Source organism: Heptranchias perlo, chromosome 16 (assembly GCF_035084215.1).
Source record: "Heptranchias perlo isolate sHepPer1 chromosome 16, sHepPer1.hap1, whole genome shotgun sequence".
Classification (NCBI taxonomy): domain Eukaryota; kingdom Metazoa; phylum Chordata; class Chondrichthyes; order Hexanchiformes; family Hexanchidae; genus Heptranchias; species Heptranchias perlo.
The window spans coordinates 21,202,538-21,490,895 of NC_090340.1; the positions used below are offsets into that span (position 1 = coordinate 21,202,538).

At 42.3% G+C, this 288,358-nt stretch overlaps 4 protein-coding genes and 3 long non-coding RNA genes across 13 annotated transcripts in view; 5 read left to right on the forward strand and 2 right to left on the reverse strand.

Annotated features, from left to right (window-relative positions):
• Positions 1-4,792: 4,792 nt before the first annotated feature.
• Positions 4,793-6,936, reverse strand: LOC137333568 (uncharacterized). The gene is made up of 3 exons (XR_010965930.1): positions 6,646-6,936; positions 6,294-6,371; positions 4,793-5,069 (listed from the first exon to the last, which is right to left on the reverse strand). It is a non-coding gene; the product is annotated as an uncharacterized lncRNA (long non-coding RNA).
• A 1,985-nt stretch (positions 6,937-8,921) lies between these two features.
• LOC137333569 (uncharacterized) lies at positions 8,922-10,629 on the forward strand. The gene is made up of 3 exons (XR_010965931.1): positions 8,922-9,322; positions 9,529-9,606; positions 10,462-10,629. It is a non-coding gene; the product is annotated as an uncharacterized lncRNA (long non-coding RNA).
• Positions 10,630-16,969: 6,340 nt separating this feature from the next.
• LOC137333285 (uncharacterized) lies at positions 16,970-19,489 on the forward strand. The gene is made up of 3 exons (XR_010965840.1): positions 16,970-17,223; positions 17,430-17,507; positions 19,243-19,489. It is a non-coding gene; the product is annotated as an uncharacterized lncRNA (long non-coding RNA).
• A 7,394-nt stretch (positions 19,490-26,883) lies between these two features.
• Positions 26,884-28,268, reverse strand: mt2 (metallothionein 2). The gene is made up of 3 exons (XM_067997444.1): positions 28,060-28,268; positions 27,888-27,953; positions 26,884-27,161 (listed from the first exon to the last, which is right to left on the reverse strand). Exons 1-3 carry the CDS (start codon positions 28,088-28,090, stop codon positions 27,070-27,072), a joined length of 189 nt encoding a protein of 62 aa, XP_067853545.1. The 5' UTR covers positions 28,091-28,268; the 3' UTR covers positions 26,884-27,069.
• A 15,528-nt stretch (positions 28,269-43,796) lies between these two features.
• On the forward strand, positions 43,797-174,173 carry nup93 (nucleoporin 93). 3 transcript variants are annotated; one of them, XM_067997764.1, is made up of 22 exons: positions 43,797-43,886; positions 74,689-74,886; positions 76,149-76,266; positions 137,973-138,035; positions 144,345-144,485; positions 145,612-145,686; positions 147,073-147,165; positions 148,341-148,477; positions 148,757-148,889; positions 150,073-150,230; positions 150,903-151,068; positions 152,133-152,226; positions 152,955-153,146; positions 157,912-158,038; positions 161,283-161,355; positions 161,452-161,496; positions 163,219-163,335; positions 165,796-165,914; positions 170,440-170,557; positions 171,714-171,797; positions 172,718-172,846; positions 173,944-174,173. In XM_067997764.1, exons 2-22 carry the CDS (start codon positions 74,708-74,710, stop codon positions 174,052-174,054), a joined length of 2,472 nt encoding a protein of 823 aa, XP_067853865.1. In that variant the 5' UTR covers positions 43,797-43,886; positions 74,689-74,707; the 3' UTR covers positions 174,055-174,173. The 3 variants fall into 3 exon arrangements, with proteins under 3 accessions (XP_067853865.1, XP_067853867.1, XP_067853866.1); XM_067997766.1 differs by having other exon boundaries at positions 144,345-144,473; XM_067997765.1 differs by lacking the exon at positions 43,797-43,886 and adding an exon at positions 66,583-66,618.
• A 6,835-nt stretch (positions 174,174-181,008) lies between these two features.
• Positions 181,009-231,531, forward strand: slc12a3 (solute carrier family 12 member 3). Of its 3 annotated transcripts, none has more exons than XM_067997769.1 (26): positions 181,009-181,376; positions 184,662-184,799; positions 185,580-185,655; positions 187,661-187,756; positions 189,509-189,648; positions 192,336-192,446; positions 193,959-194,070; positions 195,074-195,204; positions 198,924-199,008; positions 199,851-200,005; positions 200,842-200,949; positions 202,301-202,424; positions 203,114-203,215; positions 204,027-204,182; positions 205,053-205,152; positions 206,133-206,244; positions 207,480-207,614; positions 215,307-215,413; positions 215,793-215,875; positions 220,894-220,950; positions 221,725-221,826; positions 223,380-223,491; positions 224,788-224,874; positions 225,000-225,135; positions 226,404-226,471; positions 231,117-231,531. In XM_067997769.1, exons 1-26 carry the CDS (start codon positions 181,059-181,061, stop codon positions 231,256-231,258), a joined length of 3,093 nt encoding a protein of 1,030 aa, XP_067853870.1. In that variant the 5' UTR covers positions 181,009-181,058; the 3' UTR covers positions 231,259-231,531. The 3 variants fall into 3 exon arrangements, with proteins under 3 accessions (XP_067853870.1, XP_067853869.1, XP_067853868.1); XM_067997768.1 differs by having other exon boundaries at positions 203,117-203,215; positions 220,894-220,956; XM_067997767.1 differs by having other exon boundaries at positions 181,010-181,376; positions 220,894-220,956.
• Positions 231,532-270,412: 38,881 nt separating this feature from the next.
• herpud1 (homocysteine-inducible, endoplasmic reticulum stress-inducible, ubiquitin-like domain member 1) overlaps positions 270,413-288,358 on the forward strand; it is an 18,818-nt gene continuing 872 nt past the window's right edge. The window contains exons 1-7 of one of the 3 annotated variants that reach the window (XM_067997770.1): positions 270,413-270,886; positions 276,334-276,411; positions 278,608-278,685; positions 281,358-281,473; positions 281,565-281,687; positions 283,724-284,065; positions 285,910-286,048. In XM_067997770.1, the coding sequence (XP_067853871.1) occupies positions 270,746-270,886; positions 276,334-276,411; positions 278,608-278,685; positions 281,358-281,473; positions 281,565-281,687; positions 283,724-284,065; positions 285,910-286,048 (1,017 nt within the window). In that variant the 5' untranslated portion in view covers positions 270,413-270,745. Of the gene's footprint in view, positions 270,887-276,333; positions 276,412-278,607; positions 278,686-281,354; positions 281,474-281,564; positions 281,688-283,723; positions 284,066-285,909; positions 286,049-288,358 lie in introns of all 3 variants that reach the window. The other 2 variants (XM_067997772.1, XM_067997773.1) reach the window with 2 other exon arrangements.

The window sequence follows — 288,358 nt, forward strand, 5'->3', positions numbered from 1 at the left end:
GGGCAGATGTGGTCTGAATTACTGATGTCTCTAGAACAGGGGTGTCCAAACATTTTCACTGTGGACATGGTACTTGTGGGCCAAATATTAACTATTACAGCACCAAACACCAACATTAAACTAATGCCAAGAGCTGCCAGTTAATTTTCTACAATGAAGTCATTGCTTTTAAAAAGTAAATCTTTGACCCTAAATTTATTATAAGTATTCTGATTCACTTTCAAATAGAGAGCTTTCTACTTATTTCCTCAATTATATTTTACAAGGTACATTTTAGAATTAGCTCTTCCTACATGGAGCTTTGCATGGCAGGAGCACCTATTGAGAATTCGGGTGTTGTTGAGACATGGATTAGGGGAAGAAACAGTGTGAAGACTGATAGGGTAGAACAGCCACCCAACTAAAGACAAGTCAAGACATGTCTTTGCTAGCTGTTGACTTCCTATTGTACAGATGCAAATTGGGTATTACTCAAAGCCCGGGAAAAATATACTTTCAATTGGTGAATGACAAATGGAGACAGCTAGTCTAGGAAACAAAGATCAGTCAAATACAGGGAAGTCGCACGTCACTCTTAACAGGACACAGTGATCTGTGCAAGATCAAGCTTTGCTGGGAGAAAACTCACACCTAATTGAGGTGAATAAAGACACAAAATCTTTGTAAGGAAATGGCTGCTCCAAAGCGAGTTGGTTTCAAGTGGTGTTTAAATGGCAGACAGAAACTAATCAATCTGTTAAAATAGATTAAATAAGTTTTGGTAGGCGTGTCCCAACTATGAGGAATAGGTAGCTTTGGCTGTTAGTTGTGCACAATACTTAAGTTGCTGTCTCTACTGTACCGTGTCCAGAGACAGGCTGGAATTAAAGAACACATATATACATTTGATTGTACCCTGTTTGTTGAACTGCTCTTAATACAGGATAGACTTTCTTTTAATTGGAAGAAGCCTACCGTATTCTGCTTACTACAAGTATTCATTAACAGGTGTGCACCGTCCTTCCATGATTTTTCATTCAATACAATAAAAATACAAAGGAAGCTGGAAGAGATATTTATGTCCTGATGTAATTCATGGGGGGAGAGCAGAAGTTCAGAATCATCCATTGAACGACGTGGGAAGGCTGGTGGTATCAAAGTTTCTAACTGATGGGAGAGGGTTGTGACTGCTGTAGACACTTTATGCACAAACTACTCAACACCCACTTAACGGAGTGACCTCTAATTTGTCCAAATTTTTGTGCAATGAAATCTGCAAAGAAATTGTCTGCAAAACTGGATGGCACAGGGTAACATGTCCATATATAACATAGAATGGTGCTGGTGGTTTTGTTTGTGTGTGTTTGTGGGGTTGTTAAGAAAATCACTACTACCTATAACTCAATGTCCTGTATGGCACTGAGGGGAAACATATCTGCTGGCACATTTCCAAATGATGGAGAGAGTTGTTAGTGGTCAGGATGTAGGGCACTAATATTCAGGATTCAGAATTGGAATTAGAATGAATACTAAATCCCACCCCCACTATGTGAGGAATATATTAGCTGAATTTGCATTATCTGGCTATGTACACTAAAGGGTGTTAGACCAATCTTCAGCCCTTTTCCTAACACATATACATAGAAAGTAGAGTGGAATCTATGATTTACTTTTAAGGCTGATAAGATTCCTCTATTGACATGACTTTGAGCCATCTTATGGTACTCAGTCCAATCACCATGGCATCACAATACAATACTTAGTGATATTAGTTAACTTTTTTTTGACAGAAACTTTAAGGACATGGACAGATACAGGGATGCTTTAACTAACACTTTTATTTAACAAGATCAGTGAAAGAGACTAGATAATTATGGGCAGAATTGTGAACTAAGTGAATCATGAATATCTAAACGCTAGCTGGGTTCCCTTATTTATAACTTAGCAAAGTATGTTCAATGTCTGAGGATATAAATTGGCTTAGAATGGTTATGTGTACAGATTCTATTCAACACATCACTGATAAATACCAAGCTTTGAATATTTAGGCCATCCCTCTGTGATATGCACATAGGCTTATAACTTTGGCTTTCTAGTAGCTTAGTGCTTGCTTCAGTGGATGTTATTACTTCCTCTGAGATGCTCAGCTTCACCTCTGGGGATGTCCACAGCACATTGCCGTCTGTGGTCATTGTCTCCCTTTGTCAGTCACCTTCTTGTCCAATATTAACTAAAACTGTACGTATGTCTTTCTCTATATCGCTATAGTGCCACAAACTCCATTCCTTAGCCACTGATTCCATCCCTCGCCCTAGCCATTGTCCGAGGCTGAACCAGACCATTCACAACCTTGGTGTCCTATTTGACGCTGATGAGCTTCTGACCACATATCCACTTCACCATCAAGACTGCCTACTTTTACCTCGATGTGGAGATGCCGGTGCTGGACTGGGGTTGACAATTGTAAACAATTTTACAACACCAAGTTATAGTCCAGCAATTTTATTTGAAATTCACAAGCTTTCGGAGGCTTCCTCCTTCCTCAGGTGAACTTTTACCTCCATAACATCGCCCATCTCCTCTCCTGCCTCAGCTCATCTGCTGCTGAAACCCTCATCCTTGCCTTTGTTACCTCTAGACTTGACTATTACAATGCGCTCTTGGCCGGCCTCCCATTTTCCTCCCTCCATAAACTTGAGCTCATCCAAAACTCTGTTGCCGGTATCCTAACTCGCACCAAGTCCCGTTCACCCATTATCCCTGTCCCCGCTGACCTACATTGGCTCCCAGTCTGGGAATGCCTCGAATTTAAAATTCTCATCTTTCTTTTCAAATCCCTCCATGTCCTCGCCCCTCCCTTTCTCTGTAACCTCCTCCAGCCCTACATCCCTCTGAGATCTCTGTGCTCCTCCAATTCTTGCCTCTTGAGCATCCCTGATTTTAAAAGCTCCACCATTGGCGGCTGTGCCTTCAGCTGCCTAGGCCCTAAATTTTGAAATTCCCTCCCTAAACTGCTCCGCCTCTCTCTTCTCCTTTAAGACACCCCTTAAAGCCTACCTCTTTGACCAAGCTTTTGGTCACCTGTCCTAATATCTCCTTATATGGCTCGGCTTCAAATTTTGTTTGAAAATCGTTCCTGTGAAATGCCTTGGGTCATTTTACTACGTTAAAGGCGTTATATAAATGCGGGTGGTTGTTGTAGTTGTTGTTGTTGTAAGGATTAGTTATATTAGTTAAAGTATCTCTGTGTCTGTCTTTCTCTTTGACGTCTCTGTCAAAATGAAGTTAACTAATTTCACTCAGTATGGTACTGTGATGATGATTGGACTAAGATGGCTTAAAGGGATGCTAATTGAGGAATCTTAACAACCTTAGAAATAAATGGTAGATTTTAGTTTACTTTCTATGTATATGTGTTAGGAAAAAGGGTGAAGATTGGTCCGATACCATTTAGTGTACATAGCTAGATACTGCAAATTCAGCTAATAGTGGGAGTGAGATTTAGTATTCATTCTAATTCCAACTCTGAATCCTGAATATTAGTGACATACATCCTGACCACTAACAACTCTCTCCCATCATTTGAAAATGTCCCTGCAGATATATTTGACCTCAGCGCCCTGCAGGACATTGAGTTACAGCTCGTCGTATTTTTCTTAGCCGCCCTAAAGACATACACACACAAAGCCACCAGCACCATTCTATGTTATAGCTGGACATCTTAACCTGTGTCATCCAGTTTCGCAACCAATTTCAATTGGCACACGTAAACATTTTTCATTGCACAAATATTCTGACAAGTCAGAGAGTGTTGAGTATTTGGTGCATACAGAGCCTACTGCTGTCACAACCCTCTCACATCAGTTAGAAATTTAGATACCACCAGGCTTCCCACGTTGTTCCACAGAAGATTCTGAGCTGCAGCAGATTTCTGATCTTCTGCCCTCCCCCCATGAATGTATCAGGACATAAATATCTCTTCCAGCTTCCTTTGCATTTTTATTTTACTGGATGGAAATTGTGAGAGGACAGTGCACAGCCGAACTCTCAATAAGTGTTCCGGTCAACTAAGCTCCATGTAGGAAGAGCGAATTTGTAAAATGTATTCTATAAAATATTAATGAGGAAAGGAGTAGAAAATTCTCTATTTGAAAGTGAATATGAATACTCATTATAATGAATTTAGGGTCAAAGATTTATTCTTTAAAAGTAATGACTGCTGATTGTAGAAAATTAAGTGGCATATCACAACTGACGGCTTTAGTTTAGTTTTAGTGTTTTGTGTTGTAATTGTTAATATGCAAACCACAGGATACCATATCCACAGTGAAGTGGTCCACGGAGAAAGTGGTTTGGATTCCCCTGTTCCAGAGACATCATTCATTCAGACCACATCAGCGCATGTCACTAATATCTTACTGAGTTATATCATTTTTATGCTTTAATACACCTCAGAAATCAGAATTTGAATTTTTTGCCACTGCTCTGTGGGGCTCCCTCTTTGAGGTAACAGGCAGCTCCCCTGAGTCACAAAATGGAAACAAGGCCCCTATTCTCCCACCTTCCATCATTTGCTGGTTTGAGGTTGAATCTGTAAGAACCGTCCTCATCCACGAGTCCTAATACTGAAGCAAGGATATCATTGAATCATTCACTCCATCATTCCCCACACCGCTCCATCACCAGATGGTAATGTGGTTTCACGGCATCCTTTTATGCAATGTAACCAGTTTAGGCTCCAACTCGTTCCCTACACATGATGTCATTAGGAATATCACATACTTCACAAAGAGAATGGCACTTATCACAGGACTTGAAATAGCTTTGTTTTATTTACTGATACCAAACATGAAACTTTCAAAAACAATTAATTCATTTTTCATTAGTTTATATAAATATGCAACTCATCAGGACATACATATCGAGGACATGCGGCTTGTTTAATACAGTACGTGTGGAGAATACTTTATATATTGTGCCTGAAGGGCCAGTTGTTCAGGAGCAGCAGCTACATTTATCGGAGGTTTTCCCTTTGCACACACAGCCATTGGCGCAGTTAGTGCATCCGGCAGGACAGCAAGAGCAGCAACCTGAGAGAGGAGAGGGAAAAGGCAGAAATCAGTAACAATGAATCATTCACTGAAACACCCCCAGACCCTCCCATTACAAGACTGAAAACTAAACTGTGTCATATCTCCAAATAACCCATCTGAAAATGCCCCACCTCAGAAGCCGTGCCTGTCAATCTCTCAGCTTCTGTATTTGTGGTAAGATTTGGGACCTTGTGATATCATCAGTCTGTCCCACCCACTGTTCAGTGATCAGCTCTTCAGAGTAAAACTTCCCACCAGCTTGTTTCACATGTGCACCTTTAAGCAGCTGGAACTCCATTCCTGTGAGCTCTATTAAACACTGCTGTTCCCCGATTTGGGATGCACCCTTCTTATCTGCGTGAAACACTGAGACGTTTTCCTACGTTAAAAAGTGCTGTATAAATGCAAGCTGCGGTTGCTGCTGTAAATCTGGGGGGAAATAGCACCGACAGGAATGTAGCAGCAGCGAGTTAAGCGCTGGTAGGTGAAAATGTTCTGTCCTTATCTGATAATAGTTTAGTCTGAAGCGAAACAATGTCTTGAAGGACTAATTTAGCTCAATAGCGGGCGATACGGGTCATCAGCGTTACTGTACTGCCCATTGGAGCAGCTTGAAGATCGGAGCAATAACCCATCCGGACTCACTGAGGTTGCATCTGATCAGTGGCCAATCCCTATCAAATGAATGCTTTTCATATTAGGGTTATTTGCTTAGCGGGTGCCGTTTATTTGATTGTTGTGGATTAACTTAAACATCAGGAATTTGGGTATGGATCCTTGAAAGAGGGTAAATCTGGTCCAGCTTTAGGGCCAGGGTTGGGATTGGTTTTTTTTTTGGTTGGTGGTATTTTATGGTTAGCGTATCAGATTAGGGTCAGAGGGGTAGAGCTATGGTTAGGATTAGGGTTAGGTAGGAGTTAGGTTTAGGGGGTAGTGTTAGGGTTAGAGCTTGCCTGGGGTTTATGATTCGGGTTAGGGTTAGAGTTAAGGTTAAGGTTAGAGTTAGGGTTACGCTTAGAGATAGGATTAGGGTTAACGTTAGAGTTAGCCTTGGTGTTAGGTTTAGAGTTAACTTAAATCCAGACACTGCAGCCAAACTGTTTGGAGTGAAATGCCGACGACCTTGTACCTTCACATTCTGTTCCATTCTGAGTTCTGCCCAGAACCATCAGTCACATCAATACAATGTGAGGGGTTTTAAACAGTCCCACAGTTACTCACTTTTCCGGCAGCGTCCAGCTTTGCTGGTGGGACATCGGCAGTCGGAGCACCTGCAGGTGTTTTCACAGGAGCAGGATCCTGAAAACAGGGAAAACAAACAAATATAAAGACACAGAGTTGGGGGAAAACAAACAAATATAAAGACACAGAGTTGGGGGAAAACAAACAAATATAAAGACACTGAGTTGGGATTTAAACCCTGAGAAATCCCCACCGTGTGGAGGAGCCCCGGCTCTTTGTCACCCTCTGATCTCCAGTTAATTTAATAAACAGCCTCCCCTCCAATCCTGCTCCACCTCAGTGACACTGAGCGGGGACACTGAGCTGAAAGGACTGACTAGTCTCCACTCACCATCCAGGCAGACACAGGCCTTAGAGTCAGACATTTCACTAACTTCCTCTTCAGTTTGGAGCCGTCACCGAATCAGCGTTTCTCGATCTTGTGCCGTTTGCTGCATCGGAGCCGAATTTTATGGGTTGTGATCGGCGGGGAATCGGGTGCAAAACCGGGGAAGGGGCGGGTCGGTCCGGGCAGAATGCACACGGAGCACCGAAGTGAATCAGCGGTTCCAGGTGGGAATTGCACCCGTCTCCTTCACTCAGAACACGTCCCCAAAATATTCCTCAATAACAGCAATTTCACAACATTTACTGTGCAATCATCATGAGTCTGAGCGTCTGCAGCACGTTTCACACCCACGGTCTGGGGGACTACAGGACTGCATCTTCTGCTTTAGGTTTTACTTGTCGTGTTCTCTCTAGATATTTTTTAGTTTCTGTGTTTCATATTGCTCTCCCAGGTCAGCCCCAGTTCCCTGTGTCCCAGAGAGTGTTTCCACTAACCTTGATAGCTACAAGAATTTGCACTGAAACGTAGTGGTGAACGGTTGTTTTTCGGACTGGAGGAAGGTATACAGTGGTGTTTCCCAGGGGTCGGACTGGACCCACTGCCTTTCTTGATATATAAATGACTTGGACTTGGATGTACAGGGCACAATTTCAAAATTTGCAGATGACACAAAACTTGGAAGTGTAGTAAACAGTGACAGGCTGGTGGAATGGGCGAACACATGGCAGATGAAATTTAACACAAAGAATTGCGATATGATACATTTTGGCAGGAAGAATGAGGAGAGGCAATATAAACTAAATGGTACAATTCTAAAACGGGTGCAGGAACAGAGAGACCTGCGGGTATATGTGCACAAATCTTTGAAGGTGGCAGGACAGGTTGAGAAAGCGGTTATAAAAGCTTTCCATGATTCTATGATTGATGGAGTGTTTTCATGTGCAACACGTTTCACACCCACTGCATTTGGAGAAGTGAGAATTGACCAGTCCCCGGTAAGTGTGAGGAGCCGGTTCACAGATCGAAGAGTGCAGGTGACCTTTGGATCGTGTGCACCTTTTTGGCTTTTTAAAGCAGAATCCCGGTTTTATAAATAGAGGCATAGAGTACAAAAGCAAGGGAGTTATGTTCAATATTTATAAAAAGCTGGTTGGGCCACAACTGGAGTATTATGTCCAATTCTGGGCACCGTACTTTAGGAAGGCTGTGAAGGCCTTAGAGAGGGTGCAGAAAAGATTTACTAGAATGGTTCCAGGGATGAGGGACTTCAGATACATGAATAGACTGGAGAAGCTGGGGTTGTTCTCCTTAGAACAGAAAAGGTTGGGAGGAGATTTGGTAGAAGTTTCAAAATCATGAAGGGTTTAGATAAAGTAAATAAAGTGAAACTGTTCCTATTGGCAGAAGGGTCGAGAACCAGAGGACACAGATTTAATGTGATTGACAAATGCGACATGAGAAAAAACTTTTTTACGCAGCGAGTAATTATGATCTGGAATGAGCTGCCTGAAAAGGTGCTGGAAGCAGATTCAATTGTGGATTTCAAAAAGAAATTGGCTAAATACTTGAAGGGAAAATTTGCAGGGTTAAGGGGAAAGAATGGGGGAATGGGACTAACTGGATTGCTCTTACAAAGAGCCGGCACGGTCTCGATGGGCCGAATGACCTCCTTCTATGCTGCAACCATTCTATGATTCTATGATTGATAGAGTGTTTTCATGTGCAACACGTTTCACACCCGCTGTGTTTGGAGAAGTGAGAATTGACCAGTCCCCCGGTCAGTGTGAGGAGCCGGTTAACAGAGCGAGGAGTACAGATGACCTTTGGACCGTGTGCACCTTCCTGTCTGTTTAAAGAGTGAACTACACTGGAGTTTGTTTTTAGTAACTATGTAAATATTTAGAATCAGAAAGGACCCTGATGGCGATCTATAATAACAAATCTCAGATCTTAGCTCCCCTTGAGTCACTGCCTCAATGAAACAAAAGCAAAATACTGTGGATGCTGGAAATCTGCAATAAAAACAGAAAATGCTGGAGTCACTCAGCAGGTCAGGCAGCATCTGTGGAGAGAGAAACAGAGTTAACGTTTCAGGTCGATGACTTTTCGTCTCTGGGTGTCCCTTTTATTAACCTCGGGACGTTTTTCAACGTTGAAAACGCCATGAATACAAACTCTTGTAGATGTCAAGGCAAGTGGAACAATTCTCTGGGACACAGGGAGCTGGGGCTGACCTGGGAGAGCAATCTGAAACACAGGAACTAAAAAATATCTAGAGTGAAAAGAGAAATAAAACCTAAAACAGAAGATGCAGTCCTGGACCCCCCAGACCGTGGGTGTGAAACGTGCTGCAGACGCTCAGACTCACGGTGATCGCACAGGAAATGTTGTGAAATTGCTGTTATTGAGGAATATTTTGGGGTCGTGTTCTGAGTGAAGGAGACGGGTGCAATTCCCACCTGGAACCGCTGATTCACTTCGGTGCTCCGTGTGCATTCTGCCCGGACCGACCCGCCCCTTCCCCGGTTTTGCACCCGATTCCCCGCCGATCACAACCCATAAAATTCGGCTCCGATGCAGCAAACGGCACAAGATCGAGAAACGCTGATTCGGTGACGGCTCCAAACTGAAGAGGAAGTTAGTGAAATGTCTGACTCTAAGGCCTGTGTCTGCCTGGATGGTGAGTGGAGACTAGTCAGTCCTTTCAGCTCAGTGTCCCCGCTCAGTGTCACTGAGGTGGAGCAGGATTGGAGGGGAGGCTGTTTATTAAATTAACTGGAGATCAGAGGGTGACAAAGAGCCGGGGCTCCTCCACACGGTGGGGATTTCTCAGGGTTTAAATCCCAACTCTGTGTCTTTATATTTGTTTGTTTTCCCTGTTTTCAGGATCCTGCTCCTGTGAAAACACCTGCAGGTGCTCCGACTGCCGATGTCCCACCAGCAAAGCTGGACGCTGCCGGAAAAGTGAGTAACTGTGGGACTGTTTAAAACCCCTCACATTGTATTTATGTGACTGATGGTTCTGGGCAGAATTCAGACTGGAACAGAATAGAAAAGTACAAGGTCCCCGGGCTTTCATTAAAATCGGTTTGGCTGCAGTGTCGGGACTTAATTTAACCCTTACTCTGATCCTAATTCTAACCCTCGGGACTCTTACCCTAATCGGAAACACTAAACCCAAATTACCCCAGTCCTAAAAAAAAAACCAACTCCAATCCTAAACCTGAACCGGGTTTATCCTATTTCAACGATTCAGGCTGTGCTTCCAGTCCCAACTCCTGATGCTTAAATCAAGACACAACTTTCAAATAAACGGCACCCGCTGAGCAAACAACCCTAATATAGAGAGCCATTATTTGATAAGGAATGGTCACTGACCCAATGGACCCCAGTGAGTCCGGGTGGGTTATTTTTCCGATTTTCAGGCTGCTACACTGGGCAGTACAGTAACTCTGATGCCCCGTATTGTCCATTATTGAACTAAATTAACCCTAAACGTTTAATAGAGCTGACAGGAATGGAATACCAGCCCCTTAAACTTCCACATGTGAAACTAGTTGGTGGGACGTTCTACCCTGAAGAGTTGATCACTGAACAGTGGGTGGGACAGACTGATGTTATTGCAAGATCCCAAATACAGCAGCTGACCGACAGACAGGTAGGGCTACTGAGGTGGGGTGTTTTCAGATGGGTTACTTGGAGATATAACACAGATTAGTTTATTACCGAGGAGCTCAGTGTTGTAATGGGAGGGTCTGTGGGGGTTTCAGTGAATGATTCATTGTTACTGATTTCTGCCTTTTCCCTCTCCTCTCTCAGGTTGCTGCTCTTGCTGTCCTGCCGGATGCACTAACTGCGCCAATGGCTGTGTGTGCAAAGGGAAAACCTCCGACAAATGTAGCTGCTGCTCCTGAACAACTGGCCCTTCAGTCACAACATTAAATTATTGTTCCTATGTACTGTATTAAACAAGTTGCTTGTCCTCAATATGTATCTCCTGATGACTTGTGTGTTGATATAAACAAATGAAAAGTGAATTAATTGTTTTTGAAAGTATCATGTTAAAAAAAAAGCTATTTCAAAGCCTGTGATAAATGCCATTTTCTACATTAAATAAGTGATATTCCTAAAGACAATGCAACGTGTCGGGAAAGAGTTAGAGCCTAAAGAGGCTACATTGCATAAGCTGATACTTTAAGGCCACATTGCCATTTGGTGATGGAACAGTGTGGGGAATGATGGAGTGAATGATTTGATGGTATCCTTGCTTCAGTATTAGGACTCATGTGGCTGAGGATGGTTCTTGCAACTTCAACAGCAAAGCAGCCAATGATGGGAGGTGGGAGAATAGGTTCCATGTTTCCATTTTGTGACTCAGTGGAGCTGTTCTCACGTCAAAGAGGGAGCCCCACAGAGCAGGAGCAATAAATTCATATTCTAAGTTGTATTAAAGCACTAAAATGATATAACTCAGTCAGATATTAGTGACGTGCACACTCGTGGTCTGAATTGCTGATACCTCTAGAACAGGGATGTCCAAACATTTTCTCTGTGGATCACATCACTCTGGATATGGTATCCTGTGGGTCGCATATTAACAATTACAAACACTAAAATTAAACTAAAGCCGTCAGCTGTGAACAGCCAGTTAATTCTTTTCAATCAGCAGTTATTACTTTTAAGGAATAAATCTTTCACCCTAAATTTATTATGAGTATTCTTATTTACTTTCAAATAGAGAGCTTTCTACACATTTCCTCATTAATGTTTTATAGGGTACATTTAGTACATTTTACAAATTAGCTCTTTCTACAATTGAGCTTTGCCTGACGGGAGCATTTATTGAGATTTTGAGTGTGCACTGTCCTCCCACGATTTTCCATTCAGTAAAATAAAAATACAAAGGTAGTTGGAAGAGATATTTATGCCCTAATATAATTCATATGGGGGGGGGGGGTCGAGGGGGTGCAGAAGATGAGAAATCTGCCTAAACTACAGCTCAGTATCTTCTATGGAACAATGTGGGAAGGCTGGTGGTAGCTACGTTTCTAACTGATGGAAGTGAGTTGTGACTGCTGTAGACCCTGTCTGGACCAAATACTCAACACCCTCTTAGCAGAGTGATTGTTGATGTGAGAATATTTGTGCAATGAAAAATATTCACCTGTGTCATAGTCCACATGCAAGGCACTTATCCAACCTCGGTGAAGGCTGCCAAATCTGCCTAGAAATTGGCTGCAAAACTGATTGGCACAGGTTAACATGTCCAGATATAACATAGAATGGTGCAGGTGGTTTTCTGTGTATGTGTGTGTGTCTGTGGAGTTGTTAAGAAAACACTACTAGCTATAACTCAATTTCCTGTAGGGCACTGAGGGGGAACATATCTGCTGGCACATTTCCACATGATCAGATTACTTCCTTTGGGATGCTCAGCTTCATCTCTGGGGACGTCCATGGCACATTGCCGTCTGTAGTCATTGTCTTCTTTTGTCAGTCATCTTCTTGTCACTAATCGTCAGGATTCAGAGTTGGAATTAGAATGAATACTAAATCCCATCCCCATTATGCCTGGAATATATTTGAATTTGCGATACCTAGCTTTGTACACTAAAGGGTGTTGGACCAATCTTCGCCTCTTTTCCTAACAGATATACATAGAAAGTAGACTGGAATCTACCATTTACTTCTAAGGATGATAAAATTCCTCAATTAACGCCCCCTTGAGCCATCGTACAGTAAGTACCCAGTCCAATTACTATGGCACCACAGTACAATACTAAATGATATTAGTTAACTTCTTTTTGACAGAGACTTCAAATACATAGACAGGCACAGAGATGTTTTAACTAAAAGTACTTGATTTTACAAGACCGATGAAAAGTTATGTTCAATATCTAAGGTTATAGCATGGCTTAGCAATGTTGCACCTACAGTTTGTATTCAACGCATCACTGATAAATACCGAGCTTTGAATATTGGGGCTATCCTTCAGTGATATAGATACAGACTTGCAACTTTGGCTTTCTAGTCGCTCAGCTCCTGGTGCAATGGACGTAATTACTTTCTCTGGAATGCTCAGCTTCACCTCTGAGGATGTCCACAGCATGTTACCATCTGTGGTCATCGTCTTCCTTTGTCAGTCATCTTCTTGTCCAATATTCACTAAAACTGTATGTATGTGTTTCTCTGTATCGCTATACTGTTATTTTACCCCCATACTCAAAGACATGAGCATTTAAATAACAAGTGCCATACACTTTACAAGTTTACTTCTGTCAGGATAAGTACTCCCTTAACCTTCCATCTTTCACTCTCAGCACCTTCTCTGTTTTACAGACCATTCTCCAAAATATTCGTCCACACAAACCATTTGGTTTATTCTATTTCTACCAGGTCTCAAAACCGTTGAGTTTGAGTGGGCCAAGCATAACCTTGCATATGTTTATTTCAGAAAGCAAATCCAACTTCAGCACACATGACTAATAGTGAACAACTAAGGTCTCATTCAAACGTGCAGACATGTAAAGCAGCTCTAATACTCACAATTCAAGTATCTTTGTGCAGACCAGGCCTTTCAATCAGGTGCTCTAAAATCTAACTCTTCCAGCACCTAAACTACAATTTGAAAGCCATCTTCTGATAATATTGCCTTCTTAAAATTATCCCTGCTTATTTAATGATTGTTTGATCCCACATTATGACCCATCAATTATCTCTTTAGATTTTCACTCTTAACAGATTTAGCACCATGTGGATCCAGGGTTAATTAGCACCATTTAGTATCTGTCTCTGTGTGTGACTCTGTTGCATCTTTTCTGTGAGAGCTTGCTCCTTCTCCCAGAATCCCAGTATTAATCATTGTTCCTGCCAAAGGAAGAACACATTTGCATTGATCTAGAAACCTTTATATATCTCAGAAATCTCTCAAAATGCTTTGCTTTACTTACCATGTCTAACTCTAAAGTCCAATATCTTTTGTAGTTAGGCAAACACAGGATCCATTTTATACACGGCAAGACCTACAAATAGCAAGGAGTTGAATGACCAATTAATCTATTTTGGTTGGTTCAGGAACATTGGCCAGGGCACCAAAACCTGCTCTTTTTCCAATAGTTTCAAAGAATATTTTAATATTAACCTGAGGATGTGGAATTTGCAGACAGAGAGGACAGACTCTCATCCAATGAATGGCACCTTTGACAGTAGGACACTGCCACACTAGTGCATGGAACTGTCAGCAAGAATTGTGTCCTCAAGTCTGCAGAAGGACTTGAACTCACAACTTTATGATTCTAAGGCAAGAATACTTCTAACTAAGCTGGTACTGTTCTCATTGTTAACTCCAATTTGCGCCTGTGAGAGAATCAGTTTTAGATTTCATGATTGGGAAATTGCCCTTAATCCACTTCTTTGCCGATCTTTTGTTTCTAATTTATTCAATGACAGATTATCCAGATAATCAACCTACTCAGTACAGACCAGTCATCTTATCTGGGACCTTCCTGATTCGTGTGATTTAGAACTGCACCACACAGTGTACCCACTGAACTAACAGGGTAACACATCCCTTTTTAAGCTGATGATAGTCAAATGGAATTGATTATCAGGAACAAATCTAGGGAGTGTCTGCTTAAGAGTACTCTGGTAGATAACAGTCAACATGGCTTCAGAAGTGAAGGATTATGCTTGATGAACCTCTTCAACTGACCCAAGTGGTCAATGGCAAACCTGGATGTGGATAAAGAATTGGCTGGGGGAAAAAAGTAGCAGGTTCTTGTGAAGGAGTGATATCTGGATGGGGTAGGTACTGAGCGATGTGCCACATCAATCATAGCTGAGCCCCTACTGTTCCAAATCTATATTAATGACTTGGATTCAGAAACGCAATGCAAGTTGGTCAAATTCGCAAATAATGCAAACCAAATGAGTGGGGAAGAACAGTTGAATCAGAGGCAGCAGTTAACAACAGACACAAGGAGTTAGATAAAGTCAGAAATAGAAAACCACTGCCAGATCAAATTCAATGCTAACACGTGGAAGGTACTACACACCGGAAAGAGTAACAAGTGTCACAATTATGCTGTGGATTCTGTAGAAAAAAGTGATAAAGTGACAAGAGATCTTCGACATTAACATGCCAAACCACAGCAAGAGGCAAAGTGAACTGAATGATTAATTATGTTGCTGGGTCAGTTGAGAAAAAGTCAGAAGATGTGCTAAAACTATACAGTGCCCTCATCAGCTCGGTACTGTGGTGAATGTTGGCCACCAGGACATGAGGGAAACATTCAAACCATAGAGACCTCCTGATGGGCTGCCCCTTTGCACAGAGGGTGTGGAGAGAAATGCATTGGTATCTGTCCCGGTTCATCCCAAACAGTTCAGTAACACAGGACGCTGTGCTCTACGGGCTGTTCCCTGGGACGCACACCGAGACAGATATCACCTGCAGCTGGAAGACCATCAACTCAGTGAAGGAGGCCCTTTGGCCCCCCCTGAAACCTGCTGGTCATCCAGCTGAAGGAACTGTCCATGACTGACTGTTGCCGACTGGCACACTCCAAGGTCCAGGAGTACGTGCTGCGGGATGCACTGAGGCGAGGGGCGACCTACGCAAAGGCTCTATGGGGAAAGGCCACCATGTAAGGCCCCCCCATCTTGTATTGTACACCATGAGTCATAAGAAATACTGTGTTTGAATTGTAATAATGAGATCGCTTTGAGTACGATCTGTAGTGTTTTGGTTTGAATTGTACTGGTTTGGAATTGTGATATTTACATTGAACTGTGTGTATCTTTAAATTCTATCAAATGAAGTATATTTTGAAATTTAAAAAAACTCTTGCAGTCTTTGGGAAGGGTGTAGATGCTGTCAAATACAGCGTCTTTGGAACACTTGAATAGGGAGAATGTTTCCTACAAGCCGCTCTCACATTCACTGAGGGACAGATCAGTCTCATTGAGAAGAGCAGAGTCTAACCAAGAGATCACATCTCATATTTCTGCTCTGTTCAAACCCAGTCTGAAGATTTCCCTATTTAGTAAGGAGGCTGGGTGTTAGACTGAGACTTGAGCACATAATCTAGACTGACACTTCACTACAGTACTGTGTGATTGCTGCACTGTTTGGGATGAGTTGTAAAACCAAGGCCCCGTCTGCCCTCTCAGGTGGGTGTAAAAGATCCCATGATACTATTCAAAGAAGAGCAGGGTAGTTTTCCCTGGTGTCCTGGCCAATATTTATGCCTCAACCTTCATTGCTATAACAGATTATCTGGACATTCTCACATTACTGTTTGTGTGACCTTGCTGTGCACAAATTGGCTGCCGTGTTTCCCTATATTACAACAGTGACTACACTTCAAACGTACTTCATTGGCTGTAAAGCACTTTGTGATTGTGAAAAGCACTATATAAACACAAGTTCTTCATTATCTTTCTTTCCTTCTTACACAGGAATGTCCAATACAAACAGCCCCTGATCCACAGTCGCCCTGTGCAGGGAGAGACACCTTTCGCAGATATTGATGGGACTGAAAACAGTCTCACCTTTAGCGTCAGGGGCAATTGGTGGGATTCAGGTCACAGTTTATATACTACTCAGATCTGGCCGCTTAAAAGTGTCCCTGTATTGTACTTTACCCTACAGCACGGGCTGTTATTGACTGATCTCTGCTGCACATTAGTGGATATGAAGTGGTCTGGGTGTAAATCTGAACCGAGACACATGGCACCTGTGCCGCCAGTAATTTTTGTGGCCTGGACGAGTTCATGTTCCATTTCTATATGTAATATGAGAGGTTGCAGCCCTGTTCCATTATTTGAAGGGGCTGCTCCTAAATTTCTGGTTCCACTTCAGTCCCAAGCTCCTGATCTTTAGCCACCTGTTGCGGGGGGGGGGAGGAGGAGGGGGGAGGAGGAGGGGGGAGCAGTGGGCAAGTCAGAGGATCTCCTCATGAGTCTGCTCCTGGGCCTGGCCAAGGTGGCCATCCACAGGTCCAGGTTGGACATGGCCAGACACACTGGCTGTCTGCCTCTCTTCCGTGGCTTTGTCCGCGCCTGGATGTCCCTGGAGAAGGAGCACGCAGTGTCTGCCGGTACACTTGAGGCCTTCTGCAACCGGTGGGCACTGCAGGGACTGGGGTGTGCATTGGATATGGGTGGAAACTTTATAATTTAAATTGTTACGTTTCTTTTGTCCTTTTTATGATTTGGGTTTGTTTGCACCTCTAAAAAGGGGATGTGTACTTTTGTTAGATATTTTGTTTGATGACACTGGGGCACACAGTGTCTCCTTAAGGGTTAATTAAAAGAGGCACACGGCACCTGTAGACTGGTCCGAGTTCACTCGGTTGTATTTGCTCCGATTGTTTTAACCTGTTGGCGCTGATTGATCCTATTTGACCGACCCGCCCCTTCCCCGGTTTTGCACCCGATTCCCCGCCGATCACAACTCATAAAATTCGGCTCCGATGCAGCAAACGGCACAAGATCGAGAAACGCTGATTCGGTGACGGCTCCAAACTGAAGAGGAAGTTAGTGAAATGTCTGACTCTAAGGCCTGTGTCTGCCTGGATGGTGAGTGGAGACTAGTCAGTCCTTTCAGCTCAGTGTCCCCGCTCAGTGTCACTGAGGTGGAGCAGGATTGGAGGGGAGGCTGTTTATTAAATTAACTGGAGATCAGAGGGTGACAAAGAGCCGGGGCTCCTCCTCACGGTGGGGATTTCTCAGGGTTTAAATCCCAACTCAGTGTCTTTATATTTGTTTGTTTTCCCTGTTTTCAGGATCCTGCTCCTGTGAAAACACCTGCAGGTGCTCCGACTGCCGATGTCCCACCAGCAAAGCTGGACGCTGCCGGAAAAGTGAGTAACTGTGTAAAACATTCGCTCACCTGCTCCCTCTTATCTTATTGTTACTATGGGACCTCGTGCTGTGTAATGGAGCAGTTTTATATTTTAATATTGACACGTGATCTAGTTACTGCCTCTGCTCAGCCAGGTGCTCATTGGTGAAATATCTACGTGTGGTCTCACATCCGACATGGTGTTCAACTGGTGTTTCTGGCTGCTGTTTATACTGTCCATCTGAGTTAGTCAAGTAGAATGTTTAGTGTAACTGCATGAAATGAAGTAAAACTACAAACGTTTCATTCCGATTGGTTTAATATAACGTCCTGTCTATCAATGTTCAGAAGTAGACGACTGATCGGTTAGATGGTCATGTGAGCTAGGTAGTAAAACAAACTTTCATTTGGCTCTGCCTGGTCTTCACTTATTTAGTGAATCAAACAGAACTGACCTAGTGTGAACATTAAAGAGATTTGGGGGGGGGGGGGGGGAATACTGAAGTGACAATGCTAGTAAGAATGTGATTGATTAGCTTTATTAGGGAGGAGTGCTGTGATGTAATGGGAGGGTCATTCAATAAACTGATTCATTGGATTTGATACTAAAGCAGAGGCTGGATCTGGAGGGCGCGATAGCAGATGCTTGGGACTTTTCAGTTTCAACAGGGATGCCTCATTACCATTGAACACTGGGAACCCGAAACAGTGTAGGTGTGATGTGCACCTGTAGGATGTAATTTCTCCTAGACTATTTAAAGGGCCAATGCATGGATGGCATTTGAAGGAGTTGGGGCAATCTTGTGAAAAGTATCAAGAGATGGACTCATGTAAGGCAAAGACTGTCTTTTGTTTGAGTTATCCTTTGATGTGCAGTTAGGGCTAGGAAGTAGGTCCTATTTTGCCAGCAATGGCAAGAAAAACCTGCTGTGATGGTGTGGCTGAAAGTGAGCAGTAGTGCTAGGTGCCTAGACTCTGTGGGAATTTATTTAATGACCTAACCAGATCAGGAAAGTTGTAGATTTAACTACTTCCTGTAGTGCACCCCTTTCTTCTCTCTCCCTGCACCCCCCCCCCCCCCCCCCCCCCCCAAAAATGCTGTCTTGTCAAGTGTACTGCATCACATCAGAGTGGTGGAAAGGACAGCTGAGGGCACAGTCCTCACCAAGTTCTGATCAGCTGGAACATAAATGCTGAACCCTGGGGGCCATCAATTAAAAAGGAGGATAATAGAGGGGCCAGCAGCAAATGTGAGGTACTGGCAGTCCTGCCAAGCACATTGTCCATGGTAGCTGAGGATGGAGGAGTTCAGCTCCAGCATTTGGGGATTGATGTTGCAGGCCATTGAGGATATCTTCCATGGATAGTGTGACCTCCTCTGGAACTTGAATCAGGACTTGCTAATCAGTCTATGCAGGCCCTGATGGTGCAAACAATGGATGCCAATATTTCTGCTACCTTCAACAGGGTGACCGATACCATAGCTGTAGCCTTGCAAGATGTCACTAATCTGCTCTCTTGCGGAGAGGTCGGAGTGATATGCCACCCTCCCAGGAGAGGGATGATGGTGGAAGGGACCATGAAAGTGGAAACTCCTCAGTATTTCCACTTTTCACCCATTGCCTGCAACCCTCCCAGCACCTGAAATGCTACCTCGTTTCCTGATGGCTGAGTCTGCCCCAGTGCAGTTGTGGGAGTGTTAAAATCCCTTCCCCACCACCGTTACTGATTTCTGCCTTTTTTCCCCTCCTCAGGTTGCTGCTCTTGCTGTCCTGCTGGATGCACTAACTGTGCCAATGGCTGTGTGTGCAAAGAGAAAACTGCTGAGAAATGTAGCTGCTGCTCCTGAACAGGCATAATATATTATTAAACAAGCTGCATCATGAACTGTTCATGTGCATTTGACTGGGTCTAGGTCAATTGGGTAATTGTCAGCTGTTTTTCTGTCTGAAAATTCAAAATTTGTGTAACCTACAATAAAAGTTTATCCTTTTGACTGAGGCTGTCTGGCTGGAGTTGGTTTATTGCTATTAGTGGCAGGCTGTATATTTATATGTAACCCATGTGCTTGTGATTCTATAATGGTGAGGCAAGAGGAATTGAATAACATAAGTATATGTCATACAACTTTGCAAACCAAACATTTAGGTTAAGAAATAATCATCATGTAGTCCCTTGGTATTACGTTCACACATGCAACATAAACATACTTCTTTCTCTTAGCCCTCTAGGGATCCTTCTTTCCTGTCCCCACCCTTTCTGTTACCTAGTCATGCCTCCATTCATTTATCCCCTTGAGTATTTTGCCCTATTCCTGCTGCCCTTCCAGGCTTGATTCCATCCTGGATAAGCCCACAGTGCCCCTCAGCATTTTCCAGGGCCCATCGAGGCACTTGTCACTTCCCCCTTACAAGCAGAAACCCCATCTTACACTCTTGATGACCTTCCCACCCAGCATACCTGCTGGGGCTAATTGAGCTCTCCTCCTACTCACCCCTCCCACTAATGAAATCATTGTTGCTGATTTCTGACTTTTCCCTCTTGAGTTGCTGGTCTTGCTGTCCTGCTGGATGCACTAAATGTGCCAAGGGCTGTGTGCAAAGAAAACCTCGTGTAGCTGCTGCTCCTGAACAATTGGCTCTTTCGGCATAATATAGGTCTTCAAATAACAATAGAATACATCAGAAAAGACACACCAGGTCAGTCATTCTTTTGCAAACAGAAAAGGCAACTTAACCTTTTCAAGATGGAACTGAACACTTAAGTTAATCAAACATTTTAATAAAGTTCAAAAGCGGGGAGGGGGGGGGGGGTGGTGGTGGTTCAGAAGGAGGAGACAGGTTCCAATTACAGGCAGTTTAATAGGTTACATAAACTTAACAAACAATTTTTCTATTCATATCAATGATCTAAGTGATGCAGTGGAAAGAGTAGAACAAAAGAATGTACAGACTATGTGAAGACATGGCAAAGACCCACCCAAACAAAAAGTTGGGGAAATGGAAGAAACTGAGGGGGAAAGTCCTCTAGTTGCAGGAGGGATGAGCTGAAAGTGGAAAAGCACAACGTGTGTTTCTCTTCTCTGCCCTCAAAAAAATAAGCCAACTCCACCAGCACAATGATGATGACTGATCTACACCTGAAGTCAACTTCCCCCAGTCACAACAGCAGCCCTGATGTAAAGGATCTGGCTAAGCTCAAGTTATGAACGTTAATATTCACATTTGAGGCCATGAAGGGACTTGAACACAAGGACGAGCATTTAAAATCGGCGTTGCTAGACCCAACGTAGGTCTTTGTGACTTGGTGTCAAATTTTGTCTGAACACTCCCGTGAAGTGCCTTGGCACATTTTACTACGCTACATAAAGGTGCTACATAAATGCTGTTGTTGTACAGGCAGCAACAACATAGACTATAGCAAACTGAAACTGAGACTTACTCCTGGCACCTGCTTAATGTCTGCCTTTTGAGGCAAGGGTTGTTTTTGCTGTAGTTGCACAGTCTGTTTATAGAAGGGAACATGCACTAAGTTGAATCCATTGCTGAGCTTGGCTCTTGAAGTGGCACCAGATTTAATGATAGAAGCCAAATTTTATCAATCATGAAGCAGTGATCATTCCTGCTAGTCCCTACACAGTGAGCAGCTCATTGCAGCCAAGCTATTGGGAGTTATGGGGAGGAGACAGTATGGGATGGAATGAAAATATTGCTGGAAATATGAAACTAAAAACAAAAATTGCTTTAAATAATTCCTGATTGTTTCTATCCCTATTTCCTTTTTGACTGTGTTCTTGATCCCTTGTCCAAATTCTACCCTTTGCTCTGAATAAAGGTCCATGCCGAAAGCATTTAACGTTTTTTTCTCTGTGTGGATGCTGTGTATTGCCAGCATTTTCAGTTTTTATTTCAGTACAAAGTGGAGGAATCATGCTTCTTTGAGAGTGAGTCAGCTTGACGTGTCCCTGCACACATCCCTAGAGACCAGCTAATGCCCATTATATCAAGGACTGGTCCTGCGATAAAGCCCAAGTACTGTGGCAGCTCCTTTTTATATTGTAGGAGTGGATCTCAGACACAAACTACATATGCCAAACCTACTGCATGTACAAATTGAAAGTCATGACTTGCAATTATTCTCTAATCATTAGACCTTCCTCAAAGACTGGAGCAGGTCCCTTTAGGCCAGCATGTGAGAAATTGATTATTTTCCTTTTAGATAGGCTGGGTGTTTGACCCATTCCTAGCCAGAAAAAATGGCAGCCTCCTTCTGAGTCCAATGTTTATATTTACCTCCTGATCTGGGTCCTAGCATCCCCAGAGACAGCAGCATCATCTCATTTACTTTACAGCCCAAGTTAGGCTGCTGTCAACAACACAGCTTGAGCATAAAGACTGAGTCTAACAAAGGCTTTGTTTCCAGGACACCCTCTCAGCCAGGGAATGATGCATGTTATAAGGAAATAAAACTAAAGGGAACATAACAAAATAGTCTCTTGTATCTAAAAGAATCCTTTTTCACGTGACTGGAGTTCACAATCCGCATCCACCACTCCTGGCAATGGGAACAATAAACTTTTGCTTTGAAACCATGCTATGTGAATACTAATGTACACGTAGCAAATTCCTTTGCTGTTTTTTATAGAGGCATTTAACATTAAGTATTTGAACACCAATGTTCTCAGTGTAATTCTAAGCCTTTTGTTTATAGATGGAAAGACCTTGTTGGTCACAATAAACAGGGTACTGCATCTGCTGCATTTCAATATCTACAGCATGTGGGGAATAGTTCAAAATAAAATGTTTTATATTTATTACATTTGAATGGAAGTCGTTGCAAACACTAGTAAAGCCCCACGGACATCAGTGACCATTCTGAATGCTTGCTGCCACTGTCAATAATTAGCAGGTTTAAGACATAAATTGTTATAACCATAGGTGACTTAATGACATTAAGTGTATAGATATTGTTCTATATAATTAGATTTATCTGGTAGAATACATTTCACATTCTCAGTCATTTAAAAATAATTTGTAATAAAAATAAGTTAAACAAACCACTGAATGAGCAAGTTCCTCAGTACTGATGATTGGAAGATATCAGCCTTGGCTCAGTGGCAGCACACTCCTGAATCAGACAGTTATGGATTCAAGTCCCACTCCAGGGACTTGAGCACATAATCTATACAGTATTGAGGGAGTGCTGCACTGTTGGAGGTACCATCTTTTGGATGAGTGTAAACCAAGGCCTCAATCTGCCCTCTCAGGTGGATGTAAAAGATCCCATGGCATTATTTGAAGAAGAGCAAGGAGTTCTCCCAGTGTCCTAGCCAACATTTATCTCTCAACCATCATCACCAAGACAGATCATCTGGTCATTGTCATTGCTGCTTGTAGGACCCTGCTGTGCGCAGATTGGCTATTGTTTTCCAACATTAGAACAGTGACTATACTTCAAAAGTACTGAGGTCATGAAGTGCTATATAAATGCAAGTTCCTTCTTTTCATTTCAGTATTTAGAGATTGCAGACAGCCGCAATATCTTACAGCTCACTACTGCTCCCCATGCAGAAAACAATGTCTGAGTGTGATAGAGCACAAAAGGGTGAAAAAGATGGACACTGAGCAGTACATTTAAAAAAAGACAAGAGTAGAAGTTGGGGTGAAAGCACAATTAAAGAGACGTACTTTATAGTTGTTAATGTAAGTTTGATTTAGGTGGTAGCATTCTTGTCTCGGAGTCAGAGGGTTGTGGGTTTGAGCTTGCTTCAGCATCTGAGGTCATACTCTGTTGATATTTTAGTATAGTATTGAAGGAGTGCTGCATTGTCATAGATCCCATTTGAAATATTAAACCAAGGCCCCATTTGGCTGCTCATGTGAGTATATAAGATTCTATGACACCATTTTAATAAGACCAGGAAGTTCTCCCACTGTGCTGACCAATATTCCGCCCTCAACCAACTCTACACAAAAACATAGATTTGATGAAAGACTTACATTTATATAGCGCCTTTCATCACCTTTAAAGCTAATGAAGTACTTGTGAAATGTAGTCACCATTGTAATGTAGGAACACAGCCGCCAATTTGCACACAGCAAGGTCCGACAAACAGCAATGTGATAATGACCAAATAATCTGTTTGTGATATTAATAGAGGGATAAATATTGGCCAGGACACCTGGGAGAACCCCCCTGCTCTTCTTTGATTAGTGCCACGGGATCTTTTATATCCACCTGAGGGCAGACGGGGCTTTGTTATAACATCTCATCTGACTGGAATGTCAGCCTAGAATTTTTTACTCGTCTCTAGAGTGGGACTTGAACCCACAACTTACTGACTCAGAGGTAAGAGTGCTACTACTGAACCATTGCTAACACTTATTTGAGACCTTGCTATGCACAAACCAGCTGCCACATTTGCCTAAAATGACAAAAGTATATTTTCTTGATGGTGAAACACTTTGAAATGCCGTGAAAATGTGTTAAGATGTTCTTGAGATGCATGTTCTCTTACTTTTGAAAGTAGGAAAAGAGGTGCTGATGTGGAGGGATTTAGGGAGGGAGCTCCAGAGAACAGGGCCATACAGCTGATGGAATGGGGAATGAGAATTAATGTCAGAGGAGTGGAATTTTACACAAGGGAATGTATAATCGAGGTTGAACAGCATTCGACCTTGTCATAGAACTTTCAGCACAAAATATCTGTACACAGCATAGGCAGCCTCTGAGCAACAGTGTCACATTGGAATAAGTGAGCACTCACAAACACCTGCAACTCTATCTAGTCTAGAAATGGCAGCCTGCGGTACTAGTAGACAAATGTTTAACGCATTTGTGAGACACTCCTTTGCTGGCTGTTTTAGAGGAGGTTAAGCATTCAACTGCTATTATCAAAAGCAGTAATTCGTAAGTTTCTATCCTTTTATGACATTAAGGAATATGTGCAACCATGTCTATCTATGAATTTTGTTTTCACTTTAAGTCAAACAAAGGACATAAAGAAGGAACTTGCGTTAATATGACACTCTTTGGGCAGTCCCTAAAATCCAATGAATTAATTTGAAGTGTAGTTGCTACGTAGGTATTCATAGCAGCCAATTTGTACACAGCAAGGTCCCACATACAGCAAATAATATAAATGAAGAGTCAGTGTCATTTTGATTACAGGGGGAAGTCGGCCAGAACCTGCGATTTTTTTAAGAAAATGCCATGGGACGAACAGGCATACGTTTAGATATTGTCACCCTAGATTATATCTTTAAAGTATTTTAATGGCAGCCTACATGGTCAAATCCTGAAGTGGGGCTTGAATCCAACAACCTTCTGACTCAAAGGCAAAAGTGCTACCAATTGAGCCAAGATGACACTAACAGAAGTAAATAACTTTTAACATAAATGCAATAATATTCATAAAACATTAAACTATTAAAACATGTAATATTACTTTGCAATCTACATCTTAAGATCACCTATCTACTGATCTGAATTGTCCGTTCAACTGCACCGTTCCATCTTCCACTCATTCAAATCACTCATGTTAACCCTATCCCCAACTTCTAACAAATCCTGATTTATAGTCCAAATCACCTGCCAGGGTTTTAAAAATCTCCCAATCAGTACTTTTCTAGTGTTCTTCTGTTTCTGCACTTATTAATCACATCACGTAATCAGACTCATGACTGATATTCTGCTCCCCATTGTGTGGTTACAAAAGGGTACTCAGAGCGGCCTACACAAGGGGCTTCCTGCCAGTAATTCCGAGCTCTCAGCACATTAAGGGCTGTACTTTTGAAAATTGTGAGGACAAAAAAAAATCACAATTGGGTACAAGTTGTCCTGATTACCTGCGTGACGATGAAATAGTTGCCAAACAGTCTCATGTTATGAGTAAAGTGATAGATGCCGTGGGAGATTTTGTAACACAAATAAGAAATTCTATAAAACCCCAAAACAAAACTCAAGCTGGTTATAAAATCGTCCAAACTCCAAGACTGCATCAGTGTCTTGCAACACTTTCTCCAAGGAAGCTATTTATTTTATAATATAGACAGCCTCCCATTTTGTCACTTCTTTTTCCACCTCCTGCTATTTAGCTGCCAGATTTTTCCATCTGAGTTTTAGAGTGGGAAACATTGTACTACTGTACTAGAAGAGTCATTAAGGAAGTTCAATTCAGTTACTTCATGAGAATGTCACTGTATGGAATGTTATGGTCAAATGAGAGAGGGAGTTGTTCTATTTTGTTATGAGAGGATGTTGTATACAAAATACCTGTTCCCAAACTGGATAGGAATCAGCTGTCCTAAAGCATAACTGAAACCAATTAAATGTAGGGCTATGTACTTCCCTTACTAACCTTCAGGATTTATCAAGCACAGCAGAGATTCCATTGTTACTGATCAATATTTAGATGCCAAGCGTAACTATAGTAAACTCGCTGATCTCCGTGGTCTTTGCCATGGCTCAGTGGTAGCACTCTTGCCTGAGTCAGGTTGTGGGTTCCAGTCCCACTCCAGAGACTTGAGCACAAAATCTAGGCTGACACTCCAGTGCAATGCTGAGAGTGCTGCACTGTCAGAGGTGCTGTCTTTCAGTTGAGACATTAAACCAAGGCCCTGTCTGCCCCCTCAGGTGAACATAAAAGATCCCATGGCACTATTTCGAAGAAGAGCAGTGGAGTTCTCCTGGTGTCCTGGCCAATATTTACCCCTCAATCACTGAAACACATTTTGTGGTCATTAGTTCATTGCTGTTTGTGGGATCTTGCTGTGCGCAATTTGGCTGCCACGTTTCCTACATCACAACAGTGACAACACTTCAAAAATACTCCATTGGCTATAAAGTGCTTTGTGATGTCCTGAGGTCATGAAAGGCACTGTATAAATGAAAGTCTTTTGGGCTGGGAGCACAGTTGTAATACTTAGCTGTTAAGCTGGACTGTCCCTTTTAAATATCAAGTATGGGAGGAAGGGAAGTAGAAGGTGATTTAGTATTTGGTGAGTAAATTTGAAAATATCCAGACGCTTGTAAATTTCTAGCTCCAGACCAGGGATAAAAGTGTGGTTTTAACTCTTAAGTGTGACAGATGCTTTCTAAACTTGTAAAAGATACTCGTGTCTTACCTAGATGAATCTATATTTTCTATAGAATCCACTGTTAAAATATTTTACTGAAATAATGATGTTGAATACTTTAGTTTTGGCGCATTTGCGGAATTTGGCTCCTAATCGGTGACAAATTGTTCATTCATAATGAAAACACGTTTCTTTCTTAAATTTCGAGTTCCATGTGGTTAGTGTGTGGTCAGGCTCGGCGATTTCATTGGAAGCCCTTGAACAATTTTGTAACTGTTCTGCTCTCATCACTTACAAAGCAAGACAGGCGAGCGCTGATTTTCATAAACAGAATTTATTAATCATATGTCCAAAAACAAAGGGAAAAAATGCATTAAAAATATTAAAATATAGTAGTAACCCTCTCTCTTCCACCCCCCCGACTAATTATACAAATGACTAAAGTAACGAACAGTCTACATTTAAAACAAAAACATTTTGAAGTGTAGTCTGCGCTGAGGATCGTCACGCACAACAGCTGCACTTGTCAATGGATCCTTTGCCAACGCAGCCCTGAGCGCATTTGCTGCAGTCGGCGGGACAACAAACGCAGCAGCCTAGAGAGAGAAATAAAGAGGCAGCGATGAAACCTAAATAATTCATGATGTGGAGATGCCGGTGATGGACTGGGGTGGACAAATGCAAGGAATCTTACAACACCAGGTTATAGTCCAACAGTTTTATTTGAAAATCACAAGCTTTCGGAGGCTTTCTCCTTTGTCAGGTGAGTGTGGGATTCCATGGAAGGTACCGCATATATAGTCAGAGAACAATGCCTGGTGATTACAGATAATCTTTCCAACTGCGGGACTATAACTTTCAAACTGTTGGACTATAACCTGGTGTTGTAAGATTCCTTACATAAATAATTCACAACACACAGTTCCCAAGTTACAGACAGAAGGAGGCGGGAGCGAAACAAGAATCCCAGACCGCTCATTACATTTGGAGTTCGCCTCCCGACGCGGTACAAACAGGTGGGCGCTGCGGGGATCTGCCCACCCAGAGCTGGGTAGAAATTATCCATTAATAATTAAATAATCCAACCTATTTCAACTCCCCCCCCCCAGCTATAAATTAAAAAGACAACATGACTGGGGAAAAAAACTTTTGAAACTACACACTTAAACAAAAGAGGGACATAAAGTATTTAATTAGACAAAATCTGCGGACACATTCTGCCCCCCTCCAAAAAAAGAGAAAAGATAAACATGAGCATCCCTGAAAAGGACAAACCACCCCCTTCAGCCATAACCCAGAGCTCCGGAGTCAGTAATACTTACTCCTCTTACACGACGTACACTTGCAGTCTTTGCATTTACAGTTGTTTTCGCAGTTACAGGAACCGCCTGTTCATTTGTTTTGTAAAAAAAAAAGCAAGAATTACAAACATGCTGGTTGGAAATGAAAAGTTACAAACAGCTCCTAACATCAACAGCAGGTCACATCACATACCCTGGTTACACGTGCAAGGAGCGTCAGACATGCTCTGAGCCTGCTCTAGTCTTTTTCTGGGGATGTAGTTCTGTTGTATACGGTCATTGCCGGGGGCTCTGTATTTATAAGGTGGCGGCCAGGCTCTGACAACGAGTGCAACTCCAAACCCAGCGCAAAATGCGGTGCACACGGTGCCAGCTTCAGCGCGGTGTGCAAACCAGGGCTTCCCGCCAGCTCCGAGGGGAGCGGGGCAGCGCGACCCTGACCTCCACTATCTCCCCATAGCGATCAGTCTCTAGGGGGGGGGGGTGGGCCGTGTCCTTGGTGACTAATGTCCCGTCTTCGACGTACTCCTGCGTTCAATGCGCTCCCTCTGCACCCGCTACTTTCACCGGAACTTGTGCAGTCAGGAAAACATCAGGCGATGATGTAGTTTAATAAAAATATAACCACACACGCACTGTCTAGAAACCCTCAACACTGCTACCTGACACAGAATAACTCCCCCCAGTACCAGCATCAGAAGGGACAAAGGACATTAATTTATTAGTGAGCAGAAACTCACCCACGGTGGGGGGGGAGAGGAGGGTGTATCACCAACTTTGGGGGGGGGGCAGGGATTTTACCCCTACTCTGAATCCTGTAACCGCCCCAATATCTCTTCCCCCCCCCAACTCTTACGTGCCCCCTCCTCTGTCAGTAGGTATTCCCATCAAGACTTTTTTTTATTAATTGCAACTAAATTAATTAGTGTAAACTAATTTAGACACTGTGTGTAAGGTGATTTGTTTGGCCACTGAAGTGGGTCTCTACTGACTATAACCTAAATAAAGTGGGGGTTGTTAAATCAGGTCTCTTCACTGAGATCTCTCGAGTAAACAAACTGTAGGAGGCGAAGGATCACCGGCACAATGTCCCAGCCGAGAGAGGGATTGCACACGACACAAACTGCAGACAGAGACATCAACATTGCAGTCCGAGCCCAGCGCCAGCTTTTTCCACACGGGTCTGCTAACAAGGAGATGTCATCGCAATGTTACACATAAGGGGAATACAGATTAGAATCAGGGAACAAACACACAACTGCAATGTTTCAGACCTCCTCGTGGTTCGGTGCTGGTAATTTTCCCTCATGTGAATCGTGCGTTTGCGATCACCGTATAAATTATAATGAAACATTACCGTTCTTTTAGTTTTTGTTTTGAACAACACGAGCTGTTATGCACGTACTTTGAAAAGCGTCACGATTTCACAACTAGCCAATGTGAATTAACAAAATGTACCGATTCTGAATGAAATAACCACATTGTGTAGTTTGTACATGGGTTCAAGTCAAATACGGAGGAGGAAAAGGCATTTGTCCCATTTTACCTCACCCATTTAGGGAAAAAAAACTTTCATCACACATCCTGTTATCCACAGGCTCCACCCTAAGAAAGCAGCAAAAGTTAACCAGCAGTTTTTAAAAAGCTGACCTCCAAAACAGAGGCCTTTGAGATACAGTAATACCGAAAGCCATAGTTTAATCTGTAGGCAGCTTATTGTACACTATCCTTCCAAATCCTGCTGCCTTGCCCCGCCCGATTTACCGGTGCACATTCTTGAGAAGTCCGAGATTGTTCTCCCCGGAACATTAAAAGTATCGCAATTTGGCTAATTTTAAAATACGCTCATTTCACAATTGATAGATTTTAAATCCAAAGGTAGATAAAATAAGTGGCATTTGAGTTTATCCATAATCAGCATACCAACCAGACTCATCACTTCTCCAAAAGATACTGAAAAGTAACTCCTCCCCTTCAAAAGAAAACTAGCCCCCACTAACCTGCCCAGTTAACAGAAGCAAATCAGAGTTCACAGAAGGAGTCTTCCCCTCCAACCTCACACCCCCTTTCAGAGGCATTCTCCCCCTCTAACTCCCTCACCCCCAGTTCAGAGGCACCCAAACCTCTTTCCCCCCAGTTCAGAGGTGTTCCTCCACTCTAACTCCCCCGCACTCCAGTTCAGAGGTACTTCCCAAAACCCACCATTCAGAGACACTTCCCCTTCATTCCCTCCCCAATTCAGAGGCACACTCCCAACCCCCCTCCCCCAGTTCGGTGGCATGCTCCACACCTGACATCCTGTGGATGTCAGGTGAGGGCACTACCTGTCTGAGGGTGAAAGTAAATAGGGTCTCTAGGGTTAAAGTGTCTCCAAGATAATGGGGTCGATATTAACCACCCCATGACGGGTGGGAGAGAGGTGGGGGGGGGGGTTAAAAATGAAAAATTGTGAAACGCGACCCCATCCTGTCTTGTACGCGCCTGTTGCCATTTTTGCCCACAGTGCAGTTGGGAGCCTGATTGAAATTTAACAGTTTCCCAGGGCTCGGGATACCCAGCAGCGAAATGGAGATGGGAGCAGTCGGCTGCAGAAAGTAAGAGCTTTTTAGAGCGCTCTATGTTAGCCAGGAGGAGCAGGTGTGCTCCCACCCAGCCTCTCAAGCAAACCTTCTGCCGATCGTGACCTCTCCTCGCTGCCGCGATCAGCCGATTTCCCCTCCCCCCACAACTCTTGATCTTTCCCTCCCTCCCAATAGCCGAGCTCCGACTCCCCCCCCCATCAACCCCCAGTGTTTCCCGATTACCGGGGACCGTCCCCAAGGTTTGAGATGAAATAGTTTTCCACTGTGATTGTGGCTGAGAAAACCATTATCTTAAAACTTCCACCAAAGCCTGGAAAAAGATTTATTTTTGAAAATGTACCAGAGACATCGCTTACAGCAAACTGTGGGATATGCTGGTTTTAAATGTAGACGAGGCAAGTAGCAACACAAAGTTTCAGTCACACTCTTCTCAGGAGATCCACCAGCAGAAAGAGCTGGTCTGCTGATGGAGGGTGGTCAGTGCATTATGGTCAGGTGATTGGTTCAAGGACAGTAGACTCTGCTTTTGGAACCTAATAATTCAAAAGGATTCTCCAGCACATCACATGTATACACGTTCACACAGACCCAAGATTTTTAATGAGATTGATATAGTGTTTGCCTATGAAGCGTTAGTCACTGCCCTTTAAGAGTAATTCATAGAATCATAGAAGTTACAACATGGAAACAGGCCCTTCGGCCCAACATGTCCATGTCGCCCAGTTTATACCACTAAGCTAGTCCCAATTTCCTGCACTTGGCCCATATCCCTCTATACCCATCTTACCCATGTAACTGTCCAAATGCTTTTTAAAAGACAAAATTGTACTCGCCTCTACTACTGCCTCTGGCAGCTCGTTCCAGACACTCACCACCCTTTGAGTGAAAAAATTGCCCCTCTGGACCCTTTTGTATCTCTCCCCTCTCACCTTAAATCTATGCCCCCTCGTTATAGACTCCCCTACCTTTGGGAAAAGATTTTGACTATCGACCTTATCTATGCCCCTCATTATTTTATAGACTTCTATAAGATCACCCCTTAACCTCCTACTCTCCAGGGGAAAAAGTCCCAGTCTGTCTAACCTCTCCCTGTAAGTCAAACCATCAAGTCCTGGTAGCATGCTAGTAAATCTTTTCTGCACTCTTTCTAGTTTAATAATATCCTTTCTATAATAGGGTGACCAGAACTGTACACAGTATTCCAAGTGTGGCCTCACCAATGCCCTGTACAACTTCAACAAGACATCCCAACTCCTGGATTCAATGTTCTGACCAATGAAACCAAGCATGCCGAATGCCTTCTTCACCACCCTATCCACCTGTGACTCCACTTTCAAGGAGCTATGAACCTGTACTCCTAGATCTCTTTGTTCTATAACTCTCCCCAACGCCCTACCATTAACGGAGTAGGTCCTGGCCCGATTCGATCTACCAAAATGCATCACCTCACATTTATCTAAATTAAACTCCATCTGCCATTCATCGGCCCACTGGCCCAATTTATCAAGATCCCGTTGCAATCCTAGATAACCTTCTTCACTGTCCACAATGCCACCAATCTTGGTGTCATCTGCAAACTTACTAACCATGCCTCCTAAATTCTCATCCAGATCATTAATATAAATAACAAATAACAGCGGACCCAGCACCGATCCCTGAGGCACACCGCTGGACACAGGCATCCAGTTTGAAAAACAACCCTCTACAACCACCCTCTGTCTTCTGTCGTCAAGCCAATTTTGTATCCAATTGGCTACCTCACCTTGGATCCCATGAGATTTAACCTTATGTAACAACCTACCATGCGGTACCTTGTCAAAGGCTTTGCTGAAGTCCATGTAGACCACGTCTACTGCACAGCCCTCATCTATCTTCTTGGTTACCCCTTCAAAAAACTCAATTAAATTCGTGAGACATGATTTTCCTCTCACAAAACCATGCTGACTGTTCCTAATTAGTCCCTGCCTCTCCAAATGCCTGTAGATCCTGTCCCTCAGAATACCCTCTAACAACTTACCCACTACAGATGTCAGGCTCACCGGTCTGTAGTTCCCAGGCTTTTCCCTGCCGCCCTTCTTAAACAAAGGCACAACATTTGCTACCCTCCAATCTTCAGGCACCTCCCCTGTAGCGGTGGATGATTCAAATATCTCTGCTAGGGGACCCGCAATTTCCTCCCTAACCTCCCATAACGTCCTGGGATACATTTCATCAGGTCCCGGAGATTTATCTACCTTGATGCGCGTTAAGACTTCCAGCACCTCCCTCTCTGTAATATGTACACTCCTCAAGACATCACTATTTATTTCCCCAAGTTCCCTAACATCCATGCCTTTCTCAACTGTAAATACCGAATTATGTGAAGCTCCTTGATAGCTTTTGATGTAATAAGGCACTATACAAATGCTAGTATTATTATTGTAAGGAATCTTACAACACCAGGTTATAGTCCAACAGTTTTATTTGAAAATCACAAATAAAACTGTTGGACTATAACCTGGTGTTGTAAGATTCCTTACATTTGTCCACCCCAGTCCATCACCGGCATCTCCACATCACAGTATTATTATTGATATGTATGAAACATTAACATTTTAAGATCTCCCCAATGGCTTAATTGACAAATGCACTGTCTAATCTGGAACTGAGCCATACAGATCTAGAAGGTCCCTGTTTTAAATCCTGATCTGTACAGAGCAAGAAGATCTCAGTCAAAGCAATGGTAAGGGTGCAACTGGGCTAAGAAAAAGAAAAAACGTCCCTGGGTTCCCACTCCAGTTCACTATCCAATGACTCCTGCTGTATGGGTGTTTGGGTGAGGACAAGATCACCCAAACACCCATACAGTTGATACTCCATTCCTCCACAATTGAATAGCATTGCAAAGCTCACAGTCTAGGCTCACACATAAGAATAGCCACTTGGGCAAGGTGCCAGAGGGCAGTCAGTTCCTGTGAACAGTATTCCAGCACGAGTCACTGCCTTCAGGGGAGAAGAGGAAAAATTAGGAATGGAGAATCAATGACTTTGGATCTGCTCATTTAAAAGATCTTACCCTGTCAAGGCAACGAGCAGCAAAATGTCAGGCTTTTACCAAGTACCTGGGAATTATTGGGAATATATATCCGGTCTTACATGACCACTTAGGGAGCACCCGCTCTGCTACTCACTTCCCTATTCCAAAAGATTTGAGTCAACCCCAATTGGTTACGATGGCACGTACTTTATTACAAAGAACAATTTAATACACTCAGTATTTAAGCAGCAGTTTACAGAATGGAAACTGGAGATATATATTACCTGCTTCCACTCTGGGTAGAGCTTGCGCTTTGGCCTCTCACCTCTCGTGGTCCTCATGGCCCCCCACACTCTTGGATCCCGCAGATCCTGCCTTCTGCAGGCTTCTTTCCTTCTCCCGACATGGGTGTTGGGCTCCCACCAATACACCCGCCTTAACAAACCTAGTCTGCTGTTCTTGAGGGATCCTCTCCATTGAACCTTTGTTTGAGCTGTGTTTTATACACCATTCAGCAGGAATTCCTGTGGTGTGCTGACTAAACATCCTCAGAATATTTGATGATGCCAGATGCAGTCCATCAGCTTGACAAAACAGATCCTGACTGGCTGGCACCAGACCTGACATCATTGACTTGCTGAGACAATGACAAGACATTTACCCTCATCAAGAGGAGGTGACTAGTAATGCTAACGACATGGGACAATGGCAAGGTACTTAACCTCATCAATATAGATGGGCTCTTATCTCCTTGGGAGAAGGTGGCTCGTCTGCTCCACAACATTCACCTGAGGAAGGAGGAAGCCTCCGAAAGCTTGTGAAATTTAAAATAAATTTGTTGGACTATAACTTGGTGTTGTAAAATTGTTTACAAATCTCAAACAAAGAGTGAGCTATGGGTCTACAATACACCCCCCCAAGCTAATCACCTTAATATACTGAGTGTCTGTGGCTATTCCCTGTAAAAGTCCCTGATATAGACTTGTAATTTGTACAATGTGTGGTTACATACTAAATGCATTTCATGATACATACATTGCATAAAAACAATTCTTTGATATCTGTTACACTTGTAGCACACACCTATATAATCTAACAGAATACAGGTCTTCCACATTATTCTTCTATTTTAAAAAAATTGTTCTTGGGCGTGGGCGTCACTGGCAAGGTCTCATTTATCGCCCATCCCTAGTTGCCCTGAGAAGGTTGTTGTGGGCCTTTTCCTCGAACTGCTGCACTCTTTACAATGGGAGTTCCTCTATCTTCACTTAGTCTATAAGGACCTTGGTGAAGAGTTGTGTGTTAGAAGAGTGTGCCTCACCAACAAGGCAATAGGCAGCTCTGCCACCTACTGCACGAGGCCCTTCTTCCTCTTGTTGACAGTGTTTGATGTGCACACTCTTAAATCTAACCTTGGGCTTTTCCTAAGTGCTAACTGAGTACCTTGGAACTGAGGCCCCAGCTTATTTCTGAGACAGAGCTGCTGCAGGCTGCACCTCTTATGCTGCTGCATGGGCAGTCTGCCCCAGCCTCCTTTCGGCCACATATGTAGGCATCAGAGGGGGTTGGCAGGAGAGCACAAGTGTGCTGTCATCCTGAGAGACACTATTATCTGTGCCTATTCTTGCCATATCACTAGTACTGAGCACTGGTGTGGGAGAGCAGACTTAATGGTATTAATGAGATCAGTGAGGCCCTTCCTCATGGTTGTCTGTAACTTCTCAAAGTTGGAAGAAGCAACCTTCTCAATTTTGGCACCCTAGGTCTCTTTGGCAACAGTTTGAACAGCTATGTAAAGTATAGAATCCCCTTAGGGCCACCGTTACAGATGTACCTGGAGCTGCCACATCCTGAATGGTGGCCTGCACTGTTGTGAAACCATCCTTTAACGTACCATGCATGCTGCTGGTGGACTTATAAGAGCAAGGTTATGATGGAGCTGTATAAAACACTGGTTAGGCCACAGCTGGAGTACTGTGTGCAGTTCTGGTCGCCACACTACAGGAAGGATGTGATCGCTTTGGAGAGGGTGCAGAGGAGATTCACCAGGATGTTACCAGGGCTGGAGCGCTTCAGCTATGAAGAGAGATTGGGAAGATTGGGTTTGTTTTCCTTGGAGCAGAGGAGGCTGAGGGGGGACATGATTGAGGTGTACAAAATTATGAGGGGCACAGATAGGATGGATACTAAGGAGCTTTTTCCCTTCGTTGAGGGTTCTATAACAAGGGGGCATAGATTCAAGGTAAAAGGCGGGAGGTTTAGAAGGGATTTGAGAAAGAACTTTTTCACCCAGAGGGTGGTTGGAGTCTGGAACTCACTGCCTGAAAGGGTTGTGGAGGCAGGAACCCTCACAACATTCAAGAAGCATTTGGATGAGCACTTGAAATGCCATAGCATACAAGGCTACGGACCAAATGCTGGAATATGGGATTAGAGTAGACAGGGCTTGATGGCCGGCGCGGACACGATGGGCTGAAGGGCCTCTATCCGTGCTGTATAACTCTATGACTCTATGACCATGCTAAGCTATATGTGGGGTGAAAACATGCAAGAATGTGAGTGAAGCAACACTTGTAGCTGATGCTGGGGTGCAAGGAGCACTGTGCTACCTCACGGGCATTGCTGGCAGTCAATTCAAGCACACCTGTCCTAATATCTCCTTATGTGGGTCCGTGTCAAATTTTGTTTAATAACGCTCCTGTGAAGTGCCTTGGGATGTTTTACTATATTAAAGGCGCTTTATAAATGCAAGTTGTTGTTGTTGTTGCTATTGAACAGAATGTGACGGGGAGGTCATTGTAAGCAGCAGACTGTCTCCGTACAGTGCATTCTTGGAATGTGTGGCTGGCTTTTCTTATTCCGATAACGCATGGAACTTCAATGGAAAAGAAAATCAGCAGAGTGTAGAGCGGGCAGCCGATGCACCATCGCTTGTTTTGCGCTGCCGCCCATGATGAATTCCACCCCAGCGGTCTCAGGAAGAAGCACCAAACCGAGCCTCGGTGTTTTCCCACAAGAAAGTAGATCAAACTGGCACGACACCTGGAATAGTGAGATAGTTGGGTGCAGATTGGCTGCATGCTCTCTTGAATGGGGAATGGTGTGTGGTTATCATATTGCAAAGTTTCACTGTAACGTGATCTTTATTCCACTCAGCCGGTTACTTTACCTCATCTAAAGTGGAATGTACAATCTAGGCTGCAACTCCAGTGCAGTAATCAAGGCAGTGCTACAAATTTGGAAATGCCTTCCTTCAAATAAAACATTAAAAATCTGTCTGTTCTGATGGCTCAGGAGGATGTTAAAGAAGAGCAAGAAATTTTTCTAGACAACATTCCTCCCTCAACCAACACCATCAAAACAGAGAGTGACAGTGACTTTCTAACAGAGAGTGACACTGACTTTCTAACAGAGAGTGGCACTGATGCGTTTTGTGGCCATTTTACAGAACGACACAGAATGTGATTAACAAAGTATGGCGGTGCCACCTGCTGGTAGAAGTTCTGTATTACATGACCAAAAAAATAAAATAAATCCTGAACTTAAAGCAAAAGCTTTATTTTAGTATCCAACATCCAGATATTAATTATTCAAAAAAAAAACCTGTCTGGTATTTCAGAAATCTCCCAATAAGTGGTGAAAATGTTACCTAATTTATTAATTCTAGTCTGTGAACACTGAATTATCTTTGCCCCAACCAGTCCCACACTTGTAGTATTGGTCTGTCCTCCCATCACCTCTATGGGGTTAGTCACTTTTAATTAATGTAGTCAAAGTTTGCCCGTACGCCTTAAAAATGATGGAAACATTCTACGTTCACTAGTTTACAGATCATTTTCACTCTTACTGAGCAGTGTGGATAAATTATGCCTCAACTAGGATGAAATTCAACCCGCAGAATTAGTGGGAGAGAAAGAGAATGGAAGTCTGCTAGTAGCAGCCATTGTAGCCTATAGTAGTGAGCTGAGCTTCAGCAGGGGGGTGGCAGAGAGAGCAGATTGGAGCTTTAAGCGCAATGGGTGAAGTGCAAAATTGTCTGTAGCATATTAGGCTCGATAAGCCAGTTGTCGTGGTGCATATAGGCACCAACGATATAGGTAAAAAACAGGATGAGGTCCTACAAGCTGAATTTAGGGAGTTAGGAGTTAAACTAAAGAGTAGGACCTCAAAGGTAGTAATCTCAGGATTGCTACCAGTGCCACGGGCTAGTCAGAGTAGGAATGACAGGATAGCTAAGATGAATACGTGGCTTGAGAGATGGTGCAAGAGGGAGGGATTCAAATTCCTGGGCCATTGGAACCGGTTCTGGGGGAGGTGGGACCAGTACAAATTGGACGGTCTGCATCTGGGCAGGACTGGAACCAATGTCCTAGGGGGAGTGTTTGCTAGTGCTGTTGGGGAGGGTTTAAACTAATGTGGCAGGGGGATGGGAACCGATGCAGGAAGTCAGTGGGAAATAAAGTGGTGACAGAAACAAAAGGCAGTAAGGGAGAGTGTACAGAACATGACCGGACAGATGGTCTGAGAAAGCAGGGCAAAGACCAAGGGAAGACTAGATTAAACTGCATTTATTTCAATGCAAGAAGTCTGATGGGCAAGGCAGATGAACTCAGGGCATGGATGGGTACATGGGACTGGGATGTTATAGCTATTACTGAAACATGGCTAAGGGAGGGGCAGGACTGGCAGCTCAATGTTCCAGGGTACAGATGCTATAGGAAAGATAGAGCAGGAGGTAAGAGAGGAGGGGGAGTTGCGTTCTTGATTAGGGAGAACATCACGGCAGTAGTGAGAGGGGATATATCCGAGGGTTCGCCCACTGAGTCCATATGGGTAGAACTGAAAAATAAGAAGGGAGAGATCACTTTGATAGGATTGTACTACAGACCCCCAAATAGTCAACGGGAAATTGAGGAGCAAATATGTAAGGAGATTACAGACAGCTGCAAGAAAAATAGGGTGGTAATAGTAGGGGACTTTAACTTTCCCAACATTGACTGGGACAGCCATAGCATTAGGGGCTTGGATGGAGAGAAATTTGTTGAGTGTATTCAGGAGGAATTTCTCATTCAGTATGTGGATGGCCCGACTAGAGAGGGGGCAAAACTTGACCTCCTCTTGGGAAATAAGGAAGGGCAGGTGACAGAAGTGTTAGTGAGGGATCACTTTGGGACCAGTGATCATAATTCCATTAGTTTTAAGATAGCTATGGAGAAGGATAGGTCTGGCCCAAAAGTTAAAATTCTAAATTGGGGAAAGGCCAATTTTGATGGTATTAGACAGGAACTTTCAGAAGTTGATTGGGAGAGTCTGTTGGCAGGCAAAGGGACGTCTGGTAAGTGGGAGGCTTTCAAAAGTGTGTTAACCAGGGTTCAGTGTAAGCACATTCCTTATAAAGTGAAGGGCAAGGCTGGTAGAAGTAGGGAACCTTGGATGACTCGGGAGATTGAGGCACTAGTCAAAAATAAGAAGGAGGCATATGACATGCATAGGCAGCTGGGATCAAGTGGATCCCTTGAAGAGTATAGAGATTGCCGGAGTAGAGTTAAGAGAGAAATCAGGAGGGCAAAAAGGGGATATGAGATTGCTTTGGTAGATCAGGCAAAGGTGAATCCAAAGAGCTTCCACAAATACATAAAGGGCAAAAGGGTAACTAGGGAGAGAGTAGGGCCTCTTAAGGATCAACAAGGTCATCTATGTGCGGAACCACAAGAGATGGGTGAGATCCTGAATGAATATTTCACATCGGTATTTACGGTTGAGAAAGGCATGGATGTTAGGGAACTTGGGGAAATAAATAGTGATGTCTTGAGGAGTGTACATATTACAGAGAGGGAGGTGCTGGAAGTCTTAACGCGCATCAAGGTAGATAAATCTCCGGGACCTGATGAAATGTATCCCAGGACGTTATGGGAGGTTAGGGAGGAAATTGCGGGTCCCCTAGCAGAGATATTTGAATCATCCACCGCTACAGGTGAGGTGCCTGAAGATTGGAGGGTAGCAAATGTTGTGCCTTTGTTTAAGAAGGGCGGCAGGGAAAAGCCTGGGAACTACAGACCAGTGAGCCTGACATCTGTAGTGGGTAAGTTGTTAGAGGGTATTCTGAGGGACAGAATCTACAGGCATTTGGAGAGGCAGGGACTAATTAGGAACAGTCAGCATGGTTTTGTGAGAGGAAAATCATGTCTCACGAATTTGATTGAGTTTTTTGAAGGGGTAACCAAGAAGATAGATGAGGGCTGTGCAGTAGACGTGGTCTACATGGACTTCAGCAAAGCCTTTGACAAGGTACCGCATGGTACGTTGTTACATAAGGTTAAATCTCATGGGATCCAAGGTGAGGTAGCCAATTGGATACAAAATTGGCTTGACGACAGAAGACAGAGGGTGGTTGTAGAGGGTTGTTTTTCAAACTGGATGCCTGTGTCCAGCGGTGTGCCTCAGGGATCGGTGCTGGGTCCGCTGTTATTTGTTATTTATATTAATGATTTGGATGAGAATTTAGGAGGCATGGTTAGTAAGTTTGCAGATGACACCAAGATTGGTGGCATTGTGGACAGTGAAGAAGGTTATCTAGGATTGCAACGGGATCTTGATAAATTGGGCCAGTGGGCCGATGAATGGCAGATGGAGTTTAATTTAGATAAATGTGAGGTGATGCATTTTGGTAGATCGAATCGGGCCAGGACCTACTCCGTTAATGGTAGGGCGTTGGGGAGAGTTATAGAACAAAGAGATCTAGGAGTACAGGTTCATAGCTCCTTGAAAGTGGAGTCACAGGTGGATAGGGTGGTGAAGAAGGCATTCGGCATGCTTGGTTTCATTGGTCAGAACATTGAATCCAGGAGTTGGGATGTCTTGTTGAAGTTGTACAGGGCATTGGTGAGGCCACACTTGGAATACTGTGTACAGTTCTGGTCACCCTATTATAGAAAGGATATTATTAAACTAGAAAGAGTGCAGAAAAGATTTACTAGGATGCTACCGGGACTTGATGATTTGACTTACAGGGAGAGGTTAGACAGACTGGGACTTTTTCCCCTGGAGAGTAGGAGGTTAAGGGGTGATCTTATAGAAGTCTATAAAATAATGAGGGGCATAGATAAGGTCGATAGTCAAAATCTTTTCCCAAAGGTAGGGGAGTCTATAACGAGGGGGCACAGATTTAAGGTGAGAGGGGAGAGATACAAAAGGATCCAGAGGGGCAATTTTTTCACTCAAAGGGTGGTGAGTGTCTGGAACGAGCTGCCAGAGGCAGTAGTAGAGGCGGGTACAATTTTGTCTTTTAAAAAGCATTTGGACAGTTACATGGGGAAGATGGGTATCGAGGGATATGGGCCAAGTGCAGGCAATTGGGACTAGCTTAGTGGTATAAACTGGGCGACATGGACATGTTGGGCCGAAGGGCCTGTTTCCATGTTGTAACTTCTATGATTCTATGATTCTATAAGCCTAATGTGGCTAGTGACATCTGTAGGGAATTCCTTATTTTGTGTGATTCTTGGACACTGGACGAATAGTCAAGCAAAGAAAGTCACCCTCGCTCACTGTAGTTTCGTTAACCAAAAGTAATTATTTAATGATGTTATCATTCATATGAGCATTCATGAAGCAAAATCAAACCATAAAAATGACTTAATAATTTGCAACTTTATCATGTAATGACTTAACAATTAATGCACACATCAGGCAAATCATTAATACGTATACAACCTTTAAACCAAGGATTTTGCTCATCGGGCCTGAAGGTTGATCAGCCCTTCAGAACTCGAGGTCCTCTTCTTCTTACGTGATGTTCAACTGCAGTGTGCGTTCCTTGTGACTGCCGGGTGGTGAAGAAAAGAGACCATTCTTCTCTCAAAGTCTTCTTTTTATAATGTTTTTTTTACCAATAGGACATAGGATAGGGTAAGGTTATTCTTTTTGTCCAATCACTCCCTGTTGCTATGTCTCAATCATTAACATACTTCAATATTTGACAGTTTAGGCTTTGATCATGTGACTGGAAACCCTTTGATGTAGAAAAGACCATGTGCTTGAACGATGGGTTGTAAAAGGCCCTTTTACTGAATCTATTTATGGCCGTTCATGTAGAGATAGCCCCTTTACATTTCTACGCACAGACATTCTTAATGGTCCTTATGTCTCCAAATTTGATTGTTTCATTGGCTTCAAATCCATTCCTTATACCATTTGACCAAATGCTGGGTGCAATACTATATGATGTTTTACAAATCCCAGTTCTTTTGAACAGATTACCAGATAGGAATGAGAGGCCCATGTTTTTTTTCACACCTATCATTGCTTTCCTGATCCGAAGCCTTTGATGTATGTCTTTGTAGCCTTTTCTTACATTACCTCCAGCTGTGTTGAAAAGCTTGTGCTTCCAAAAGCCTATGTGTTTTGAAAGCCTGACCATGCTTTAAGTTCAATATTATCCATCCAGCTTATGTATTTAATAATCTAGATATCTATCCGCAGTACAATGTCTTCGATCCCGAAACTCATACTTCTCCAATGCCATCTGCGTCAGTGAGGGAAAAACAGGATTTGCAAGAACAGCTTACCACATTACCGTGTTTGCAGGTTTTCAAATGTCTTTGATTAAAAGGGGTACAGATAACCTTTTCTTTCAAATATCTTTTGTTATGGGGTTTTGAACCCCACACATCTCTGCAAAGTTATGACAAATAAATGATCTAAATCTATTTCCCAGTAAGCAACTGTTGACTATCACTCAATAAATAGGCAGAGATTTCAGCAGAATTGTTAATCATTTAGTGTGAATATCATTACATATTGAGGACATACACTGTACTGGCTGTCAGCCTCCACCATACTAAAAATAAGTAAAAAATTGAACAAAAAAATCATACACTGTGTTTATATATTCATTATTTATTAAATGTCTTGTGGCCTGCATGTGCTTCCTGTTTGTAAATTTACTTCCTCTGTCATAGTTTTATCACACCTGAACGTAAGTAACATCATGTTATTACTTTTAACTGTAGGGTATAATTAGCAGCACACTTTGCTTTCAGTCCTACCAACATTAGGTGGCACTGCTGGTCTTCCAGGCTGTTTTGCAGGTGGCATTACAGGTAAGTTTTATTAATTTTATTTTTTAATGTTATATGGGCCACTGTATTCCCTGCAAGTAAGTTTAATTTTACATTTATTTAGCTTTAACTTTTGAAAGTTAATTATCTTTTATAGGCTGCCCTCAAAGTACTGCTTTGCACTCTAGACATGGATTTCTCAATTGTACTACCTTTATTTTGACGGTATAGAGGAGGATTAAGACATGAAAAAGGCCAGATTGAAGGCTCTTTGAATCAGACATTATCAGAAGTATCTCTGCCCTAAATGTAGACACTCATTCCCCAGGGTCTACAGGCCAAGAAAGGCTTATTTAGGCATCTTCACAGTGCAAGGAGACGAAGTAGAACAGGAGATCCAGCAGCTGGAGCACTAAATAAATGCTGGCTCATCAAATAAAGTCACCTCACGCCTGTTCTCCTCCACCCCCCCCCCCCCATGAGGGATGATGAGAGGGAAGGTGCCTTCTCCGTTCACATGTCCTTGAAGACTTGCCCAAACCCAAAGTGAGTTGTAAGAGTAATTTTGAGTAAAGAAGGTGCTTGAGTATCTGAAGAGGTAGTCGTTTGCAGAAGTGAATTTCTCTGACACCCAGGTAAAGAGGCGAGTGAAGTGTATGAATGATGGAGGTTGCGTATTGGCACCAGAAAGCTGGACTTACCTTGGACACCCTGCACTTGCGTGGCAGTTCTTGAAGTGCTGGAGGTTGCACTGACTGCCTCTGCCACTCCCTCTGGGTACCTTGCATTCTCTTATGGGGCCTCTTGCCTTCCGTTCCCATCAGACGGTCTCCCCTGGCCCTCACTTCTTTCGATAGCACCTTCAGGAGTGCATTGGAAAATCTGGAACCCCTTCCAGTTGCTGACATCCCCCCCAGTGCTCCTTCTGCCAGCTTGCTGAAAAGTGTGTTGCTCTTTAATTTATTGCAGCCGTTTAAAGCGTAACAGGAAAGACTCCAGACAGGCATTTTAATCGGGTTATTTTATTCCCGTACTAAAACAGACTCGTACAGGTACATCCTCGGGCTGACTGCCTTGCAGAATAGCGAGGATGTAATTTAATGAATGGGGTCCCGTTTGAATCGCCCGCGCTGCTCGCAGGTAAACTTCTCCTCCAATGGGATTGGTGGAGAGCCCACGTGGCGCGGCTGTTCCGGGGTCGCACCGTCGGCCAATGGTGGGGGGGGAGCGCGGTGGCTGCTGGGGAGTCCCGCTACCCAATGGGAGTCCAGCGAGGGCGGCGCGCGGTGGTGGCTGGGTACTCTCGCGCGGCGGCTCGGGCGGATAACGGCAGAGGCGCGTGGAGCGGCCGGGTTAACGGCAGGTAACAACAGCCGCTGGGGCCGGGCCGGGCCGGGCGGGTCCGCGGGCTGCGCACTGTGTGTGTGAGCTCAGCGCTCGCTGCACGGAAACCGCGACCGATTAACTGTATAAAGCCCCCCCTCCCTCCCTCCCTCCTCGGCACCATGTGAACGGGACCCTGGTCACCAGCTCCCTACCCGTGACTCCCATTCCAGCTCCGGGTGTTGCAGGAGAAGCCGGTCCATGACTCGCTGAACGGTTGTTTTGGTATCTAATCCCTGTTAGATATTGTCAGCCGTGGCTCAGTTGGTAGCACTCTCGCCTCTTGAGTCAGAAGGTCGTGGGTTCAAGCCCCCCCCCAGATTTCAGCACATAACCCATGTTAACACTCCCACTGAGGGAGTGCTGAAGTGTCGGAGGTGCCGTCTTTCGGATGAGACGTTAAACCGATGCCCCATCTGCCTCCTTGGGTGGACGTAGAATAGTCCATCGCACTGTTTGAGCAAGAGTAGGGGAGTTCGTCCTGTCAGATATTTATCTCTCAACCAACATCACTCAAAAACAGATTATCTGGTTAGTAACTATTTGCAGGGAGTTTGTTGTGTGCAATTTGGTTGCCATGTTTCCCTACATTATAGCAGTGACTACACTTCAAAAGTACTTCATTGGCTGTAAGGTGCTTTGGGACGTCCTGAGGATATGAGAGACTTTCTGTTATGCACTGTGCATTCATGGATGGTGAGGCTGGTTCATGAACTGGCAGCTAGCTGAGTGTCATTCCCATTGAAAACTTATTCTTGAAGGCCTATGCAACAGGAAATAACTGGTGTAAGTCAATGTTTCACAGTGAAATCCGTTACAATCAAACCTTATCGGACTACCCTGATAGACCATTGGTTAAACTTGCTTTGGTGCACAGTCAAATAAGTCTGAAAGGTCCCAGGCTCGGTTCCCTGGTCTGTGCTGAGTTAGTTAACGGTAAGATAGCAGGTGGGGAGCAACAAATGTTCATACTGAGCTAGAGAGGGAGAAACAAAATTAGCTGGAGCTCCCACTCCTAAGGTGAAAAATGTTGAGAGTCCCAGTAGTACTTAGTTCTGTGATAGGCTTTTACCATCAGCAAGTCCTCTAATACGATTGCATAGAGTGTATCCATGGAAATGGGAAAATATCAGTTTAAGACAAAAAGCTGGAAAATGTAGAATTAAAATATAAATGTAAGCCAATACCTTTTTCAAGTTATATAAAGTAGTTTTGATGGAACTTGGTGAAAGTGTGCATATGTGGTTTTCAGGTGAGGACACGACTGGGCTAGGATGTGAAGTGCGTCCCAAACCCCCTGATTTGAACCATCTGCTGAGAATGCAGGTTAAAACAATTGCTTTGGGGGCTATAAATTAGGAGAGTTTTTCTCCTGTTAAACTGTAAAGTTTTTAGTATGGTTTGATGGAGAGGAAAGAGATTGAGATGGGATGGAGGCACCTACGTTAGAGTAGGGAGGGTCAAGAATAAATGTAGTGAATGAAACAGTAAGAATGCCAAGGAATGGCAGTGGGACAGGGTTGAAATGTCAAAATACAAATGTGCAATAAAAAGGAATGTAATTGTTATGGAGCGGTATGATATCACATCGCTTTGAGAAACTTGGCTACACCCACAGCAGGATTGGGCGCTAAACATTTGTTTGTAAAATTTTCAGAAGACTAACAGTAAGTAAAAAGGAAGGCAAGATGGTATTACCAATGGAGAACATGATTACAGTGCACGAAAGGGTATTATTGAAGGTGATCAGATTGAGTCTCTGGATTGAATTGAGAAATAGAAAAGCATTGGAGCAATATTGAGTGTCTGTTATAGACTACTAAACAGTGAAAAAGAAAGATGCTTTAGACATTTTTAAAGGTAATTATGAGGGACCTTAACTTTCCAGAGGTGTCCAAAATGGGGAGGGTTCAAGAATGCATTCAGAAATGTTTTTTTAATTCAGTACATTCCAAGTCCAGTGAGGAGCTAGTTCAAGGTAAGAAGTAATCTGAAGGGAAATAATTGAGGCCAGTGATCAAACTGAATTTACTAAGTAAAAAAAGAAAGATGTCAGAGTGGAAAAGAGCACGATGGTTGTGGATTCAAGCCCCACTCAAGGACTTGAGCACATAGAGGTACAGTTTCCGCATTATTGCGCTGGTTTTATCAGCGCAAAAGATCGTGGAAAGTCAATTTATGCTGGGCATAAATTACATTGTGTATTTCAAGTATCCGCGATCTTTTGTGCTGGTTCAAAAATCATTTAGTTGAAGGTGGCTCCGCCCCCAAAACTGGCCACGCCCTGACCGAAATAACGAGGATGGCGCGTTTCCGCCTATCGTGCCCACCTACGGTCGCTCGAGGAGGGTCTTCAAATTAAGCTCATTTTCTTAGGCACATAGGTACTAGCAGGCACATTTTAAATGTTTTTACATATATAAAAAAAAATTTACTAAGAAACTGACTAGTGTATACCAATGAAAGTAGTAATTGGTTCAGTATAGTTTTAAATTATTTTCAGTGATTTAAAATCAGCTTACTCACAGGTGGAGGACTGGACACTTATTAAAAATGCTTATTTTTTGTGTGGAACCCATTTTCAGCCGTATTAATAAAACGGCACCAGGTTACCATTTTTAAATACATCAATTAATTTTTTTTATTGCAATAAAAAAACGATTACGCTCTATTAAACTGTCGAACTGCGCTGGTTCGTGGAAGATTTTATGTTCGTAATTATGCAAGTGCATTTTAGCGGAAACCCAAACTAACCTAAACGGCGCAATTTTCCAGGGCAATTTGCGCCCAATTGCAGATTACGCCTAAAACAGAAGCTCTAGGCCACAATCTTGGCTGACATTCCAGCGTAGTACTAAGGGAGTGCTGTACTGTCAGAGGTGCTGTCTTTTGGATGTGTTGTTAAACGGAGGTCTCCTCTCCTTCCTCGGGTAGATATAACTGATCCCATGCCAATGTTCAAAGAAACGCAGATGAGTTCTCCTGGTGTCCCGGCCAGCATTTATCCCTCAATCAACATCACTGAAACAGTTTAATTGGTCTTTTCTACATTAAATGTGTTAGATAAATGCAATTGTAAGATTGTTGATGTAAAATTAGGGACATGGCAAACTGAGGAAGTTTGCAGGAAAATGTATAATAATCAGGTTTATAAAATGGGCGCTCAAAATGGTGTGGCAGATTCGATTCAATTCAATGCAGAGAAATGTGAAATAGTACATTTTCAGAGGAAAAAGAACAGTAGAACCATAGAAAAGGTACAGCACAGAAGGGGGCCATTTGGCCCGTCGTGTCCGCGCTGGCGCCAAGAGCAACCAGGTGCCCATTCTAATCCCACCTTCCAGCACCCGGTCCGTAGCCCTGCAGTTTGCAGCACTTTAGGTGCAGGTCCAGGTATTTTTTAAAAGAGTTGAGGATCCCTGCCTCTACCACCAATTCGGGCAGCGAATTCCATACACTCACCACCCTCTGGGTAAAAAAGTTTTTCCTCCTGTCCCCTCTAATCCTTCCGCCAATCAGCTTAAATCTATGTCCTCGAGTTCTTGGACTCTCCGCTAGGGGAAACAGATACTTCCCGTCTACTCTATCTGGGCCCCTCATAATTTTGTACACCTCGATCAAGTCACTCCTCTGCTCCAAGGAAAACAACACCAGCCTATCCAATCTCTCCTTGTAGCTGCAATTTTCAAGCCCTGGCAACATTCTTGTAAATCTTCTTGGCACTCTCTCCAGAGCAATTACGTCCTCCCTGTAATGTGGTGACCAGAACTGCACACAATACTCCAGCTGTGGCCTTACCAGCGTTTTATGCAGTTCCATCATTACATCCCTGCTTTTGTATTCTATACCTCGGCTAATAACGGAGAGCATTCCGTATGCCTTCTTCACAACCTTATCTGCCTGTACTGTCACCTTCAGGGACCTGTGCACATGCAGTCCAAGGTCTTTCACTTCCTCTACCCCTCAATATATTCCTGTTTACTGCATATTCCCTTTTACTGTTTGCCCTCCCTAAGTGCATTACCTCACACTTCTCCGGGTTGAACTCCATTTGCCACTTTTCCGCCCACTCCGCCAACCTGTTGAAATCTTCTTGGAGTCTACAGCTATCAACTACACGGCCAATTTTTGTCATCTGCAAATTTGCCAATCATGCCCCTACGTTCAAGTCCAAATCATTACTATATACCACAAATAGCAAGGGACCCAACACTGAGCCCTGTGGCACACCACTGGAAACGGATTTCCATTCGCAAAGACATCCAACGACTTTTACCCTTTGTTTCCTGTTACTGAGTCAATTTTGGATCCAATTCGCCACATTTCCCTGTATCCCATGGGCTTTTACCTTTCTGACCAGTCCGCCATGTGGGACCTTGTCAAATGCCTTACTAAAATCGATGTAAACAACATCCACTGCACTACCCTCATCAATCCTCCTTGTCACTTCCTCAAAGAATTTAATCAGATTTGTAAGGCATGACCATCCCTGAACAAATCCATGCTGACTATCCCTGATTAAACCATGCCTTTCCAAATGATAGAATCAATACTGAGAGATAGGGTAAACTAATAGTTTTCCCACCACCGAGGTAAGACTGACCGGCCTATAATTGTTCGGCCTTTCCCTCGTACCCTTTTTAAACAATGGTACTACGTTTGCAGTCTTCCAGTCCTCCGGTCCCTCCCCTGTATCTAGTGAGGATTGGAAAATGATCCTCAGAGCATCCGCTATTTCCTCCCTGGCTTCCTTCAATAGCCTAGGAAACAATCTGTCCGGCCCTGGTGACTTATCAACTTTCAAGGATTCCAGTCCCTCCAGTACTTCCTCTCTCGTTATGTTTACCGTATCCAATATTTCACACCTCTCCTCTTTAACTACTACGTCCGGATCATCCCTTTCCTTTGTGAATACGGAGACAAAATATTCATTTAAAACTCTACCCACATCCTCTGCTTCTACACACAAGTTATCCTTATCATCGCTGATAGGTCCCACCTTTTCCTTAGCTATTCTCTTGTTCTTAATGTACTGATAAAACATCTTTGGGTTTTCTTTAATCTTACTAGCTTATATTTTTTTATGCCCTCTCTTTGCTTTTCTTATTTCCTTTTTTACCTCATCCCTGTACTTTCTATACTCCTCTAGGCTTTCTGCAGTATTTAGTTTTCTGTGACATTCATAAGCTTTCTTTTTCTGCTTTAGCTTGCCCCGTATACTTCTAGACAACCAGGGGGCTTTAAATTTGGCAGTGCCACCCTTTTTCTTTGAGGGGACATGTCTGCATTGTACCCGTAGAATTTCACTTTTTAGTGCTTGCCACTGATTTCTCCTAAAGTAGTCGTGTCCAGTCCACTTCTGCCAAATCACCTCTTAGTTCTGTAAAATTTGCCTTCCCCCAATTTAAAACGTTTACTCCTGATTTAACTCTGTCCTTTTCCATAATAATGCTAAAACTAACTGAATTGAGGTCACTATCCCCAATATGGTCACCCACTGTCACTTCACCCACTTTCCCATCTTCATTTCCCAGGACTAAATCCAGAATTGCATCCCCTCTTGTTGGGCTTGTCATGTACTGGCTAAAAAAGTTCTCCTGGACATCGATCAAGAATTTTGCGCCCTCTGTGCCCCTCATACTGTTTGAATCCCAGTTGATGTTAGGGTAGTTGAAGGCCCCTACTATTATTGCCCTCTTATTTTTGCACTCAGAAATTTGCCTACATAATTGTTCTTCTATCTCCCTTTTGCTATTCAGGGGTCTATAGTACACTCCTAGTAGTGTGACTGCCCCTTTTTTATTTCTTCGCTCAACCCATATGGCCTCGATTGATGATCCATTTAGCATATCATCCCTTCTCACAACTGTAATTAATTCTTTAACCAATAATGCTGCCCCCCCACCTTTTTTTATCACCCACTCTATCTTGCCTGAAAACTCTATATCCACGGATATTGAGCTGCCAATTATCCCCCTCTTTAAGCCAGGTTTCTGTTATAGCAATGATATCATACTCCCATGTGTCTATCTGTGCCCTTAGCTCATCTGCTTTGTTTGCAATACTTCTTGCATTGAAGTACATACCCTTTAACCCCGTCAAATTCCTGTGCTGAACTTTGTTTAACCTTTGCCTTTGAGTCGCTAACTACATCACTAACTGCTTTTCTACTTCCCGTTTCCTGGTCTGAATTTGTCCTATCTGTACCTGACCTTTGGTTCCCAGTGGAAGGAAATATGCCCTAAATGGTTAGATTCTTAACATAAGAGATCTAGGGATGCAAAAACATTGATCTTTAAAGTTGGGAATGCAGGTAGAGAAGGCCATAAAAGGGAAATGGTATTCTGGGTTTTGCACATAAGATTGAATATAAAAGTGTGGAAGGCATGTTGAATTTATACAAGACATTGATTAAGTCACAGTTGGGATATTACATCCAGATCTCGGCACTCTGATTTAGAAAGGATATTAGAGCTATGTAAAGGTTACAATGAGGATTCAATAGACTACCAGGTTTGAGGGATTATAGTTATGAAGAAAGGATGTAACAATTTTTTTCTCACTGGAACAGAGAAGTTTAAGGTTGTTCACTTTGGTAGGAAGAATAGAAAAACAGAATATTTTTTAAATGGTGAGAAACTATTAAAAGTTGGTGTTCAGAGAGACTTGGGTGTCCTCATACAAGAAACACAAAAAGTTAGCATGCAGGTACAGCAAGCAATTAATAAAGCAAATGGAATGTTGGCCTTTATTGCAAGGAGGTTGGAGTACAAAAGTAAGGAAGTCTTACTGCAGTTGTACAGGGCTTTGGTGATTCCTCACTTGGAGTACTGTGTACAGTTTTGGTCTCCTTATCTAAGGAAGGATATACTTAGAGGCGGTGCAGCGAAGGTTCACTAGATTAATTCCTGGGATGAGAGGGTTGTCCTCAACCTCGCCTCAGTAGAATGGGCCTATACTCTCTGGAGTTTAGAAGAATGAGAGGTGATCTCATTGAAACATATAAGATTATTAGGGGGCTTGACGGTAGATGCTGAGAGCTTGTTTCCCATGGCTGGAGAGTCTAGAACTAGGGGGCATAGTCGCAGGATTAGGGGTTGGCCATTTAAGATTGAGATGAGTAATTTCTTCACTCAGAGGGTTGTGAAGATTTGGAATTCTCTACCCCAGAGGGCTGTGGATGCTGAGTCGTTTAATATATTCAAGGCTGAGATAGACAGATTTCTAGACTCTAGGGAAATCAAGGGATATGGGGACTGGGCAGGAAAGTGGAGTTGAGGTTGAAGATCAGCCATGATCTTATTGAATGGCGGTCCAGGCTTGAGGGGCCATGTGCCCTACTCCTATTTCTTATGTTCTAAGAGGGGAATCTAATAGAGGTTTTTAAGATTGAAAGGTTTTCAGAAGGTAGATAGTGAAAGATTGTGTCCACTGGTTGACGAATCGCTAACTATGTATATACTCAGGATTATCATTAGAAGAGTGGGGGAAAGTTGGAAGACATTTTTTCACACCGAGGGTTATTAGAGCTAAGAATGCTTTACCACAAGTGGCTATAATAATTTTAAAGGGAATTGGGTTTGAAAAGGAAAAAGAGAATGTCAAAGACAGGGAGGGTAACGCCATTTGAAGACCCAGCATTGGCATGGTGTTCAGAATTAGCCTCCTGTGCTGTAATTTCTATGATTCTGGCAAATTAAAGGGCATGGGAAACTGAGGAAGTATTTGGGAGACTAGAGATGGATGTAAACAGATTAGAGAATTAGGCAGATATGTGGCAAATGCAGTCTAGTTAGACTAAGTAGATAAATGTGAAGCAGTGTGTTTTAGTGAAAAAAAAACGAGCATGGAAATAAACCATAAATAGTAAAATTCTCAACGGACTGCGAGAGAGATCTAGGGATGCAGCCACACAGATCATTAGGAAGGGTTTCAGGTGGCAAAAGGCATAAAAGGGCAAATGAGAGTCTGGTTTGATTGCATGGGGGCATTGAATACAGAGCACAGAGATGTTGGTGAATCTGCACAATACAGGCCTCAGTTCAAGTACAGTATGCAGTTTTGGCACCTCATTAAAGAAAGGATATTGGACACATGGGAAAACATGGACTTACAATGATAATAAAAGAAATGAGAGCATATAGTTAGGGTTGTATTCACTGGCGTACAGAAGCATCTAAAAAGTTTGAAAAATTGAATCAGTTTGAATGGGTGAAAAGTGAAAAGATTATTTCTGTTAGTTGATGAATCAGTAACAAGGGGGCATGAATTCAGAAGTAGTATTAGGAGCACAAAGGGGCAAGTTAGATGGAATTTCTTGATGCAGACTTAAGATATGGAATGCTTCACCATAAATAGTTACTGAAGCTAAGTCAATTAATACTTGGGTGATTTAACTGTACAGTCTACAGGCTAACCTTTCAAAATGTGTTTTTGTAAACTGTCATCTCAAAACGTACATTATATTTCCAACCTATCAAGCCGTGTCTTATTGCTTATTATAAATTCTGTAAAGTTTGTCTGCTATTTTCAGCATGGTATTAATCATACATAGTTATCATTGGTACCCCGTTTATATTGTCAGACCTGAAATCTGTTTGACAGTCAAAATATGGCAAATTATCCATGCTGAATCAGCACCCATTTAACAGGACTGGAACCGTGGCATAGATTTAGTGCTGGTGCTGATTTGGTTAAATACCAGTATAATCTGGAGGCATAAATGTGATGAGCCTTTCCCACTCGAGCGCTGCCTGTTGTATAACATGTCATTCCACGCATTGTTTTTTCTGGTTATCTTTTAAATGAATGTGTAAATTTTGTGCATACATCATCTGAAATTCACATGCAGAAAAAAAATAGATGGCTGCAGAGCTGACTTGAGGAAGCCAACAGTATATTGTATATGCAGTTTTTAGCCAACAGTTTTGAAAGGTCTTCGACCTGAAACGTTAACTGTTTCTTCTCCACAGATGCTGCCTGACTTGCTGAGCTTCTCCAGCATTTTCTGTTTTTATTTAAGTATAATTAATTATGCTAGCTCAATTCAATGTGTATGCTCTCAATTTAATATATGTTAAATCATAGAACCATAGAAAGGTTACAGCACAGAAGGAGGCCATTTGGCCCATCAAGTCCGCACCGGCTCTATGCAAGAGTAATCCAGCTAGTCCTACTCCCCCGCCCTTTCCCTGTAGCCCTGCAAATGTTTTCCTTTCAAGTACTTATCCAGTTCCCCTTTGAAGGCAACAATTGAATCTGCCTCCACCGCCCCCCTCGGGCAGTGCAATCCAGTTCCGAGCCACTCAGTGTTTTAAAAAAACTTTTCCTCATGCCATCTTTGATTCTTTTGCCAGTCACCTTAAATCTATATCCTCTGGCTCTTGACCTTTCTGCCAGTTTCTCTCTATCTATTCTGTCTAGACCCTTCACGATTTTGAATACCTCTTATCAACTCGCAACCGTCTCTGTTCCATGGAGAACAACCCCAGCTTCTCCAGTCTATCCACGTAACTAAAGTTCCTCGTCCCTGGAATCGTTCTAGTAAATCTCTTCTGCACCCTCTCTAAGGCCTTCACATCTTTCCTGAAGTGCAGTGCCCAGAACTGGACACAATACTCCAGTTGTGACCAAACCAGTATTTAATAAAGGTTCATCACGACTTCCATACTTTTGTGCTCTGTGCCTCTATTTATAAAGCCCAAGATCCTGTATGCTTTTTTAACTGCTTTCTCAACCTGCCCTGCTACCTTCAACGATTTGTGCACATATACCCCCAGATCTCTCTGTTCCTGTACCCCTTTTAGAGTTGTGCCCTTTAGTTTATATTGCCTCTCCTCGTTCTTCCTACTGAAATGTATCACTTCGCATTTTTCTGTGTTAAATTTCAAATGCTACGTGTCTGTTCATGCCACCAGCCTGTCTATATCCTCTTGAAGTCTATCACTATCCTCCTCACTGTTTACTACCATTCCAAGTTTCGTGTCATCTGAAAATTTTGAAATAGTGCCCTGTACACCCAAGTCCAAGTCATTAATATATATCAAGAAAAGCTGTGGTCCCAGCATTGACCCCTGGAGAACACCACTGTACACCTCCCTACAGTCCGAAAAACAACCATTCACCGTTACGGTCTGTTTCCATCCCTTAGCCAATTCTGTATCCGTGCTGCTACTGCCCCCTTTATTCCATGGTCCACAATCTTGATGATAAGCCTACCCTGCGGTACTTTATGAAACGCCTTTTGAAAGTCCATATACACCACATCAACTGCATTGCCCTCAACTGCCCTCTCTTACCTCATCAAAAAAACTGTATCTAGTTAGTTAAACACGATTTTCCTTTAACAAATCCGTGCTGGCTTTCCCTAATCAGTCCACCCTCGTCCAAGTGACCGATAATCTGGGACAGAATGAACATTTCTAAAAGTTTCCCCACCACGGAGGTTAAACTGACTGGCCTATAGTTGCTGGGTTTATTCTTGCACCCTTTTTTGATCAAGGGTGTAACATTTGCAATTCTCCAGTCCTCTGGCACCACCCTCGTATCTACGGATGTTTGGAAGATTATGGCCAGTACCTCCGCAATTTCCACCCTTCTCTCTGCAACCTAGGATGCATCTCATCTGGACTGGGTGACTTATTTACTTTAAGTACAGCTAGCCTTTCAAGTACCTCTTACCAATTTTTAGCCCAACCAGTATCTCAACTATATCTTCCTTTACTGAGACTCTGGCAGCATCTTCTTGGTAAAGGAGATGCAAAGTACTCATTTAGTACTTCAGCCATCCCCTCTGCCTCCATGAGTAGATCTCCTTTATGTCCCTAATCGGTCCCACCCCTCCTTACTACCTGTTTACTGTTTACATGCCTGTAGAAGACTTTTGGATTCCCTTTTTTGTTGGCTGCCAGTCTATTTTCATACTCTCTCTTTGCCCCTCATTTCCTTTTTCACTTCCCCTCTGAGCTTTCTATATTCTGCCTGGTTCTCACTTGTGTTATCAACCTGACATCTGTCAAATGCCCCTTTTTTCCGTTTCATCTTACTCACTGTCTCTTTTGTCATCCAGAGAGCTCTGGCTTTAGTTGCCCTACCTTTCTGCCTCGTGGGAATGTGCCTAGACTGTACCCAAACCATCTCCTCCTTAAGGGTCGCCCACTGTTCAATTACAGTTTTGCTTGCCAGCCTTTGATTCCAATTTACCCGGGCCAGATCTGATCTCATCCCATTGAAATTGGCCCCCCTCCAATTGAGTATTTTTACTTTAGAGTGGTCTGTGTCATTTTCCATAGCTATTCTAAACCTTATGATACTATGTTCACTGCTCCTCCACTGACACTTGCTCCACTTGGCCCACCTCATTCCCTAGAACCAAGTCCAGCAATGCCTCCTTCCTCGTTGGGCTGGAAACATACTGGTTAAGAAAATTAACCAGTTAAATCATGGATCATGGTGGCATTGGGGCTCTGTGTATGGAAGATATAGAAGTGGTTGGTTTTAAAATAGTGGGAAACTGTTTGTCAAACTAATGCTGGTGGTACAGTGTGACGCACCAAAATGAACTGGAGTGTATTTAAATTGTTTCATCAGGTAAAACTGTGAGACAGTTTTGTCCTAGGCTGAAGTAGAGGCTAAATGTCTGATTATGTAGTTCAAGTACTTTACATAAATATGTATAGTAACGGATACTTTGCTGTCTTGCATCAAAATCAACACATGATTTGGCTCTAACGACTATAAGGATTGAGCGGAAGATTCATTTTTATTACATAACCTGAATCGTTCACATTTTAATCACCTAACAATGCTGACCAATCTGTGCTACATGGTCACATCTGTAGGACTTTGGGGTTAGTAATAATTTTGAACATCTGTTCTACTCTGTTTTCGATAGCCAAAAATAGTCAATAGCCTGAAACCATTAAACTCAGGGAGTTTAATGGTTTCAGGCTATTGACTATTTTTCAGGAAAATCACCAAACATTTTCAGGGTCTACATTGATGATACAGATCAACAGTTTGTTCATGACATTATTGTTTGTGGGATCTAGTGGGCATAATGGCTGTCATGTTTGCCTACATAAGTTACTGCACTCCAAAGTAATTCACTGTAACAAACTGCTTTGAGAAGTTTCTGGGAGATGCAATAAGGTGCTATATAAATACAAGTGTGTTTCAGATTTTTACATGAAGTTGTGCAGTTCTGTAGAAGGCGAGCTAGATGGACCTTGATGTTTTCTTTTGTCTAGCAATTCCTAAGTAACAAAGGATTATAGTCTTGGTGATCTCTACTACTTCATTATGGAAATTTATAGGACTTTGAGTTCATTTGGGATCTTGTTATATTAATACAAGATGCCACATTGAATTATTAGTGTTCAAAATTTATAGTTTGCTATAGAAAGTTCTTTGTATAATCAGACTGACTGATTTTGATTTATCATATTCTGACATTTTGCTTTGAGGGATGGAATTAGGGAGAATGTTGCCGTACTTTATCTTTTAACTCCAGTGTTTATAATAGAGACAGGCGACTGTTTAGGCAGTGTGTATTCAGAAGAGGTCATGAGCTTTTCCAGTTATTGTTGATTAATGAGAGACTGACTCAGCAGTCTTTTATCATAAACCAACTGCTCAACATTGTAACTTGTTAAAATGTTGCTTTCTGCATGTGATGTGATATTTGGAATTGCGTATTGTGTTTTAGAGAATGTGTTACTAATTGTCACCAGCCTTTGTCATATAATTGCCTACACATTCCCAGATGTTTGACTGCTCAATAACCCTGATATCTTTATTTCCAAGGTGATAGCCTTGTATTCCTCAGCAAGTTACTTGCTGCTATTAGTATGTAATGTTGAAAAAAAATCTTTGTATTTAAAATATTCATCTACAACATCTTTTGCTTTAATGAAAACAGAAAATGCTGGAACTACACTGCTGGTCAGGCAGTATCTGAAAAGAGAAAAGACTGATCAATGTTTCAGGTTTAGACTCTTCGTCAGAACTCATTTTTTGCTGCACTTGTCCCTTGTGAGTGAGATTTGTTAAATAGTGCCCGTACCAGTAGTAATGTTTACTCAGCGTATAGCAATTTTCTCAGCCGTTTCATGCCAGACAAAATACTTTTAAAGTTTTGTTTTTTGAAAAGATGATTGTACTTCACCGTGTAACTATGTTTAAAACTCATCTTTTATGCAAATAATATTCTGAAGTAAGGTTAAGAGCTAAAAGATTTGTTAATGTTTTGTATGACGCAAGTTGCTATGGATCATTAGCTGCTCAATGCCAATCTGTCACCTTAGTGTCCAATGTAAAAATGCACTAAATTATCTAATAGTGCTTGGTCCACATTATGCTGTAAACGGGCAGCGTGTTTAGGCCACATGTTTTACAATGAGACTGCCAGAAAGACCAAGTTTTTAATGAATATATGTTGGCAAATAATAAAACATGTACATTCCTTTGAATTTGAAACAAACATTCAGCAAATGAAAATTGTGTAACTTTGTAAAAATACTCCTGATATTTCCCTCTTGGTTTGCACTTAAGCCATAAGCACTAAAAGAATTGCTGTCTGTATGCCAGCCCATCACTTTTGTAATTGATTTTATGCAAGTAAAAAAAAGGCGCAAATGAATTTTTTTTCTCCACATTTCCCTGATTGTAAGAATGATGTGAAGCTTTGTTGTTTGACAACTGGTTGCAGTAGAATTTAGGACTTTGTACCAGCTATGTGAAGTGGAACACAATAATATGCCTTGGTGTCTTCCTTTGAACTTTCCACATCGTTTTAAAAGCTATCCTATTTGAGGGGTGGGGGGGATGAGTAAAAGCTAATAGGTGACATTGCTCACCTACCGCTGGCTCGAGGAACATTGGAGAAGGTGGTCTGCTTGTCCTCTTGGGGAATGGTATGTGACCTGGGAAGGGTCTTTGGTTGGGAGGGCATGTTTATACTGGCCAAAATATTTCACTGATCAAGCCCCATAATCGCTGTTAAAGTGGATCAAAATAAGTAGTTTAACAAGAAACTTGAGTGAAAGTTAGGAGAAAGAGGAATTTACAATATTTTGAGATGTTCATGTACCATGTCATATAAAATATGTTTTATTCTTCTGCCTTTTAATTTGGGAATGTAAATATTTAAAGAAATGGAACAGCTTGGAGCACCAGTTCTTTAAAACGAGTTAGCTTGCAAGAGTGGGAAGCTGTGACCTAATGGAAGCTGTCAGTTTTATTAGTGACTAATATTATTTGATCAACTTTCAAGTGGGTAAACTGTCCATGTGACTGAGTGTCAGGATTGGTGAGAACTCAAGAATTTCAGCGAGTATTTTGTGGGGAACACTGTCAGTTCGGGGTGGGGGAGTCAATGACAAGCCAGTAAAATGTAGAATTAAGATTGTCTTGCAGTATGTTGCTTATCTCAAAACAAACAATTCCAACTTGCGTGTATACAGCACCTTTTAAAATAGAAAAATGCCCTGAGGTGCTTCTTGGAGGTGTAATCTGTAAGGTGGGAGGAGGCTCGTGTGGACCAGCATTCCTGTTGGGCCGAATGGCCTGTTTCTCTACTGTAACATTTTATGTAATCAGAAATAAATGTGCGCTGAACCAAAGGGGGAGATATTATGGTGGTTGATCAAAAGCTTGGTTAAAGGAGGAAGGGAAGGTGGAGGGGCTTAGGCAGGGAATTCCAGGGAGTGGGACCTAGGTGGCTGAAGGCATGGCTACTAATGGGTGAAGGAGGTGGGGATGCAAGAAAGACCAGAATCGGAGGAACATTGTGTTTAGGGGGGGGCAGGATTGTAGGGCTAGGGGCGGTTAGAGAGACGGGAAGGAGCAAAGCCATGAACGGATTGAAACACGATGAGAGTTTTAATTCGGAGGTGTTGGCTGACTGGAAGCCAATGTAGATCAGCAAGGATAGGGGTGAGACTTGGTGTTGGATAGCCCACAGGTAGCAGAGCTTTGGATGAACTGAAGTTAATGGAGGGTGAAGTGAATGGGAGGCCAGCCAGAAGAGCATTGGGATAATTGAGCCTGGTGGTGAGAAAGGCACAGTTGTGGGATTTGGCACTGATGCTGAGGTAGGGTAGGAGAGGCGGGTGATATTAGAGGTGGAAGTATGTAGTCTTTGTGATGGAGAGCATATGGGGTCAGAAGCTCAGCTAAGGATTGAATATGATGCCAAGTTTGTGCATAGTCTGTTTCAGCCTGAGAAGGGATCGAATCAGTGGCTAGGATACAGAGTTTGTAGCAGGAGCCGAAGACGATCTCTTCAGTCTTCCCAGTGTTTAACTGGAGGAAATTGCTGCTCATCTAAGACACTATGTTGGGCAAGCAGTCTGGCAACACGGGTCGAGGGAATTGACGGAGAATTAGAGTGGGTGGTGTCAGCGTACATGTGAATGCTGACTCCCATGTTTCTGGATGATGTCTATGGGTAGCATGTAGATGAGGAAGGAACAAAGTCACCATCCAAGATGGCTTGATGGTCTTTAGTATACAGAGCATGAAAAGAGCAGGTATAACAAAGGTCATTGACTTTGTTTATATTAGATATTTGTTGTTTCTCTGGTTAGCTACATTGCAAATTTCTAAATAAAACAGTATCTAAACACTTACACATGGGGAAAGGAACAGAGAAGAGAAAGGTGTTGGTGCAATTTGCGGCTATGACATTATGTAAGGTCCCGATTCTGTTTCACATCAACTGTACTTTTCAATTGACAGGCCTTTTATCAGCTTTGACTGTCCTCATATATTTGATATCACTGCTTTAAACGTTACTCATACATACAAGTGCTTGCGTAATGTACACCTGGGTCCTCATCAGAACCTGTCTAATAAAACACATTTTCCAGGTTTTGGCCTACAGGTGGTGTATACATGATGAGAGTTGAGTGCACTGATGTTCGGACACTCTAGCCCCTCCTCTCCACTCACTGGTAGAAACTTTCATAGTGTATCTGCTAGCTGTTGGGAGACAAACAGCTCAGTCTCCTGCAAAAATCAGCATATAGCCTATAGTACTTAGAAATATACTTGTAAACTTGCATGTTAACCTGATTTTCTTGTCTTGAGTTCTGAATTAAGTCACTAGAAAGTTGCTCTAGTATGTCTGTGTTCAGTAAACTTAATATTAAAGAACTAGTTTTGAAACACAATAACCCTGTCAGTAATGGGCATAAGTTGACCAGTGCTTGGGCCCCAGCTATTCACAATATATATCAATGATTTGGATGAGGGAGCCAAATGTAATATTTACAAGTTTGCTGACTACACAAAACTAGGTGGGATCATGAGTTGTGAGGAGGATGCAAAGAGGCTTCAAGGAGATTTAGACAAGTTGAGTGGGCAAATACATGGCAGCTGCAGTATAAGGTGGATAAATATGAAGTTATCCACTTCGGAAGAAAAAACACAAAGGCAGAGTATTATTTAAATGGTGATAGATTGGGGAATGTTGATGTACAAAGGGACCTGGGTGTCCTTATACACCAGTCACTGAAGCAAACATGCAGGTGCAGCAAGCAGTTAGGAAGGCAAATGGTATGTTAGCCTTCATTGCAAAAGGATTTGATTAAAGGAGCAAGGATGTCTTACTACAGTTATACAGGGCCTTGGTGAGACCACACCTGGAGTATTGTGTGCAGTTTTGGTCTCCTTACCCAAGAAAGGATATACTTGCCATAGAGGTAGTGCAGTGAAGGTTCACCAGACTGATCCCTGGGATGGCAGGACTGTCATATGAGGAGAGATTGGGTCGACTCGGTCTGTATTCACTCGAGTTTAGAAGAATGAGAGGGGATCTCATTGAAACATATAAAATTCTGACAGGGCTAGACAGACTGGATGCAGGGAGGATGTTTCACATGGGTGGGGGGGTCCAGAACGAGGGGTCACAGTCTCAGGATACAGGGTAGGACATTTAGGACTGAGATGAGGAGAAATTTCTTCACTCGGTGGTGAACCTGTGGAATTCTCTACCACAGAAGGCTGTGGAGGCCAAGTCACTGAATATATTTAAGAAGGAGCTAGATAGATTTCTAGACACAAGGCATCAAGGGGTATGGGGAAGAGAGCGAGAAAATGGTATTGAGATAGAGGATCAGCCATGATCATATTGAATGGTGGAGCAGGCTCGAATGGCCTACTCCTGCTCCTGTTTTCTATGTTAAGTTTAGTATTTTGGTGGTTTGCTAATATTTCCAACCTATTTAAATTTCTGGTTCTTTGTAAAGCAATGAAGTGGGAATTGAGACAGCAACAACTTTTTAGTTTGACATCGGCAGTAATGAAGTTGAAGATAAAGTTTTCAGTGATCCAGTTATATTATAGGACCAGATGGTTTGAGAAGTCACAAATGTAGAAAACATTTCTAAACTTCAGTTGTGATGTTGGAATAACAGCATTTACCGCATTGTGGGGATGAGCACACTAATTATATATGCAGACAGTAATGTTTACAGTGTGAGTTCTCTGTACCCACATCACAAGAGCCACTGCAATGCCAGACTGACCTCCCTATGATCTCCTGTTTGTTGGTTATATTATCTGGTGTATCCTAAGCTTGTTGTAGCCAAAAACGTACATGAATTTGAAACTATTGACCCAGATTTTATGTTTGAGACATGGTATGTGAAAAACTCAGATGGAAATGTAAGAAGTTTGGCATTAAACAGCTCAATTTGTGGGGGACTTCCTTTCTGAGCATAATTATCTGCTGGTACAAATGACTACGGTCCGGCTTTTCATAGTGAGAGGCTCGGAATTCAAATAATTGGAAGTTGAATGGTGAATAACAGTAAGAATGAACAGTAATAATGGACAAATGCAATGTAATTGAACTATAGCAAATTAAGATACAATGAAGATCTGTTTTTATATATGTTTATATGTAGAAAATTTTCGCTATCCCATTTCACTCACACCCAGCTCCTGAGTAGTACTGGCAGGTATATACGCAGTGCAAAGGCCTTGAGAAAAGGTTGAACACCCAGCTTGTGGAATAGTGTATAGTGCAGAGACCTTTTTTGTTCCCGTTTTTAAAAAAAAATAATAGAGAGAGAAAAAGAGAAGAAATGGGAATCTAGGGAAATAGAACATTGTGACCATTTTCTGTCTACTAACAAAACCACTGTTCCTAGACCACAAAGTGTAGTCCAAGCTTTTTGTCTTTGTGGCCCACTTCAGTGTGTTATCCTAGAGCCTCATGGGCCACCATATAAAGGTTAAAATAATGTTATGATTAACTTCCATATATCCAAGCTGTTGATACCATCAGCAAGGTGCCAATGACATTGCCTCCGTAGTATTACATATAAGCTACATCACATGTTGGTTAACAGATTAGGGGTCTTGTCTCACTGTGGTTGCAGCCTAGTTTACTTTGTCCTTCCTATAAATTTTATACAGTAAAAGTTGGCTTTATTTCAAAGCAAAATCAGATTCCTTTAAATTATTGCTGTGGACAGTTCTTGAATGCCTTCATTATTTCCATTTCCTGATTAAAGAGAGACTTGAGTGCAAAGCAGAAAATGTAAAATTTTAATTTATGTTTACAGATTTTTGTTGCAGTACAGTAAAGATTGGCTTTGGATCAGGCTCTGCATCTTGCACTGCTTATTTTTCTCCAACGGATGAGTGAGACTGATGTGCTGTGTAAGGAGTGTGTTGCACAAAGAAATCGATACCGAATTTAATATCAGGCTTGGCCCATGTTCATGTGGCTGGGGCGTGCACTGGCTATAATGTGCTGCATTGCAGATTCTTACAAAACAGTGTTAACTCTTTTCTGAGTGTTTAATATTAATTACAGAGGTGCACCTTCAATTGCCAAATCCATTCCAGTCATCCAGGGCTGCATTTGATATTACACAAAATACAGATAAACTGGAGTTAGTAATACATTTCATAGTATAGAAAAATAGTTGATCCCAGTCATTTTCTGATGTGTTCTCTGGTATAACAAATATTCCTTCTGTTTAGCCGCACATATGTATCCACAATCACTGAGGACTTGCTGATACTCTTTCCAAATTCAGCACAGTTGACTGACTTCTACTTCAGCCGGCAATCTGTTCATGTCCACGAGGCTCATGGAGAGCAAGCTACATGGAACTTTTAGCTCCCTTGTTTGTGTGCACAGCTTTGCACCACATTAGGTCCTGCAAGATTGTAATGGGTAGATAGTAGTGAGGAATAAGGCAATAACATATTTAGCGGGTTTCAGTGGAACAAAAATTGGGCGGGTTCTCCAATGAGTGGCTGTTCCTCTCCGCCAGGTTACCCCCCAAGCGGCGAAGTTTACTCCCAATACATTCAAAAAATTGTATATTTCATAATTATTGAATTTATTCATTGTGTTGTCTTTTGTGTGTTTGAATACAGGATATTTAATACTTCCCCTGGCTGGAGAGTCTAGAACTAGAGGGCATAGTTGCAGGATAAGGGGATGGCCATTTAAGACTGAGATGAGGAATTTCTTCATTCAGAGGGTTGTGAATCTTTGGAATTCTCTACCCCAGAGGGCTGTGGATGCTGAGTCGTTGAGTATATTCAAGGCTGAGATAGATAGATTTTTGTCTCTCGGGGAATCAAGGTATATGGGGATCGGGCAGGAAAGTGGAGTTGAGGTTGAAGATCAACCATGATCTGATTGAATGGTGGAGCAAGCTCGAGGGGCTGTATGGCCTACTCCTGCTCCTATTTCTTATGTTCTTCTATTAATGCTCTGAGCTTGTAGTTAATATTTCCCCTGTGACTCTTGATCTGAAATTGGATTGAGTGGATGGGGGAGGGAGAGTTGAGAAAAGAGGAAGGGCATTAAAGGATGGGGAGTTGAGGGGAGAGAGATGAGGTGGAAGTTGAGGTGAACAGTTGAGGGGGGATTCAGGGAGGGAGAAGTTGAAGGAGGGAGAGAAAGGAGTGGAGAGATGGCAAGTGGGGGAATAGAAAGAGAGAGATACAGACAAAGCTAGAACTAGAGAGAAAGTTCCCTTTTTTAATTTTAAAAAATTGAATTTTGAAAGGAAAAATGAGTATCTGAGAGAAACAGCTAGGAAGGTTGTGTACGAGGAGGAAGGAGAGGAAGGAAACGGGTTGAGGTGAGGGGGCCCTTGGCTTCTCACCTCTCATCACTTGTGTCTGGGAGGGGAATAAGTGGGATAGGAAAATGTAGTGAATGCAGGGTTATGGGTGAGGTGACACTGGAGCAAGTGAAGGGATGGATACAGCAGTTGAGTGGGTAGTTCAAAGGGGAAGAGGTAGGCATAATGATGGGAGTGAGCGTTGGTGGGAAGGTGAAGGTGTAGGGATGTGGTGGTAGCAAGGTGGTTGGGGAAAGCATGCGTAACTATAGGAAGAGAGACACTGAGGGCCTCTTTTTCCCCTCAGCCCCCACCCAGAATTCAACCTGGAGCGGTTAGGGGCCTTTTACCCCATCACATCACGCTGTTCCACCTACCACCTCCCACCCGAAAGGAATGAAAGAAAAAAGCAGAAGACGACAGAGGGAAGCACAAAAAAGAATTGAGAGAAGCATAAGAGAGAGGGTTAGACAGAGGCCATAGAAACGAAGACAACAGATAAGAGAGGCCATATTCTCCCAACTACCTATGCAGTTCCATAGGAAATAGTCTTTTATATTAAAAATCTTGCGTTTGCTTGCACTTCATAATGGGGGAAAAAAGTTGATTGGAATTCCTATTTCCACATTTATAATGGAAACTCCTTCTGTAAACTTGTTGCATTGTAATTACATTCTCCTTCTGGTGGAGTTGCTGCATCACCACCATTGATAGGACTGTGCAATTACAGAATGACAAGTTTACATAGACATTTTCCATTACAAATGTGAACATAGGAATTTATAACGGAAATATATTTTAAAAACTTGCGTCCGCGTGTACTGATCTATTTATCACCCACTTCACTTGAATACTATACTTGTCTTGGCTCTCCATGTACAGTGCTACAGGAGATTAATGTGTGTATATTATAAGTAATATGGATATCACCGTCACTTCTGGAGAAACTCTTTTTTAAAATTAACCCCCTTCCCCCAAGGCCAGGTCTGCCCACCCGACTTGAACACTTGTTTATTCACACACCCCATTCCCTCCTGACACCTCATTCCCATGTTGAGCACCCATGCTTTTCAATTGTTTCAATTTCAACCGGTTTTTGACTCACCCAAAGAATACCTCCATCACCTTGTTTTTGTTAGCAGTACCCACCAATGCTCCCCAATACTCCCGCACCTTAGTGTTGCAGCGGCACTGTCCACCTTCTCCATACTGCCATACCCCAGTACCGTGCTCTCGTTCCTACCAGATCTTGATGCCTCTCTCCCACTGCTCTTGCATCCTGCAATGTACCCCCTTGGTTCTCTCACTCCCTTGCACTCCCCCTCCGATTTTTCCCACACCCTGCTCCCAATCCCAGGACCACCCTCCCAATGCTTCTCTCAGAGCTACCTGCCAACATTACTGCGATATGCAGTTCCTATGACCTTGTCAAGCATTTTCTTTTATATGCGACTTTAAAGATGGTAAGAGATAAATTCCAACATGTCCAAAACTCTGCCACCTGTATCGCTTTTTGCACTAAGACCTATTATTCTATTCCTTGTTTACTTACATTGGGTCCCTGTCTCCCAGTGTGTTAAATGTAAAATCCCTGTCTCATCTTCAGTCCCTCCAAGGTCACGCTGCATCCTGTCGCTGTAACCTCCAACCTTGATCCCCTCACTCTTCAGTTCTCCGGCTCTGGTCTTTTTCCATCCACCCTTTCTGTTTACCCTACGATTGGTGGCAATGTTCAGCCACTTCAGTCCTATTCTTTAGAGCCCTCTCCCTAAACTCTCTACCTCCACCTATTTTTAAAAAAAAACTTTCTCAAAGCCCATCTTTTTGATTAAGCCTTTCGTCACCCCTTCTAATTTTTGTTACCGAGGCTTGATTTGTAATCTTTTTCTATTTTGTAAGCACCCTGGGAGGCTTTTTTTGCATTAAAGAGGCAGTATAAATGCAAGCTGTTGTTTGATAAATACTATTCTCTTGTAACATGCAATGATTTTAAAAAAACAGTATCAGTTCAAAGGGACTTCAGTTTAAATGAGTTGTGGGAGCCTGTTGTCTGCCATCGTCTCCTGACACTGACACAGAACTTGCCAAAAAAAAATGCACCAACCCCATTGTATTGTCCTGTATAGAGTAACAGCAACAGGAGTGTATTTCAAAGATGTAACACATTGTGGATTAAAAAGATGTTGATAAACAGTTCGAGCTTTGCTTTTGAGATTTCACCCATACCACTCAATCGCCACTACCACAATTTTCTCTGCTCTTCTGAGGGTGCTGACTCATTGGGGCACAGTTCCATGAGTGTTAGCACCTGCGACTTCACCCAAATTACCATGTTTCATGTGTGAACTTGACATTGAATGTATATTGGCTATTTGACTTTGAATTTAGTAATGACCAAACCTGATTCTGATCCTGTTTTTACCTGCCCAACTGTCCATGTGCACCTTTCCAGCAAAGGTCAGTGGATAATATTTGGATGCAGGAGTTCTGGCTGATTTTTTCTTTTTCGTTTTGTTTTCCTTTCCTAGCCCCATGTTAATTGTAGCATCTAATTATTTTCCCAGATGATATTCGGTAACTCAGCAAGGAACAGGGATTGAACCTGGAACTACACTGGTTTGTATGGCTTAGTAACATTTGGGGAGCTCTGCAACATTCAAGGTTTGGTGTCATCTGAACTCCTTAATGACTTGTAAATGACTCCAGACTAGTAGTATTCCCCTATATAATAGTAACTGCACTTCAAAGTAATTCATTGTATGTAAAGCATTTTGAGATGTTTCTGATGTGTGATAAGGCACTGTGTAAACACAAGTTCATTCTTTAGAAGTATGATTTCCATACATTTGGGTGTTGTGAAATTCAGCTACTTTTAGGAAAGAAATTGCTAAAAAACAACTTTTGTTTTCAATATTGTATTTTTCTAAGAGACCCAAACTCTTGCACTGTGTAAAAATGTTGTGAAATTACATAATGTTGATTATCAACGAGTGCGTATATTGCATTCCGAATTATCCTTTCTCTCCAAGTGCTGTATCCAATCCATTGCATTTTTTATTGGTTTAGCAATAGAACTGAATCTCATAAGTGAGATTGTTTTGGCTTTCTGTGTGTTTTTACCATTATAAAAGTGTCTGAAGGAAGGCTTTTCAGCTTTAAGTGGTTGTAAATCCATTTTACATTAATATTGTGCTTACTGGGCAACCTGATCTATAAAGCTGAGTGATAAGGTTGTATGGGTTGGAGGACACGAGATCACGAGATATGATCAGATCACAGCGGAGCTTTGAAACTATAGGCTATACCGTGAAAATGCGACCTCAGGAGATCGCGTTGCCAGGTTATATTCTGCATTTATTAAAAGGGGAGGGGGTACTCTATAACCTAATTTTTAAAAAAATCTCCATTGTAACCGCTTATTCAGAAATTCCTGTGCCATGTGTTCTGATCAAGTACTACTGCATTGTGGATTTCCTGTGCCATTGCAATTTTTTTTAAAAAGTGTAATTGTAGTTGCTTTGTATTCATACTGTAGAATTCTATTGCTGTATTGCAAAACTGGAAACACCAGATGGTAGGCAGATAACAGTGAAGGATTATCATAGGTGTTGAGCAATGGTTCTTATTAAATCAAACCTAACATTTTGAAATTACCCAGACCAAAGGACTCTGAAGCGAGGGCATAGGTTTTCTTACTGGGGTCCACGAGGGGATCCTGGTTGTCATCAGATTTCAATGTTTTTGATTTACGAGCATGTTATTTCTGTTACTGCATGCTTACAAAACTCTTTTCTGTTGTATAGAAACATAGAAAATAGGAGCAGGAGTAGGCCATTCGGCCCTTCGAGCCTGCTCCGCCATTCAATATGATCATGGCTGATCCTCTATCTCAATACCATATTCCTGCTCTCTTCCTGTACCCCTTGATGCCTTTTGTGTCTAGAAATCTATCTAGCTCCTTCTTAAACTTAGCTTCCTCAGCCTTCTGTGGTAGAGAATTCCACAGGTTCACCACCCTCTGAGTGAAGAAATTTCTCCTCATCTCAGTCCTAAATGTCCTACCCTGTATCCTGAGACTGTGACTTGTCGTTCTGGACCCCCAGCCAGGGGAAACATCCTCCCTGCATTCAGTCTGTCTAGCCCTGTCAGAATTTTATGTTTCAATGAGATCCCCTCTCATTCTTGTAAACTCAAGTGAATACAGGCCTAGTTGACCCAATCTCTCCTCATACGACAGTCCTGCCATCCCAGGAATCAGTCTGGTGAACCTTCGCTGCACTCCCTCTATGGCAAGTATATCCTTTCTTAGGTAAGGAGACCAAAATTGCACACAATACTCCAGGTGTGGTGTCACCAAGGCCCTGTATAACTGCAGTAAGACATCCTTGCTCCTATACTCAAATCCTTTTGCAATGAAGGCCAACCTACCATTTGCCTTCCTAACTGCTTGCTGCACCTGCATGTTTGCTTCAGTGACTGGTGTACAAGGACACCCAGGTCCCTTTGTACATCAACATTTCCCAATCTATCACCATTAAAATAATACTCTCTTTCTGTTTTTCCTTCCGAAGTGGATAACTTCACATTTATCCACATTATACTGCATCTGCCATGTATTTGCCCACTCACTCAACTTGTCTAAATCGCCTTGAAGCCTCTTTGCATCCTCCTCACAACTCATGATTCCACCTAGTTTTGTGTTGTCAGCAAACTTGGAAATATTACATTTGGTTCCCTCATCCAAATCATTGATCTATATTGTGAATAGCTGGGGTCCAAGCGCTGATCGCACTAGTCACTGCCTGCCACCCTGAAAAAGACCCATTTATTCCTACTCTCTGTTTCCTGTCTGTTAACCAATTTCCAATCCATGCCAGTATATTGCCCCCAATCCCATGTGCTTTAATTTTGCACAATAATCTCTTATGTGGGACTTTATCAAAGGTCTTCTGAAAATCCAAATAAACCGCATCCACTCGTTCTCCCCAGTTACATCCTCGAAAAACTCCAGTAGGTTTGTCAAACATGATTTCCCTTTCATAAATCCATGTTGACTTTGTCTAATCCCGTTGATATTTTCTAAGTGTCCTGTTATCATATCCTTTATAATAGACTCTAGCATTTTCCCTACTACTGATGTTAGGCAAACCGGTCTGTAGTTCCCTGTTTTCTCTCTCCCTCTTTTAAATAGTGGGGTTACATTTGCCACCCTCCAATCTGCAGGCGCTGTTCCATAATCTATAAAATTTTGGAAGATGACAACTAATGCATCCACTATTTCCATGGCTACCTATTTTAGTACTCTGGGATACAGATTATCAGGCCTAGGGGATTTATCGGCTTTCAGTCCCACTACTTTCTCCAGCACTTTTTTTGCCATTACTAATTTCCTTCAATTCCTCCTTCTCACTAGTCCCTTGGTTCCCTAGCATTTCTGGGAAGTTATTTGTGTCGTCTTCCGTGAAGACAGAGCCAAAGTATTTGTTTAATTATTCTGCCATTTCTTTGTTCCCCATTATATATTCTCCTGTTTCTGACTGTAAGGACCCTACATTTGTCTTCACTAATCTTTTTCTTTTTTACATACTTGTAGAAGCTTTTACATCCACTTTTATGTTCCTTGCAAGTTTACTCTCATACTCTATTTTTCCCCTCTTAATCAATCTTTTGGTCCTTTTTTTGCTGAACTCTAAACTGCTCCCAATCCTCAGGCTTGCTACTTTTTCTAGCAACTTTATATGACGACTCTTTGGATCTAATACTATCAATTTCTTTTGTTAGCCATGCGTTAGGGTTAGGGCCACTTTTCCTTTTGTGTTTTTGCGCCAGAAAGGAATGTATAATTGTTGCAATTCATGCATTCGTTCCTTAAATGTTAGCCACTGCCTATCCACCGTCATGCCTTTTAATGAAGCTTCCCAATCTATCATAGCCAACTCACTCCTCATACCTTTGTAGTTTCCTTTGTTTAGATTTAGGACCCTAGTTTTAGATTGGTCTACTTCACTTTCCATCTTCATGAAGAATTCTATCATGTCATGGTCTATTATTGTCACTCTTCCCTAAAGGACCCTGCACAACAAGATTATTAATTAACCCCTTCTCATTGCACAGTACCCAATCTAGGATGGCCTGTTCCCTGGTTGGTTCCTCAACGTACTGCTCTTAAAAAAAAAAACAACACACTCTCACTCCAGGAATTCATCCTCCACAGTATTATTGCTAATTTGGTTTGGCCAGTCTATATGCAGATTAAAGTCACCCATGATTACTGTAGTACCCTTGTTACATGCATCTCTAATTTCCTGTTTGATGCCGTCCCCTACATTACCACTACTGTTTGGGGGCCTATAGACAACTCCCACCAGTGTTTTCTGCCCCTTGGTGCTGCTTAACTCCACCCAGACTGATTCTACATCTTGATTTTCTGATCCTTTCTCACTATTGCTCTGATTTCATCCTTTACTAACAACGCCACCCCACCACCTTTTCCTTTTTGCCCATCCTTCCTAAATATCGAATACCCTTGGATAGTGAGCTCCCAGCCTTGGTCACTCTGCAGCCATGTCTCCGTAAACTCAATTATATCATATCCGTTTACATCTATTTGCGCTGTTAATTCGTCTGCCTTTTTACGAATGCTTCATGCATTCAGATACAGTGCCTTTAGATTTGTCTTTTTAACATTTTTAGACATCTTAACATTTTTTGTACTATGACCCTATTTCCCTTATTACCATTTTGTCTTACCCAGACCCGATTCGTTAGTGCATTCTTTTGTTTGTAAGCTCTGTCCCTTCCTGACACAATGTGGTTATCTTTACCCCAATCGCTTTCCTGCACTGCTTCTTTGCCTTTTCTCTTGTATAGCTGACATTGCGTTTTGGAAGTCCAGATATGTGGCTCCCAGGAATGTATTAATATTTGTGGGGGTACCTCAGGTTTGAGAAACACTAGCTATGGGGGGTCACTTAGGCTAGATATATAGATTGTGATGTTCCAATGATGTGAGCAGAGGAAATCCACACAGAATGCATCCACTAGCTAGCATTCAGTTTGAGTGTTCTTATTCACGCACACTAATTAGGATCTTTCCTGCCATTTTTAAACCTGTTCCTGTAGATTACTCTTCTCTGCCTACCAGCAGTAAAGCCAAGCAGTAGCATTTTCAAAATAAATTGTAGAGCACTTGCCCCGTACTCATGCTCCCTTTATATTTTAAATATCTGTTCTGTGTACTAGTCACAATTCACTTGAAAGTTTTGTCGAACATACTGGCTGTAACTATGCCATCTTTCACAGTGCATTGTACAAAGAAACAGCAATAGCATCCTTAGTGACACTGGAAGTTGGCAAATACAAGTAGATGGTTGGGCTTTCAACTGCTTAAGATATTTTATCCCATTCCAAAGTGGCTAATCAGTGGTTAGTTTGAAAACTTTGAACTGGTCTAAAAATTCTTTAATAGTTGTTAAAAGGAATGGTGCATAATGGCATTATTCTAGTATATTTCTTACTTTAAAGAAACATTTAGTTTTATATGAAAAAGTAAAATGAACTAGCTTGAAATGCCATATCTTGGTCACTTCACCACAAGGCATGCACCATGTGCATCCATAAGTAGGCTTCTCAACATTTTTGGTTGGTGAGTAAACTATTAACATTTTAGATGTTTTAAATTGAGGTGGAATTTATAGAGATGGTCTGCCTTTTACCTGGCCTTTTAATTGTTTTAAAATTAAAACCTCTAAATATTTTAGATCTCTAAAGATTACTATTTTAACTAGTGTTTAATGTCACAGTATAATTTTAATGAATCCAAGAATAAAGGTAGCTGCAACTTTTGTACTGCTGTTAATTTGATTGAATTATTGAATATCGTGTGTCTTTAACTATAAAGAATTTTAGTTTCCTGTAGAGAAATTTTGGCAGATGTGATTACTGAGGAACAGTGAATCATTCAGCATGAAATGTAACAATTCCAAATCCAGTGTTCAAGAATTTGAAGATGTTGCCTAGAAAACAGAGATAAATGTTCTGCCCTTGTACTAGCACAGAAGGTTCAACTTCCTAACATTTTACACAGACCCTACAAGCAGCATTACTCACGAAGGGAGGGGGAAAGATAGTACCAGATGCAATCCTTTCACATCCTTTCATCACATGCACGTTCACTAGTAGTGAAAGATGTGGAAACAATTATGTTTCTGTGACTGGAAGCGTGCATGATTCACTAATAAATTGTAGGTATCATGGTGTTATATTTAAAACGACCTTCAACTCAAGGTTCCAACAGTCTAAAAGACACCTGGGACGTTCACACAGAAATGAGACAAAAGCAAGTATACCTGGTTGTATCCTGTTCTTACATTTGAAATTTAGTGCACGTAGTTGAATCTTTGGTTTCTTATTGGTACAGATAGTAGTGTGGGACCATAGGTGTAAAGTGGAATTGTATGATACTGTTTGGGATGGGGAGTTTTCACCTTTGTATTTGCACTATAGATTTCAGTATATAGCAGTTTGGCTCAAAGGGAGTGGGAAGGATTTTAGGGGTGTTTACTCAAAGGAGCAAAGATTGCAGGCTTTTCAGATTCAGTCATGAATGCTGGGGAAAAAAAAACTTCAAGATGGTTATGTGTTTTAGCCTATCGACAAAATTCAATTGCAATTAATATCATGTTCATGGTACCAAACGATAACTGCTAAAATTCCTTCTGGCTTGAATATCACCAAATTTTAAAAGCATTGAAAATAAATCAATTTTGTTTTTTTATTAAAAGGGTGATATTAAATGATAGCTGTTATGGGCAAGAATACATTATGCACTAAAGAATACTGGTAACTTGTGACTGTGACTTGTCAGACTTTTCAATTGGAATAAGTTCCCATGTTCTGCATCAAGGCATTCACTATCTTCTAAATGTCTAATTAGCCTTATTTAAGTGTTCTGAACTGGAAATGAAGTGTGGACAATGTTTTATTATTTTATACACCACTGTAATATGTACACTGGTGACATCCAGCTCTACCTCTCCCAACTCTTCCACTACCTTCGTGTTAGGCTGCTTGTCCAACATCCTGTCTTGGATGAGCCACAATTTCCTCCAATTAAATATTGGGAAGACTGAAGCTATTGTCTCAAACTCTGTATCCATGCCACTGATTCTACCCCCTCCCCGGCTGTCGCAGACTGAAACTCTTCAAAATCTGTGTCCTATTTGATCCCGAGCTTAGCTTCTGACCACCTATCATCTCCAAAGACTGCCTACTTCCACCTCGGTGACATCACCTGCCTCCACCCTACCTCACCATATCTCTAGACTTGATTGACTATTCCAATGATCTCCTGGCTGGCCTCTCATCCTCTACACTCCATAAACTTGAGCTCATCCAAAACTCTCCTGCCCATATCCTATCCTGTACCAAGTCCCGCTCACCCATTGCCCTTTATCCTCGAGGGCCTACAACAACAACAGCTTGCATTTATATCGTGCCTTAACGTAGTAAAACGTCCCAAGGCACTTCACTGGAGCGATTTTCAAACAAAATTTGACACTGAGCCACATGAGATATTAGGACAGGTGAGCAAAAGCTTGGTTAATAGAGGTATGTTTTAAGGGAGGAGAGAGCAGTAAAGAGGCAGAGAGAATTAGGGAGGGCATTCCAGAGCTTAAGGCCTCGGCAGCTGATGGCATGACCGCCAATGATGGAGCGATTAAAATCGGGGATGTGCAAGAGGCAAGAATTGGAAGAGCACAAAGATCTCGGAGGGTTGTAGGGCTGGAGGATGTTACAGAGATAGGGTGGGGTGAGGCCAGCGAGGGATTTGAAAACAAGGATGAGAATTTTAAAATTATGGCGTTCCCTGACCCGGAGCCAATGTAGGTCAGCGAGCACAGGGGTGATGGGTGAATGGGACTTGGTGTGAGTTAGGATACGTGTAGCAGAGTTTTGGATGAGCTCAAGTTTATGGAGGGTGGAAGATGGGAGACCGGCCAGAAGAGCATTGGAATAGCCAAGTCTTTTTTTTTATTCATTCATGGGATGTGGACGTTGCTGGCAAGGCCAGCATTTATTGCCCTTGAGAAGGTGATGGTGAGCTTCCGCTGCAGTCCGTGCGGTCTAGAAGTAACAAAGGCATGGATGAGGGTTTCAGCAGCAGACGAGCTGAGGCAGGGGCAGAGACGGGCAATGTTGCGGAGGCGGAAGAAGGCGGTCTTGGTGATGGAGTGGATGTGTGGTCAGAAGCCCATTTCCAATGCCTCCAATTTAAAATTCTGAATTTCATGTTTAACTCCATCTCTGTAATCTCTTTCAGCTCTACAACTCCTCTTCCACCCACCCCCCCCCCGCCCCCTCACCCTAAAACCCTCCTTTCTTCTCTCTTTGGCCTCTTGTGCAACCTCCCTTGCTTCACCAACCATAGGCGTTAGTGCCTCCAACCACCGAGGCTCCCTCCCTAAAACCCTCTTCCTCTTCACATACCTCTTCAAGGCCCTCTTTAAAACCCACCTCTTTGAAGCTTTTGGTTAAGCTCGGTGCCCATTTTTTTGATTGTCTCTGAAGTACCTTCGGATGTTTTTCTATATTAAAGGTATTATATAAATGTGTGTAAGCTGCCGCTCAATACATAGTAACATGAGTGAATGCTCTGGAATGTCTAATTTTGGTTTCTTCCCGCAGAATCTGTGTAGTATTTATTATGGACATGGAAGGTTTTGGAGAGCTGCTGCAGCAGGCTGAGCAGCTTGCAGCAGAGACTGAAGGTGTTTCTGAGCTTCCACACGTGGAAAGAAACCTGCAGGAGATTCAGCAGGCTGGGGAGGTCTTACGATCCAGGACCTTGACTCGCACATCACAGGAGACAGCAGATGTCAAGGCGTGAGTTTAAAGGCTAAGTTTCATTAGGAATATCACGCTTGAATGTAATTCTTACTGTAGTTTAATGGTTATTGCCTTGATAGTGTTTTAACAATGATATTTCACCACTTTGTTGTAAAATCGTCTGTTTGTACTTCTATTCCTTCTCAATACAAACTGAAGCAGCACTCCACTTCACCAACCACAGGTGTCAGTGCCTCCAGCCACCTAGTCATTTATATAAAATATAACTAGTGGATCTCCTGTGGTACTCATGGTAAGCCAGATGATATGCTCTTTTTATGAGGACAGAATGTTATGCCATTTAATGAACAATTCATTATTTTGCTGCTAAGGTGGAGACATGTGCCTTTAAGGCTACTAAGTCTAAATGTTAAGTAAATGCCATCCCTGATCAATTAAGAGTTTAACTTTGTTTAGCAAGGGAAATTTGCAGATTGGAAGGTACTTATTAATGGCCAGACGCCAGGTCAGTGATGGGCCTCCTTTCTCTCTGATTTGTATCTGTATGATTGTGTGATGGATGCATGAGAGATGCAAGACTGTGTGTATGATTTTTGTGCTAGGTGTGAGGAAACTACATGAACAGGACTTTTAGTATGAATTAAATTGGGAGAAAGTCCTAACTTCAGTAGCTGACATGGGGTTTTGTGGAAATCCTTGGGTTCATTGTACCAAAAGTGCACATTATGAAACAAATATTTGGACACTAAATTTCAATTTTAGATGAAGCATTATTATCGTTGTTTATCTTGTATATACCTTTGCCTAGCTTTTAAAAATAACCTGTTTTTCCACCCTGGGTTGCCTGTGCCATGTGACATTCTGTTGCTCAGATGGCAACAGGCATCCCATGCCTTGGTTTCTGTCAGTGTTGCTCTGTAATCAGTCATCGAGGCGCAAATGAGAACAGTCTTCATTTAGCTTCTGCTGTGAGTACGGCTGAAATTGAGATGGCATGGCTACATGCTAACATTCTTCATGTTGTGTTGGCACTGTTTTAGCAAAACACACTATCATCTGCCTTTATTCTGTTGACAACATGTAATGAGCCACTTGTAACACGTATGTGCTCTTTGCTTCCATGTTTGATTAGAAAAGAATTTTTGTATCTAATGGAACTTAAACTTGTTACAGCTTAATTGTCAATGCCTAAAGCTAGTCCTGGTCCTGAGAATGTAAAGATGCAGTAACTGTTGATTTGGAAACTGTGAATGTTGAGTTTGCCTTTTGTTCCCCCCCCCCTCTTTTTCTTTAAATAGGTCCATTCTGCTAAGTTCTAAAGGGTTAGACATATCTCACATCTCTCAGCGATTGGAAAGCCTGAGTGCAGCTACAACCTTTGAGCCCCTTGAGCCAGTGAAGGACACTGATATACAGGTAAATGGAATTCTGCTGGCGTGCCTTCTTGGGTAAACGGGATGTAACTGAATCCATCAACGTTTAAAATTGTTGCAAAGTAAACCCATTTCATTATACTTGGGCGAGAAGAACACATGTAATATATAATACAAAAATAAAATTCTTTCCCTACTTCTCACTTCAGGGCTGTTACAGTCTGCTGTGATTATCAAAGTGCCTCTGATTGTTTGGAACAATGTCATCAGTTTTACCTCTCCTGCTGTGGTGGAAAATCTCACTAATGTTTTGTCATTTCATCTGTTTCATCAGGCTGAGTACTAATAAAAACTTCAACTCATAAACAAGCTCAGGTTTTGGGCAGCCCTGGGACTCTGATGTATGCCTGTTTTGATTGAGGAGCAACAAGTTCAGTCATTTGAGATTTCACCACTTGAGAATACAAATTTATTCAATAGAATACAGATTTACTCAATAGAATACAAATTTTGCACATTTTTCGTTTTCTTCAACTAACAGTTTTGTGAAAACTGTAATTCAGAGATGCCGCTTTTGCTTTAATGCAAAAGGTTTGCTGTCGTTACAAAGCAGTAATCTGAATGAAAAGTTCAGATAATGTTTAAAAATTACAAAAATTCTGTCTTAGAACTTTATCTGCCATTTTTATAATGTACAGCTCTTTTTTATGGGCAATTTTATTCAGATTTTGGTCCATTTTTGAAGGTATTAATTGCCAGACTAGCTAATTCGTGTTGATGACACTTGCATAGGAGAACCAAGGTTATAGCATCTTTGCTACACAATCATCAAAGTAACTCTAGTATATAAGAAAGTAATTTGTCTGTACAGTGATCAAGAATTCTTGTGCTCCAGAAAAACATGGGATAAGGTTGAATCGTAGAATTTTACAGCACAGGATGAGGCCATTCGGCCGCATTGAACCTGTCCTGACTCAGAGCAATTTACCGAGTCCCATTCTCCATACCCATTTCAATTTTTCTTTTTCAAATATTTATCCGGTTCCCTTTTGAAAGCTATTACAGATTCTGCTCCCACCACTGTTTCTGTTGGGGCATTCCATGTCTTAACAACCTTCTGAATAAAAATAAAATCTTCATACTTCTCCCTTCATTCTTTTGGTGACAAATTTACGATCTTGAGTTACCAACTCACAAACCAGTGTTAAGGTGCCCAAAACGGGATACACTTTAACTGTGCTTTCACCAACAAAAATGATCTAACAAAAAGAAAACAACAAAATAAAGCCAAACTGATGGGATATTTACCACGATGCATAATGTATTATAAATAAAAAATGGTGAGTGGTCACAATATTCTAATAGTATCGTGCCTGTAGGTGATGGAAATAATTTACTTAATTGTAAAGACTATTAATGTTATCTGACCACTGATGAACTCCTGCTAAACTGCATTTTTGAACTTCTACTGATAGCCATGGATCTTGGCAAGATGCACTCAACCACCACTCTCACCCACCCAAACCTCTCCTGATGGCCATAATGCACTTCTCTTGATGACCGTCACTCTTTGGCTTGGTGGCTTTCTTGAACTCTGGCCCGATGGCCTGCTGCAGTAATTTAGTGATGACAAACCACGCATTAGTGGCCCCTTCATACCCTTTCCTCCTCCCAACCCCCCCTTAGCCGTGAAAATCTCTTGAATCTGGGGCAAATGCCCTGCTTATACTTCTGTGCGTAAATGCGCCAATGTAGATGGCTCCACAACTCTTTGGCCCATTGGCTTACCTGAGCTCCAACTGATGGCCTGTCGCAGCATTTAGTATATGCCCCCTGCCCACCATGTGTCACCTTTGTAAGTGGCACCCCAACCCCCTAGCCAGCAAACTACATTTTTTGAAAGTGCACATGCACTCTCCCACTGAGTTGGTCCAATTATCCCACCACCCATCCTTTTAACAGCGCTTGACCTGAATACTGCACTTGGTTTTTGTTCTCCATGTGCAAAGCCAAGGTAGGTCAACTAGTAATCTAAAATTATGCAAAGCTTTAAAAAAATTACATAATAAAATGAGGTTTAAGAATTTTTTCAATGTTGTTCACTTGTGATGTAAACGTTGAGGCTTAATCAGCGTTGTTTAAAAGCTAGCTGGTCAGATTTCTCAACCAGGAGGAAATGAATGGTTATAGGTTTGGATATAGGCTGAGAGTGTGATAGATGAGTTCTGAGTAATACAGATGGAAAATCTAAAGTAGTTGTGCAGAACAGATTACAAAATGAAATGCAGCATTGGTCCGTAGAATAGGGTTTTAATGGTGCAAATTGGATAGACCAAAAGGACTGTCCTTATTTCTAAATTACTTCTGTTCTCATGCTCCAATACTTTCAAGTGGAGCATGTATTGTGCAGAGGTTTTCATCCATTTCCTTGCCATGGATATTTACAAACTTTGCCAACAATTAGATGCTGTTACCATAATCAGTATATACTGGTAGATAGCTATGTAAAGAAAGAAAGAACTCGCACTTATTTGGCATGCTTCATGTCCTCGGGACATCCTAAATCACTTCACAACCAATAAATTACTTTTGAAGTGAAGTTAAACGTGGCAGCCAATGTTTAAATAAAAAGCTATCCTATTTCCAGTTATGCTTTTTCTATCACACTAATCCTGAATCTTAGTGCTCTTGATATGTAGGATTTGTCATTATGAAAGATGCAGAGGGTCAATCTGTTAAACCCGAGCGCAGTTATAATTTATAAAACAAATACAATTGCAAAGTTATGGCAATATAATATACTGTAAATAATTCAGCAAAAAAAAATCTAGATTTGAAGGATACTTTAGACTAATGGTTTTATAACTTTAAAGGTTTTTTTTGCAAAACCCTTGTGTAATCTTTGTACTTGATCTATAAAGTCTTTCATTTCTGATGGCTCATTCGAGAGACATTTTGTTCCCTTTATTGCGCTGTTTAGAAGTAGAATCTAAACCTCGTCTATCACAAGTATAAGGCAGCACTATTTCTTTCATGACAAAAGTAGGTGTAACTCTTCATTAGAACTGCAAAACAATAAAAGATCAACAGCGTTTAAAAGGGAACAGAAAGGGAATGGAGAGGGAAAAAAAATACGCATACCCGAGAGAGGCATTATGCATGGGATGATCTGTAAAGAGCTTAAAAGGGAAACAGGAGATGGTTAAATGGCTAAAGAGCTATTCATGAGACGATAGGAAAACGCATTTTAAAAAAAAAATTAGTCAGAGAACGTGTGAATATCTGGAGCAATGAGGGTAAGGCAGATCTGAAACCGAAGCAGGAAAAGTTGGCAAATCAGAACAGAATGCAGCAGCCTGAGAAGAAGTAAAAAGCACACCAGCGCAGTGTTCCAATCGAGGGTTGCCACTAAAGTGCTAACCTGCTGCTCTCTCTCCCCTCCCCCCCTCCCTTTTACTAATTTTGGCTTTTTAAAGCACACTTACTCAATTTTATCTTTGCAGCTTTACAAATAGCTTTGCAGTGAGAGTGAGCAGTATTGGGAAGAATTTCACCACAAATCTAGATTATGCTGCTGGTTCTTGTTCACTGTTCGTTTTAATGAATGTTATCATAACAAATTAAAAAAGAAGTTGAGTTGGAAAAGCAAGAAGCCACAAAAGTAATATCAGATGACTCCTGTGTTCAGACAGAGAAGCTGAAAAGAGCAAAGTGGTGCCCTTAGAAACCGGACTGGTTAAAAGCTACCACCGTTTAAATATTTCCGCTGGCGGTTGTACGTGATAACTTCAGAATAGGAAGGCCCTCAAGGAACTGATACTTACAAATGCAAAAGTTTTGTCATTATCATTGACACTCCGGTTTTTCCCCCCAAAACAGTGCATTTCAATTTTAAAATTTGGACTGTAATAACGTGGAAAAAATTATTAAGTAAAACACTATTAATACAGTACACTAATTTTAATTTTGTTCTAATTCTATTTTTATTTAGAAGTGCTTTCAGTCACTGGTGAGAGATTGTTCATGCGTGCCAGTTTCTTATATTTAGGGCTACCTTGACTGTGATAGAGTCATGGTATTGTCACTTTTTTTTTATTCGTTCACTGGATGTGGGCGTCGCTGGCGAGGCCAGCATTTATTGCCCATCCCTAATTGCCCTCGAGAAGGTGGTGGTGAGCCGCCGCCTTGAACCGCTGAAGTCCGTGTGGTGACGGTTCTCCCACAGTGCTGTTAGGAAGGGAGTTCCAGGATTTTGACCCAGCGACAATGAAGTAACGGCGATATATTTCCAAGTCGGAATGGTGTGTGACTTGGAGGGGAATGTGCAGGTGGTGTTGTTCCCATGTGCCTGCTGCCCTTGTCCTTCTAGGTGATAGAGGTCGCGGGTTTGGGAGGTGCTGTCGAAGAAGCCTTGGCGAGTTGCTTCAGTGCATCCTGTGGATGGTGCACACTGCAGCCACAGTGCGCCGGTGGAGGAGGGAGTGAATGTTTAGGGTGGTGGATGGGGTGCCAATCAAGCAGGCTGCTTTGTCCTGGATGGTGTTGAGCTTCTTGAGTATTGTTGGAGCTGCACTCATCCAGGCAAGTGGAGAGTATTCCATCGCACTCCTGACTTGTGCCTTGTAGGTGATGGAAAGTCAGAAGTTGAGTCACTTGCAGCAGAATACCCAGCCTCTGACCTGCTCTTGTAGCCACAGTATTTATGTGGCTGGTCCAGTTGTTGTATCCAGTGCACTCAGCCGTTTCTTGATATCACGTGGAGTGGAGTGAATCGAATTGGCTGAAGACTGGCTTCTGTGATGGTGGGGATATTGGGAGGAGGCAGAGATGGATTATCCACTCGGCACTTCTGACGGAAGATGAAGTAGAATGAAGCTCCTGTTTGGTTTTCCATCACTATTATCGTGGGAGCAGAATACGGCTCCTCGTGTGCTGCAATAATAATGACTACACTCCGGCGATGCTAACTGTACTCCAATGAAAGGCCACATCCTCCTCTGCCTGGGCATTGTGCTTCGGTGAAAAGGCACCATATTCTGCTCCCAATTGCACTGTACTCTGGTGAAAAGGCACCGTACTCTGCTTCTGCTGGTGCTCCACTAATGATTATACCAACATGGGGTCATTTCATTCCATTATTGGACATGGATCCATTTGGTTTTGCCAGTTTATTTCATTGAGATGTAATTATACATCATACATAGTACACGATAACTAAAACTAATTTTAACTAGACTCTACACTCTTCCATACCAGATTGTTAATTATAACGGTAAATAATTGTAATGTGTATAAGTGCAAGTCTTTCTTTTAAAAGTTTCAATAAATGAAACACACTGTTTAATTAAGATATGTTATTGACAGTATTTTCGTTCCTGTATTATGTGATATCATTTGACAGGTTAACCTGACAGTCCTAAGAGCAGTTTTTTATTTTGGGGGAAAAGTTGTATGGTTGGCGGACGATGGTTCGACAGCAATAAACAATGACAACGTATGACCCTCCTGGAAAAGCTTTCTAGCTTTTGCAATCTATAACTCTTTTTGGCTCCGCAGCTTCTGAGGTGAGCTGTTTCCAGTTATAATCAAATTCCATTGATTAAAATTTTGCAGCAGTCATCTGTTTAAAATGTTATTGCCATTTTAGATTACTGGGGATACATTTCTCTGCTGTTTCTAAATGGGGTGTTGTAGTTTTATCTATGTTTAATCTTTGAATACGCTTAGTGTGGTTTGTTTCAATTTTTCTTTTCTGTACAATACGATATTGATACCCAGCTGTGATTTGAATTGATTCAACATTTCATTGTGGTCTTGTAACTCTGATTTTAGTTGGAGCTCTGCTGAAAATTCAAAACAATTTTCATGTGGCACCTCGATCATTCTGGTGATAATGTTCCAACTATTCCAACCAGAGGGCTGGCAGTTTGAAGTCTGTTTTGATTGGCATAATTATCATTGGATGAGCTTCATCTGTTCTTGATTAGCCAGTTAGAGTGAACAGTAGTTGAGTGATTCTTCCGGAGGATGGGGGGGATGGGGGCGCGGCGGTGGTGGTGATGTGGAGGAGGAGGAGGAGGAGGAGGAGGAGGAAGGAAAATCCTGGCAGAAATGTACTTTGAATCAGCTGATCACATTGCAACCAGTAGTGTTAAGAAACTTGAACTCAAGTAATTTCAAGTTACTGGCTGAAGGAAGAAGTGTGGGAATGGCAAGTGGCTTGAAATAGAGTGTGCTAAAATCTACATGCTTAAAGCATGTGGGAGGGAGAGTATATTCAGTATGAAATACTCCCCACCCATTTACTTATTCTCTCCCTGCATCCTCTGTTAGAACATCTGAATGTCACCCACATTAGTCTTTCCTCTGGCATAAAAAGGCACTCCCCAGAGGTGAAGCCATGGTTCTCTTTTTCCCTTGGCAAATAAATGTACAATTCTTGTACTTTGCAAGACTGCAACTCAAAGTGCATTTCTGCCAGGAGTTGCCTTCCTCCTCCTCCTCACCCATCCTCCGTAAAAATCACCTCAGCTACAGTTTACTCTAACTGGCTAATCAAGGTGGGAGGAGGCTCGTGTGGAGCATAATCACCGGCATGGCCCAGTTGGGCTGAGTGGCCTTTTTTTGTGCTGTACATTCTATGTAATTCTATGCATGCTTTGTTTATTAGTAAAAGCTAGTGTATCCCGATTTTCTGAAAGGAACGCTTAAAAATGTACAGTGTTCATTTTTTTAAAGAAAATCTTTTTGCTTACAAACAAAAGTGATACCATCAACCTCATCAAAATGTTTCATGGACTCACTCAAGTTCAATGTTGCAACCAAAATATCAGTCTTTTTCTGTTTGGTAGGAAAACTGCAAACAATTTTCTATGAAGACAGTGTTCCTTCACCTGATGCCTCCCCACCCCCTCTCTATTATAGATATTTCAGACCAGACATGACATTTGGAGATTGCAGATCTTGCTTATTAGACAACATTACTCACACTTATGCTGCAGAACTGCTTACGGGAAGCATTTGCAGTGTCTACCTCCTGGTGAAACTGTCTGTTTTATAATTAAGAATGGTTTCACGAACACAGGTCGAGAAATGGATGTCTCTGGCAATTTAAGAAAAACATGAGCTGTCTGATTGCCTCCCATTTCATTTTTTTTATTACAATTGAAGTGTTTTTTAAAAAAAGATATTGTGCTATTTGAACACATCGTCTAGGCTGATACTTTAGTGCTGCATTTTTGCAGAATTTCCTTTTTCGGGTGAGACAATAAACCAAGGCCCTGTTGACCTTTTTAGATAAGGTCAAATCAGTGAAAAATAGTAAAAGGTTAAAATTAGGGGCACTTTATCTGAATGCATGAAGTATTTGTAACAAGATACATGAATTAATGGCATAAATAGCAATAAATTGGTTTGATCTAGTAGCTATTACTAAGACGTCATTGCAAGGTGACCAAGGTTGGGAACTAAATATTCTAGGGTACTTGACTTTTCGAAAAGACAGACAAAATGGAAAAGAGGCGAGGGGGTAGCCCTGATAAAGGATGACATAAAGACAGTAGTGAGCAAGGATCTTGGCTCGGCACATCAGGAAGTAGAATCAGTATGGGTGGACATAAGAAATAACAGGCAGAAAACACTGGTGGGAGTAGTTTATAAGGCCCTAACAGTTCTACTATTGGACAGAGTATTAATCAAGAAATTGTAACAAAGGTAACGCTTTAATCTTCATATAGTCTGGGCATATCAAATTGGTAAAAGTAGTTCGGAGGATGAATTCATGGAATGCATTCGAGACAGTTTCCTAGAACAGTACGTCGTGGAACCAACCAGGGAACAGGCTATTTTAGATCTTGTATTGTGTAATGAGAGGATTAATTAATAATCTCATACTAAGGGATCCTCTGGGGCAGAGTGATCATAATATGATAGAATTTCATGTTGAGTTCGAGAGTGATGCACTTAAGTCTGAAACTAGAGTCTTAAACATAAACAAAGCCAATTACATAGGTATGAGGGGCTAGTTGGCTCAGGTTGATTGGGAAATTAGATTTAAAAGATGTGACTAGATAAGCAATGGTGAACATTTAAACAAATATTTCATATTCCTCAATATATATAGTCCATAGAGGAATAAAAACTCCACGGGAAAAGTGATCCATCCGTGGCTAACTAAAGACGTTAAGGATAGTATTAGATTAAAAGAAGAGGCTTATAATTTTGCAAAGAAGAGTAGTAAGCCTGAGGATTGGGAGAGTTTTAAAATCAGCAAAGGATAACCAAAAAATTGATAGAGGGAGAAAATAGAATGAGAGTAAACTAGCAAGAAATATAAAAACAGATTGTAAGAGCTTCTACAAGTATATAAAAAGGAAGAGAGTAGAGAAAGTAAACGTGGGTCCCTTAGAGGCTGAGACAGGAAAAATTATAATGGAGAATAAGGAAATGGCAGAGGCGTTAAACAAATATTTTGTACCTGTCTTCACAGTAGAAGACACAAAATAAATACCAGAAATAGTGGGGAACCAAGAGTCTAATGAGAGGGACTTAAAGTAATTAATATTATTAAAGAAAAAGTACTGGAGAAATTAATGGGACTAAAAGCCGACAAATCCCCTGGTCCTGATGACTGACATCCTAGGGTTCGAAAAGAGGTGGCTGCAGAGATAGTGGATGCATTGGTTTTGATTTTCCAAAATTCCCTCTATTCTTAAACGGTCCCAGTGGATTGGAAGGTAGCAAATGTAACACCACTATTCAAGAAAGAAAGGAGGGAGAGAGAAAACAGGGAACTACAAGCCAGTTAGCCTGACATTAGTCATCGAGAACATGCTGGAATCTATTATTAAGGGCATAGTAACGGGGCACTTAGAAAATCATAATTTGATTAGGCTGAGTTAACATGGTTTTATGAAAAGGAAATAGTATTTGACACATTCATTAGTTTTTGAAGATGTAAGTAACAGGGTAGATAAAGGGGAACCAGTGGATGTAGTGTATTTGGATTTTCAAAAGGCATTCAATAAGGTGCCACACAAAAGATTGTTACCCAAGATATGGGTTCATGAGGTTAGGGGTAATATATTAGCATGGATAGAGGATTGGTTAACGGACAGAAAACAGATAAACGGGTCATTTTCAGGTTGGCCAGTTGTAACTAGTGGGGTGCCAAAAGGATCAGTGCTTGGGCCTCAGCTAATTACGATCTATATTAATGACTTAGATGAGGGGACCGAGTGTAACGTATCCAAGTTGGCAGACGATACAAAGCTAGGTGGGAAGGTAAGCTGTGAGGAGGACACAGTCTTCAAAGGGATATAGACAGGTTAAGTGAGTGGGCAAGAAAGTGGCAGAGTATAATGTAGAGAAATGTGAGGTTATTCACTTTGGAAGGAAGAATAGAAAACAGTTTCTCACCATTTAAATAATATTCTATTAAATGTTGGTGTCCTATTACAAGAAGCACAAGAAGTTAGCATGCAGGTACAGCAAGCAATTAGGAAGGCAAATGGTATGTTGGCCTTTATTGCAAGGGGATTGGCGTACAAGAGTAAGGAAGTCTTGCTACAGGGCTTTGGTGAGACCACACCTGGATACACTTGCCTTAGAGGTGGTGCAACGAAGGTTCACTAGATTGATTCCTGGGATGAAGGGGTTGTCCTACAAGGTGCAATTGAGAAGAATGGGCCTATATTCTCTGGAGTTTAGAAGAATGAGAGGTGATCTCATTGAAACATAAATGATTCTAAAGGGCTTGATAGGGTAGATGCTGCTTCCCCTGGCTGGAGAGGCTAAAACTAGGAGGCATAGTCTCAGTATAAGGGGTCTGCCATTTAGGACTGAGATGAGGAGAAATTTTTTCACTCAGCGTTGTGAATCTTTGGAATTCTGTACCCCAGAGGGCTGTGGATACTCAGTTATTGAGTATATTCAAGACTGAGATCGATAGATTTTTTTTTGAATCTAGAAGAATCGAGGGATATGGAGATCGGGCAGGAAAGTGGAGTTGAGGTCGAAGATCAGCCATGATCTTATTGAATGGCAGAGCAGGCTCGAGGAGCCGTATGGTCTACTCCTGCTCCAATTTCATATGTTCTTATGACATAAAAGATTCCATGGCTCTCTTCGAAGTTGCAATGGGAGTTCAACTGTGTGCTGACCAGCATTCATCCCTGAGCTACTACCATCAAAAACAGATTATCTGGCCATTCATTTTAATTTGCTGTTTGTAGGATTGTGCTGTGTGCAAATTGGCTGCCATGTTTGTCTACATTACAATGATGACTACACTTCAAAAGTAGATTAATTTGCTGTGAGGTGTTTAGGGATATCTGAGGATGCAATAAGGTGAGTTTGTTCTTGTAATAAGTTTGAAATTTATGAATAAAATGGATGAGTTTGTTGTATGCGATGCTCTATTTGGTCTGGCTAAGAAATGGCAGTATTTACTCAACTGAGGTACTTAACTTAGTGATGGGCAAGCTTGAAACTCCCATTCTAATGCTTTTGTGATGTTGAGAATGGAGTATTCCACCACTTGAGATTCCCAACCATTCCATAGAACAAGTTTTTAGAAACCTGTCAACACTTTAAGGTATTGTCAAGATGACTGCTGGTAGACAAGAAGTGGTTCAATGGATTTAAATGAAAAGGCATGTTTTGCACTTCAGCGAACCAGACAGACATATTTAGTTGCAAAATCAAAACTTGTTTTAACATACAGGAATAATAAAACTTGTATTTGCCAAGTTTGGATTTAGTGATGCTGAACAAGTAGTCAACTGCAACATGGCACTGCCTACAATGTACAGGATGATGAAAACAAACAAAAATCTGAAGAGATTATATATTGTCACAGTACATCTTCTAGAAAGAATTGTTGCTGTTCATTTAATTGTATTATGGGGCCTCAGAATCGCATCACTATATACAAGTAAAAGTAATCAATTAAGCAAATTCTTTCTTTTGCATAACTGCCTATTTGAGAGAAAAGATGAGCAGAAAAGCATTGCACCCCATTCTAACTATTCATTAGTGTTAATTAGAACCTCATTCCAAGGGCACAGAGGTGACTATTGACATAGACTTCCATTGTATTTTTCCTCTTTCCATTTCCTGCCAATTTTCTCCTCTTCCCTCTTCTCATCACTGTGTTGAATCCTATATGATTCCATGGGTGCGTCTCATCCTCCAGTATCTTGCTGAAGAAGACATTTCATGTGTGAGCCTTGATGGTGAGTTTTGACGGAATACTCCAGCATGGCAGGCATCACAGTCAAAATTGATCCTGACCTCATCACATGCAATTTCAGGAGGGGCCACTGGATAGCTTTCAGGAGCAAAGGCCTTAATCCTTACCCTTGTCGTCTGAAGGGTGGATTTCTCCAATCCTTTCTTGCTGGCCCCCCAGTTCCATTCTTCTTAAACTACGGGGGTAATTTTAACCTAATCTGCCTGGCAGGAAACAAACTGGATCAGAACGGCTGCCCGCTTCTCACCCCACCCGATTTTATTTTCCATTGGAAGTCCATGGAAAGTGAAATCAGGCGGGGTGTAAAATGGGTGGCCGATCCGATCCTGTCTGTTTACTGCTGGGCGGGTTAGGTTAAAATTGCCCCCTACAACTCATCCAGAGGGCTGTAGGCCCATGTTCTTGTGAACAGTAAGGCAAACATTCCGATCGCCCGCTATTCTTACCAAGGCGCTCTGTGCATCAGAGAATTAACTTTTAAGTTCCTGATCCTCCCTCAAATCCCTTCCTGACCATGTCTCTCCCTGCCTTTGTGGCCTCCAGCCATATGTACCTTTGTGCACCCTCCTTTATAAATAAGGAGCACTATGGAAATGTACATCATAGATGTTTCAGTTATAGACCTTTCATCAGAACTGGAAGCAAAGTAAGTGGCTTAATAGGACTGAAGACAATAACAGCAAGTGTCTTTTATATTGGCTTCTATCCCAAAGAAGCTCTTAATGGATTTAATAGTCTGTGTATAGGTTTCCAAAAACTTGAAGAGGTGAAAAAGTGCTAAATAACATGAAGATAACGTCATTTGGCATTAGAAAGATGGAGGGAGGTAAACAGGTTCAAAATGAAGGGCAATTAAATGGATGGTGGATGGGAGAAACAGGAATTTACTGTAAGTGGAATTTCAATGCAGAGTTGCATCTAAACAGGTTACATAGAGAAAGTGAGGACTTTCAGGAAGCTTACCAATTGATGGATACTGTGTATCAGATTTGCAGAGCAGTGTAACTTATCTTTGTATATTAAATACTGCAGTTGGGCAAAAACATTACATATTCGTATGTCGTCTATTGAGCCTATTGATCACTCAAACCCACACACTGCATTTTCTCTGTTGCATTGGCAGACAGAAACCCCAATTCCATTATCTTGTAATCCCCGTTAAAGATAATGATACTTATCAAAATAATGAGGCTTGTGCAAAATGTTTACATTTAAGCCCATTTGCTGTGTATGTTCAGTCTTTTTGGGAGTGGAACAACCGTGATCTGAGCTGAAGATGGTATTTTACTGCGGGGTTATCAGTGGTTTGAAATTATAAGGCTAATTGCTGTCAGTCCCAGACGCAGTAACTCCCACAACCTCTCTTCTGAGGAACTATATTTAGCTTCTGCTGAAATAAGGCATTCTAAAACACAATGTGTATTTAGTCCCTGCTGAGGTTTTTAGTGCCCTCCCAGCTTCCACCTCTGCTAATAGCCAATTGCTGAGAAAATTTGATGTGGATATATGAAGATTTTACCATGTGATTTGTTTTAGTTTTGTGGAGTAGATTTACTCTTTATTTTAAAAAGTATCTTGGGTTTGGATTTTAAAAATATTTAAGCAGTAATTTACTCTCTTTTTGAGGGTACATTACCATTCAATGAGGGCAGTTATCCTCCTTTGTTCCTTCCCAGGTATAGATTGGGCAATCTGTGGGTAGTGCAGTGGTTATGTGACTGCACTAGTAATCCAGAGAATGAGTTCAAATCCCACCATGGCAGTTTGAGAATTTGAATTCAGTTTAGAAAATCTGGAAATAAAAAAAAGCTGATATCAGTAATAGTGACCGATTTTTGAAGCTATCGGATTGTCGTAAAAACCCAACTGGTTCAGCAAGGAAAGAAAATCTGCCAGCCTTACCTGGTATGGCCTATATGAGGCTTCAGTTCCACACTAATATGGTTGACCCTTAACTCCCCTCTGAGGTGGCCTAGCATGCCACTCAGTTATCACCATCTTCTTGGGGCAACCAGGGATGAGCAATAAATGCTGGCCTTGCCTGCGGCACCCACATCTTGAGTGTTTTTTTTTAAAGAAGATAATTTCTTGAGGTAAGATGCCCAAAACTGCACACAGTCCTCCAGATAGGGTCTGACCAAGGCTCTGCCCAACTGAAGCATCATTTCCTTACCTTTGTATTCCAAACTCCTTTAGTCCGTTAGCATTTTTGATTGCTTTTTGCAGCTGTGCACTGGCATTTAGTGATTTGTGGACATGGACACCTAAATTCCTTTTGCTCCTCCATAGCTCATAGTCTCTCACCCTTCACAAAATAGTCTAAATTGTCTTTTTTGGATCCAAGTGGATGACCTCACACTTCCCCACAATTCCCACATTATTGAACTCCACTTGCCATAGTTTTGCGCACTCACTTAGTCTGTCTATGTCCCTTTGTAACTTCCTGCTCCCATCGACACAACTTACTGTGCCTGCTAACAATGCCATCTGCAAATTTGGATTATACAACTCTCTTCCTTCATCCAAGTCATTAATATATATGGGGAAAAGCTAAGGCCTCAGTACAGATCTTTGGGACACACCACTTGTCACATTCCATCAATCAGAGAATGTTCCATTTATCCCCTACTCTCTGTCTGCTCCCTCCCAACCAAGATTAGCTCCAATTCCATGCGTTTTCATTTTTGATATCTTGTGCGGAACCTCATTGCATGCTTTCTAAAAGTCCATGTAGATAATATTTATAGGCACTCTCCTATTCACCATGCTAGTGACAACTTCAAACAATTGAACTAGATTAGTCAGACTTGACCTACCCATGACTAATCCATGCTGACTCTCTGATCAGATGATACGGATACTCAGTTACTTTGTCCCTGGTGATAAATTCCAGTAACTTTCCCCCAACTGATGTTATGCTGACAGATCTGTAGTTGCCTGTCTTCTCCTTCCTTCCCTCCCTCCCACCCATCTTAAATAATAGAGTGGCACCTGCAATTTTCCAACCTATAGGCACAGATCCTGAATCTAGAGACCATTGGAAATTTATGACCAACTCGCCTGCAATTTCCTCATATTTCTTTGTTTCCACCCCAGAGCATTCAGTCAGGTCCTGAAGAATTGTCTGCATTAAGTGCCATTATTTTCTCCCATTACCATTTTTAAAAACTTATTAAATCCATTAAGTTTCTCCCCTTGACTTAGTTATGCTGGTATTGACCTCTTTCTCCAAAGTACTGAACCTATAGGTTGGTGTGCCAATGCACTGTGCTACTATGTTGCTCAAGACTTAACAATGATTTGAAAGTCAGCTACCATGACCTCAGCAGGTAGTAGGTAAGTGCATTAGGAGGACTTCATGGCCTGCTGCATAGCTTATTCTTTCTCTGGCTCTACTTTCCCAATAGAAAAGGAATTAACCAGTGTAAGTGCTTATTTTCAACGGCTATTATGTTTCCCTAAATCTTAGTGGAAAAATCAATATTTTTTGTACTGTATCCAAGAGCAAATTTTGAATTCAATTATATTTGAAAAGTTGTATTTAAAATATCTTACCATTATATTGCTATAACAGAATTTTATTTTTTCATTATTTTTTCTTCAAGCCAATGAAATTTAGCAGCACCAACCTTTTAGTTTCAATTAGGCGTAGAGCTATATTGCATTCACTTGGAAAATGTGTGTTCTTAAGTTGCTGTCCAGTGCTCTTTGGCTGTGTTCAACTGAAACTGTATCTTTCAAATCTTTCATGTAAACCTGTTATTCCTTTTCACAGGGGATTTTGCTTGGTTAATTCTACAACATTGGAACTCCAGAGAACCTGATCTGTCTGCTAAAAGCATTTGAGCTGATTGTGGAGAGTAGCAAAGAGCTGAGTTAGTTTTGGATTTGAGTAGGAGATACGTAAATGGTGAGGTGAAATAATACTGAAATAAGATGTAAACATTGTGCATACAGTATGCATGTTATTGTTGTTACCCTAGTCTGAGCATTAGTGTTTTGAGCATATCCTTTTTGGGGATTTTTTAAATGTTGAATTAACACTTTATTAAAACTAATTTACTGAGATCTCAAAAGTCAAATTTGGTCTCCTGTTACAGAGCATATACCTTGAGGAGATGTGGTGATGAGAAGCTAAATTTGAGTTTGAGACCGTGGTCAAAACATTACTGTTACTTTCCTGTCCAGCCTGATCCTTCTCCCTAAACTTCTAGTCTTTCTCACTCTTTCTTTCCTGTCCCATGCCCCTAAAATGACCCAGTTGCATTTTGCATCTGTGTAACTTTCTGTTTATGCAATTTAAGCAAATCAGATAAAACTAAAAAAAAAGTTAATTACATCAAATAAGTTACCACAATAGCAATGTTGTGCTGCACGGTGCAATGGGGACATGTTTGATCAGTCACTAATGGTCATGACACTAAGAACTTACTACAAAGGAGCCCTTAATTTTATGGTACAGCTGCTACTTTTTGGATAACCTATTTCCTTTTTTATTAAAAAGTTGCTTTCATTTGGGTCAATTGATCTCCATTTTTGTAGTTAATGGAAGAACAAATTGTATTACGTTGGATTGGTGGTGAAAATTTTGAACACATGCATTTTATGTAAAATTTTCCATCTCTTTGACTTCTGCTAAGGACGCTGACTGATGCTCAGAGCCGGATTAATAGACTAGGTCCCCAAGAACGTTCAAGACTCCTCCACACTCTTCCCTCATCCATTATAATACAAATGCATAGTAAAATGCATGAAGAAATAGGCCTGTAGAATATGTAAACACTGCATTAATAAAGAAAATCATATCACAATATATTAAGCTTAAATTAAACTGATCCAGCGGTTGTTTGTAGTTTTTTGATTTATGGTGAGTTTTGCCCAGGGCCTCATATTTGTCTGAGACCCCTGGGCATGGGCCCTGTAAGCTCATGCATTAATTCGCCCCTGCTAATGCTATGGTACAGTTCTAGCACCAATAGCAGCCACCTGATACCTTGCCCAAGCAACCATTCTTTATCTGTGAGAGTAGAGATTGAGTGTCAGCAGACTGTGCTACCCTTGCTCCACTGTAGAAATGATCACCTGAGCCAGATTCTGTCTTCACCCAACATCCACATGTGCACTTTCCAGTAGAGGTCGCTGGCTGGCAGACAGGAGTAATAACTGGCTGATTTTATTCCTACTTGCTTATTTCAGGGGCATTAAGACAATTGCAGTACCTGTACTATTGCTCCAGCTGGGATTAGCTATCTCAGCAAAACCAAGAATCTTCCTGGTCTGTATGCCTCAGTACTGCATCACAAGAAGAGTCATCAAGAAATCAGACTTTTGCAATGTTACAGCAGTTTTATTTTCAATAATCAAATGAAGAGATCTTTGGCTGGCATTTTTTATTTTAAAAAAATGGTCAATCAATCAGACAGATACAGACACATGTGAGAGGCCAGTGCCTATTGATTGGAAACAGTTAAAGTTGAGTATGTTGTGTTGTCAGAAAATTAAAAATTAATGTTTACTATTGAACTCCAGTTGTAATTCTAAAAATGGCAACCTTGAATGTTAGATTTATAGTCATTAATAATGACTGTTGATTATGGAACTATGTGAGTGGTATCCTTGAAATCTGGAATGCTTTTTATAGCTGTAGTAAAATCTTGGAATGCTTAATGGGAACTAAGTACCCTAAATATTTTGTTTTGGTCACTACTTTAGTTTCCTTTTATTTCTAACTTCAGACATTTAAAAAAAATATTATGTATATGTGTGTGTGTGTTTCATCTCGCACCTAATAAAGGCACTTCTTCCATTTATACTAAGGCAGCAAGTACTGTAACTGGACTTACAAAATGTTTTTAAATTTTGATAGATCAAAAGTAGGTATATTTGTGTTCTGACCTCTTTGCTCACCATTGCTGTCTTGAATTACCTGAGTTTGACCTCTTGAGCTCACTAATTTAATGACCTGTGGAGTGTTTCCAGCATTTTCTGTTTTTATTTGATTTCCAGCATCCACAATATTTTGCTTTTGCACTAATTTAATTTGCTGTTTCTATTCCTCTCTTGTCCTTAACTCCATAATTTTTCAACTTTTTGTCAAACAAAACTGAGTGTCAGTTCTAACTTTTTTCCGCTGAAATCATCATCATTCTTGCGACTTCAGTGTGCCCCATCAACAGTGGCTCATCTATTGATCTGGTCAATTCATTGTCGTCATGAATGACCGTCGAAAGTTCTTTGCTGCTTTTCCCCAGTTTGACATGTTTTTACTGCATAATCTTGCTCTGTGCCGGTGAAGTGAATGATATTTTAACAACCATGGAAAGTTTAATACCTCACTGTTCCCAAATGTCAGATCTTGGACTGCATCTTGGTTTGACCATGCCTACTGTTCTGCTGACTCTGAAAAGTTCTGCCTATTATGCCAAGTGTACAGATCAATTTGAATTATCCCAAGCCATCTTCACTTCTGCTTGAACCTTTAGTACGGTCACTATTAGAGCAATGAGCCCTCCAGCAGTTGTTCCTTCTGTTCTCTTGTCGAAGTAACCTCTTGAACCTTCTTTGAATCCATCTTTCCATCTAACTTCTGTCCTGCTTCTTCAATTCTTCGCACTCCTAGAAAGCTGCCCTCTTCATTTCACTTTTTTCTTCAATTTTAATCCCGATGGTGGGAAAGAGCCTCCTTCTATTCTGTTCTATTGTAATCAACCTCAAGTTTCATCCCTACCATACCTGTCAGATCTTCTGTGCTCTAGATCCTCTTACGGCCTCAGGTCCTCATAATATCCCATTTGTTGTCAAAATATTTGCCCCTGAAAATGCCCTATTCTGTGGCATCTTTTCAGCTTCTCCTATTCTTAAGTTCTTGGAAATTTGCTTCTGTTCATCATCTCTCTAAGAAAGGTGATCTCTTGCCCTCCCAAATATTGCCGTATCATCTTAACATGTGGTTTCTGAAGCTAGAAGCTGCTGTTAACTCTAATTATCAGCCATATTCAAATTTCTGGCCTAATCCATGATGTCCAATATGGTTTTTGGGATGGCACTGGTGATCATGTTCCTTTATATTGACCTCTGGAACTGGTCTTGAATACCTTGGTGTTTCATTTGCTATCACTGTGAACATCCCCAAAGCCTTTGACATGGTCTGGCAACATCTACTTTTAATCACATTACCATCATATGTTCTTCTATTAAAGCTATAGTCACGACTGACTAGTTTACTCTCAAATCAATCTATCTGAGCTGCAGTTCACAAGGTTGTAACTACAGATGAAGGCTATCAAGCTCATTGTAGTTCATCCATCCAGACTGATCCTAAAGCCTCACCATTGCAGCATCCAATTGGTTCTCAAATGACTCCAGGTTTTTTTTTTACTTCTGCTGCTTGGGAGTATTGGTCATTTTGTGTGAAGAACATCCATCCACTGGGCCTCACTTTCCACTTTCCAACAACACTCATTACTCTAGGATCATCCCGGAGAACAAAGATAACCCCAGCTCCTTTTCTCCACTACCGAGCACCTCCTTAAACCCCTCTCCATTGCCACCTCCACTTCGCCTCCCAAATGCGAGGAGCAAGATAGCTGGCTCTGCTGCCTCCTTCCCTTTCCCAGCAAGCCATATCTGCTCTGAAACCCCTTCTGTCTAGCTTCTCCCATTTTCCCCCATGCCCTCTCCAAGCTCATTTGGTCTGAGACCCACTTCCTGCTCCATTGAGCATGTACCCACTAAACTGACCACCCAACTTCCCATTCTGGCCCCCATGCTAGCTGGCATTGTAAATGGTTCCCTCTCCTCAGCCACTGCCATCCTTACCCCTGTTTACTTTAAACACTTATTTGCGTGTTAGCCTCCTGAAAAATACTGGCCTCTGGTTGAAAACCAGTGCTAAGTCAGTTGAGACCCTGATGTCTAAAGGAAGGCATGGTTGTACAATATGCATGACCAGGTAAACATTTAATGTGTTAAAATGTGAAACCAGGCAGTGAAGTTGCATGGCAAGTTATCTCATGGGCAGCACTGGCAATCTGATTGTGTCCAGATGAATTAACTTATCCTGTGCCCTGAGGGTTATGTACAGTCATCTGCAGAAGCAATTAAGTTGTTATTGCGAAGCTGTTCAGGAAGGTACACGTGCAATTCATATTTAGAGAGTACATTACAGCTTCAAAAGAATTATCTATTTGGTCAGGTTTTTGGTCTGCGACTAATGGTGAGGTTAAGTGGGTGAGATTAAGTGTCCATAATGGCATCCAGAAAGCCACCTACACAAATGGTCAACAATAAGAGCATAAGAAATAGGAGCAGGAGTAGGCCACATGGTCTCCCGACCCCTCTCCGCCATTTAATAAGATCATGGCTGATCTCCGACCTCAACTCCTTTTCCCGCCCCATCCCCATATCCCTTGATTCCCCTAGAGTCCAAAAATCTATCTATCTAAGCCTTGAACATATTCAATGACTGAGCATCCACAGCCCTCTGGGGTAGAGAATTCCAAAGATTCACAACCCTCTGTGTGAAGAAATTCCTCCCCATCCCAGTCTTAGATGGCCGACCTCTTTTCCTGAGACTATGCCCCCAAGTTCTAGATTCTCCAGCCATGGGAAACAACCTCTCAACATCTACCCTGTCAAGCCCCCTCAGAATTTTGTATGTTTCAATGAGATCACCTCTCATTCTTCTAAACTCCAGAGAGTATTGGCCCATTCTACTCAATCTCTCCTCATAGAGCAACCCTCTCATCCCAGGAATCAATCTAGTGAACCTTCGTTGCTCCACCTCCAAGGCAAGTATATCCTTCCTTAGATAAAGAGACCAAAATTGTACACTGTACTCCAGGTGAGGTCACACCAAAGCCCTGTACAATTGTAGTAAGACTTCCTTACTCTTGTACCCCAATCCCCTTGCAATAAAGGCCAACATGCTATTTGCCTTCCTAATTGCTTGCTGTACTTACATGCTAACTTCTTGTGTTTCTTGTACGAGGACACACAAATCTCTCTGAACACCAACATTTAACAGTTTCTCACCATTTAAAATATATTGTCTTTCTATTCTTCCTACCAAAGTGAATAACCTCACATTTCCCCACATTATACTCCATCTGCCACCTTCTTGCCCATTCACTTAACCTGTCTATATCCCTTTGCAGATTCTATGTCCTCCTCCACAGCTTACTTTCCCACCTAGCTTTGTATCATCAGCAAACTTGGATACATTACACTCGGTCCCTTCATCTAAGTCATTAATATAGAGTGTAAATAGCTGAGGCCCAAGCACTGATCCTTGAGGCACTCCACTAGTAACAGCCTGCCGACCCGAAAATGACTCGTTTATCCCTACTCTCTTTTCTGTCCGTTAACCAATCCTCTATCCATGCTAATATGTTACCTCAACCCCATCAGCCCTTATCTTGTGTAACAACCTTTTATGCGACACCTTATCGAATACCTTTTGAAAATCCAAATATACTACATCCACTGGTTCCTCTTTATCTACCCTGCTAGTTACATCCTCAAAAAACTCTAAATTTGTCAAACACGATTTCCATTTCATAAAACTATGTTGACTCTGCCTAATCATATTATGATTTTCTAAGTGTCCTGTTATCACTTCTTTAATAATGGATTCCAGCATTTTCCTGACGACTGATGTCAGGCTAACTGGTCTCTCTTCCCTTCTTTCTTGAATAGCGGGGTTACATTTTCTACCTTCCAATCTGCTGGGACCGTTCTAGAATTTAGGGAATATTGGAAGATCATAACTAAAGCATCCACTATCTCTGCAGCCACCTCTTAGAACCCTAGGATGTTGACCATCGGGTCTAGAGGATTTATCGGCTTTTCGTCCCTTTAATTTCTCCAGTACTTTTTCTCTACCGATTATGAATTACTTTAAGTTCCTCACCCTCATTAGCCCCTTAGTTCCCCACTATTTCTGGCACGCTTTTTGTGTTTTTTACTGTGAAGACATTTACAAAGTATTTGTTTAACGTCTCTGGCATTTCCTGATTCTCTATTATAATTTCTCCTGTCTCAGCCTCTAAGGGACCAACGTCTATTTTTGCTTTTCTCTTCCTTTTTACATACTTGTAGAAGCTCTTAGAATCCGTTTTTATATTTCTTGCTAATTTACTTTCATATTCTATTTTCTCCCTTTTTATCAATTTTTTGGCCATCCTTTGCTGGTTTCTAAAACTCTCCGAATCCTCAGGCTTACTACTCTTGTAACATTATAGCCTCTTCTTTTAATCTAATACTGTCCTTAACTTCTTTAGTTAGCCACGGATGAATCACTTTTCCCATGAAGTTTTTATTTCGGAATGGAATGTATATTCATTGAGAATTTTGAAATATTTCTTTAAATGTTTGCCATTGCTTATCTACTGTCATATCTTTTAATCTAATTTCCCAATCTACCTTGGCCAACTCGCCCCTCGCACCTAGGTAGTTGGCTTTATTTAAGTTTAAGACTTTAGTTTCAGTCTTAAGTACGTCACTCAAACTCAGTGTGAAATTCTATCATATTATGATCACTCTTCCCCAGAGGATCCTTTACTGTGGGATTACTAATTAACCCTGTCTCATTACACAATACAAGATCTAAAATAGCCTGTTCTCTGGTTGGTTCCATGACGTATTGTTCTAGGAAACTGTCTCGAATACTTTCCATGAACTCGTCCTCCAGACTGCCTTTTGCCAATTTGATTTATCCAGTCTATATGAAGATTAAAGTCCCTCACAATTATTGCATTACTTTTGTTACAAGCTCGTATTATTTCTTGATTAATACTATGTCCAATGCTATAGCTACTGTTAGGGGGCCTATAAACTACTCCCACCAGTGTTTCCTGTTCCTTGTTATTTCTTATTTCCGCCCATACTGATTCTACTCCCTTATCCTCCGAGCCAAGATCCTTTCTCATTACAGTCCTCATATCATCCTTTATTATCAGGGCTACCCCTCTTTTTCCATTCTGTCTGTCTTTTCAAAACGTCAAGTACCCTGGAGTATTTAGTTCCCAACCTTGGTCACCTTGCAACCATGTCTCTCTAATGGCTATTAGATCAAACCCATTTATTTCTAGTTGTGCCACTGATTTGTTTATCTTATCTGAATGCATGAAGCATTCATAATACAAAGCCTTTAATTTTAACTTTTTACCATTTTTCCCTGTTTTAATATTTTAAGGATAACTGCGGGGAGGATTCTACTGTGCGTATCCTATGGTCGCACGCTTAGCGCATTGTGGCTGAAGGCTGGTGCACAGTCTTCTTGGAGTCAACATAGTAATCTGCTTTATCATTTTTTAAACTAGGAGACAGTGTCATATGACATAACGTCTGCATTGGAGTTGAACTGAAGCTCTCACTAATCCTCCTGTGGCTTGCAGTGGAAACAGTCAATTTGTGCCCATTGAGGTGGCTAGAAAGAAAGAAGAAATTTGCATTTATATAACTTCTTATCATGTCCTTAGGATATCTCAGTGCTTCACAACCAATGAATTACTTTTGAAATGCAGGCATTGTCATTATGCAGGCAAATATGGCAGTTAATTTGCACGCAGCAAGGTCCTACAAACAGTAAATAAGATGAATGACCAGTCTAGAAATGTATAGGGTGTCTCAACTCTAATAATTACACGTATCCCACTTTTGAATGAAAGTGTTGTCATTTGTTGTAATTTAGACAAATGTGGCAGCCAGTTTGCTCACAGCATGGTGCCACAAACAGCAAATCAGATAAATGACCAAATAATCTGTTTCGGTGGTGTTGGTTGCAGGATAAATGTTGGCCAGGGCACCAATCATGCCGCTGGATGTTTTACATCCACTTGAATGGGCAGACACGGGTTTTAATTTAACGTCTCATCTAAAACACAGCACCTCCAACAAGGCAGCATTCTCTCAGCTACACACTAGATTGTGTGTTCAAGTTCTGGAGTGGGGCTTGAACTTAGAACCTCCTGACTCTGAAGAGTGTGCAATCCACCTGAGCTAAACTGACACTCAATCTAGAAGAGCTACTATCTCTGGTAGCTGGCACACTACATTATTTGCCATTGCTTTAGGTTCCAACACATTTCTGATGAACATGGCATCTTAAGTTCAATTTGGTAAGGTGGTCCCCATCCCATTTTCTCTCATCCTTGAGTCCAAGATGGAACATGGGTTCCAGTATCCTAACATGCATATAAAACACTTGTATTTTTATTTGGATGAGAGAGAATCAGGTAAAAAAAACACTTTGGATGAGGCCATCTCAAAGCAAAGCTTAGTAAAATGGTTATGTAAGAATGCTGTGAATGATAAATCTGTAAACCCTGTAAGATGAATTGGTTAAATGGTATTAGATGAACCCCTTTTCTTCAACTCCACATCAGAGAATTGGGATGGGGATTTACTTCCCATGTCTACGGTTTATTCGATGTCCAAAGTTCAGCTTGCTTTAGCATTACATTATCCAATCTAAAGCATATTAACAGTTACACATGCCAAACCTATCAGTGGGAACACTGCACAACACCAAGTAAATCAACAACTTTTTGCCAAAGTCATCAAAAACTAAGTCAGACACTTTATTAACATATCTATGACAACATGATTAATACCCATCATAAGCTTAAGCATTAAGGAGTATGATATAGTACATTAGCTGATATTAGATGACTATTTCAAACTTTACAGGCTCAAGTGTAGCTTAAATGTATCATGACACTTGGCATCAGCTGGGCTGTACTTACTACAGAGTACAGCTACAGTCTATGTCCAAGATTAACGTAAAGTCAGTGAGACTCTGCTATAGTTAGATTTCTTTGTAGAGCTAATTTCTTTGGATAACAATTATATTCAGGCATGTTTTAAGTCTAATTCACTGCATTTCTGATAAAATATTAGCTTGGATACTATTCCTTGATTTCATACAACCTTGTCCTTCCAATTCAGCTTAGTAGAGTTGGCCAGAACGGCTTTATTCCTTTCTGAAAACACTGATGGAGGGGTTAATGGTTTTCCTTCCCTTTTTCTGTCATCTGCTTTTGCCCTGGTATATCCAACCTTGGATATTTTGGACCACAGTGGAACTCTAATTTCTATCACTGTTCTCAGAGACTTGAACTATTACCTATAACTGTATGATACATTTTAAATGTTTGACTCTCGGATTGACTTTCTGAACCTTCCAACTTTCACTCAGTGTTCCTGGCTAAGATTAACTTAAGCTTATTTCATCCTTTAACCTTCTAAACCCTTCTCCAAACTTTTGATTTGAGTGCCAAAAAGCACAATCTTTTACGTGCTTAATTTCACAAAGCTCACCTGTCTGATTGCTCAAGGTGACGGGTGGATGCCAGGGATGTATAATGTGCAGATTTTAGTAGTTCAGTGAAGATGATGCTTGTTAGCTGGTAAAATTTTACTTTTTCAGCCTTAAATAATGAGCAGGACAACATCAGATAAAATGTCTTTCCTTTTGGGTCATTCCCAGATATTCCTTATTAACCATTGAGCCTAACCCAACCATCCTTTTTGCTCCAGCCTTTAACTGAAGACAGCTAGTGGTTGTAAGAGTCCTTTTGTTCTAAAAGTGTTTGAGCTTCCCAAAGTTCTTGGCATTAACCCTGTGGGTTTCCCAGAATTCAGCAAGGTGGTTTGAAACACTGTTCTTTAAGCTACTTTTCCTACAGTTAATTACAGTCCATCCATTATTACTGCTTACTGGCAGCAATAAGAGAAGTTGCCACAATTTGTCATATTTTCAAGTGTACTAATTAAGGTGGGTGGGAGTGGGAGATGAACAAAGAAACCAATTGCTAACTAAGTGTGAACATGTTCTTTTAAATGAAGTTCTTCACGTAGCAGTGTAGCAGTTTTTTTTCCTGGTGATGCTTGTGGGGGCAGGAGAGGGGGTTGGCAAGATTTAAATGGCCTGATAATATTGTACAAGACACAAAAGAGGGACTGCCTTTAAGGCTTTATGTGCTACTTATGTATACGAGTTGTTACTGTATGATAATAGAGTAGAACTTAACTTGAAGACTGAAGATGACTTTGCATAGGAATTTTACTTCCAGAAAAACCTGTTGCATATATGTTTTTTTGCTTTAAAAGCTATGCAACCACAAATATGTCAAAGGCTTATTAAGTGATGTCTCATTTATCTCTCTCCTGATTTGTGAAATGGTCTTTTAATTAAATATGCTGCTGGGCTGCACTGATAACAAATTGGAAGAGCCGAAACATAACATTTTGAGGACAACACTTGTAAATGCAAAAACCTGGAGGTTCCAAAACCATTTAAAATTATCACTCATATCCAGGGCTGCTTTCCTTCTATGGGCCATTTAACAAATCATGTAAACTAATTTTCATCATACAGCTAGCTTTACAATATGTACCTGGAGCAAGGAATAGCTTGCTCAAGTCTCTGCAGGTAGGCTGATTATTATTCTTGCCCTTCTCTAGTATACTTAGTTCTGCGAAGAATGAATAAATCAATTTCATATCCAGACAGTTCCACTATGTTTTTGGGGTGCATTAGTTTCTGACGAGGATTTTATTTTTCCTTTACTATGTGTTTTAAACTTTGACAAATTGGCTCATTTGCTCCCTAACTTGGCATGAATACCACATATCCCACTCAAATATAGCCGAGCAAATCTTATTTGTCTACCATTTGTCATTACAGACAAAAACCCTTTTATAGTAACTTTTATATATGAGAATAATTGCAGAGTGCAACTGGAGATGACCACAACAAGGACAGACGTTTCAAAAGCTTAACTTCAGTGGTTCCTGTGACCACAAAGACTTAAGAGAAATTGTACCAAGGAATCAAAAGGCAAGACGCAGATATCCCATTGCAGAAGGTATGCTCCAGCAGCTGTGGTTCAGTAACTGACAGTTCTATTCAAGCCTATTGAAACTGCTGCACGGGGCATGACTGTAGTCACACCTTCTGTAGCGGGGTTCCAACAGTTGTCTACATTTGAACAAAGTTGCAGGTGACTGTGTTGTCAAGGCGAGAGTTCCAGGAGAAGTGAAGTGGTGTGTGAAGCGATGCCCCTGGTGTTCTATATGGAATGTCTAGATTAATAGTATTGCGATGTGTAGTAATTTATACTCTTGGCATAAGCATTGAGGCCTGGCTTAAATCCTAGTAAATCTAGTGGTGCTGTCCAGTCAACATTTTTTAGAAAGCTAACAGCCCGGCCAGAATACATCCACATTGTAGAGGGTGGAGGAGGCCACCTTCATCTGGTTCACTGGTCCACTTGGTTTTGAACTGTATGGAGACACCCATTTGTGGTCAGTATCTGCTAAGTAGGAGTGCAGTATTTCAGCTCTTGCTGGATACGTGGTTTGTAAAACATTAGCACTGCCACTTTACTGCTAAACAAGGCTGAGCTTTAATAATCATCACGAGCTTCTAACTTCCACAGCCATTTTTTTGCCATTTGCTTGCTCAATAGATCAGATGTTTCTTCTCCTGCCCCCCCCCCCCCCCCGACTTCGACTTCTCCTACCCCCCCCCGACTTCGACTTCTCCTACCCCCCCCCCGACTTCGACTTCTCCGACCCCCCCCCCCCCGACTTCGACTTCTCCTGCCCCCCCCCCCCCCCGACTTCGACTTCTCCTGCCCCCCCCCCCCCCCCCCCCCGACTTCGACTTTTCCTGCCCCCCCCCCCCCCCCGCTTCGACTTCTCCTCCCCCCCCCCCCCCCGTCTTCGACTTCTCCTGCCCCCCCCCCCCGTCTTCGACTTCTCCTGCCCCCCCCCCCCCCCCCCCCCCGTCTCGACTTCTCCCCTCCCCCCCCCCCCCCCCCGTCTCGCCTCTCCTGCCCCCCCCCCCCCCGTCTCGACTCTCCTCCCCCCCCCCCCCCCCCCCCCCCCCCCCCCCCCCCCTCCCCCCCCCCCCCCCCCCCCCCCCCTCTCGACTTCTCCTGCCCCCCCCCCCCCCCCGTCTTCGACTTCTCCTGCCCCCCCCCCCCGTCTTCGACTTCTCCTGCCCCCCCCCCCCCCCGTCTTCGACTTCTCCTGCCCCCCCCCCCCCCCGTCTTCGACTTCTCCTGCCCCCCCCCCCCCCCCCCCCCCCGTCTTCGACTCTCCCTGCCCCCCCCCCCCCCGTCTCGACTTCTCCTGCCCCCCCCCCCCCCCCGTCTTCGACTTCTCCTGCCCCCCCCCCCCCGTCTTCGACTTCCTCCTGCCCCCCCCGCCCCCGTCTTCGACTTCTCCTGCCCCCCCCGCCCCCGTCTTCGACTTCTCCTGCCCCCCCCGCCCCCGTCTTCGACTTCTCCTGCCCCCCCCGCCCCGTCTTCGACTTCTCCTGCCCCCCCCGCCCCCGTCTTCGACTTCTCCTGCCCCCCCCCGCCCCGTCTTCGACTTCTCCTGCCCCCCCCGCCCCGTCTTCGACTTCTCCTGCCCCCCCCCGCCCCGTCTTCGACTTCTCCTGCCCCCCCCGCCCCCGTCTTCGACTTCTCCTGCCCCCCCCGCCCCGTCTTCGACTTCTCCTGCCCCCCCGCCCCCGTCTTCGACTTCTCCTGCCCCCCCCGCCCCCGTCTTCGACTTCTCCTGCCCCCCCCCGCCCCCGTCTTCGACTTCTCCTGCCCCCCCCGCCCCCGTCTTCGACTTCTCCTGCCCCCCCCGCCCCCGTCTTCGACTTCTCCTGCCCCCCCCCCCGTCTTCGACTTCTCCTGCCCCCCCCCGTCTTCGACTTCTCCTGCCCCCCCCGTCTTCGACTTCTCCTGCCCCCCCCGTCTTCGACTTCTCCTGCCCCCCCCGTCTTCGACTTCTCCTGCCCCCACCGTCTTCGACTTCTCCTGCCCCCCCCGTCTTCGACTTCTCCTGCCCCCCCCCGTCTTCGACTTCTCCTGCCCCCCCCCGTCTTCGACTTCTCCTGCCCCCCCCCCGTCTTCGACTTCTCCTGCCCCCCCCTCCCCCCCCCCGTCTTCGACTTCTCCTGCCCCCCCCCCGTCTTCGACTTCTCCTGCCCCCCCCCGTCTTCGACTTCTCCTGCCCCCCCCGTCTTCGACTTCTCCTGCCCCCCGCCCCGTCTTCGACTTCTCCTGCCCCCCCCCCGTCTTCGACTTCTCCTGCCCCCCCCGTCTTCGACTTCTCCTGCCCCCCCCGTCTTCGACTTCTCCTGCCCCCCCCGTCTTCGACTTCTCCTGCCCCCCCCGTCTTCGACTTCTCCTGCCCCCCCCGTCTTCGACTTCTCCTGCCCCCCCCGTCTTCGACTTCTCCTGCCCCCCCCCGTCTTCGACTTCTCCTGCCCCCCCCCGTCTTCGACTTCTCCTGCCCCCCCCGTCTTCGACTTCTCCTGCCCACCCCGTCTTCGACTTCTCCTGCCCACCCCGTCTTCGACTTCTCCTGCCCACCCCGTCTTCGACTTCTCCTGCCCACCCCGTCTTCGACTTCTCCTGCCCACCCCCGTCTTCGACTTCTCCTGCCCACCCCGTCTTCGACTTCTCCTGCCCACCCCGTCTTCGACTTCTCCTGCCCACCCCGTCTTCGACTTCTCCTGCCCACCCCGTCTTCGACTTCTCCTGCCCACCCCGTCTTCGACTTCTCCTGCCCACCCCGTCTTCGACTTCTCCTGCCCACCCCGTCTTCGACTTCTCCTGCCCACCCCGTCTTCGACTTCTCCTGCCCACCCCGTCTTCGACTTCTCCTGCCCACCCCGTCTTCGACTTCTCCTGCCCACCCCGTCTTCGACTTCTCCTGCCCACCCCGTCTTCGACTTCTCCTGCCCACCCCGTCTTCGACTTCTCCTGCCCACCCGTCTTCGACTTCTCCTGCCCACCCCGTCTTCGACTTCTCCTGCCCACCCCGTCTTCGACTTCTCCTGCCCACCCCGTCTTCGACTTCTCCTGCCCCCCCCGTCTTCGACTTCTCCTGCCCCCCCCGTCTTCGACTTCTCCTGCCCCCCCCGTCTTCGACTTCTCCTGCCCCCCCCGTCTTCGACTTCTCCTGCCCCCCCCGTCTTCGACTTCTCCTGCCCCCCCGTCTCGACTTCTCCTGCCCCCCCGTCTTCGACTTCTCCTGCCCCCCCCGTCTTCGACTTCTCCTGCCCCCCCCGTCTTCGACTTCTCCTGCCCCCCCGTCTTCGACTTCTCCTGCCCCCCCCGTCTTCGACTTCTCCTGCCCCCCCCCGTCTTCGACTTCTCCTGCCCCCCCCGTCTTCGACTTCTCCTGCCCCCCCGTCTTCGACTTCTCCTGCCCCCCCCGTCTTCGACTTCTCCTGCCCCCCCCGTCTTCGACTTCTCCTGCCCCCCCCGTCTTCGACTTCTCCTGCCCCCCCGTCTTCGACTTCTCCTGCCCCCCCCGTCTTCGACTTCTCCTGCCCCCCCGTCTTCGACTTCTCCTGCCCCCCCCGTCTTCGACTTCTCCTGCCCCCCCCGTCTTCGACTTCTCCTGCCCCCCCCGTCTTCGACTTCTCCTGCCCCCCCCGTCTTCGACTTCTCCTGCCCCCCCCGTCTTCGACTTCTCCTGCCCCCCCCCGTCTTCGACTTCTCCTGCCCCCCCCCCCCCCCGTCTTCGACTTCTCCTGCCCCCCCCCCCCCGTCTTCGACTTCTCCTGCCCCCCCCCCCCCGTCTTCGACTTCTCCTGCCCCCCCCCCCCCCGTCTTCGACTTCTCCTGCCCCCCCCCCCCCCGTCTTCGACTTCTCCTGCCCCCCCCCCCCCCCCCCCCCCCCCCGACTTCGACTTCTCCTGCCCCCCCCCCCCCCCCCCGACTTCGACTTCTCCTGCCCCCCCCCCCCGACCTCGACGCCTTACTTGTTGATTAAACTTACCTGTTTCTCTCTGCTTCCGCCAATTCATTGTCCACTTTCAGATCCAAAATCACAACTCTTGCAATTGGTGTCTGATTAGCTGAGCACCATTTTTAAGTCTTCATTGCTATCTTCATTGTCCAAAATTCTCCTTTCTGGGTGGCCTCAAATCATTTAATGCTTGGACATTGTCATTATAACTTACAAAATCTAATGAGGTGTCAGCTGATTTTGCTCTAGTTCTCTTTATTGTTAATGAAGCCTAAACAGAAACCACTAATAAAACTTGGATTTTAATACAATTGGATAATGGCTAAAATGAACAACAAAACCTGCAAAACAAAAACTAGACAACCTAGTTATAAATCAGTGGTGCTCAGGGGTTAAATTGTGGGGGAAATGCAGCTGTCTTAATGTTCAATTTAAGTAAGTCCAAGCAATTGCTAATGGGTATTGCAGTGTCTGTACTGCACACATGTGTATACTGTTACATTAGCTGCTGTTAAAAACAGTGCTCTAATAGTCACTCACTTCCTGTAATAATGACCGCATTGGTACTCTGAGGCTTCATTAGCAACTAAAGACATGATAGTTTTATTGCATATCCTGATATAGCTTTGTCTCTGTTTAGCTATTCATCTAATCACAATGCTCATAAATTGGATGCTGGAATGTTACTTTACATTAATTTCTTCTTTTTCACATTCAGAGATTGCAGTGCTGCAGGGAGTTCCAATATGGCAAAGTGTATCTTCTCTTTGCCCACTTCAACTGTAAACTTCATCCCATTCTGAATCTTTTACTCTTCACTCCCCTCCTTCAATATAAAGAAAATACCTGTGGCCTTTCAATTTTACATACTTGAATTTTGTCCTTGTCGGACTAAATTTAAAACATTTCAGTGCTGTGGGCAGAGTTTATTCCACTTGAAATTTAAAGTTTGTAATCCTTAAAACAATTAATGAGAGAAAACCTTCCTTCATCTTTTAAATAATTGTAATTATTTGTGCATTTATTTTACTGAACTGATATGCTGCATATGTGCAAATTGAGCAAACATTTGTGTGCCTGTTGTACACTCAGCAGATTTATGGCTTCTTTGCAAAATTACCTAGCGGGTACATATATTTACTTAAGTGAGAAACAACTGTGTGTGGTACCTCCATAGAACCAGGAAGGCAGCCTGCACACTGCAAATGAAAAAAAAATTGGTGTCGAGGATAGAGAAGTTTTGTGGGAAATAATTTGTATCCCAACAAAGTTGTGAGTAAATTATGCTCAGTGCCATAAGTGGAATATAAATCTTATTTTATGGTCCTTAATCATGTAATTTGCATATATCATGTTGAGTAAGTAGAATTTTAGTTATAAAATGGAAATATTATTTCTAAACTTCAACTATACTGTGTGGATTGTGAGGTGATTTTGCTGAATTATTTGGAACCATTTTGCCCTCTTATAGTGCACATAGAGGACACATGAGCAGTAGGATACTGTTTCTATCCTATAGGTGGGCTGTCCTGACTTATGTGGATTGCAGGCTTCAGAAGCTTATAATACATAGCTATTATAAGTAGATTTAAAAAGCAGCATCAGGATAATTGTGTAACTACAGGGATTGTAGTTGAAATTTTTCAACCGGGTAAATTGTGTGCTATGGAAAACAAGTCGATGAATGTGTTTGTAATCTGAGGAACATTTGTGGAAATGTGTGGTTTGGACGCAGAGAATGAACCAATAGTTTGATTAGAAGAACCATTTCAACATTTGCAAAGGACTGTATTTTTGTTCACATGCAATGGGCTATTTCTGCTAAACATGGATTGAAAAGACTTTGTATATGCATGTTATAATTTGAGTCTCACTGATGCAATCTCTGAAAATGAATGTTCCATGCACACACTTACCAAATAATATAAGTAAGGAATGGCACTCGTATAAACATAAAGGCAGTTTTCTGTGCTAGTGTCAAACACTTCCAGGTCAGAAAAGCTCCCTTCACTCCATCCCAACAATGTGCCCTGACCCCAAACTCTGAGAGCTCCTCACTACACCAGTGTAACATTTTTTCCCCCATTTTTCATACCAGTCATCCTGTGGCTTCTGATTGAGATTGCCAACTAGTGCTGGAGTAGAGTATTGTGCTGTGAGCCCCAGCCTACAAGGAACTGGACTGACTGCCTAAACTCATTTCACATACGACCCTTATAGCAGCAGACAGGCGATTTTCATCACATCAGCGTAGGCTGGATTTGAACCCTGGCCCCAGAGATCAAACGCCAATGTCTAACCCACTGCACTAACCAATTACTAGTTTAACTGTTTTAAATGTATTTTATATTTGGGTGTATTATACTAGCAAGCGGTCCTTTCAAATTTTTTTCTCATAGTTAGTTAGTTAGGAAGAAAACAAAGATGATCAACTGATACTGGCAGGACATATACACTATGCATGGGATTGTGGCTTACAAGTTCTAAGTGAGAAGCATCAGTGATTTTTGTTAAAACTTTTGGCCATCCCTCCTAACCTCTCCTCTGACTCAGCATTGTTTTGTCCTCACTCTATTATGAAGCACCTTGGGATATGTTTCTGCACTAAAGGTGCTATTTAAATACAAGTTGTTGAATGATTCTTATTGTTTTATCTGTACGCAACTTCACGTATCCCAAATTTATCTGATTTTTGTTTTAAAAATCCCTAAATGAGTGCACTTTTTAATACTTCACGCAATTTAGTGTTGCTTTGATTTTTCTTTATGCTGCTGTTTTTTAAAAGTATAACAATTTTTTTTTGTAGAAGTCACTCAGTAAAGTCTGATTTTAGTGTGCAATGTATATAATTTAATTTCTGGAATTTATGAATCTGAAGTCAGAGCTTTGTAAATAATAATTTTGTTGCTGATAAGACATTATTCCTGCATATTTTTATAATTCTGAACTTTAAGACAAAGTCGCACTATTTATAGTAAAGCTTCTATGGTGCAAATCCTACTTTTTAAATTGGTTGATTTTTTTTTTCCTTTTTAAATGAATTATCATGGATTTGCATGCTGACCACCATAATTGATGGCCTGAACTGGTTTCTGTTTGTATGCAGAAATTTCTAGTTTGCAAGTTGGAAATTTTTGGAAATTAATGCCATTTTAACAAAATACGAAGTCTGCACTATCTGCAATTTGCTTGGAATTGATGAAGGTGCACTTGGTGCAACAGCACTGTGGGAGTACCTTCACCACACGGACTGCAATGATTCAAGAAGGTGGCTCGCCATCACCATCTCACGGGCAATTAGGGACGGACAATAAATGTTGGCCTTGCCATCGACGCCCACATCCCATGAATGAATTAAAAAAAAACTCCTGCACTGTGTATTGGTCTTAAATTGTGCATTAGATCACAGAAAGCAAACTGCTTTCTGCCACTAAGAACCAGTGGAATTGTATTGCAATTTTTTTTATTGAGATGGGAGAGTGCCGCATGTAGGGAATTGCTTTTTTTTAAAAAAGCAGCTCATGCTTCTGTTGGCTGAAGAGACTCTCAAAATGGAGAATTTACTGTGTGGTAATTCAGATTGTGCTGTTTTTATAAATGCTGTCAATAATATACTTATAATATGGAACTGCTTCTACCTGGTGTATTCATAATATGGTACTGTTTCCAGTGTTCCAAATTCACCTCATTCACAACAAAGGATGCATTTAGAGCAGCTATATCACTGGAATAGCTGAATGTGCACAATTTTAAAAATGCTCAGTTGCTCAAAAGTTGCATTTGGGATTTTGTTACTGGCTGAGGATGTTAGTTCCCGAGGATGTTAGTTCCCCAGTTCTTAGGCGAGGGCCTTACAATGTAAATACCGTATCATTGGCTTTTAAGTTTGGGCTGAGGGCTTGGATTACGCAGAGTGAAGAAAATGCCAGCCAGTAGTCAAGCGACAGAGGCTGTGATTTCTGTTTGTCTCTGGAGGCCCATGGAAACTTAGCTATTGAGGTAAGTCGCCATGCCTCTGGAGGCACATACCCTGCCTTATTTATATCATAGCACTTCTGGTGGCAGTGCCACAAGTAGTGACTTACCACTTATACAGTACTAGAGTCTGTGTACATGAAAATGCTAATGCTATAGTACCAAGACCAAATTGTACCAGTGTTGCAGATGATTAATGAAATACATAATTCCCGTCATTCTTCAAAAGACTATACTTGCAATTCTCAAATAAATAAAATTTTCATTAATAATTATTGCAAAGGGAGAAACCCAAATTGACAAGATAAAACAGTGTGATCTTGGCACGCAGGCACATAGGTGGCACTTCCAAAGTTCACTGAATTTGGTTGCTGTTGGTTCATGACAGTGTAAAGTCATGATTAGTGTTATCACAATGGTAGATTCTCAGTTCAGTAATGTCTTAGGTTTTTTAAAAATGTAATATAAATGTTACAAGAGTTTGTCAGGTGTTGACTGAAGTATATTGCATGACTTCCTTGTGGAATAAGCAGTGTTCCTATTATGTATTTCTAATGCTTTTGAAATAATTTCCAGAGGAAAGCAGTTTATAAGAGCAAAAACACGTTCGTGCATCTGACACTATTTTTGCAGCTCCACGAAAACTTTGTTGCCCCATTTCCGATTCCCCAATGTGACTGTACCTTTGCTGTTTAAGAGTAATTTCAATTTTTCTACCTTTTCTTTTCCCCCCCTACCCACTTTAAAGAAAAAGAACCATGGAGAGTTTTAAAAAGGGCTAGTGGGTAATTGCACCACATAGTGCTGCACTGAGCCATACATGGTCAGCCAAGTAAATCCCAGATTCAATCCTTGCTTTGTGCTGAGTTAGTGGATCTCTGGCAAAGCAATGTTGGAGTGGTACAATTGACTTCATTGTCTGTGGTCTAGGGATGGGAAAATTGATCAGGGTTCCCCCTTCCTGGCAACTATAAAGTAGTCCCTGTAGGAAGTGTACTTGTGCAATTATCGGATGAAGACCGGATCAATTTAGGCTGTGTTGCCACTCACGAATAGCTGGCCTATACTCAAGGTGCAGGCTGATGTGAACAATGGCCTTTTGGCTGCATTATTGGCAGACTGTGAGGGCCAGTGAAACTGTACAAATAAAAAGCAAAAAAACTTCAAATGCTGGAAACACTCAACAGCTGTCTAACATTTCTGCTCCCTCCATAGATGTTAACATTTCAGGTGAACCTTTGATGATTGGAGTGGGGAACCTCCATTGGAACACTGCTGGTTAGCCAGTCTGCTCCCTTGGTGTCGACCTGTTTTCTTTTCATAGGCTGCTGAATTCTGTTCCGCTTGTCAGCCCATGTTTTCATTTCAGACCTGCCGTACCCCCCCCCCCCCCACCCCCACAGACTGCATCAGCTATTTGATGTTTCTCTGTGTCTCTTGCATGACTTCAGTTTTGTTTATTATGCTTTTATCGTTTCATGTTCGTATCACTTCGGCTATTTAACCATCTCATTTTCCTTTTCAGCACTTCATAGGTCATTTTAATTCTTGTGTTTTTTTCCCCTCTTTATGTTCTCTCCTTTTTAAATGCTACTTGTCTGTAATTGTTTTGATTTTTGTAGTTCTGATGAAGTTACACCTGAACTGCTAACTTTTCTGTTCACTGCACAGATGCTGATATACTTTACTCCCAATTGCCATTTTGAAACATTCCTGTTTTCAAAATGGCAGAGTGTGACTGAAGTGTGTTTCTTGTCTTATGTTTAAGAAACAAATGTGCAGCAAATGGGAATGTTCAGCATGTATCCTTTCAGTTTCCACTTCATTTCAGGTTCAGCTTTAACTGTAGAGAAGAGGATAGATCCTATCAAAATGAGATACGTATGTTTCAGTTCATATTTTCAACTTCATTAATTCTTTGTGTAGATGTAAACCAGTGGGGAAAATGCACTATTCATATGGAGCACCAGTATAAAAATAATGGATCATTCTGGAGTGGGTGACATTGTTTTCTGGAAACCTAAGAATTAGGGCTTTACAATAGTGTTTAACTGATGACAGTTTTAAATTTAGGGAGCTTGCATTGGCTGGAAAATCTTACTTTGTGTTATCCATCCAGGGTAGCCTGCTGAGTTTATGACTCTTGACAGATGAATCACTTGTATTTCCAGGAAGGTGGGCATGAATCACCTGCATGCTGTGATGTTGCTGTATGGATGATCTCCTTGTTTATGTGGGTTCTGCAGTGATGGTCTGAGCAGTTGAGTCATTAGCATTGCAAATTGCTGGCAGTCTCAGCTGCTGAACTGCATTTCAAAAATTGTTTTGTGCAGGGTCAGAATGATCCAATGGGTAATTTTTATGATCTCCATTGAAGTTTGCAGTTGGTTTTGAATTTCTTAAATAGATTACCATTATCAAACCCTTATAAATAAAAGGTTCTAAAGGGTAACCATGATGTCCTAGTAAGTACAGTTATGCATGTGTTCTGACAATTTGATGTTTCTTTATTAGAGGCACTTTTAATACTGGCTTCCAGTGCCACTGCTGTTGAAACTGCTCCATTTGCATAAACAGCACGTATTTTTGTTTGGTGCAGCTACTTTTCCCAATGGTTGTGAAAGGCCTGTATATGCCAACAAAAGCAAAACTGCTTCGCCAGCCCCTTTGGAGGTGGTCGGGAGATCTGCCGCTACTCAGTTAGGCAGCATTGATATTCTGGTAAACCTCTTGCTGTTTTGTCACCATTGAAGGTTTGGATTGATAACTTGGTGCACACCATCTCGATCAGGACTGTATCACTTTGTTGTCATTTGCAGGTGACTGCCAACTTCAGAAGTGCCATAGGTGACAAAATGGAAATAGAAATGGGATATACACTGTCTTGACTATTTATATCTGTCACTGGTTTAATAGTTTTCAATGGCTTGCCTATTAAATAGCTATAGAGTTTCTGCAGCTTAACTAATGTTAAATGTAATTCAGGTACTTAATTTCAGTCTTCATGAATTGGTTTATTTAGTTTCTTTTTGATGGCAGCAAACACTAAAGGCTTGATATACTTTAAGTTAACGGAGGGTAGATGAGGGCAATGCAGTTGATGTGATGTATATGCGTTTAATAAAGTGCTGCATAATAGGCTTGTCTTCAAGATTCAAAACCATGGAATAAAAAGGGCAGTAGCAGCATGGATACAGAATTGGCAAAGCAACAGGAAACAGAGAGTAGTGGTGACCGGCTGTTTTTCGGATTGGAGGGTGCTGTACAGTGGTGTTCCCCAGGGGTCGGTACTAGGACCACTGCTTTCTTGATATATATTAATGACTTGGACTTGGGTGTACAGGGCACCATTTCCAAATTTGCAGATGACACAGAACTTGGATGTGTAGTGAACAATGAGGAGGATAGTCTATCACTATAGACCTCAAGAGGATATGGACAGTCTGGTGGCATGGGCGGACATGTGGCAGATGAAATTTAACGCAGAAAAATACGAAGTGATACATTTCTGTAGGAAGAATGAGGAGGTGCAATATAAGCTAAAGGGCACAATTCTAAAAGGGGGAAAGGAACAGCGAGATCTGGGGGTATATGTACACAAATCGTTGAAGGTGGTAGGGCAGGTTGAGAAAGCGATTTAAAAAAAGCATACGGGATCCTGGGTTTTATAAATAGAGGCATGGAGTACAAAAGCAAAGAAGTCATGATGAACCTTTATAAAACACTGGTTCAGCCACAACTGGAGTATTGTGTCCAGTTCTGGGCACAGCACTTTAGGAAAGATGTGAAGCCTTAGAGAGGGTGCAGAAGAGATTTACTGGAATGAATCCAGGGATGAGGGACTTTAGTTATGTGGATAGACTAGAGAAGCTGGGAATGTTCTCCTTGGAACCCAGAAGGTGGAGAGGAGATTTGAAAGAGGTATTCAAAATCATGAAGGGTCCAGACAGCGTAGATAGAGAGAAACTGTTCCCATTGGCGGAAGGATCAAGATCCAGATCTAAGGTGATTGGCAAAAGAACCAAAGGTGACATGAGGAAAAACTTTTTTAAGACAGTGAGTGCTTAGGATCTGGAATGCGCTGCCAGAGGGGGTGGCAGAGGCAGATTCAATCATGGCTTTCAAATGGGATCTGTATAAGGAAAAAATTTGCAGGGCCACGGGGATAGGGCAGGGGAGTGGGACTAGCTGGATTGCTCTTGCATAGAGCTGGCATGGACTCAATGGGCCGAAGGGCCACCTTCCATGCGGTAACCTATCGATTCTATGTGTACTCTGTTGGTGAAGCATGTTTGCATTGACGTTGAAGGATATGTTGTTGTGGATGTATTCATGGACATTTTCTCACCAAGAAATAATATGGCCAGTCTATCTCACTATAGGCACCATTTTAATTCCAAACATGTACTGAAGGTTTTTTTTTATTCATTCATGGGATGTGGGCATTGCTGGCAAAGCCAGCATTTATTGCCCATCCCTAATTGCCCTTGAGAAGGTGGTGGTGAGCCGCCTTCTTGAACCGCTGCAGTCCGTGAGATAAATCTACTCCCACAGTTCTGTTAGGGAGTTCCAGGATTTTGACCCAGCGATGATGAAGGAACGGCGATATATTTCCAAGTCAGGATGGTTTGTGACTTGGAGGGGAACGTGCAGGTGGTGGTGTTCCCATGCGCCTGCTGCCCTTGTCCTTCAAGGTGGTAGAGGTCATGGGTTTGGGAGATGCTGTCGAAGGAGCCTTGGTAAGTTGCTGCAGTGCATCTTGTAAATGGTACAAACTGTAGCCACGGTGCACGATAGTGGAGGGAATGAATGTTTAGGTTGGTGGATGGGGTTTCAACCAAGCGGGTTGCTTTGTCCTGGATGGTGCTGAGCTTCTGTTTTGTTGGAGCTGCACTCATCCAGGCAAGTGGAGAGTATTCATCACACTCCTGACTTGTGCCTTGTAGATGGCTTTGGGGAGTCAGGAGATGAATCACTCGCCACAGAATACCCAGCCTTTGACCTGCTCTTGTAGCCACAGTATTTATGTGGCTGGTCCAGTTAAGTTTATGGTCAATGGTGACCACCAGGATGTTGATGATGAGGAATTCGGCGATGGTAATGCCGCTGAAGGGGAGGGGAGGTGGTTAGACTCTCTCTTGTTGGAGATGGTCATTGCCTGGCACTTGTGTAACGTGAATGTTACTTGTCACTTATCAGCCCAAGCCTGGATGTTGTCCAGGTCTTGCTGCATGTGGGCATGGACTGCTTCATTATCTGAGGGGTTGTGAATGGAACTGAACACTGTGCAATCATCAGCAAACATCCCCACGTCTGACGTTATGATGGAGGGAAGGTCATTGATGAAGCAGCTAAAGATGGTTGGGCCTCGGACACTGCCCTGAGGAACTCCTGCAGCAATGTCCTGGGGCTGAGATGATTGTCCTCCAACAACCACTACCATCTTCCTTTGTGCTAGGTATGACTCCAGCCACTGGAGATTTTTCCCTATGATTCCCATTGACTTCATCTTTACTAGGGCTCCTTGTTACCACACTCGATCAAATGCTGCCTTGATGTCAAGGGCAATCACTCTCACCTCACCTCTGAAATTCAGCTCTTTTGCCCATGTTTGGACCAAGGCTGTAATGAGGCCTGGAGCCGAGTGGTCCTGGCGGAACCCAAACTGAGCATCGGTGAGCAGGTTATTGGTGAGTAAGTGCCGCTTGGTAACACAGTCGACGACACCTTCCATGACTTTGATGATTGAGAGTAGACTAATGGGGCAGTAATGAGCTGGATTGGATTTGTCCCACTTTTTGTGGACAGGACATACCTGGGCAATTTTCCACTTTATCAGGTAGATGCCACCGTTGTGGCTGTATTGGAACAGCTTGGTCAGAGGCACGGCTAGTTCTGGGGCACAAGTCTTCAGGACTACAGCCGGGATGTTTTCGGGGCCCATAGCCTTTACTGTGCCCAGTGCACTCAGCCGTTTCTTGATATTACGAGGAGTGAATCGAATTGGCTGAAGACTGCCTTCTGTGATGGTGGGGATCTCAGGAGGAGGCTCAGATGGATCATCCACTCGGCACTTCTGGCTGAAGATGGTTGTAAACGCTTCAGCCTTGCCTTTTGCACTCACGTGCTGGGCTCTGCCATCATTGATTCATGGAACCTCCTCCTCCGGTTAGTTTGTTTTATTGTCCACCACCATTCACGACTGGATGTGACAAGACTGCAGAGCGTTGATCTGATCTGTTGGTTGTGGGATCGCTTAGCTCTGTCTATAGCATGCTGCTTCTTCTGTTTAGCATGCATGTAGTCCTGTGTTGTAGCTTCACCAGGTTGGCTCCTCATTTTTAGGTACGCTTGGTGCTGCTCCTGGCTCCATGCTCTTCTACACTCCTCATTGAACCAGGGTTGATCCCCTGGCTTGATGGTAACGGTAGAGTGAGGGATATGCCGGGCCATGAGGTTACAGATTGTGGTGGAATAAAATTCTGCTGCTGCTGATGGCCTACAGCGCCTCATGGATGCCCAGTTTTGAGCTATTAGATCTGTTCTGAATCCATCTCATTTAGCATGGTGGTGGTGCCATATAACACGATGGACGGTGTCCTCTGCGTGAAGACGGGACTTCATCTCCACAAGGACTGTGCGGTGGTCACTCCTACCAATACTGTCGTGGATAGATGCATCTGCGACAGGTAGATTGGTAAGGACGAGGTCAAGTAAGTTTTTTTTCCACTCGTGTTGGTTCTCTCACCACCTGCTGCAGGCCCAGTCTGGCAGTTATGTGCTTTAGGACTCGGCTAGCTCGGTCGGTAGTGGTCCTACCGAGCCACTCTTGGTGATGGATATTGAAGTCCCCCACCCAGGTGGTTGAAGTAGTTGTTGTGACATTACAGTAGTGGCAGGGAATTATTCATGCTATGTGTGCACGGCAGGGTGATTTTGTTTTGGCATCCACCTAGTTAATGATGGAAGTGCGGAATTGCACAGCTGAGTAAAAGGGAAACCCACTGCTTTAGGTCCAGTTTGGTTGAGCTGTTACATCTAAAATTGATTACAAGTGATTCTCAATCAGTTCTAGAATCGTAGATTTCAATGCAAAGTCTGTGTCTTTCAGCTTGCTTTATAATAAAAATGGTTCTATAGAAATGGATTATGATATCCAACTGCATAACATATAAATGTGCACCAAATCTGCCCTTTGAACAAAGGTGTGTGTTTAGTTTTGTGCCCAATGTTGACAGTGAAAAAAATGTATGCCCTTGTGTGTTACAATTGTGTGTTTTGCTTTGTACCTCAAAGTTGGGAATTACCAGAATGTGGCTCATGTTATTTTTCTTCGATGCACTCCCAGTCGGGTATGTTAAATGGAAAAGATCCATCTAAAGATTGACGTTGGAGTTGGGTGCAAGGAGATGTGGGTGACAGCAGAATACTGGGTTGAGCAAGGTTCAAGGAAACTGCTGTTCCAGGTTAATTTGTCCTGGCCCTTGTCTCTTTTAATGTTTCAAGCTTGCATCCAACAGAGCTCTCGCAGACAAAAACAAAAGACCAAGAACCTGATATCTGGATAATTATAGAATGTCATTGGAATGGTTCATATATTTTTAGAACTTTAACTGGATAATTGGAATTGTCTCTGAGGTAAAATTCCCCTTTGAACCAATAAGATGAGAGAATGTAATGAACCCTCCCTCTATCCCCCCCACTTCATTTTTACAAATGATAAAAGTTAGTGATCCTGTAACCACATATCACTTGGGCTATACTGATTCTTTAAACTTGTGTTGTCTGCATTTTGAAACAGTTGTTACTGTAGGGAGTGTTAAACTAGTTCTCTGGAAATGAGTCTCTTCATGTAACTAGCCAAATTTAGACACACATTTCATAAACCAGATAGGATTTCAAAGCTTATATGAGACAATAGGTTTATGTTCTGTCAGTGGTTGCATTCCACTGTGAAAGTGCTGTACATTATACACATTCTAAACAAAATTCCAATTCACAAATCAAAATATTATAGTTAAAAAGGGACAGACATGATTTTTTAAATTCAGAAAGCAGTGCAATATTTTTGCACTTTTTTTTTAACACTTCCCTTCTCCCTGCAAGGAAATTGAGTTTCCAAAGTGATTGCTTTTCTCAAATCATTTATTTTTATTTTTATAACATGTACCATACAGCAATAGAAAATCAGCAATCAACTGAGATTATAATAACGTACAAAAATTTACACCCGAGAGGCAGCACCTACATAACACTCAACCCAGCAGGCATCGTATAACGAACACAACTGATTCCAAAAGTCCTTTGCTTGTAGTAAACCATCTGAAGAGAAAAGACTTTGGAGAAGTCAAGAGAAAAGAATGATTAAGATATCTCAAGATACGGTTTCTCAAGTCCTATAGGAACATTTGGAAGTTTCCAGTTGTTTCATACGAACATTTCATGGTGTCTTGACCAGAATGGGCATCTCACCTGACTTGCAAATGACAACTAATATAGGATTCCACGCTTTATGGAGTAAATCCAAACACTGTCCAATGGAGTATATTCTGCATTGTGTGACTGCGTACCTGGTTATATTATCACTGTTGGACCATTTACCTTGAGCAGTGAAACCATGATGCTTTTGAAGGCCACAATTAACACAACTTAACCATGTGTGAAAGATTGATTAGTGGTGCAGGTAAGCCAAAGATGATCCACCAGCTTCTCAAGGCAACTAGGATGGGCAATAAATGTGACCAGCATTGCCTACATCCTGAGAAATAATAATTTGAATTGATTGATTGAAAGGAATTATTCCACTAATTCTAATTATTTTGGGCTTGTTTTTCTGGAAGATGATCCCTAACAGAATTTTTGTCAGTTCGCACTTCATCAACTGATCCTTATTTTCATATTTTTGCCAACACCTGTCACTATCAAATAATTTATTTTATCCTATGTGGAGTGTAGAAACTCCTAGGTAGTTGGCATTGGGTTTCTGAGTCACAATACACAGACACTGCATACCCCTCCCATCACCAGCGGAACATTTTGCCAACTCACGTGGGTGAATGTCTCAGTGGAAGGCTCGGGATTCAGGAATCCTTTAAGGCCCCATGGGAACCAGCGGTAAAGCCCTAACTCTTTCTGGTTCATTACTCATAACTAAATGAAGTATCGCTTGCTCCCTTGTTGGGCTGATGACCACCTGCTTTAGGATACTATCTTGAATGTATTCAATAAATCTATTCTCTTTCCTGATTGCAATGTTATTTCTTTCAATCTATATGCAGGTTAAAATTTCCTGCATATTAAAGAGCCCCAAGTTTTCTTGTCCCTTAAGATCCTGCAAGACCTCAAGTTTAATGTGTGGTCTTCTGTTATTTAAGATGAAGATAAAGAGTTGCCTATTTAGTGATGACAACGGGAGTCTCCTGAATTTGGGTTTTTCTGCTGGTTTACGATTTTAAAAAGACCCGCCCCTCAGCAGCACTGAGCAGGCTGGCTGGTCATACTCCAATAAGGTGCAAACACTCTACCCTGAATCAGTTTAATTAGCTAGCTGCCTTTGAAAGGTAACTAGTTGTCCTCAGCTGTGTGATCATTGTGGGAATTTTAAGCTTTGTTGCCATTCAGGAATGTTTCCAACTGGTGTGAATGGTGTTTCTAGTCTCCCCAAAACATGGCCCTTTGATTTCCTGGGATAGTTGTGGCCATGTGCCAGTGCACCAACTAACCACCTTGTCAATAGTGTTTTATAAGTTCATCAAAGTTGACTGCTAAAGACAATCTTCAAGAGATTGTCCCTTTACAACAATTTGCATTCATACAGTGCCTTTAAAGTAGGACAGCATTCCAAGGCCTTTCACACAGGCGTGAAGGGAAGAAGTACAGATGCAGAGCCATAGGAGGAGTGATTAGGAGGGGTGATCAATAGCTTGGTCAGCAAAGCGGATTTTAAATGCTGAGGTAGTCTCTGCTTCAATAGCCATGTGTTCTAACAACCCTCTGAAAAAATTTTCCCCATCATTCTTAAGTAATAATCCTTCCTGTTAAGTGATTCACCACACAGTGGAATCAATCTTTCAAAGACTACCCTCTCTAATTTTTCATAACTTTGAAAACCTCTGTTAAATCCCACCATAACCTCTTCTAGTGAAAAAGCTGCAAATTTTCAATCCTTTCTTTGTAACTACAGCCACTTATTCCTGGTAGTATTCTAGTGAATCTTTGCTGTACCTTTTACTTGACTCTAATGTTTTTTCTATAATGGGGCTTCCTGAGCTACACACAGGTCTTTAACTGCAGTCTAGTCAATGCTTTATACAAATTCAGCGTTACCTCTTTGTTTTTATATTCAGTGTCAATGCATAATACCCAGAATCCCATTTGCCTTTTTATGGCCTCTTCTACCTGCTTGAATTTCTCTGTTCCTCCACTCTTTTAAAGATTCTCCCTAAGGTAAGACCCTTAACAGCAATTTTATTCTCTTTTTCTCCAAAAGTACTGCTTCATATTTCTCTGCGTTGAAGTACATCTGCACACTCCACTAACCTGTTTGTCCTGCATTATTCTTCTTCGGTTTACTGTGCATCCTAATTTGGTAGCAGCAAACTTTGATATGGTTCCTCTTGTACCGATGTTCAATTCAATTATATAAATGGAAAATAAATGAGGTCTCGGCAAGCTCCCTGGGGTGCACCCACTACCCACATCCTGCAATCTGGAAATCATCCACTTATCCTTACTCTTTGCTTGCTGTCCTTTAGCCATCTCTCCTTGTGGCTACATTTCCTTTTAATACCTTGTGTATTAAGTGACACCTTTTCAAGCGTCGTCTGAAATCTATATATACAACATCCACTGCATTTACTGACTCCGTTTAAATTGGCCAAGCACGGCCTGCCCGTTACAAATTCATGTTGACTGTTCCTGATTAGCCAATGCCTCTTAAGTATCCACTAATTTCATCCCATATAATGGACTTTCAAAGTTTACTGACAACAGAGAAGTGCATTAATGATCAAAAGGAAGAATTTATGTTCCATACAGTTTCTACACTGTGTAAACCCAGACTCCACTATCACAAGGTACAGTTCAAAGGATCTTGCCCCTTTTATGAACGAAAAAAATGATTGCTTCAGAAAAGGTACTGAGAAGCTTCTACTATCTTATACATCGGGCCAAAATAAAAGCCCGTTTATACAGAATTCTGGTGCATAGTCACCTGGTCAGAGAAGATATTGCCTCTGAAGGGAAAAGATTTTTCTGTCATTTCATCCAAGGTTGTTTTGATATGCAGACTGGCTCTGTCTCTCGTCCACTGATGCCCTACTCTAAAGGTATTTTGCTTGGCGTCGGGGTGGTACTTGAGCTGAGTACAACTCATTATAGGAAGCTCTGGATTGATAATTTATTAATGGATTGCTGCATTGTGAAAATCTGCAGTTCTAATGGACGGATGGGGGCTAGTTACATAACTGCAGAGTCAGCAACCTGTCAAGTCACTGTTCTCAGTATTACTTAGTATACTGCAATAAACACTCCACGTTTCTAGATAAGAGTGCTGAGTTCAATGGTAGTGCTGAGACCACAAAATGGCTGATCCACCCTGATATTCTGTACTTATTCTCTAGTACTATTTCTCTCATCTAATTGTTTAGTTGGTTTTTTTTTGCACATGATGACATGCCTTGGCTGTACATGATGGCAAGGCCACTTTTGAAGTATACAAACCATAATTTAAAAAAAAGTCCCTTTCAGCCTGGAACATTACTGGAAAAGCTAGATCATCCACCCACTAGGCACCAGACATGACGCAGGCAATCCAAGCCCAGTCGATCCTGCAAAGTCCTCCTCACTGACATCTGGGGACTTGTGCCAAAATTGGGAGAGCTGTCCCACAGACTAGTCAAGCAACAGCCTGACATAGCCATACTCACAGAATCATACCTTTCAGCCAACGTCCCAGACTCTTCCATCCCCATCCCTGGGTATGTCCTGTCCCACCAGCAGGACAGACCGACCAGAGGTGGCGGTACAGTGATATACAGTCAGGAGGGAGTGGCCCTGGGAGTCCTCAACATTGACTCCGGACCCCATGAAATCTCATGGCATCAGGTCAAACATGGGTAAGGAAGCCTCCTGCTGATTACCACCTACCGCCCTCCCTCAGCTGATGAATCAGTCCTCCTCCATGTTGAGCACCACTTGGACGAAGCACTGAGGGTAGCAAGGGCCCAGAATGTACTCTGGGTGGGGGGACTTCAATGTACCTCACCAAAGTGGTTCGGTAGCACCACGACTGGCCGAGTCCTGAAGGACGTAGCTGCCAGACTGGGCCTGCGGCAGGTGGTGAGAGACCAACACGAGGGAAAAAACTACTTGACCTAGTCCTCACCAATCTACCTGTTGCAGATGCATCTGTCCATGACAGTATTGGTAGGACTGCACAGTCCTCGTGGAGACGAAGTCCCGTTCACACTGAGGACACCATCCAATGTGTTGTGTGGCACTACCACCGTGCTAAATGAGATAGATTCCGAACAGATCTAGAAGCTCAAAACTGGGCATCCATGAGGCGCTGTAGGCCATTAGCAGCAGCAGATTTGTATTCCAGCACAATCTGTAATCTCATGGCCTGGCATATTCCTCACCCCACCATTACCAACAAGCCAGGGGATCAACCCTGGTTCAATGAGGAGTATAGAACAGCATGCCAGGAGCAGCACCAGGCGTACCTAAAATGAGGTGCCAACCTGGTGAAGCTACAACACAGGACTACATGCATGCTAAACAGCAGAAGCAACATGCTATAGACAGAGCTAAGCAATTCCACAACCAACGGATCAGATCAAAGCTCTGCAGTCCTGCCACATCCAATCATGAATGGTGGTGGTCAGTTATACAACTAATGGGGGGAGGAGGAGGCTCTGTAAACATCCCCATCCTCAATGATGAGTGCAAAAGACAAGGCTGATGCATTTGCAATCATCTTCAGCCAGAAGTGCCGAGTGGATGATCCATCTCGGCCTCCTCCCGATATCCCCACCATCACAGAAGCCCATCTTCAGCCAATACAATTCAATTCACTCCACTCCATGTGATATCAAGAAATGGCTAAGTGCACTGGATACAACAAAGGCTATGGGCCCCAACAACATCCCAGCTGTAGTGCTGAAGACTTGTGCTCCAGAACTAGCCGCGCCTCTAGCCAAACTGTTCCAGTACAGCTACAACACTGGCATCTACCCAACAATGTGCAAATTTGCCAAAGTATGTCCTGTCCACGAAAAGCAGGACAAATCCAATCTGGCCAATTACCACCCCATTAGTCTACTCTTAATCATCAGCAAAGTGATGGAAGGTGTCGTCGACAGTGCTATCAAGTGCGCACCAATAACCTGCTCACCGATACTCAGTTTGGGTTTCGCCAGGACCACTCTGCTCCAGACCTCCTTACAGCCTTGGTCCAAACATGGACAAAAGAGCTGAATTCCAGAGGTGAGGTGAGAGTAACTGCCCTTGACAGAGTGTGGCACCAAGGAGCCCTAGTAAAATTAAAGTCAATGGGAATCAGAGGGAAAACTCTCCAGTGGCTGGAGTCATACCTAACACAAAGGAAGATGGTAGTGGTTGTTGGAGGCCAATCATCTCAGCCCCAGGCCATTGCTGCAGGAGTTCCTCAGGGCAGTGTCCTAGGCCCAACCATTTTCAGCTGCTTCATCAATGACCTTCCCTCCATCATAAGGTCAGAAATGGGGATGTTCGCTGATGATTGCACAGTGTTCAGTTCCATTCACAACCCCTCAGATAGTGAAGCAGTCCGTGCCCGCATGCAGCAAGACCTGGACAACGTCCAGGCGTGGGCTGACAAGTGGTAAGTGCCTGGCACTTGTCTGGCGCAAATGTTAATGACCATCTCCAACAAGAGAGAATCTAACCACCTCCCCATGACATTCAACAGCATTACCATCGCTGAATCCCCCACCATCAACATCCTGGGGGGGTCACCATTGACCAGAAACTTAACTGGACCAGCCACATAAATACTGTGGCAACAAGAGCAGGTCAGAGGCTGGGTATTCTGCGGCGAGTGACTCACCTGACTCCCCAAAGCCTTTCCACCATCTCCAAGGCACAAGTCAGGATTGTGATGGAATACTCTCCACTTGCCTGGATGAGTGCAGCTCCAACAACAGTCAAGAAGCTCAACACCATCCAGGACAAAGCAGCCCGCTTGAATGGCACCCATCCACCACCCTAAACATTCACTCCCTCCACCACCGGCGCACAGTGGCTGCAGTGTGTACCATCCACAGGATGCACTGCAACAACTCCCAAACCCACGACCTCTACCGCCTAGAAGGACAAGGGTAGCAGGCACATGGGAACAGCACCACCTGCACGTTCCCCTCCAAGTCACATGCCATCCCAACTTAGAAATATATCGCTGTTCCTTCATCGTCGCTGGGTCAAAATCCTGGAACTCCCTACCTAACAGCACTGTGGGAGAACCTTCACCACACGGACTGCAGCGGTTCAAGAAGGCGGCTCACCACCACCTTCTCAAGGGCAATTGGGGATGGACAATAAATGCTGGCCTTGCCAGCGACGTCCACATCCGACGAATGAATAAAAAAAATATTCAGTTGCTAGGTCAATGAGAGCGGAGAGTGACACCATAGCACTAATACAAATTTAACCCGCATACGATCTGAAGTTCCGATGCTTCCAGTCTCGCGTGAGTCAGTAGCTACGATGAATTGCACATTGTGCGTGAGTAACTAGTTGAGCGTAATTTACTGGAAATAATATGTGCACTTGCACAAATTAAAAATTGGCTTTTTATTGTCCTTGTATTCTAATTCCTACTGCTGATTGCGTAGATGGCAATGCAGTACTAATTCTTTTCAAGTAGCTGATCATTCAACATTTCAGTGAGCTGGACAGTAGGAGCCTGGATTCAGTATATTGTATATATATAGGCCCAAGGTGACCATTGTAACACTTCAAATAAAGCAATTGCTTTACTGAATCTACATGACTAGGACCTAACCAAGTAATGTGAGATGCCTGTGGCTTTAACAATTAAATGTACCAATGATGCTACAGTGTGACATCCCCACTGGTTTGGCATGGTTTTAGTGACGAAGAAGGTTTTACAGTGCTAATCATTTGTAGGTTCAAAAATGTATTTTTCAGACTGTGGGGAGGCAGGGAATGAGAGAGGAGAGCTGGTTTCTTACTGCATTGTATTGTAAATAAAGAAGAACCCAACTAAAGTAGAACCCCAAATAAGTTTGTGATACAGTGGAAACGGTGACTTTTTTGTGTTTTTTTTTTGTTCTTAGGATGAGGCTATTGGTGCTGGGAAATGCAGCCAGGTCAAGTACAGCACAGTTAGTTGCAGTGAGGTTCCATGTACTCTGCCCCAATCTAAAAAAAGCATAGAAAATTCTGGAATTGCACAATAGTTCCATCTGTATCTCTCAAGAGAAAACACAGGTTAACATTTTGAACACAAATTTAGTAACCTCAGACTTTAGCTATATTCTAATTTTCTAACCTGTTCTAATTTCATAACTAGCTCCCAGGTTTTCTCTGTTTTTCATCTCCCCATTTTCTCGCATTTGCCTCTGACAATGGCAACAACTTCCATTTATATAGGGTGTTTAATGGAGAAAAACATCCCAGAAAGTCAGTTGTTTCTGCAAGCTGCAGGGAATATACATTATGGTCTTGTATTCCAAAGGCATTCATATGTGTCCATGCATGAAGCGAAGGAGAGAAGCAAGAGATGATGGGAAGGCAGGAGAGACATAAGAAATAAGAGATGCTGAGCAAAGGGACAAAAGATTAGGAGGACTGACCAAAAGCTTGGCCAAAGGGCTGGCTTAAAGGATGATCTTAAAAGAGGGGATGGTTATGGAGAAAACTTCAGTGTGGGGCCCAGGTCACTGAAAGCATAGCTACCAGTGGTGGGGCAAAGGAGGGGGAGACTGGAGTCAGAGGAAGGGCAAGGTTGGGGTTGTAGTGCTGGATGAGGTTACAGTGGTAGGGAGGGATGAGGCCATGAAGCAATTTAAACATAAGGATGAGAATTTTAAATTTTGAGGCTTTGGGAACTGATGTAGATCAGCAAGGACAGGGGTAATAGGCGAGCAGGATTTGGTGCAGGTTAGAAAACTGGCAGTGGAGCTCTGGGTGAGCTGAAGTTCATGGGGTTTAGAGAACGGGAAAGCATTGGAGTCATCAAGTTCGAATGTGTGAATGAGGGATTCATTGGCGGACGGTTTGAGTTTGGGATGGAAACAACAATGTTATGGAAGTGGGAGTAGGTGTTTTTTGTGATTGAGAGGGTATGGAGCTGGAAACATAGTTTGGGATCAAAGTTTGGTGTGCAAAGTGTGCGAACAGTGGTTCATACTGAGACATTGATCAAGTAGGGGATGGAGTTGGTAGTGAGGGTGCATAGTTTGTGCTGGGGGCTAAAAGCTATAGCTTGGGTCTTTGCAGTTTTTAGCTGGAGGAAATTATGGTTCATCCAGGACTGGATGTTGAACGGGCAGTCTGATGGCGCAAAGGCAGTGGAGGGGTCAAGAGAGGTGTTGGAGAGGTAGAGCTGTGTGTCACCAGACTACATCTGGAAGCTGACCCCATGTCTGCAAGGGCCACCATGTAAATGAGCAAGAGGATGGCAAGACTCTTGCATAGCTATTTGCAGCACCTTTTTGTTTCTTTAATTTATTATTTCTTCAATGATTCAGTATTACTTAGATAATGTTACATCATTCCACTGATGTTTCCTCTCAGTGTTTGTCAGTTTATTATTTAAAAATACGCATTCAACCCTTTTTTTCCTGATTGTATTCATGTGCATGTTCGTCTCTTATTTGTCAGTTCTGAAGAAGAGTATGTAATTGAAATGTAGACTCTGTTCTCTCTACCGATGCTAATTGACCTGCTGTGTTCCTCCAGCTTTTTCTGTTTCTGTTCTTATTTTAGGTGCAGACCTTTTTGTCAGAACAAACTGAGTTCTCATGAACGATCTACACGGGAAATGTTAACCTGCCTTTTTTATTTACAGATGCTGACAGGCTGGCTGTGTATTTCCAGCAAATTCTGTTTTTATTTCAGCTTCCTTTTTATCTTTTTTTAAAAAAAAGCACACTCTGCTGCACCAGTGTGACACTTCACATTTTTCGCACCAGCCATTCTGTGATCTGTCTGAATGAGATTGACACTGTGCAAAATTAGGCCAGTTTTGTACTGTGGGTTGAGACTGCAGTAACTGATTTCACATGGGATCCTTACAGCCAACAAACAAGAGACTTTCTTTCCAACAGTCTGGACTGGATTGAAATCCAGTTTACAGAGGTGAAAGGACAATGTGCTAAATAACTGTGCCACCCGTTGTCTGTCATAACTGTTAGCTATGTAACCACATTATTCTGAGATAAGTGAGTAGAAAATCTCTAACTAATATTGCTAAATCATCTGAACTGGTCTCAGATTAGCCAGAATAATGAATTGCTTAAGGAGATTGCTTCGTGCCATAGTGTAAAAAAAATAATTAAATTGAAGGATTTTTTAATCAAGGGAATATTTTCAGCCTAATGTCCTTTCCTGCCCCACCGACAAAAAAAAGTTTCAAAAGTCTTCTATTTTGTAGAAGAAATTATGTTTTTATGATCTTGCACACTCCTGGAAAAAATATTGTTAATAGGTCTCAGCTGATATCAGCTATGGATCCTTGTCATTGAGCAGTTTATTTGCATCCACAGCAAATAATTACTTCTATTTGGTTTTTGTTCATAGTCTGGAAGCCTCCAGGACTGGAAAATTCAATATTGACCAACTGTATGACTACACCTGGTCAGCATTGAATTTTCCAGTCTTGGATGCCCGAAGTGGGATCCAGTCCTAAAATAGATACTAGCTTGAACATAATCTAAGAAATAGGAGAAGGAGTAGGCCATACGGCCCCACATTATACTCCAGCTGCCACCTTCTTGCCCACTTACTTAACCTGTCTCTATCCCCATTGCAGACTCTTTGTGTCCTCCTCACAGATTACTTTCCCACCTAGCTTTGTATCGACAACAAGCTTGGATACATTACACTCGGTTCCTTCATCTAAGTCGTTAATATAGATTGTAAATAGCTGAAACCCCAGCACTGATCCTTACAACACCCCAATAGTTACAGCTTGCCAACCTGAAAATGACCCGTTTATCCCTACTCTCTGTTTTCTGTCTGTTAACCAATCCTCTATCTATGCTAATATATTACCCCCAACCCCATGAGCCCTTATCTTGCCTTATCAAATGCCTTTTGGAAATCCAAATATACTATATCCACTGGTTCCTGTTTATTTACCCTGCTAGTTACATCCTCAAAGAACTCTTAGGGTAATTGTGTTTTAACAAATTTATTTCATAAAACCATGTTGACTCTGCCTAATCATATTATGATTTTCTAAATGCCCTGTTACCATTTCCTTAATGGATTCCAGCATTTTCTCGATGACTGATATCAGGCTAACTAGCTCGTAGTTCCCTGTTTTCTCTCTCCCTCCTTTCTTGAATAGCGGTGTTACATTTGCTACCTTCCAATCTGCTGGGACCATTCTAGAATCTAGGGAATTTAGGAAGATCACAACCAAAGCATCCACTATCTCTGCAGTCACCTCTTTTAGGACCCTAGGATGTAGGCCATCAGGTCCAAGAGATTTGTCAGCTTTTAGTCCCATTAGTTTGTCTAGTATTTTTTCTCTACTGGTATTAATTGTTTTAAGTTCTTCACTCTCATTTGCCCCTTGGTTCCCCACTATTTTTAGTATGCTTTTTGTGTCTGCTACTGTGAAGACAGATACAAAATATTTGTTTAATGTCTCTGACATTTCCTTATTCCCCGTTATAATTTCTTCTGTCTCAGCCTCTAAGGGACCAACGTTTACTTTTGCTTCCTTTTTACATAATTGTAGAAGCTCTTACAATCTTTGCATTGACTCCTAAAGAGTTACTTGCTGTTGAAGGCTGTCAACTAAAGCAAGTTTCTGACCTGAACTGCTATTTCTCTAGGAAGCTATAAGAAATAACAAACCCAATTTTTCCTACATGTTAACATTTTTGATGTATACAATATTTAGCACTACAACACAGTGCGCATCGCTCTGATGAGCAATGCTGTGGAATAATATGTTGTGGATTTGTGCACAAAATTCCCTAAACAGTGAGTTAGAATCAAAGAATTTTACAGCACAGGAGGAGACCATTGCACTTTGTCTGGCTTTGAATTATTCATGTAGACCCATCCTTGTCGCAAATATACCAGCTTATGAAGGCACTCAATAGAAGCCATGTGCTTCCTCACAAGGAGGGCAAATTAGAGGCCCAGTCGCCCCAGGCCACTCGCATTTACTTATAGTCATCTATAGAGTGGTATTGCCAAAGGCCTGGGACCCAGTTTCCAGTCCATCCTCTTGAGTGCAACGGCATGTGGAGTGGGCAGGGGAGATTATAGGAGAAAAATAAATAATATGCCCTTTGATAAAGAGCAAATGTAATGTTAATCATTATTGTTTCTCTATTACACTTACTGACTTGTCTTTCTTCAACTTTACTTCAAAAAATGTCTGTACTTCCTGCTTCTCGTTCGCTGCCTGTCTCTTGTTCACTATCTGTGTCTCAATTCTCTGTTCTTTTTCAGGAGTTTTCTTGTCTGGATATAATTTCTTTTACCAGTCTCTCTGATTTTTAAAATTTTACTGTTTTTTCTTTGCTGGTCAGGCCTCTGCATTTACCTTGTATACTGGTGAGTCAGAGAGCCAGGACCTGTTCACTTCAGTGTTCATGTTCTCGTACTCATGCAGATGTGACATTATGTAGCAACCATAAAGTAGATGTGAGACATTACAGGTCATTCCATTAGTTGATAAGCCAGTGTTGTCAATGCAGCTCACTAGAGCAGCTTTGTGGCTGCTGCCATTTTGAACAGAAAGTCACATAACAAAACCCCAGAAGCTTTACAGTGCCTGAATTCTGGAAGCTACATTATAACTGGTTAGGAGCTTGAGAACAAAATCCACAACAAATGGAAGACTCCAAGAATTAGTTGGTAATTGGTAAAAGTTTACATGAAAGCAATTATTTTTAAATTTGCAATGTAAAAATGAGGTGTGAGATTCAGTTTCAAGTTTTCCAAGTCCCTCAACTAAATTCATTATTAACGCATTGCAGTGGAATGGGCTAAGCTTGGCTACAGAAGATCTGAATTAGATCAAAGATCTAGATTCAGAAATTTGTTCAAGCTGTGAAACTGCAACTTTTCTTGGCATCTAAATTGAGTGCTCAGAATAGCTGGTGTGGACTCATGATTACTAGCAATAGTGATGTCCCGGTATTCAGCTGGTTGTAGGATTAATTGCTACAGTGCAACTTAAACTCAAACTCACCTTTTCCCCATGTTAATTGAGCCCTCATCAATATTGCCATCCACTTACCAGTTTGAAATTGGTTATAGACTGTTGCTTGATGGGCAGACCTGGGCTAGAACAAAACCAGATTTTAAAAAAGTAATTATCACAAGCTTGTATCTTATCCAGAGCTAAAGTTATTTTGTTTTGGTGTGGGGGGGGGGGGGGTGGGTGGTAAAGAAGAGTGAGAGGATTTGGTAACCAAATTCTGGCTTCCCCAAGGCCGCTTCCAGTCAGAATCCTCAGCATCATTTTTTTTCTTTAATACCCCTGTGAAGTTAGGGTCTACACAATGCTTCTCTTCCAAAAATATTAACAAAATATTTATCTCGGGGTTTGATGCAAGCCTGTAATAATGCTTACCATTCACTTTGAAAATAAAGAAGCCTGTTGATGAATCTCAACAGTATTGTTGCACTTATTGTACTCTGACCCTTCTGGTGCAGCTGATCAACAAGCAGGAGGATGGTGCGCAGACATGAGTGTTGACTTTTCCATAGCTTGCTTCTATAGCCGTCCACAATGAGGGGCAATCTCCTTGTAACTGCACTGAATATTAAAATGCAATAGTGAGGCAAACAGTAACTGGAGATGGCGTGATCTGCTGATGTCTGTCATGGGCTGCTGCTTCAGAGTAGGTTGCAAATGGGGTGTTGGGCTCTTTGCTGTTGCCTAACTAAACTGTCTTTGATATGATACGATTACAAGTGGGATTTACAATGGTAAAAAGACGCTATCAGCAGGTCAGACAAAGAGTGGCTGCATCGACCTTACCCTCAAGCCTTTAATAAATCACAAGGGACAAAAAAAATCTTGCTAATAGGGATTGAGGTAGATGATGCATTGGAGATGGTGGAACAAGCCGGAAGGATAGTATTACCCACAGTGTGTGGAGAGAATGGAGGCAGGAGAATGGGGAGGGGGTGGGGGGTTAAATTCACGCTAATGATTTAATGGTAGCCTAAAGCTGCTGCCAGGTCAGATTCATTAGTTGCTGACGTGGATGTGCAGACAGGCTCGCTTTGTACTGGAACATGAACTTGCTCAGCTGCAGCATGACAATAAAAGCTGCTGTGTCATTGGCATGGAGGATGGGAATAGAGGGTGAAACTGATAATATATTAAACATAAATGACATGAACATTTTCTTAATTTCCATGAGCTTCATTAATTTCAAGATGCTATGATTTTTGACCATTACACACTCTAATGTTCTTTGCCTTCCTCCCCCCCCCAAATACCTCCAATGAATTGAACCTGAATACTTTGTAAAAAGAAAATTTAAGCATTATTCAGCTTGCATGTGCTGCCATACGATAGTTGTAGAGAGGACAGGGAAAGAACATGGTCTCTTGCTTCCTTGAAGCAACATTTTCCTGAAATGGTATCCTTCAAATAACCCATTGAGTATGTCTTTTTGCACCCTTTTACACATTCCCATTTGCAGCCCTGTGGCCATTATATAGGAGTATGGTGCTGCCTGAGTTAGTCATTTACTCATGCTTACCCTTATTGTAAACCAGGTTGTGGAGATAAAAGAACAGCATAGTAACCTATATCACCTAGTCCCCTTCCCCACCACCTCTCTTAAGCTGAGGGATGCTAAGGCCAATTGTAAGGGTGGAAGGCAGAGTTCTAATTTGTGAAGTTGCATCCAATGGACTCCTGAACGTTAATAATTACACCTTTTGGGCTAATATGTGTATGTATAGTCAGACTTTGCTCCAACAGACTGTACAAACCTCTTTACTAAAATTAACTCCAATCCCCATCACCACTAAAGTTGTGATATTTGGGAGAGGAGCTTTACCACAATAGGATTACTTCTATTACTGCTCTCCAAATCTGTGATCGATATTTGATTGGGAACACTTAAGAAAATGCTTATCCGTGTGTTTTATTGTCATTCTCAAGGTGAGGGACGTCAGTTCTGGGGAATATAATAATTCCTTTTTTGGTACCCAGTGTCAGCATTGAGCACTGATAGGTCAGGAACCAGATAGTGAGTAAGGCTTCCTCCACTCTGTCCTACTGTGCCTTAGCAGAACTGCAGTGGAACATCTACTGTATCAGTGTGACATTTCTTGCACCACAGCATCTTATGAAGGAGTGAGGAAGAACTATGGGCAATTTTCTGCTGTGGGCCAATGCCCCCAAAATGATAGGCTGTGATAGAAAGCTGTATTTCATTAATCTTGACTGGATTCAAACCAGATTTTAGAGATGAAAAAACAGCACACTAACTGATATCATCCTAGCCCTTCTCTTTCCCCCTCCCCACCCCGTAAATGTTAGGTTTCCCAGTATTTATGTGGATTCTGAAACTGACATTTGTCCTGTAGCCTGGGGCTGTGTAAAATATCTAAATGGCAAATGTTTAGAATCAAATTGAAGCTATTCCCATTTTGACTTCACAAAACCTAAGTTTCCATATTTGGGACATTTAAAATGGCCGGCAGTACCGACCTATCCTAGTGAATGGTCAGGAACAGCCAAATGTTACCCCGGAAATAAAAAGTCTGACTTGAGATTCTCACAAGCCAAGAAGACATCAACTCTAAGCCACTTGTCTTTCATTTTACACGTTAAATGTATTGTAAATTAGAACAACTGATACTGTGACTGGTTGTAGAAATTCGTCTTTGATCTTCAAGTTTGTCTGTTGATTCTGGTGAAAAGGAATTGTGTGTTTTTAGCAACATACAGTGACAGCCGTATAGACAGGCTGGCTGGGATTGAATAATAAGGCTGTAATTTAAACCATGGGATCAGATGACACCATAAATTCTGAGAGCAGCAAGTGCTGTTTATTGATGCCATCTGAACCCCGAAATTAAATTACTGTCTTATGCTCCCTAAAACCGATCCTGTTGTGTTTCACAAGATATGCTGAACCTGTCTTTAGAACCTATCATTCTGGCTGTGCTGTTGGTTTTGTCGGTGGGAAACTGCTGACATTGCTACAGAATAATTGTACAGTGAGATTCACAGCATAATTCAATAAATCAAAGAATTATTTTTACCATTGTGTTGTAAATTGATTGAGAATGAAAAGCTGTGCATAAGCTATAAGACTTAATCTCCCAAATTGCATCAGTTGGTCCAGCTTTTGGGTATAAAATGGGTTAATATAACTTTGTCGTTTTATCAAAATGATATTACATATCATTTTTTCCCCAAATACTTTAAATTTTTTTCAAAATGGCATTCCCCCATGTAGTAGTTAAATGGTTAAAATAAATGCAATGTAAATTTAAAAACTTAGCTCTGAAGGATTGGACTCGCACCATCGGCCATATGCAGTCGTTAGTTGGAGAAAGTGCTTCACTCTGACCTGAATTGAATGAGTGCTGCTGTCTCTAGAAGTTTCTATAGCTTTCTGCAATTTGATGACTGCGCCATTACCAGATTGTATAGAATAAACTAGCCTGATTCCGATCATTGAGACTATCTTTCACTTTAGGTCTGTCATAGCAGCTTTACATCTCGATAAAACCCTTAGTCTGATCTTTGAGGCATTATTATTCACCTTGCTAGCACTGTTACATAGGTACATGGAAATTAGTCCAATAATGGAAACTGGGAAACATCACAGAAGCTAGACTGTCCAAACCCAAATCAGTTTGGGATGAGTATCATTGTTGACTTAAAACCTTTAATCAAACGTTTTTCAGTAGCTGGATTGCACATTGACATTATTTGTGCTATTTACAATGTTGACTGTGATAATATATGATACATAGATATTAATACAATACAGCAGGGCACTGAAATTCCTTTAGTTACATTATTAAGTAACCTGTGGATCTCCATTAAAGAAAAATCCTACCAATTTAGTTGATATTCCAGTTTAATTTATAATCTACCTGCTGTGTTTATCTTAACATATCTAGTGTAATAACGCAAAGTCATCCATTGTTCTATGATACTGATGGTTAATTTTGGCAATTAACAAAGTATTACAAAGGATGTCATTGTAGACTGAACATAAGAATGTACAAGATTTTTTTAATGTGGCGTGCACTGCTGATTTTCAGGCTTGGAAAATGTAGATTGTAGCTGGAGAGCACAATCTAGTTCTCATTATAAGGCAGCATTTCAGCGTGATCTGTATTGTGTTCAAATGGCAGTGACTATTAATTCTGCTGCATTTCTCATCTGGGCTTGGCCAGTGGTTAGAAAAGATAGTTTGTGATATTGGTGCCTGGTTAAATAGCGAAAGCTGGTCAGTCTTGCCGCTGAATAAGGAAAGGGAGAAATCGCTACATTGCTATTCCATGCTTCATGACATATGCTAATAAAGGCTGCTATCTTAAGAAAATAGCTTCACATCTGTGATTAAATTGTGCAGCTCCCAGTGTTGCATCATTCTGCAGCCGCATTTACCTCATTAACTAAACATGACAGCTAAAAGGATTATTAGCCTGATTTCAAGACAGGATGTCGGAAGTCATCAAAAATTCCCATTATCATAAATTGCAGTGGGCCAGGGGAGAGAAAAAGGTTGAATCATCTTTTCTTCCCTCCCCACCCCCCCCCCCCACCCTCCTCTCTTTCCCACCCCCCACTTTCAAATTGATATGGTACAGTCCTTTAACAATAAAAAATCCCTGTGTAACCCTAAAACCGTAGCACACATCACAGCAGCCGGCTTCGGATTGCTGAGGTGGTTTCGGAATTCAGCTTTTGCAGTACTGTGGAATGGGTGAACTGCAGTGCACGCATTCGTGAAATAGACTCAGCTGATTGTCAGCTCCCTAGACACTGAGCTGCTTGTTAATTATGCTCCCGGACTGTTGACTGTATCAACAGTTCTAGGAATCTGTGCTTTTTTTTTGCTGTACAAGGGAGCTACAGCAACAAGATATATGTTAAGCAGCATCAGAAACTGATCTGGAGCATGAAGCACCCCAGAAAGGCCTTGAAGTGCATTAGCTGTATTATTAAGTAGAGCATCGTCGTACATCTGACGGACCGAACTCCTTCAAGTGCGTCCATTGAAACCGTATTAGTTCTTTTTTTGAAAAAAAGGTGTATTCTCCAGGTAAGGAAGCTGATTTTTACATTTCTTTAGTCATGCCCTGGCCATGTAGAAACCGATGTGTAACAAATTTAGGGTGGGGTCGTGCTGCGTCTTATAGCCGAAAGCTTCGTGTTGCGTCGCTCTGCTTATCAGTTGCCATTTTCAATTGTTCTGTTTCAAGGAGTGTACCATGTAGTAAGTATGAAGGACTGTTGTGTCTTTTAGTAATTTGAAATATGTATTTTTTTTAATTCTTTGGCTGTGGGAAGAATTCATTTGGTTGCATATAGTAAGTCCTTTAAATGCAACTCTTTGTCCAGGTTTTCTGATGACTGTGGAAATGGCAGCTGTACAGATGCTGGACCAGTAGCATTAATCCTGCTCCTTCACTCCCTTCAGCTGATTTTCCTTAACCCCCTCCACTTTTGCTCCCTTTTTTAATCTTTCTTCGAATGTTGCACAGCAGTAAACTATATTGATGACCCAAACTGCTAATGCCATCTTTTCCCCCTCTATCTCAGGCTATTGTTTCCTATTTTTAGTACTGAACTATTTTCTTCTGGTCTAAGTACATTAGGAAACCTGACAGGAATACAATGCTGGTATTAAATGTGTCTATGCAATTTCACTGTTGCCTTTTTAAGTTCACTGGTGAAATTTCTCATAAAAAGACTTTGTGTGAAGGTATAGCCTTGTGAAATGCATCATTTTACTTTGGTTATCAAATTACAGCAATACTGAAGGCTTGAATTCATTTTAAATCTTTTAATTTAAAAAAAATGTAATGCAAAATGTTTTCACTAATTTTTTCTTGATTATAGTCAATCACTTAAAGGTGATTATTCTTCGTGTCATTTAATCACCTGCAAGAAATAATGAAATTGATTGAGATGCCGCTTTAGGGTTAGCTGGTTATGAATGTGGATTGCTACATGTTACCGTTAGCACATGAGGTTGTAAAATAGTCATTAAAGCTTGTAAATAACAACTTTTATTTGGTCAGTATGATTATGGTTCATGACTATTTTAAGTGTCTTGGCTGCACTCCTTTTTATTTTAAAAAAAAGTGTCCATTCAAAGATATTCTAATTATCCATTGTTTCAAAGGACTTGCCTCTGAAGACATGGGTGTGTCAAGTAACTGCGTCATATACAGCCTGTTTGCAGTTTGAAGCCATTTCTACATTTTTGCTTCTAGTATATTAGGACGATTAAGAAAAACCCATCTCCAGTGTGAAGAAAGAACTGGAATAGATAAGTGTCAGGAGAAATTGCAGTTGCAATCATTATTAACCCAATTCTGATTTGTATCAACCAATTCTGATTTTTATAGTTTCCTTATTGCAATATTATTTAGAAATATACAGTACAAATTGAAAACAGATGTGGATTAGCACACCAAAGTTATTTTACAGTTGTGCTTAAAAATCCTTTTAAAGTGCAGGAAATGGCAGTGCGGGTGAAGCGCCATTTCTATATTAAAAAAAACTTACAAGTTTGCAGCATCATCCTAGAAATTGGTATGCCAAGGCATGAGTCATTGTCCATTTGACTTCCGAGATGGGGTGGGGTCATTTGAATGATTGCTGCACCATTGAGCACATGCTGCACAGAGTAGGAGGCCAAATGAAGACAACTCTACAGTTTGGGGGTGGGAAATAACAAGAAGATGATAAAGAAGCTAATTAGGAGAAAAAAATTCCCACTTGTCATTTCCAGTGATGTTCCTTAAGGAGCAACGGAGATGCCTGCAAAGAGAGATGGTGGGAAGCTGCCATTTCACCTCATTTTTCCATAATAGCCTTTTTGTTCATGTCAGAATAGTAGCTGCTGGGTTTTGCCCCAAATATGAAGCAATAAGTAGGAATATATTGTCTAAATAGACTACATTCCCAATGCCACAGTGTAAATGGATGTGTTAAGCATCGCTCGTTAAATGCGTAGGCGAAAGTAATTCTACGTTCCTATTGAGAATGCCTGGTATTCAGCTGCACTATAAGCTAATAATGGTATTTAGCAGGATATAATTTTAGATTTTTGCATAGTTGCTGCAGACTGTGTGTGTGACACAAATTGCTCAAGGCATCTGTAGATAACTGCTTTCAGCAGATTGATAATATGCTATGGATTTTTTTTTTAGCACCATTCTCTGGATTTACTAATTATGCAGACTGTGCAGTGATGTGCTGTTAGTTCATGCCGTGGTGAAGCCTAGTGTGACAGCATTTCAAGCACTGGCATGACACTGATGTGACTTTCTTTACCCTCTAGGGTTTTCTGAAGAATGAGCGTGATAATGCACTGCTGTCAGCTATTGAAGAGTCCAGGAAGAGGGTAAGTGAAATTTTCCAATAGCATTTTAATACTATTCTTTTAACTCAATCAGACTGTAAAATGCTACTTTATTGGGACCAGCAACAGTCAAAATGAAACAAACGCAATGTTGCTACATGACATACATGTACCCAATTTTCCTCGGTTTCCGATAAAATGGCAAAATGTTTTTGCATTGGAATGGCTGGGAGCTTGGGTACCTCTTTATAATATTGTTAAAAGGAACTTGGTTTTGATTTACTTTTGAATTGAGGTGCTTGGACTCTTTTTTTCAGATTGAGCCATATTTTTGGTGTTCTGCAATGCGCAGTAATTTTGAGGATCTAAAACAGTATGGTGTGGCGTATTAGCGGAACAATAATGGATTCACCCTACGCCACTGGAGTTGAATGTTTGAGTCCCTGCAGTTGATGGCGCACAAGCTCACTGCCTAGTATGTGGGAGCAGCTTTGTCAGTTCTCCACCAAGTCACTAGGTGGCTTATCTCATTGTACTGAAGAGCTGACAATTGAGCTCCCATGCTGTATTGTAAATTGTTGTCATTTCAACACAACTGGAGAGCTGCATTGATGTTGAAATCCATGGAGAAGTCCATGGGACCAATTTGCCTGTCCTCTCCATCTAAAGGATGCAGATGGGTAGCTTTGATCAGCAAAGGATTAGTTATATAAACACACGCACACACCCCTTGACAAATATGTAAATGAAAAAATTCAATTTCCTTTCAAAAAAATAAGTAAATTGAGCATAAAAACCTATCGAAACATTCAAAAATACCTGGGATTTAGTGCTTGGAAAGGACAGATGAATGGAGCATGGCAGTATTTGAAAGAGAACATGAACAAGTTTTTTTAAAAACTTTTAAAAATTCAATCTCCATTTACAAAATTTTGAAAAATTGTATCAGTTAAGGTTATGGTGCAGCTTAAGTAGTGAACAGAATGAATCTCAAATTTTTATTCATTGATTTTTAAACATTTATCAATTCAATTAGATTTAGTCCTATTGAAAGGAATTGAAACAGGAAACGCTTACTTGTAATATGCGATGCATAAATTAGATTTGAATTTTGTTCTGCAATATTTTAATTTTCAAAACAAATGGCTGCAGGAAGTCCATTCAAAAATATCTTTAAATACTGGCCTAATTTATAACCTGGAGCTGGCAGTGTTAAAACAAAATGTTTCCAATTTTCTCCTTTCCTTTCCTGTAGCTGGCTGGCTCGTACTGACATGTACTTTGGCACTTGTCAGCCCTTTGGCACCTCGCCCAAGTCGCCGTTCTTCACGTGTGACTGCAGAGGAGACTTTGAGCGGTTGGGCGGCATCATGGCCGAGCCCAATACTGTCCTTGTGTGACGCCCATGCAAGCGTGCTTTCCAGCAGGGGTCACTGGATAGCTATCGGAAGCAGGGACCATGGCTTGGGAGTCTTCCTCCTTCCTAGTCTCTGAACATGAGGCCAGTTGTAGCACTCCTGCTGCCATGGCTGGGATCAGCTACGTCGGACGAGAACAGAAATCAAACCTGGGACTCTTGTGCTCACTGCCTTACCACACAGTACATTTACCCACTGAGTCAGGCAGTGCATTTGCACACAGTCAGAAAGATGCCAAAAAAATTCCTTTTTTTAAAGGAGATAGAATGTTGTAAAATAAGTTGCTGTATTTCATAGAAGTAGCCTGGCAGAGTCCCTGACAAAGCATTTTGTTTGAGTAAATTATCAAAGTTTACTATATTTAAAATAGTCATGTTCTCCTTAGCATATAAGATGTTTAAATAAAAGCACCTCTACAGTGGACCATAAAAGTGTTTGGACAGTGACACTCAGAATTTTTTGAAAACTTAGATCAAAGGGAAATAACGAATCCCTCTTTTTCTCTTCACATTCCCCTTCATAAATATTGACACTCAGTTGCAATGTCTACATGACTAATGGCTACACCACTCAGTCACCCATGGAATCATATCCCAGCAAGAGTCACCACTTTCTGGAGAGGAGGGGAAAAATATATATACTTCAAATATTGTCTCAATTTTGACAAACCTTTACCATGACCATGGTTCAGGGTGATTATACAATGGAAATGGGGGGGGGGTTTACGTATTTCAGTTAGCATACAGTATTTTGACATTTATGTGGCACATGAACATATAAATGAATAGATCTGCAATAATTTGTCAAATTAATGCAGCAACCCTAATATGGCTTATTTAGTGTCTGCAATACCGTTCACATATATAAAAAACTATAACATTGATCTGTGATCCAACATTATTATCATTTCAAGTTGTGATTTTGCTTACAGCTTTGGTGTATAAATTTAAGGTTGTATGACATTTGAGAATGTCTGCCAAAAGCCATTGAAAGGTCACCCAGTGACTTGTGCTGCATTGTTTCTTCATGAAGTCAAAAGAAATCATTTCTTTGTTAATGCGGGATGACAATGGTCAATTGAGGGCTGGTTTTAGCATGCAATAGCCTCCAGACTTTTTCTGAAGAAGCCCATTGTGAATTACATCAATCAACAAAGGATACAAAATGTCCCACAGTTCTATATGTTTAAAAAATAATTGTGGTGTGGGTGGGTGGGGGGGGGGAAGGAAGACATAATTGTCTTGGTCCAGAAAGGTGAGAAAGAAAACTTTGACTGTTGATCAAATAAGATTTCAGCACCCAGGTTGCCAAATAGTTGAAAGGAATGTCCTATATCTGACAGTGAGATGAAAGTTGCATGACGATCCAAGAAAAAGCAATACATTTGGCTAGAAATTTCAAGAAGACATTGGTGTCCTGTGATTGACTGACTGCCTCCATAGGCCATGTGCTTGTGACCGGTTTCTGTCACAATCCATGAAATGGATAGAACAAGACACTCATCTAATGCTCACCTCCGATACTCGAACCTTCTCATCCATGTATTTCCTTAAGAGCTATCAGCTCACTGCTTTGTAAGTGCTGGAACGGTCCATCCAGTCTTCGAATTTGATTCCAATAGGGAATATTTGTGTCATTTATTGGGATAGTGTGAATGCCCCAAAGCTAACCTCATCTCAGCAACTGTGGTCTGTGATACAACTGTGACAGTCCCAGCAGAATTCCATGCCCCGGTAACCACAAAATCTAACCTTGTCCAAAAAATGGTAGCACTAGATATTGCCTATCCGGGACTTGACTTCCTCTGAAAATGATTTGAAATGAAGAGTCTCCCATTTTATAGTTTAACAGACATTATAATTTTTGCCACTATTTAATTGGTTAGTGCCCTTCTCCCTTAATATAACAAGTTGAGTGCATAAGGAGAACTGCTGATAGGCTATGCTATTGTTTCACTAATGAGCTACTGCCACTTTTTGCAATAGTTTGTGTATTTATGACTCACTAAAAATAAACAGAATATTACTAAATTTTTTTTAACAGGTGTCACCAATCTTTCTTTCACCTTGTTTTGAATGCATCCCAAAGGATATGTGATTAAATGTCTGCTCTCATTGATACTTGTAAAGGGTCAAAAAACAAAATGATTTTTGGTAGTCTGAGTGTTACCCAGGGGACGTGACCTTACAACAAAGGGTCATCCTCTGTTCAGAGAGAACCTGGGTTGAATATCAACCATGATAGAGATATAGGGTGTGTTCTGGAGGCTTTTGCATTGTTAATACTTTATCGAAGGTGTATATGTTTACATCTATAATGTACTGCACTTAGTCTATAGCACAGTGATTATTCTATTGATTATTAAAATGATTAAATATTTATAATGGATATGTCAAAGTATCATGGGAGAATGGTGCTGTTTCCTTATGCACTCCCTGTCTAAATAGTAATATGTTGCTTTTGTACTGAGCAAGACCCAACTTGTTCAAATCTTAACTTTTCCCCAGCTAATAAACTTAAAAACTAAAATTATATTATTATTCAGCTTGCTATAGGAAAAATGATCTTCTATAAGTCAAGGCTTTTTGTTGGGGAAGGGGTGAATTATCAATTTGATGCTGAGGTTAGTTGAATATTTAAATTTAAATAACATTTTCAGTTGATCAGTGGATTGCCATTTCCATGCTGAGGTGTATAGAGTAATTTGGAGCTTATTTATAGTGATTCATTCTCCAACTCCAGGAACGTTAACCTTATTCCACTGTTGTCTTAGCAGATACATCCATGACCTATTTTAAAATCTGTCTAATGCATCTTCATTTGCACTTCAGTGTAATGCTGAACACTCTGGTCTGTCTCACCTAGAGCTAAAGCTTGTTGTAGGCTCCAAATTGAAATTTGGGCACCAGTTGAAGAGTCAAGTCACCACCTCAGTACCAAAATGTGTACTAATTTGAACTCAGATTTTGATTTTTAATACGAAGTCTGGTGTCTTGAAGTTTTAGCTACCATTGTAAAATGCACAGACTGTAGGCATTTAAAATGAGGGATATTGCCTCTTTAATGGATCCTATAATTAAAGGGTGCTTCCCAGCACTTGTCACAGGAGTACTAATTGGCTTCTGGTATCAGTCCAAAATCTGTGCTGATTGAAGCATATTATATTGTAAAAAAATCACTGATTCTTTCCAAAACTCTGACAGTAATGGTGGTTGGGCTGTAGAAGTAAACGGAATCAATGTGATGTTTGAATTGACGCTTGAATGCATCCTGAAATAATTTGTTAGTAAACTGCAAAGATCAATTTATTGATCACACAAATGCGAATTTGAATTGTAGGCAGAGGTCCAGGTGGTTCACATTATGCTGACTTCACAGCTTTCTAATTCTGAATAGATCACATCAGCAATGAAGGAAATGGCACAGCACAAGTTGATGCCTGACTCAGCTTGATGGAGAGAACTTTTCTTGTATGCTATACTGTACCTTTGATTTTTTTTTTACCATTCGGATCAGCAAGCCATTGCTGAAAATGGCTTCTAAATATACTTTGTATATGAATTGTTATTGAGGACCTTTAGAGAACAAACTGCGGAAATTAGATTTGCAAATCAAGTAAAAAAAATTGCAAAATTTATGAACTGTGAAAAATGCTAGCTATATCATAACATAACCGGAACCTACAGAAGTGAGAACATTCGGCATAAGAGAGTGACAAATAATAGGACTAAATTGTCTGTTCATATTGGAGTAAAACAACTAAGCAGATAGCAGTTAGCCAGTAGGATTTGCCAAGTTAATTACGATCGAATGATAGTCCATCATGTGTAAAACTTATGGTTGTGATTTGTATTTTTGTAGATCGTAATAGCGAGTCAACTGGTAAATGTGAAGAAACACAAATAACCTTTTGGGTATTATAATGATGTAATGGTCTTTTCAATTAACTCATTACTGCTTTGAGATAAAAATGTTGAGGAAATTTCCTGTTTAAAACTTATTGGACTAGTTCAACAAAATACCTGTTAATTGAAGATTAGTTTGAAAATATTAATTTTTATTTTTGAAATAAGATTAATACATAATTGGCCCATCTAATTCATCCTTCCATGGAAATCTACAGTCTTTGCTCCTCCCAGCATCCAACTGCCTCTTGAATGACTCCAGGGCTTTGTTCTCCACTACCCTTCCCTGAAAACCATTCCAGGTATTAATCACCCCTTAAGTGAAGATTTGCTTCATACAAACAGGAGTCGGCCATTCAGCCCCTCGAGCCTGCACCGCCATTCAATTGGATCATGGCTGATCTGTACCTCAACTCCATTTACCCTGCAAATCTGTGGCTCATTTTTCTAGTATTCCAAGAAGGTGACTAAACTACTGATCAATGTTAAATATGCCTCATTGAGGTGGTAATTGAGCAGAATCAGTTGCTTTGTTTTGAAATGTAGACTTGAATTTTGATACTGCATTGATGCTAGTTTTGTACCCAATTGGCTCTTTCGTATTGTAATATGGCAGTGGTTATTAGCTTTTTAAGAACCAGACAACGGTTGCTCCAAGTTATCTCTTCATTGCAGAAGTGTAATTTCTAATCTGCAAGATAATGGTGTTCATATAGATTTCAAATTTAGATAATTTGAGCTAAGGGGTATGAGTCTTTCATTAGCACTCTATTTTGCCATAATGTCAGATATAATGTGCATCACTATAAAAGAAATCATAAGGAGAAAAAACTGAGTAAGTATGTCCATGCTATATCATTCTCTTTGCGTGGCTTTGCTGATTGTTGGGATTTACTGTTCAAATTTCATTCAAGACTACACCTATAGTTATGGTTTTACTTTTGCATGTTTGTATTAGATGTTCCATTCTCTTATATCCACTTCGTGATTCAGAAAGATTTCTTAAATCCCTGTGTATGTTTTGATAGACTTTTGCAATGGCAGAGAGGTATCACTGGGAGTCCATGCTGGTGGAATGGGAACATGAGAAGCAGAAGATCCTCCATACCCTTCTGGCATCAGGGGAAGATGCTCTCGACTTCACCCAGGAGACTGAGGTGAGTTGCAAGGTGACTTGAGAAATGTAGGATATAGAATAAGAGAATGCTATTAATTTCACACTGGTTCAGTTTTAGCACAAATAAATGTCATAGATAAATTGTGACTATCATTCTTTTATTCATCTAATTTTTTTGAAAATCTTCAGTTGTAAAACTATTAAACACTTTATCATAGTAATATATTTTTGTTATTGAAGCTTGTAGCTTTGTTTTTAAGTGATAAAATAAACTTGATTTTTATATTAGAATGTAAGATGGACTTGAAAATATAGTTATTTACCATAATGTGCGCTTGTTAAGCTTTTTCTTATTGTCATGCAAGGAGTTTAACTGTTTACAGACCTTGTGATGAAATTGTGCTGATATTAGTAACAAATTAACTATTAATGTTTTATATGAAATTCCTTTGTCTGTTATTTTAAAAGGTGTAACCCATTTATTTTAACTTTGAATTTGCTAAAGCAGCTAAAGGCACTTTTTTTTTCAAAGAAAGCTCTCCTGATGGGCTAGTAGACAAAGATGGCACTGAGCCATATAGACTAGAAGATCCCAGGATCAGTTCCCAGTGTGCGCTGAGTTAGCTGATAACACCCAAGGCCACTGTTGAAGTGCTACAGTGAACATCAGTGCTACAGTGAACATCAGTGCCTTTGGCTAGGAAGGGGGGAAAAAATCAGCAAAGGTTCATGCTCCTGTTTATCCAGTAACTCTTGCTAAAAAGTGCATATGTGTATGGACATTGGGCTAAGCTATGATCTCCTTCATGGTTGAGCAGCCTGCCAATGCTTACTGTTTGTGTAAACATATGAAGATTGGGTCAGTTGTCATGGTCCTGTTGGTACCTGTGGTATTGTACCTCAACAAGCTTCATTTCCATCAGGAAGAGGAGTGGAGAAAATTTGAAAAAATAAAGACAATGACTTACGACACATGCACATACTAGAGCAATGTAATGGTACATACTTGCAGATCTCTTAAATGGCTATCAAAAAACAGTTAAAAGTAGACTTTTTCTGAATGGGAATTTTTCATGTTATACCTTTTGTCTTTAATCAGTAAATGTTTCTGGCTTGGAAGTCAATAAGTTGATGCAAAACATTTTTCTTACTAAAGCTTGATGTCTACTCTTAAACAGCCAAGTTTTGTTAGTGAGATGGGGCCACCAGGACGTAGTGCAATGGACAGTGTGGAAGTGGCCTATGCTCGACAGGTGTGTAAATTGTACTTTGTACCTGCTGGTTTTAGCTTTTTGGTGCGGGAAATATTTTCAGTTATGAGGATTCACACTAAACCCATCACTTTGCTGAAAGGCAAGATTACAACTCATTCAGTCATTTTCACTTACTATAAAACTTGCCATTAGATATGTTTCTAGAGGTTTGTTGTAGACACACTAGATCTGGTGTGATATGTGCTAAACCTTTAAAGAAAAAATATATTTTCTAGCGTATATTTATAAAACTAGAGAGTACAACTGATAGAGTTCATAGTATCGAATGATACAGCACAGAAGGAGGCCATCTTGCTCATCGTACCTGTGCCGGCTCTTTGGTAGAGCTATCCAATTAATCCCACTCCCCTGCTCTTCCCCATAGCCCTGTAAACTTTTTTCCCTTTGAGTATTTATCCAATTCCCTTTTGAAAGTTATCATTGAGTATGCTTCCGCCACCCTTTCAGGCAGTGCATTCTAGATCATAACAACTCGCTGTGTAAAAAAAAATCTTTCCTCATGTCGCCTGTGGTTCTTTTGCCAATCACCGTAAATCTGTGTCCTCTGGTTACCAACCCTTCTGCCACTGGAAACGGTTTCTCCTTATTTACTCTTTCAAAACAGTTCATGATTTTTGAACTCCTCTATCAAATCTCCTCTTAACCTTCTCTGCTCTAAGGAGAACAACCCAGCTTCTCCAGACTCTCCACATGACTGAGGTCCTTCATCCCTGTTATCATTCTAGTAAATCTCCTCTGCATCCTCTATAAGGCCTTGACATCCTTCCTAAAGTGCAGTGCCCAGAATTGAACACACTGTTCCAGCTGAGGCCAAACCAGTGTTTCATAAAGGTTTAGTGTCACTTCCTTGCTTTTGTACTCTATGCCTCGATTAATAAATCCAAGGATCCCATATGCTTTTTTAACAGCTTTCTGAACTTGTCCTGCCACATTCAAAGATTTGTGTATATACACCCCCAGGTCTCTGTTCCTGCACTCCTTTTAAAATTATGCCATTTAGTTTACATTGTCTTTCCTAATTTTTCCTACCAAAATGTATCACTTCACACTTCTCTGCATTAAATTTCATCTGCCTTGTGTTTGCCCATTTCACCAGTCTGTCTATGTTCTCCTGAAGTCTGCTACTATCCTCCACATTGTTTACTACATTTGAGTTTCGTGTCATCTGCAAACTTTGAAATTATACCCTCTATACCCAAGTTCAGATCATTAAAGATATAATTCTGTTACACTCAATATGAGCGTCTGATGTAGTTATGCAGTTATGTACTTGGTGCACATTCATTTTTTCCCAAAAATTCATGCAAAATCCCTCAGTCTTAAAACTGAGCTTTGACACATTGTGTCCCTTTTTGCTTATCACAGATCTATGTGTATAATGAGAAGATAGTGAACGGGCATCTACAACCAAACCTAGGAGACCTTTGCAGCACTGTAGCTGAGTCTTTGGATGACAAGGTACCAAGATTTTTTTTAAAATCTCAACCTATTGCATTCATTTGTGTTCAGAGATTTAGTGTTAAACGTTATACAATGTGATGATTTGTTTTAAATTATGTGCTTTTTTTGTTGTACTGCATAATCAGTCCTAGATTATTTTATTATACTTTAATGTTAGTACCTTCATAGATTAATTTCTGAGACTATGTTTTATGATACTCCATCTGATCTCTTCTTTAATTGAACATAATCCATGTGTTTAGAAAATTTACTTAAGCTAAAGAAACACAATAGCTTTATTGCACATCCTCTTGCATTTAGTATTGCTTTGTTTACATATGTTTCACCTTCATCTCTGTACTATGTCCCTCTCTCTCCTGTACCACTCCTGAAAATTGAAACGTTTCTAATGAATCTGTAATATGGCGATAACCCTTCCACCAATCAACCATTCAGTACAACCTACTTGCATTACAGTACAGTAACTTGCATTTATATTGTGCCTTTAACATAGTAAAATGTCCCAAGGTGCATACAACCTAGAAATTTTACGAGCTTCAGAGGCTGCTTGATTTGGCCTGCCGTTATTCTGTTTAAGTTTTACAACTTCTTTGCATTGCTAAAGTGAGCTGTAGATCATTGAAGTGTTAGTTTGTATTTTGGCTATCATCAGAAGTAAATCTGATTGGTGATGTGGTATTTTGGCATTTGATTTTGGAGTGGACTTATGTTTTGTGGGTTACGTTTAGTTTTGTTTAGTCTTAAGCATGCCAAGTGGAGGCTGCACACTGTTTCCTCCCCCCGGCGACCATTCATGGATCTGTGCCTCTCCTACTTGCTGACTCGGGAACGGCATTGGAAGAAGCTTCGGAGAAGGTTGCTAGTCTGCCCTTTTGGCTAGGGAATAGTAATGCTGTGAACTAATAAAAAATTGACTTTTAAAAATGGAGCTGAGAGGAAAAAATTGTTTTGACTTCTCGTGAAATTAATTTTGACTGTAATCGTGCAATGTTACAAAAATCTGGAGTTGTAATGCAAGAATCTTTTGTATGTGTAATTCAGGACAAGTAACTGCTATAATGATGGAAAGTTTCCAGGAAGAGGAGAAGTAAACATTATTTACCACCTCAACGACAGTGTTTATGAAATACTAGAAAACTGTTGTACTCATTTGACTAACTTCTTGCTTGTAGAATGTCTCTGAACTGTGGGCAATGGTGAAGCAGATGACTGATGTCCTGTTGGTACCTTCAGATACACTGAAGAGCCGTACCAGTTTGGAGATGCAGATGGCATTTGTACGACAGGCCTTACATTTTCTAGAGCAGAGGTGAGAGACGGCCTATTGAGGGATGGTTTAACAACACATTTTGTTTTAATGTCCTGTTGATAATTTGTTGAGCATTTTTATATTATGCCTTAGAACTGCACAGTTAAGTGCAAAATATTATTGATGCTTATGAGAACTGGTTCATAGCTGATTATTTATTCAAGACAAAAAGGGTTCATTTTAATACTGTTTGCACAAGGCCATAATGTTCGAGTTGGAGCTTAAGTTCCAGTGCCATTACATTTCCTGTCTTTTTTTCCTTTATTTTCACATTCATAGCTACAAGAACTATGTAATGGCAACAGTCTATGGAAACCTGCACCAGGCTCAACTAGGTGGCGTACCCGGGACTTACCAACTAGTCCGCAGCTTTCTTAACATTAAGCTGCCAGCTCCTTTGCAAGGACTTCAGGTATTTATACTCAAATTACTGGTGATGCTTTCTGCATTTTGTTCAACCTTAAAATATATGCAAATAAACAAAAAATAACTGGTTTTTAAAGTTCAGGAAGTCTCCCATTTTGTTTGCTGCTGTCTATTTGGTTGTTTTAAAACTTTAAAAAAAACTTTAAATGAGATAAAAGATCTTCAGAATAATTTGTCTCCTTCCAAAATAAAAATTGTAAGCATGTTGAAATCACAGTGGGCATAGACTCAGTGGCCAAAGTAAAGAGATAACTACTGGTGGAAAGTTGAAAAAACAAGCTCCATGAGCTGTGAGTGTGCTGGTTATTACCACTTCTAGTTAGTGCACATTTTAGGTTTGTGGAATATTATCTATTAGAAATCATGGTGACTTTTCTTGCATCTCTATTTTGAGGTTCATTTGGAAAGTAATATGGTATGTGTGCTGAATTTGTTTAAGTTCCTTTGGAAATACTTGCAGACAGTTAGATGGTAAAGGAAGAGTACTTGAAACTCACGGACTTCTAATCACCATTTGTTTGGATTCCTTTTGATAGTTCTATTACATACCAAAATTTAAAAGTGTAGGCGGTTAGTTACATATATTCAGAATTTAGTCTAAAAGCTAATTATACCCTTACCAAGTGATTGCTTGTGCCACACTTTTTATGGCAGTATCAATGTTAACTCTAGAATAATGGTTGGGTTGGAATGGAATCTTGGAGTGTGTAACACAGGCTGAGAAATTTGAAGAAGTCCTGACCTGTAAGGAATATTGAGGGCCTAAATAGTCATCAGGAACCCGGAGGCCGTTTTGCAATGTGCAATTTGTTCTAAAACCACTTGGCTTTTATAATGGTCTGGAATTTCCTGAAACAGCATAACCAGGAGGTTAGGCAAAAATTTGGACCAATCTTGCCATTGGTAACTTATGCTGAAATTTCCTGAGAATCTAATTAGCATGCGCCGGAACGTAAAAACTGGCGTAAAATAAGCTGAAATAAGAGTAAACAATCGGGCCCCAAGAAAAACGCAATACTTGACATATTCCTTTTATGTATGAAAATTAAAGTTTGAAGCCATTAAACCATCATTTGTACACATTAGGCACACTAATTTCCTTAATCTGTTGCACCAAAAATCAGCTTTATGCTGCTTTAGACAAGTTTTTTTCTTTTTGTTTGGTTTAGGATGGTGAGGTTGAGGGTCAGCCAGTCTGGGCCCTCATCTACTATTGTCTGCGTTGTGGGGATTTAATGGCAGCGATGCAGGTGGTGAATCGTGCACAGCATCAGCTGGGGGAATTCAAAAATTGGTTCCAGGAATACGTTCAGGGTGGTGACAGAAGGTAAGTGATATATTAAGTTTGAGATTCTTGAAAAGAAGTAGTTAAAGTAAGGGTTCAGTCTTGCTGTCAACATATTGAGAGTGTGAGAAGAAGAAAGAACTATATTTAAAAATACGTTTTCGGTATATACATGCAAAGATGCATTTACCCTTGAAATGACTGCACTTCAAAAGTAATCCATTGGTTGTAAAGCACCTTGAGATGTTCTGAGGATGTGATGAGGTGCTATATAAATGCAAATACACTCATTCTTTCAGAACAAAAGCAGAGAAAAAGGTTTACCGTCAAATTTCCTTTACTCTAGAACTTTTTTTTTAAATGGAAGGAAATTAGACATGCTGAGTAGTAAAACAATCCTGTGTGGGTTCTGAGCCTAAAGGGGATAACAACCAGAATGGAGAGTGACCCATTGTAGACCAGTATTGACTTGGATGGAAACAGTTTGCCTATCTGCATTTCAGCTGAAAAATGTGATGGCAGAAAGTAAGAGGGAAAGTACAGTTTAACTCAGCAAAAAATAAAATGTTTGAGTATTGTTGAATTGTGTACAGCTGGTAACAGTTATTTTAGGAATGGGAAGGCTGAAAGTTCTGATTGTGTTTACTTGCACATATTCAAAACGATTGCTGTGTCTCTCAGCTTTTCTTTTTGTGCTTGTTTGGTCTTTCCTAGGTTGCCTCCTAATACAGAGAACAAGCTTCGCCTCCATTACCGGCGAGCTCTGCGAAATAGCACGGACCCATATAAGAGAGCAGTCTACTGTCTGATTGGTCGATGTGATGTTGCTGACAACCACAGTGAAATTGCTGATAAGACAGATGACTATCTCTGGCTAAAGGTATATGAGCTCACTTCATTCTTTCCTTGCATGGCTGAAGGATAGCAGTGTTGGCAAACTTATTATCACATTTTCCATCTGAGTATTGATCTGATCAGTGTCCCCTCCTTCTCAAGGTTTGTGACCATGGCCCCTGGTTAACTGCTCAGTTGAAAATTGTTGGATATATACCTTGCTTCCATTTGCAGTACAATATTTGTAGTTGTTGTGTTGAAATACTAACAGTAGTCATCATTAATTCAACTCCTGATTATAATATGAGCTTATTTCAATTAAATTATTTGTCAAAAGTCTCTGCCAATGGCAATTTGGATTAACTCATTACCCAGTTCAGCACCAAACAGTAGGGAGCTTCATTAGACACTGTCAATCAATATATAATAGGGTAAGTGAGTACTCTAATTAATAACATGGATCATGGAACTGCAGGCTTGTCTGTATAAAGTTTTTTTAAAAGTTTTTTTTACATAAAAAGAAAAACCTGAAGTATCTCTCAATCATTTAAAAAGTGATGCTGCTTTTAGTAAATACTGAATTTGTAAAAGCATTGGATGGTATAATGTTATGTCACAGTTTTTTTTTACTCAACAGCCTGAGCTTAATTCCAACATAGACCGACTAGATAAAAACCTATTTTGTGCTGGCTACAAGGATCCTAAGTGCTTGTGCAGTCTCAGTCTAGTTCCTCATAAGCACAAACTGAATAATTTTACATCAAATTGGCCACTTAACGCAGAGACTACAAGGATGAACAATGTGTGAAATGAAAACATCAGACTAGTAGCAAGGGATGCTGTCACAAATATGGTGTTGAGGCATATTGTTGGGCCATTGTGGGAAAAGTGTTATCCTGTATTTAACCTGTGCTTTCTTACCTGGCAACACTGGGCATGAAACATAAAATGTTATCTATTCACAAAGTGGACATCCCTCACTTCGATGAGCACCAAAGGTTTAAGCCTTTCGTATAGCATTGTCAATCAAATAGTGTGAGGTGTGGGAAATGCCTTTTCTGCTGAAACTGTGCACGTTATACTAAGTGTGTTCTTGTGTTATATTTTCAGCTGAATCAAGTGTGTTTTGAAGATGACGGTACCAGTTCTCCTCAGGACAGGCAAACTCTACCACAGCTGCAGAGCCAGCTGCTGGATGAGTACGGTAAGCTCCCTGTGCTAAACACTTCACTTGACAGGCCCAGCTGTCTACTAGCACTTAACAAGCCTGGCGATTTGTGTATTTATGTTTCAATGCTGGTCAGTATTCCAGTCCACCAAGCTCTAGGTGCAGTTCTTCGTTGGGTCCCCAGGTGGATTACCACACAATTGTAAAAAAAAATCACTTGGTTTGGTGCTGCAGTATATATAACACCATAGTAAGATCTATATTATCTGTTAATTGTGCAGATGGTGAATGCAAGGGATAGCCTTATGGTTTTAATAAAACTACATTTTGAAAGAACTTTAGGCAAACCATTTATTATAGAAAATCTGTCTGCAGCTATAACTTCAGTCGGTTAGTGCATGTTTTATCACGCCCACAGGGAAGGTATGTTGAGCGCATCTCTCCCATAGCAAAATTGCTTTGTTTGATAACTGGAAAACCAGTGTTGTAAGATAATTTTGACAATTGCAAGCAGTTCAGGCTTTTCAATGGTTCATCTAATTTTCATATATATAAAGTTTCTTTCATGCCTTCTCTCAAGTACAACTTTATTCAATGTTTCTATCCAGGGCGATTGATTATTGCTTTAATTCTGATAAGTTGGTCGTAGAGATAAAGGCATCCTTCAACACTTAGTTTTGAATGTTCTATAAGTTGTTGATCCACAAAGCTGCAGTCATGCTTGCATTGTTGCCACGCACCTGAATATTTTTTTTCCTCCTCAGGTGAATCCCACTTTGCAGCCAACCAACATCCTTTCCTGTACTTCCAAGTCCTTTTCCTAACAGCCCAATTTGAGGCAGCTATCGCCTTCCTCTTCCGTGTGGAGCGACTGCGTTGTCATGCAGTGCATGTGGCATTGGTCCTTTACGAGTTAAAACTTCTTCTGAAATCATCTGCCCAAGGTGCACAACTGTGTAAGTACAATGTCAGAACTATCCTACACAGGTCCTTTAATTGGTTTGAAATAGATCAGTTTTAAATTGGCATTCTTCAATTAATGGTTCAACTAAGACGTATATAGAACTTGCCATAATCCCAAACAGTCACTGCCAAGCTTTCTTTTGCAAGGGAAAAAAGTGCATCTAAATTGATTTTCACCAGCATAATATGGATGTGGCCAGATTGGAATGACAATATATCTGTTATATTGTGCAGAAGTGAGGTCATAGTTTTGCTCGATATACCATAACCTCTGAGGAAGCATAGAATGATACAGCACAGGAGACCATTCCGCCCCTCGTGCCTGTGAAAAAGCTACCCAATTAGTCCCACTCCCCTGCTCTTTCCCCATAGCCCTGCAAATTTGTCCTTTTCAAGTATACAATTCCATTTTGGAAGTTACTATTCAATCTGCTTCCACTAAACTTTCAGGCAGTGCATTCCAGATTGTAACAACTCATTGCATAAAAAAAGTTTCTTCTCTTCTCCCCTCTGGTTCTTTTGCCAATTATACTAAATTTGTGTCCTCTGTACCCTTCTGCCAGTGGAAACAGTTTCCCCTTATTTACTCTTGTCAAAACCCCTCATAATTTTGAACATCTCTATTAAATCTCCCCTTAACCTTCTCTACTCTAAGAACAATCCCAGCTTCTCTAGGCTCTCCATATAACTGAAGTCTCTCACCCCTGGTATCTTTCTGGTAATTCTCCTCTGCAAGGCCCTGTATGTACTTAGCAGAGTTCTATCTATAACGCACGGCTTTCAAATATTTGCTCTTTGTATATTTAATGACAGCAGTGTGATAAAGGAACATAGGAACAAGAGTAGGCCAATCAGACCATCGAGGCTGTACCTCAATGTTAATTGTCTGATTTATATCAAGGGGTATTAATTGTATTCAGGTGGTGGGTATCAATTGGGGACTCTAGTGTCCTTTTTATAGGGTGTGGTGTGTGTGTAAGGGGAATCTCTATGAATAAAAGCTTGGAAACTAAAGACCAGGCTCTAGTATTCTATCCTTCACCTCTTTTTTTAATTCGTTCATGGGATGTGGGCGTTGCTGGCAAGGCCAGCATTTATTGCCCATCCCTAATTGCCCTTGAGAAGGTGGTGATGAGCCGCCTTCTTGAACCGCTGCAGTCCTTGTGGTGAAGGTTCTCCCACAGTGCTGTTAGGTAGGGAGTTCCAGGATTTTGACCCAGCGACGATGAAGGAATGGCGATATATTTCCAAGTCGGGATGGTGTGTGACATGGAGGGTGGTGTTGTTCCCATGTGCCTGCTGCCCTTGTCCTTCTAGGTGGTAGAGGTCACGGGTTTGGGAGGTGCTGTCGAAGAAGCCTTGGCAAGTTGCTGCAGTGCATCCTGTGGATGGTACACACTGCAGCCACAGTGCCCCGGTGGTGGAGGGAGTGAATGTTTAGGGTGGTGGATGGGGTGCCAATCAAGCGGGCTGCTTTGTCCTGGATGGTGTTGACCTTCATGAGTGTTGTTGGAGCTGCACTCATCCAGGCAAGTGGAGAGTATTCCATCACATTCCTGACTTGTGCCTTGTAGATGGTGAAGTCTGGAGGTGAGTCACTCACTGCAGAATACCCAGCCTCTGACCACAGTATTTATGTGGCTGGTCCAGTTAGCTTTTGGTCAATGGTGACCCCCAGGATGTTGATGGTGGGGGATTCGGCGATGGTAATGCTGTTGAATGTCAAGGGGAGGTGGTTAGATTCTCTCTTGTCAGAGATGGTCATTGCCTGGCACTTGTCAGCCCAAGCCTGGATGTTGTCCAGGTCTTGCTGCATGCAGGCATGGACCGCTTCGTTTTCTGAGGGGTTGCGAATGGAACTGAACACTGTGCAATCATCAGCAAACATCCCCATTTCTGACCTTATGATGAAGGGAAGGTCATTGATGAAGCAGCTGAAGATGGTTGGGCCTAGGACACTGCCTTGAGGAACTCCTGCAGCAATGTCCTGGGGCTGAGATGATTGGCCTCCAACAACCACTACCATTTTCCTTTGTGCTAGGTATGACTCCAGCCACTGGTGAGTTTTCCCCCTGATTCCCATTGACTTCAATTTTACTAGGGCTCCTTGGTGCCACATTCGATCAAATGCTGCCTTGATGTCAAGGGCAGTCACTCTCACCTCACCTCTGGAATTCAGCTCTTTTGTCCATGTTTGGACCAACGCTGTAATGAGGTCTGGAGCCGAGTGGTCCTGGCGGAACCCAAACTGAGCATCAGTGAACAGGTTATTGGTGAGTAAGTGCCGCTTGACAGCACTGTCGACCACACCTTCCATCACTTTGCTGATGATTGAGAATAGACTGATGGGGCGGTAATTGGCCAGATTGGATTTGTCCTGCTTTTTGTGGACAGGACATACTTGGGCAATTTTCCACATTGTCGGGTAGATGCCAGTGTTGTAGCTGTACTGGAACAGTTTTGCTAGAGGCACGGCTAGTTCTGGAGCACAAGTCTTCAACACTACAGCCGGGATGTTGTCAGGGCCCATAGCCTTTGTTGTTTCCAGTGCACTCAGCTGTTTCTTGATGTCACATGGAGTGAATCGAATTGGCTGAAGACTGGCTTCTGTGATGGTGAGGATATTGGGAGGAGGCCGAGAAGGATCATCTACTCGACACTTCTTGCTGAAGATGGTTGCAAATGCTTCAGCCTAGTCTTTTGCACTCATATGCTGGACTCTGCCATCATTGAGGATGGGGATGTTTACAGAGCCTCCTCCTCCCATTGTTTAACTGTCCACCACCATTCACGACTGGATGTGGCAGGACTGCAGAGCTTTGATCTGATCCGTTGGTTGTGAAATCGCTTAGCTCTGTCTGTGGCATGTTGCTTCCGCTGTTTGGCATGCATGTAGTCCTGTGTTGTAGCTTCATCAGGTTGGCACCTCATTGTCACCTTCACTATTTGGCTATCCATTTATAACACTCAACTCCATTTATCACCTTTGCTCCATTTCACTCAATGCTCTTACCTAGCAAAAATCTATTGATCTCCTTCTTGAAAATTTCAATTGACCCAGCATCCACAGCCTTTTGGGGGACAGTGTTCCAGATTTCCACTACCCTTTGTGTGAAAAAGTTCTTGCTCATTTTGCCTCTGAATGGCCTAGGTCTAATTTTAAATTATGTCCCCATCAGAGGAAATGGTGTCTCTGTATCCATCCGATTGAATCCCTTTACCATTTTAAAGGTCTTGATCACCCCTCAAATTTCTATACTCGGGACTACAAACCAAGTTTACGCAACCTATCCTCATAACTTAACCCTTTATGACCTGGTATCATTCTGGTGAATCAGCGCTGTACCCCCTCCAAGGCTAATATATCCTTCCTGAGGTTCGGCACCCAAAACTGCGCGCACTTCTCCAGATGGAACTGACCAAGGCTCTACAACTGAAGCATAGAGGATTTACTGTATCACATAAGCTTTGCCTCAGTATTTGGGCACAAGCCTTAGTTCTAACCGAATTTGTAATTTTTTTCCTATCAATATTCTTCCTCACTTGGGGTATGATACCCAAGCATCCTCAGGTTTCTTGTTCAAGTGGCCGTTCATATGTGAGCCTAGACAGTGAATGTTGGTAGTCATTCAATTGTGGGGGTAATCACAACCATTCCCTCACCTGATGTCCATATATGCTGCAGCTGGGGGTTGCTGGATAGCATTCAAGATCAGGAACACTGGCCAGTTTATCCCATCCCTAACTTTGGCACTGCGGCTAATTGTATTGGTTGTATTAAGATCCGGTAACTCGGCACAGACCAGGGATTGAACCTGGGTTCTTCCTGATTTGTGTGGCTCAGCTGCTTACAGCCGTAACCATTTGAATTATTGGCGGATAGAGGTTGGTTGGCATTTATATCCCCATCTTAGGGAAGGACTTTCTCTAGGAATCATAAACTTCTTAAATTCAATCAAAAGGGTTTTATCTAAATATACTTAAAACCAATAACAATGAGATGTTCCAACTCAAGTTTCTGTGTGAGGTTTGTTATGAGGAAACAATTTCAAGTTGGCAAATGAAATTTGCTTAATTTTGTAAGCAAACTGGAGAGCTACCAATTTGAATCTTTGTATAATTAGCCTCGTTTGTTCCAGAGTCATTGAGTATGCTTCAATTGTTCACACGCCCAATCATGGAATTTTTCACATTATTGGTACTTTGCTCAAGATTTTTCCCTCCTGTCACCATTTTTCCTTCTCCAGCTAGGAAGTTGTAGGTAGATCAGTCTTGTTTACAGAATTCTCCAAGGCTACTATCAATATTAACACGAGGCAAGCTGATTGTTGCACCATTTCTTTTTGCCTTAGCTCTTTCCAAAAACAAGCAATCTTTGTTACAGTGATCCATCCAAAACCCTGGCAAAACTCCAGTTCAGAATATAATGTTTTGTAGCAAGAACTACTGAACCATCATCTCAATCTGTTTTTATATTGGTGTATTGGTTCTCTTAAATATATAATTTATGATGTGCAAAAGGTCTCAATATCCTATATTAATCTCTCACGATAACGACACTGGTGTCTCTTGAATTTGATTTCCCAGTACCTAGAAGTAACCAGTATTTTGTGATTTTCGCATTCCCTTCTTAGGATTTTGTCTCGCATGCTGTTTTTTCTTGTAGGGACTACCCAATTTTTTTTTTGGCCTGGTTTATGTTTCCATGTTGCTATTCTTTTCAAGCTTTTGTAATTCAATTTTGTAATCTCCTAACAGTGAGTCAAGACACTGCTGATCCCCGTCCAATACGACGCCTTAATTTCATCCGTCTACTAATGCTGTACACCAGGAAATTTGAGCCCACTGATCCCAGAGAGGCACTCCAATATTTCTATTTCCTCAGGTAACATTCCTTGATGTCTAATGCAATCTGGGCAAATTCAGATACAGACTTTAAGCTTTTAAATAATGTATTTCCTTTTTAGCAAATTATGAAATGCATAAATAGCAAAACATTTTTTTTCAATTGCAACATTTTTCAAGTGCACTACAAGCCAACCCATTGTACAAATTTTATTCTGATGGGGACATTGTAATTGTGAATCGATACGCCCGGTTAATGCAGAAAACCCAAGTTTGTATAAAAGGCAGTAACCTAAACAGAGGGGTAAACTGATTGCAAAGCTTTTGGAATCACAAACCATCATCTGAAAATTAAGATGACATAATAGCCTTGAAAACACTATCTTGTATCTGTTTACAATATATATATTTTCAGTTTTATAAGGCAGTTTATTTTAGTGCCAAAAGCAACTAAAGGTGCAGATATTAATTGTTTGAGCTTCGTGTTCTTGATGTGAGCTAATGATCACAGAAGAGGATTATTAATGTTACCATTATTGGAAAATGATCTTCTATTGCTCACTGGAAATTTCCTGTCGAGTAAATATTAGTGTTTAATATGGTTATGAAATTATTTAGTGACCTTTATCAATCAGCGCATACTTCTCCAGTATGCAGGTTTCTAAATTTTAGACATGTTCTAGTTCACATAGACATTTGTATTAGAATTATAGAATGGTTACAGCATGGAAGGAGGCGATTCGGCCCGTCGAGTCTGGGCCGGCTCTCTGCTCGAACAATCCAGAGAGTCCCACTCCCCCATCCTGTCCCCGTGGCCCAGCAAATTTTTTCCCTTCAAGTATTTGTCCAGTTTCCTTTTGAAGGCCACGATTGAATCTGCCTCCACCACCCTCTCAGGCAGTGCATTCCAGATCTTAACCACTCGCTGTGTAAAAAAAGTTTTTTCTCACGTCGCCTTAAATCTCTCTCCTCTGGTTCTTGACCCTTCTGCCAATGGGAACAGGTTTTTTTTTATATTCGTTCACGGGATGTGGGCATCGCTGGCGAGGCCAGCATTTATTGCCCATCCCTAATTGCCCTTGAGAAGGTGGTGGTGAGCCGCCTTCTTGAACCGCTGCAGTCCGTGTGGTGACGGTTCTCCCACAGTGCTGTTAGGAAGGGAGTTCCAGGATTTTGACCCAGCGACAATGAAGGAACGGCAATATATTTCCAAGTCGGGATGGTGTGTGACTTGGAGGGGAACGTGCAGGTGGTGTTCCCATGTGCCTGCTGCTCTTGTCCTTCTAGGTGGTAGAGGTCGCGGGTTTGGGAGGTGCTGTCGAAGAAGCCTTGGCGAGTTGCTGCAGTGCATCCTGTGGATAGTACACACTGCAGCCACAGTGCGCTGGTGGTGAAGGGAGTGAATGTTTAGGGTGGTGGATGGGGTGCCAATCAAGCGGGCTGATTTATCTTGGATGGTGTCGAGCTTCTTGAGTGTTGTTGGAGCTGCACTCATCCAAGCAAGTGGAGAGTATTCCATCACACTGCTGACTTGTGCCTTGTAGATGGTGGAAAGGCTTTGGGGAGTCAGGAGGTGAGTCACTCGCCGCAGAATACCCAGCCTCTGACCTGCTCTCGTAGCCACGGTATTTATATGGCTGGTCCAGTTAAGTTTCTGGTCAATGGTGACCCCCAGGATGTTGATGGTGGGGGATTCGGTGATGGTAATGCCGTTGAATGTCAGGGGGAGGTGGTTAGACTCTCTCTTGTTGGAGATGGTCATTGCCTGGCACTTATCTGGTGCGAATGTTACTTGCCACTTATGAGCCCAAGCCTGGATGTTGTCCAGGTCTTGCTGCATGCGGGCTCGGACTGCTTCATTATTTGAGGGGTTGCGAATGGAACTGAACACTGTGCAGTCATCAGCATTTCTGACCTTGTGATGGAGGGAAGGTCATTGATGAAGCAGCTGAAGATGGTTGGGCCTAGGACACTGCCCTGAGGAACTCCTGCAGCAATGTCCTAGGGCTGAGATGATTGGCCTCCAACAACCACTACCATCTTCCTTTGTGCTAGGTATGACTCCAGCCACTGGAGAGTTTTCCCCCTGATTCCCATTGACTTCAATTTTACTGGGGCTCCTTGGTGCCACACTCGGTCAAATGCTGCCTTGATGTCAAGGGCAGTCACTCTCACCTCACCTCTGGAATTCAGCTCTTTTGTCCATGTTTGGACCAACGCTGTAATGAGGTCTGGAGCCGAGTGGTCCTGGCGGAACCCAAACTGAGCATCGGTGAGCAGGTTATTGGTGAGTAAGTGCCGCTTGATAGCACTGTCGATGACACCTTCCATCACTTTGCTGATGATTGAGAGTAGACTGATGGGGCGGTAATTGGCTGGATTGGATTTGTCCTGCTTTTTGTGGACAGGACATACCTGGGCAATTTTCCACATTGTCGGGTAGATGCCAGTGTTGTAGTTTCTCTCTCTCTACCCTGTTTAGACCCTTCATGATTTTGAATATGTCTATCAAATCTCCTCTCAACCTTCTCTGCTCTAAGGAGAACAACCCCAGCTTCTCCAGTCTATCCACGTAACTAAAGTCCCTCATCCCTGGAATCATTGTAGTAAATCTCTTCTGCACCCTCTCTAAGGCCTTCACAGCCTTTGAAAGTGGGGTGCTCAGAACTGTACACAACACTCCAGTTGTGACCGAACCAGTGTTTCATAAAGGGTCATCATAACCTCCTTGCTTTTGTACTCTGTGCCTCTATTTATAAAGCCCAGGATCCTGTATGCTTTCTTAACTACTTTCTCAACCTGCCCTGCCACCTTCTATGATTTGTGCACATATACCCCCAGGTCTCTCTGTTCCTGCACCCCTTTTAGAATTGCACCCTTTAGTTTATATTGCCTCTCCTCGTTCTTCTTACCGAAATGTATCACTTCACACTTTTCTGCGTTTCGTCATTGACTGAAATATTGAGCAGCAGCGTCTCCAAAGTCATTTTTTTAAAATTCGTTTACGGGATGTGGGCGTCGCTGGCAAGGCCGGCATTTATTGCCCATCCCTGATTGCCCTTGAGAATAAGTGAACAGTGTGTGTTCAGTTGCTGAAGAAGGGTGATCGAGTTCAGTCAGCTGCACTCCACTTTTGATGGAATGATTTCAGTCAGAATAAATTGTGAGGTACTGAAGAGTTAAGGAGAGAGCAACTAAAAATGGCTTTCCAACCTGCACAGCATGTTCTGTAACTTGGCTGTCACATTGGATTGAGGCTTATTTCACTGTGTTGCTTCCCACAGAAATGAGAATGACAGTCAAGGAGAAAACATGTTCATGCGATGTGTCGGTGAGCTTGTCATTGAAAGTAGAGAGGTAAGCAATGCACCATCAGAGACATGCTGCAAAAACTATCACTGGTACATTCCATTTTTATAATCTTAAAATTGTTTTTTCTTTCCTTGTTTCTAGTTTGATATGCTGCTTGGACGATTAGAGAAAGATGGCAGTCGAAAGGTGAGATGAGATTTGCTATGACACTAGATTTTTTTTTTTCCCCTTACTCTTTAAAAGCCTTACTTTGAAGGGCATTTCCTACTAACTTTTCATGATGTGTAGGCTGAAGTTAAAGTGAACAGTTTTGCTGGATCCATCTGTGTAACATGGTTTTTGAAGCTGTATGGAGTTCGTCCAAGGCTTCAAACTAGACTGCCTCTGTAATGCTGTGTTTCTTTTCCTTCCTGTTTTCTCCCTTTGCCTCTCCTCTGAAGGCAGAGACTAATGCTGGGGTACAGTTCCATGGATGCTGGCAGCATTCAAACTGCATGCTCAAGTAGTCGTGTGAGCCTGGTCAGTGAGCGTTAACGGGCCACAAAGGACATTTCTGCTGAGTCTGATTCTGGCCCCCACACTCTCGCATGTGCAGTGGTGGTCACTGTGTACTGATCAGGACTATGAACCTTGGTTGCCACTGTGCAAATCTTCCCCTCCCCCACCCAAAAAAAAAGTTTGGAGACTACGAGGACAATCGTAGCATTATCGTTGACAACCCTGGTTGAGATTCGCTGATTCAGCACAGACCAGGGATCAAACCGTGGAATCCTCAGGCTTATATGGCTCAGTACCATACCAAGTGGTGCATTTACCTATTGAACCATCGGTACACTTTGTGCTCTGTTACGTAGAGGCGGTGATATCCCTGAGGAAAGGAAATTCTTACTAAGACTGCATGTAACAGGTGATCAGCTTTAAGGAGAAAATTTCATTCTCTGTGCTTTTTAGTCAATTAAAATTTAAACTTTCTAAATTTTTAGATGGTTATTCATAGTGCAAACAATATATTCAGTAAGAAACCCTATTCTCCTTTATATTTCCTTTTTGCAACAAGAATACGTAACGGGGGCCAGTACAGGTTTTAAAAAAAAAGAGTTTACCTTGACCACAGCTTTAATTTGTTCCCCTTTAAGAATGTAATGTATGTATGTTTAAAGTTCACCAGCGTTCTGTGCTGGTAAGAGGTGCACTTTTAGTATCCTAACTCATACTTGGATCCCCATGTCTTGGCCCTTGCACACCTGCGCCGAAGCTCTCTGTATTTCAGTAAGTGGGTGCGTCCTAGGGCCAGAGAGTATTAGCCAAACAAAGTCTACCTGTGTAGATTTCTCTGTAGTTTGATTTGGAAATTCTTTGGCAAGTTGATGTGTTTGTATCATACACCTGACTGACCAAAAAAAAATTCCCTGACCATGACTTTTGTCATGTAGATTGCACAACCCTAAGTGCTTACCCAGGCATTGGAGCTAAACTGACTTTTTTAAGCAACAGTATTATAAATAGTAATTGTAAGTAACGTTTGATATCTAAATGATCTTCTGTACAGACCCATGGTTTTGCACTCACTGAGACGCAGGATGTCATTGGGGATTAATTGTCTTATGTTTAGCACCCAGTGATCACATCAAATAATTCCCGATCTAGTTTAGCAAGTATTAAACATAGAGCAGGTCCATAAAGCGGACTATATTCCTTAACCCCAATCTCAAAAGATCACCCCCTGCTGCGTTGATTGAGATATTTCCATTTCCTGTACTAGCTATGCAATGACCATTCTGAATGTAGTTTTCTAATAAACTTTGCAACCCAGTTTCCATAGAAAATTTCAGTGAATGATGTATATATCTGAAGCTAATTGCAGAATGCCATTTATTATACTACATTCTGTTTTCTTTTTCTGATCAGCCTGGTGTAATTGATAAGTTTACTGGAGACACAAGAGCTGTTATCAGTAAGGTAGCATCAGTGGCTGAAAATAAGGGCTTGTTTGAAGAGGCTGTGAAGCTTTACGACCTAGCCAAGGTAGGCAGCTAACTACAATGTACATAAAGTGTAGATATATATTAATGAGGATGATCAGATTTCTTCCAAACTACATTTAAATTATGCCTTTATGGTATAGATTTTTTTTACTTGTTCAAAATTATTTGGATAAATTTTGAAGGGAATACTGTATTAATTACATTGAAATGTTAATATAAAATGTATTATCTTCATCCTTTCCCATCCAGAATTATAGACATGTTTTAATTTTTAAAAACCCTTTCTCCTCTTTTAGGTGCTATGTGCCATGTAACATTTCTCAGCTTGGGAGCGGGTGATAAATGGGTAAATTCCCAGAACTCTCTCACTCTAACTCTGCAGTAGGTGATGCAGTCTGAGTTGCTTTAATTGTCCCATCTTCCTTAGGGCTTCCCCTAATGGCCCAGTTGAGACCTGGAACTCAGACAGGTACCCCCATCCTACCACTCTAGTTGCCTTGTTGGGATACTTATTCATTCACACTGGCTATGCCAGTATTAACTATATTAATCTCTTCATTTCAAAATGAGTGACTAAGGCATTGTAAAATGTCTTCTGTTGATTTTCATACAAAGACTCTGAAAATAAATGAAGTATTCTAGTTTATAGCGTCGTGGTACAGTAAGTTGTATGTGCCCAGTTTGTTGACCCTCTGATGCCAGTCATCCTGTGTATTATATCAGAATGATTCTATGAGTTGAGAATACTGAAAGCATTTTCACATAAGGTGAACCAGTTCTAGGAATAGATGGAACACTTGCCAAATTATGACTGGTTGATCACCGTTCTCATCAATGAGACATGCTGTGCTTATCTGAAACTCTGCCTTTGTTTTGATTTTTTTTATAGAAAAGGAATCCTAGCCCCTCCCAAACACTTTCCCTGACATTTATTCGGGTGCCTGGCCTTGTTAGGATCATTATCGCTGGCTATTAACTTTTTTTAAAACTGGAAACACAGACATGATTTAGTGGTGACTCCCAGTTCTATTCATTTCAGCAGCACTGTCTGTAAGCTTTGCTGACATCGATTTTCACGGTCTTTAATTTTCACAGGCATAGCGAGCCAAATCCGGCAGATCATCAGTCACAGTGTAAGCCTTTGGAAGAGCTGACTCGGGTGTTTCTTGTGTCTGCCTGACCCTTGGTGCAGAATGTAATAGTGTTCAAAGAGCCTTTCAGTTCCTGGGATTAGCAAAGCCACACGTTTATTACAGAGCTTGAGCATCTTTCATCAGGAAGCAAATGTGCTTGTTCCTACAGCTTTAACGAACAAAGTATTAAAGCGCTGAGCCAGCTGTTTCAGTGAGTTGGAGTGGGCACAGGGTAATATAATGAGGGCTTTTTCAGTTGGTTAGAGATGTCTGCAATCCTTCTTTGTGACCTGACATATAGTGAGAGCATGTTTTACACTTGTACAGTAAGGATGTTAAGCACATATCAGTCCTACTGGGCAGCACAGTCTGTTGGAGCCCCAATGCACTGCGCCACAGGATAGTGGAATGCAACTTTGTGCCTGCAATCTTCCACGCACCCAGTTCACAATCTTGGATATGCTGTTGTGGGATGGCAGAGTGGTGGCCAGGTACCCCCACAAGGAGGGAGAATTACCACAAGTCACTCGTATACCTCCTGGCTGATTTCAAAGTGGTATTGGAAGAACTGTGGGGCCAATTTGCTCACTCCTGCTCTTTTTCCCCAACCCCCCCCCCCCCCCCCTTCCAAAAATTGCAAAGGATGACACATGATTGAGGAGACGAAGAAAGGGGAAAAGGGGAAGTAGAAAATATAAAACAAAAATCAGCATTCTGAAACTGTTTTGCTACTCATTCACTGAAGAATGTCTCAGTTCCTGGGGCCACTTTATCCATTAATGCCAGCAGTTTAAATCCAAATCCTTCTGCTGCAGCCTGCTATTGTATGGGATGTGCACATTCACTCTACGGACTTTTGTTTCCACACCAATGAGCTATGACTGCGGGAGAATTTTCACTTTTAGCACCAAGTGGAAAACAGGCGGTAGCGAATTGACTGCCCATTTTTATACCTTGCCCGATTTTCATTGACCTCAATGGAAACTTAAAATGGGGCGGGGGGTAAAACAGACAACTAATCTTCTGCCTGTTTACCACCCAGCAGTAAAAGTGGAAATACACCCCATACTATTTGAAGTTCCAGTGAAAGTTGCGAGGCAAAGTTGTGCAAACCATTGAGGCCTGTGGCTGGTATGTTAAGTTTACAAACCTCAGTATTCCATATTTCCACAACGCTGCGGATAATAATCAGAAGCCATTGTCTGTCATTTCCCATGCAGATAAGGGAATATCGCAATACTGTCAACTATGGTGGATACAGTTTAGAGACCCCAGATTAATGTTAGTGCAGAATCATGCGCCAAGTTTTTGTTTATACAAATTATTTTAATCAGTAAACTAATGCTTCAGTAACATTCTATTTCCAGAATCCAGACAAGGTCCTAGAGCTGATGAACAAGCTGTTGAGTCCTGTGATACCACAAATCAGTGCACCCCAGTCTAACAAAGAGCGATTGAAAAACATGGCTCTTTCAGTAGCTGAGAGGTAGGAGCTGCAGGTTCTGCTAATAGTTTTATCTTTACCATACTCCTGTATAAAGGTAATGGAAAATGCCTGATTTAAAAACGGACTGTTAATTATTTACTCAAGCGTACTTTACTTTGCTCTCTGTAATCCCATTGAAAATGCATTGCATGCTAGTTCACTTGGGTTTAATTATCTCAAGCAGCTCGTAAGCATAATTTGAACTGAATTTTCAGCAGTATAAAACTTATCTGATTAAAATGGCTAAGAATGAATATTTTTTTAAAAGCAAGGTGACTAGAAGCAAATTCCACATTGTTCAGATAGATACATGACTGCCAATATAGGTAGCTTTAGAGCAGGTGAAAGGGTATATTGGCTAGGAGGCTTGATTGATGAAGCCTAATCCTCAAACAATTCTGGATCTTGAAAGATCATAGAATCATAGAAGTTTACAACATGGAAACAGGCCCTTCGGCCCAACATGTCCATGTCGCCCAGTTTATACCACGAAGCTAGTCCCAATTGCCTGCACTTGGCCCATATCCCTCTATACCCATCTTACCCATGTAACTGTCCAAATGCTTTTTAAAAGACAAAATTGTACCCGCCTCTACTACTGCCTCTGGCAGCTCGTTCCACCTTTGAGTGAAAAAATTGCCCCTCTCACCTTAAATCTATGCCCCCTCGTTATAGACTCCCCTATCTTTGGGAAAAGATTTTGACTATCTACCTTATCTACGCCCCTCATTATTTTATAGACTTCTATAAGATCACCCCTCAACCTCCTACTCTCCAGGGAAAAAAGTCCCAGTCTATCTAACCTCTCTCTATAAGTCAAACCATCAAGTCCCGGCAGCATCCTAGTAAATCTTTTCTGCACTCTTTCTAGTTTAATAATATCCTTTCTATAATAGGGTGACCAGAACTGTACACAGTATTCCAAGTGTGGCCTAACTAATGTCTTGTACAACTTCAACAAGACATCCCAACTCCTGTATTCAATGTTCTGACCAATGAAACCAAGCAAGCTGAATGCCTTCTTCACCACCCTATCCACCTGTGACTCCACTTTCAAGGAGCTATGAACCTGTACTCCTAGATCTCTTTGTTCTATAACTCTCCCCAACGCCCTACCATTAACGGAGTAGATCCTGGCCCGATTCGATCTACCAAAATGCATCACCTCACATTTATCTAAATTAAACTCCATCTGCCATTCATCGGCCCACTGGCCCAATTTATCAAGATCCCGTTGCAATCCTAGATAACCTTCTTCACTGTCCACGATGCCACCAATCTTGGTGTCATCTGCAAACTTACTAACCATGCCTCCTAAATTCTCATCCAAATCATTAATATAAATAACAAATAACAGCGGACCCAGCACCGATCCCTGAGGCACACCGCTGGTCACAGGCCTCCAATTTGAAAAACAACCCTCTACAACCACCCTCTGTCTTCTGTCGTCAAGCCAATGTTGTATCCAATTGGCTACCTCACCTTGGATCCCATGAGATTTAACCGTATGTAACAACCTACCATGCGGTACCTTGTCAAATGCTTTGCTGAAGTCCATGTAGACCACGTCTACTGCACAGCCCTCATCTATCTTCTTGGTTACCCCTTCAAAAAACTCAATCAAATTCGTGAGACATGATTTTCCTCTCACAAAACCATGCTGACTGTTCCTAATCAGTCCCTGCCTCTCCAAATGCCCGTAGATCCTGTCTCTCAGAATACCCTCTAACAACTTACCCACTACAGATGTCAGGCTCACCGGTCTGTAGTTCCCAGGCTTTTCCCTGCCGCCCTTCTTAAACAAAGGCACAACATTTGCTACCCTCCAATCTTCAGGCACCTCCCCTGTAGCGGTGGATGATTCAAATATCTCTGCTAGGGGACCCGCAATTTCCTCCCATAACGTCCTGGGATACATTTCATCAGGTCCCGGAGATTTATCTACCTTGATGCGCGTTAAGACTTCCAGCACCTCCCTCTCTGTAATATGTACACTCCTCAAGACATCACTATTTATTTCCCCAAGTTCCCTAACATCCATGCCTTTCTCAACCGTAAATACCGATGCGAAATATTCATTTAGGATCTCACCCATCTCTTGTGGTTCCGCACATAGATGACCTTGTTGATCCTTCAGAGGCCCTACTTTCTCCCTAGTTACTCTTTTGCCCTTTATGTATTTGTAGAAGCTCTTTGGATTCACCTTTGCCTTATCTGCCAAAGCAATCTCATGTCCCCTTTTTGCCCTCCTGATTTCTCTCTTAACTCTACTCCGGCAATCTCTATACTCTTCAAGGGATCCACTTGATCCCAGCTGCCTATGCATGTCATATGCCTCCTTCTTCTTTCTGACTAGGGCCTCAATCTCCCGAGTCATCCAAGGTTCCCTACTTCTAACAGCCTTGCCCTTCACTTTATAAGGAATGTGCTTACCCTGAACCCTGGTTAACACATTTTTGAAGGACTCCCACTTACCAGACGTCCCTTTGCCTGCCAACAGACTCTCCCAATCAACTTCTGAAAGTTCCTGTCTAATACCATCAAAGTTGGCCTTTCCCCAATTTAGAATTTTAACTTTTGGGCCAGACCTATCCTTCTCCATAGCTATCTTAAAACTAATGGAATTATGATCACTGGTCCCAAAGTGATCCCTCACTAACACTTCTGTCACCTGCCCTTCCTTATTTCCCAAGAGGAGGTCAAGTTTTGCCCCCTCTCTAGTTGGGCCATCCACATACTGAATGAGAAATTCCTCCTGAATACACTCAACAAATTTCTCTCCATCCAAGCCCCTAATGCTATGGCTGTCCCAGTCAATGTTGGGAAAGTTAAAGTACCCTACTATTACCACCCTATTTTTCTTGCAGCTGTCTGTAATCTCCTTACATATTTGCTCCTCAATTTCCCGTTGACTATTTGGGGGTCTGTAGTACAATCCTATCAACGTGATCTCTCCCTTCTTATTTTTCAGTTCTACCCATATCGACTCCGTGGGCGAACCCTCGGATATATCCTCTCTCACTACTGCCGTGATGTTCTCCCTAATCAAGAACGCAACTCCCCCTCCTCTCTTACCTCCTGCTCTATCTTTCCTATAGCATCTGTACCCTGGAATATTTAGCTGCCAGTCCTGCCCCTCCCTTAGCCATGTTTCAGTAATAGCTATAACATCCCAGTCCCATGTACCCATCCATGCCCTGAGTTCATCTGCCTTGCCCATCAGACTTCTTGCATTGAAATAAATGCAGTTTAATCTAGACTTCCCTTGGCCTTTGCCGTGCTTTCTCAGACCATTTGTCCAGTCATGTTTTGTACACTCTCCCTTACTGCCTTTTGTTTCTGTCACCACTTTACTTCCCACTGACTTCCTGCATCGATTCCCATCCCCCTGCCACTTAGTTTAAACCCTCTCCAACAGCACTTGCAAACACTCCCCCTAGGACATTGGTTCCAGTCCTGCCCAGATGCAGACCGTCCAATTTGTACTGGTCCCACCTCCCCCAGAACCGATTCCAATGTCCCAGGAATTTGAATCCCTCCCTCTTGCACCATCTCTCAAGCCACGTATTCATCCTAGCTATCCTGTCATTCCTACTCTGACTAGATACCAGTAAACAACACGCTTGTAATTGTAATCATTTTTCCAACAGTTCATGGCAGTAACTGGTGAGATATTAAGGGATTTCTGTGACATGCAGAAAGTAGTCTGTGAATTTTTCCAAAAACAACTTGCACTTCTATAGTGTTCATTGCATAAAGAAAAACATCTCCAAGTGTTTTGCAAGACAGAGCAGGAAGTAGTTTTGGGAGACCATTCCAGAGACTATGGGCCTATTATCTGAAAGATCAGATTCCAGTGATGAAGTGGAGGGTACATACAGTGAAGTATGGTGGGAGAAAACCACTCTGGCTGGGGCGAGCTGGTGGGAAGATTTGAAAACAAGAATCCTGAAGTTGATTTGTTGGAACAGGGAGTCAGTGGAGCTTGTCGTGAACACGAGTGATGGGTATGATAAAGTAGAAGCAGTTCACGCAGTTCTGAACAATCGGAGATTTTGTAGGGTGGAGAGAGGCCGGCAACATAAAAACATCTTATACCTTTAACGTAGATGAATGTCACAAGGTGCTTTAGAGATGTAGAGCGGGGTGGGGAAGACCTCCAAGCCAAAGGAGGAAATATTAGAAAAGATAACCAACGGATTGGTCAAAAAGGGGGTTTATGGAGGTCTTAAAAAAGGAGAGGCAGGCAGAGGAATTTAAGGAGGGAATTCCAAAGCAGGGGGGCCTAAGCAGCTGAAAGTATGGCTACCATGCGCAAGAGGCCAGAGTCAGAGGAACGAGGGGATAATGGGGGCTGTAGGCTGAAGGAACTTAGAGATAAGGAGGGGATGAGGCCATGGAGGGATTTAAACATGAGGATTAGAAGGAGTAGACAGCACAGTAGTGATCCATGAATATAAAGAAATCGGTGTCACTAAGGTTCAGGTTAATGTTTTCTTAGGATAACCTTTCTCTTTTTTGATAGGTATCGCAATCGGGGAGTCGCTGCGGAAAAGTCAATTGACAGCACTTTCTATCTTCTGCTGGACCTAATTACCTTTTTTGATGAGTACCATGCTGGCAATATTGACAGAGCAATCGATGTGAGTTACTTACGCTTTCATTTCATTAAAAGATAGTAACTTTTATTGCCCTTCACTTAACCAATGAAATCCCAGTGAGAAACAAAGGATTAACTCTAGAAGCTGTTTGTTTTATGTCCAAGACTGATCCACTCTTGCAGTGATGAAAACGTTGATTTTGGAGTTGAACTTTACTCGTTAGGGAGTAGTTTCAACAATAGCCTGAGGAGGGCAGCAGCAACCTGTTCTTCTGCTTCTCTAAGCACTGATCAATTCAACAAACTATCATGTTGTAGAGTTTAAAGTTACATTTTATTTTGTTGTAATGTTGATCAGGATAACTCTTTGGTAGGTATATTTTTGTTTTAAATCAAAACAGGAGCTCCCTACATTCCGCAGTCTTCCTTTTCTCTTACAATCTATAGGCGTTTAGAACTCAAACTTGGCATCACCCAACCACTGCTTAATTTATCTGGTTTCCTCGACCACTGTTTCCAGCCTTAATATCCTGTACTCCTGTACTGTGGGCCTTCCTCTAGGTCTCTCCACAAGTTGGTCTTGTATTCTTAGTTAACAGTTGTGGTCTCCATATTTTGAAAAGATACAGAGGCACTGGAGAAGGTGCAAAAAAGATTTACTAGGATGATACCAGAGGTTCTACCTATCAGGAAAGATTGAACAGGCTGGGACTCTTTTCTCTAGAGAAGAAAAGAATGACAGGTGACCTGATAGAGGCCTTTAAGATTATGAAAGTGTTTGATAGAGTAGATGTGGAGAAGATGTTTCCACTTGTGGGGAGACCAGAACTAGGGGCCATAAATATAAGATAGTCACCAATAAATCCAATAGGGAATTCAGGAGAAACTTCTTCACCCAGAGAGTGGTTAGAATGTGGAACAAAGAGTAGTTGAGGCGATTAGCATAGATGCATTTAAGGGGAAGCTCGACAAACATATGAGGGAGAAAAGAATAGAAGGATATGTTGATGGGGTTAGATGAAGAAAGGTGAGAGGAGGCTCGCGTGAACACCGGCATGGACCAGTTGGGCCGAATAGCCTGTTTCTGTGCTGTACATTCTATGTAATTCTGTGTAACTTTATTATATATTTGCCTTCCATACATGGTTTTTAAAGTTCTTAGTGGTCTACCTAACTGTACTGCCTCCTTTTCCATGTAGATCATGGAGAGACTGAAACTTGTGCCTCTCGGTCAGGAGAGTGTCGAGGAGAGAGTAGCAGCTTTCAGAAATTTCAGCGACGAGGTAGGAAGCTATTGCTGAGGATGGCTTGCTTTAATACTATTGAGTATGATCCTTCAAATGTGTGAAACTTCAGGCCTGTCATTGGGCAGTAGAATTGCAGAGGTCTGGCTTTCTGTGATGTAATAAATTCCAAGGCCGAAATTCTGTTGTACTATGGCTGCTACTATAAAAAGACACATAGTTTGAGCATTTATAATAGTATGAAATTTAATTATATTTCTTTCTGTTTGTGAGACTCCTCATTACTTCTGGTATAAAGAGTAGTAAAAAGTTGCAATGTTTGGGACTGGGTAGCATAACCCACTATCTGTTCTCTTCTGGGACATGGATCTAAATCCAGGATAAAAATCACCAGTCTGCTAGCTGTAAGAACCCTGTGCGAAATAAGTTCAGACTTTCCTCTTGGACAGAGGCCCACAGCACAAACTTGCCTACTGTTTGGGATAAAATTGACATTCTTGCTCAGACAAGGTGGCAGCAAGTGTGGGAAGTAGAGAAAATCAAATTGTTACAGAAGGGGGTTCTCTTCAGAAGTTGGAGTGGAGCAGAGCAGGGGATATTTAATATAATCAAAATACACACTAGCAACAGTTTTAAAATAAAACATTTATCCTGTTGAAGAATTTCATAGCTTGCTGTTTGTCTATCTTTTTCTTTGTTCATCCTCTATACATCTAGTGTTACAACAAGCTCTCAATCAAGGTTGGTCATTAAGACGGTCTGTGATGGTATTACAGTTTTTACCATTATAATGTAAAGGATTATTGCCATTATGGAAAACAGGTCATTGCTAGCAGCAAAATCTGGATTGTCTGCCTAATACTTGCATTTATCCAGTCTACATTCCCATGGGGCACAAGGTAAGAGGAGATTGTGCAGCTACCAATGGCAATACTAATGAACAAATCTTTTCTATACAGATTAGGCATAACTTGTCTGAAGTGCTGCTTGCCACCATGAATATTCTGTTTACCCAGTATAAAAGATTGAAGGGCACAAGCCCAGCCACCCCTGCCAGAGCTCAGCGAGTGATAGAGGACAGGGACTCGGTAAGATTTCACTGAGCAACCTGTTGTTATTGGAGGACTTAAATGTCTGTTCTAACTGTTGAAAAATGATCAATTGCATTAACAAATATTTGGAAAACCTTAAGTGATGTGGTGGAAAGCTATCTAACCTTGAGGTTTCATAAGGGTTATACAATGTGCTTTTGTAAACTTAATGATTCACAAAAGAAATGGAGATTTGCTGAATTTTTCGTGGGAAAAGAAATTATAAAAATTCAGCCAGAAATGGCTGTATTGCAGATCCAAAGCTTAAAACAGGAATAAAATAAATTTTAGGCATTCCAGGAGAGAATCTTCTATCTGCATTGGTCTGAATATTTGGATATTTTAATAAACTATAACATTATTTGAATTTTGTCAGTATTGTGAAGAAATTTTAAACAATATATTTTTAAAACATAAAAATTGTGAATACTGCTGTCATTTTGTGCATGCAATCTTTGCCAGATGTCTGATTCACGTAAAGCTTCACCTGACTAATAGTGTTGCCACTAATATTTGTCCAGACAGAAAAATCATACTTGGGGTTTTATTTTTTTTTTGAAGTTTAATGTTCCATTTCTATCTCCCCCCCCCCCCCCCCCAAAACCATGCACATTCCATCAAGTGAGAGGGTAAGCAGTCACCCTTTTCCAGGCGGCTATGACTTTAGCAGAAAGCGCATGAGTGTGGTATGTGTTGATTTTGACCTTTTGTGGGTGGGCACCTCTGCTTAGTGTCTTTCCCTAGCTATTTTGGAAACTTAGTGTGTGGAACCATGTGCCACAAACCCAACAGCACATTGGTATTTACGTATTAACACTGCCACAAGGCAGATTAGGGGGGTGGGGAGGTGGACTGTAATTTTAAGAGAACTTGAGAAACGATGGCATACATATACTCTGCTATGGTGCTGCAGGAAACATTTGTGGTTTATAAAACTTCCTTTTAATTGAAGCTGTTAATTGTTTATGTTTAGAATTGCAGTCTGTTTAGAAGTCCATCTTATAACATCAGTTGCTTGTTTCAGTTGGGACCCCTTTTGGTTGATGCCATGAAGGAGTGTCTCTAACAAGTTTTTTTGGTTCCTTTTTCTACAGCAACTCAGAAGCCAGGCACGTGCCCTGATAACGTTTGCTGGAATGATACCATACAGGATGGCTGGTGACACTAATGCACGCCTGGTGCAGATGGAGGTCCTCATGAACTGACACAGTTGTGGGACGTTTTCACACTGGAGCAGTAATCCAGTGCTGTAGTAATAGATTTTTATATTCAGAATTCTTTTTGTATTTTTCAAATTGGAAATAAAATTCTCTATCCTGCTTAACATTTGATTTTTTTGATTTTTGGAAAGTCTTGTCTTTGTTCATTTGAATCTCTAGAGTTAAATAAGGAAGAAATTACAAACCTGTTCTTGTAAACAACTTTATGATTTTGTTACACACGGTGCACTGAGGAAATATTTCCTCAAAATTGTTTAATTTTTGCTAAGAGCTGTTCTTTTGAAGTAATTGTGTAACATTTTCTAACTGAGTTGATTCAGAAACTGAAATAAATTCAGGATACAACACCCTGAGGTGTTGGTTCCTTATGTTTGCCATAATCTACCCCATGAGTCGAATTTATAAACATTCTCTAATGCTTCAGTGCCCAGTGTTCTGCACATTGTCTTTTTTTTGCTTTTGATTCTTTTAGGAATTATTTTGTGACTTGAGTGGGAAAGGAGGTGAAGCTCTTTTTGTGAAGGCAAACCAGGCCCCAGTGGTATCGCCATAATGTAAACACAGGCTTTGATTCATTTTATTGAATTGCACACAGGGCCACAAAAATGTATCCTAAGGAGCTCCTCTTCTATTGTGATATAAATTCTTTGATCAATATATCATGAACGCTATTTAAAAAAAAACAAACGCTATGAGAATACATATCATTGGTTCTTCTATTTCAATTTACTGCGGCCAATTACTAGGAGGAAGAAATAGGATTATCTAACCAAGACTTTGTTCATAGAAATTGGTCACTGCAGTACCAGGCGTTTTTAAAAAAAAAAAATTAATATGGTCATGAAATGACATTGCTGTCAAATGGAGTCACTGATATTTCTCTACACCATGGTTTCATTTATCCTGCATTAATCTGCTTCATGTTGGAAGCTGATTTTCTTTTTGAATTACAGCTCAAGTTATGGATCTAAAATGTAGCTGAGCTGTTCTTCAATATCGTTCCTGTTCATAGAATCATGCAGCACCGAAGGAGGCCATTCAGTCCAACGTACCTGTGCCAGCTCTTTGAAAGAGCTATCCAATTAGTCCCACTCCCCTGCTCTTCCCCCTTAGCCCTGCAATTTTCTCCCCTTCAAGTATTTATCCAATTCTCTTTTGAAAGTTACTATTGAAACTGCTTCCACTACCCTTTCAAGCAGCGCATTCCAGATCATAACATGCTGCATAAAATGATTTCTCCTCATCTACCCTCTGGCTGGAGAAGGAAAAGTCTTAATGTGATTTTTTAATTATATTTTTATAGTTAGATACAAGCTGCACAGGAGCTTGGCCATACATTCCCTTCCTCCACCTTTGGCAAAGTACATTGCTTCTGCTGGAATCCTAATGAAGATTGAGAACTTGCTGTGTGAGGAATCACACCAAATAATCCATCTTCTACTTGTGGTACAAGGTGTGAGACAACAAGCTGAGCTTTTTACTGTTTCTTTGCCAATTTTCTCCACCAATTTTCCCTCCCGAAGGCATTGACTCCTTGCTGGCACATAGTTCCATGCAACGTGGGCCTTGAAACCATTCCCTCCAACCCCAATTCTCTGGTACCTCGCTCACCTATGAGCTTTGAGAATCAACATTGTCTGGCTATTTGATGTGACGGCATCACAGCCAAGCCTGATACTGTCTTCACCTGATGCCCACACGTGCACCATGCGCACCTGCAGCAGGAGTCACTGGATAGACAATAGGAGCAGGCACCATGGCTGAATGCCCCCCCACCCCGGCCCACCGCTCCTTCCTAACTGGGGTTGCTGAGGACAATTTTTCTCCTACCACAGCTCCAATTGAATTCCGCTAACTCTCAGACTGGGGATCAAACCCGGAATTTTCCTGGTTTGTACAACTCAGCTACTTGCTGGACAAACTTCCTGATTTATCTGGGGAGGAAATCTTTCTACTTGATATTGTTAGAAATGATTTGTTGCTTAGAAGCTTTCAAGGCAAAAGGAAAACCCACATAAAACTGACCAGTACTGGGGACCATGAAATCAAGCAGTGAGCTGGGTCGGATGAGCTGAAGACTTTTAAGTTAACACTGCTTTTATCTTTAGTTCTGCTGGTGCATTTTAGATTAATTACAGCGAATGTGCTTGATTGTAAAGCTAAATGTTCCGAGAAAGTTCTTTGCTGTTTTCTTTAAATGAGTAGATGAATTTTGATTGCATAAAAGATACATTTGATGACTCCGTTTTATAGCCATCATGGAGAAGATTCACAGATGTGCCAGACCAACTGACATGCCACTATCAATCCGAACTCGGTATTGGTGCAGCAGCTGGTGTTGTGAATCAGGCCGGCAAAAAGCAACTGCTACGATCCGGCTATTTCACAACACCAGGGTTGCATCATACTACTGTCTTCACTGCAAGATCTGCAGCTTTGAAGATATCCTTGTACCACTCGACAGATGGGTAAGTGACAATTACTGCATCCTGTTTAGGCAATTGAATGATTTTTTTTTTAAAAGAAAAATCGGCAGCATGTTTACCAATTGTAAGGCGACACAATGTACCCTTGCTCTAGGGAGCAGTAGGGCACAATTTCAAGGCTGTGATTAGACCATCTCAATTTTATTAAGGGGAAAAAAGTGTTGATCAGAAACCAGGTGTTTCCCTACACAGCAGGAGGAAAAATTGGAGAGCAAGTTGTTGTGGACTATTTACTTGTAGTCTAGTGGAAAGCTGCAGAACTGAAGTGGTCATGGGGAGAGGTTAGCAGCACCTGATCAGCTGAATTACAACGGAGAGTAAATGGAAACCATAAAACGACAACCACTTGGAGTAGCGCTTTTGTGATCTGTATCTCTAACTTTCACCTGAGGATTTTCAGGCATACAGGATCTTCATTGGATTGAGTAATTGATGTTTCTGCAATTAATCATGCTGTATATTTGAAAATCATTTGGTCATACGTTTCCAAGCCTTCTTTCCCTGCCTCCAGTCCTTCCCGACAAAAACGAAAATCTATTACATTCAATTTTATATAAAATAATGAGCAGGAATTGCATTTATCACTTCTGATTAAGTCACTAAAAGTAACAAATTGAATGTCCTCTCCTTACTAGTTTAATAGCATTTGCATTGTTAAAAGTATCTTCTCCCCTCTTCTGCTGAGGGAAATATTCCCGTACACTCTAGTCACTTCCTCCCCCATGTCCCTCTGGTGAGAGAAATGTTCTTTATACTGTAGTCTCTTCTTTGCATTCACGTGGCACATTTTTCCCATAATATAGCAAAAATCTACCTTCATCACTAGGTTTATTTGGATCTAAATAGTCCAGGTATGAGGCTGAAATGTTAATGATGCGACAGACTGTTTAAATCTGTTTAAAGTTGTTTGTGTTCACTGCATTGCACCTGCTTTTGAAAATTGATTCTCCTTTCTAGTTTAAACATATTTGTATATAATAGAAAATATTTTTATGAAACTGATTTTTATGAAGCTGTTGTTCATACCATACAAAATATTACCAGATAGAAAAATTGAGTACCAAAAATGTGAAATTGAACTTTTAATAAATGATCCTAGCTTTATTTATATTTGTCATATTTTAATCAAGTTGTTAATAAACTCTTGGCTTATGAATCCTGAACAACTTAAAAATGTATGTTTGATAAAGTATCTCTGGCTACTATAGAAATGGAGAGTTGGAGACCATCAGCACTGCACTGAAACAGGACAACAATCTTTTTTCAAATTTCACAGCAACATGAAATAACTTCTCTCATGTAAATTGTAATATTTTGTTGAATAACTATCAAATAAAATTGAATATATTTTGTTATTGTCAAGTAATTTTATTTTGGGGGGAATCAAGAGTAGGGAACAGTTAAATTTCAATGCTTAATAAGCATTTTAAAGATTTTTTTATTTTTACTAGAGCCAATTGGGGAAAAAAACAGTTTTTAATATGAAATGTCATTACTATTCACTTAACATAGTGACGCAGAACATAAAGGAAATAGATGCCTATATAACCAGCTCACTGGAAATATTACCACTGTTTCTTTACTTAATTGCTATAACCCTTGAATATGAAATGCAAAAACCCTGCAGCACTGAATGCACAAAATCAGTTAACCCTGACTTCCTAATGGCAAATTGCACAGGTTACAGGGTTTTGTTTTCACTTTGTTCCCATGTAAACCAGCTGTAGTTCAGTTCTTGTGTTATCTAATAAGTTCTCGTGTTCATCTCGTCTAACTGGCCTTCCAGAGTGGGGGAGAAAGTACTTAAATTGACCACAAAGAAATAAAGTTCTGCATTGAGAAGAGCAAATACCCAGGAATCATTTCAATAAAACAATCCATGCCAGATCTATTTTCACAACCTGAACATTAAAATTTAGAATTTGTTTCCTCCCCCTTTACACATTTTAAATTTTTCACACAGGTTGTGTCTGATGTTCATCCTGTTTGATCTGAAGAAGCACATGAATGTGAAACATTTCATATTATCTGGGATGTTAATTTTCTTCTAAATGACTGGGTTACTTTGAGAGGTAGAGTAGCTTTAATTAAAAAACACTCACTGGGGTACTGTTCCACAGGCACAGTCCATCTTCTGGTGCTTGCCCAATTATCCATGAGTGTTGCTAAGCTATTCATTGGGGAGGGGGGGGGGTGGGAGGTGATCCTAATTCTGCCCTCAATGTCCACATCTGCATATTTTTCAGCAGAAGTTGTTGAATAGCCATCGGGACATAAACCCTAGCTTTTACCTCTCTAGCCAAGGCCAATTGTACAACCCCTACCTCTGCTCAGGCTGAGATCAGCTAACTCTGCACAGATATGGGATAACATTTTGTATTTTCCTGGTCAATGTGGCTGAAGTATATATGGGACAGTGTGAAACTATCCAGCCCCGATGCAGTAGCTGGAACCTATAAGAGTATGTTGTTGAACCTTGGATTTTATCTGGAATTTGTACTCCAGCTCGAAGATCCATACATGGAAGAGGGGAGACTCATTGAGATTATTTTTCTCAAGCGCAATGAAGTGAGGTTGGTCACTGTCATCCATTCTATTCTATTGTCTTTAATGGCAGCTTTGTAAGGGATGGTCTTGCAATGTTTCTATTAGATAGAATTGCAGCTCTCCTTTTTGCAGATATTATACTGGTGGTGGACTCACCTGGGAACCTAGCTTGCTTTATTTGCCATCTTGAACAATGGGCTAACCAGTGATTTGTTGATGGGTAGCTCAAGTGTGGCATTATGGCCCAAGAAGTAATCTTAAAGGTACTGATTGCAAGATATGAGATATTTACCCTAACTGTTGCTTGATATTGGTACCTGGACATAGTTCATTTGAGCGACACTTAGAAGGATGAAAAGTGCTTTGGTTTCTCTCTTCAATTATAGCAAAATCCCAATGTATGTTATTTATCAGATGTGTTTCCAAACAGTTCATAATGGTTTATAACTCCATGGCATGAAATGCAAGGTTTTTTTTAAGCTTATGCACAAAATATAGGATGTATCTGAGATGAATTTTGGGCAAAAGAAAACCCTTAGAGCGAAGATGGATTCTGGCCTACACCAACCGGTCGCTCAGTACCCTGGAGGGAAAATCAGCTTCAGAATGGTGCATTTCTTCCAAAGCCCCTCATGAGAACATGGTATTAAGCCATTGGTGATGAGTAAACCTGGTACAATGCATTGAAGCCGGATGTCTAGAATATCAAGATGGCTCATGCGTTGCAAACGGTCCTGCCTAGCACTATCCACCATGTTGATGGTAGATGATGTCATATAGCTGATGAACCCAAGGCAGGAGTGGCAGTTGCTGGAAGGTGTTACGTAGAGGTTGGCTATGAGCCCTGTTTGATGAGATATGGTGTTAAGAGGATGGTGGCAATACATTGCACACTTTAGGGTGAGTTGTGATGAATTCCTGTTATCCTAATAGAGGGGTTCTAGCTAAACAAGCACAGAAAGCTTACCTGTGCTCCGCTGTAAACTCCTGCACATATTTGGGGGGGCGGTCTCTAAGTCTTAGCTCTTACCATCCTGTAACTAAGGTCTTGGTACTTGGGATGTGTGACCCTAAAGGAACATAGGAACAGGAGTAGGCCATTCAGCCCCTGGTGCCTGCTCTGCCATTTGATAAGATCATGGCTGATCTGTGATCTAACTCCATATACCTGCCTTTGGCCCAGATCCCTTAATACCTTTGGTTGTCAAAAAGCTATCTATCTCAGATTTAAATTTAGCAATTGAGCTAGTATCAGCTGTGGCAATGCAGTGGAACCCCTTACCATCATGTAGCAGCACATGTCTGCGGATGTATTTCATGTTGGGAAAACGGAGTATAGATGTGTGGATTTCGTTGTGGTTTGAGTTAGAGACTCTTCAGGATGGTGATGGGTTGTACCCTTCCGACCAACAACCACCCCCCACCAAAAAAAAACTAGACATTGCATTTGCCAACAGGAAGCTTATTAAAAAATCCAATCTTTTTCCACTTTGAGAAAGTTTTAGCTGCATCCGCCCCGCAAAGCTTCTTTCCAGTTGCACTTGAGCTTTGGCCTACCTCTTCCTTCCCCCAACAAGTTTTATCGAACGTGGAGGAGCCCTGGGGTCACCTCTGTGGATTTCTCCCAAAACTGGCTTCATATCCATCGGAGAGATGTATGTAAATTACCCCTCTTCGAAGTAGTTTGAAAAAAACAAATTTAACCATTACTGGTTCTCTTGATGTAAAAAAAAAGTTTATCAGATTAGTGATCGAAGATTGCTTCTGACCTTTGTAATAAACTTTCTTCCTTGTGGCTTTCTCCAGCCATTACTGCCCCGGGGGCCAGTTTAATTTATTTGCGCTGTTACCTCCCATCTGCGTCCACTGTGGTTTCGTAGCGGTTCCTCTCGTATAAAAACCCCACGGTTCATCCCCCCCTGCCCCGACAGAGCTGGGAGCCGACTCAACCCTCTCATGGCAAATCCCGCAATCCCCGAGAGCTCGGTGGAGGTTCCTAGCCCGGGAATAGGAGGCATCTCCCACGGCAGGTTCACCATCAGCACCCTGATGAGCAGTGATGAGGATATCAAGAACTTCTACTGCCAGCCCGAGCCCACCTACGACAGCCTCGGCGCCAGTAACCTGACCCAAAACAGCACCTTTTACCTGAGAACCTTCGGCTACAATACCCTCGATGCAGTGCCCAGTTACGAGCATTATGCCAACACCCAGGTGCCTGGGGAGGGGAAGAAAAACAGACCGACCCTGGCAGACCTGCGCTGCTACATGATGGTAAGGGGCTCCACCGCATTGCCACAGCTAAGCAACTTAGTGCCTCCCAACAACCTGTCCATAACTTCATTTTCTCCAGACCTGGATCCGATCTCAATGTCAATCAATGTACATTATTCAAACACCCAGCTGTAGGGTGTTTCTTCAAGGCTGTCAGCATCTCTAACTCTTAAAGTCCATCCTAACTTCCCCCTTAACATTTCGAAATGCATCTTTTAATTATCTAGTTTTCTAACTTGTCGGGAGTTCATCTTTAATTCATGGCCTTCAGCCAGATTTTTTTCTACTTTCCGAAAATGCGCCTTTATATTGAATTTTATTTCAAGCCTTTTTTCCCCTTTGGGAACCTTTGACATTTTCCTTCTTTAAATGTACAATTGTTTAAATTTTGACGATTTTAATCAAACATCATCAAAATAATTCAAATCCCCAGATCCCTTCAAAGTCAGTTGAAAGTTCTATTTCTAATGAAGTGCAGATGTATGGTCAAGTTGTCCACTCTTGTCTACTCTTGTCTAACCATGCTGGGGTACGTGGGCACTGATCAGACGTCAGACTTACTCAGTGATGGTGGTTGCTTTAAATATCGTTTAGAATGGTTTTCTTTGCTGTGGATTTTTTTAAAAATCTGTAATCCTAATCGTAATTCTATTCTGATCTTATCTCAACTCCACTCCATTCCCAATTTCTGCTCAACTGGATTCTCCAATTCACACTGACTCAGCCCAAACACCCCTCTCTTAATTCTTAACCTTCATACATGGTCCATTTTTAACCAACTAAATCCCTAGTTCTAACCCAGGCAGAACTCTTAGGGAGTTACGGCATGGAAACAACAGAAAAGAACTAGTGTTAGAAAAAGGGGAAAGAGCAAAGTTTAAATTTCTAATTGTGGGGAGGGAGCTCTGTGCAGTGCAGGCTTCTGGATAAAGTTCCTACCAGACCATAATGTAAATATGGCTCTACTTGGGTCAAAACAAGCTAAGCAACCAGTCTCAGTTCCCATATCAATGATCTGCCTGCAAATCCTAGCAGTTACCAGTAATGGCTACCTCTAACAGCGTGGAACTGGATTAATGATGACAGCTTTCTGTAAAGAGAGCAAGGAAAATGCAAAACAAGTGTTTATTGAAGAAGTAATAGCCTTTATAAAATCCAACACCACAAACACGGGTCAGCAACTGGTCATTTATCTCATTTGCTGTTTTGGGACCTTGCTGTGTGCTAATTGGTTGCCATGTTTGCCTACATAACAGTGACCACACTTCAAAAGTAATTTATTGATTGTGAAGCACTTTGGGACATCTAAGGACGTGAAAGGCACTATATAAATGCATGTTCTATTTTTAAATAAAAACTCTCACACCTTTTTTTTATATTTGCCATATAACAAATTGAAACAAATCATCTTGTTTGTTGAGTTATCCTGCAGAACTCTGATCCAGTGACATAGGTAGCCAATGCAAGAGGATCTCCAGTGGTATATTCATAATCTCATCCTATAGTGCATGGCCAAAATTATGAGGAATCTTGTCCAACATGTTTATTGCAATACCCATTTATCAACATTTTCCACAAATTTTTAATCCACAAGTTATATTAGTATGCAAATATTCTAACCAAATTCTAGGTCTGTAAATTGTATCTGAATTATGCCTCAAATCTATGCAATAAAGGTTATTCTGCAGGTATCAACTATCTAGCCACCACATTGAGAATCCAGTGGAGAGTAATAATTGAATCATTGCCTCCTCTAATCTAACATTGCATAGCAGGAGTGAATTTTTTTCACTAAGAAATAAAGGTGAAGGGTCAAAGTCCATAGTGCAGGACACAACCAAGGTTGGAAAAAGTAAGTTGAATAAGGAAGTAATGTTTAATTGTTGACAAGCAGATGTTTTAAAAGTTTGAATATTGTATGAGGAGAAAAGACTGAGGAAAGTAAAGAATTTCACACCCCAAGGAAGAATGAGACTGAGTAGTAGAGAGTTTTGATTTCAACATTGTGGGATGTAGAGAGGAGGAAGAGCTTGTAGCGTGACATATTTGGAGCTTAGAAGGGACTAGCGAGGAAAGTTCAGACAAGCAGTGATCAAAGATAGATGTTCAAAGGGAAAGAGGGAGATAGGAGGCTAAAAGTGTGAGTTGGATCATCTGTCAGGTGACAAGTTTAATCTTGTGTCCTGTCTAGGAGTGCACGAGAGGTGCAAGAATAACCTCATGGGAACAGTATTCAGGTCATTGGACTTTATGGAGAGTTGAGTTGTTGAGAGAAAAAGAGTCTTTGGCGCAAGAGAGGAAACCAAACTTTGGAAGTAGCTTTATCAATTGAGCAGATGTGAGAACTGCATTTGAGGTCAAAGAAGATAATGAGGCTAGGAGTGCTGGTAGATGAAGAATGACTATGGATGAAGCTGTCCAAAATAAGGGAGTTGACTAGATTTGTAAGTGGCATGAAGAAGCATGATTTTCATCATACTGTGAGAGGATGGAGATTCTTGAGTACATTTGATCTGATGGAAATTGATGAATGTAGAATAGAATAATCAGCAAGAGTAGATAAGGTTGGGTGATTAGCTGAGAAGTTTGTAGATATGAAGAAGGAACAGAAAGGAACTTCTGAATTAGTCAGAGGATGAGTCATCAACCACAGCCCAGCTAGAGAAAGTTAAGGAGAACTGTGAATGTAACCTTAGCAGGAGGCCATATAATGATATCTTGCTTTGAAGTGGACAAAATGTTGTTCAAAATAAGTTACCATCATATCAATGGAGAGTAGTTTGGTACAGTGAAGTTGTATAAACGAGAGTGAGATAAAAACACAAAATGCTGGAAATACATGTAAGGAGTCGCACAACACCAGGTTATAGTCCAACAGCTTTATTTGAAATCACAAGCTTTCGGAGCTTTGCTCCTTCGTCTGACGAAGGAGCAAAGCTCCGAAAGCTTGTGATTTCAAATAAAGCTGTTGGACTATAACCTGGTGTTGTGCTACTCCTTACATTTGTCCACCCCAGTCCATCACCGGCATCTCCACATCATGGAAATACATGGCAAGTCCAGGAGCATTTGAAAAGCAACCCTCTGTTGCAACAGCATTTTCCGGTCATGTTTCAAATTTTGAAGCTTTGCAGTGTTTTTCTTTTTATTTGTAGTGAATGGGGAGTGATTTTGTTCAGCAGAATTCAGTGCTTGGACCGCACTCATTCCTCTACCAGATGAGCACTTATGAAAAAAGGGTAATTCATGTTACTACATTATTGAAGTTATTGTATGACCTTCCAGGATACAGGACAAAATCCAACCCGAGTGTATGAGAATGGAACTGATGGTGAACATGGCAAAGAAGAAGGGGAGGTACGAGTGAGCAGCAATAAACTTCCAGAAGAACCTGTCCGATTTGGCTGGATAAAAGGTGTAATGGTATGTCTAATTTATCTCCCACACCACTGTCCTACATAAAAAGTGTATTGGGGTGTTACGTGCTAGCATGTTTTTTTTTTGACTGCCAATTAGTTTCTGGTGGGGAATAATCTATAGCAAGTAATATCACAGATGCTGAAACAACTATTTACTGTCTTGATGGCACATAACACATTTAATACAGTTGCCACATGGTATGTTGGAATGATCAGCGATTGCCATTGCCTAGTGATATTGCTAAACAGTTACATCCAGTGTCCAATAATAAGAGCAACCTTCAAAGCTATCTCTGGCAAACTGTAAAACAAGATGGGGAAATGTTTAATCATTTTTATCTATATTTGCCTTTTTAAGGATTTACTTGCCATGCATCACTCCAAAGTCCTTGCCATTCCAGATGTAGTTGCTGAGAATGTGTGAGGATACAAGGATGTTTTGCTCTCTGATGTCCCCGCCTTGTGGTGAAGAGCCAGGTGGCGTGGGGGGAATAAACAGCAGGTGTGCTGAGCACTGATGCACATTAGTGACAGCATGAGACAGATAAAAAGTAAAGAAAGCTGAAATTGGCACAATACTGTAATATCGGAATGCCCCCTCCCAGTGTATTACCAGTAAAACTATTCACTATATGTTGTAACCCACACCTTATTCCTTATAGGCTAGATAGCAATGGCATTGTGCTTGTTCCAGTGAGCATTTCATGACTGACTGTTTTGAGTACTGAGTGCCTTCCTAAATGCATGTAAGGTAATTATTGTTGCTGTTTTGCCATTTATCTAGATTCGATGTATGTTAAATATCTGGGGCGTTATTCTGTATTTGCGATTGTCATGGATTACTGCACAGGCTGGAATAGGTAAGGGTATATTTGTGTACTTCAAAGTACCTGTTGGATTGCAGTGTTTGTTAAAAAGCAGTGATCTGTGCACGAAAATTTAAATTTTTGTATTGATGTAAAAAAAACATTGAAAATATATAACTTGGTGAACAATGTTTTAGTATGTAAAAGAGTAAAGAGAAAGTAATTCTGGGGTTAGTACTGCAATGTAGCACCAAGTACACTGAGTGCTGCTCACAGGACTAAATAAAAGGTAACTCTGGGGTAATACTATGATGTGAGCACTATGTACAGAATGCTTCTCACAATTCATTTGCTTTTCTTCTTTACAAATCATGTTAAAATAATTCCACAGGCTCCCCTAGTGGGTCAGTGGGTAAATAAATTGTGTGGTGTGGTGTGGTATTGAGCCATGCAATGATCTCTGGTCTTTATTGAGTTAGCTGATTTTGCCATCAGTGCCCTTGTGTTTAGGAGGGGAAAATCCATTAGGATTCCCTCTACTGATTGTCATCCTGCAAACTCTGCACACAGAAAGTGTGCACATACTCAGTGAGGACAGGGCAGGACTGGGTTTAGCTGTGACATCCCCTGCACATACTGTAGCCTAGATTTTCCAATATGATTGCAATTTACACCTGAATGGTTTTAAATGGGTTAGAGGGTTAGTTTGCAGTACTACTCTGCTGTGGCTCAATGGGAGCACTCTCTCCTCTGCATCAGAAAGTTGTAAGACCTGAGCACAAAATCCAGGCTGACACTTCATCACTTCAGTGCAATACTGAGGAGTGCTGCACTGTTGGAGGTGCCGTCTTTCGGATGAGATGTTAAATCGAGGCCCGTCAGCCCTCTCGTGGACGTAAAAGATCCCATGTCACTATTTGAAGAACACCATCTACCCGCCTTGGATCCATAACCCTTAATAACCCTAGCCCTAACCCTTGTATTCCCTTGTCTAACAAATCTATCAATCTCAGTTTCAAAATTTTCAATTGACCTAGCCTCAACAGTTTTTTGGGGGAGAGAGTTCCAGATTTCCACCACCCTTTATGTGAAGAAGTGCTATCTGACATCACCCCTGAACAGCCTAGCTCTGATTTTAAAGTTATGCCCCCTTGTTCTGGACTCCCCCACCAGGGGAAAGAGTTTCTCTCTCTCTCTCTCTCTACCCTATCAAACACCTCAATTATATCATCCCTTAATCTTGTATATTTGAGAGAATACAAGCCTAGTCTACGCAACCCTTCCTCATAATTTAACCCTTGTAGCCCGGTATCATTCTGGTGAATCTGCGCTCAACCCCTCCCAGGCTAATATATTCTTCCTGAGGTGCAGTGCCCAGAACTGAACACAATAGTCCAGATGCGGTCTAATCCGAGATTTATACAACTGTAGACTAACTTCCACCCCTTTGTTTTCCAACCCCCTTGAGATGAAGGCTAACATTCTGTTAACCTTTTAAATTATTTTTGTACCTGTTCACTAGTTATAAATGATTTCTGTACATGGACTCCTAAATCTCTCTGCTCCTCCACAGTTCCTAGCTTCTCACCATTTAAAAAATACTCTGATCTATCTTCCTTAGGTCCCAATTGAATGACCTCACACTTCCCCACATTAAACTCCATCTGCCACTGTTTTGCCCACTGTGGCTTGACAGCATTTTCTCATAAGAAATAGGAGCAGGAGTAGGCCATACGGCCCCTCGAGCCTGCTCCGCCATTCAATAAGATCATGGCTGATCTTCTACCTCAACTCCACTTTCCTGACCTATCCCCGTATCCCTTGATTCCCTTAGTGTCCAAATATCCATCAATTTCAGTCTTGAATATACTCAACGACTGAGCATCCACAGCTCTCTGGGGAGAGAATTCCAAAGATTCACAACCCTCTGAGTGAAGACATTTTTCCTCATCTCGGTCCATATCGTTCTAGATTCACAGAGACATAAACATAAGCATGAAGTATTTTCCAGTGGCGACGAAAACACCAATAATTTTTGTTTTGTTCCCTTCTGTTACAGCTCTGACGTGGTTAATTATCATTCTGTCCTTAATTGTAACCAGCATTACAGGTCTGTCCATATCAGCAATATCTACTAATGGCAAAGTCAAATCAGGTATTCTTTAGTTATTGCTTCCTCACATTGCTTGCTATTGTTTCACTCATCTGAGTCTTACACTGTGCATGTCTGTTCTTTTGAACTCGGAGTCAATGTAGGTCAGCAAGGACAGTGGCGATGGGTGAGTGGGGCTTGTTGCAGGATAGGATACGGACAGCAGAAGTTTGGATGAGCTGAAGTATATGGAAAGTATACAATGGGAGGCCAGCCAGGAGAGCATTGGAATAGTCAAGTCTGGAGGTGACAAAGGCATGGATGAGGGTATCAGCGGCAGCTGGTCTGACATAGGAGCAGAAACGGGTGATGTTACCGAGGGAAGTAGGCATCCTTTGTGATGGAGAGGATATGGACTCAGAATCTCAGTTTGGGTTGAATAGGACGCAGAGGTTGCAAATAGTCTGAGACTGTGGCCGGGGAGGGGGATGCAGTCATTGGTAATATACGGAGTTTGTGGTAGAGGCCGAAGACTTTGGTCTTCCCAATGTTTAACTGGAGAAAATTGCAGTTCATCCAAGACTGGATTTCGGACAAGCAGCCTAACATGAAGGCAGTGGTATGGTCATGACAGGTGTTGAGAAGTCCAGCTGAATGTCATTAGTGTACATATAGAAACTGACTCCACATCTGCCAAGAGGCAGAATGTAGATGACGAAGACGAGAGGCCAAGGATACACCCTTGGATGATTCTGGAGGCAATGGTGCAAGGGCTGGAAAAGAAGCTATTGCTGGAGATGTTCTGATTCTGATCGGATAGGTAAGAGTGGAATCAAGTGAGGGCAGTCTGAATGAGCTGGACAGTGAAGGAGAGATGTTGGAGAAGGATGGTATAGTTGACTGTATCAAAGGCTACAGAGGAGAATGAGGAGGGATAATGCATCATAGGCAACGGTCTGAGAATGTCATTTTTGACTTTGGTTAGAGCCATTTTGATGCTGTGGGAGGGGCGGAAACCTGATTGGAGGGATTTAGACAGGGAGTTGCGGAAGAGATGGGCACAGACTTGGGAAGTAACAGCGCGTTCAAGGAGAGGAAAGAGAAGTTGGTGGTGAATCTGTAGTTTGCAAGGACAGATGGGACGAGGGTAGATTTTTTGAAGGAGGTGGTGACAGTGAGTTGGACAGTGCCTGAGTAGAGGGAACCATTTACAATGTCAGCTAGCATGGGGGCCAGGAAGAGAAATTGGATGGTCAGCAATTTAAGGAATGGGGTCAAAGGAGCAGGAGGTGGGTCCCATGGACAAGATGAGCTAGGAGAGGTCATGGGGGAAGGGAGAGAAACTAGAGGAACGGGTTCAGAGCTCAGACGGAGTGGGGGGTGCTGGGAGGAGGTTTGACTTCACATAAACAGATTTTATAAAAGGTCCAAACATTTAGTGCAGCCAGTCCTGCCCTACATAAGTCTGAGGCATAATCAGCTTTTTCTTGTTCCTATTGCATTGACGGGATTCCTCACTGTTTTTGACCTGAAATATAAGAAAAGAAAGTAAAGTAGATAGGGCCAGCTGAAGTGAAGCAGATTATAGGTCCTGTTTAAATTAAACACAGGATTCTGTATAAACAGTAGAAATCACAAATATAAGAATTCTGCCTATATTTCCATAAGACTAAATCAGGAGTTGCAGGGGGCTATTTTTAGAATCAGGTCAGTATTGAAGAGGATAGGGCTTTGACTTTATACTTTACATTTCCATGGCCTTGTGCTCGCAGTAAACTGGTTTTCTTTCCTGTGCTCTTCATTGCTGTTGTTCAGGTGGCACATATTTCCTCATCTCCAGGAGCCTTGGACCTGAACTTGGAGGTTCCATCGGTCTCATTTTTGCTTTTGCGAATGCAGTAGCAGTTGCTATGCACACTGTAGGCTTCGCCGAGACTGTGAGAGATCTCCTCATTGTAAGTTGTATTCACTTTAACCTACTGTCACTCAAGAGCCATGATCCCAATCAGTATCTTGCTGTTTGATAAAGTGCTGCATGGTAAGCTTATCATCAAGATTGCGGCCCATGGAATAAAGGGGGCGGTAGCAACATGGATATAGAATTGGCTAAGTGACAGGAAACAGAGAGTAGTGGTGAATGGTTGTTTTTCGGACTGGAGGGAGGTGTACAGTGGTGTTCCACAGGGGCTGGTGCTGGGATCACTGCTTTTCTTGATATATATTAATGACTTGGACTTGGGTGTACAGGGCACAATTTCAAAATTTGCAGAAGACACAAAACTTGGAAGGATAGTAAACAGTGAGGAGGATAGTGATAGACTTCAAGAGGATATAGATAAGTTGGTGGAATGGGCAAACACGTGGCAGATGAAATTTAACGCAGAAAAATACAAAGTGATACATCTCGGTTGGAAGAACGTGGAGAGGCAATATAAACTAGAGGGCACAACTCTAAAAGGGGTACAGGAACTGAGCAATCTGGGGGTATATGTGCACAAATCGTTGAAGGTGGCAGAGCAGGTTGAGAAAGCAGTTAAAAAAGCACACAAGATCCTGAGCTTTATAAATAGAGGCATAGAGTACAAAAGTATGGAAGTCATGATGAACCTTTATAAAACACTGGTTTGGCCACAACTGGAGTACTGTGTCCAGTTCTGGGCACCGCACTTCAGGAAAGATGTGAAGGCCTTAGAGAGGGTGCAGAAGAGATTTGCTAGAATGATTTCAGGGATGAGGGACTTTAGTTATGTGGAGAAGCTGGGGTTGTTCTTCTTGGAACAGAGATGGTTGCGAGGAGATTTGATAGGGGTATTCAAAATCATGAAGGGTCTAGACAGAGTAGATAGAGAGAAACTGTTCCCATTGGCAGAAGGGTCAAGAACTAGACAACATAGATTTAAGGTGATTGGCAAAAGAACCAAAGGTGATATGAGGAAAAACCTTTTTACACAGCGAGTGGTTCGGATCTGGAATGCACTGCCCGAAGGGGTGATGGAGGCAGATTCGATCATGGCCTTCAAAAGGGAACTGGATAAGTACTTGAAAGGAAAATATTTGCAGGGCTACGGGGATAGGGTGGGGGAGTGGGACCAGCTGGATTGCTCTTGCATAGACTCGATGGGCCAAATGGCCTCCTTCCATGCTGTAACCTTTCTATGATTCCAAGATTCTAAGGGCCACTCTCAAGAATGCTCGAGCACAGTGTGACACAGAATGATAGGATGCCGGTCAGCACTCGTGATTCCCACATAAGGTTCCAAGTTCAATTTTCCCACCATAGACGTTGCTCAGTGAAGGTCAGACACTTCCCCACAGGAGAGATGGGGAGAAATATCATAATGCCAAATGCTCTATTAAAACTATATATCTTATTTTTAACAGTCCTTTTACTTGTTATGGATACTGGGATAACCCTGCTTCGTAATACATTTCTTTGATTTCTCTTGCTGGAGAGCAACAGAAGGAGATGGAATAATGGTGAATTTCAGCTTTGTCAAAGTTATTATTCAGAAGGATTAACAACCCTTGGTTGCATTAATAACAACATATTTCCAACATTTCTGTGAAAACCCAGAGATACATTGAGAAGAAAGACAGTCAGGGGTCACAGATGAAATAGAAGTATGCTGCAAGCAGTGCCCAGATTCTATTATGAGCACGACTGTTTTAACTTGATACTCACAGAGAGGACATTTCAGCACATTCCTTAATTCACAAAGATTATCCAGAATTAAAGACTGGTGGCAACAAGAATAAAGCATCTCTGTGTATACAACAACAAAGTGAGATACACATAGACTTTCCATCCATTGACTGTGAATGAGTGGAAATCTGATCCAAAATAATGCCTAATACAGGTGTTATTGTTAGTTATATTAAGAACTATATTAAATCTAATTAACAAACTAATAAAATCAGCTGCCTAGTCTGTTTACATTTAATTGATTTATTGTCAACTTGTTTTTTTTGCCATTGTAAGAAAAATCACAGAATACTGACTAGTTTGGAAACTCTCCATTATCTGGTGCCTGTGAATACCCAGAGATCCTAAGAAATAATGTTTGCCCCAGACAAAGCCCAATGATTAGCTTAATGACCAGTTTTCAGTAGCTGTCAATACCAGCCTTTGCTTAACAACAGTTTTCAGAGTTAGATGACAAATGTTGACAAAAACCTTGATATGTGCGATGTTTAACAGATCTGTTGCCACATTATTTTGTTAATAGAATTCATTGTTAGAATCAAAGAAACATCCAATAACTTTGTCAGCACGTTATATGTGAATAGGTCTATGGGGGGGGGGGGGTCTGTTGGAGATAAGCCTATTTAGGACACAGGACCAAACCAATCTGAATTTGGCCAATTCTGTTGCACAAGATCAAAATTGAGTTTAACCTTTTGTTAAAAAAAATCTTACAGGATTATACTATTTCTGTGTGGGTGGGCGCAGATGTCTCTGCTGTTAGCAGCCCCAAGAATAGCTTTTCTAAACTGTAATCATATATACAGTGACAATGTGTTCATTGGATCTGTATGACTCCAGTAGCTGTCAAAATTCAGAATGTGCATTCCCAACTTTGCCGTGATTTGATGTGACTTCATGCAGAATCCTGTTAATCCAGATACTTCAACATTTCCACAGGAGTACAATGCAACAATTGTGGATCCCACAAATGATATCCGGATTATTGGGGTCATAACAGTAACCGTGCTACTTGGGATTTCACTGGCTGGCATGGAATGGGAAGCAAAGGTAAAGCCACAGAAACTGTAACATCACACAAGCTTTGAATCATTGTATTCAGCAGGATATAACAAGTGTTGATGATCTTAACTTTGCTTTAATCTTGCTGACCCCATAGTGTTTGCTTCTTATTTTTACCTAATTTTTAATGTACTTTTTCCCTATTTCGGTCGCCCACTGCCATGTAGCATACCATACACCCATGTATGGGGTGATAGGCAAACGCTTCCATTGTCCTTGCTGCTCCAGAGCTGGCTCTGGCAATGAGATGGATGAAAGTCCCCTGTTATGACTTGTCCGCTCCAGATCATTTTCTCTCCTCACAGAGAAATGCTTGGCACTTTCCCTCATGCTGACATGGCAGAATTCAGGAACTCAGCATGTGTGGGATCACAGTTGCAAACCCATATCCTACCAGTTCATAATACGGCACATTGGAGCAAGCAACCAGTGCAAAGTGTCAAATACTGACATGTCCCAAGTGGCTTTAAATTGTAATTGCCACAACTCATGTAAATGTCCTTCCAATGAAAGCTTAGACAATAGACCATGCCAGTTTGATGCTAGTAACAGGTGGAATATTACTTTTTTGAATTTTAGGGATAACAGCATTGGGCTTACTGGTATAGGTGAGTAATGTGGAGTACAATCAGAAATATCCGCTCACATAATCAGAGGGATATCGTCCTTTCCATCAATGTGCATCCCTGTTATCTGTAGTTTCAGCTGGACTTGAATCCAAAAGGTATTGCAGATCTGGTGGTGTAGGACAGAAGATATTCTTAAGATTCTTGAGATAGGGCAAAGAGTATTACTGATCTTGGGGTAGGATGAAGAGTATTGCTCCTGACATAACACACTGTGCATTTATATAGTGTGTAACAAATGTCCCAAGGTGCTTCATGGAGAAGAAGTAGATGCAGAGTAGGAGTATAAGGTTTTGAGAAAGCTTCTCATGTTGTGGAGAAAGGAACAAAGTGAGAGAATTTAGGAAGAGAGTTCTCCAGAGTAGATCCAAGACATTAGAATGCTCAGAGGCCTCTTGGATCATGTAATAATACCTGTAGTACTTTTTGTGATTGTACATCATAGGAAACACATGGTATTCTTTGAACCTTATTTTCAGATTCTATACATTTTTCTAATGCTATTTAATAAGATTCAACATGAGAAACTTAAAACATTTTTGTAACTGTGTGAGTCTCACCATTCTCATTAGAGCTGCGGGATGGAGGCCCTGCTGAAGCAATGGATTTCACCTAGGGAGGGAAAGGAAGTGATGACTTAGCATTGTTTGATTACTCCACTTGACTGACCCTCCTGCCAGCTTATTAACAGTGGCATTGGCAGTGGTTGTAAAGAGGTCAATACCCAAAGTATCCACTCAGTCCCAGTTAGTGGTGAGCAGTTTGCAAGGGAAATAATATAAATGAATAGGGGCAAAAAGAATCAGTGCAGGGCTGGAATTATTTTCAGTGTTTTCTGCTGCAAAGAATACCCTTCTCTCATTTTTTCTGATAGGCACAAGTTGGCTTCTTCTTTGTGATCATGGTTTCCTTAGCAAACTACATTGTGGGGACCATTATCCCAGCATCAAAAGAAAAACAAGCCAAAGGCTTCTTCAGTTACAGAGGTGTGTACTGAGTTTCTCACCTGTGGAGGTGCTTTATTTTCAAGTTATGTTTTTTGATCACCAAACCACTTTCAATTATTTCCTCTAAATAAATAAAGCCAATTTATTGAGCAGCCTTGTGGCACAGTGCATTGATACACAATGCACTCGACTATTTATGTTGGAGTACAGGCTTCCTCCCCAGCCCGTTGCTCTTTGTATAGTGTGTTCAATGTGGATGACGACAGCTGACCTCAGTGCCCCGAGTTATGGAATGGGAAAATCAGATTGGTTTCCCGCGCCTGACTGCTGTCCAGTGACCTCTGCTGGAAAGTGGGCACATGTGGATATTGAGCGAGGACAAGATCGAGTTTGGCTCCCCAATGGATGAATAATCTGACAACGCTCACTGTTTAAGCTCACAAATGAAGAATTGCCACTTGGGCAAAGTACCGGAGGGCAGCCAGAATCCATGGAACAGTACCTCAACATGAGTCAATGCTCTTGGGAGAGGAGTGGAGAAACAGGGTGGTGGGGTGAGGGGGAGGGGGTGGGGAGCTGTATAACTTTTTTGGAGTTCCAATTTCAATCTTTTTCTATTGTTACACCAGAATGCTTTGACGAATTTGACTATCAAATCAAATACAATAATAAACACATTCCTCTCTGTCCGCGCTGCATCTGAAAGAAAACAAGAGACACTGCAGACGAAATGGCATTGACAAATATAAGGAGCATTGCTGCTTGTTAAAAAGGTTTTGTTGATAGGATCCATTCACTGAACAGCCTGCTATGGATCGCAGTCACATCGGCAACTTCACGAAAATTCGCACCGTAGCAAACAGTTTTGAGTTTGCTTAGATTGTTTTTCAATTGATTGTAGCGCTCATGTGAGGGGATGTGCCGATGTCATCACATGATAACATCATTATGTATTACTGTACGTAGGTGTGTTGCGAATGATTTCATTCAGACAACAGTGCCCACTTCAGCTGTTCACTGTGGTGCTGATTTTGCTTTGCAGCTGATATCTTCGTTGAAAACTTTGTGCCTAACTGGCGAGGTGATGATGCATCGTTCTTTGGCATGTTTTCCATTTTCTTTCCCTCTGCAACTGGCATCCTGGCGGGTGCGAACATCTCCGGTGACTTGAAGGTAATTCAAAACACTCTGAATGAATACATAAATCCACAGGTGTGTTTTCTTCTAGTCCCTAAGCCACAAAGTCGGTGCGAGTATAAAACCGGGAACTCCCTTTAGTATTTGCACAAACTTCTTCACTTACGTTTGCAACTTGAAGAAAACATATCCAGTAGGGGCTAAAGACGTTAAATGATTCTTAAAGGAAATGGCATATTTCAGGCTTTTGTGTTTTAAAAGGGATCTGTATTCATCTGAATTACCAAATATTCCTAAGTATTATAAAGGAAGATAACTGTCTATTTTAATGGTGTTTTGTTCTTGTTACTAGTTTATGATTTAAACTTCTGGTTCAGAAGCAGTCTTGGACCAGATGTTTGTGTAGAATCTTCCCCCTGGATCATGTAACATCAAGAAATTTCACTTCCATGACAACATGATTGGGGACTGTCATATACTTGAGAATGCAACTTCATAACATTACTGGAGAGAAATTGGGAATTCTATACAGCTGTGGAACAACAATCTGGCTAGAGAAAATGGAGACCAATATGTTTTGTTGCGAGCTGGTTTATATTTATTAGTTTATCAAGCAATGAATGCTAATGTGGAAAATGAAACACTCTTATCACTCTGTGCCAGTATTAAAAACTCTCAGATCAGATGTAGCACAACTCTCTCCACTCCATCGATTAGTGTTGAATTTGGGGCAGTGTTGTGCTCTGGACCCCAACCAATTAGGAGCTGCCTAGTTAAAACTGCACAAACTCATATCATGTATGACACTGAGGAGACTTTTATTCTGCCATTCTGGACTGGATTTGAATGTGGTTCCCAGATATGAAAGGATAACGTGCCAACCCACTATGCTACCCAATCTCTTGGGCCCAGGAACCTGATTAAGTATAGATTGTGTGTATGGACTGCAGAGTGTATATGTATAAATGTTTACTGCTTTTATTATTATACACTCAAGCCCTGATTTTAGCCTAACCCACCTGGTGAGAACGGGGTGATTTGAGGTCAGGCATCTGTTTTACACCCCACCCAATTTTATTCTCCATTAACTTCAATTAGAAGAACAGCACAGCAAGACAAGGCAGGACAGGATGAAAGGATTGGTAAGACAAAGTTGGAGATGCCACAAGAGATGGGGTCCATTGTAGGTATGAGAGAACCAACCATTGGTTGGATTTTCAGGCCAGTTTGAACTAGTCTGACCCAAACTCTTCAAACCTGAAGCCAGCTCCAAGTCTAAGTCTATTGTATTGGTAAAAATATACCTTTGCACTTTCATCTGGCCTAGGCCTAATTATCTTGACAAAAATAATCAATCCTTTTTATATAAGAAGTTGAATGAAACCTCTTAAAGCCTGTTCAGACCTGACTCAATCAGACACAACCAGGGTGGGTGGGTTCAACTCTTATAATGTAAAAAAGTTTAGGAGCAGGTAAAGGCCGTTTGGCCAAACAAGCTTGTTCCTTTTTGGTTAATATCAACCTCATGTTCTCACTTTTTTAACATATCACTCCCTCTTTCTCCAGAAACATATCTAGTTGTTTCTTGAATTGGTCTTTTTATGGTAGGTCCACAAATCTATTTTCAGCACTATAAAGTTAATTGTATCATGTGATTTATATCAATTAGTGTTAATTGTATTCAGGTGGTGCGTATCAATTGGGGACACTCTTGTATCATTTTTATATGAGAGCTTATCTAGGGTGCTGAATGTGTGAAAGGAGAATCTCTGTGAATAAAGGCTTGGATGCAACTGAAGACTAGGCTCTAGTATTCTATCCTTCATCACTTGGTTATCCTATTTATAATAATAAGCCTAAGTCAGAAACTAGTAACCCCCATCCACTATGGAAGGTTGAATCTGTGCTCTTAGCATTGCGGTCTTTAGACTGTTAGGAAAATCACTTCCAAAGTTTCAAGTGACCTTTTTTAAATTCGTTAATGGGATGTGGGCGTCGCTGGCGAGGCCAGCATTTATTGCCCATCCCTAATTGCCCTTGAGAAGGTGGTGGTGAGCCGCCTTCTTGAACCGCTGCAGTCCGTCTGGTGAAGGTTCTCCCACAGTGCTGTTAGGAAGGGAATTCCAGGATTTTGACCCAGCGACGATGAAGGAACGGCGATATATTTCCAAGTTGGGCTGGTGTGTGACTTGGAGGGGAACGTGCAGGTGGTGTTGTTCCCATGTACCTGCTGCCCTTGTCCTTCTAGGTGGTAGAGGTCGCGTGTTTGGGAGGTGCTGTCGAAGAAGCCTTGGTGAGTTGCTGCAGTGCATCCTGTGGATGGTACACACTGCAGCCACAGTGCGCCAGTGGTGAAGAGAGTGAATGTTTAGGGTGGTGGATGGGGTGCCAATCAACTGGGCTGCTTTGTCCTGGATGGTGTCGAGCTTCTTGAGTGTTGTTGGAGCTGCACTCATCCTGGCAAGTGGAGAGTATTCCATCACACTCCTGACTTGTGCCCTGTAGATGGTGGAAAGGCTTTGGGGAGTCAGGAGGTGAGTCACTCGCCGCAGAATACCCAGCCTCTGACCTGTTCTTGTCGCCACAGTATTTATGTGGCTGGTCCAGTTAAGTTTCTGGTCAATGGTGACCCCCAGGATGTTGATGGTGGGGGATTCGGCGATGGTAATGCCGTTGAATGTCAAAGGGAGGTGAGTAGACTCTCTCTTGTTGGAGATGGTCATTGCCTGGCACTTGACTGGCACAAATATTACTTGCCACTTATGATCCCAAGCCTGGATGTTGTCCAGGTCTTGCTGCATGCGGGCACGGACTGCTTCATTATCTGAGGGGTTGCGAATGCAACTGAATACTGTGCAATCATCAGCGAACATCCCAATTTCTGACCTTATGATGGAGGGAAGGTCATTGATGAAGCAGGTGAAGATGGCTGGGCCTAGGACACTGCCCTGAGGAACTCCTGCAGCAATGTCCTGGGGCTGAGATGATTGGCCTCCAACAACCACTACCATCTTCCTTTGCACTAGGTATGACACCAGCCACTGGAGAGTTTTCCCCCTGATTCCCATTGACTTCAATTTTACTAGGGCTCCTTGGTGCCACACTCGGTCAAATGCTGCCTTGATGTCAAGGGCAGTCACTCTCTCCTCACCTCTGGAATTCAGCCCTTTTGTCCATGTTTGGACCAAGGCTGTAATGAGGTCTGGAGCTGAGTGGTCCTGGCGGAACCCAAACTGAGCATCGGTGAGCAGGTTATTGGTGAGTAAGTGCCGCTTGATAGCACTGTCGACGACACCTTCCATCACTTTGCTGATGATTGAGAATAGGCTGATGGGGCGGTAATTGGCTGGATTGGATTTGTCCTGCTTTTTGTGGACAGGACATACCTGGGCAATTTTCCACATTGTCGGGTAGATGCCAATGTTGTAGCTCTACTGGAACAGTTTGGCTCAAGGCTTGGCTAGTTCTGGAGCACAAGGCTTCGGCACTACAGCTGGGATGCTGTCGAGTTATGATCAACATCACAAATTGAATACCTACAGGCTATATGATTTATATTCTGAATTCATTCTGTTTAAATGTACACTAAAATTAATTCGGTAAAAAGAACAATTAATGGGTTTATTGGGGCATTATATTGCTATGTGAATGCAGTGTGAGTGTTAACTCATCAGGTGAACACCCTATTCTGCCCCTATAGTCAGTAGCCTCCTTGTATATTGTATAGCCTCATTCCCATTGCATTGCATTTATAGGATCCCGCTGTATCCATTCCCAAGGGAACCTTGTCAGCCATTTTTTGGACAGCCTTTTCCTACCTCGCAATCTCTGCCACCATTGGTAAGTTGTACAGAGCAATTATTATTTATCACTTCCACATTGCTATACAGCTCTATTACTCACCTGACTTATGCAAAACATGAGGCTATTTATACAATCTACTCTTCTTAATTCAAAGTTGTTTATTACAAATGATCTGATATAGCACTAATATCCCCACTTTGCTGTCTTGTTTATATTGCTTAATTCAAATTATTAGTAATTCAATTTTTTTAGTGCAAAAACAATTTTGAATTATTAGGTGTAGATCGTATATCACTGCCATTTATCAAGTGCTTATCCGGCATGGATACAGAATAACAAATAATCATCACCAACACTAGAAAGAACTTGCATTTATATAGTGCCTTTTCACGTTGCTCCATAAATGTCCCAAAGCGGTTCACATACAATGAATTACATTTACATTGTGGAGTTTCTGTTGTGTGAGCAAATGTGACAGCCATTTTACACACAAATCTCACAAACACCAATGAGATAAATGACTGGTTGATATGTCTTGGTTGTATTGGTTGAGGCAGAAATGTTGGCCAGGACATTGGGAGACCTCCCTGCGAATAGTGCAAAAGGATCTTTTGTGTCCATCGGAATGTGCAGGCAGGGCCTCAATTTAACATTTCAATCGAAAGTTGGCACCTCCAATGATGCAGCACTCCCTCAGTTCTGCACTGAAGTGTCAGCCTAGATCATGTGCTCAAATCTCTGGAGTGGAGCTTGAACCCATGATCTACTGACTCAGGTAAGAGTGCTATACAACTATTTACATTTTGTTGAGGAGGTAGCATGTCTTAGAAGTTCATTAAATGTATCTTTAACATGACTCCTTCCACCTTCTACTTTAGGATCTTGTGTGATACGTGATGCTTCTGGTAGTGTGAACGACACCATTCCTATTGGGTCAACGGATTGTGAGGGCCTTGCCTGTGGTTATGGGTGGAACTTTACAGAATGCGCACAGACTGGTACTTGTAAATATGGACTCATTAACTACTACCAGGTAAAAACAAACTGACAACAAGTAGACATTTATACCTGGATCAGCATTTAACAAAAAACAGCTTTAAAACCTATAGAATGGGAAATAAAGAATACAAAAGGGGTTGGTCTATTTAAATTCTCTACATCAGGAGTAAATGGGAGTTTGTATGGTATATTGGAACTGTATATATTGCACAATGGGAATTAATATGAAAATGGTTTGGCACATTGGAATTATGTTTAATAGCATTGAATGGGAATAAGGATTGGTGTATTGGAACTCCATACAGTTGGAATGTATCGGAAGTAGTTTAGGATTTTGGAATTCTGTGAATGGTAAGTGGTTTGTCATATTGAAATTCTATGCGCTAAAGAGAATCTATATCTCTGGAGTTGATTCCATGATATTTTTAGAACATCAGCATATTGCACAATGATGGATTTAAATCCTGAAAACATCCTTTGTTTCAACTCGACAGGCATATGTAGAGACTGAAGAATTTCACTGTGATCTTGTTGACAGTTGCTTGTACTTCTCAGCTGAGAAACTACTGGCAGCCATGGTGCTGAATGGCCTCACCCTCTTTATTCCTTTTCAGCAATTCTGCCACCACAGACTGAAACTGTCATCAGACTTGTGGCACATATGCAGTTCTACACTCTCAGTGAGTGTTTTGCTGTGGTCATTTCCCATCAGACCTGTAGCACATCTGCAGTTCTATTCGCTCAGCGAATGATGCGCCGTGGCCATCTCCCATCTTGCTTAAAATGAAGGCAACTTGTATTATATGATGGTAATGGAATTATTGGTATTTGATTAAGTACCAAAAATCTCTTTTCCTCTTTTTTTTAAAGACTATGAGTCTGGTATCTGGATTCGCCCCTTTGATTACAGCTGGGATCTTTGGAGCTACCCTTTCCTCTGCTCTTGCCTGCCTCGTGTCTGCACCCAAAGTCTTCCAGGTATCGGACATTTCTTCAGCTACTCCATTGCCATAGTTAACTTCACTGTAGTTCATCTCAGTAATATTGTTCAGTAATATTGTGGAAGTGATTGATTAAAGTTAGTTCTGTCATATTAAACACTTTCTATAAGCAATTATAATCCTCTCCAAATATTAACTTGTAGAGATAATAAAAACAAAACATTTCTTCCTGTTTTATTATGCACCCTTTTTAGCCCATTAAAGCATGCAATGACTGTCTAAGCATTCTGTAATCAAGTAGGAGGTATGTAAGCAAAAGCAAAATACTGCGGATGCTGGAAATCTGAAATAAAAATAGAAAATGCCGGAAATACTCAGGATATGTAAGAGTAGTTTGATCTGAATTGCCCTTATACCCTGTGGGGAATTACCTGGTCTGTACTTGACGTCTTCTCCATCAACACATCTGAAACTAATAATCCACTGTGTAGGGATACCAGACAAAACCCACAACATGCCACTCTAATGGTGTCCCAACCAGCTGTGACATCATCAATCTATAATGCACGGGTAACACTGTCTAGCTTTATCAAATTAGAAAGACAAAATAGTCTGCTGAGCTACTGTTTGATATACTTTGAAATTAATTAAAGTGGAGTAATAACAATAGAATCCAGAATAAAGGACCATTGGGGGTGAAACTTGCCTTTGGCGGGAGGGCAGAGGGGGCGAGAGCGAATTGGGAGCCCGTTTTACACTTTGCACGATTTGCTTTTCCCCCATTGTTTTCTACATCACCTGCCATGCTTCTTGTTGTTAATTCTGACTTTTATAACACTGTGAACATCCAATTTACATGTTTTGACTTAAATAACACCAAACACACACAAACTAGATGGCTTATTGGTACAAACCATTCAAACAAATATACAGTGGTATGGTGTAGTCCGTGGTGAGTTCTCTACTGGTAGATAAAGGCATAGAATATCCTTCTGTAAACATTACCGAGCCCTGCAACAAAATTCCCCAAACTGGTAAGAAGCCCTTGAACTTTTATAAAAATTGGTAATATCTTAAAATTGAGTTCTATCTATTTATACGTTACATACTATGTTGTGAATTAGACTCCAAACCATTTCAAAAGTTGAGATAATGATTATAAGCATTTAATTTTTACTTCCACTTGATCCTTTGATGTTCCAGCCTTGTAATTTGCTTCCAGTTTTCTATTGTGCTATTTTTCTATATATATTGGATTAGTGAAGATTATGGAGTGAAGGTTTTTGTTGTACAATATTTATATCAATAGTACAGATTTTCTCAGCTATTTATTTTCTACAAGTAGATGGTTCAATTAAACCAGTAATTTCAACCTTGTCCCCCAACAGTGTCTGTGCAAGGACAATCTTTATCCTGGTATTGGTTTCTTTGGAAAGGGCTACGGGAAGAACAATGAGCCCATCTACAGCTACCTCCTCACCTATGCCATTGCTATTGGTTTCATTCTTATTGGTAAGTCCCTGGGTCACTCAGAATGTCTTTTCTGACCATAGACTGGTGAGGCCAAAAACTGTACCCATACTCAGTTATATCTGCATTGGGTATGTAGGCAATTGTGGCAAGATTTGTTCAGTTTAAATTGATAAAAGTGAATAAGGAATTCCAAATTATTTAATTTTGAACAAAAATGTCTACTTAATAACATACTTTATAAAGAATTGTGTGCTTTTTAATTTAACTTATAGATATAGATGTGTAGTAGTAGTTGGGGTGCACATGTTTTAGGCTGTTATAGAAATCAGTGGATTTTTATAAGGTTAGTAATGCATTCTAAAAGAACAGTTATTGTATATAATATCTAGAGGTTACAGGTTAGCATATTAATTACAAGCTGTTACAGTGCTGTAAAGTTCTCCAAAGTTGTAAAGGTTCTGTAGGGAGACTGACCCTATGCAAATTTCTAACAGGATAATTGTTTTGAGAGGGAGGCACCTACCTCCCATCACAGAATAGACACACCACAGTTATGATCAAATTCCCCAGTTGCGTTTTGTCATGACATGAGAACAATTCTGCTGTGATTCAAGGAAATTACACAATGCAACTACATATTATATAATAGTAGACAATAGGTGACTTTTAGAACGCATCAGGTGCCCAAAGCACCTGTAACCAATGTTGTCCTGTTTTCTTACATGCAGCAGAACTGAATACGATTGCTCCCATCATCTCCAACTTCTTCCTGTGCTCATATGCTCTCATCAATTTTAGCTGTTTCCATGCTTCAATTACAAACTCTCCAGGCAAGTTTCCATTTTCTATTTCTCAAAAGGTTTTGTGGTGGATTTGGTCATTATTTCTGACATCAAGTAAAGACAGGAAAGTAAAATATAAAGAACAAAATTCCGGTAGAAATCAGAGATGAACAGCGTGCAATTACATCCCCCATCTTCTACTTCACCAGTTTTTGGCTTCTTATATACCACTTTTGTTCTCAAGCACTTAGTGCACCACAGTTTTCCATTTGACTTCCAGTGGTTGTCAACTGACTGTGTTCTAGCCAAAGCAACTGTGGTTCAGAAGTCATAATTATTTCTGGGTTATGAAGAGAAAATATGGGTTTTCACTATATAAAAAAACCAAAAAATTTGGGGGAACAAATGAATGCCATTAAAAAAGGTAACGTTTCAGAAAAATAACAGTTGAAATAGAGAGGGATTGCCCTAGAACCACAGTACTCTTACAATTTTGGGATTTTTCGGTCAACAGATTTCTAATAGTTCCTCTAAGTGGACTTTGTCCCCTATGATCGGCAATCTATTTGCACTCCCAGTGCTGTGTATCTTTACTGTACAATATATGTATTGTTGTAGGTGATCAACACCTTTCACATTTATTTAAATGTTGTCCCTGTTGATATAAATTTGCTGTACACATTTGAAAATGTTCCAGTAGGTTGCAAGTGGAACTGCAACAATACTGTAGAAAAATGTGCATGGTCAGTAAAAATCAGGCCAGTAATTTAGTCATACAGGTAACATCCACTGAGTATCACAGAATGGCCTGTCACTCACATCACTTCTAAATGATAGATTTTGTTTTCTTTTTCTAAAGGCTGGAGACCTTCATTCAGACATTACAACAAGTGGGCCTCCCTGTTTGGTGCAGTCATTTCTATAGTGATCATGTTCTTACTCACATGGTGGGCAGCCCTCATCGCTATTGGAATTGTTGGCTTCCTTCTGGCTTATGTATTGTACAAAAAGCCTGGTAAGTCATTGGGAAAACTGCCACTTTAAATATTATTACTGTGTTGCACCAAGGACTAAAACACTTAGAAGCACTGAAGTCTGGAGCTTTTCATTTATTGTACTGATAGCATTCTTTGTGGTTGGGTAACAGGCGTAAATAAAAGCAAACAAATTAAAGCTTTTTCTGAAGGTATTGACTTATGCTGGAATGTAGTTCCACACTGGCAGCCCTGTTACCTCATCTTGGTGGTCAATCTTGAAGTGTGAGCCTAGACAGCGAGGGTCAGCAGATTATTCAACTGCGGAGGGTATCACAGCTGAATGCAATTCTTTCATCACCTGATGTGCACTTTTCAGCATAGGTCACTAACTAGCAATCAAGAGCAGGAACCCCCCATCCTTCGCCACCTCCCTTGTCCCAGGAGTACCAAAGTCAGATATAGCCTCCAAAGTATTGCCATGATTGAATTCAGCTAACTTGGGATTGAACCTGGGACCTTCTCAGTCTGTATGGCTTGGAAGTATGTAGGACTTTGCTGTGTGCAAAATGGCTGCCTTGGTTGCCTGCATAACAAAAGCCATTCATGTAAGACATTTTGAGGAGTTTTTGAGAGATGTAATAAAGTGCAACATAAATGCAAGTCTTTTTCTTTCTGAATGAGGGACTTACCCACCAAGCCAGTGGTGAACTCTGTCTAGGTATTTATGTTAGTGTTTGTTTGCCAGGTGATGTAGAGCTCCATTCAAATTTATCTGCATTATCTCCAAATGGTAAATAATATTTTTGCATTCAAAGCCAAAGAAGAATCCAACTCATAATATGATTACAGAAGTGTTTAGATAACTCAGTTAATATGTTTTCTGTATATCTCTTGTTTTCCACTTTAAGCTGTAAATTGGGGATCATCAGTTCAAGCTGGTTCCTATAACATGGCCCTGTCCTATTCTGTGGGGCTGAATGAAGTGGATGATCACATTAAAAATTACAGGTAATGTACAAAAAACCACACAGTTTACTGCAGGTAGCCACAGAGCCCGACTTATTTCCCTCAATTACCGGGCAATCAACTATTCCTCACAAATGGAATAATAATTTCACAACAGGCAGAAGGATAATTCTGCGTTAAATTAAAAAAGAGTAGCTAATTGATTTTTATAGAACAAAAATGAATTATTGCAAGTACAGAGGGGGCTGCTGCTTCCAGTTTGACTGTCGACTATCTTAAGTCTCAATTAAGCAGGAGTTGGCCACCAAACTTAGAGGATTGTCTCAGCCTCAAATGCTAGTTCTGTTCCCACTGAGTCAGGTGTTAGTATCTGTACTTATATCTCTGTTATTCCATACATAGACAAAATAATCCATATATCTCACTGGTGGCAGTCTTATGGAAAGTAAAGATCTTCTTAACAACTGGTGGATACTAGGATTGCCAACCCTCCAGGATTGTCCTGGAGTCTCCATGAATTAAAGATTAAACTCCCAGACATTGCTGCGAGCAACCCGGAAGAAAAATCATAGGGGCATTTAAAAAAATGTTCTTTTTTTCCATTTTCTTTGAACACTTTTGTTTATTAGTTATAAAAGTGTCAGAGGTGGGGGAGAAAAAAGGCTGTTTGACTGACAGTTAAGAATTCAAATAAAATAGCTGCTTGGTTAAATTCAACTATTGCATGTTTAATACTAAGAAGCTCCATTTGTACTTGCCCCAATCCATTTAAGGCAGTTTCATCTCCGTCATAATCCTGCTGGATGTCATGCATTCTTTTGCTGAGTATGATTGTGTTGTAAAATAGTTGCATATCTGTTGAAAAGTTTTAGTTCATGCCCATATATTTTAGGGTGTTTGTGGTCTGCTTCTAACGGAATAAATACATGATGTGTTATTTCCTGGCTCCCCTCAATTCTGAAAATGTCTCAATTGAAGAACACTATTTTCCTTAACACAAAGTTTTTGTAACTTTTTTCCAGGCCCCAGTGTTTGGTTCTTACTGGTCCTCCTAACTTCCGTCCAGCACTGGTAGATTTTGTTGGGACTGTCACCAAAAACCACAGCCTGATGGTGTGCGGTAATGTGCAAATCGTGAGTGTGATTGAAACTTTGGAGTCCTACCTCCATTTTCCAGAATACTGTGCAACAGTGACCTTTCCTTGTAAAAAAAAATTAGCTTTGGGGAGATTTTACTAATAGTCCACACACTTAACTTACAAATACTCTCTTTATAAAGCTTGGGCACATTCCTTTTTAAGATTTTCTGTAACAGATATGTATACATACAGAATTAGAAAAGAACAGCTGATCTTACCTCACACTGTAGCATCTACAGGCACACCTAGCGCTGTCTACATTGACAGATTTCCAGCCTGTTCTTTGCGCTACACAGCTCCTGCACAGGAGTTGTGGGTAGTCCAAATTGGGAACATGTTACCTAAAATCTACACATTTAACAACTTAAAATCAGAACAGAATGCTATACTGATTTGCAGATTGATGCAGTTGTATATTTTGCTCATTCGTAGGAACATATATTGACATGCAATTCTGTTGCTACAGTAGTGTTGCTATTGCAGTACGTTACATGTTTCAAGATCAGAGTTTTGTTGACAGTGGACAAGGGGCAGGGGAGGGGAAGGCGGGAGAAGATATGGCTGGGCTAGGATGGGTCTGGAGTTTGGGCTATGTCAGTATTTATGTGAAGTTTGAGATGACTGCAAGGTGGAGGAATCTTCCCTCTGATAGCAGGCTGCCACTCTCCCTCTGTGGAGTTGGAGGGGAGACTGTACAGGTCTCCAGGAAAGAGGTCCAGACTGGTTGGATGTTTGTGCAACCTGAGAGACCTAATATTAATTTAGATTTGTTTTCTTTTTTTCCCAGTTTTCTCCCTTTCCCTCAACTCCTGAAAGTGTTAGACCTCCAATTATTCATGTGTGAGCCCTGACCCCTGACTATGAATAATGGCAGATTATTTAACCATGGGAGACTTTCCACCTGAGCCTGATGCTCTCCTCACCGAACATCCACACACATTTCACTTCTAGCAGGGATCACTTAGTAGCAATCGGGAACTGGATACCTGGCAGATTTCAGCGTCCCTAATCTAGGGTGTCAAAGCTAGTTATAGTACCCCTACCTCCACATTTACAATACAACTTTAGCGTTGATGTCAGGCTTCCTGCTCCTGATTTCTATCAAATGATCCCATGTAATAAAAACTGAATTTGCCTTATTCAGTCATCTAAACCATTGGACCTGCTAATGATTAAATACACTGAGTAGCAATGATTTTATACTTAATTATGCCCTGTGTTTAACTCAAGGGTCCTCACAAAGAAAAGGTGCCTGATGTTACCTCAAAAGGACACATCAAGTGGTTGACCAAGAGAAAGATCAAGTCCTTTTATACAGGAGTGGCTGCAGATAATTTACGAAGTGGAACACAAATGTTAATGCAGGTAAATGCGTGACACATGAAAGGCATAGAGCAGAGAAGAGGCAAGGCAGGGCATGGAGCACAGCAGAGACAAGGTGGGTATAGAGCAGAGCAGAGACAAGGTGGGTATAGAGCAGAGCAGAGACATGGCGGGGCATAGTGCAGGGCAGGGACAAGGTGGGGCGCAGATCAGGGCAGGGACAAGATGGGGCGCAGAGTAGAGACATGGTGGGTATAGAGCAGAGTAGAGACACGGCAGGGGAAAGAGCAGAGCAGAGACAAGGTGGGGCACAGATCAGATCAGGGACAAGGTGGGGCACAGGTCAGATCAGGGACAAGGTGGGGCACAGATCAGATCAGGGACAAGGTGGGGCACAGATCAGATCAGGGACAAGGTGGGGCACAGGTCAGATCAGGGACAAGGTGGGGCACAGATCAGTTCAGGGACAAGGTGGGGCACAGATCAGATCAGGGACAAGGTGGGGCGCAGAGGTGAGGTGGGGCACAGAGCAGAGACAAGGTGGGGCACAGATCAGATCAGGGACAAGGTGGGGCACAGAGCAGATGCAAGGTGGGGCACAGGTCAGATCAGGGACAAGGTGGGGCACAGAGCAGAGGCAAGGTGGGGCACAGAGCAGAGGCAAGGTGGGGCACAGGTCCGATCAGGGACAAGGTGGGACACAGGTCCGATCAGGGACAAGGTGGGACACAGGTCCGATCAGGGACAAGGTGGGGCACAGGTCCGATCAGGGACAAGGTGGGGCACAGGTCAGATCAGGGACAAGGTGGGGCACAGGTCAGATCAGGGACAAGGTGGGGCACAGGTCCGATCAGGGACAAGGTGGGGCACAGATCAGATCAGGGACAAGGTGGGGCACAGAGCAGAGGCAAGGTGGGGCACAGGTCCGATCAGGGACAAGGTGGGGCGCAGAGGTGAGGTGGGGCACAGAGCAGAGACAAGGTGGGGCACAGATCAGATCAGGGACAAGGTGGGGTGCAGAGGTGAGGTGGGGCACAGAGTATTGACGAGATGTTTCTGCACAAAAGCAAATCAAAATAGAAGACCAAGATGCCTGGCGTATTCTTGTGTGTTTAATGTAGCCACAAAGTTGTCAATGTCTTATTAAATGTCTCGTTTACAATATTCAACCGCACTTGGGCCTAATATGCTTTAATAGTGGTGCGGTTCTCCTAGTCCTGCAGGCTGAGACAAGATCAGTTTCATATAGATGGTAGAAGAACTTCCCCTTACTGCTCAACAAGAATGAAACTGCTCTTTATCATTGTGATTATACTCACTAAGGAGCAAGGTTAAACCTTGTCTCAATTAGCATGAAGTGGAGAACCAATTGCAGGATATAGAGTTTCACTTTTGCTGAGCAATATTGGTAAATCTGCCCCCCATGAGCATGTAGTTGATTCTCTCAACTTATGTTAGCAGGAGGGAGACATGTACAGAGAGACATGTCAGCTGTGGCTCAGTGGGTAGCACTCTCGCATCTGAGTAGAAGGTTGTGGGTTTGGAGTCCCACTCTAGACTTGGTTTAATGTCTCATCTGAATGCAATCCGTCAGTGCAGTAATGACGGAGTGCTTTCAGATGAGACATTAAACCGAGGCCTGTCTGCCCTCTCAGGTGGACGCAAAAGATCCCATGACACTATTTCAAAGAAGAGCAGAGGAGTTAGCCCCGGTGTCCTGGCTACTATTGATCCTTCCACCAACATCACTAAAACAGATTATCTGGTCATTATTACATTGCTGTTTTTGGGACTGTGCTGTGCACAAATTGGCTGCCGCCTTTCCTATATTACGACAATGGCTACACTTCAAAAAGTACTTAATTGGCTATAAAGCGCTCTGGGATGCCCTGAGGTCGTGGAAGGCGTTATATAAGTTCTTGCTTTCTTTCTTACATATGGTCAAAAATAAAAGCAAGAAGAAAAAAATAGATGAGGAAGATAAAAATAAGAGAAGCAAAACAGATATTTTATATGCTGGACGATGGCGCCCACCATTATGCTTTCTGAAATCCCAACTCCAAGCCAGTTGCATAGGACTTTTGGCAGAGGTCTGGGAGCAGGCCACTTGCACATTCATAAATGTAAGGAATCTTACAACACCAGGTTATAGTCCAACAAATTTATTTTAAAATCACAAGCTTTCGGAGATTATCTCCTTCGTCAGATGATTGAATGAAAAGGTTCTCAAATCGCATATCTTATACGATGTTGGGACAGCATCACACCAATCAAAAGGTGTCGTTGTTATTCAAACAGGCCAGTCACGGAGAACAGAACGTCCCAGTACACTCGATATACATTGTGTCTTTTACACAGGCAAGCAGAAAGAAACTTAAAATGGCAGAGAGAGAGAGAGAATTTTAAAAAACATATAAATTTTTCCCCCTTTTTGCTGGTGGGGTTACGTGTAGCGTGACATGAACCCAAGATCCCGGTTGAGGCCGTCCTCATGGGTGCGGAACTTGGCTATCAACTTCTGCTCGACGATTTTGCGTTGTCGTGTGTCTCGAAGGCCGCCTTGGAGAACGCTTACCCGAAGATCGGTGGCTGAATGTCCTTGACTGCTAAAGTGTTCCCCGACTGGGAGGGAACCCTCCTGTTTGGCGATTGTTGCGCGGTGTCCGTTCATCCGTTGTCGCAGCGTCTGCATGGTCTCGCCAATGTACCATGCTCCGGGGCATCCTTTCCTGCAACGTATGAGGTAAACAACGTTGGCCGAGTCACAGGAGTATGAACCATGTACCTGGTGGGTGGTGTCCTCTCGTGTGATGGTGGTATCCGTGTCGATGATCTGGCATGTCTTGCAGAGGTTGCCGTGGCAGGGTTGTGTGGTGTCGTGGACGCTGTTCTCATGAAAACTGGGTAACTTGCTGCGAACGATGGTCTGTTTGAGGTTGGGTGGCTGTTTAAAGGCGAGCAGTGGAGGCGTGGGGATGGCCTTAGCGAGGTGTTCGTCGTCATCGATGACATGTTGAAGGCTGCGGAGAACATGGTGTAGTTTCTCCGCTCCAGGGAAGTACTGGACGACGAAGGGTACTCTGTTGGTTGCGTCCCGTGTTTGTCTTCTGAGGAGGTCTATGCGATTCTTCGCTGTGGCCCGTCGGAACTGTCGATCGACAAGTCGAGCGTCATATCCCGTTCTTACGAGGGCGTCTTTCAGCGTCTGTAGGTGTCCATCGCGTTCCTCCTCGTCTGAGCAGATCCTGTGTATTCGTAGGGCCTGTCCATAGGGGATGGCCTCTTTGACGTGGTTGGGGTGGAAGCTGGAAAAGTGGAGCATCGTGAGGTTGTCCGTGGGCTTGCGGTAGAGTGAGGTGCTGAGGTGCCCGTCTTTGATGGAGATTTGTGTGTCCAAGAAAGAAACCGATTCTGAGGAGTAGTCCATGGTGAGTTTGATGGTGGGATGGAACTTGTTGATGTTATCGTGTAGTCTCTTCAGTGATTCTTCGCCGTGGGTCCATAGGAAGAAAATGTCGTCGATGTATCTGGTGTATAGTGTTGGTTGGAGGTCCTGTGCAGTGAAGAAGTCGTGCTCGAACGTGTGCATGAAAATGTTGGCGTATTGGGGTGCGAATTTGGTCCCCATGGCTGTTCCGTGTGTTTGGGTAAAGAACTGGTTATTGAAGGTGAAGACATTGTGATCCAGGATGAAGCGGATGAGTTGTAGGATGGCGTCTGGAGATTGGCTGTTGTTGGTGTTGAGTACTGAGGCTGTTGCAGCGATGCCGTCATCGTGGGGGATACTGGTGTATAGTGCCGAGACGTCCATCGTGGTGAGAAGTGTTCCTGGTTCAACTGGTCCGTGGGTGCTGAGTTTTTGTAGGAAGTCTGTAGTGTCGCGACAGAAGCTGGGGGTTCCCTGTACAATGGGTTTCAGGATGCCCTCGACGTATCCAGAGAGGTTCTCACACAGGGTTCCATTGCCTGATACGATAGGACGTCCGGGTGTGTTGGCTTTGTGTATCTTTGGGAGGCAGTAGAAGTCTCCCACGCGGGGAGTATGTGGGATGAGAGTGCGTAGGATGCTTTGAAGGTCTGGATCGAAGGTCTTGATCAGTTTGTTGAGCTGGTGGGTGTGTTCTTTGGTCGGATCTGCGGGTAACCGTCTGTAGTGTTCCTGGTTGTCCAGTTGTCGGTATGCTTCTTTGCAATAGTCCGTTCTGTTCTGTATGACAATGGCTCCTCCTTTGTCCGCTGGTTTGATGACGATGTTTCGGTTGGTCTTGAGAGCGTTGATGGCGTTGCGTTGTGCTCGGGTGACATTCTGGACTGTCTTCTGAGTGCGCCTGATGAATCTGGCATTGACGCATTTCCTGACAGCTTGGGCATACATGTCAAGCTGAGGGTAGCGACCCTCCGGAGGAGTCCAGTTTGACTCTTTCCTCTTCGGTTGCTGTACCGTGGATCTCTCTGTCTGCTGTTCTGGATCATTGATTGTCTCATTGGGTTCACTGTTGAAATCTTGGGGTTTGTGGTAAAATTCCCGGAGCCTCATTCTCCTGGGGAATGGCAGATGGTGAGGGAGGACTGAGAGAAGGGAAGAAAAAAAACATCACCAGGCACTCACACATGCCTCATAATTGCAAAGTGCAGAGCAATAAAACTGTACCATTGTACAAAGCTTCTCCCTCATACTTCCAATTGTAAATATTCCCTGTCATTTAAAAATCATGTGGATTTTCTCCACTGTTCCAATGCTGATTGTTCTCAGCTAGTATAAGAAAAATGATAATGGGCCAGAATTTGCTGTCAAAATAACGGTGAGGCTAATGGTGCAAATGATACAGCAACTTCAGGCGAAGGGCAGATGCAGGGTTAAACACTGAAATCCAAAAGTTGCTGTCCGAGATGCGCCACTCCGCTATTAGCTTCGCGAAAGCAGCATCTTGCTGTCTGCCTCACCATTAAAATGCATTGAACAGCGTGAAGTTGCTATATTTGCAGTAGACATGAACTAAACTTGCCACAGAAAGTTAAGTCTGGTCCATTTCAGTCTAAGTACCCTTTTAATGATGTGATTAGTGTTAATTACTGCCAGTCAACCTCTCTGGTACTGAAAATTAACTGTTACAAGCGTGGCATCTCGTTCCTTCAGGTTTTAATCGTTGTTGGAGATTTTAAAAATGTAAAATTTAACATTTAAAATGTTTTTTTACTTTTCCTTTCTGTTCCTCTATTTTTTCTCTCTCTTAATCCAGTCTTTATTTCCCTCTCTTTGGGCCTGATTTCAGCAGGCCTGCGGGTTTCCGGCGGGTTGGGTTTCGGGAGCGTGGTCAACACGCTCGGAGAAATTAGTGGGTTGCCCGCGCGATCGTAGCAGGCAACACACTAATAGGAATCAATTACCTGCTCCTCCGGGGTCCGCGGCGCTGGCCTGTGCGTCGGGCGGGCTGCGCATGCGCATTACGATCTGTCAGCTGGAGGCTCTCTAGTTAAAGGGGCAGTCCTCCACTGACAGATGCTGCAACCAATGGAACAAATTGCAGCATGGAGCAACCCAGGGGGAAGGCTGCTCCCAGTTTAATGATGCCTCACCCCAGGTATCATCAAATGGGGTGAGGAGGAGGGGGAGGACACAGATCTTCCACCCGGCGGTCGGGAGGAAGCGGCCTGCCTCTGCCACCAAGAAGGCCTGGCTCGAGGTGGCAGAGGGGTTCACCTGCGCAACCAACATATGGCCCACCTGCATACAGTGCAGGAGGCGCTGCAATGACCGCAGTAGGTCAGCCACAGTGAGAACACGAAGTCTTTCCCCTACACTCCGTCTGCCACATCACTGCCCCCACCCCACATCTTCTTCGGCACTGCCAACACTACTCTGTCACATCACCCTTCATACCCACTCAAACCCCATCCTCATCTTACCTCCACCTACTCACCTCGCCAGTACTCACCCCGCCACTAACACGCAACCCAATCCTCATACAATCTCATTGCTCCATCCCATACTCACCCTCTCGTGCATCTCCCTCACGGCCAGCCTCACTCAACCTGCCACCACCTGTGCTGCAGCCACAGGGCATGCATCACATATGTGCAGTAGGCAGCGTAAGGCAAACGTGTCGTGAGCATGAAGGGGGTGCACAAGGGTGTCTGAGGGTTTGTCATGGGTGTTACCTATATTGAATTTCAGAGCAACGAACAGCACACATTATATTGACACCACCACTGCCACGTCTCCGCGAATCCTGTCCGCTGTGTCCAATAATGCCCGCTCCTGGGTATCACTATGAGGACCCACCACTGATGCCACCCATCGTGTTACTGCAGAGTAGGTGCAGGTGTATTTGCAGGGCTCGTCTGCGCAGACGACTGAGAGACATCGGCGGTGTAGCCGGCTGCACCCTGGAAGGATGCGGAGGAGAAGGTGTGGAGGGCAGTGGTGACTTTGACAGCGACAGGTAAGCAGTTGGTGCTGGGGCCAGCCAGGAGCAGCTCGGCATGAAAGAGGCTGCAGATCTCCACGACTACATGTCGAGCGAATCTGTGCCTCCTTGTGCACTGCTGCTCGGAGAGGTCCGGGGAGCTGCGCCTCGGTCTGTGGACCCTGTGGCGAGGGTAGTGCCCTCTGCGATGCGTCTCTCTCTGCGGTAGCCCTCCCTCCTGCTGTGCAGGTGGGCGTGCAACAACACCGTGTTGGGGGGCTCCACGTCTCTGCGGCGGACGGCGTGGACTGCGAGGCTGCTGGGGCTGGTCATTTTGTTCGTCCTCCGTAGGTGTCCACACACCACCCATCTGGCAGGTGTTGGTCTGAGGGGTTGTGCAGGTTAGGTGGGTGGTTCCTCGGACTGGGGCTGCGGTTTCGTGTCGGTCTGTCCTCTGGCTTGGCGGGGGGTGGTGGGGGGCAGGGGTTGCCCTATGTGACGCGGTGGCCTCCTGCGTGGGTGAGGGCTCTCCCCCGTGGAGTGCACCTTGGCACCTGCCACAGGCTGCTGGCTGCAACATGCCTGGTTGGAGAGAGACTGTTTCACCCAGTGTGGGAAACTCACTGCCTTGAACCTAAAATCCCACACTTCCTCTTTTGACAGCTGATTCAGCTCATTAACTGACCTCAACAAGCAAGGTAAGTACTCTCAAGTGGAACCCCGCTGCTGGCTTTAATTGCCTGGAGGATTCCCACCAGCGGGGCTTGCGCGCGCAGCCCCGCACGTCAGCGCGGTACCCGGAAGTGGCCGGGATTTCGTCGCGATCCGGTCACGTGACCGGATATCAGGATTTTCGGGGCCAACCCGCCGGAAACCCGACGCCAAAATCGAGCCCTTTATTTCTCTTTCTGAACCTGATTTGACATCGAATTCACCCACTCTAATTTACACTTCCTTCTCAGTCTTTGCGCTGTTAATTTCACAATCCTTCAATCTGATTGGTTAAGGAGATACACAGTTGCTTGCCCTGTTCACTCAGGTCCCAGATGCCCTGTTTCTCTCACTGCGACGTTATTAGCTCACACTTTCAGCATCTTGCCAAGCAAAAAATTTAAAAACCTAAACATGCACGGGCAAGTCTGATTAACGGCAGACGCCATTAGATGCCCTGGCACAGCAAATTATGGCCCAATGTTTCTTCAGCTACAGTCTGAATGAATAGATTACGATGTCCATACATAGTCTCTTTTTTTAAATTAACTCTTTTTTTCCCACCGTGTAAGCATATATGTATAGATTAAAATTAATCATGTTACATATTCAATAGGCTGTAGGTCTTGGGAGGATGAAGCCCAACGTTCTTGTGATGGGATATAAAAGGAATTGGCAATCGGATCACCCACAGAATGTGGAAAATTACATTGGCATCATCTAGTGAGTATCCAACTACTTTGTATAATTTTAGTGTGCAAAAAGCAAATAATTTTAAAAGGAAAGGTAACTTTAGGTGTAAGTACTGTGAATGATGAGAATTTATTCCAAGATGTGTTCTAGGTATTTTAATTTTTAACAATTTTCAACATATTCTGATTTTATTTCTTACCCCCTCTAGGATGTAAGAAATAAAATCAAATAAAATCAGTTAAACGTGCTATATAAATGCAAAGTAGTGGTGTGGGACGTCAGTGAAGGTGTGGCTTTGATGGATCAAATGGCCTTTTGTTCCTCTGGATTTTGTTATCTTCTTACAAGTCTTTTTCTATATACTCGGCAATGCCTGTTGCTAAGTTTAAAATCTGTATTTGAATTCTAGTGACTCTTTCGATTTTAATTATGGTGTATGCATGATGAGAATGAAGCAGGGTCTTGACATTTCAAGAATGATGCAAGCATATGGTGAGTATGCGACAGACATTTCAACACAAATAATGTGTATTCAGAGCTCTAGGGCATTTGGGTCTCCATGCAGTGAATTCCATTAAGTCCTCACCGATAAATACAGTATGTCCACTGTGTGATAAACATAATCTGTCTCTGTTAGTCTACCTTTCCTGTATCTTTCTCGATCGATATCCCTCTCTCTCTCTCTCTCTCACCTCCCCATTTTCTCTCTTTCTTTGTTATCCTATCCTTTCTCTGTGTTTCTGTTACTGACTCTCCTATCCTCCCCATTCTCTCTTTCTCGCTGTTACACTCTTTTTCTATTAGTCTCTCTTATTCTCTCCATTCTCTCTCTGACTGACTGCTCCTGGTGCTTTCACTGTTACTCAAGTGATCTCTAGACTGTTCTACTGCTCCAAACCCAATATTTTTCTTCCTCTGTTCCATCATAAGACCATAGACCATAAGACCATAAGAGACAGGAGCAGGAGTAGGTCATTCGGCCCCTCGAGCCTGCTCCGCCATTTAATGAGATCATGGCAGATCTGATTTTTACCTCAACTCCACTTTCCCGCCCTTTCTCCATACCCTTTGACTCCCTTGCTGATCAAAAGTTTGTCTAACTCAGCCTTGAATGTATTCAATGACTCAGCCTCCACAGCTTTTTGGGGTAAAGAATTCTAAAGATTCACGACCCTCTGGGAGAAGAAATTCCTCCTCATTTCCGTCTTAAACGGGCGACCCCTTATTCTGAGACTATGCCCCCTAGTTTTAGATTTCCCCCATAAGGGGTAACATCCTCTCAGCATCTACCCTATCGAGTCCCTTCAGAATCTTGTATGTTTCAATAAGATTCTTCTAAACTCCAATGAGTATAGACCCAACCTGTTCAATCGTTCCTTATAAGACAACCCTTCCATACCCAGAATCAACCTAGTGAACCTTCTCTGAACTGCCTCCAATGCAAGTATGTCTTTCCTTAAATAAGGGCACCAGAACTGTACACAGTATTCCAGGTGTGGTCTCACCAGCACCCTGTACCGTTGCAGCATGACTTCCCTGCTTTTATACTCCATCCCCCTGGAAATAAAGGCCAATATTCCGTTTGCCTTCTGGATTACCTGCTGCACCTGTATGTTGACTTTTTGTGTTTCATGTACGAGGACACCCAGATCCCTCTACACACATTTTGTAGTGTTTCTCCGTTCAAATAATACTTTGCTTTTATATTTTTCCTCCCAAAGTGGATGACGTCACATTTTCCCACATTATATTCCATCTGCCAAATTTTTGCCCATTCGCTTAACCTGTCAATATCCCTTGATTGTATTATGAGTCTTCAAATGTCCTGCTACTACTTCCTTAATAATGCATTCTAGTATTTTCCCAATGACAGATGTCAGGCTAACTGGACTATAGTTACCTGCTTTCTGTCTCACTCCCTTCTTGAATAAGGGTGTTACATTTGCGGTTTTCCAATCCGCTGGGACGTTTCCAGAATCTATTTAATTCTGGAAGATTACAACCAATGCATCCATTATCTCTGTAGCCACTTCCTTTAAGACCCTTGGATGCAAGCCATCAGGTCCAGGGGACTTGTCAGCCTTTAGACCCATTAGTTTACCTAGTACTTTTTCTCTAGTGATAGTGATTATTTTTACTTCCTCCCTTCCCTTTGCCCCTTGATCTTCTACTATTATTGGTATGTTATTAGTGTCTTCTACTGTGAAGACAGATACAAAATATCTGTTCAATTCCTCTGCCATTTCCTTGTTTTCCATTATTATTTCCCCAGTCTCATCCTCGAAAGGAACAATGTTTACTTTAGCTGCCCGCTTCCTTTTTATATACTTGTAGAAGCTTTTACTGTCAGTTTTTATATTTCTTGCTAGTTTACTCTCATAATAATTTATTTTCTCCCCTTTTTTTATTCTTTTAATCATCCTTTGCTGGTTTTTAAAGTTTTCCCAATCTTCGGACTTACCAGTAATCTTTGCCATGTTGTACGCTTTTTCTTTTAACCTGATACCATCCTTGACTTCCTTAGGTAGCCATGGTTGGTTCACCCTTTTTGTGGAGTCTTTCCTCCTCACAGGGATATATTTTTGTTGTGAGTCATAAAATATCTTTTTAAATGTTTGCCACTGCTTATCCACCATCATACCATCTTATCTGTTTAACCAGTCCACTTTAGCCAATTCCGCCCTCATTCCTTTATAATTGCCCTTATTTAAGTTTAAACAATAGTTTCAGACCCAAGATCCTCGCTCTCAAACTGGATGTGAAATTCTATCATGTTATGATCACTGCTTCCCAAGGGATCCTTTACTTTGAGATCATTAATTAATCCTGTTTCGTTACCCATTACCAGATCCAAAATGGCCTGTTCCCTGGTTGGTTCCCCGATGTATTGGTCTAAGAAACAGTCCCTAATACACTCTATGAACTTCTCCTCGGAGCTATTTTTGCCAATTTGATTTGTCGAATCTATGTGAAAGTTAAAATCAGCCATGATTATTGCATCACCTTTTTTACAAGCCCCCCTTATTTCCTGATTTATATTTTGCCCTACAGTGTAGCTACTATTAGGGAGCCTATATACTACTCCCACCAGTGATTTCTTTCCCTTGCTATTTCTTACCTCCACCCAAATTGATTCGACATCTTGATCTTCTGAGCCAAGATCATTTCTCACCATTATACCAATTTCATCCTTTATTAACAGAGCCACCCCACCACCTTTACCTTTTTTTCCTATCCTTCCGAAATGTTAAATAACCCTGAATATTTAGCTCCCAACCTTGGTCACCTTGCAACCACGTCTCTGTAATGGCCACGAGATCATACCCATTTGTTTCTATTTGTGCCGTCAATTCATCTATCTTATTACGAATGCTGCGCGCATTTAGATAAAGAACCTTTATTTTTTTCTTTTTCCCATTCTTTCCTACCCCGGCCCCATTTGCTAGTGCACTCTTCAGTCCTAATCCCAATCCCTTTTAGTCTCCAATACTATTCTTCATCTAATACTCCAATTCTTTCATTGTAATCTTCCTCAACAGTCAATGGCATTGGCACTTTAGGGGGTTCTGTATTTCAGATATCTGCTTCTTTAATCCTCAGTGAAGGTTCTGACCCTTTCCCAACTCATATCTCCAGTACATTAGTCCATAATTTGATGCCAAAATAACGGAGAGTTTCACAGCGTTCGCCATTATTAACATGTAAATCATCCAGCAACTTGTGGCGAGGAAGAGATACCCCGTGATTTGAGAATCGACAGTTGCTGGACAATTTTGTGCCACTCTGCCATTAGTCTCGCGGAAACGGCTGCTCGCCCACAACCTCCCCATCAGTTTCGTGAGGTTGCTGGATTTGTACATTAATTGCCCATTAAACTCGTGCAGAAAGTTAGGGCTCGTACATCACAGTGTAAGTACCCTTTTAACTCTGTGATAATTGTTAATGCAATGCCAATCAACCTCTCCATCCCAGAAAGGGAACAATTTAAACTGTTGTGTCTCGTTCCTGCATGTAGTAAATTCTTCTTAGAGATTTAAAACATTTCAAATTTTTAATTTTTAATTTTTTTCTTACTTTTCCTTTCTGTCTCTTTTTCTCTCTCTCTTAATCCAATCTTTCTTTCCCTCTTTCTGTACCTGATTCGACTCTGATTCACCCTCCTTCTCAGTCGTTCCTCTGTTTCTTTCTTGGAATCAGAGAATCATAAAATCGTTACAGCACAGAAGGAGGCCATTCAGCCCATCGAGCCCGCACCGGCTCTTTGCAACAGCAATCCAGTCAATCCCATTCCCCCGTTCATTCCCCGTAACCCTGCAAATTTTTTCACTTCGAGTATTTATCCAATTCCAATTGAATCTGTTTCCACCACCCTTTCAGGCAGTGCAGTCCAGATCATAACTACTCGCTGCGTAAAAAAAGTTTTTCCCCATGTCGCCTTTGGTTCTTCTGCCAATCACCTTACATCTGTGTTCTCGGGTTCTCGGCCCTTCCACCAATGGAAACAGTTTCTCTTTATTTACTTTATCTAAACCCTTCATGACTTTGAACACTTCTATCAAATCTCCTCTTAACCTTCTCTGCTCTAAGAAGAACAATCTCAGCTTTTCCAGTCTATCCACTTATCTGGACCCATTCTAGTAAATCTTTTCTGCACCCTCTCTAAGGCCTTCACATCCTTCCTAAAGTGTAGTGTCCAGAATTGGACACAATACTCCAGTTGTGGCTGTACCAGTGTTTTATAAAGGTTCAACATAACTTCCTTGCTTTTTACTCTATACCTCTATTTATAAAGCCCCAGGATCCCGTATGCTTTTTTTAACCACTTTCTCCACCTGTCCTGCCACCTTCAAAGATCTCAAAAGTCTCTTAATCCTTAAATCTCTTTGTTTAAGGAGATATTGGTCCCATCGTTCACCAAGGTCCCAGACGTCTCTTTGCCCTCGCTGCATGTTGTCAGCTCACATTTCCAGCAACTTACAGGGCAAAAAGATTTTGAGCTGAAGGATGCAGGAAAATGTCTAACTAATGGTCCACGCCGCGAGATGCCCCCTACAGCAAAATCTGGCCCGTTATTATTTAAATAATTGAAGGGGAAAAATTTGCATGGCAATGGGGAAAGAGCAGGGGTGTGGGACTAATTGGATAGCTCTTTCATAGAGCCGGCACGGGCATGATGGGCCGAATGGCCTCCTTCTGTGCTGTATCATTCTATGATCATTTGCCTATTTTTGTTTATATTGTTGAATTTAGATTCACAAACCAGAAGCTGAATAGTGAAGAGAAAGTGGTATGGAAAATCTCAAAAAATCTAAGCTTCACATTTCATTGTATTTATCAATACTAATAGGCCACTACTCCTCTGAATTTTCCTCTCTTGTCCATTCTAAGCTGAAAATACACTACCTTTTTTCCTCCTCCTTGTAAAAACAATAAGATGTTGTAGATTCTTTTGCTGATGATCAGTTTGTCAACTTGACATGAATTTGATTCTTTATTTTCACTGTCTTCAGTTAACCCTGTATTTGAAGAAAAGGAAGATGAGAAAACATTGGGAAATGGAACTAATGGTATATGTGAGTTACATTGTTAAACTAAATAACATAACACACCCTATGTGTAACAAAACAAAAAATGTGAAGGATTAATGAATTATGTGTTGCAATAACTTGAACATGATAAATGAAGGGCCTAAATTAGCAATGAAGTCTGTTATTTACCTGTGACGTTCACCTTTAATATAATCATTGCAGAAATATACTATTTGTAACCATATGCTTTCCATGCCACTACTTCTTAAAATGGAGATGTGGATGGAGTCAATATCCAACCCCTATCATACTGTTATATTATTACAAGCAAACTTTTGTATTCTGTATTAAAGACAAGGAAAGAAGTATTTTTTTTCTGGATCTACTTTTGGGGCCATTAACATTATTAAGAACCAGCATTCTTGACTCAGTGGGTAAATGCACCATGTGATGTACTGAGTTATACAGCTTGGATAGGGGGAATAATCATCCATGGTCCCCCATGCTTTGCTGTAAAGAGCATGCCAGGCTTGGCTGAGATACCCCTGCAGTCAAAGCCTGCAGTGCTCACATGAAGAAAGACAACTTGGGCAAGATACTCTCAAAACTATATCCAATCATGAATCTCAACCTTTAGGGAGGAAGGGAGAAAATTGAAGGAAAAATATACACCTGCGATAATTGAAACCATCTTTTGTGGGAATTTCTAACCAAACACCTGTAGCTTAATGGGATTGTGTTGGTTTGAACTGTATGGTACCTTTGCCACTTGTTCATTCTATTACGTAAAACAGCCCTCACTTTTTTTTTCAGTGGACTCCAGTGCGGTGGTTGTTGAACAACAGGCCAGTACTATTTTCCAGTTGGAGCAAGGCAAAAAGACCATTGACATCTACTGGCTCTTTGATGATGGAGGTAATATTCAGCAGTGTGTCCTACATTACAGCAGTGATTACACTTCAAAAGTACTTCCTTGGCTGTAACACGTTTGAGACGTCCTTGGTCATGAAAGACGCTATATAAATATGTTTTTCTTTCTTTCTTTATCTCTTTGAATAACAGTTAGGAGGAGGCACATTTGATTATTATCTTCTGCTCTGCAACCCTATGCAAGTGCAAAAGGTTAGAATATAACAAGATTAATTTCTGTAACTTTATCTAGAAAGAGAACTCATTGTGTCTCCCACTCCTTCTTAGAGAGAGGTAAACAACCCCTGTAAGATTTTCCAAAGTTAAGATGTCAACACTTGGCCATCACCATTTCCTGTCATACCGAAAGGTGTCCCCTCAATAAGATTTCCCATCCCACTAGCTGTCATGGTCCCCATCACATAGCAGGTCTAGCACTACCATCAGGTGGAGCTTCAGAGCACTGCCAGCATTGTAGCCTTCCTGCTTGGATAGAGATAGGTTGAGAGAGACAGATTCAGACATGGTGAGAGACGGATACATTAGCTGAGATAAAGATGGGCTGAGACAAAGATACAGAGATGACAAAAGGCACAGAGTGAGAGACAGATAAAAACCCACATGGGAGAGGACTCATACAAGCCATGCCACAGGAGATCGACTAGTTTTTAAATAAGTATCCCCTTTACTGCAATCAGGAATTTTCCATCACCTTTAGCCAGGAACGGTATTACAACTAATTTCCACCTACTTTGTAGCCCATTTTTCTCGATACTAGATAGTTTCAAATTTTCATCCATCTCCAACTGTCCTTAGTAGGGAATTATGCCTGTATCTTGGGGAAGAGGATTAGTTCATCAACAGCTGGGGGAAAGGCAGATCAGCAATATCATTAATTCCCACCTGATTTTGCTGCCTTTGTTCCTTGCGGCCATTGGTGGTTGCACTGAGCGTACTGTGTTTTCTTGGAGCTTTGCTTGATTACCCTCGAAAGTTCCGAGAGTTATTCCTTAAATCAGGCTCAGTTTTTTTCCCCACTATTTTGTTTTATCTCTCCCAGGAGATTGTGTGATTAGGGAGGTGGGTGAGTGTTGTACTTGGCTGCACCATGTCTGTATGGGGTGAGTCTGATGGACTGGATGGTCTTTTCCTGTCCTTCTCTTCATGTGCTTGGATTAATTATTCATGAGCAACAGATGGTGATGTTTTCCTCCAGGTCTTTCTTGATCCCTCTAGGTCTAAGTCATGCACTGACCAAGGTCTGGAGAGACGCAAATAACCTGTTCCCAAGGTAGACAGATAACCTGTTTCAAGGTCTCTGCCAAAGGTGTTCTGTACTGGCCCCTTGGAAATGTATGAGAAATCTCCATCTGATTTCCCCTTCCTGCCATGGAGAGGTACAGCATGATCAAGATTGGCATCTAAGCAGCATGCGTTGGGGCAAGGCAGGGGAGGGAAAGGGAGGGGGTCGATGAAGCTGCAACTGAGTATTCTAGGGTGTCACAGAGTGGTAATCCAACAGGCCTCACTGTCAACCTGTTTGTTTTTAATTCCTGTAGGTCTCACCCTCTTAATCCCATATCTGCTCACTCGCAAGAAGAGGTGGCACAACTGCAAGGTTCGTGTATTTGTGGGAGGTCAGATCAATCGTATGGATGAGGAGAGAAAAGCGTAAGTATACCGGGGTCTGTGGATTATTATATGCTTATTGTCAGAGACTGTCTATGATAGCATTGGTTTGAGTGACCACCGTGCAAACCTTGTGAAGACAAAGTCTCCTCTTCACAGGGTTGTTGTCCTATCTTGATGGTGACGGATGTGTGAGCACTGTGCCGGGCCATGATGTTATAGATTGTGATGGTATACAGTTCTGCCACTGATGATGTTGCACAGCGCCTCGTCAATGCCCAATTTTGGGCTGCTACATCTCTCTGCTTTGTCTCGCTTAGCATGGTGGTAGTACCTCACTACATGGTGGATGGTATCCTTACTGTGAAAACCAAAACCCCTAATTCTCTGCTAAGCCTATGTGATGTGTTTTGTGCTGCTTAGTTAGTGATACAAGGGTGGGGTGATTTTAAACTCCAAAAAACGGGTGGGTTGGGGGCAGGTGGGAGTTGAAAATAGTTGTTTTTTGGGTCGCGACCACAACCAGGCTTTATTTCCGGGTTTAACATCGGCGCATAAAAGTACAGACTTCCCACTGGGAATGCCAAGTCCAAAGATTTTGCGGTTGCGAACCAAAAAAAAAACTATTTTCAACTCCCACCCGCCCCCAACCCACCTGTTCTTGGGGTTTAAAATCACCCAAGGTGTCCCAAGATATATCCATTTAACTTTCCAGGACCCAGAGTTTATTTTACAATGTTGGTGCCTTTTTCGCCTCTGTCAAAAAGCTTAGTGAATTAAACAGTAATTTTATGGCATGGCCCCTCAATATATTAGAAAAAAGCAAAATAAACACAAGCACAATTACACTAGCAGGCATATTATAAACAAAATACAATCAAAGTCAAATGAAGAAGTGTCATAATGTCCTCATTGCTTTACTTTGGGACACATCATTACGTAAGTTTATTTAAAGCTTTAGCTCCATGCATTTCTAAACATACATTTACTGTAACTGTATCAAACTAGTCCTCACCTTACTATAACCTTAGTCTCTACTTCCTTTCACAGTTTTACAGAAGGAAAAGCTCTTGCTGTTTGGCAAGAGATACACAGCTAGTAAACTTAACCCTGTGTCAATTCTTAAAAATACATAATTTAATGTTGAATTTTATGCTCCTTAAAATGAGGGGAAGACATTAGTGCTGAGAAGTTGATTACTCCCTAATTTAGGCTTCCTGATGTCAGTGTCAATCACTCCCAGATCAGGCCTCATTGTCAGTATTAAACAGAAAATTCTACAATATTAACATCAGCAGATAAAGATACTCAACTAACAATTCTCTTTTTGTGTCTTAGGATGATTACTCTCTTAAGCAAATTCCGTCTTGGTTTCCATGAGGTCCATGTCCTGCCAGACATCAACCAGAAACCGCGTCCTGAACAGTAAGGAATATTTCAGCACAGCTCTTGTAGTTTTGTGACTCCTTGCAACATAGAGTGTGCTTGTGCCTCTAGTTATAGCCTTTGGTTTTTATAGGCCACTCATTCTTTGTTTTTCTTTGTTGTAGTGTAAAGAGGTTTGAGGATCTGATTGCTCCTTACAGACTGAATGATGGTTTCAAGGATGAGGCCGTTGTTAACGAGCTGAGGAAAGATTGTCCTTGGAAGATCTCAGATGAGGAGATTAAGAAAAACAGGGCAAAAGTATGTAAAGATCAGGTTGGAGATTCAGTTCAATTGCTGGTGCTCAATCAGAGATGACTTGACATGCCTGGGATGTATTCCTGCTGGTCTGATTGTAGACTGGAATGGCTTAGGGACCAGTCTGATAGTAGTTAGACTGCTATTGATGCAATAACTCAGATCAGTCTCTTATCAGCTGGGCACGTTGGGATATAATTTCACATCGCAATGTTCTGGTGTATGGATATTATGATGTCATAATGGATAATCAAGGGATATGGGGATTGGGTGGGAAAGTGGAGTTGAGGTAGAAGATCAGCCATGATCTTATTGAATGGTGGTGCAGGCTCGAGAAGCTGTATGGCCTACTCCTGCTCCTATTTCTTATGCTCTTATGATGCATGTATGTGTGTCACCACTGAGATTTGAGTCTTTAATGACATCCTTAGCTTAGTAACAAAGAGTAACAAATTAGATCGTCAGCTGAGTAATGGGGATGACTGTGTACTACCAACATTCTTTGATTTCTTAGTGTATCCATCATATTGGATCCATAAGAACATAAGAAATAGGAGCAGGAGTAGGCCAATCAGCCCCTCGAGCCTGCTCCGCCATTCAATAAGATCATGGCTGATCTGATCCTAACCTCAAATCTAAAGAACACAACAAGTATGAGCAGGACCCGGCCACTCAGCCCCTGGGCCCGCTCCGCCACCCACAGGGCCTTGACCGATCCGAACTCAGCTTCATGTCCAATTTCCTGCCCGCTCCCCATAACCCCTAATTCCCTTTACTTCTAGGAAACTGTCTATTTCTGTTTTAAATTTATTTAATGATGTAGCTTCCACAGCTTCCTGGGGCAGCAAATTACACAGACCTACTACCCTCTGAGTGAAGAAGTTTCTCCTCATCTCAGTTTTGAAAGAGCAGCCCCTTATTCTAAGATTATGCCCCCTAGTTCTAGTTTCACCCATCCTTGGGAACATCCTTACCGCATCCACCCGATCAAGCCCCTTCACAATCTTATATGTTTCAATAAGATCGCCTCTCATTCTTCTGAACTCCAATGAGTAGAGTCCCAATCTACTCAACCTCTCCTCATACGTCCACCCCCTCTCCCTGGGATTAGCCGAGTGAACCTTCTTTGTACTGCCTCGAGAGCAAGTATGTCTTTTCTTATGTTATAGCTCTGCTAAACAATGGGCCTAGAATTAAAATACCTAAGACACGATTGTTCAGGGAAGAGTACAAATGAAGTGAGCTTGAATATGTGATTGTTTTCTGTGCAGTCGCTCCGACAGGTGAGACTGAATGAGATCTTACTGGATTACTCCCGTGATGCTGCTCTTATAGTTGTGTAAGTATGAAGCCTGTTCTGTGTGGCCTCCAACTTTGACTATGTTTGTCTCTTCGTTATGTGTTGCAGGATGTCCAATCAGTCAGATTTGTGTACCGGGCACTGGATTATTATTATATTTGTATTGGGAATGCAACTAGATACTTAGTGAAAGGAATGAATATTTTATTTCAAAATCCTTCCCTAATTTCTATTTATGATATATATTTACAAAACTATTTCTTGACTTAAAAAAAAACTATCAAATTAACTGCCACAATGGAAACCTGCCATTTATGATCACCTTGCCTCAATGACTACTCCAGTGCAATCACTGCCCAACCTGGGGGTTGATCTGAAACAGGTGTCAGCTGTGGCTCAGTGGTAACATTCTTGCCTATGAGTCAGAAGGTTGTGGGTTCAAGCCCCACTCCAGAGGCTTGAGTGTATTACACAGCACAGAAACAGGCCATTCAGCCCAGTAGGTCCATGCTAGTGTTTATGCTCCACACGAGCCTTCTCCCTCCTTCAATTAACCCTATTAGCATATCCTTCTGTTCCTTTCTACCTCATGTGCTTATCTAGCTTCCCCTTAAATACATCTGTGCTAGTCACCTCAACTACTACTTATGCGAGTTCCACATTCTAACTACTCTGGGTAAAGAATTTTCTCCTGAATTCCCTATTGGATTTATTAGTGACTATCTTATATTTCTGGTCTCCCCCGCAAGTGGAAACCTCTTCTCTATGTCTACCCTATCAAACCCTTTCATAATCTTAAAGACCTCTATCAGGTCACCTAGGTATAACCTCTCAGTTCTGGTATCATCCCTAGTAAATCTTTTTTGCACCTTCTCCAGTGGTTCTATATCCTTTTTATAATATGGAGACCAGAACTGTTCACATTACTCCAAGTCTAACCAAGGTTCTATACAAGCTTAACATAACTTCTCAGCTTTTCAATTCTATCCCTCTAGAAATGAACCCCAGTGTTTGGTTTGCTTTTTTTTGTGGCCTTATTAACCTGTGTCACTGCTTTTAGTGATTTGTGCATCTGTACCCTCAGATCCTGCTGCTCCTCTATCCTGTTTAGACTCTTACTATCCAAGCAGTATGTGGCCCCCTTATTCTTCCTACCAAAATGTAATACCTCACACTTATCTATAATGGAATTAATTTGCCAATTACAAGCCCATTCTGCAAGTTTATTGATGTCTTCCTGTGTTTTGTCGCAGTCCTCTTCGGTATTAACGTTACCCCCCAATTTGGTGTCGTCCGCAAATTTTGAAATTGTACTTCAATTTACATAATCTACGTTGGTACTTCAATGCAGTACTGAAGGAGTGCTGCATTGTTGGAGGTGATGTCTTACGGACGAGATGTTAAACCAAGTGGATATAAAAGACCCCAAGGCACTATTTCGAAGAAGGGCAGGGGAGTTCTGCTTGGTGCCATGGCCAATATGTATCCCACAACCATTATCTGGTCATTATCTCATTGCTGTTTGTGGGAGCTTGCTGAACGCAAATTGGCTGCTGCATTTCCAACATTACAACAGTGTCTACACTTCAAAAGTACTTCATTGGCTGTAAAGCACTTTGGGAGTCCCGGAGTCGTGAAAGGCGCTATATAAATTCATAAGCCTGAGAACACACACTGCAGCTCAGTACGGGAAACAGCAACAATGCTATAACCATTTCTGAAGGCTGCCATATCCACAGTGCAATTAATTTGTATTTTGTGGATCAAGGCTTTTCAAAATATAAGGACATTTGAAATAAACCATTGAGACAAACAAAAACGATCTGTGTTCTTAAAGAGCATGGTGGCTTCAGGACCTGTTTTCAGAAAAGGCAGTTACAAGGAATTCTGATTAACTTTGACACCAGTTTTGCTTTTTATGTCAGTTAGTTATTTAAGTATTGTTTTTGTTTTTAAGTGGAGTGTAGACCCGGATGGGGAGAGTTACTGAGCCCAGTGTGTTAGGGAGCAGAATTATAACACCCGAGGTTGAACTGACCTGATCATTGAAACACTGAGTTAATCATTATCTATGCAGGCCAGTCAGTTTAACCTCAGTGGTGGGGAAACTTTTAGAAACGATAACCTGGGACAGAATTTGCAGTCACTTGGACAAGTATGGATTGATTAGGGAAAGCCAGCATGGATTTGTCAAAGGCAAATCGTGTTTAACTAACTTGGTAGAGTTTTTTGATGGTAACACAGAGGGTAGATGAGGGCAATGCAGTTGATGTGGTGTTTATGGACTTTCAAAAGGCATTTGATGAAGTGCCACATAATAGGCTAGTCATCAAGATTGAAGCCCATGGAATAAAAGGGGCAGTAGTCATATGGATACAAAATTAGCTAAGTAACAGGAAGCAGAGAGTAGTGGTGAATGGTTGTTTTTCAGACTGGAGGGAGGTGTACAGTGGTGTTCCCCAGGGGTCGGTACTAGGACCACTGCTTTTCTTGATATATTAATGACTTTGACTTGGGTGTACAGGGCACAATTTCAAAATTTGCAGATGACACAAAACTTGGAAGTGTAGTGAACAGTGAGGAGGATAGTGATAGACTCCAAGAGGATATAGACAGGCTGGTGGCATGGGCAGACACGTGGCAGATGAAATTCAATGCAGAAAAAAGCGAGGTGATACATTTCGATAGGAAGAACGAGGAGAGGCAATATAAACTAAAGGGCACAATTCTAAAAGGGGTACAAGAACAGAGAGATCTAGGGGTATATGTATACAAATCGTTGAAGGTGGCTGGGCAGGTTGAGACAGCGGTTAAAAAAGCATACAGGATCCTGGGCTTTATAAATAGAGGCATAGAGTACAAAAGCAAGGAAGTCATGATGAACCTTTATAACACACTGGTTCGACCACAACTGGTGTATTGTGTCCAGTTCTGGGCACCGCAATTTAGGAAAGATGTGAAGGCCTTAGAGAGAGTGCAGAAGAGATTTACTAGAATGGTACCAGGGATGAGGGACTTCAGTTATGTGGAGAGACTGGAGAAGCTGGGGTTGTTCTCCTTGGAACAGAGAAGGTTAAGGGGAGATTTGATAGAGGTGTTCAAAATCATGAACGGTTTTGACAGAGTAAATAAGGAGAAACTGTTTCCAATGGCAGACGGGTCGGTAACCAAGGGACACAGATTTAAGGTGATCGTCAAAAGAGCCAGAGATGACATGTGGAAACATTTTTTTAAGCAGCGAGTTGTAATGGTCTGGAATGCTCTTCTTGACAGGGTGGTGGAAGCAGATGCAATAATAACTTTCAAAAGGGAATTGGTTAAACGCTTGGAGGGAAAAAATGTACAGGGGAATGGGACTAATTGAATAGCTCTGTAAAAGAGCCGGCACAGGCATGATGGGCTGAATGGCCTCCTCCTGTGTTGTACCTACTACGATTCCATGGATGAGGGAATTAGTTGCAGTGGATAGACTGGAGAAGCTGGGTTGTTTTCCTTGGAACAGAGAAGGTGGAGAGGAGATTTGATAGAGGTATTCAAAATCATGAAAGGTCTAGACTGAGTAGATAGAGAGAAACTGTTCCCATTGGCAGAAGGGTCAAGAACCAGAGGACATAGATTTAAAGTGATTGGCAAAAGAGCCAAAGGTGATATGAGGAAAAACTTTTTTACACAGCGAGTGACTAGGATCTGGAATGCACTGCCAGAGCTGGTGGTGGAGGCAGATTTGATCATGGCTTTTATAAGGGAACTGGATAAGTACTTGAAAGGAAAAAATTTGCAGGGCTATGAGGATAGGGCTGGGGAATGGGACTAGCTGGATTGTTCTTGCATAATGCTGGCACGGATTCGATGGGCTGAATGGCCACTTGCATGCTGTAACCTTTCTATGATTCTATGATGTTGGTTCAGCTTCCTTATGTTATCAGGTCCAATAGTTTCTCTAAGCCAGTTCTGTCTGATATTATCCTGTTTAACCAAACCTTTTTTTAATATATTGGACACTCAAGAAAGTAAATGATGCTATGATACACAAAGGTGTACATTTGCATATATTCTATGAAGTTATTAAATATATAGGTGTAAAAACTTTGTTTGAAAAATAGAATTGAAATTACAAAAGAATACAAAATAATTTACTTATAACTTGATCCTTCCCAGACTTCAAATGGTCCATACAGTAATGATGAAGTGACACCACCTGTTTCTATCCCATAATCCTCTTGGCATTTCCACTGAGTTGAGGTTATGATCGTTGTCTTTTTTCTTCAAATAGTCCTCCACTACGTACCTCTCAATCTGTCAGGACATTGTCCCCCAGGGTGCCAAACCAAGGCTTGTTTAGGTAGATGTCTACCACTCTCTCAGTATTGTCTGTGGAAGTTCCATTGACAGAGGCACATCTTCCCTATCACAGAAGGTTGCTTACTTCTCACTTCCTCTTCAGTCATATGTTGTTGCTGCTGTAACTTTAAAATTCTTCTCATTCATCTGAGGAGAATTAAAGCTTCATAATGGTTTGATTTTTTTTTAAAGAAAGCGATGACAATGGTGAGACTCCATATTTAGGTTATGTCTAAATGTTAGTAGCCTTGGAATTCTCAAAATGAACACATTTATTATTTTACATTGTTGGTTTTCTCTTTTACCAAAAATGACATTGTGTGGTTCTTTAATTTTTTTCCAGTACTATGCCTGTCGCAAGAAAGGATAAATGCCCAAGCGCACTATACCTGGCGTGGCTGGAGACACTTTCTCAGGACCTACGTCCCCCTGTCCTCTTAATCCGAGGAAACCAGCAAAACGTCCTGACCTTCTACTGTCAGTAACACTGGCTCAAGGACTGATCATTTATTCACTTTAACACACTCTTGAACTGAATATTGCACAAACATTTAACACAACAAAACCAATTGTACGTTGGAAATGAATCTGTAAAGATGTACAAAGTCTTGTATATCTGTGAGTTTAGGGATTTGAAGGCAAGCAATGGGTGAGTTAAGAATATAAGACCAGCATGAAAGGAGAGCACAACTTTAAAAAGCTGATAGTTTTGTAATGTATAAAATTTCTAATTAAAGAAGATGTGATTCTAATGCAAACATGCAAAAGTCAACCCATCATTGCTCACTCTACACATTACATGATCCAAATCAATAGTAATGCTAATTCCTGGTGGAGTTAAAAATAACCTGTGATCATTGTAAAGCTATGGATATTTTAAATATATTATACGACCAACATTGTTCATCATCTGCTCAAGGACCCGCACTTAACAATGAAATTAATTAGAAAGTGCAGTTAGCAGAGTTTGACCTGTATAAAAAGGATGGTTATAGAACTTGTTAATAACATCCGTCTAACAAGAGTGGACGCTGTCCTGTTAAAATGTGGAACAATGCTAATTGTCCAAAGCTTTTTGAATCTACTTTTAGTTAGCTTTTTATTTCAGAAGTATTCCCTAATATATCACAGCATTGAGTGTGGTGCAGCATGGAGTGGTTGGGTGCAGGTTTGTGCTTTGATTTCCCATACAGTGAGTTCCTGATCTTGTCATGGGGTAGTGATAACAGGAAGACAGAATCAGAGCAGAAAGTACCCCAGAATAGTCCTGGGTCAAGAGTGGAACCGACAGAGGTTTGTCAGCAGGTCACCAGGCTGGGAAGTGATGCAGGATGATTTGGCAGAAACCCACAAGATGGAAGAAGGAAAATGTAAACCATTAAACAATAATGAATTCCTGAAAAACTATATATTTTAGATATTTCTCTGGTTTTGAAGACCTGAGATTTAAAAGTAGATAAAAATTGGGGCGATTGGTTATGCCTGTCCTGGACATACACCAGAGTACTTAACTTTTTGTTAAGTACTTTGATAACAGTGCGGTTTGAGGTGCGGGTTAATGAGCTGACGATTGTCTCCAATAAATAAACCTAATTTAGGAAATTTACTCCAGGAATTTGCTTGGGGCTTCTCCCGCTGTTTGATCGTGTTTCTGCCGCACTTCCGGTGAAGGTGCAGCTGTGGAGCGGAAGAGCCCTGAAGAAATTCCTGGTCTTAGGCTTTCTTACATTCCAACTGGACTGATCCAATCACATGTATATTATAAAGTTTCCTAGTAATGAACTGCAGACTATTTCTAGATAAACCTGCAGTGATGGCGTCACATATTAAGGACCTGGAGCCTACCGATTGCTGCTGTTCATACTGGCAGCAACTATTAGCACAAAACCAAACCAAGCTGCACAGCAACAATGGAAACTGTTAACATTGTTCAATATTGTACACACCAAGGAATGATAAGACAATAATTTCTGGCTGCCTGAATCCCTCGATCATCTTGCTGCTTAGTAATCACTCATGGGTATCCATCATTCTCTACATAAATCACCTGAACTCCTTGAGTGGATTAATGCCTTGTAATCCCTTCTGGTTATCAGTTATTCTCTAGGCCAAATTTGGTGCCAGAGCTGAATATTGTTATGATTACCCCTGAAATAAAAGGTAACACTGGGCAGGAATGTTAATTTAGTAAATATCTGATTTACCAAGGCATGCACCACACTGATAGCCAAAGCAGGAGGATTGGAGGTGTTTGAGTTCTAGTGCTACAGTTACATGCTGATAATTACTTGTACAAGAAGATTGACTAATGAGAGAGTCCTTGAACCAACACAAGAAAAATGTGATGAGACTCTTTATTAAAATGTTGACACTTTATTCAGAAGTCACCAGAAAGTAGTTCAGGTTTTTACTGAAAATATAATGGCAATAGATCAAGAGGCAGTTAGTGGCCAGAAACGGCCTTACAGTCAGAAACAGGAGAATTTATAATGGGGAACAAGGAAATGGCAGAGCAATTAAACAAATACTTTGGTTCTGTCTTCACGAAAGAGGACACAAATAACTTCCCAGAAATGCTAGGGAACCAAGGGACTAGTGAGAAGGAGGAACTAAAGGAAATTAGTATTAGTAAAAAAATAGTGCTAGAGAAATTAATGGGACTGGTCAATAAATCCCCAGGGCCTGATAATCTGCATCCCAGAGTACTAAAATAGGTAGCCATAGAAATAGTGGATGCGTTAGTTGTCATCTTCCAAAATTCTATAGATTATGGAACAGTTCCTGCAGATTGGAGGGTGGCAAATGTAACCCCACTATTTAAAAAAGGAGGGAGAGAGAAAACCGGGAACTACAGACCAGTTAGCCTAACATCAGTAGTAGGGAAAATGCTAGAATATTATAAAGGATGTGATAACAGGACACTTAGAAAATATCAGCGGGATTAGACAAAGTCAACATGGATTTATGAAAGGGAAATCATGTTTGACAAACCTACTGGAGTTTTTTGAGGATGTAACTGGTAGAATAGATAAAGGAGAATCAGTGGATGTGGTTTATTTGGATTTTCAGAAGGCCTTTGATAAAGTCCCACATAAGAGGTTAGTGTGCAAAATTAAAGCACATGGGATTGGTGGTAATATACTGGCATGGATTGAAAAATAATTAACAGACAGGAAACAGAGAGTAGGAATAAATTGGTCTTTTTCAGGGTGGCAGGCAGTGACTAGTGGGGTACCGCAGGGATCAGTGCTTGGGCCCCAGCTATTCACAATATATATCAATGATTTGGATGAGGGAACCAAATGTAATATTTCCAAGTTTGCTGACGACACAAAACTAGGTGGGATCGTGAGATGTGAGGAGGATGCAAAGAGGCTTCAAGGTGATTTAGACAAGTTGAGTGAGTGGGCAAATACATGGCAAATGCAGTATAATGTGGATAAATGTGAAGTTATCCACTTCGGAAGGAAAAACAGAAAGGCAGAGTATTATTTAAATGGTGATAGATTGGGAAATGTTGATGTACAAAGAGACCTGGGTGTCCTTGTACACCAGTCACTGAAAGCAAACATGCAGGTGCAGCAAGCAGTTAGGAAGGCAAATAGTATGTTGGCCTTCATTGCAAGAGGATTTGAGTACAGGAGCAAAGATTTCTTACTGCAGATATACAGGGCCTTGGTGAGACCACACCTGGAGTATTCTGTGCAGTTTTGGTCATCAAGGGCATGCAGCAAAGGTTCACCAGACTGATTCCTGGGATGGCAGGACTGCCATATGAGGAGCGATTGGGTCGACTCGAGTTTAGAAGAATGAGAGGGGATCTCATTGGAACATAAAACATTCTGACAGGGCTAGACAGACTGGATGCAAGGAGGATGTTTCCCCTGGCTGGGAGGTCCAGAACGAGGGGTCACAGTCTCAGGATACAGGGTAGAACATTTAGGACTGAGATGAGGAGAAATTTCTTCATTCAGAGGATGTTGAACCTGTGGAATTCTCTACCACAGAAGGCTGTGGAGGCCAAGTCACTGAATATATTTAAGAAGGAGCTAGATAGATTTCTAGACACAAAAGGCATTAAGAGGTAGGGGGAGATAGTGGGAATATGGTATTGAGATAGAGGATCAGCCATGATCATAATAAATGGCGGAGCAGGCTCGAAGGGCCGAATGGCCTACTCCTGCTCCTATTTTCTATGTTTCTATGATGAAATGGAACAGACCGGAATAACATCATGAGCTGATACAATCCACCCGTACAGAGACTGCAAATATGTAATGCACTGATCATCATAATGGAATAGGCACAATGAGCGAGAGGTAAAGTGAATAATTAGATGATGAAGTAAGTGTATTGAAGGTTGGGTATGTGTGAAGGAGGGAGGGTGTGTGGCTACTTGAATTGGAGTCAGGTTAATCCACTGAAATCGATTTAGTGCTTTAGCTGTTTGCTTTAAAAATGGTCATTCACTGTTGATTAAATTACTGGCTGCAGTCCTGGTTATTTTACATGGACATAATCTGAGTTCTCTAGAGATATGAAAGTTTGATAAGTTTTATTGCGCTATGTTATATGTCATTGGTAATCTAGGATCACTTGTGCAGGTGAGCCTTCTGACCATACTGCTGCACACAACACAATGGAATGGTGCATTTAGGTAACTTGCCTCCAACAGCAGGATTCTCTTGGTTGTTTACATAGAATGTACAGCACAGAAACAGGGCAATTAGGGATGGGCAATTAGGGATGGGCAATAAATGCTGGCCTCGTCAGCGACGCCCACATCCCATGAACGAATAATAAAAAAAAAAATTTGGCCCAACTGGTCTGTGCTCCCCATGAGCCTCATCCCACCCTACTTCTGGGACTTGAAGGGGTAGATGCTGAGGGGATGTTTCCCCTTGTGGGAGAGACTAGAACTAGGGAACACAGTTTAAAAATAAGGGGTCTCCCATTTTAAGATGGAAATGAGGAGAATTTTTTTTCTTTGAGTGTCGTGAGTCTGTGGAACTCCTTTCCCCAGAGAGCGGTGGAGGCAGGGTCATTGAATTTTTTAAGGCTACGTTAGATAGATTCCTGATTAACAAGGGAGTCAAAAGTTATAGTAGGGAGACGGGAAAATGGGTTGAGGTCACAATCAGATCAGCCATGATCTTATCAAATGGCAGAGCAAGCTCGAGGGGCCAAATAGCCTACTCCTGCTCTTAGTTCGTATGTTCATCTAACCCTATCTGCATTTCCTTCTATTCCTTTCTCCCTCATATACTTATCTAGCTTCCCCTTAAATGCATCTGTGCTATTCACCTCAAGTACTCCATGTGGTAGCAAGTTCCACGTTCTAACCACTCTCTGGATAAAGAAGTTTCTCTTGAATTCTTTATTGGATTTATTAGTGACTATTTTATTTATGGCCCCTAGTTTTAGACTCCCCCACAAGTGGAAACCTATTCTCTATGTTTGGCCTATCAAACCCCTTCATAATTTTAAAGACCTCCTATCAGGTCACCCCTCAGCCTTCTCTTTTCTAGAGAAAAGAGCCCTAGCCTCTTCAGTCTTTCCTGATAGTTATAACCTTTCAGTTCTGGTATCATCCTTGTAAATCTTTTTTGCACTTTCTCCAGTGCCTCTATATCCTTTTCATAATATGGAGACCAGAACTGTACACAGTACTCTAAGTTGGACATGTACTTGAAGAGGATTAATTTGCAGGGTTATGGGGAAAAACTGGGACTAAATTGGACAGCTCTTTCAAAGAGCCAGCATAGGCATGACAGGCCAAATGATCTCCTTCTATGCTGTAAGATTCTTTGATTCTGCGTTTCTAAGTGTGGTCTAACCAATGTTCTATACAAGTTTAACATAACTTCCCTGCTTTTCAATTGTATTCCTGTAGAAATGAACCCCAGTGCATTGTTTGCATTTTTATGGCCTTGTTAACTTGCATTACTACTTTTAATGATTTGTGAATGTGTTACCCCTAGGTCCCTTTGTTCCTCTATCCCATTTAGACTCTTATTGTCCAAGGAGTATGTGGCCTCCTTATTTCTCGAACAAAATGCACCACTTCACACTTATATTAAAATTAATTTGCCATTTACACACCCATTCTGCAAGTTTATTAATGTCATCCTGTAATTAAATTAGATTATGGTATGTGTAGGTGTCAAAGGGGCTTTATTCAATTGATACTAGAACACTGGAAATACTCTTGTATGGAACTTCTCTTGTTGTGATGTCACTGTTGCTGGTCTTCACCCTTGTTCTGGTGAAGGAAGTTCATCACAAGATGTCTACAGCGTTCCGCCTCTAACCAAAAGATCTGTTCCAGCAAACGTAGTAAAGAGTGGAGATTCCGAGATTCCTGATAGTTGCAAATTAAGAACACTTTAGACTGAGGTCAGAAAGTTCTTCACAGAAAGAGTAACTTTCAGGTAGAGTAGTGGAAGCATACTTCTTGGAAATATCTATTAAACAGTTGGGTGTTCTGAAAGGGGACTGGAGCTGCTTTGTGGATAGATGAGTTGGGTTGGGCCAAATGGCCTTCTTCATCAATGTCTATCTTGTGATATTATGCGAAAAACAGAAATATGTGTATATATTGAAGACCTCAGAAAGTTTTATTGATTTTTATCTATTATTGAGCAGTAATAATCTTCTTTCAAAATCATGTTTTTTGAATAGCTAAATATTGTTTTACTGGTGGACCTCAATATTGCTTCCAGTAATTCTTATTTATCTCGCACCAAGTCCCATTTTCTCTTCACTCCTGTGCTCGCTGACCTACATTGGCTTCTGGTCTGGGAACATCTCGATTTTTAAAATTTTCATCCTTGTTTTCAAATTCCTCCATGGCCTTGCCCCTCCCTATCTCTTAACCTCCTCCAGCCCTACAACCCTCCGAGATCTCTGCATTCCTCCAATTCTTGCCTCTTGCGCATCCCTGATTTTAATCGCTCCACCATTGGCGGCCGTGCCTTAAGGCCCTAAGCTCTGTAATTATCTCCCTAAACCTCTCTCTCCTCCTTTAAGACATTCCTTAAAACCTATCTCTTTGACCAAGCTTTTGGTCACTTGTCTTAATATCTCCTTATGTGGCTCGGAGTCAAATTTTGTTTGCTAATGCTCCTGTGAAGTGCCTTGGGACATTTTATTACGTTAAAGGCATTATATAAATGCAAGTCGGTGTTGTTGTTGTAAGGACTGATTGATGTTTTAAAACTTTTTAAATTAAGAGACCCCTGCTCCTATCTTTCTATTCAGTGATTGGCTTTTATAAATGTGAGCGGTCAAGTTGGGGCTTTTGAACTGGACTGGGTTGAACAGGTTTCCAACAGGATCAATTCCTTTGGGGAAATCTGTCTGACTGTCAGATCATTGATGGTGGACATGCCACTAACTGCCAAAACCATACAAACGGCAATAATCTTGCTGTGTTTCCTGAAGCGTTGAACTCATTCCGTCCATTTGTAGAGGGCAGCTGTCTGTCTTGAGTTTTGAGTCTTGAATCAATTCTGTGTAAATGCTACTGGATCAGGCCATAATGCTTCAGCCATAATGAGTGTAATCATAAGTTACCCTGCTGGGCTTGTGGTCCAGTATGACCTGAAGACCGTACAATATAAACTGCAATATAGATATATATCGTTAACTTGGTTAGTCAAGGCAAAATGTTTGGCATGTGACACCCATTCTTAAACTGACTTGACATGTAACATAAGGTTTTAAAGATCCGATGTGTCCTTTTCACTTTTATCTTTTAATTACCATTAGGTCACTGAGATATTGATATTTATCTGACTGGCTCAAAGAGGTATACTCCCCCTGTTGCATTGTTGGGATTTTATGCTAGAACTTTTCTTGGGTTCGATATCATGGGCCACTCCTGTAAGCAGTTTTCACATCTCCTCCGAACTGCCTTTCCCTGCCCAATATCTAGGTAAATGCTGCAATACGGTACCTTGGCACTCCGCATACTGGAATATATAACATGCTGCCACGTGATTCACCCGTCTTTGGTCAGCGGAAAAATAAACACTCAATCAAACATTCTATAGCTCCGGCTATAAACCAAAAGACAAACTTAATTTACATTAAATAGGTAAATGAACAGTATTTAGTAGTCTATTTACAATAATTACAAACTTTACTATTCTCCTCAAAATGTCTCCTGTGCTAACCTCACCATAAAATTTATTCTTGAAACGTGGTCACTCACTCCTTACATGGCCGAATGCTACCACAGAACCACTGGTTTAGCCCAGTCTCTCTGCTGGCTTCTGCTGAATGCCTTACTAAACTCATGCAGTCAAATATGAGCTGACAGTCTGAAGCTCCTGGCCCCAGAGCTGTCCATCAAAGGCACTACAAAGAACTATTGACCCTATCCTTCACAGACACAATCCACATCTTTACTCCAGACACAACTATCAGTCAAACTCACTATCCCCCCTCCCCCCTAATAACAAAAACAGGATGTCAATCACATAGAATGTATGAATTGCATGGAATGACTTAATTCAGTGATCTGTGCTAAATCAATCTTTCTTTTTTTTCAAATGTCACCTTTATACTCACATGATATCTGGCTGCAGAATTAAGCACTGAGAATTAAGCACGCCTGTTATGTTCACCTTCCTCCACAAAATTAATGAAGATCCTCTTTTAAACAGCACTTTCTTTGCCAAATTGAAGATTGGACAGTGAGTGTTTCGATATTGGCTTTGTTGCTGATGAAATTTAATTGAAAATCTTAACAACTAATGGTTTCCATATCACAGGACACAGAATTAACCAGAAACAATGGTCTTCTGTTTTAGAAACTAGATTTATGAGGGAAGATTTTGCACTTTTGCACTTGGGCAGAGCACATAGAGGAAAATCAGATGGGAAGGAACTCACAGAGATAAAGTTTTCAGTCCATTAATTTAAACGAACGGAAAATCAGGTGGGTCAATTACCTGCAAAATTGTTCCTGCAAAATTTTCCTTTCTGTGGTCCTATAACACCTCAAATTGAAAATTCTTGTCCTTGTTTTTAAATCCCTCCAAGTCCTTGCCTTGCCCTGTCTTAGTAACCTTCTCCAGCATTACAACCCTCTCCTCTGACTCCGGCCCTCCTCCCTTTGTTTCACCATTTTATTTTAAATTTTATTTTAAATTCACAAAGCTTGTGAATTTAAAATAAAATTGCTGGACTATAACTTGGTGTTGTAAATTTGTTTACAATTGTTTCACCATTAGCAGCCCTGCCTTCAGCTGTCTAGATCCCACTCACTGGAATTTCCATGAGAATTTTTTAAAAACCTTTTAAATTCCAAAAATGTAATTTACAAAAAAATCTTCAGTAATTTGCACCTTACACAATATTTGGTCCGTGGGTCCCATTGGACATCAGTGTAGTGCATCCAGCCTCACTGTGAAGCAATCCTGTCCAATTCCTCTGAGGGAGTATATACATAATCTTTATATAAACAGATTCAAATAACCTCTGTAAGGTCAGGAATAAAAAGGTTCTAGCAGTGAATTCAGTTTTTTGCTTTATTGTTTTCATATTCTGATCACTCGGCCCACCTCACGAATGGCCATTTCAAAGAGGTTTTGTTTGCTTTCATATGTAATTGAGAGAGGTCTCAACAACTGTAACTATTAGTTATTGACTGGCATTCTCACCATTGCGGGGCATCAGCATGTTCTTCCTGACTGGTGAGTCTAGAACTAGGGGGAGTAGTCTCAGGACAAAGGGTCGGCCATATAAAACTGAGAAGAGGAGGAATTTCTTCACTCAGAGGGTTGTGAATCTTTGGAATTTTCTACCCCAGAGGGCTGTGGATACTGATTCGTTGAATTTGTTCAAGACTGAGATAGATAGATTTTTGGACTCAACAGGAATCAAGGGATATGGGGATTGGGCAGGAAAGTGGAGTTGAGGCCAAAGATCAGCCATGATCTTATTGAATGGCGGAGTAGGCTCGAGGGGCCATAAGGCCTACTCCTGCTCCTATTTCTTATGTTCCAGAATTGTAATCTGAAGATTCTGCTGTCAATTCACCAGATACAATGGTGGATGTAAATTGTAGATCCATCAGCTCATGATTGTGAGGTGTCCTTATAATTTTTATAGAACAATGCACGATATTGATTACCCAAACATAGAACATTATTTAAATGAATTGTGCATATAGAATGCTATCCTGTTCCAATATATTTTTAAAATGTCTTCATATCGCTTTAAGGAGAAAAGACACTGATCTCCAGAATATTAGAAGGTCAGTATGTGTGTATGCTGGGCTGGAAACTGCTAATAGACGGGTTAATAGGTCTTGTATTATTTTTTCTTGAAGGGCCAAGGCCCATAGTGCAGGAGCAAGACTGAAAGGATTAAGAAAAAAAGGACAAGATAAGGCCAGAAATAGTGACTATGTCATGCCAATTGAAAGGGAGCAAACAGTCAAAAATAAAAGGTACTTGAATGGGGGGGAAAGAAAAGCCAAAATCAATAAGGTAAAAAGGGAACTAGTTCAGATATATCGGAAAGAAATAATGGCAAATAAGACAGCACACAAGTTCTCTGGTAGCACTGTGGGAGAACCGTCACCACACAGACTGCAGCGGTTCAAGAAGGCGGCTCACCAGCACCTTCTCAAGGGCAATTAGGGATGGGCAATAAATGCCGGCCTCGCCAGCGACGCCCACATCCCATGAACGAATAAAAGAAAAAGTAGTGAATGACCATGTTTCAAGAATAAATTTTATGGTAAGGTTATTTTAGGAAGGATGTCAAGACCATGTGAGGGTGCAGAAGAGATTCACTAAGATGATACCAGAGATGAGATCTTTCAGAATATAACATTTTGGGATAAAGTATATGAGTAATTTGAGACATGATATGTGGTAAGTGTAGCAAGCTTGGGAGGATAAAGGTATATTGGGCTCAGATTAGCATTTTGTAAAAGAACCATTTGTCCTGCAAGGTTAAGATCTTCTTATCCAACTACACTCCAAGTGCTGCTATGCTGATACATTGATCAGCATCTACAAACACATAAAAAGGATGAGAAAAGACCATTCAAACCCACCCCATCCAGTAAATCTCACCAGTAATCCCCACCTTCAAACCTGCACAATACTTTTTCTGAATGTCCTCATTGATTCCGTCCCATTGGATCGGATTGTGGTGTATGCAACAATCACTGTGAAACAATCTGTCCAGGCAGCAACACCCTGAGAGAATACATCATGTTTACAAATGAATTCAGATACATCCTGAAGATCAGGAATCAAAGGTTCTATCAGTGATCTTGAGCAGTCCGAGTTATTCGTTCTAACCTCACACACCGACCAGCTACCCCTTGTGATGCTGCCTTCTGGAAGTAGGAAACAAAACTTGTGGCCAATTCAAAAATTCCTCTCTAATTTCTTGATTCAATCAAGCAAGCTCCAGGAGACTGTGATTATGACTTGGTCACAATTGTAGCTAACTAGTAACTTACCTCCTCTACCTGGAACTTATCAGGTTCGCTTTCTTCAAGGACTGTAGCGACTCCATACTCATCACATTTCACCAAAATTTTTTAAAATTCATTCATGGGATGTGGGCGTCGCTGGCGAGGCCGGCATTTATTGCCCATCCCTAATTGCCCTTGAGAAGGTGGTGGTGAGCCGCCTTCTTGAACCGCTGCAGTCTGTGTGGTGACGGTTCTACCACAGTGCTGTTAGGAAGGGAGTTCCAGGATTTTGACCCAGCGACGATGAAGGAACGGCGATATATTTCCAAGTCGGGATGGTGTGTGACTTGGAGGGGAACGTGCAGGTGGTGTTGTTCCCATGTGCCTGCTGCTCTTGTCCTTCTAGGTGGTAGAGGTCGCGGGTTTGGGAGGTGCTGTCGAAGAAGCCTTGTTTTGTTTGGTTAAGAACATACAGTACAATGAAGGAAATACACGATTGCATCACTTGTGCATGGTGTCATGAGGAGAATGGCACAGGGTGTTGCTCCTTTAATTGCATTACAGTTGCTACCATTTCTAAACTAGATGGGTGGCATAGTGCCTTTTAAGATGTGTGCATATTTGCCCTAAGCTCTGGAATTCTCTCCCTAAACCTTTCCGCCTCGCTACCTCTCTTCCTTTAAGACTCTCCTTAAAGACTCTCCTTAAAACCTAACTCTTTGACCAAGCTTTTGGCCACCTGTCCTAATATCTCCTTAAGTGGCTCGGTGTCAAATTTTGTCTGACAGCGCTCCTGAGAAGTGCCTTGGGACGTTTTACTATGATAAAGGTGCTATATAAATGCAAGTTGTTGTTGTTATTTGATCAACTAACAAAAGTGAAAACTAATTATTGAGTACAGAATGAAAAATGCCCATCAAAGTTTACTTTCTGAACAGCCTACGTGCAATTTGGCCCAATTTTCACTGTCCAAGTTAATACAATTTTTAGAGAGTTAAACGGGTTTCAAGAACTGGGTGAAGCTAGTAGATCTGGGGGGCTATGTTAAAATGCAATGTATGTATGGGTCAAAGAGTCTGAGGCATTTCTTTTCCAAGTGCTTTTGCAACTCTATTGCTTTTCCTCTGAGAAGTGTTGCACGTGACTCAGTTATTAGAACTATAGAACCATAGAAAAGATATAGCACAGAAGGGGGCCATTCGGCCCATCGTGTCCACGCCGGCTCGAAGAACACCCAGGTGCCCATTCTAATCCCACCTTCCAGCACCCGGTCCGTAGCTCTGCAGCTTACAGCACTTTAGGTGCAGGTCCAGGCACTTTACCACCAATTTGTCAGCAAATTCCATACACCCACCACCCTCAGGTAAAAAAGCTTTTCCTCATGTCCCCTCTAATCCTTCCGTATTCTTTTGAAACCAACAGGGGAAACTCCCCAGATCAGTCAGTCAGATTATCCAGTGAGTAATTAAAGCCGAAGAGCCCCAGGGAGGTCCATTTCCTGCCCTGAATTCAGCCAGCTCATGTGCAGGGATGTTATAACTGGCCACAGCGCCTCTAGAGTTCTTAACTTCAGTGTGGTTGGAACCAGTTAGAAGTTGACGGTATTGCAGGGCCTCAAATCCTCGTGGGGTTGCATTTTTAAACGAGTCTTGTAACGTTGTAATGTAGATGCTGGAGCTTTGCATCTGATAGTCACACAAGATAAACATCTCTTTAAATAGTAATTAACCAGAATTGTATGAGCACAGTGTTTGCAGTTAGCACAGCCTCAGCCTACAAGAGGTTTAAGCGAGGAGATCTATCAAGATCGGAGAACGGATATATAGCGGGATAGGTTGAAGTGAAGTAGGGCTGGGCGTTTCCATAAAACAAGCCGAAATGATCAGCACCCTTAAACTAGGTAAAGCTTTGCATAAGTTAACGAGTACTACTTTTATTTGTCCTTGCAAACCCTTGCTTGATGACTTGTGACTCTTAAGCAATCTTTATTTCATTTATTGTATCCATTTATTACTTCAGTTACTTTTTAGTTTTGCTGAGAGTTGGTCACTAGTTCCAGAGTGACACGTAGGCAATGACATTAACATTGAAAGTAATATTTATTGGATGAGATTCTGGGCCATCTTCATGCAGGGTAATTCTACTATTTTCCTGACAGGAGCCATTGAATGTAGGGCACACACAATTGGTCCCCATACAAAATAATAAGCCACTAGTTTCATGGTGTAGTGGTTATTCCTGTTCCTATAATTTTTTGTTAGACAAGGGTATTAAGGATTACAGAACCAAGGCATGTAGATGGAGTTAAGTTGCAGATCAGCTATGATCTAATTGAATGGTGGAACAGGCTCGAGGAGCTGAATGGTTTATTCCTGTTCCTACTATGTTTCTATGTTATCTCACTTGCTTTACAAGCATGACTCGATCATCTTACTGGTTTTTAGGTTACTTACAATGATGAGATTACTATGGACAGGACTGTAACTGATTCACTTTTGTACATTTGCTGGGGGGAAGTTTACTCCCAAATGGCGAGAGATGCCCAACGCTCACCCACAGTACAGCATGCTGCTTGCATGCAAATTTTCCAGGGTCAGCTAATTATCATAATTATTCATAGGAAGTAGCCCAGCATCCTGACGGTAAAATTACGATTCTGGTGAAATTTAAAGGGAATGCGGGCACTTAAAGGGAAGTGGCAGAATAGGGGGGTTCAAAAATTCTGACAGCCTTTGGAAAAGCTCAAAAGGCATTTCAATGCAAGGGCAACCTTTGCCGAGCCTGGAGGAGAAGGGTCGGAAGCCCTAGGGAACTAAAGCCTATTACTGAGTCCTATTAGGGCCACTCACCAGAAAAATAAATTCTCCATTCATTTCACGGTTCTTTTCTGTTACCCCTTGGTTTATGGTTTAGCTTTAGCGAGTTTGACACCGCACTTGTCCTAATGTATTCCAATTGCTTTTTTTTTGTTTTCAATGAATTGTGGGTATTCCTGGATAACGTGTCTTGAATTTTGTAGACAGTCAAATGTATCTGCTTAATGGGACCACCATTGTGCCATATATCCTTAGCTAAATGTTCTCACTTTTTTTTTTCAAAAAATATACTTTATTCATAAAATTTGCAGCAGTACATACAATACAGTTGTCATATCACATTCCAAACGTACACAATATAGATTATGCAATTTGCAAGTTACATCAAGTACAGTTCAATGAAACACATTGGACATAATCACAGTTCATGACACTCTAGGGTGCCTCATTGCATCACAATCAATACAGGTGATTCATTACAGATTTATTACGGGTACATTACATCAATTTGAATTTTACATTCTGCTCGAGGGGGTTTTTCCCTGATTGCAGCCCCTCGGTATACAATGGCGGGAAGGCTCTAAACGGTTGCCTTTCCCCACAGAGCCTTTGCGGCGGCTGCACCCATCCTCAGTGCTTCCCTGAGCACGTAGTCCTGGACCTTGGAATGTGCCAGTCCGCAACACTCAGTCGAGGACAGCTCCTTGCACTGGAAGACCAGCAAGTTTTGGGCAGACCAAAGGGCGTCTTTCACCGAGTTGATGGTCTTCCAGCAGCAGCTGATGTCCGTCTCAGTGTGCGTCCCTGGAAACAGCCCATAGAGCACAGAATCCTGTGTTACGGAACTGCTCGGGACGAACCTGGACAGATACCACTGCATCTCTCTCCAGACCTTCTTTGCAAAGGCACATTCCAGAAGGAGATGGGTGACGGTCTCGTCTCCACCGCAGCCTCCTCGGGGACAGCGCGCGGTGGCGCTGAGAGTCCGGGAGTGCATGAAGGATCTGACGGGAAGGGCCCTTCTCACCACCAGCCAAGCTATGGTCTTGGTGCTTGTTTGAAAGCTCTGGCGATGATGCGTTCTGCCAAATGACATTGACAGTCTGCTCGGGGAACCAACCGACAGGATCCACCATCTCCTTTTCCCGCAGGGTCTCGAGGACGTTACGTGCGGACCACTTGCTGATCGCCTTGTGGTCAAAGGTGTTTTTCTGCACAAACTTTTCCACGAAGGACAGGTGGGGCGGAACGGTCCAACTGGACGGAGCGTTCCGTGGCAGCGTGGCCAGGCCCATCCTTCTCAACACCGGGGACAGGTAGAACCTCAGCACGTAGTGACACTTTGTGTTTGCGTACTGAGGGTCTATGCACAGCTTGATGCAGCCGCACACAAAGGTGGCCATCAGGATGAGGGCCACATTGGGCACGTCTTTCCCCCCTTTCTCTGGAGACTTGTACATCGTGACCCTGCGGACACTGTCCATTTTTGATCTCCAGATAAAGTGGAAGATGACTTGGGTGACTGTCGCGGCGCAGGAGCGAGGTATGGGCCAGACCTGTGCCACGTACAGCAACACCGAGAGCACCTCGCACCTGATGACCAGGTTCTTGCCCACGATCGAGAGGGATCGTCGATCTCGCAGTCCCAGTTTCTGCTTCACCTTGGCAATACGCTCCTCCCAGTTTTTGGTGCACGCCCCGGCCCCCCCTGAACCAGATCCCCAGCACCTTCAGGTAATCCGACCTGACGGTGAAGGGGACAAAGGATCGGTCGGTCCAGTTCCCAAGGAACATGGCCTTGCTATTGGTACGATTTACCCTGGCCCCCGAGGCCAATTCGAACTGGTCACAGATGCTCATCAATCTGCGGACCGACAGCTGATCCGAGCAAAAGACGGCGATGTCGTCCATGTACAGGGAGGCCTTGACCTGAGTGCCTCCGCTGCCTGGGATCGTCACCCTTCTTATGCCCGCATCCCTCCTGATGGACTCAGCAAAGGGTTCGATGCAACACACAAACAAGACGGAGGAGAGAGGACAGCCCTGCCTGACTCCAGATTTGATCAGAAAGCTTTCTGATTCCCACCCGTTGATTGAAACTGCGCGACTGATGTTTGTGTAGAGCATTTGGATCCAATTGCGGATTCCCACCCCAAACCCCATTTTGGAGAGCACATCCATCATGTACGTGTGGGATATTCTGTCAAAGGCCTTCTCCTGGTCCAGGCTGATCAGGCAGGTGTTCACCCTCCTGTCCTGTACGTAGGCGATCGTATCCCTGAGTAGTGCCAGGCTATCAGAGATCTTCCTGCCGGGTACGGCGCAGGTCTGATCGGGGTGGATCACCACCTCCAGGGCTGACTTGACCCGATTGGTGATGACCTTGGACAGAATTTTGTAGTCCACGTTAAGTAATGAGATGGGTCGCCAATTTTTGATTTCTTCCCTCTCCCCCTTCTGCTTGTAGATGAGGGTGATGATGCCTCTCCTCATGGAGTCTGACATGCTGTCTGCCAGGAGCATACCCCCGTACACTTCCAGCAGGTCTGGGCCAATCCAGTCCCACAGAGCTGAGTACAACTCCACCGTTAAGCTGTCGCTTCCGGGAGTCTTACTCTTCTCGAAGGAACGGACGGCCTTTGTCAGTTCGTCCAGAGTTAGCGGGTGATCCAGACTCTCCCGCTTGCTGTCGTCTAGAACCTCCGTGATAGACGACAAGAAGGACTGGGAGGCTGCGCTGTCTGTGGGCTTCGCGTCGTACAGTCCGGCATAAAAGGATTTGCAGATCCTCAGTATGTCGGGCTGCGAGGATGTGACCGAGCCGTTCTCTTCCTTCAGGCTGCTGATCACAGAGCTCTCTCTGTGCACCTTTTGGAAGAAGAAACACAAGCAAGTCTCGTCCTGCTCTACGGAGCGGACTCTGGACCGGAAGATGATCTTGGAGGCCTCGGAGGCAAAGAGCGAGGCTTGCTGGTCCTTCACCTCTCTGAGTTCCTCCCCGACATCGATCCCCATTGACTGCAGCAGGAGAAGATTCTGCATGCTTTTCTGGAGTCGGGACGTTTCCCTCTGCCTCTCTCTCGCCTTCTGAACACCTTTGAGGATGAAGAACCTCTTGATGTTCGCCTTGATGGCTTCCCACCAGTGCACTGGGGAATCAAAGAGGGGATTTATGGTTCTCCAACCTTTGTAATCCCTCTTCAGTTCCTCAATGTTTCCCGGGGTCAACAGTTTCACGTTCAGCTTCCATGTCCCCCTGCCCACTCTCTGATCGTCCTGTAGGTGACAGTCGGCCAGGAGGAGGCAGTGGTCAGAGAAGAACACTGGTGTGACCTTGGTGGGTGTGACCTTGGTGGATCTGACCTTGAGCTTCCGGGACACAAACAGGAAGTCTATCCTGGAACGGACGGACCAGTCTGGTCTTGACCAGGTGTATTGACGCGCCACTCCGTCTGCAGGGTTGCTGAAGACGTCGCACAGCTTGGCGTCTTTCACCGCTTCCATCAGGAGTTTGGACGTGGCGTCCAGTTTGCTGTCGGCTCTGCCGGATCGTCCAGCCGCATCGATGATGCAGTTGAAGTCACCGCCGAGAACGACCGGCTTGGACGTCGCCAGCAGCAGTGGGAGCTGCTGGAAGACGGCCAGCCGCTCGCTCTTCAGAGCCAGGGCGTACACGTTGATCAGCTGGAGCGGAGCATTTTTGTACATTACGTCTGCTACGAGGAGATGACCCCCCACCACCTCCTTTACTTCGGTGATGGTGAAGTTGCATCCCTGCAGCAGAATCCTCAGGCCGGAGGCACAGCAATCGTTGCCTCCCGACCAGATCGACGGCCCGTGGGCCCACCGCTGCGACCATTGCCAGTAATTGCTGAGGTGGCCGCACTCCTGCAAGAACAGCAGGTTGCTCTTGACCTTGGCCAGGTAGTCCAAGGTCGACACACATCGTGTAGTGCGTTTAACGCTACGCACGTTAATGGATGCGACTTTCAGACCCATTTTAACAACAGTTTAAAGTCTCACCCGACAGTCCGTTTGCTGTTTCCAGCTCTTGGCCGTGTCCCTGCATCCAGGTGATCTGTGCAAAGTGTTCCACGCTCCCTGAGCTGAGGTACGAGTCCTGTTCTGCCTCAGAGAGGGGGTCGTCATTCCGCCGGGGTGACATCGGCGGCGTGGTGTCGGGTGAAGAGTCCGTGCGATCCTGTTCTCACTGGGAAAATGAAGCAAGAACAAAGGTGTTATTCTTTTTTTGTGTTTCAGATGGTAGTGTAGGGTTTAGTGGAAGTGACCACATCTTATATGTTGAGAGTTGGGCCTGATTGGAATCATGGGTGAATATGATGTCCTTTGACCTCTGGGAACAACGGTTCAAATCTGCCTCAAACTGATTCCATCCACCAGCCTTAATGGTCCTAAAAGGATTTGGGCCGTCTCACTTTGCTTCTCCGTGGGTTGGGGGGGAGGGGTCTGTGCAGAGCAGCAATATGAAATCCCCATTCCCTGGCCTGAATGGGCAGGCTGAGTGCTACAGCCAGCAAAAAAAATTGACAACTAGTGTCATCAAGCATTGCAGGAAGTGATCATTTATATTTGGACCAGGCATCACTCTATCTCTGGAAGTCGCTCAGATAACCAGCTCATGAGATTCCTCCAAAGGCAGTGCTGCAACAGCACAGCATTAGAGATTAAAGTTAAATTTCTAAGCATCGAGGCACTGTTCACAACAGGAAGTGCTGTGCGTCTCTACTACAGAACCATCCGAGCCCCTTTAGGGATAACCGTGCGTTAACCTTTCTCCATTGGACGCTTTATTAGAATGCAGTGTACTTGTCCTCTGGTCAACAACATACCTGAAAGGTTTATTAATGTGGTAGCTAACAAAAGTACTTTGTTCAACTTTGGTACAGAATGCTCTGTCCTTAGCACATTCTGAACAAAGAAAAAAGGTTTTTAATTCACAAAGTTAAAATTCTCAGACACATTGAAGCATTACAGTGTCCAAGACAAAAGCAATAAAGGGTGTGGTTTCTGTTTGTGAAATAATTTAATTTCACACTTTCTCCTCCCCTTTAAGGCCCATGTACTGCTGTGTTGAATTAGCTTAGTGAACTTCAGCTAGGTTGCGGTGGGATGCTACATTTGGCTTCAGTGTGGATCATTTTGACTTTGGGCGATAGTGTAAAACGGGTGATATTGAATCAGGTGCATGTTATACATCTCTCCTGATGTTCATTTCCATCAAAGTCAGTGAGATCGGGAGAGATGTATAACGGGCAGCTGATCTGACATCGCCCATTTTACACCATCGCCCAAAGTCAAAATTACCCCCGGTGTCTCCAGGCCAGGAAATTTATCCAGGGTAACACTGCTGATCATCCAGTGACCATCTCCTCCCCCTACTGGAATGTGTGTGAAGGCAGGATCTAGGTAGCCTCCCCCACCACTGGCCCCCATGTTTAAATGGGCTATCAACATGGGCTCGCCATGTTGGCTCATACATATGAAAAACGGCCACTGAAGAGACCCCAGAGCCCATTAAACATTACTCCAGCAGTACTCACCTCCTTCAGAAGATTTTGGAGGAAGAAAGGAACACATTCTGAATAGAAGGAAACAACATTGACACTCGAAGTGGACTATGCCCAGCTACTGTACTCGGAGTCAGTGGTTACTAAATACTGGCACAGTAATATAAAACCACACAGCAAGTGTTAGCTGGGAGAGATTACCCAGGCACCGTTAAAAAACAGCACAGCCTACTAATAATACAGTCACAGCAGTGCATCACACCTAACTACAACAAGCTTTTTATAGCACGACAACTCAATTTGCTTGGTTCCCAGGCAACGAGGCTTTTTGATTTGATGTTCTGGTGTTTTACTGGAGAAAAGTCCAAACTGCTTAAGCAGTGTAACTGGTGCTGAACTCATCACTGCTGTGGCATTTCTTGTTTTATATGGGAATAAAACATTTTGGCAGAGTTTACACAGGAGACATCAATCTGGAGTGAATTTATTCTGGGAATCCCCAGAATAAATAGAGCCTGCCTCTGGTTTATTCATAAAGGCTGAATCCTTAATGTGTGAAGCCTAAAGTCTGGAGTGAGGCTCCAGCGTTACCATTATATTCCGGGTACTGGTCTCAGACTGGTATCTATATAGTGGTATCACTATATGCACAGTAGCAGACCTAGGTTATACCACTGGCGGTGCCTCTTGCAAGATGTACTAAGCTCAACCTGCCCTGCCCTACCCCAGTGGCTAATTTTTAATATTATGAGAGCGTGTGTAAGAGTATCACTTCCCTCTTAACATTAACAGTAGTCAAAAGTAAGTTTCTAAAGTCCCTTGGATGTTCTGCACACCTCTTAAAATGTGGCTTTGCACTAGGCTGGAGTTACACTACACCCAGCGAGAAGCCCAAACAGTGTGGGACTACCTACTAGAGGTAACCTCGCTTTAGTGTGTTCAGCAATCAGATCACTGACCCTGAGTTACTCTACCATTTGATCACTGACCCTGAGTTACTCTACCATTTGATCACTGACCCTGAGTTACTCTACCATTTGATCACTGACCCTGAGTTACTCTACCATTTGATCACTGACCCTGAGTTACTCTACCATTTGATCACTGACCCTGAGTTACTCTACCATTTGATCACTGACCCTGAGTTACTCTACTATTTCCACATTGCACAGAAATCATTTCATATTGACAGGAAAATGGTAGCTTTAACTCAGGCCACAGTTAAACTATCAGTTACAGCAGCATATGTGCTAACTAATTACTGTATGGCGAGCATCGGTGTCACATCTAATTACTGAACAATGACAATCATTCTCAAAACAAAAAACTTCTGTTTAAAAATAATTTCTAGAAATAAATGTGGTACCTTCCAGACCTGAAAAGTCTAAAATGCCATCCCTACTCATGCCAGCTCCCTGCTCTGATGTCCTTATTACCTAACCCATCTTTGAGTAACCTTACAGAGAGTCAACTGCGCCACCTGCTGAGAGATATACCGATCTCTTCCCTTTGACATTATTAACTGGTTATGTGAATGAACATAGGAAAATATTTAATGAAATTAGAGCCAGGCCATTCAAGAATGAAATCAGGAAGCACTTCTTCACACAAAGGGTAGTAGAAATCTGGAACACTCTTTCCCCCCCCCAAAAAAGGCTGTGGACATCGGTCAATTGAAGCTTTCAAGACTTGAGATCAATAGATTTTTGTTAGGTAAGGGTATCAAGGGTTATGGAGCAAAGATGGATAAATGGGGTTTGGGGTTGAGGTACAGATCAGCCAGGATCTAATTGAATGGCAGAACAGGCTCGAGAGACTGACTGGCCTGTTCCTGTTCCTAAGAAAATGTAGCACAAGAACGGTCAAGGACAAGAAAGGGCCTTCTGGCCTGTGAAAGCAAGTGCTTCTATGACCAGCTTCACCCTCTGTCTTAAACTGTTTTCAGCCTTCAGCTATTGTATTCTCTTCTGTTAACTGACTGACTTCTTATTATTCATAGCCCTGTTAAGTATTTTCTTTGCACACATTATACATCATCTCATGTTTTCAGCCCAAACTGCACATAATTGCCACTGGCATAGGTTCTGTTATTTCAACCAGCTACCAGATCAGAAGTGCATGAAGCATAGGAACAGGAGTAGGCCATTCACTCCCTCGTGCCTGTTCTGCCATTCAATTAGATCATCGCCGAAACACTTCACTTCCCAACAATCTTCCATCACAATTTAAAGCTTCAGTGAACTGAGCAGCAAAAAACTCACTGAACTCCAGATCAGTGAATAACATTGATAAGGAATCCAGTGTATTTGCAAGAGCCAAGTTAATGCGAGAAAATCTGAAGGGAGTAGGTTTGCAAAGCGCAGTAAGAGGGACCAGAACGATAAAGGAATTCCTAAATCTTAAACTGTCAAATGAAAGAATTCAACGGATCAAAAATATTTAACAGAAAGAACAGGGAACGTTCCTCGTCTTGAGCGGTCTGTCATTACCCGGCAGTGAACGACTCAGTGGCTTTAGTAGAGCAGGAGACTGAGAATTGATTTTTTTAAAAATTGTCATCTTGTGCTTTAATTAGCTCTGTGTCCCCTGCTCTGGTATAAACACTGCTGGGATATGCAGAATTATGAAGAGTCCTATATTATAATGGATTTTACATTAGTCTCAATTGTATTTTTCAGAACAGTTATCTGGTTAGATCCTGTGAGGTGCATTCTAATACAACTATTTTGCTTTGTTGCATCTGACTAATAGCTTTCTTGAGAGACAACTCTGTGTCCCTTGGGATCTCGCAGAGTTTTGCATCTCACAGATCCGCATCTAGCCTGTCACAGATTAATTTGTTATTCAACACACCATAACCACAGTGTTCCATGAGACAATACAATAAAGTAATAAATGAATTGACTATTTGCCTTCCCTTTGTTTCTGCTGGTTAGCCTTAGCTTGCTGGAATATTAGTTTTCTGCATACCACAAAGTGCTTCTCAAATTTCTCATTAGCAACTTTAGTATTTATTTTTTTCCTCGTCCAATAATTTAAAAGAATGCATGATGTTGTCTACGTTACTCCCCATCCAGTAAGTCAGTGTATTTATTTGGTTTTCTTTTGGGTAGTAATCAGTTCACTAGTATATTTTCACAGAAACCACTTCTGACACCATGTACAAAAATGTTTTGTCTTAATTTTAGTTAAGAACTACCAAGGACATATTAAGAGCTAGTTACCTTGGGCCTGCAGTCAGTACACATCACCATATATTCCACCGAGCTCTACTAGACATGCACGTCTACTTTCTGAGTTTATAGGGAAGTCCTACTTGAAGGTAACACTACAGATATTGCCACCTTTTTAACCCAAAATTAATTGTGTTCAGCCAAATTTCAGGCACAGTTGAAGCAGTTTATTTAGCGGTATCTTGGTGGAATCTGATTGTTTCCATATTAACCAACAGTCCCATTTAACAAAACTTACAACTGCCTATTCTGTTTATGTGCTTCCCCAATTCAGTCATTGCCAATCCTACCAGTCTTTAACTCAGCCACAATTCCAGCCAGCTGTTCTACCAGTGTTTAATCAGCCACAATTCTAGCTGAGAGACCCAGCTGTACTACCAGTGTTTAATCAGCCACAATTCTAGCTGAGAGACTCAGCTGTTCTACCAGTGTTTAATCAGCCACAATTCTAGCTGAGAGACCCAGCTGTACTACCAGTGTTTAATCAGCCACAATTCTAGCTGAGAGACCCAGCTGTACTACCAGTGTTTAATCAGCCACAATTCTAGCTGAGAGACCCAGCTGTACTACCAGTGTTTAATCAGCCACAATTCTAGCTGAGAGACCCAGCTGTTCTACCAGTGTTTAATCAGCCACAATTCTAGCTGAGAGACTCAGCTGTTCTACCAGTGTTTAATCATGATGTGGAGATGCCGGTGATGGACTGGGGTTGACAATTGTAAACAATTTTACAACACCAAGTTATAGTCCAGCAATTTTATTTTAAATTCACAAGCTTTCGCAGGCTTCCTCCTTCCTCAGGGGATACAGGAACAGAGAGACCTGGGGGTGTATGTACACAAATCTTTGAAAGTGGCAGGACAAGTTGAGAGTACATTTACCTGAGGAAGGAGGAAGCCTCCGAAAGCTTGTGAATTTAAAATAAAATTGCTGGACTATAACTTGGTGTTGTAAAATTGTTTACAAGTGTTTAATCAGCCACAATTCTAGCTGAGAGACCCAGCTGTACTACCAGTGTTTACTGAGCCACATTTCCAGCCAGCTGTGAGACTCAGCTGTTACACTAGTGTTTACTGAGCCACATTTGTTAGCAAAATTGAAGCCCCTGGGATTAAAAGGGCAGTTGCTGCGTGGATATGAAATTAACTAAGGCACAGAAAGCAGAGAGTAGTATCAGTTTTTCAGACTGGAGGGAAGTGTGCAGTGATGTCCCCCAGGGGTCAGTGTTGGGACCACTGCTCTTTTTGATATATATTAATCACCTGGACTTGGATACAGGGCATAATTGAAAAGTTTGGAGATGACATGAAACTCAGAAATGTAGTAAACAGTGAGGAGGATAGTAACAGACTTCAGGAGGACACAGACAGACTAGCAAAATGGACAGACACAAGGCAGATGAAATTTAATGCAGTAGAGTGATTCATTTTGGTAGGAAGAATGAGGAGAGGCAATATAAACTAAATGGTACAATTTTAAAGGGGATACAGGAACAGAGAGACCTGGGGGTGTATGTACACAAATCTTTGAAAGTGGCAGGACAAGTTGAGAAGGCTGTTAAAAAAGCATACGGGATCCGTGGTTTTATAAACAGAGGTAGAGAGTACAAAAGCAAGGAACTTATGCAAAGCCATTATAAAATACTAGTTAGGCCCCAGCCTAATTGTGTCCAACTCTGGGTACCACGCTTTAGGGAGGATGTCAAGGCCTTAGAGAGGGTGCAGAGGGGATTTACTAGAATGATACCAGGGATGAAAGACTTCAGTTACATGGAGAGATGAGAGAATCTGGGGTGGTTCTCATTTAGAGCAGAGAAGGTTAAGGAGAGATTTGATAGACGTGTTCAAAATCATGAAGGGTTTTGATAGAGTGAATAAGAAGAAACTGATTCCAGTGGCAGAAGGGTCGGTAATCAGAGGACACAGATTTAAGGTGATCAGAAAAAGAACCAAAGGCGACATGAGGAAACATTGTTTTTAAGCAGCGAGTTGTTATGATCTGGAATGCTCTGCCTGAAAGGATGGTTGGGAAAATTCAATAATAACTTTCAAAAGGGAATTGGATGAACACTTGAAAAAATTGCAGGGCTATGGGGAAAGAGCGGTGGTGGGACTAATTGGATAGCTCTTTCAAAGAGCCGACACAGGCACGGTGGGCTGAATGGCCTCCTTCTGTGCTGTATCATTGTATGATTCTAATTCTAGCCAGCTGTGAGACTCCACTGTTCTACCGCTGCACAAACTGAGCTAAAAAATCAAAAATTTTACCTCTGCTCAAAACCGTTGTCCCTCCTAAAGGGATGGCTGGGGTTTGGTCAGCCTGTGGAAGCTTTTGGTCCTTGAGCTGGGACCTCACTCACCATTACTGTACCTACAGAAACCATCTGGAAGAAGTCAGTTTAAAAACTCAGTCTCAGAATGTACTGGCCACATTAGGCCTTGGGATGAAAAACTGAATCAGTGATTGGTATTTTTGTGGAGATTGTGGATCTGGCAGGTAAACTGTGTAATGCAAACAAATGGAATTAATTCTTATGTGTGAATAAGATTAGCTAATACAAGATGAAATAGAAAATCAGTTTAGTTTAAATGCAATAAAATGTGGTGAGAAGTTCGCATGATTTGTGAAACCTTTGTGCAGTTTAAGTTTTTTTTAATATATATTATATCTGTCTGTCTGTCTATGTCTATATCCAGATGACATTTCTTCCCCCTTGTTACCTTAAATTTACACAGGGTGTAAAAATAGACTGAAGGAGTTATACATTAGAGTTTATGTGCACTTCCAAAATGAGATAGACAGAATGGCCTGGAGGTTCCTGGGGCCCTGATCCACTGGGGTAAGTACAGTGGAGCAGAACCCTCACCCAAAGCTGGACACCCCGTACCAAATTCCAGGGACAGCGACACCCGCCTAGCCGGGGTGGTCCACAGGCAACTGTCAGGTTGCCCCAATCTATCTATCTAAGGCTCAACAGAGTTCTCCGGTGGCCTAAATGAGTCAAAGAAACATGTATTTTGTTTAAAGGTTTCCATCTCCCACTGGAGCCACTACAACTAGAGAAGAAAATTGATCCTTTCCAGGATGAGTTACTTCATTCATAGTGAATGTTTGAGGAAGGCCTCAAAGGGTCTTAGGCCAGGCCTCAACTAATGTGAGTTCCCCTGAGGTCTTTCAAGGGTATAATTAGGAGAATTTCTCTGCGAAGGCTGGGAACCCTCCTCCCAACATGCCCACGATGTGGGAGGTGTGGGCAGGCAGAAGGCCTGCTCACAGTTTTCACCTCCCCACCCACCTCCCCGACTGGAATTTAAAGATCCAATCCAAACGGGCGGATTGCCAGAGGAGCCAGGATCCGGGATCCGGCCCTTCTTCTTCCGCCACCCCCCCCCAGGTGTAAATGCAACTCAGCCCTCGTCAGCCAAAAGAATTTCAGGACGGATGAGTTAATAGAAGAAAACTGTACTGGCAATTTATTCAGATTTAAACTCCTGTCATTTCCAGACGCTACTGACAGCATTTACCAAAATCAGATGAGAGCTGGCTGTGGGGAGCCTGGAATGATTTGTTTGTGGATGAGCACAAACAGTGGGGGAAACAGTGAGAGAGAAAACCGAGTCCCTGAAATCACCCCACGCAAATCGGGACTAACAGCAATTTTCTACAGCAACCTGTATTTCAGTGGTGTCTGAAACCATGGCCTGCAGACCACACTAACAACTCCCAGCCTGTTCCCCTGTGTAACTGTTGTACACAGTTCTCATGGCTGTGTACAAAAAACTACTGCTTTTTGTACACAGCCATGAGAAACAACTCACTGGCCCATGAACGGAAAAGTCTTGGATATATACCCCCTGCTGCATGTAAAAGGACAAGTAACATTTCGCAGCATCCCTTGCAAACTCCCTAACCACAGGATCAGTACCATATTTTCTCTACAAAACACAGGCTAGATACAGCTTCAAAAATATAGTTCTCCAATTTCTTTTAATATCTCTAATTGAATGGGTCAAAAATATCAACCAGCAGCATGGGAAAGAGCACAAAATACATTCTTGCACCATCACAGCAAGTCTTTCTGCACTGTCAGCAAAGGGAGTGTGCTGGTGAAGAAGAGATCTTGTGTATGTTAAGTATTGTCAACTTTTTCTTTAAATATATAAACTTAACAAAATGTCTCCTTCACTGGAGAACTACTGCAAGGCATTGTGCTACGCAGACAAGTGCCCTGATAACATCTGCAAGAAAATATCAGGAGATACAAATCTGGTACAACAACCATTTAAACAGTTCTAAGTTGTTGCCAATGTCAGTCGTAGTGGACTGCCAATAATGTTACATCTTCAGAAGATTGTACGCAATGATCACATAATTAAAACTCTTCACAAACAGTACTATTGAAATAAGGTCACTGCATACTGGCTTTAATTATTGCATGCTACCAAGTGGGAGTTTTGTTTAGTTCACGAGATTCTGGTTTGTAACCCAAAAAATCCTGATACTCTCCATTCACCAATTCATAAAAAAGTTGATGAACTTTCCCAGGTTAGTGAGCATTAAAAACAAAGTTAATGAATTTGCTGTTTATTTTTTAATTTTTAGCCCCTCCATCTTTTTCTTTTTTTACGAGGGTAATTCCAACTAAATGTTAAGGGAAGCTTTGAGTTTCTTGGGGAGCACACAGCTGATAATGGGATTGGCTGGGTAAAGATCCTGCAAAGTCCCCATGGTTAACTGCTGAGTTTTTTTGCTATTTTCTGACTGTGAAATCATCGTGCTTGGGGAAAGCCTCAAAATGTCACTTTTCAATATCTCCTTGCATTGCTCTTGTGTTTCAAGGGTTTCTGTTCTCATTTTGAATTGCTGGTTTAACCAATTATTTGCAAACTCGGTTTCTCATATCCAAAGTTTTAGTCCCACACCAACATGGTTCACTCTTAACTGCCACTGAGGTGGTCTAGCAAGCTGTTCAGTTGTACCAAACCACTAACTAGTGGTGGAAGAAGGTGGCCTACCACCATCTTCTCAAGGACTATTGGGGATAGGCAATAAATGCCAGCCTTGCCAGCACCTCCGACATCCCAAGAATGAAATTAAAATCACATTCTAACTGAAACCTGTTTTTGGCAAACAAATTCATCACCTGTTTGTCTGGGTTACACTTCGAATGGGCTTGGCGGGGGGCGCAGGGGGGAATAGAGAAGGCTTAGAGATCAAGTAGATGTGGTTGGTCTGTTCCTATCTCTATTCACATCTTATGATGGCTTTTCCTGTTCACTTCTAATGCCTCTGGAGCCATCAGGGTTCAAAAAAGTTCTGTATAGAGAGAAGTCCAGGGTGAAATAGCACCAGATTAAAGGGCACCAATCATGGAATGATGTTCGGGAACCCCTAGAAGTGATTGCAACACAATGGCCAGTAATCATGTAAATTAACGGAATATTGCAAAATAATATATATCTATGCACAGTGTTAGTAAAAATAACTTTAAGAGCACAGTGTTTTCACAGAGGCTTAACAGAAAAGGTCAATACTTGAGACTTGCCTCAAATTCTGATATTCCCAAACCCAATTGTCATAGATTGGTGTATGAACCATTTTACACTCCCAAGGAATTTGGACATGCATTCTTCACCCACTGGCTTCAAGCGCAAGATTTCCCCTCCCCACCACCTTGGATCACATAGACCTGAGATTACCAAATATGTACTTGTGACAATTTCTGTATTATAGTTTTATGATTTTAAATGGACAGGGAAAATGTGTTTTAAAAATTGGCCTCAGCCAGCAATACCTCTAAGGGAAGCAGACTGTAGCAAGAGCATACTCCAGTTCCCATCTTATCCACTTAAATGCTAAAAATGGTCTTTGAGCTGACCTCATTAAGAGGAAATAATTTGATCATGTACAGCACCGGGATCACATGCCGATTTAGGTACGATCCAATTTCTAGGCTGCAGTAAGAACAGTTTGAACACTCAACGTTACTGGAATATAAAATCAGTGTTATGTGGCTTTCTGCTACTCTTATTTTGCTAGGGTGTCAGATTTGTTGTTTGTGATGTTGATGTCAACTATTCCCATCTGGGGTTGGGTTTGCTGTGTTGATTTTTGTTCTGGCTCACAGCTTTGCTGATGGTTCTCCATGATATTTTCTGTTTTCCTCTGTTGCTGTAACTGTAGTATCCTTGATGTGCATTACCTAAACATCTCCACTTTTATTATTTGTACTGTATTACCCAAATTCTCTCCACAAACGGCGACTCTGTTGCTCTTTGTGGCTGTCTTCAGTTCCTCTTAAAACATTTTCCAATCTTTGTTCTTTTTTTTAATCTGAAATCTGCCTGCTGTTACATTTTTACTAGGATCTATTTGCCTTTTGATTAAATTCTGACAATTTCTCTTTCCCCAAGATAACATGATGTGGAGATGCCGGTGATGGACTGGGGTTGACAAATGTAAAGAATCTTACAACACCAGGTTATAGTCCAACAGTTTTATTTGAAAATCACAAGCTTTTGGAGATTATCTCCTTCGTCAGGTGAGTGAGTGGGATTCCTTGAACATTTTGCATTTATAGTCAGAGAACAAGGTATTGTTCTCTGACTATAAATGCGAAACGTTCAAGGAATCCCACTCATTCACCTGACGAAGGAGATAATCTCCGAAAGCTTGTGCTTTTCAAATAAAACTGTTGGACTATAACCTGGTGTTGTAAGATTCCCAAGATAACAGCCATGGCTCAGTGGTATTGAAGCCCATTCCAGACACTTGAGTACATAATCCAGGCTGAAACTTCAATGTAGTACTGAGAGAGTGCTGCACTGTCGGAGGTGCAGTCTTTCAGATGAGACGTTAAACCTGCCCTTTCAAGAAAACGTAAAAGACCCCGTGACACTTTTCAAAGAAGAGCAAAGAGTTTGTTATCCAGATTTCCTGACTAACATTTATCTCTCAACTAACACCACCAAAAACAGATTATATGGTCCTCATTCCTGATTGTGGAATCTTGCTGTGGGCAAATGGGCTGCCGCATTTCCCTACATTACAGCAGTGACTACACTTCAAAATACTTAATTGATTGAGAAGCGCTTATGAAAGGTGTTATGTAACTGCAAGTTCGATCCTTCTTCTACTGACATGACTGAATTCATACTGTTGTGCAAACTCCTACAATTCCTATGTGTTAAGCAGAGGTTCATTGTCTGCTATAACCTCATCTGGACTGTGAGTGAAAAATGAGTTTTCATCTTAAAAGTGACTTATTTCCCTTTTTATTAGTCAGTCTGTCAATTTCAAACAAATCAGAATAATCTATAATATACTGAAATGTCTTGCATCTAGCACAGACACCCTTACTTTGTGAGTCATAGTTTTGTCACCCGTTTCCTGTAACCGTTTAATTTTCCTAATTATTTCAATGCTGGTTATTCAGTTCTCCGAGCTGAAACACCCACTAGGTAGCACTGTGACACTAATCATTACTTATATACTTACCAGTCATTGGCTGGGGAAGCTCACATGATATGGTCCGCCCAGCCCCATTGCATCATAAGGTCTAAGTCTAGCAGCAGCTCTTACAATGTAAGTTTCAGTTGCCTCACTTATCCACCACTTGGTTTTCTTGGAGGCTCCATGTATTTTTCAATGGGTTTTTTTTCTATTTGTTTTTTACTCAGAGGCCTCATTGTATTGCCATAATTTTTTTGTTTTCCCAGATTTGCTTTTTTTTTAATCAACATTCAATTCCCAGTTCTTTTTTCTCTCTGTATTTTTCTATCCCTGTTCCATACTATATATCTTTGTTGTTTTGTTTATTTCCAAGTCCTGCTGTCTATTTAACCCCTCTTTACTCTTTTTAATTCTTGCTCCCACTCTTTATTTAATCCATGGTAAGCACTTTTTTTTTTGTTTCTTGGTCTCTCTTTTTTTAAAAGCCCAATTTCTCACTATTCTTCTTTCCCATTTTTTTTCTGAAGGTTTATTCCCCACTATTGTTTTTGGAAGCTGCTTCTCACTGGCTTTTTATTTTTTTTGGAATTTCTCTTCCCCACTGTGTTTTTCTTTTCAACTTCTGTTTGTAACAGTGTTTTCCCTCCACACACCAATCCTAAATCTAAGCAGCACACCTTGGGGGGAAAGAAAAGAGAGAACTTGCCTTTATATAGAGCCTTTCACGACCTCAAGACATCCCAAAGTGTTTTACAGCCAATTAAATACTTTGCAAACCTTGCTCATCCAATCCCCTAAATACTCAGTAACTCATTAATCTCTCTACCCCTCAACTACTCCCCATCACTCTCCCTTCATTACTATACCCCAATTATCAACTACCCCCCCAAAAAAAAATCCTCTGTACTTTCCTTACCAAAACTCATTTTCCCAACCTCTTAAGCACTACTATTACACCCCTCCAACACTCTTACATACCAAATAACACATGGCCACACAGCATCTCACCTGCTGAAACACATGCCGCAAGAAGTCCACTTCCTTGTAAAAGGTCATGTCCTCTGAATCACTATGGAAACCTCATGGGAGATTTTCGAATAGTTAGAAAATATGAGGTAATTTCTTTCATTGAGTTCAAGCAGACATGCCTGCCAACCGTCAGTGTTTCACACTGGCTTCAGTATTTTGGAAGCTTGGTCTGGACATCTGCTGACTGGGCCCCTCTCCCCTCTTCACAGCTCCTACCAGAGTCCTGTTGCTAATGGAAGTGATTCTGACCACTGCGACATGCTGGTAGGAGCAATGCCAAGGGAACAGGCAGGAAATGAATGGGAATAATTGGGAGAAGGAAGAGGGAAATAAATGGTAATGAAGACAGAAGGAAAGGGGAAATGGATAGCAAAGAAAGAGACAAGGAAAGGAAAAATGGAAGGCAAAGATATGGAAGGGTTAGGGTAAAGGATGGGAAGGAAGGGGACAGAAACTGGGAGCAGTGCCTTGGGAGGAAAGGGGAGAAGCTGGTAGAAGCACAATGGACGGCAAGAGGAAGAAGTCTGGCATTAATCGAGAGGGATTGGGCAGGAAGATTTTCTTAAAAATTAAAAATCATTAATTGTAAAGTATAAAATTGCTTAAAATTAACCAAAATGGATCATTTTTAATGTAAGATTTCAAACATTTTCCAGGCAACATATCCCCAGACACCCGCAGAAATTCACCAACAACTTTGTGCCTTCAACATTTGAATTTCCCCCTTCAGGTTTTTATGTACTTATTATTTTTCCTACAGCGCAAGTCACAAGCCCATGTAACTTCTTGTATTCACATGTCATAGGCTTATAAACAGGGTCATTCTTGAATTGTCAGCTCTTTGGAGGCTTTAGCAATTTTTTTGGAGCTATTGGTCAGCTTTTGCTAGTTTTCTGGCTTGGTTTATATGACCTGATCAAACTCTCTTGTCTCCTGTATTTGGTGACACAAGGAGCTCTTTTGTTGCTTATTTGAAACTGCTTTCCTACATCACACCTCAGTATGTGCCTCTCACTGTCCTTGTTCGTCAAAGGTCAGTAAATCACTTCACTAGCTCTCTGAAGACAACCTTGAATCTTGGTGTGGCTTTAATGAACTCTGAATCTCTTCTGTCATATTTTTCAGTATAACTACAAATTCTCCCTTGAATATTAATAAGAACATAAGAAATAGAAATAAGCCATACGGCCCCTTGCTGCTCCACAATTCAATCAGATCATGGCTGATCTTCAACCTCAACTCCACTTTCCTGCCCGATCCCCCATATCTCTTGATTCCCCTGGAGTCCAAAAATCTATCTATCTCAGCCTTGAATATACTCAATAAATCAGCATCCATAGCCCTTTGGGGTAGAAAATTCCAAAGATTCACAACCCTCTGAGTGAAGAAATTCCTCCTCATCTCAGCCTTAAATGGCTGACCTCTTATCCTGTGACTATGCCCTCTAGTTCTAGATTCTCCAGCAAGGGGAAACAACCTCTCAGCATCTGTCCTGTCAAGCCCCCTCAGAATCTTACATGTTTCAATGAGATCACCTCTCATTCTTCTAAACTCCAGAAAGTATAGGCCCATTCTACTCAACCTCTCCTCATAGGACAACCCTCTCATCCCAAGAATTAATCTAGTGAACCTTTGTTGCAACACCTCTAAGGCAAGTATTATCCTTCCATAGGAAAGGAGACCAAAAGTGTACACAGTACTCCAAGTGAGGTCTCAGCAAAGTCCTGTACAATTGTAGTAAGACTTCCTTATTCTTGTACTCCAACTCCCTTGCAATAAAGACCAACATGCCATTTGCTTTCCTAATTGCCTGCTGTACCTGCATGCTAACTTTATGTGTTTCTTGTACCAGAACACCCAAGTCTCTGTGAACACCAACATTTAATAGTTTCTCACCATCCATCCCCTATGCACAGTTCATCTCTAATGCAGAAACACACAGCACTCTGGGATATCACTTCTCTGTGTCAGGCCATCCTTTGTTTATTGCCGTTCTCAACAATTACCGGTCTTCACCTTCTCTGGTAGCTTGCTGAATATTGGTTATTCCATCCTCAGAGGTAAATATTTGCAGCACTTTCACATCTTTGATTTCTGTTTCAGAGCCTGTGTCAATCAATATGGCTACTTCATTGTCAACCTTATTTGACCATGGAAGGACATTCTGCTCAATGGGGTCAATTTTAACCTAACTCGTCGGCCGGGAAACCCATGGAATTGGGTGGAACGCCAATTTTACACCCTGCCCAATATTACACTCCATTCACTTCAATGAAGAGTAAAATCGGGTGGGGTGTAAAACCAGTGTTGCACCCAATCCCATCAGGTTCCTGACAGGCGGGTTAAATTAAAATTGCCCTAAATGTGTCAGCAAGGGACATCTCTTTGCCTCTCACAGACAACATCGGATTTGCACTTTTGAAGAAATAACATCATATTCTGGGGCCCTTTGGGACACTAATTAGAATCTTTCACAAGGTCATGAACCGTTTCCACAGTAACACTTTTTTCACTTCTCTAGTGGACAACCAGATCTAAAAACATAATCAACCTGGCCTATATGTGACTCCAGACCCACAGCAATGTGGTTGATTCTTAATTGCCCTCTGAAATGGCCCAGCAAGCCACTCAGTTGTAAAATCTCGCTACGAAAAGTCATAATAAGAATAAAACCGGACGGACCACCTGGCATCGGACCACTAGGCACCGGACACGACAACGGCAAAACACCAAGCCCAGTCGACCCTGCAAGGTCCTCCTTACTAACATCTGGGGACTTGTGCCAAAATTGGGAGAGCTGTCCCACAGACTAGTCAAGCAACAGCCTGACATAGCCATACTTACAGAATCATATCTTTCAGCCAACGTCCCAGACTCTTCCATCACCATCCCTGGGTATGTCCTGTCCCACCGGCAGGACAGACCCACCAGAGGTGGCGGTACAGTGATATACAGTCAGGAGGGAGTGGCCCTGGGAGTCCTCAACATTGACTCTGGACCCCATGAAATCTCATGGCATCAGGTCAAACATGGGCAAGGAAACCTCCTGCTGATTACCACCTACCGTCATCCCTCAGCTGATGAATCAGTCCTCCTCCATGTTGAGCACCACTTGGAGGAAGCAAGGGCACAAAATGTACTCTGGGTGGGGGACTTCAATGTCCATCACCAAGAGTGGCTCGGTAGCACCACTACTGACCGAGCTGGCCGAGTCCTGAAGGACATAGCTGCTGGACTGGGCCTGCGGCAGGTGGTGAGCGAACCAACAGGACGGAAAAACTTACTTGACCTCATCCTCACCAATCTACCTGTCGCAAATGCATCTGTCCATGACAGTATTGGTAGGAGTGACCACCGCACAGTCCTCGTGGAGATGAAGTCCCGTCTTCGCACTGAGGACACCATCCAACATGTTGTGTGGTACTACCACCGTGCTAAATGGGATAGATTCAGAATGGATCTAGCAGCTCAAAACTGGGCATCCATGAGGCGCTGTGGGCCATCAGCAGCAGCAGAATTGTATTCCAGCACAATCTGTAACCTCATGGCCCGGCATATTCCTCACTCTACCATTACCAATAAGCCAGGGGATCAACACTGGTTCAATGAGGAGTGTAGAAGAGCATGCCAGGAGCAGCACCAGGCATACCTAAAAATGAGGTGCCAACCTGGTGAAGCTACAACTCAGGACTACATGCATGCTAAACAGTGGAAGCAACATGCTGTAGACAGAGCTAAGCGATTCCACAACCAACGGATCAGATCAAAGCTCTGCAGTCCTGCCACATCCAGTCGTGAATGGTGGTGGACAATTAAACAACTAACGGGAGGAGGAGGCTCTGCAAACATCCCCATTCTCAATGATGGCGGAGTCCAGCATGTGAGTGCAAAAGACAAGGCTGAAGCGTTTGCAACCATCTTCAGCCAGAAGTGCCGAGTGGATGATCCATCCCAGCCTCCTCCCGATATCCCCACCATCACGGAAGCCAGTCTTCGGCCAATTCGATTCACTCCACGTGATATCAAGAAACGGCTGAGTGCACTGGATACAGCAAAGGCTATGGGCCCCGACAACATCCCAGCTGCAGTGCTGAAGACTTGTGCTCCAGAACTAGCTGCGCCTCTAGCCAAACTGTTCCAGTACAGCTACAACACTGGCATCTACCCGACAATGTGAAAAATTGCCCAGGTATGTCCTGTCCACAAAAAGCAGGACAAATCCAATCCGGCCAATTAGCGCCCCATCAGTCTACTCTCAATCATCAGCAAAGTGATGGAAGGTGTCGTCGACAGTGCTATCAAGCGGCACTTACTCACCAATAACCTGCTCACCGATGCTCAGTTTGGGTTCCGCCAGGACCACTCGGCTCCAGACCTCATTACAGCCTCGGTCCAAACATGGACAAAAGAGCTGAATTCCAGAGGTGAGGTGAGAGTGACTGCCCTTGACATCAAGGCAGCATTTGACCAAGTGTGGCACCAAGGAGCCCTAGTAAAATTGAAGTCAATGGGAATTGGGGAAAACTCTCCAGTGGCTGGAGTCATACCAAGCACAAAGGAAGATGGTAGTGGTTGTTGGAGGCCAATCATCTCAGCCCCAGGGCATTGCTGCAGGAGTTCCTCAGGGCAGTGTCCCAGGCCCAACCATCTTCAGCTGCTTCATCAATGACCTTCCCTCCATCATAAGGTCAGAAATGGGGATGTTTGCTGATGACTGCACAATGTTCAGTTCCATTCGCAACCCCTCAAATAATGAAGCAGTCCGAGCCCGCATGCAGCAAGACCTGGACAACATCCAGGCTTGGGCTCATAAGTGGCAAGTAACATTCGCGCCAGATAAGTGCCAGGCAATGACCATCTCCAACAAGAGAGAGTCTAACCACCTCCCCTTGACATTCAACGGCATTACCATCGCCAAATCCCCCACCTTCAACATCCTGGGGGTCACCATTGACCAGAAACTTAACTGGACCAGCCATATAAATACTGTGGCTACGAGAGCAGGTCAGAGGCTGGGTATTCTGCGGCGAGTGACTCACCTCCTGACTCCCCAAAGCCTTTCCACCATCTACAAGGCACAAGTCAGGAGTGTGATGGAATACTCTCCACTTGCCTGGATGAGTGCAGCTCCAACAACACTCAAGATGCTCGACACCATCCAAGATAAAGCAGCCCACTTGATTGGCACCCCATCCCCCACCCTAAACATTCACTCCCTTCACCACCGGCGCACTGTGGCTGCAGTGTGCACCATCCACAGGATGCACTGCAGCAACTCGCCAAGGCTTCTTCGACAGCACCTCCCAAACCTGCGACCTCTACCACCTAGAAGGACAAGAGCAGCAGGCGCATGGAAACAACACCACCTGCACGTTCCCCTCCAAGTCACACACCATCCCGACTTGGAAATATATCGCCGTTCCTTCATTGTCGCTGCGTCAAAATCCTGGAACTCCCTTCCTAACAGCACTGTGGGAGAACCGTCACCACACGGACTGCAGCGGTTCAAGAAGGCGGCTCACCACCACCTTCTCGAGGGCAATTAGGGATGGGCAATAAATGCTGGCCTCGCCAGCGACGCCCACATCCCGTGAACGAATAAAAAAAAAAGGTATGTCCAATCAAAGACAAAAGGTACCTTGCTGCCAGCTATCATGGCAATAGATTGCAGTAAATAGTGCCCTAGGCATTTGCTGCAGCATCAAACTATCCAGGTAGCCAATGTGACACTTCCCCTTCTCCCACCTTAAGATGCTGTGGTCACTGTTGGGAATACAGTGGACCTATTTGAATGGATGGTGTAAGGATTATTGATGATTCTGTGTGCTAAGTATCTCTATCGTTGCTCCATTGCTATAATTTTTATCAGTACCACCCCTTGTAACGAAACATTATATTTGCCGAGGGACTTTGAGAACGTAAGTCTGAAACTACCTCCTACGTCCTTCACAACTGAAAAGCATTTGAGGCAGTGTGTGCGATGCAGTGGAGTGTGTGTGTGCGTGCGTATGTGTGTGTGTGTGGGCAGGAGATCCAGTTACAGTCTCCAGGGGGCAGAAGCAACGCAGCGGATGAGTCATCCTTGGCTGCTTATGTGCAGCTGCTGGCGTGTGCCAGCCAGTCCGCTGATCTAGAGGGTGGCAGAGAAAATAAGCCGGGGCAATCGTTCCTATTTGGAATGGGGTCTGCTGATGTAAATTAATTGAAAACCTCAATAACTAATAGTTTCCACATCACAGGATACAGAATTAACCATAAGCAATGGTTTTATGTTTTTAAAAACTAGATTTATGAGGGAAGATTTTTCACCTTTGCATTTGGGCAGAGCACAGAGGAAAATCAGATGGGAAGGATTGTATAGTGATAAAGGAGTCCACCCAGTTTTCAGTCCATCAATTTAAATGAACAGAAAATCAGATGGGCTGAACTGCAGGCTTGTGATCATTCCCACCCAAATTTCCTTTCTGTGGTCCCATAACACTTCAATATTTAAAATTCTTGTCCTGGTTTTTAAATCCCTTCAAGGTCTCACCTTGCTCTATCTTAGTAATCCTCTCCTCTGACTCCGGCCCTCCTCCCTTTGTCTCACTATTGGTAGCACTGCCTTCAGCTGCCTAGATCCCACTCACTGGAACTTCCGACCTAAACGCTATGCTTCTCCAGCTTCCTAAAGCCCAGTGCCGTTCTGCCTCAATATACAGAGGCATACAAGATGGCACAGAAAAGATAGATCCCATCAATATTGTAAACTAAACCACAACAGTAGGGCAAGGAGCACAGGTTCAAATTAGTAAATTACAAATTTAGGGCTGATGTCAGACAGTACTACATCACACAAAGAGAATGCCTGAAAGGCCTCCCCTCCCCTGCTCCACCCATCAGAAACTTCAATTAATCCCAAGTCCTTTTGCATAACTCCCATCACCCTTGTCCCACTATGATTCCGTACTCCGACGTATTGATTGCAAGGTCTTTATTCTTGTTTACAAGTCTCACCCCTTCCCACCCAAGCGATCTCCTCCCACGCGGCCCTGTCCACGTCTTCCACTCTAACTTTGGCTCACTGTTATTCCCTGCTTCCTCTGCTCTACCATCGGTGACTGATCGTTTAGTCATTAATGCCCATCTTCAACTCTCTAAATCGGTTCACCTTGCCATTGTCTCACTTCCTTCAACTCTCACCCCCCCAATCTCTCTGGGTTGCCCCTGGGTCTCCTCTTCCTTCTCACTTTGAGATATTCAAATGTAAGTTATTGCTGTTTGTCAACACTTGGAACAGACTTCCTAGTAGGGTAGTGGAGATAAAACCCAGAATCATTGAAGGAGCAGTTGAATGGTGGATGGGGAGAGGGCTGCAGTATCTTTCGAGATAGGGCCCCAGGTCCGTCCTCTCTCATAGTCTACCTCATGAACACAATGTTTAATGGTAAGGAGCTGATGAGAAATGGATCCTTTTTGGGTTTTTTTTTGGGGGGGGGGGGCTAAAATGTGCTCCAAAAATATAACTTTGTTACAAAACCAGATGAGGAGACATTGGTTTACACAGTGAGTTGTAATGATCTGGAATGCACTGCCTGAAAGGGTGGTGGAAGCAGGTTCAATAATAACTTTCAAAAGGGAATTGGATAAATACTTGTAAAGGAAAATAAAATGCAAGGGCAATGGGGAAAGAGCAGGGGAGTGAGACTAATTGGCTAGCTCTTTCAAAGAGCCAGCACAGGCACAATGGGCCGAATGGACCACAACCCGGCTTTATTTCCGGGTTTAACTTGGGCGCATAAAAGTACAGGCTTCCCACTGGCAATGCAAAGTCTGAAAAATTTCCAGTTGCGACCCAAAAAAAAACTATTTTCAACTCATTCCCGCCCCTTCTTGGGGGTTAAAATCCCTCCCCAAAGAGTCTACATCTGAAAGCGACGGGTGCAGGGCGATATCTCCGCCTGTAATTCACCCGAAACTGACCGGGAGCCGGGTTCAGTGCCTCGGAGATTGCATCAGCTGCTTTGCTCTGTATCCAACCCCTGTCGGGGGGGAATGTCGGGGCCGCTCCGTCCCGCAGGGAGGCGGGGATTCCCCCTTACACGTTTTCTCTGAGCTCCACGTCGCTCCTCCATCCGACCAATCGTCGGCAGCCACACTCTGATTTGGCAACAGGACACCCGGCACTAATGTTAAAGGACAAGTCGCTTCCAAGTAAAGGAGAGGAACTTATTAACTTGTTTCCAGCCAAAGCTCCTGGAGTTCGCTGCCAGAACTTCCCACAGTCAGGCTTTATTATCCATTATTACAGTAGCGTTTGATCAACCTTTTCCCCGCAGGACTCCTTCTGCTTATTTATATTATCTGCGCTGTTCTCGGTTCGACTGGGTATTTCCTGGTGTCTGGGCGAGCTCACTTCTTGCGTCGTTGAAAAGGTTGTTTTGGAAAAAAAACCAAACCAGTATCAGGAGGAAGAAGACGACGGGGAGAGTATGGGGACGAACGAGGAGATGTTGACCTTGGTCATTAAAGCGCCCAACCAAAGATATGAGGATCAAAGGGTACAGGCAGAGCTGAGCTGGACAGTGAAGAGCCTGAAAACGCATCTGAGCGAGAAGTACCCAAGTCACCCAGTAAGTAATGGATTGAGGGTGGTGGCGAGTGGTAATTAAGTCTCAGGCACAGGTCAGGAACTAGAAGCACAGCTCAAGTGTTTCCAAGCTTTTTTTTCTCTCTTATTGGGCCCGCTTGGGTGGATACCGTGGACGTTTGAGGGCCGTGTGTAAAGTTTAGATCAACGTTCCTGTCAAGTTGCACCCCCTACTTGCAGATCTATGTGTTACGATTGAGGATATATCTGCCAGGGAGGCCTCCAGGCCCAAGAAATTCAAACAGGACAAACCAGCGAGTAAGAAATCTTAAGTTGGAACCGAGCAGAGTTGCCTGAGTTTGGTATACTGTAAATAGCTCGCAGGGTTATCCTACACATGACACCAATATATTTGTAAGCTGCAGAATCTAGAGTAGAACTGGCCTTGGAAAGATATAGTTGACTTGTTATGGTGTCATATTCACCTCTCGCACTGATACAGAATGGGTTGATGTTTTGGTCGGAGGAGGAGGGCAGGGGTTTTGAATCGGCACGTATATCAGGACAGCAAATACGCAGACACAAGATTTGTGCTACCAGTAGGGTTGCCAACTCTGGTTGGATGTATTCCTGGAGGTTTCATCACATGACCTCCCATCTCCAAATGCCCCATCTGGTCAGACAGCCTTTATTTATCCTTCTCCAACATTTTTATGAAAAATACAGATACTTTTAATGCCCCCTATGATTTTTCTCTGCAGATTGCTCGCAGCAGTGTCCTGGAGATTAATCTTTAATTCCTGGAGACTCCAGGGCAATTCTGGATGGTTGGCAACCCTAGCTGTCATTCATCACACACTGGGTTTCCACTATTTCACATGACATCGTCAGCACCACTTTCTCCCTTCCCACCCCCCACACACACCTTGTGTTGTACCTTGATCAGAGAGCTGCTGTTGTGGACTCTGTACGATCCCCAACCTGATATAATTATTCAGACTAAATTGCACTGAATCTGATATCTAGTGTGAGTGAGGAAGAGCGTGGACCAGGAAGTACTGGCTCACTTCGACAGCACATATACCAAAGAAGCAGGTGAAGTTGCTGTGAGCTAGTTTCAGGGTTAAAATGTTTCAGGGAGAAACATGTAAACTTCATGAGATTTTGGTTCAAACTCCGACAGATAAAGAGCGTATAATGAAAGAAAGGACAAGAGCTGTATTTTTTTTTATTTCCAAATGCAGTGGAACAAGTTGTGGGAAGGAATTGCTTGTGTGTCCTTTGGATAGTTAACAGCTAATCAGCAATGATCAGTTATCTGGGATCTGACATTAACTTTACAGTGAATGTTAAACCCAATTTACAGCATCTATATATTAGTAGTCAAAACACTGCTATTTGTTTTCCTTCCAATTGACTAGACATTAAAATTACCCCTTAATTCCAGAAAATGCCCAACTTCATTTTGTTTTGGAGGTTTATAAAAGTGTTATGATAAAATACGTTTATTATTTTCATACCTGCGTTTGACACCACACTAAATGCCCCAAAATCCTGTCCTAAATGAGTGTGTGCAAGTACTGGAAATAAAGAGTCTGCACTAGTTTAGGATCAGCTCGGATCCCAAAGCCCAACTCGCAGGCTATGTGACTTGTAAGGGTGGGGAGATAGTCGCGATCTGGTGGAGTGGCCTCTGCTCTGAAATGTAAGGGAGGAGATACCAGAGGCTTAGCAATCCTTGTGCTTCCTGCAGACACTAGATACTTCAGGCGGAACCCACACTGTCACCTTGGTTAGAATTTTCATGTCTCCCAATGTCCCGTTCTCTGGACCTTTTTTATAGGAATTCTAATTTGGACCAGAAGTCCATTTTCCTAATTTGGAGTCTGCCCCTTAATGAGTTTGGAATTGTTACTTTCTGCGCACCCTTTATCTTTCGATTTGTAAACTGGAGTTCCGATGATAGCCATGCTGCTTAAGGCAGTGAGCAGATGAAGTATACGGACTAGGACGGTCCCAGCTTTGATCCCCAGTCTTTGCTGAGTCAGTGGATCCCGGTGGAGGTGGTGATAGCAGGCACTCAATTGGCTTCAGGGAGGGCAATATCAGCCCAAGCTTGCATTCTGATCAATCCAGCTCCCCCTTCTGGATTTGGGCATGTTCGGACTTCGGGTGAGGACAGAATGGCAGTGATGCCCCCACGCAGTTCAATAGCCTGCCAATGATCACACATGAAGAATAGGCATTTGAGTGAGGTTCTGGAGGGCTCCAGGAGTCGGTGCCTTCAACAGAAGGGAAGGGGAGGAATAAAAATAAATTGGAAGATTCAGACAGCTGTAGCAGTAGTACAGCAACTTAAGGACATCTGCCACAGATCTGAGAAATGTCTAAGTACAAATCACAAGGTGGAATTGCACAAGCTTGTGCTGAAGTAGATATTGTGTATTCAGTCTGGCCTTACTCCAGTTGGTATGGGATGGCAGTACGTGTTTAGTGGGAGGGCTGTTCCAAGAATACAGTCAAACTGAAAACTGTGTTACAACGGCCTTTTAAACATTGTCCCTGCTCTGATTAAAATGTGCAACACTGACTTAAAGTTGACATTAGATCTTTTCAAAAAGGGATGCTCTTATTTTAAGACAACATTGCCTAATATGGCAGTCAGTGAACAGAATGTGACTGGGTGGTTAAACTGGGGGCTTTTCTCACAGGTTTCATATTCTGGGATCAGAAGAAGTGAAATGTGTAATCTGCTGATACTCTTACTGCAAAAGTATAAAACTAGATTTTCCAGTTGTGCTCATATTGACCTTTCATTTAAAATTATGAACAGGAAGAATTTTCTAGACTCCGATGTGTTGTGTTAAAATACAGCTTTAGGTATGTAAACTTCTATGATTCTATTGCAGGCAATTGGGACTAGCTTAGTGGTATAAACTGGGCGACATGGACATGTTGGGCCAAAGGGCCTGTTTCCATGTTGTAAACTTCTATAATTCTAGGTAGTTTTGAACTCATTTAGTTTGCTTTCAAACCCAGAGATGTGAAGCAGCTACACATTTTATGGATTTCTGACATGTCGTGCACTGCTGTGTATGTCATTAATTTTAAACTTTAAAAAAAAAATCAAAATAGCATGGGATCCTATTGTTTAAGAGTGGAAATGTATTTTTAATTTTTGGAATCTTTTTTAAATTTGTGTTTCTGTTCTGTTTTCCCTAATATTTTAAAATAATCTATAAAATGTGTCCTCCAAAATAATGTGACTCTAGAAATAGCAGCTACTGACCCCCCTTGACCCACACTCACGCCCTCACTTCTCAGCTATCTCCCAGTTCGTAAATAGTCACCTGCAAAGGTCATTGTTGCAATAGAATGAAGCAGGTGTTCACTGAGCTCACTGTCCATTATTATAACTAACGCTTCTATACCTTTTTATATGGGTTAAATGTATTCTTGCATTGCTGGTAATATCACAGTGCTGACACTGGACTCACTATTGCACTCACGTTGCTGGTAATATCACTGGGCTCACTCACTTGCACTCACATTACTGGTAATATCACTTAAGCTAGTTCTATTCAATATTGTGCCATTCACTCCTTATGATTCCCTTTAACTTGTTATCTCAAATTGCTGCACTATCCGATGGCAGACTTGAAACCACAGTACTTCAGCCTGGTATTATGTAGTTGAAATGCTTTCTCCAGACACAACCCAGGCTTTCAAAATCTGTAATTGTGTGTGTTTTTTTTTTAATGTAGCTGCGTGGACATAATGTGAAGGTTTCACATGCTCACCATTCCCAGTGTATTATCCCCCAATGCAGGAATCTCACGTTCAGCATTATTTTTCCCCTCGCCAGCAAGACCGATGTTTAAATTGAACTGATAGACGCAGGCTAACAGTCCCGGTGATGGCCCTTTTAAAATGCTCTTTGCTCACATATGGTGTAGTCCCTGCCATGTGTTGACTGAAAGCTGTGGATATAGAAGAATAGCTGAGGTATAAACAGCGCATTTGATAATAAATGGCCTGGTGCTTGAAATGTAACATTCTTTGCCACAAAACATTGTTGAAGCACAGTCCATAGATTCTTTTATAAGGAATCAGATAATGCTGGAATATTAGAGTGTAGAGAGCAAACAGGCCGGAGAGTGGTAGAGACCCGATCGGCTCAATATCCTGGTTCTGGGCTGTTAACGTTCTGAGTTTATAAGTTTAGCTACAGTGGTCTTTAATCCCCTTTCATCTCCAACATGGTCTCTCGACTGCATTCAATGCACTTCTGCCTATCTGTAAGAAGAATCCAAAGCAGATGTTACTTGAAACGCAAACACTTGTAGATACAGATAGCTGGCACTGTGTGTAATGCTATTGCTGCACTGCGCCAGGTGGCACAGTACCAATGCCAACCCTATTTCCGCAATGTTGTAGGGATTGTGCCACAGCTGCCTTGTTTGTTCGTATCACTTGGGGGGCCAGGCGGAGGTTGGGCCGAATTCCACAGGTGTGCACTCACGTGTTTGCAGGGAGCGATATTTACTTATCCAGATCCTGCCTGTTGGAATAACAACTACAACAACTTGCATTTATATAGTGGCTTTAACGTAGTAAAACATCCCAAGACGCTTCACAGGAAAGAGTCGGAAGGACAATCAGTTGTTCTCAGTTAGTGGAATTTGAAAGCAGCCTGCTGTATCACCAAAGGATTTAAAAACTTTTTTTTAATGAGTATGTTGTGAGATGCAGACATAATAAGTTATTCTTACCTACAGCAGTGGCTGCTTTTTTTTCAAATGAGACATCAAACTGCGGCTCCAGCTAACTGTTCAAGTGAATGTCGAAGATCCCCTGCAGTGCGGAGAATTCTCCCGGTGTCCTGACTAACGTTGCTCCCTCGACCAACACCACCAAAAAAATGATGAACTGTTCATTTATCTCCTTGATGATGCATTTGCCTAATTTGAGTCACCTGAATTCAAAAAGTAACTTTTACGTTTCTCCGAGACTGGTAGGGTGCTATTATAAATGCAAGACAGCCTTTCTGTTAAAGGCACAGAATGAAAATAGTATAAGGCAGCACTGGCTGTGCTGACACTGGCTGCTCACAGTTTAACTTCCTCAGAATCACTAATCGAATTGCAGATTTCTGCCTGATTTAAAAAGAAGCATAAAGGCTGCGTTTATACAGCACCTTTGCACATCTCCTAGAAGTGTCTCAAAGTGCTTCATCAATAGTAAGTAACTTTGAAGCGCAGTGCCAGTTGTTATATGGGCAAACATTGTGTTAGTTATTATACTGTGACACATTATGCCTTATCCAGTTTCCATAATTAATAAGAAGAAAATCAAGAGCGAATCCAAGACCACTTTGTTTATGTCATTTTGAAGAAACTGAGTGGCATTGAAATTTCAGAAGGATTGGAAGCAACTGGACACATCCAGTGCTGTCTGTCTCTGATCTCCTGCATTGTGTTGCTTTTCCAGACTGAACCAGAGCAAAGGCTGATCTATTCGGGGAAGCTGCTGCCCGACCACCTTTTCCTAAAGGATGTGCTACGAAAGGTCAGTACTGTGAGCTCCTGCTAGAGAGGTGAGAGTGCAACAAAAAACACTTCTCATACTGTGAACAGGCCGCATGGTTCAAATGTATTCAATATCAGTATTTGTCAGTTAAATACTAAAATTGTTGAGTTCAGTGTTGCTATGCTTGTGATTTTGAGGACCATTTATTGCTCTGTATTGTTTTAATGTGATGATGTGGAGATGCCGGTGATGGACTGGGGTTGACAAATGTAAAGAATCTTACAACACCAGGTTATAGTCCAACAGTTTTATTTGAAAATCACAAGCTTTCGGAGATTATCTCCTTCGTCAGGTGAATGAGTGACTCACTCACCTGACGAAGGAGATAATCTCCGAAAGCTTGTGATTTTCAAATAAAACTGTTGGACTATAACCTGGTGTTGTAAGATTCCTTACGTTTGTTTTAATGTGTGCAATTAATGGGGATAGAAGAGAGAGAATTTTCTCCCCCTCCCACCCTCAAGGTGTTAGCCATGGCTCATAGATAGCACTCCTGCCCCTGAGTCAGAAGGTGTTAGGTTCAAGTCCCACTCCAGGAATTTGAGCACTTAATCTAGGCTGATAGCTGAATGCAGTACTGAGGGAGGACTGCACTGTCGGCAGTGCCATCCTTCGGATAAGACATTAAGCCAAGGCCGTATCTGCCCTTTCGGGTGGATGTAAAAGATTCCATGGTACTATTTTGAAGGAGAAGGGGAATTCTCCCGTGTCCTGGCCAATATTTTCCTTCAACCAACATCACTAAAACAGATTATCTGATCATTTACCTCATTGCTGTTTGTGGGACCTTGCTCTGTGCAAATTGGCTGCTGCATTTCTCTACATTAGAACATTGACTACACTCCAGAAAGTACTTAGAATCATGGAAAATCTACGGCACAGAAGGAGGCCATTCGTCCCATCGTATCTGTGCCGGCTGAAAATGAGCCACCCAGCCTAATCCCACTTTCCAGCACCTGGTCTGTAGCCCTGTAGGTCACGGCACCTCAGGCGTGCATCCAGGTACTTTTTAAATGTGATGAGGGTTTCTGCCTCTACCACCCTTCCAGGCAGTGAGTTCCAGACCCCCACCACCCTCTGGGTGAAAAAATATTTTCTCAGCTCCCCTCTAATCCTTCTACCATTCACTTTAAATCTATGCCCTCTGGTCACTGACCTCTCTGCTAAGGGAAATAGGTCCCCCCTATCCACTCTATCTAGGCCCCTCATAATTTTGTACACCTCAATTAAATCACGACTCAGCCTCCTCTGTTCCAAAGAGAACAAAGCCAGCCTATCCAATCTTTCCTCATAGCTAAAATTCTCCAGTCCTGGCAACATCCTCGTAAATCTCCTCTGTACTCTCCAGTACAATTGCATCCTTCCTGTAATGTGGTGACCAGAGCAGTACACAGTACTCAAGCTGTGGCCTAACTAGTGTTTTATATAGTTCTAGCATAACCTCCCTGATCTTATATTCTATGCCTCAGCTAATAAAGGAAAGTATTCCATATGCCTCTTAACCACCTTATCGACCTGTCCTGCTACCTTCAGGGATCTGTGGACATGCACTCCAAGGTCCCTCACTTCCTCCACACCTCTCAGTATCCTCCCATTTATTGTGTACTCCTTGCATTGTTTGCTCTCCCCAAATGCATTACCTCACACTTCTCGGGATTGAATTCCATTTGCCACTTTTCTGCCCACCTGACCAGTCCATTGATATCTCTCTGCAGTCTACAGCTTTCCTCCTCATTATCAACCACACGGCCAATTTTTGTATGATCTGCAAACTTTTTAATCATGCCCCCTACATTTAAGTCCCAGTCATTAATATACACCACAATTGGCTGTACAGAGCTTTGAAATGTCCTGAGATTGTGAAATGCAAGTTCGTTCTTCTTTAAAAAGGGTGGTGTCTCCCTTTGTGATGGTAACATTCAAATATTAGTTATTCACAAAATCCTTACCTCAGCAATTTATTTCTTTTAGCTTTTTAATTTTTTTTAAAATGTGAAGAGTTTTGATGAATAGATTTAGAATTAACGTTCCCTTTGATGGAGTTTGGGAAATATAAATCAGTGTTATAAAATGACTCCTTTTGAGGACTTACAGACCAGTTGCTGACTGACTCCCAGAAATACCTAGAGTGGGTCTGGTGCTAATTGTCTTACCTCTCTTGTTTGTCTCCTACAGAGTGACCAGTACCATACCCTCCACCTGGTCTGTAACTTTAAAAATGGATTCGAATCTACACAGCCAGTAAGTGTGAAGGTAAAAGAGGGGGGTAAAGTGTGCTTGCACATACACACCTGTAAGCACCATTGTGTGGAATGGGAAGGGATGTTGGGCAGCTTTACAATCCTACATCATTGTGGGATGGGAACATGGCCAACTTCCTCTGAGATGAGGACCAAGGAAAGTTGTGGCCATTGTTTAATTTGCTACTCGCTTGTCTAAAATGAGGTCCCCTACAAGTGGCACACTGTTGCACACTTCAATGTGACTGCCACGGTATCTGCTCACGAGAAGCTTTTAACTGAGCAAAGAACTGCAGATTCTTCATACTAGTGTAGGAAGCCGGGCATCAGAAGATTATTTAGCCATTCCACCTCATCCATGACTCACTGACAGTGTTGACCTCCCTCTTGTTCTGGTGCCGAGTCCATGTCCCTCTACACTGTTGAGCCAGATGTCAGTTGGTTTTCTTTGTTAATACTTCAACTGATGTTTGACAGATGATCAAAGAGTGAGTGTATGAATGACCCCACTGGAGTTTCTCCCCTGTCCCCCCCCCCCCCCCCACCCAATTTATATTGTGAGAGCTGTGAGGGCTGGGGTAGGAGAACAATGCTGGGTTGGAAAGTGATGGATACCAAATTTGTGCAATGGTGAATTATCAACCGAGATACAGATGTTGAGTCGGTAGTGTGTCAGCACCCTCATGCTGTTAGACTTAGTAACTCTTCTAAGGCACTTATTCTGGTGACCTTAGGACTCCATCTCTGCGATCATCCTTCAGTCTTAAGTTCTCTCCTTCGCTCTCCTGACTCTGATTTTGAGTTCAAACCCCACCTCCAGAGCCTTGAGCACGTAATCTAGGCTGACACTTCAGTGCAGTACTGAGGGAGTGCTGCATTGTCGGAGGTGTCGTCTTTCAGATGAGACGTTCAACCGAGGTGTCCTCTCCGATTGATGTAAAAAATCCCGTGGCACTATTCGAAGAAGAGCAGGCGAGTTCTCCCAGTGCCCTGGCCAACATTTATCCCTCAGCCAACACCACCAATTAAAATTAACTGGACATTCATCTCATTTGGTGCTTGTAGGACCTTCCTGTGTGCAAATTGACTGCCATGTTTGCCTACAAAATAAAAGTGCCTACACTTTAGAAGTAGTTAATTGGCTGTAAGTGCTTCAGGATGTTCTGAGGATGTGAAAAGCACTATATAAATGGAAGTACTTTCTTTCAGTACAACCCTTTCCAATCCACTATTGGTGGCAGAGTCTTCAGCGCTGGGGCCTTATTCTCTGGACTGCCTCTGTAAACCCCTCTCCCCCTCTGTTTCTCTTTCAAAGCCAGCTGAAAACTCATCTCTTTGACCAAACATTCCTTCTTTTAACTCCTTCACAAAGGTTTGGTGGTGATTACTTTTGTCCTCTTTGAAGCGCTTGGAGCATTTTCTTACATTCGAAGCACCATATAAATGTAAACTGGTGTTAACATCAACACTCGCTGTTTATGCCTAAACACACACACACACACACACACACACACACACACACCCCTGTGATTGTGTGTTAGTTTTATTTTTTTTAAGTGTATTGACAGTGAAAATCTTCAATTCTAACTGGAGTTGTAAGTAGCTGTGCAGTATAGCAATAAGGAATGAAGAATATTTTTAAAGAGCTATGAATTCAGGGGCACGTTACTGTGCTATGGAGGAAAAAAAAAATCACCCCAGCCATTGAGCTATACCACAGAGAAATGCAGTAGGAAGGGTATTGAAGCTTGTCGTTTCCTGCTTTGAGCAGTCAAGAAAGCGCCTACAGCTCCCATCAGATGAGAACAGGTGCTGTGCAGAGCACAGACTGAAACCTATTTTCACAAATATGGTCCCCCTGCTCTGAAGATTTGCATTCTTGGGGTAAAGCAAAGTGCTCAGCTGTCTTGTGAGTTGTGAGCAAGTTATTTATATCCTAATTGGTTTCAGCCTTCTGTTAAAATCCTACGGAGGAAGAATCTAATTTGCAGTTGAAACCTATCTCTGCTTCAAGTTGCCATTCTGGTTCCTACTGTTTATTTTTTGGTTTATACCTTGTGCATTGGAGTTTAATAAATCTATTTTTTTGTGAATGGGTTTAGTTGGTGTTATTGGGGTCGAAAATCCTTGTGGGCATTAGTGCTAAAAGAGTGATAGTGATTCAGCAGCACGTCTATCGACTTCGGTAGAAAAGAAAATTGGGCGGAGTATAAAACGGGCCGCTGATTCACTACTCCATTGAGACTTGCGGTTGAGAGGACAGAACCAAAGGGCTTTGTCGTTATTGAATGTCCAGCCTTCAGCAACTTGTTTGCTCGGGTCCAGGATGTGAATTGCATCCATTTTAGGATCTAATGGAGCAAAAGGCAGAACATGCACCAACATCCCTCCATTGTGTCTACTCTTGGTATTGGAAATCACGAGATTGCAGAATAGAGGATCAAAAACAAAGGTGAGAAAACCAGAAACACTCGCACAGAGCTGTAGCTGTGAGTTATTGCCGAGCTGGGATTGAGCCAAAATTAACTTTTGCCAGGTGGAAATAGAACTTTAAAGGGAGACAACAACAAAATGGCAGACAGGGGGTTTCATTGACATCAACTGGCTCCTTTGTCCACTGGTCATATTTCTCTGTATCTGGGCAGCAAGTTGACTTTTCTCTTTTTTTTTTGCTCCTGTAAGCAGGAACCGCCCGCACTTGCAGCCTCCGGCCAGGACACCCTCACGGTCCCCACGTCAGCAGCTGCAGATGGCCTTCGACACAGAGGGCCAACCTCCTTCCCTTGGGCGTACGGCGCCTGGTAAGTATGGAAAGAGTCTCCTTCGTCACTGACTTGGTGTTTTTTTTCATTGGGTATGTATTTCATCTGGACTTCAATTTGTCATTGAAAGGCCTGTAGGAGAAGAGCCCCAGAACCCAGTGGGAATGTCTGGTCTAGCAGCGTACAATCTGTACAGCTCTCAGCAAATCGTTTGGTTCCAGCAGATGTACGCAAGGCAGTATTATTTGCAATAGTAAGTATTTAACTTACCTGTGGGTTATCTTTTTAAATGAATGTGAAGGGTCTTCCTGGGGTAATTCCTGCTTCTTATCCCTCCTTTTTTGTCAATTCTAATACAGTATTATGACCATAGATTGCTGTTTACAACCAGAACTTGGTACTCTCTCTGTAGTATATGTACTGCCATTTACAAAAGGAGAGGTTGCACCATGGTGCAAGTAGTCAAAAAAATCACAGGTAAAATGTACCCATTACTCAGTGAGTTATTGTATATTTATATTTTTAAATATCTCTGATTTGAAGTTTGAATGAAAGTGAAGGTTATTTGGCCTTATTAGAATTCAAAAAGCATACATTTTTATAATGCCACGTCACTGCAATGAAATGCCTTCACTCACTCCCCACAAATTTATTTTGGATTGTACCTTTTTGACCAAGCTTTTCAGTCACCTGTCCTAATGTCTCCTTCTTTGGCTCGGTGTCAGTTTTTGTCTGATTACGCTCCTGTGAAGCGCCTTGGGACGATTTGCCACATTAAAGACACTATATGCAAATTGTTGTTGTTTTAGGGAAATGCAGCAGGGCCAAGAGAGGAATGCCCCCCTCCCCACCCTCACCAGTACCTGCACACCCGCATCCGCAGACAGAAGTGAACGTGCCTCACCTAGGTGGATGATTAGTGCTCCTATTCCAAAGAGATTGGTGCCACTAAGATATCTGAATGCCCAACGCCCCAATCACAGTATATGCAGCTTTCAGTAGTACTGCATGAAAGAAGGCATGTCCCGGTCATCAGTAGTCAGCGTAGCTTGATTGGCCTCACCCATCAAGATGTCACCAATTATATCTGCAGGCGTTGATGCACCTCTCCGGTGGCAATCACCAGGTATTGTCTTCTCTGATTCTGGGTCAGTGGAGAGCCAGATACAAAGCTCTGCCATTCAGACACCTTCAGCTACCATGCAGCAAAGGTCTGGCAGAGTCACTGCTAGACATGGCCTCCAACTTGTCTCCACCTCCTTCAGGCATGCTGGAAGTCCTGACCTAAGGGGATGGAGAAGAAAAGAGAACAACCCTCCTCGCAGCCATCTCGTGCACCTTTACCATCACTTGCCTGCAGACTCATGACTGGACTTTGGGTTTCCTTTGGCTACATTTTTGCCTGTCTCTTCTTAGTGCTCTCCTCCTTCAGCATTGGCAATGACTGCTAATAGGCCTATTGAGCCTTTCCAAAAGCTTTCAGAATTTTTGTCACCCTATTCTTCCACTTCCCTTTACTTATCCCCATCCCTTTAATTGTCACTTACAAACAATTTTGCACTCCCACCACTACTGTGCTCCCTGAACCCATCCAGAACAAGGGGCCACAATCTTAAAATTACAGCTAGGTCATTCCGGAGTGAAATCAGGAAGCACTTTTTCACACAGTGTAGTAGAAATCTGGAACACTCTTTCCCCCCCCCCCCACCCCCCCAAAAGGCTGTGGATGCTGGATCAATTGAAATCTCCAAGACTGATACCCTTACTTAATAAAAATCTATTGCTATCAAGAGGTATGGATCAAAGATGGGTAAATGGAGTTGAGGTACAGATCATCCATGATCTGATTTGAATAGCGGAACAGGCTCGAGGGGCTGAATGGTCTACTCCTGTTCCTATGTCCAGATTTGCACCTGAAGCTATGCTAATGAGCTGATGCTGTAAAATTGGGCGTAAACACACATTTGAGTCTGTCTGAGATCCACTTCTAACCACTGGGGACTACACTGTACCCATGTTGGAAAATCTAGGGTAGCATGTCTCCAGACTCCAATGGCCAATGCCACTAGTTCTTTCTAAAGTAAATATTAACAGCAATGTGGAAAATCAATGGGCCCGCTAGTTGAATGCTGGCCTGAAGTGTCCTTTTGGGGATAATAAAACTCTTAAGTTATCTGTGTAGTCCTTGGGCCAATTGTTTGTATTTGTCCAGTGCAGTCAACATCTATCCATTAACAGAGCATTTCAGATATTATCTGATTTTATTTCTGCATTTTCTTTTTGTTACAGTCAGGCTGCGGTTGCTGCTGCAGCCGCTGCCACCAACTCCCAGCAACAACCAGTGGTTACCCCAGGGACCCCTGCGGCACTGCCCAACCAGCCCCCTCTGGTCAACATTCCCGCAGATCAGAATGCCCCCCTGCCTCAACTCAACAACCCACCCGCTAACCAAAACCTACGGATGAACGCTCAGGGGGGTCCTGTGATGGATGACGACGACGAGCTGAACCGTGACTGGCTGGATTGGCTTTACTTAGCCGCCCGTGCCTGCTTTTTCCTCAGCGTTGTGTACTTCTACTCGTCCCTGAGCCGTGTAGTGTTGGTGATGAGCGCCATTCTGCTGATGTACCTGTAAGTATCCTGCGGTACCCTGAAGGATCTGGCGCCAACTTCTGAAGCCAACCAGCCCTTTGTTAGCTGTGCTGCCCCATATATTTTATTCTTGGTTCATTCTTGTTTGCCCACCCTAGCTATACGTGCAGTCTGGTTGCCAACCCTCCAGGGTTGTCCTGGAGTCTCCAGGAATTAAAGATTAATCTCCTGGATACTGCCATGAGAAAAGAACTTTTCTCCCCCCTCCAGTTTCTTTGCACACTTTTGTTTAGTAGTTATAAAAGTATTGGAGGTGGAAGGGTTGGTGGGGGGGGGGCAGGGAAGGCTGTTTGACTGGGTGAGGCAGTTGGAGATGGGAAGTCATGTGATAACCTCCAGGAATATGTCCAGCTAGAGTTGGCAACCCTATGTTTGATGCCATTGCTGGTGTGATGATGTCTTTGCATCGCTGACTACATTATTATACTCGTCATCTGCTACTAACCTGGTCAATTGGTTTGTGAGAAAATGAGCCAGGTGACACTGATAAACTACGATATCCACAAAAACAACAGTTAAACTCCACGAATGGCATTATTTCCAAAGATCACTGCAGATTTGCAGTCTACCGTAATGTTTGGATATCGTTAATTATGTTGGTAATAACTTTTATTTATGCTTCAATTATTAGCCACTACCACTCCCATCATCTCTATCTTCCCCACCCCTCCAGGCCGCAGCATGGCTCTGTACCTGAATCACAATGGGAAACCAGGCACCCAACACTGGGCCAATGCTGTTCTATAGTAAACTGATGGGAAGTAAATGAGAGCAGCCTTGGGTAACTGGCCCATTGTGTATTCGCTCCCGTCCCTATTCATCTCCGTGAGGGGGCGATGCCCTGTGAAATATTCTAATATGGTGAAAGTTGGTGCGTTTTGTGTGGAGGGAAGAGTGGATTTTTTTCTGGAGGAATTTACAGCTGAGGATGTTGATAGGAACTGGGAGAGTTGGTGTACAGAGTGCTTTATTGGATGACGTGGCATGTTTGATATGGTTTGTGCCTTGTTTGTGTTTGTCTGGTTTACTCGATGCTCCCTTTGACGTATCTCAGTGGACTGTGTACAGAAGGGTCAGGGTTCAGTAAACTAAACACTGCAAAGTCCAATAAATCCACTGAGCAGAGATCAGTCCTAGGCACCACACATTGGGGCTCTGATTACTGCCTGGATTATGTTCTGTCGAGTTTCTTTCTAGTCTTTAATCTCATTTGAAGCTTGCTAGTTTTAAAGCTGTTTTCAAGTTCTCTATTTCTGTTACTAATAGCTGAAGTAAAATAGCCTGCTTACATCTACATTATTTATGCAATTTAGTGTTTTAATGACCCAGATCATGTTCCTTCTCAACATTTTTTTATTTACTGAAAACCAGCTATATGGAAAAATAAAATCATAGAAAAATAGCAACCATTTTGAAGAGACTTTTCTAGAATCTTCTCCTGGGATGACTGGTTATATAATGCCTATTAAACTTGGCACTACGTCCAGAATTTTCCATAGGGAAAGAGCAGCTGCTCAGATATTTTTGTTTGTGTTGGCAGACTATTCGACTGTAAGAGTATGAATCAAGGCCAATCCAGCCCAAGCCTGACATACAAATACATGACATACAACCTGAGGGGTTGGGAGTGGGGGGTAATTTTATCGGTGGGCAAAAAACAGGCAAAAGTGAATTGACAGCCTGTTTTACACTGCACCTGATTTTCTTTTCCAATGTGTTAAATACTGTGTTGTCCTCCAGTTGTTGAATAGTCCTTCTTCCAGTGGGCTACATGTTTTATGTTTGCCTGATATCTGACCGTGTGCCCTGTGATTTCCTTGCAGGCATCATGCTGGTTGGTTCCCATTTAGGCATCCAGCACCGGTACAGCTAGTACCAAACAACAATGTGCCTGGGGAGGCAGTCAATCCAAATCGGGAACACCAGGAGAATCGGGAACACCAGGATGATGTGCAAGAAGAGGTCAGTGGAATTTACTCACAGTTTATTTGAATGGAAGACACAAAGTTGGTAATACAGCAGCTGTTACAGTTCGAATCAGATCAGCCATGATCTTATCAAATGGCAGCGCAGGCTCGAGGGGCCGAATGGCCTACTCCTGCTCTTAATTCGTATGTTTGTATAAATAAAATCTGCCCAATGGTTTTGTTAAGAAGGCAGCTGCTTACTTCAAGAACTCTGAATCATAATTAAGCTAAGGCTTTTGCAATTTATCTGGCTGAATTATTGTAAGCAAATTTTGAATATCACTCTTTGAAGTCACTGGTGTTGGGGTCAAAACTACATCTCTGATGTGAATGAAGTTGGGTGCAGATGTCCCAATGATTGTGTAGTTGATGAGGTTTTCGGTCTCCGTTGTTCTGTGTGGGGAGGTGCTGAGTGCACACACTGAAGGGAAGGGAGAATTCATTGTGCCAGTCAATCTAGGCAGTGATTATGCAGTTCCTGGTGCTCTTTGCAGAGTAATATTGGTGGAGGCCTTGAAGCAAATCTCCAAGCATCCACTCAACAGGAGTAGGTGGACTTCAGAAAAACAGATCCATTTTTAAAAGTTACAATGTAATTTGGATTTTATTAAAGTAAATTTTTCTTTTTGGTCAGCCAGATGTCTGCTGTGCAAACCCCATCATCCCAACCTACTGGGAAATCCATAAAAGGAGTTTTTGTTCCATGTGGAGTGAGCACTCTCTCATTAGAGACACTCCACTTAGCTAAATCTGGAGAACTTTGGTGTATGTTGGCAACAGCCAAGGCTTAGGGACTTTCATGCATGTGCTCAGGCACCTGCTCAGTCACCAGCTAAAACCATTCATCTTACCAGCAAATAGTTGATAAACTTCCCATTGGTTGTCTAACTAGGACCATTCAAGGGCATTGGCTTGCAGGGATATCTGGAGCCAAGTGGGAAAATTTCCCAGTGACAGATCTACCCCTCCAGATCCCAGTAATCAGTTGATTGGTCAATTGTCAACAATATCATGGACTGTTGCAGAGCTTGCCTGGCTGAGGTATCTGAATATGGATCTACCACAGAGGGCCAGCTCGGATACAATCTTCCTTTGCCCAGAGGATCATCATTAGTTGGTCATTGGGTAGTGACGAGCAGGGTATGAGCTCTTGTGAGGCAGCTTGCAGATGCCAGGAACGACTTCTGAGCCACATGGTGAGCAACACAACTCACCAGAGAATGTGTGAGTGCATTGCTATCTTCCTTGTGACCTTATCATGGACACACACTGCGTATACCCCATCAAAACAGTGATTTATCAGCTTCAGTAGCAGCTGCTTGCCTCTCGGCACCTCAGTCTTTGAGATGGTAAGAAATGCTTAGGGTCCGATGCAGTCAACAGTGCAGTGACACCACTCCAGTTCCAATTGTGTCAATTTGCTCATCTGTGTCATACGCATGATAAGGTTCATTGCAAGAGACTTTGCACACAATGGCACTGCCTCTTTCAGACATGGATAAGACAAAGGAGTTCGATAGTATCTTGAGTTTAGCTTTAATTGTGAGGCTCTGCTTTTATCTGGGCTCTCTGCGGATTGGTTTCCTTTCCAATTGAGTCATATTGTCCTGTAGCTTTTTGAGGATGTGGGAACTGTAAACCTAAACTGGATATGTGATTGAAAGTGGACAAAATGCTCAACTAAACACCCAACACTACCCTACAAACAAGCCACAAGCTTATTCTATGTATCCCTTCATGCAAAGAATGTGGCAGAATAGGAGATTTAAACTTGAAACATTCAATAGTTACTGTACAGCCTCTGTGTCACTTTTCCTTTGTCGCATTGTCACTAGTCACATTGATTTTTATCGTTCCCTTTGCTAATGGAGAACCCGTAAGAAGCTCCCTATGTAAATCCGTTCAATGCCCAGTCCCAAATGGCCAAGATGTTCTGCTTCGAGTGTGTTCACTACATCTTTAACTTGTACTTCCATATCCTTGTATTGAAATCCCTCCGTGGCCTCGCCCCTCCCTATCTCTGTAACCTCCTACAACCCTCCAAGAACTCTGCATTCCTCCAGTGCTGGCCACTTGCGGATCCCTGATTCTCATCGTTCCACCATTGGCGGCCGTGCCTTCAGCTGCCTAGGCTCTAAGCTCTGGAATTCCCTTCCTCCACCTCTCTCTCCTCTTTTTAAGGCTTTCCTTAAAACCTACCTCTTTGATCAAGCTTTTGGTCGTCTACCCTAATATATGGCTCAGTCAAATTTTTGTCTGATGACGCTCCGGTGAAGTGAAGCGCCTTGGGATGTTTTACTATGTT

Bases quoted from the DNA above. Each gene is read 5' to 3' on its own strand.
- mt2 (XM_067997444.1), bottom strand. From the start codon at position 28,090: ATGTCTGACGCTCCTTGCACGTGTAACCAGG. The intron at 27,954-28,059 runs GTATGTGATGTG...ACAAATGAACAG, and splicing joins TCCTTGCACGTGTAACCAGG to GCGGTTCCTGTAACTGCGAA. The intron at 27,162-27,887 runs GTAAGTATTACT...TTCTCTCTCTAG, and splicing joins GTGTACGTCGTGTAAGAGGA to GCTGCTGCGTTTGTTGTCCC.
- nup93 (XM_067997764.1), top strand. From the start codon at position 74,708: ATGGACATGGAAGGTTTTGGAGAGCTGCTGCAGCAGGCTGAGCAGCTT. The intron at 153,147-157,911 runs GTAAGTACAATG...ATCTCCTAACAG, and splicing joins TGCCCAAGGTGCACAACTGT to TGAGTCAAGACACTGCTGAT. The intron at 172,847-173,943 runs GTAAGATTTCAC...CTTTTTCTACAG, and splicing joins TGATAGAGGACAGGGACTCG to CAACTCAGAAGCCAGGCACG.
- slc12a3 (XM_067997767.1), top strand. From the start codon at position 181,059: ATGGCAAATCCCGCAATCCCCGAGAGCTCGGTGGAGGTTCCTAGCCCG. The intron at 194,071-195,073 runs GTGTGTACTGAG...TTTGCTTTGCAG, and splicing joins AGGCTTCTTCAGTTACAGAG to CTGATATCTTCGTTGAAAAC. The intron at 204,183-205,052 runs GTAAGTCATTGG...TTCCACTTTAAG, and splicing joins TGTATTGTACAAAAAGCCTG to CTGTAAATTGGGGATCATCA.